Source organism: Lutra lutra, chromosome 17 (assembly GCF_902655055.1).
Source record: "Lutra lutra chromosome 17, mLutLut1.2, whole genome shotgun sequence".
Classification (NCBI taxonomy): Eukaryota; Metazoa; Chordata; class Mammalia; order Carnivora; family Mustelidae; genus Lutra; species Lutra lutra.
Genome location: NC_062294.1, coordinates 3687795 through 3946435, shown reverse-complemented (window position 1 = coordinate 3946435; position 258641 = coordinate 3687795). Strand labels below are relative to the sequence as shown.

Sequence of the window (258641 nt, the reverse complement as noted above, 5' to 3'; positions counted from 1 at the left end):
CACCCTCAGGGCCAGTCCCCAGAGCCAGGGCTAAACGCTGAAAGCAGATCCCCTCACCTGAAAGGATCGCCAGTGGTTGTCCTTGTAGGTTGCTTTCAAAAATCTACCTGTGTGGGGCGCCTGGGTGGCTCAGTGGGTTAAGCCTCTGCCTTCGGCTCAGGTCATGATCTCAGGGTCCTGGGATCGAGCCCCACATCGGGCTCTCTGCTCAGCGGGGTGCCTGCTTCCCTCTCTCTCTCTGCCTGCCTCTCTGCCTACTTGTGATCTCTCTCTCTGTGTCAAATAAATAAAATCTAAACAAACAAACAAACAAACAAACAAAACTACCTGTGTATCCCCAGTTTTCTACAATGGATGTTTTTTACTTTCTAAGTTTATTTATTTATTTTTTAAGATTTTATTAAGATTTATATTTTATTTAAGATTTATTTAAGATTATTATTTTATTTAAGATTTATATTAAGAGCACACACATGAGCAGGGGAAGGTAGAGGGAGAGGAAGAAGCCTGGCTTCTGGCTGAGCAAGGAGCCTGACGTGGGACTCGATCCCAGGACCCTGGGATCATGACCTGAGCCGAAGGCAGATGCTTCACCGACTGAGCCAGCCGGGTGCTCCTTCTTTCTAAGTTTTTTTTTTTTCTTTCTTTCTTTCTTTCTTTCTTTCTTTCTTTCTTTCTTTCTTTTTTTTTTTTTTTAAGATTTTGTTTATTTATTTAACAGAGAGATCACAAGTAGGTAGAGAGACAGGCAGAGAGAGAGAGGGGGAATCAGACTCCCTGCTGAGCAGAGAGCCCGATGCACGGCTTGATCCCAGGACCCTGAGATCATGACCTGAGCTGAGGGCAGAGGCTTAATCCACTGAGCCACCCAGGCGCCCCTTCTTTCTAAGTTTAAAATACTTGGTCCTTCTGTGCCTCTGAGCTCGAGTTTCCAGCCCAGGACGGCTGGAGCCACTCCTGTCCTCCTCTGCATGAAGACCAAGGGTCTTGGTTCCCCAAGACCTACAGTTTGGTTTCGTTGCAACCCAAGCTGCTTATTTTGATTCCAGTAATTGGGGAGCACATCTGCCAAGTCTCTACCCTCTTGGAATTCAAGCCCTGGTTTGAGAAGGACCATGAGATTCACTGTGTGTGTCCGAATTGCAAGTGTCTAATTGCACGTTCCGAACACGGGCGGTGTAAGCCTCCCGGGCATGCTGTGCCATTCCGTGGGGACGAGCTCAGCACAGACAAAGGCCAAATCTTAGGATTAAATCCTCCTTCAATTCCTTACCCGTTTCTAGCCTCTGGGGGGAGTATGCCTGGAAACGTATCTTTGGGGTTTCATCAAACACTTGGAAAATAATCTGAAAAATTTTCCAGACCCTGGATGGTTCTAGCCTGAATCCTAATTGATACCTAGTAACTATGTCTGTGTGGGCTTTGCCAGTCTGTTCTTAGTACCGTAAATGGCTGAGGAGACATCTATGCCACGGATTTGCTCTGTGGCGGGTGAGGTCTGGGGGTCATGCTGCCCTGGCCAGTCTCTCTACCTTCACAAACCCACATTCATCCCTGCCAGATGCTTGCCCCGAGTCCACTCTTAACCAGAATCAGATTTTGGGTCAGTTTCACATGTATTTATTCATTCTTCAAACCGCTATTGAGCACCAACTCTGCACCGGGTTTGGTCTGTAGTTGCGGGGAAGTCAGAGGTGAAAGGAGGAGAGAACTGGGGGCAACTTGGAGTTTTGACCATTTTGATGAGTTCACAGTAGGCGGCAGGACACTGGGCCCGGGGAGTGGGAGGGGCGCGGTGTGAGTGCTCAGGTCACAGGACAAGAGCTGGGGGTGGGAGAACCCAGGGGAAGGCCGACTGGGCAGGGTGAGCTCAGTCTTACTCTTTCTCCAAGTTATTTTCTGTCTTCCGGGTCCTCTGCTTTCCACCTGTTTGAGCTTGCCTCTGTCTGGAAAAGGTGTGCTGGAATTCTGTTGGGAAATGTGTCAAGACCTGGAGATCAATTTGGGGAGAATTTGCAACTTAATTACATTGAGTCTTCCTGCCGTAGTCTGTACACACAGTATGTCTCACTTTATTTGGGTCTTCTTCTGATTTCTTTCATTAGAGCTTTGATGAAACCTACAAGTCATGGACAAGTTTAGTTAGATTTATACTACCTAAGATTTATACTACCTAAGTATTTTGGGGGAGCAATTGTAAAGGGTATTATTTTGGGGTGCCTGGGTGGCTCAGTGGGTTAAAGCCTCTGCCTTCGGCTCAGGTCATGATCCCACGGTCTTGGGATCAAGCCCCGCATCGGGCTCTCTGTTCAGCAGGGAGCCTGCTTCCTCCTCTCTCTCTCTCTCTCTGCCTGCCTCTCTGCCTACTTGTGATCTCTGTCAAATAAATAAATAAAATCTTAAAAAAAAAAGGGTATTATTTTCAGGATTTCTGCTATTAATTGTCTATTGCTAGTATATAGAAATATGTTGGATTTTGTATGTTGACCTTGTATCTTGTGACCTTGCTAATAAGCTCATTATTTCTATCATTTTTTTCCATAGGTTAAAGTTCTCTACATAGACAATGATGTATGCAAAAGGGGGTAGTTCTGTTTCCTCTTTTCTAGTCTGTACCCTAGTGATTTCCTTTTCTTGCAATATGTCACTGGTTCCAGTAGAATGTAGCTAAGGAATATGTTAAGAATATATATACTTGGTTTGTCTCCAATCTTAAGGGAGGTCATTTGGCCTTTCCCCATCAGTTCTAATGCTAGCTGAAGAGTTTTTGTAGCTGCCCATTGTCGGATTAATACTCTCTCAGTATTCTGAGCATTTTTATCATGAATGGATATTAATTTTGTCATTTTGTTTTTCTGCACCAATGTTGATATGATCATGTGGGTTTTTTTTTCTTAGTCTCTTCATATGATGGAGTATGCTGATTGATTAAATACTTTTTTAAAAATGAAGTTTAAATACTTCACCAGCCATGCATTTCTGGGATAAACACCATTTGGGCATGGTCATATTTTTTATATGTTTCTGGATTCAATTTACTAGTATCTGTTGGCAATTTTTGTGTCTTTCTACATTCCTGGTCTGTGCACAGTTCTTGTACTGTCTTCATATGGTTTGGGTGTCAGGGTAATACCAGTCTCCTAAGATGTATTGACAAGGGCTCCTTCCTCTGTTATTTTCTGCAAGATACACTGTAGGATTGCCCTTGTTTCTTCTTGGAACATTTGGTAGAATTCACCAGTAAAACCATCTGGGCCTGAAGACTTCTTGTCTGGAAGGTTGTTTTTTAAATTTTTATTTTTTATTTTTCAACATGGGACGTGAGCTCATGACCCTGAGATCCAGACAGGAGCTGAGATTAAGGGTCAGGAAGCCTGACTGACTGAACCACCCCAGTGCCCCTGGAAGGTTTTTCATGACAAGTTCAATATCTTCCTGACATAGAGGACTCTTGGATGGTCTGTCGTTCCGGTCATCTGTGGTTTATCAGGAAACTGTCTCATTCGTCTGTGTTGTTGAGTTTCTACACGTAGAGGTGCTTAAACTATTATTTCATTGGCCTTTTAGTGTCTGTGGGTCTGGTGATAGCTTCTTTTTATTCTGGATGTTGATTTTGTGTGTCTTCCCCTCTCTCTTCTCTCTGTCTCTTTTGGTCAGTCATGCTAGAGGTCTGTCAAATTTTATTGGTCTTTTTGACGTAGCAGTTTCTGGTTTCCTCCCTTTTTGGTTTTCCATGTCATTGATTCTCGCCTTTCATCTTTATTGTGTCCTTCCTTCGGCTTGCTAACGGAGTGACTCACCCAGGGAGCGGATGCACTTGGGTCAAGCACGCACAGCCGGGAATCTCTGGTTTTAATATGAATAGTAAACGCCGTCACTCCTTAAACACGTATTTGCACCCCGACCCTTGTGCACACACCAGTTACACAACTGGTGGGTCAGGCTTACTGTCCTCTCCTGCAGGCAAGAGGAGGGAGGCCCAGAGAAGGGCAGTGACTTTCCCCGGGGCACACAGCAAGGAAATGCTATGGCAGAGACTCAAACACAGTCCCTTTTCTATGGTGCCTCTTAGCCAGGATAAATTAAAAAAAAAAAAAAAAAAGAAAATTCCAAATTCTTCCAGGTAAACACAACAGGCTAGCTTCCCTTCTGCTGACGTACTTCCAGAATTTCCTTCTCTCTCAGATGACTTTAATTTATGGGTGGGAAATGTTAGTAAAGAACGGTTAACCTTGGAAAGTTCATGCACATACGGTGTTCTTTTTTTTTTTTTTAAACATTTAATTTATTTATTTGACAGAGATCACAAGTAGGCAGAGGCAGGCAGAGAGAGAGAGTGGGAAGCAGGCCCCCCTGCTCAGCAGAGAGCCCGATGCGGGGCTCGATCCCAGGACCCTGGGATCATGACCTGAGCCCAAGGCAGAGGCTTAACCCACTGAGCCACCCAGGCACCCCCGGCGTTCCGTTTTGATGAAGAATTCCGGGAAGCTGGAGATGTGTCCGTGTAACGGGCTGCCGTTTCCTCACCAGAGTTGGCTCTTTCTGCAGGTGGAGCAAGACCACATCACTCATGGGGACCTTCTAACCTTCCCTTCCACTGACTCGTCCCAGTCTCGGTCAGCAGCACTGACTCAGAGAGGTCGGATTCGAAAGAGTTGGAACCAGAAATTTCCCTGATGCCGTCATTTTGATGAGCCTCGGGAACAGGTCATGGCGGGGGTTCGGGGGGGCGCCCTGAGCCCTTACTGAGGCCGCGGGCGAGTACTTCATCCGCTGCTCACACACTTGCACAGCTGCAAGAGGCCAGTTTGGTTGCTGTTGGTAAACAGTTAGCAGACATCTGTCTGCCCTCAGTTCACGGTGCTCGTGGACTGTGCAGCTCCACGTGTGGGCTGTTGAGCGGGTGGGTTTCCTTCTGCTCCAAGTTCATGGATGCCCTGTTCTGGCCAGTCAGCTGGCAGCCATCGTCCTACATTTAACTGGGTCTTGGTGGAGGGTTGGGGGGGACGAAGCTTCTGGCTTGCATGCACGTGCCCCTCTGGCCTCTCCCTCCTGTCTCTGGTCTGCACGGTTTCCTCCGTGTGTTTTCCTTCACTCCCACTGTCCCTTCCTGTCTTCCTTCTTTTTTTTTTTCCTCCTCATCCCTCCCACTCATTTTTCTTTCATTTTCCTTTTTTTGCACAGTTGCCTCTGAAGTCATACGCGCTCACTGTAAACATTGTTGTCAGGCGGGAACAGAAGACAGGAACTGTCCCCCTAATCTCATCAACCACATGAGTGCACATTTCTTTCTCTCTTTTCTTTTCTTTTTTTAAGATTTATTTTTTAGAGAGAGTGAGAGAGCAAATGAGTGGGAGGGAGGGGCAGAGGGGGAGAGCGAAGCCTCAGGCAGACTCCCTGCTGAGCGCGGAGCCCAAGATCATGACCTGAACCGAAATCAAGAGTCCATTGCCTAACTGATGCCACCCAGGTGCCCCTATATTTAGGATTTAAAAAAAAAGATTTATTTATTTGAGAGAGAGAGAGAGACCATGAGAAGGGAGAAGGTCAGAGGGAGAAGCAGACTCCCCACGGAGCCGGGAGCCCGATGCGGGACTCGATCCTGGGACTCCAGGATCATGACCCAAACTGAAGGCAGCCACCCAACCAACTGAGCCACCCAGGCGCCCCTAGGATTTCTTTATATATTTAGGATTGTACCTTGATATGATGCTGCTATCCTGTATTTTTGCCTAGTATATTTTAGTAGGTTTCCCTCGGGGCCATGGAAAGATCCTTTTTTGTGGCAGTCTAGGGATCTCGCTGTGCATCTGGAACTCACTGCAGCCTAGTTAGGGTTACTGATGAATTACTCCAGAAAAGTGCAGCACCCTTGCAGCAGGATGTTCCATTTGTCCTCCTCCCGAGTTTGTGCTCTTATAGTCCACACACCGTAAGCCCCACAAGGCAGTGTTACAGTATTTGCTTTCAATAATCTAGTTTATCAGTCTGTTTTTATATTGATTGTGCTTTTGATACTGTATCTAAGCAATCTTTGCCTAACCACAGGGTCACAAGGACTTTCTGCTGTGTTTTCTTCTTCTGGGAGTTTTATTGTTTCAGTTTTTACATGTAAGTCTAATACTGGATGGAATTAACGTCTGTGTGTGGTGCAAGATGTAGATCAAGGTTAATTTTCTGCATACAGCAGTTCTCCCAGCACCTTTTGTCAAAAAGACTCTCCTTTCCCCCATCAAATATGTCTTTCCCCTTTGCAAAAAACCTGCCCATTTACACGTGGGTCTGTTTCTAAACTCTCTGTTCTGTTTTGCTGACCTGTTTCTCTGTTTTGACACCAGTACCACACAGCCTTGCTTTCTGTCCTGTCATCAGTCTTGAGCAGCAGTGTAAATGTTCTAACTTTGGGCTTTTCTCAAAGTGGTTTTGACTACTTTACGTTCATTGTACTTCCATACATGTTTTAGGATGTGCTTATTAATTTCTACCAAAAAACCCATAAAAACTTCCTGGGATTTTGGTTGGAATTGCATTTAACACATAGATCAATTTGAGTTCCTCAAATTCTGGTCTGTGAATACGGTATATGTCTCCACATATTTAGGTCACTAATTTCTCTCAGCAGCTCGGTTTTTGGTGGGTAAGTGTTGGTCATCTTTTGTGAGATATAGACCCTAAGTATTTCATATTTCATGGATAGTAATCAATAGTAATTTGGAAATTTCAGTTTCTAACTGTGATTTGGATTTGAGTTCTCCTTTCAGTTCTGTAAGTTTTTCCTTTATGTATTTTAGAGCTCTATTATAAAATAGGGATTTGATATATGCTTAGTGAGTTGGTCTTACTATCATGATAATAATATCCTGATATTATCCATATCCATAATATCCATATCCATAATATGGATATCCATAATATCCATGATAATAATATTCCTCTTCATCCCTGGAAATATTCCTTGTTCCTAGGTCTTCTTCAATGCTAATACCACCTCCCCGCTGTCTTTCAGTGAATCTATGTCTACAGGCTTACATTTTTCTGTCCCTTTGCTTTAAGTCTGTAGCTTTGTATCTAAAGTTGGCTTCTTACACGCCACATGTGTTGCGCCCTGCCTTTTTTATCCAATATGGTAACCTCTGCATTTTAGTTGCATTGTTTAGACCATTTACATTTAATATAAACTTTAGCATAGTTGAGGTGAAACCTGCCGTCTTACTCCTTGTTTTTAATTTGTCTCATCTCTCCTTTGCTACTTTGGTCTCATTTTTTCTGTCTTCTTTTAAATTAATTGCCTGGCTTCTCTGATTCCAATTCATCTCTATTATTTGCTTGCAGATATTTAAAAAGTTGCAAGTTCATCAGGGACGTATAGAAAGTAGAGGTTTCCCCTAAAATAATGGGACCAATTACAAGACGATTGGTTAAGGAAAAGGTCAACAGTAACGATGCATATTTAAATTTGCCTCTGGTTACTGCGAGGAAACAGAATACGCTTAACACCAGAAGCATTTTATTCCTTACGTGCACAGTTGTGGTATCTGTGGTTGGAATCATCACAGGAGCAAGGTGGAGAGTTCTGGAAATTTGGGGGCAACTAGAACATGCAGAAGCCCAGCCGTTGGGAATGACGTTCTCACCTCTGCTCCCCTTCCCTGTGGTTCTCCTTCCTTCCCTCGCACTAAGGCAGGAAACTGCAGATTCCATGCTCCAAAACTGTCCTGGCCAAAGGACATTGTGCTCAACTAGAATTTTCTAGCTCGTACCATTGTCAGGTGCAGTTCTTGGGTGAGCTTGCGTGTCTCTCTGTCATATCAATTTTGTGCCAGGTGCCCTATCCAGAGCTTTACCCCCATTAATTCATCTACTTCTCCCAACAGCACTCTGGGGTTCATGCTGTTATTAGCCTGACTTTATGAGGCCCAAGCTCTTAAGGAAGCTTCTGGGATTTAGGCTTGGGCTGTCCACTGATCAGAACCTGTGGCCTTAATCCCTCGGCTATCCCAGGGATGGCCCATCTTGCTTAGATCTCCTCGTTCTGTCTTTCCTTCCCAGTGGCTGAAATGAGCATTGGGTAACTTCACAAGGCCTTCTAAAACATCTTCCTCTTCAACTGTGAGCCCCGTGCTGGTGCTGGGGAGGCCAAGAGAGTGAGACACGGTCTCTGTCTTACACGTGCTTGTCATAAGAAGAGGTGACGGGACAGGCAGCTGTCGTGTAGGGATGTGGAGTAGTAATGAGGCACCTGTAACTCTGTGCCTCTGCCTTGCTCCCGGGTATGCGTGTCTGCTGAGAGTGAGGGCAGCGGGTCACCCGGTCTAGGCCAGGTTCAGCTGGGCTTGCCTCCGAGCTGCAGGTTGAATCCAGTTCTCCTCCACACATCTTGGCTCTCTGCCCAGTTCTCCAAGGGTCATCTGTGGGAAGGGGTAGTATGGTCTCCTTCTGCCTTCTCCAATGGCAGAGGCCCATTGGTCAAAGCAAGTCACAGCCAAATTCAAAGTCAAGAGGTGAGGAGTACTCTCTGCCCACCACAAGGCCATGGCAAGCCCCAAGGTGCTGGGGCTGTGGAGCAGTGGTCTAGCAGGGTGAAGAAGGGGACCAATGACTCGGTTTACCTTACACAGCTGAGTAAAGTAATTTGCATGATGAATGCACAAAGAAAGGAAGCGCTGGGCGGTGAGGAAGACAGAGGTATCAGCCACTGCAGCCCACCAGCCGCATACCTTCACACAGCAGGTCGCGCTTGTGCTGGGTCTTAGGAGGTGGGGTGGTGTTCCCCGGTGGGGAGGGGGTAGAGCATGTGCAAAGGCCCAGGGGTAGAAGCCCCCCTATGTGTTCAGAGGGTAGGAGGAAGTTGGGTGTAAGTGTCTGTGGGCTGGGCGAAGGGTTGGGTGCGGGAGAGGGACATGACCCCAGAAAGCTGCCAGTAATGAAGCTAACTGAGGTCTGTAAGTGTGGAGGGACTCAGGGTCTTGGGTCTTCTGATGATACTTCTGGCTGCAAAGTGAGCAAAGGGCAGCCCAACAGTAATGCCTGGCATTTTAAGTAAGTGTCGGTGACTTCCTACACCTGACCGCATACGAAGCTCTCAAAACTTCGTGAAACGGGTTTTGGGTTTTTTTCTTTACCATACAAGTCAGTAGAGGTGCCTGGGGGCTCAGTCTTTGAAGCCTCTGCCTCCGGCTCAGGTCTTAATTCCAGGATCCTGGGATCACAGGGCATCAGGCTCTCTGCTCAGCAGGGAGTCTGAGTCTCCATCTCCTGTCCCTCCCCCTGCTTGTGTTCTCACTCCCTGTCAAATAAATAAATAAATAAAATCTTTGAAAAAAAAAATACAAGTCAATGAATTTTTATTTATTTTAAAGTCTTTCCTCATGAGCTGAGCTTAATGAGCTGGAGGCTTGAATATGGTCTCTCGTAGCGGAAGGGAAAGGTCGAGAGCGGCTCTTAACTCGCTGTGTGATTCCGTTTATCTGACATTTGAGACCTGGCAGAGCTGGGGGGTAGGGGGAAGGTGGGGCGGGGGCCGACTGGGGAGGGCCACAAGGTGTGGCAGCAACCTGGGTGCTGGTTGCTGTTACGCGGGTGGAGACGTTTGTCAGGACTCCGCGGGCCGTGTGTTATCTATGGAGGCACCTCTAGTAGGGTTGACTTAAAACCGCCTCTGAGGCCTCCTCTGAGGGCAGAAGGGGGGTCAGCGGGAGGGGATCAGGCTTTCAGAACCTGTGATGTGCCCTTGTCTTCTGTGCCGTGCCCTTTCCGCTCTCAGCTGAGGCTCCTTCTGCCCTGGGGCAGGGGTCTGGCCTTGCTTAGCAGGAGTTCAGCAAGAGATGAGTGTGGGTTTCGCTTTTACGTCCTTCTCGAGTCCTGAAAGCTGAAGTGGGTAGAAGAAGAGTTTCCTAAGTCCCTTTAGCTCCCTCCACTTGCGCATCAGGACTCAGGCCCGTTGCACTTGACCATCAGGCTGATCACCAGCCAGAGAGGAGATGAAATCCAGCGCTCCATGGAAGAGGCGTCCTTGCGGCATAAGGAGGTGGGAAATCCTTCTCTCCCAGTTTCCACCAGGGAGATGATAAGAGAGGGGGGTGGTGAGAGCCCCCCACGATATGATGTGGAGGGGAGACCTCTCTGCACTATGGTCCAGCTCCAACGGCGGTGGGGGCGGGGCCTCGGGGCCCAAGCCCCAGCTGCTGGTGTGGCCGGGTTAGGGTCAAGACTAGCCAGAGGCGAGCCCACACTTGCTGTCGTGGGTTGAGTGGGGCCACTAGAAAGATCTGTGCGAGTGCTAGTTCCCAGCATCTGTGAATGTGACCATGTTTGGGAGGAGTCTGCAGACGCGGGCAAGCAGCAGCTTCCAAGCTGAGATCGTCCTGGACCACCTGGCTGGGCCCTGAGTGCGATGATGAGTGTCACTGTAGGAAGAGGAGGCCACATGCGGATGGCGGGCAGAGGCTGGGGAGATGTGGCCACAGGGGATACCTGGAGCCAGCAGAAGTTGGAAGAGGCAGGAAAGATTTCCCCCAGATCCTTTGGGGGGGGTGCATGGCCCGGCCGACACTGATTTTGGACTTCAGACCTCCAGAAGTGGGAGACGGTAAATCCCTGTTGTCTCAAGCACGCCCAGTTTGTGGTCGTTTGCCAGTGTCCTCAGGACACTGATCTTGCCTCCTGTCTCTTGTAGACGGACCTGGAGGGCTGGGGATGTGCTGTCTGTCATCAAACCCACAAGGACCCCCCCCCCCCGCCCCCACTGGCATCGCGGGAAGAGGAGAGCCAAGGGAGACACGGGGGTGTGGTGAGAGGCTCTGGGTGGCACATCTGTGGACCTGGGTCCAGAGACTTCCACGTGAACGGAGATGAGGTCGGACGAGAAGCCGTGTACTGCTCATTGTCCAGTTTAAGTACCGATCCCCGCACCAGGCCAGTCGCCCTTTCCAGAAAATAAACACACATCTTTGAATAGCTTCCCTGTCCCGCGGAGGTGAGAAGTGCGTGGAGGACAGCAGCTCAGGGAGACACGGAGGATGCACGGGGCTCCCTGCCCACAGCCTCGGCCCCTTTGCCAGTTCAGCCTGCTGGGGGCTTCTGCGGCCGTGTCCGGGCTCCCGGGTGAGAGCAGGCCAGCTGCTGCCCACCAGGACGCTGCAGGCAGGCGCTCAGGGGCCCTGGGGGGGTGCCGTGACAGCCACGAAGACTCGAAGAGACCTCCCAGATCATGCAAAATCTGAGACTGGCCACTGTCTGCTTTGCATCTGGAAAGTGTTACTTGATCACTAGCAAAATAATCAGGGCAAATCCAGGGCATTTCTGGTAAAGGGGCTGTACGGAGGTGCCTCTCGGAGCCGGATGACTCAGCGCTGCGCCGGGCGCTGTGTGGTCTGCGAGCCGGCCTGCTGCCCTGGCCTTCCACAGTGTTCTGCTGATTCATGGTGGTTTCCCCCTTGAGGGGCGGCGCCAGGCCCCCAGCCCGGCGCCACAGCCACCCAAGGCCCTTTCGCAGACGCCTCTGATCCTGGGTCTGTGTTTGTGTCCTACAGCTGCTGTGACAAGTGACCACCACCTTAAGGTCTCCGAACAACACAGATTTACTATCTAAAGTTCTGCAGGTCAGAAATCCAGAGTGGGTCTCACGGGGCTCAAGTCAAGGTTTCTGCAAGGCTGTGTTCCCTCTGGGACCTCCAGGGGAGAATCTACTTCCTGGCCGCCTCCAGCTTCCAAAGGCGGAGGCGTCCCTTGGCTCATGGCCTCCCCACCCGCCTTCAGTGCATGTCACTCCCACCTCTGCCTCTGTCACCGCTTCACCTTCTTCTCTCTGCTGCCCTCTCATAAGGACCCCCAGGATCACACGGGACCCATGGGGTAATTCAGGCAAATCTCCTCACTTCAAGATCCTTAATCCCATCGGCAGTGTCCCTGTTGTACTACAACAGTGTAGTAGAATTCCTGTCCACTCGGATCCTCAGAATGTGACCCTCTTGGAAAGTAGGGTTTGCACACATGTGAGGTCATGCTGGATTAGGATGTGCCCTGATCCAGGCACCGACGTCTTTTTGTAAAGGAAGGGATATCAGGATCAGGACGCACAGGGAACATGGTCATGTGAAGACAGAGGCAGAAGCTGGGGGGCAGAGGAGACACGGAATGCCAGCGATCGCCCGCGACCACCTAGAACTGAGGGAAAGGCTTGGTGACACCTTGATTTTGGATTTTCGGCCTCTGGAACCAGGTAGCACACATTTCTGGTGCTTTACTGCCTTTGTGCACCCCACCTTTGTGGCTCTTGGTCATAGAAGCCCCAGGAAACAGATGCATCATGTGACATAACATTCACAGGGGCCCGGGAAGAGGAGGGGACGTCTCTGCGGGGCCATCATTCAGCAATGCTGGAGACGGTGGTCTGGAGGTTCTACCCTTCACAGCCTCAGCTGTGTGCACACGGGCAGGGTGGGCAGCCCCTCTGGGCCTTGGTTCCTTCAAGGGAGAGGGGGAAAAAAACATCACATGCCCTGCAGTAGGTGTGAGGACTGCATAACAGAGTTCACAGATCATATTAGAAGTTCTTACTCCACGAGTACTGAGTGGGCACCCGAGCATCAGGTGGGGGGGTTCAGAGCTGGAGGCCATCTGGGGCCTCGGAGAAGGGAGCGGCTCTCCGTCCTGTGATGACAAAGCAGGAGTTGAGCCAAGGTCCGTGCAAAATTCCAGCTCAAAGGTGTGGAGGAGCAGGGAGGGGGGACCTCGGCCTGAGCTGCGGGGCGACTTGTGTTGGCTTACTCAGCCATAACAGAGTAGCGCAGACTGGGACTTAAACAGCAGAAGTTGGACACCATCCATGAGAATGACCTCATTTAACTTTAATTACCCTCTTTAAAAAGAGATTTTATTATTTTGTTATTTTGATTATTTTGTTATTTTTAAGTAATTTCTATACCCCATGTGAGGCTTGAACTTAGAGCCCTGAGATCGAGTCCCACACTCCGCCAACTGAGCCAGCCAGGTGCCTTCCTTAATTACCTTTTTAAAGACCTGTGTCCAAATACAGTGCCTCTCTCAGGCACCGGGGGCTGGGACTTCCACATGTGAATTTGGGGACCAACGGGGGCACAACTCAGGTTATACCAGAAGTGCAGAATATCCCCCAGGGAATTTTTACCATACGGGTGGCTGTTCGGAGGGAAATGTTTGGCCTTCAGAATCATCTCTCCTTGACCACGTTTGTCCTCCCAGGACGTGATCTGTTAGTGTCCGCTGTCTAACCAGGGTTCCCAAACTGCAAGGGGGTCAAACGGGAATGCTGTGTTAGTCTCAAGCTCTGTGGGGGGCAGTCTGATTGAGGGTCCTTCTGTGGTCTCTCTGGACTCACTCCTGCAGCTACAGGTGGCTGACAGCTTGAGTTGGGTGAGGGTCCAAGGTCACTCTTTTGAACGCCAGGCGGTTGGTGCTGGCTGTCCGCTCAGGTGCCAGGGTTTGTCCCCGTGTGGCCCCTCGTCCTCCAGGAGGTTAGACCGGACTTCTCTAGAGCACTGCCATTCCTGGGTCTGAGAGAGGGAGAGCAGAGGCCGCAGGCCCCTTAGGTCCCAAGCTTGGAATGGGTACCTCCCTCCCTTCCGCCACAATCTGTCGGCCAAAGTCAGTCACAGTCGCAGTCACACGGCCAGCCCACGTACGAGTGGAATCGACTCCGCCATTCCCCGGTCACTGAGCGGACAGCAGGGACCTGAAGGCCCACACATGGGACGGGGTCCTCCTTCCATGTGTCCCCAGGTCGAAGCCCCTGCGAGGCCTTGCACGTCTGCAGGGCTCATGAATTAACTTCCCCAGCCAAGGCCTATCCTTCAGCGGGGGCCGGTGTAGTCTGTTTGACAGGGACACTCATGACCACGTGGCTCCTTCTGAGAAGAGGAGACACGGGCAGGTCTGGAGCCGGGAGAGGCAGGAGTCCTCTCCTTCCCGCTCCAAACAGGGCACAACCCCGCCAACACCTTGGTTTCCGACTCTGGGTTCTGGGAGACAACACATTACCATTGCTTTCTGTCCCCTCTTGGTGGTCATTTTTTACCAACCCCAGGAAACCAGTGCGTTCATGTGCCCGGCTTTTCAGTCTTGGACCACAGACTTACTCATTTGCTTGCTTCCTGGTGGTGGGGGTGACTAGGGAGGGTGCCCTGGAGGAGGTCATGCTTGGCGGGGACAGTGTTCATGGGAACAGGCGTGTGGACGATGTTGACGGGATGATAGTAAGATTCTCAGCAGTTAGCTTGTTTCTGGCCACGCCTCTGTAACGTGGCCTGTTACTATTGTCTTTTATAGGGGAGGACACTGGGGGACAGAGAAGTCAAGGCAGGTATGACAGAGCTTGGCTTCGAGGCCCCACAGGGGATCTGGAAGCTCGGTGCCGGGAGGAGGGGTATGAGGGCCCCTCCCCAGCAGGAGGGGAGTCGTGCTGTGTTTCCGTTCCTGGCCCTGGCAAGGAGGGCTCCAGCTCCCAAAAGGTCCCAGCACACACCCTGGAGGCCACGGGAGAGTGAGCAGCATTGCGGACTTGGCTTCCTCCCAGGCTGACAGAAAGGTCTAGAATCTTCCGGAAATACCACACCCTGGGCGTGCAGCTCAGGGCCAAGCCTCCTCTGGAAAAGCCTGATGGTCACCCAGGGAGGAAGCAATCACCGTGGCAGCGTTTGCCAAAAGAGCTGAATTTCCTGAGGAATTTCCAGTCATGGTCCCCGGTGGTCTCTGGCTCCTGTGCTCGGAGATCAGGGAGACCAGAGGGCATAGAAACCCCAGGGAGGGCGGGAACGTGGTTTGGACATCCGTCTGGGCTGACCCACGTTCACGGTTTCAAAGCAGCGTGAGCAAGGAGTTCCATGAAATTGTGAAGTGGGGTCTCCCTCTTCATGAGGATGTGGAGACTCAGCGGGGGGCCATCTCCATCAGTCTGGCCTTCGGGTGCATTTCTTGTCCCCCTCCCACCTCATGGTGCCTGGTACTGTTCCTTGGGCTGCACGTGATGGACCAGGGGGACATCAGCTCCCGACAGGGCCAATTAGATTCTCTTTCCAGGAATCGGAACTGGGAGGTGCCCGGACACAGCCTGAACTGGTCCGTGGTTCTAGGGGGATGTGAAGTCATGCTGGGGGGATGGTCATGTCCACAGGGAGTGGGCAAGACCTGGCCACAGAGGGAAGAGGAAGGGACCCCAAATCAGTGCAGTGAGAGATGCTCACAAAGGACTACTAGGATGCCTGACTTCCTCCAGGGCTAATTCAAGTTCTCCGAGGGTCCTGACTGTCCTTGGCTTCCACAGCAGGCTACCGTCCTTCCAGAAGCTTCCTCCACTGTGTACAATAATTTGAGTATATTTCTTCTACAACTTCAGTCGGTCAAGATCTCTTGCCGCAGATCTCCCCACCGGCGGGGCCCGCGCTGCCCCCAGAGGGCTGCCCACCAGCAGAAGACGTGGAGCTCACCCCATGCCCTTCCTCGGCCGCAAGTCAAGCAGACCCATCGCATTCGGAACCCCAGAGGATGCCATGACTGGCACCTGTTACCCAGGAGGGTCACCGTCTTTCCTGACCTTTTGGTTCCTCTTTCTAAGCCACGCCCATCGCAAAATGGTACAGCCCCACATCTCCTTGTCTCGAACTGTTAGCTTAGTGGTCTTCCATGCAAATGAGGGCTCAGGGACACTCTAGCTGCTGAGTGGGTGCGGCGGGAACAGGGAAGCTGGAACTTGATGTCCAGCCCAAGAGCTTCTGAGGAAAACAGCTGGTCAGCTGGTGAAGATGTTGGTGTGAGTCCAAGACCCACCAGCCCTGGGGCAGCCGCACTGAGATAGGAAAGGAAAACCTGGTCTGTGGTCTGTGCTCTGAGTTGTGAAACCCTTTGGGACCGTCTGGTGTGACCCACCCCCTCCCGGTGCTGAGACAGCGGGTCCGCAGAGGGGCTGGAGGCTCTCGCTGGAGACCAGGCCTGCGCGCTCCCGCTTCCAGGCTGGGCCGCCTTCGAACCAGAAAGACCTTTTCCTTGGTCTCCAATGCTCTGTGACTTGACTCCTTCGTGACCAGCAAACAGGATCCCTTACTAGGATTTCCAAGGACCTAAACAGCTTCCCTTCTGGGGAGGGCTCCTGGGTGCATCTTGGCCCTTTCCCATGTTCAGAGCTTCTCAGGAACCCACATTCCCCATGACACATCAACTTACTCGAATCCAAATATCACTTTCTGGAAATTGGATTCTAAGATTGCATAGTGATGGAGAATGGTTGATCAAGATCAAATTCCCTGTGTCTTGTTTCAGTTTGTCGGCTCTACTGACAATAATATGAACTAATTCTTACTCTGTGCCAGACCCTGTTCTAAATTTCCACTAATTAATGTATGCCTTTAAACCTTTTAATGTTTTAAAGGCAGCCCATGGGGAGAAAGGAGCCATTGTCATTCCCCCTCATTTTACACCTGGGGAGCCGAGCACAGGCCAGCAGCTTGGAAGTGGAGGAGCTGGGATGCCAAATTGTGGCACCAGCCAGCAAGTTACAGACTCAGCCTGCCCCTTCAGAGCCTGGGAGGCAGTTGTCACTCAGAGAGGTCAGGTGACTTGAGCAAAGACACACACAGCTAGTGCGTGGTGGCGTCGGGGTTGGAACTCCTCTGCGGACATGAGGAGTTGGTGGTCATTCCACTGGACTGCCTAGTGTGGCTCCCGAAGAGGGAGGGATTGATTAACTTTTATCGAGCGTCTGCAAATTCCACGTTATCTTGTCTGCAAATTCTTTGATCTTCAGCTATTGAGCAAGGTGATCTAAGTGTGCTCTCCCTGACCCTCTGCAGGCGCTGTGATTCAACGAGGAGTGCGGCAGAGGTGATGTTCTCTGATTTCCAGTGTCAGGACACAAAAGGCCTTGTACCTTCCACCCGTTTCTCTTGGGAGGCTTGTGGTGGGGGAAGTAAAATTCTGACTACTCCGAGACGGCCTTCCAGGAAAAACCAAGTGGGGACAGATCCATTGAGACGTCCCGCTGAGCTCCTGCCACGTGGGTGACAGCTTGGATGTCCAGCCCCGCCAAGCTCTCAGATGCTGCCGCCCCAGCCAATGTCTGGCGGCAACCACACGAGAGACCCCTAAGGAAGAACCATGCAACCCGGCCCTTCCCAGACGCCCGGCTTGCAAAACTATGAGCAAAATACAGTGGTGGTTTTAAGCCACTGTGTTTTGGGTAATGTGTTACACGGCAACAGTAACCGTAATGTCCCAGCTGAGAAGTGTTTACCAGACGAGAATGTTTGGATCCACTCTGCAGCAAACCCAGACTCCCTAATCCCCTCGGGTCCCCTGGGTTAGAGGCCAAGGTCACGGGCTGTGGTCTTGCACTGCTTGAGTTGGAGTCCCACCCCCCAGCACTCAATAGCCAGGTGATCCTGGGCAAGTGCCCTTACCTACCTGAGCTCCAGTTTCCCCATCTATAAAACAAGGCCAACTGAAACCCCTCTGCTCATCAGGTTGTGGGTGGGTCATAGGCGGATGCCAGGGAAGCCCTGGGCACAGGGCCCAGCACGTGGGAGTGCTTGCTGGACGTTTAAGTACCATCCGCCTTCCGCCATGGGAAACCTGTTTCTGTGCAGGTTTCCTTCTTCTCCGCTAGGGCGGGGACCCAGTTTCTTCCACTCCCCTGTACCCAAAGCTTGTCGGTGCACAGGCAGCGGCAGCCGAGTGAACGAGAGCACGAGTTCAAACCCCAGGCCCTCCTCTCGGGAGCCGCGTGGCTTCTGGAAACTGTTTGCACTGTGTGCCCAGTGCCCTGATGATAACATCACCAGCCTGGGTGTGTGTGTGTGGGGGGGAAGTTGCCAGGGTAATGCTTGTGAGGCCTGGTGCCCGAGGAGCCTCTCTTCTTCCTTTGGGTTTGTCCTTTGTCAGTGGGGAACTTGTTCCCTCCGGGTTTGCTCACCGCTGGATACGCCAGTGCTTGCAACAGAGCCTGGCACACAGTAGGTGTTTAATAAGTACCACATGAATGTGGAGCTGGCACAATGCTTCAAAAGGAGGAGAAGGAAAGGGAAGGGACAGAGAGAACAGAGGGTGGCCGGGTCACTTTTTATTGGCATTTGAGCTGCACCAAAAGCCCTGGCAAGCGTTTGGACTTTCTGAACCAGAGCCACGCAGGCCCCGCCCACTCGCTCTCCGTCTGCTTCCCCATGTGCTCTGACCCTTCTGGATGTCCCCGATGCTTGAGCTCCCGGAGGGGCCCTGCCCGCACTGCAGAGTGCAGGGACTGGTGCCGAGTGACCCGGTCGGAGCATGCGGAAGGAGCAAGACATGATTCCCGGCCTTTATGCAGGGACGCGCCCCGTGAGGACGGGCGGGGTCCTCCTGCCCGTGTCCTCACGCAGTGGGTCCACACTCTCCTCTAGTCCTTCACTCCCCCCAGCCTTGCTTTCTTCGCTTGCCAGCAAGCGCCTTAGGTTTACGTGTTTCAAAGACAGTGCTTTCTGGCTCTAAACTGATTCATATTTACTTGTGCAGATTAAGGATGTTAAATGCCTGTGGGCAAAATGTAGCTAGATTAAGGTTGCTGCTCCCCGGCTGTGGGACTGGCGACACTTTGTTCTCCAGGCCTCAGGCGTCTGATCTGTGAAATGGGATCACTTACTCCAGAGCAGATTCCTTTGGACGTTTACGGGGATGGTGGAGGGCAAGCGCCTAGGCTGTAGCATGGTTTTGTCGTTGGCACATTGGGAATGCGTGTGTGTGTGAGTGTGTGTGCGTGTGAGACGAGCGGGGTTTTATACCACCGTGCAGAGGATGGGAGTAAATATAGCACGTGTGTATTCTCTGCCACAGTTTACAGAGCCCACACCCTTCCCAGTTTTATTTGCTACAGTCCCGAGAGGTCACTTCCCTAGTCGCACTTTCCATTTGAGGCAGAGAGAGACGGGATTTGGTAAATTTGCAAACCCCCGGTGGAAAGTGCTTGGCATGTCGCCGGGCGCGCAGCAAGCGCTCGGTGGAGAGGATAGTTCCAGGGTCCTGGCGAGGAAGCGGAGCGCGTCCTCTTCTCAAGCCCAGATCTCGGGACGCTCTGGTCCAGCCCTCCGCCCGCCCGGATCCCCGGCGCCCGCGGGAGGGGTGGGGCGGGGCTACATTTCCGCCGTCCTATCAGCGCCGCCGGCCTCCGGGGGGGCGGGGCGCGGAGGTGCTATAAGAGGCTGCGCGCGGGGCCCCTCCATCCACTGCATCCCTCCGCTGCCCGCTGTGCGGAGCCCGCGACCCACCCGCTGTGGACGGTGTCCGCTGTGCCGACCCGCGGTGCCGGCCCGCTGTGCCGACCGTGTCCGCCTTGTGCGCGCTGCTGCCGCTGCACGACCCGGGAGAGACGCCGGCGTGGTGGTGATTGGAGAGCCGCGCGGAGGTAAGTGACTTCCCTCCCTCTCCTCTCCAGGCTGCGGTCCACTCCGCTAACCTCCGAGGACCTGAATTAACCCGAGCAGATACCATCTCCTGGGGCTTCCTGTGCACAGGCACTATGCTGGGCGCGCTCCCTGTGGAGAAACTGAGGCTCAGCGAGTCCAAGCCTCTTGCTCTATACGACCTTACAGCCAGGGAGCAAGGGAGCTGGGACTCAAAGCCGGTGTGACTGCAGGATCCTGCTCCTTGAGCCCGGGTACCCTGACCTCCCTTCTGCAGTTCGCTAGCATCTGTTGCATTCCTGTGTACACAGTGGGCGTCAATAAATGGAAAACTGACGGCGCGAATGTGGCGGGGGGTTGAATGTGTCTCTCCACGTGTGGACGGCCAGGGTGATCCTAAGGGTACCTCTTAGCATTCTGCTAAGGTTTACTGGGCTACGCCCCTTTATGATTTTATTTGCAACAAACCTGTGCAAGGTAGCCTTTCTCTTCCCATATTTCAGATGAAGATACTGAGGGCCAGAGAGCGGGAGTGAGTTGTCCAGCTAGAGCCAGGGCTGCAGCCCAGCTCTCTATGCTTCCAGAGCTCCATGTCCAGGTGTGGGGCATGCCAGAGTTCCTGCAGGCTTGGGAGCGCATGCTGGGTCTGTCCAGCCGGAGTGGACATCTGCATACACTCCTCATGGGGGAAGAATGGTGCTGGAAGCTGAGGACTTGGCTCTGCCGTCCCGGGGAGACCAGCTGCCCTAGATGGACAGAGCCAGGGAGGGCCCCTTGTGTGGTGCGGACCTGGAGCCTCCCTTGCCCAGGACTCAGCCAGTGGACGAGTCAGAAAAGGCTTAGCTCATGCCTGCTTGTTGAAGTCTAACTTCACCTGGGCATCTTTGAGCCAAAAGGTGAGCTGCTGCTCCTGTTGGGAGAAGCAGCTGGGAGCCTGTGCAAATGCCCAGCTTGCCTGGCAAAGTGGGTTTGTAAATTTCCACCCTGAGCGTTTGGGTGCCATGTTCTGGCAGAACCAGGTGACCCTGCCTTCCCCAGTAGGGTCATCTAGGGTCTTAATCTGCCAGGTGAGAGCCCAGGGTCCAGCAGAATGAGATGAAGGGCATGCTCTCTTCTCCAAATAGACTGAGAGGGGGGCCTTCTAAGGTGCTTTGTGTTTTGTGCCCCTGATTTTCTGCTTCTGCCTCTGATCTGGCTGTTTCCACATGGGAAGGAGGAGCAGAAGGTGTGGGAGCTGTATTGCCAGTGGGAGGCAGGTGTGAGGTCATGCCACTTCCCTGCATTCCCCTCCCTGCCACATACCTGGGCAGGCGGCCTCTCAATCCCCATTTCACAGATGAGCAAACCGAGGCTCAGAGAGGTAAAGACCATGCAAAAGGCCCCCTAGCTGCTGTGCCATGCTGTCACCTCCAGGTCTGGCTGCTTGCAAACCCTGTGCTCTCAGCTGCTGGGTCCCGCCTCCTCTAAGACAGTTCTCTGCCAGGAGGGGGATGGGGTAGCTGGGTGACGGGTATTAAGGACGGCACGTGTTGTGATGAGCATGGGATGTTATACACAAATAATGAATCATGGAACACGACATCAAAAACTAATGATGTACTCTATGGTGACTAACATAATATTAAAAAAAAAAAAAAAGTTCTCCGGGCAACCAGTAACTCCACGTCTGGCCCCGAACATCACACCAAATGTGGTGTTGTCTGAGAGGGCTTCCAGGAAAATCCATCATCAGAGTTAAGCCCAGGCCCCCATGTTCCCAACCCTATGCACCTGGGGAGGAGAAAGCAGGTGATTTTGATTTTTTCCGGAGTTTCTTATGACGTAGGAGTGGGAATAGTGACATTTATAGTCACACCAGGAGCTGAAGTTACCTGACGCTCAGAATGAGCCAGGTGCGCCCAGGATCTACACAGACACCCTCACGGACTCCTTTAGGGGGTGGACCCTGGACCCTCTTCCTTTTTACAAGGAGGGGATTGAGTCTTGGAGTGATGAAGGCACGTAGGCGACACGACACAGCCAGGGCGCAGAGCGGCCCTCCAAGAGGGGTCCCACCCCAGACTCTGGAAGAAGGTGTTCGCCCAGTGGTCAGCTGCTTCAGAACCGGCTGTGAGGTCAGGGCGTCTCCTGCTACGTGGGATCTGGATCCCCGCCCGACTTAAGGGTGGGCCTCGAGAGGGGATGACTTGACCCAGGGCTGGGACTCTACTTGGTGGAGAGGTACCCGTGTCAATGTGCGGACAGCCTCGCTCTGGGACCCAGAGCAGCACCGGCTCCCAGAGCCCCTCCCTCTGAAGTGGAGAGGAGAGCTGGCTTGGCAGGGGAGGGCCCAGACCCTTGGCAGAAGAGCGAGAGGCCTCCGGAAGTCCCACACTTCATCCCTCCCTCTAAGACTCCTCGTTGGGTATCTGGCCTTTTGTAGGTTGCATTTGAAAACTGGCCTTTTAGAGGCGGGACTCTCAAATGCTGACTGACCCCTTTGGCCTTGTGGGAACTGGAACATTTCTGTGCACTGTCACCAGTGTAATTTACTACGTGTGGGAGGTGCCTCTGTGTCTACTTGCTCCAGACCTAGGAGGCTTAGGAGGCTTTTTTTTTTTTTTTTTTTTTTTTTTTTTTTTTTTTTTTTTGTAAATTCACTGGTTTTTGATCAGTCCCAGATGTGCAAACCCAGCATCACTCAAAGGGGCTGATGGCTTGTCAAGAAGGGAAAATGCAACACTGGCATCATTTCATTTCATCTTCAGTTAATGGAGCTGAGTAGCTGCTCAGCCCTTCTTGGGACGGGGACCCCGAGCCTCTCCTCAAGTCCTCGGTGAGGCACGCCGTGTTCTGGAACAAGAAGGGTAGGGCAGATCTGGGTGGTGGTTGGTGATAGAACCGGCCATAACCTTTTTTCTTCTTTCTTTCCTTAAAAAAGTATTTTCATGTGGTAAAATACACATAAGTACAAAATTTACCATTTTAGCCATTTTAAAGTGTAGGCTGCTGCGGCAGTGAGCACGTTCCCAGCAGTGTGCCCCCACCACCCCTGTCTGGTTCCATCACCTCCAAAGGACACTCCATAGCACTATTACCTCTTCTCCCCTCCCCAGCCTCTGACGACCACCCGTCCGCTTGCTGTAGATTCACTTATTCCGGAAATCTCATATACATGGAATGATGTGATACGCGGCTGTGGTGACTGTGTCTTGCGCTCAGTGTGATGCTCTCAGAGCCCATCCTCACTGTAGTGGTGTCGGTGCTGTTCCTTTTCGTGGCCGAGTAATATTCCCTTGCGGGACCGGACCAAATTTCATTGATCCGTCCTTCCAGCGATGGACGTCTGGGTTGTTTCCACCTTTTGGCTGTTGTGAACCACATTGCTGTGGACATGCGTGGACACGTCTTTGTTGGAACAGCTGTTTGCCGCTGTTTGGGGTCTGCACCTAGACGTCGAACTGCCAAGTCACACAGTCACTTGAGGGTTAACTTGTTGGAGGAAATCGTGTTCTCCCTTCTCGGCTTCGTTCTTGAAGAAACATAGACTCAGCTCATCTCATTGTGGAATCGATCAAGGCCCTCCACGGTGAATGCAGGGAAATCTGGGTGCTCTGGGGGAGGTGTTGACAGTCCCCCCAGGGTCACGGCAGCAACTGGCAGAGAACCCTGTCTGAGGCATTATGCCCCAAACTGCGTGGCTGTGGCTGTTCATGGACAGCTGCCCCCCGCCCCCCAACCTTGTCAAGGCCGTGAGGACAGACGGTTTCTTGTGGTTCAGCCCCAGGGACATTTATCTTCTCTGATTGTCTCAAGTGCTGTGTCAGCTTAGACCAAAACCACAGGTTCTGGGGAAAAAGAAATTCATAATGCGGATCATGCAACTTCTGGACCATCATTTAAAAAATATTATAAATTGTGAAATCCCACATTTTCAACCCAGATTTCTGAACTGTGTCCCATTGTGAGGGCAGAAGGGCAGTATTCCAGCAGGAAAAAGAAGAGAGCTTCCATTTCATTCGCAGTCAAATGGTCCTGGAATGGAGCCTGCCCTAAAGTTCTTCCGGATTGGAAAAAAACCGACTCTGATCTCTCCCGGCTTGGGAGCTGGATGGCACCTGCCAGGACCGACTTGGTGAGAGGCTGAGAAATCCTTCCAGAGCAGAGGCAAGGAAAGGTGCTAGAGAGCGCCCCAAGCGGGGACCATGTGTGTGCAAAGGTCCGGAGATGGGGAGGGGCCTGGCCCCCCTGGGGAAAATGACAAGGGGTTCCACACGGCTGGAGTCTGAGCATCAGACCCTGAGTGGTGAGGGTCTGCCCCGCGGGTGGGGCGAGTTTGGATTTTCTTTTATTTTTTTTTAGGGAGAGTGAGTGGGTATGTGAGGAGGAGGGGGTTCAGGGGGCTCAGTGTAGAGGCAGAGGGAGTGGCAGAATCCCAGGCAGGCTCCGTACCCGGTGCAGAGCCCGTCGCAGGGCTCCATCTCACGACCCTGAGATCATGACCCGAGCCGAAATCAAGAGTCAGACGCTTAACCAGTCGAGCCACCACGGTGCCCCCGGGTCTGGATTTCCTGCCACGGGCTGTGGGGCTTACACTTGAGAACGGATTACTGTGAAATGAGCAGTGTTCCCCAAAGTGTGGGAAGCCATCCCCACTGATCCCCGAGGTGACCAAGCCTGGGCACGGATGAGGCCCCAAAGGCGCCTGATCAGGGGGTGTCCTTCTAAGTCAAGGCAAACGCGGGTGGTGCTACCTGGGCCCAGCGCCTGTCCCACACCATGCTCCCCCTTTACAGCAAAGACAGAGCACCCTCGGCATAGAAGCCCGTGGCCGGCATCCGTGGCCGGCATCCGTGGCCAGCTGGCACGCTCTCACTTTGTTCTGTTTTCAGCGTGTGAAGTTTTACTCCTGCCTTCCGTCCGAGGCAGAAGTGATCATGTCCTTTGCAAATGGTGATGACGGAAAATTACCTTTTCCAAGGCCATTTCTCTGCACCCTCAACGTGGGTCACCTATAAAAGTACATGGTACGGACTAGTGGAGGTAACAGGCTGGGGGCAGGGGCAGTAGGTGTGCCGAGGGTGGCAGTTTGGGAAGTGCTGGATTTGGGTGGGGCATGAGGTTGAGACTGTTATAATCTGGGGCCACGGTTGTCAAAATGGGGTTCCCTCTCCGGGGGTGGGGCGCAGCAATGTCTGGGAGCTTGTGAGGAATGCAGATTCTCGGGCCCCGTCCCGGCTTTCCTGCATCAGAAGCTTTGTGGGGGAGGCCGGCAATCTGTGTTTTAACAAGGCTTCCGGCATGTTCCGGTGCAGGCCTGAACGGGACTGTGCAGCTGATGAAGGTTTGCCCTGGGGCCCCCACACCGGGATGGGGTGGAGACGGCTGGCTAGTGGGGGTGGATGTGAAGTTGTGTGGAAGGTTCTGGATACAGGGCCTGGTGTGACCCAAGAGAGGTCACACGGCCAGACAGGAGTAAGAGCCGCGGGGCTAGGATGGCCACCTCCGTGCAGGGTGGAGAGGCCGGTGACAGGCCATTGGTAGCATCCCGGCTTTTCTTCCAGAAGAATGCCTTGTTGGCACTCATCGCTCTGGGGCCTGAGCACGTCTAGCACCTTCCTTCTGAGCACATTCACTGGCCCCGTGTGCCCTGGAGCTTCCCAGGTAAATCTGTTTGAGAACCCCAGACGCCCCCCGCCCCAACAATGAGCGGTTCCCTCAGCAGGGCTGAAAACACAGCCGTGTGTCTGTATTCCGTCCGCTGCCGTCCCCTCTCTCTCTCCTGCCCCAAACCAGCTCCAACACAGCCGGTCTGTTCTCTCCGGGGGAAGCGCCCGGCGGCTGGAAACCCTGTTTATTCCCGCGAACCTTCAAGGCTCGGGCTCCGCTGGCCGTGAAGGTATTTTCAGCCTTGGCATCGCCGCACAAAGTGCCCTCTCAGACGTGGGATGAACTGGGCCCTGTCTGGGAGAGGCGGTGTCTGGTCCAAGTGGGAGGCCCCCGCCGGCCGTGGGGCTTCAATCCGGGCTGCAGTCTGAGCCCCAGGACTTGCCTCGGCCCGAGCCTGGGGGGGCGGGCGGTGCAGCCCCCCGGGGTCCTTTCCTGCAGCTGGTGTTCTTATACTTCTGGAGCTTCCCTTGATCCGTTCTTAGAAGACAGAGCAATTTCAGACTTTAAAAAAAAAAAATTATTAACGTTTCACATAGCAGAGAGGAGGGAACACTCACTCACTGGTGCCCTGGTGGGTGGCTTTTCCCCAAGTGCCCCCGCGAGCCCCAGCCGCCCCCGGGCCCCTTCCACGGCCCCGCCCCCAGCGGGAACCGTTTCCCGACTTGTAAAGGCATAGGTTGGTTTTGTCTGGTTTTGAGCTTGACATAAACAGAACGGAGCGCGGCTTCTTCTGTTCAGGGTGTGAGCGCTGCCTGGGTCATTCTATGCTGACCGGCTTTTAAAGCGTAAGGGAAACCCTGTCACTGTGGGCTGTACCCCTCCCCTCCCCCCCCCCCCCCCCCCCCCCCCCCCCCCCGGCCGATGTTCCTCTTTGCATTTGGAGTAAAAGCAGGACTCACAGTGCTTCCAGGCTCCTGGCCACCGGGCCCTGCCCTCCTCATTTCCCCCCAGCTCCACAGCTTTGTGCCTGGCCCCGTCAAGCCAAGAGGGGACCATCCCCGAGCCTCTGACCCTGTGGTTCGTGCAGTCTGGAGTTCCCCTTCCTGGAGACTTGAGCGAGACCTTGCTGTCCACCCCACCCAGAGCGGTCCCTGTCCCTTCCTCTGCCGAGAGTTACCATCCCATTCTCCGGGCAGTTTTCTCATGCCTTCTGTCTTTGTCTGGTCACTGTGATGTCTCCTCCCTCTCCCGAGGGCAGACTGTCTTGCTTGTACTTGGGAAGGACTCCGTGGCCCTGTGAGGACTTGCCATGGGATTTCCGTCTGCACAGCGGTGTGGAAATTCCATAGCCCGGTGCTGTAGGATTCTTGAACCGTGCATCTTCGAGCCTGGTTCAGAGCCAGGGGCCGTGACTCACCCTTACAGATACCACCCGATACCATGAATCAGGCATTTCAGGCGGGAGCCCGTTGCGGGTCCGGCCAGCCCTGTAGCCCCGAACAGAGAGGATCTGAGCTGCTGAATTTACCCAAGAGGAAGGAAAGAGTGAGCAGACCGCCCCGGAACCACTGATTCTCTCCCCATCTTCTTACCTTCTCTCCTTTATCCCTGCGAGCAATTCAGGGCCTCACTGTCGCCTTGAGGAACTGGGAAATCAGAGGCTGAGGGGCCTTCTGGACAGCATGGGGCTACCTGGCGGAGACGTGATTCGAGCTGGGTCTGACCAGATGCCCACGCTTTCCCTCGTGGTCCCGGGGCCGTTCTGGACCGCTTGTCCCTGGGACCCCATGGTTTCCTCACGTTTATCTGAAGCTTTGCTGAACATCTACACCTGGGCCAGAAGGCAGGCAAGGGGTCCCCTGAGTGGGGTCCTGGGTGTTCTGAGAATATATTAATTTATTGTCCCGTGACTTTAAAATGACTTTTCTTATTGACTATCTTGGTTTATATTGAACACACCTGGTTTTTCATTCTTTTTTTTTCTTTTGCAAAGTGAGCTCTCCTCTCCTTTTGCCCAGGATTTTGTATATTCTCCGTGTACTATTTAAGAAATCTTGGGGCGCCTGGATGGCTCAGTCAGTGGAATGTCTGACTCTTGATTTTGGCCCAGGTCATGATCTCAAGGTCGTGAGTTTGAGCCCTGCATTGGGCCCCATGCTCAGGGTGGAGTCTGCTTGAGATTCTCTCTTTCTCCCTCTCCATCTCCCCCTCCCCCACTCTTCTTCTCTCCCTCAAGTAAGCAAATAAATAAGGAAAATCTTTAAAAAAAAAATCGAGGGGCGCCTGGGTGGCTCAGTCGGTTAAATGTCTGCCTTCGGCTCAGGTCATGATCCCCGGGTCCTGGGATCGAGCCCCACGTCGGGCTCCCTGTTCAGCGGGAAGCTTGCTTCCCCCTCTGCCCCTCCCCCCACTCATACTCACATTCTTGCTCTCTCTCTGTCTGAAATAAATAGTCTTTAAAAATCAGGGCGCCTGGGTGGCTCAGTTCGTTAGGCGACTGCCTTCAGCTCGGGTCATGATCCTGGAGTCCCCAGATCAAGTCCCGCATCGGGCTCCCTGCTCAGCGGGGAATCTGCTTCTCCCACTGACCTCTCTCTTCTCATGCTCTCTCTCTCTCTCTCAAATAAATAAATAAAATCTTACAAAAAAAAAAAAAAAGAAATCAGATGGGTTTCCTGTAGGCTCTTGTCAGCCATCTGTCTTCGGTTGTGGACAACCCAGGGCTGGGGGTGGGGAGGCTTCAGGGAAGGATAAGGGCCTGCCCCCTGCTGTGTGCAGCCCTAATCCCATGGGGAAGAGTTTAAGGAAAAAGGGCCCCCATGGAGGAGGGGAGACACCCCCCACGCCCTAGGGTCTGGTGTTCTCCCAAGATGTTCATCCCTGGATGTTCTGACCGGTCCCGGGATCTGCCCCAGCCATGCTGGGGTGTCCCTCCTCCCCACACCCAGCCACAGCTTCATTCTGGGAATTTGGGGTGGTTTGTGGGTATGACTGTGATCTGCCCTTGGCCTCACCAGCATTTTGAGTTCTCCTCTGTGCTCCCGGGAAGAGCCGAGCTGGGGCACCCCTGGCCTTTCGGCTTAGCTGCTGTCACCTGGGACGGGCATGTTCCTAAATGAGCCCGGATGACACAGGCAGGAGGGCAGCACTGCCCTGAGTTTCGGGGAGTCTCACCTCAGGCCAGAGCGTGACGGTGCATCTGCCCTCGCAGACATTCTGTGTGAACATGGGCAGGTTGCTTCTCTGTCTGGAACCTCCGTTCCCTCACTGGTAGGACAGGGCCCGTAACGGCCTTGACCCTGTCAGCCTGTGGACCGTGGGGGCGGAGGACCCACTTCGGGGCTCACGGGTCCGCACACGCACCCCGGAGCGGCGGGCTGTGGTGCCTGTGAAACATGGTTGTGGAGCAGCTAACACTCACCGGGTGTGAAGCGGGACACGGCCAGGGCCCTCCAGCCACCGGCTGGCACTGGCTCGGTGCGCTTTGTTAAATACTCAGGTTGGGAGCCCATTACACGCAACCATCCGTAAACACCAAATCACGGGAACTTACAGTTAACTAAGTCCTCTTTACAACGGGGGTCACGAAACTCTGACCTCACCCCGTCCTCACCTTTTACGGCACTTCACTCTTATCTCGGTCCCATGAGGCGATGGTGTCCGTCCCCTGTGGCGGAAAGACCGCACAGCAATGGCCATCTCGCGTCTTTCCAGAAATCCAGTGGTCAGGGATCTCCCACGGGTTGCTTGAAATAGGCCACCGTGGGAGTATTTGTGCCGGAGGAACGGACAGACGCCACATACCAGGGTGATTTTTACTTTTTGGACTGTCAGTGTTGGGACATTTGCCAGCGTACATGGGTTCCAGCGCTGAGGAAGCCCGCGGTCTAGCGGGAGAGGCAGACGGTAGGAGCAGGCGTGACAGTGACAGCGAGCGCTAGGGCTCCCGCTGCTTCTCAGTTCAGCTGAGACTCAGCACTGGCAGGAGCACGTCGGCAGTCATAGCACATGAACTGGGTCATTGTCATTGATGGGAGTGACCATGAACATATGTACAGGCAGTTCCTGGCCAGAAGGTCCACACAAATGCCCCAGACCTGGTTCATTTTTATTGTTGTAATTTTTTAAAAGATTTTATTCATTCATTTGAAAGATCACAAGTAGGCAGAGACAGGCAGAGGGAGAGGAGGAAGCAGGCTCCCCGCTGACCAGAGAGCCCGATGCGGGGCTCGATCCCAGGATCCTGGGATCATGACCTGAGCCAAAGGCAGAGGCTTTAACCCACTGAGCCACCCAGGCACCCCTTATTGTTGTAATTTTTTTAAGTTTCAACGTGCCTGACGTGGGGCCCGCACTCACAACCCCGGGATCAAGAGTCGCACACTCTACTGACTGAGCCAGCCAGACTCCTGACCTGGTTCGTGATGTCTTGGAACCTGCCTCCCCAGAAATCTGGGAGAAAGTGGTCATGGCTCAAGACAGGTCCTGAGGAAAGCGTGTTTCGAATTTAGGGCACAGTTTTTAACCCCCGCACACATGAGACGTTTAATATGGTGTTTAAAAATTAAGTTTTTGTGTCAAAGCAAAGGTGGGGCTCTGAGATAATGTCATGAAGAGAGATTCCACATAATTAATCCCAGCCTTCTAGAAGCTTCTTCACACAATGCCTCCGGGGCACACGTAGCATTGCCATCCTCCTTAGAATAGTGAACACTTGCGAAGCACCCACACTCATGCTCCAACCGGGCCTCAGGTGAAAGGACGCTGCTTTCCAGAAGCTTCCTGGCGCTGGAGCTCATCCGCAGACCTGCCTGTCTTGTTCACCGCTGAATCGCCGAGGTCAGACGAGCCCTTTGATTCCCGGCTACCTTACAGACGTGGCCCCAGGAGCCCCGAGCAGGGACACGCCATGCAGCCAGCAAGGGGCTGCATCACACGTTGACTCAGCCAATGTTCTGGGTTGTTCTGGGCAGGCCCGCACAGTGCGGCGTCCTTGCTCTGCTCTCCCGACCTCCTCGGGAGGACGTGACTACACATTCATTTCTTAAATATTTACTGGACACCGACGTGTCGGATGTGGGCCATTCGGTGGTGAACGAGCCCGACGGGTCTGGGGCCGGCGGGGGCTGGGAGGGTGGGGTGTGTTTCAGCCGTGACCCTGGAGCTGGATCGTAGCTGGAAGAGCCGGAATCCATTGGGCTGGCCCGGGGCAGGGAGGGGGCAGGACGGGGCCGCGGGATGAGCTGTGGGAACAGCATGTGCAGGAGGGAAGAGCTCTGGCACAGCTCGGAGCTGCCGGCCGACATACGCAGCGCCGAGATCCATCTTCCTGGCAGAATCTTCCAAACACAGGCAGGGCCCTGCGGCCTGACGAGCAGAGCCCAGGCACGCCCCCTTTCTCTCCCTTGCTCCCGAGAGGCACATTTGGGGGAGGCCTTGCCCGGGAGGTAACCCTGAGGAGACGGGGCTCTGCTGATCCCTTCCCAGGCCACAGAGCCCTGGCATGGGGCAGGAGGCTGCAGAAACCGGTTTCACATCTTGGCGCCTCCTCTAACTGGCCGCATGGCCTCAGCTGCACCAGGCAGCGTGTCCTGGACTCAGTTTTCTTTTCTGTAAAATGGAGTTGGAAATCACCACCTCCCTGGCACACTCCAGGTGCACTTGTGAGCTCTGGGCAGTGCTGTAGGAATCTGATGTTCTGTGGCTTTTGTTAGCCAGCCTGGGGTCTCGCTGTGGGCCCTGGGGCCCGAAAGCCCCACTCCCCTCCCCACCTCCCTGGTGGCCTGACATTGGGTATGTTCTCACAAGACCTTGGCATGTCGGTGTCAGGGGTCAGAGGTCAGCTCTGAGAGAGACCCAGAGAGGCTGGATGTGTGCCAGGGGATGGAGGCATGTCTCGATGAAAGGTCGCCATGATGTAAGGTTTCAGTCCCCTGGGGGTGACACACGGGTATCTTCTCACCGCCAGGAACCACCGTCTGTCCCAGAGGTTGGTGCGCTGTCACTGGGTCCCCTTCCCCACAGGCTGTGTCTGGGCTCTCCTTCAGGAAGCCCACTCTCGGGGAGGCAGGGCAGCGTAAGGAAAGGGCCCTGGGACAGCATGGGCTGTGTCCAAGCTCTCGGTTTCTGCTCACCAGCTGTACGAATTCGGGCCTTCTGGACACGGCAGAGGCCTCAGTCTCCTCTGTAAAACGGAAGCAGTATAGCCCGAGCCTCCGAATCATCGGTGGGTGAGAGGAGAAATCCAGGGACCGGCGCACAGTAGGTCTCCCTCAGCGTCAGCCTCCCCAGTCGGTCGGGGTCTGTACTTGTCCCTGGGAAGCCCCACGCAGCCCCGGACTTCACACGTGTCTCATTTGAAGAATGGGTTTTAATTGTCTGATTGTGGGTGAGAAAGAGGCTGAAGGGTTTAGGCTCTAAGTTCTGGTTGAACTGTTGGAGCGGCAGAAGCTGGAGGAGCCGTTCAGGCCCAGGGTGCTGGCAACGCCCCAGCGAAGTGGACCTAGGCCTCCTGATTTCCCGTGCCCCCCACTGCCCCTTCCCCACAGTGGCCAGTGGGGAATTGGATCCATAGTTCTGTTTATCCAGTATTTTCTCATACTTCTGGAGGCCTCAGCCCCCTCTGTGGGCAGGGCGGCTGTCCCCTGAGGCCTCTGTTCTCCACCTGTGGACACTGCCTTCTCCCTGTGTCCCCACACGGCCCTCCCTCTGGGGGTATCTGTGCCCCAGCCCCCGCTCTTAGGATGACAGCCGTCGGACTGGACCAGGGTCCACCTAATGACCTCAGTTTTATGTAATGATCTCTTTAAAGGCTCTCTCTCCAAATATAGTCACACTCGGAGGTGCTGGGAGTCAGGATCCCAGCCTGTGAATCTGGGGGGGGGGGCGGGTCACAGCTCAGTCTTGAGCAGCACCGTGCAGGGTCCCAGGAGGAGAGCTGCCAGCCCCCTCGTCCTCATGGTTCTGCTGAAGCCTTCGTGGTGTCGCGAAGACTAGACTTAGCAGGAGTGGGACGATCTGGGCCTGGCTCCTCCCCTGCGAGGACCCCCAGGCCCTCCGAGCTCTGGCCAGGCCAGACCACTCTCAGAACCTGGGGTGCACGGGGCGTGCTTCCCGATGCCGTGAGCTGGGAGACCCAGCACATGTCTGTCCCCGCGGCTTTACAAATTCTTTGTGGGGCCTTGCAGACAAGCAGCCTACTGTCAAGTGCATGGTGAAGGCCGTTTGTCTTGTCTTTTGGAGTAAGGTCTCACCTGTTGGAAGGGTGCCCTCGGGACCAGCAGTTGCTTCCTTGTCTCCTCATGCTTTGGGATTTTGTTTTCTTTTATTATTGATATTTTTAAAAACTAGAGTTGTCCAAAGGATAGCATGGGCTCCCCGCCCAGGCCCGAGCCCTGCAGCCCCGCCCCCTCGGGGTAGCACTTTGCAGTTCTCCCAACACAGCCTGTCCCCCTAAAATGAACAGAGGTGGACAGTTTGCCTTCTTTGCTTGAGATTTTAAAAATACAAATAATACGTGAAAGATCAAGAGGAGGGTCCTCACATTCTCCTTCTCAGTTCCCTTTCCCTTACCCTGGAATCAGCCAGCACCGCGAACCTGGCCTGGTTCAGGTGTGGTTTTACTACATAAACACATACACGCCCCATGTACACATATGTTCACACAGACAGACGTGTATGTGTGCATATGTGTAAAATATGCACGTATAATACACATAGATGCATGTATGTCTATATTCATGTACACCCATAAGTTACACAAAATATAGTCTGTGGGTTTTAAAGTTGGTGTAAATAATACCTGCCATCATTTTCTCCAGTTTACTCTTCTGAACCAACCTTGGATTTGGGACTTGGTCATGCTGATACTCACACGGCTCGAAGTTGTTCCTTTTTCTCTGCTGTGTAATACTCCACCCGACTGCCCTCCGTCTATTTACCTGTCCCCCTAGGAGAGCTGTTTGAATGGTGCCCGCCAGAGATCGAAACCCTACCCAGGCTTGAGTCTGGTTCACTCACAGTCGAGTCCTCAGAGCGATTCCGTTTCATGCCTTCGGGGGTGCCCTAGCCCTCTAGCTGCCGTGGACCCTGTGCGGTGGTGACGCCCGACAGCTGCTCCCTGACGGTGGTCTCTGCTCTCCCTGCGTCACGGAGGGCAATCCAGCGTCAGTGTCTCAGCATCTGTGCCAGCCTGGCCTTCTGCGGCTGGGAAATGCTCATATATGGAGGTGCGACTCATCCTGGAGCGAGGTCGGGACCCCAGGGGTCTGCGTTACTGGTGTGAGTCCCCGTGGGGCAGGCGAGCACGCAAGCGTCCTTCTGTGCCGTCCCATCCCTGAGGCGCTGCCCCAGAGGGAACTCCCCTGGAGGGGGGCTGCGTCTCACCCAGTCAGGAGAATGCCGGGCGTCCCTGCTGGGTGGTAGCTATTTTTGTCCAAAGCACGGCTGGGTCAGGACCCTGGAGAGTTTCCAGGGTCAGAGTGGGAACTGCCCCATTCCCATGGCTGCTTGGCTGCATGCTCAGCCTCGCACTCGTCCCTCCCTGCCCCTCTGCGTCCTGCCCCTGGCGATGCCTCTGCTGGCCGGTGTCTTACAAACCCAGCCAGCTCAGCCCATGAGAACTGGTCACGGCTCATGTGGGGGAAGCGCGGAGAAGCCTTGATGGGAGGATGGGACCCCTCGGTGTCCCAGACGGGTCAGCCACCCGGTGGGGTTCCGCAGCCCCTTCCCCCAGCTCCTCACGCTGCCTGTGGCCGGCACTGCCCTGCAGTGGGGGGCTGGGGTGGGGGGGAGGGGCTGTGGTTTCCCTCGGCTCTCGCCCCAGCCTGGGTGGGAGCTCCCCAAGGCGAGGCTCAGTGCCTAGTAGCACAGACGAGGTGCCCAGTGAAGGTCCCGTGCCTGACGGACTCTGCCATGGTGGGCAAGCAGAGCGAGACGTGTGAATAAGCACAGTCCGTCAAGCCTGCGCTGTCTTCTCGGACCCTCTGGGACCGTCTAGGGCACGAGAAGCCAGGGTAGTCGCATCCCTCGTGGCTGGGGGACCTCGGTCACCGAGCTTCTGTGATCCTCGGTTTGCGCGTCTGCAGAGTGGGGGAGGGATGGCTGTTCACGGGTCAAGCCCAGGCTGGAGCTGGTTTAATCCTGACAGACCTCTTTCCCTGCTACCCTCTGCTTCCCTTCAGAGCTCCCACGCCCCGGCGCTGCCTCGGGAGCCCAGCCTGCTTGTCAGCCCCGTCCTCGTGGCCTGCGGGGCACCATGAGCTGTGTCCTGAACAGAGTCGTCCCCTTGGGGCTGGTGCTCCTGGTCTGCGGAGCCCAAGGCGTTTTCCTGCCCAACATCACTCAGTTGGAGAAGCTGCTCAGCAAATACCAGCAGGACAAGCCGCACTCCCGGGTCCGGAGGGCCATCCCCAGGTCGGACAGGGAGGAGATCCTCATGCTTCATAACAAACTCAGGGGCCAGGTGTACCCCCCGGCCTCCAACATGGAGTACATGGTAAGTGCGGGTGCTGCCGGGGCGGGGGGCCTGGGGTCCATCTGCTATTGTCTCCAGGGGCAGCGTGTGGTGGGCTCAGGGCCTCCTGGCAAGAGAGGGTCCCCTGCCTCTGTTCCTGACACCAAAACGGCACTTGTGAGTTCCCCGTGCCGGGGAGCCCAGCCCAGGGCCCTGCCCTTGGCTCTCCCCTGGCGTCTTTTCAAGGCGGAGTGGAAGGTCTGTGCGCTGGGCTTTGGCGAGTCCATTCGCAGCTCTGCTGCCTCCTTGCTGTGTGACCTGGGTGTGTCCACGGCCTCCACTTTGAGAATCCCCTTCTCGTGGTTCCGGGACGGTTTGATGACGTCACGTGGTAAAATGCCCCGCACCAGAGCTCCCACCAGGGACCAAGGTCACCGTAGTCACAGAGCACCTTGGTCTTCATCAGGCCCGTTTTGCCACCCTCCTCCGTCTGAGCAGCAGCAAGGCCGAGTCCCTGAGAGTTGGGGTGTCTGTCAGCAAGGGGCTGGCAGAGAGGGGGGACAGTGGAGGGTCTCCCGTGAGCCGCCTGGGGAAATCCCATGCGTAAGGAGCCAAGGGGCAGCTGGCCCTCCAAGTCCACGCCTCTGGCCCTGCCTCCACGCACCCCTGTCTGTTTCTGCCAGTGGCGCTTCCTGTCCTCCCAGCCCTGTGATGCACCTGCTGCTTTTCTCCCATTTTATAGACTAGGAAACTGAGGCCTGAGGTCAGAACTGGTAGTGGCAGAACGGACTGCAGGACCCAGGCCACAGCCATCGTCCCGTGCCCAGTTTGAACCTTGGCACCCCTAGTGCCACTGCCCACTTCCTTCTGGCCAGCCTGTCCCCCCAACACCTTGATCTGCGCTGGGGCTTATCACCTCCCACCTTGCCCCCCGATGGCCTACCCTGAGCCCTGCCTCCTGTTCCCTTCCCGACCTTTGGGAAATGTGTCTCCTGCTCGGGAGCCCCAGGGCCCTCTGTGCCCAGGATGGAGCCCACATGCCCTGCCTGGAGCTCAAGACCTTTGATTTCGAGCTCATCTGTTCCGAGGGGCCACTGGGTGTTCCCCGAAGATGCCATCAGGCCCTCCCTCTCCCAGGAGTCCTGTCCCCACCTCGTGCCTTATCCCATCATAAACGAGCCTCACCCAAGACCCAGCTCCTCTCCCTCCTCTGGACTCACTGTCCCCTTTCATGCTGTCCTGTGTTCCGAGGCAGGGATGCTTGCAATCAGGGACCCTCCCCTGTGCCTGGCAGCCCCTCACTGTCACTGTCTGTACCCTCACGAGGTGTCCTGTCACCATCTATACCACAGATGAAAGGCTTGCCCCTCTGGGCAGACACCCTTGGAGCAGGGCTGTCCTTTGGGAACTCGTTACAGAACCATTTCTTCTTTCCCTGAGGAATGTCGCCCAGGCGCTTACTCTGATCTTAGGAGGAAGAGTGGGCACCCGTTCACAATACTGATGTGTCAACAGCCGGTGCAGATCTTTTTAGGGTTAAAGGTGTAGAGAATTAGAGTCGAATTCTTCGTGAATTTGGGTGTGGACTCTTCCCCCCTCCTTCCATGGACCTGGTGGTCTGGCTTGGTCCCCAGGGGGTGGGCGGGGGAGAAGGACACTTTCCACCTCTCCGGACAGGTGGGCCTTCCTCCTGGCCCCCTGCCACCCCAAGGCCCTATGTGGTGCCCGCCTTGGAGCAGGGGATTTTCCTTGTCCTGGAGCTTAACTGAGTCCCAAACGCCCCAGGATCCTGGCTGCTTCCCGCCTCCTGTCGGGAACAGGCTGATCTTCTCGTCTCTGCTCTGTGCTTGTCCTGGGGCCTGTATGGAAGGTTCCATGCAGGGAGCAGGGCTCACATGGGCAGCCTGGAACGAGCCTGCCACGTTTTCCTGTTGGTTTATTTTGTGTTATTTCGGGATTGGAGCTGGGATCTGGGTCCTTACGTCTCAATGGCCTGCGTGTCAGGGAGGCTGAGTGTTCGTGAGTGTTGTTGGGGCCGCCTCTGAGCAGGGGCCCCGAGGCGGGGGAGGTAGCCTGAGGCCCAACCCCTCCGCCCCGGGCCTGCCCATCTGCTCGCATCTCCACCCAGACAAGGGGCACTCATTTGAGAAAGTGTCTTGAAAATCCAGCTCCTTGCTCAGCCCCGCCTGCTGGGGCTTCAGTTGGGTCCTTTGAAATCGCTTTAGCCCCGAAAGGTGGATTTTAAAATTCCAAAGAGTTAAGACACCCTATTTTGAGTTTTTATAAGTGGACAGGCTCTGAAGCCGGCCTGCCTGGGTTTAGGGGAGCTGCCACTTGGTCGCTGTGTGACTTCAGGCAGATTAGTTGGCCTCTCTGTGTTAATGTCTCCTCACCTGCACAATGGGGACAGTAAAAGCACCTTCCTCATAGCATTGTTTGGAGGAGCCGATGAGATAATGCATAAGTACTAAGTAAATGTTAACTCTATCGTTGCTGTGACTATGTTAGTAACTTGTTATTTTAGCGAAGTGGGACCAGCGCGTGGTGACGGCGTGCAGAGCAAGCCGAGAACAACTTGGCAGCCAGATCAAGCTGGGTTGTTAAAGTTCTAACTTCCTGCTGTGTGACCTTAGGCAAGTTGCCTAACCTCTCTTAGCCTCAAGGAGTTGTGTGTGTGTGTGTGTGTGTGTATGTGTGGTTTTTTGTTTTTGTTTTTATCTGAAACAATGGGAAAATATAACATACCTCAGGGGCTTATTCCAAGAATTAAATAAGAAAGTGGTGCTAATAATATTCTCTGGCAAGTGGCAGGTGTTCAGGGACAGGGCCTAACCCTGCCCCTGGCACATAGTAGGTGCTCAAGGAAGTTAATTTCCTTAGTATCAAAATACGGTTTGCTGAGAGCCGCCCTGCACCTTGCCTGGGAGCTTGACGCCTCTCATTCAGTTTCCCTCCAAACCCTGTTCCGGCACCCTCGTTAGCCTAGACGGGAAAACAGGCTCAGAGACGTGAAACCACTTGTCCACGGTCACACAGCCAGCAACCGGCAGAGCCTGGCCCCAGGGATAGGCTCCCCTCACACAAACACTCTCACCAGTGCCCCCCAACTGCCCAGGTCTTTCCCTCCTTCTTCCCTCAGTCATCCCTCTGGGGGGCAGAGAATGCTCACTGGTGCCTCCCTTCGGTCTTTCTATTGTGCCGAGCTCGGCTGGAGCAGAGAGGAGGTTGGGAGGTGAACGGCAGGCCAGGAAGGAGGCCTTGAATGCAGGGAGGGGAGAGAGCTATGTCCTTGTTGGGCTGTGTCCTCTGTCTCCAGCCAGAATTTCAGAAGCCCTTAACCCTCAGAGATCTGCCAGGGCGCTCCCTACTGCCCTTCCCGCTGAGCTGTAGAAAACGTTATGGACGCAGACCAAAGGCACACAAGGTTCACGTTGATCAGAATAAACATTGAACTTCTGAGAAGCCAGTGGGCCTTGGGGTGGGGTCAGTGCCTGCACGGGGTCTGCCCTGCCTCCCTGGACTTTGGGAAGGGCCTTGGCTAGCCACGGCCAGAGGGATCTTGGTGCTCCCCCTACCCCCACCGCCCTCCCCTCAAAACAGATGCTGTCTGTTCCATCATGGACCATCGGCTCCTTGCTTGGAGATGGAGTCACCAAGTTGGTCTAGGTAGTTGGTTTGGAAGGGGGTGAGCCACAAGTCCAGAAGACGGGAAGGCGGAAATCTAACGTCACGGGATACTGTGGGGTCTCAGGATGGGAGTGGGGGCTTGGATCGGGTACGTAAAGGGAGCAGCAGGAGAAGCACCCAGCAGAAGGCAGGCCTGTCTCTTCTGCATTGCAGGCTATCCCGGGCCTGGGAGAAGGATCCCAGGCAGAAGGGACACAGTGCCTGTTGGGCACGACGGTGGCGGGGGGGTGGGGCACTGTCAGCAAGAGTGGAGTCTGACGTCAGAATAGACCTGGGAGGTCCCGTGCAACTGAAGTGGGGGTTGTGTCCAGGGTGAGATCCAGTCCGCAGAGGCGTATGCCCTAGGCCAGGCCTCAGCCCTGGACGTTCTGGAGTCTCCGGCCTTGAGGCTGGAAAGAGGTGGCCAGGTGGAGGTGGGGAGGCGCTCAACTTCACGACATGCCATCCTGGGGGCCACAGCCAGCGCCGTCAGTCTCCCATTCCTGGCCACGTCCCAGGATCCTGCCTGTCTTTCCGTGAGCACCTACTGTGTGTGCAGGGCTGGGGCTCTCCCGAAAGGGAACAGCAGTTGCTGGCCTGCCTGCGAGCCGGGGCATCTGCTGATGACCAGGAGGAGGAGGGACAGCAGCTGGCCAGAGGGCCGCTTGGCATCTGTCCTGCCACAGAAGAGCAGTGACCCCGCTGCTTTGTTCACTGTGTTCCTTCCCGGGGAGCTATGTGCGTCCCCGGGCCAGCTGGGAGGCAGGCCGGGTGGCGTAGCCTGTTTCAGATCCTCTGGCCCAGACCCTACCCTTGCCCCCCACGCCTCACCCCGCCCTGATTCAGGGTGGGCTGTGCTGCAGGAGAGCCGGATGGGCCGAGGCCAAAGCATTTTTTGCTCCTCCTTTTTTTTAAGAACAGTAAAATGCATAAATCATAAAAGTCACTCTTTCGACGACTTCTAAGCCTACAGTTCTGTGGTGTGAAGCACATTCGCAGGGCCGTGCCGAGGCCGCCCCCATCAGCGGGACTCAGGCATCTTCCCGTTTCACAGACGAGGAGGCAGAGGCCACGGGATGGGCTTGCCCATCTCCCGGGCAAGCGGGAGCCCGGAGCAGTAGCTGCGTGGATGGCCATGGGCCGGGCTCCCCTGATATCCTTGCGGCCCTGCCCCTTCCCGCTGGCCGGGTCAGGAAGCCATCCAACCCCTGCATGGCACCCGGTGTCCAGGAACAGAGCCCTCGCCCGGGCTCCACGCAGGGCCCACGTGGGGGGTGCGTGGCTGCAGGTTTGGTCCTTATGCTCTTCCTTGACTCTGGCGGGGCCGTGTCTGCTCTCCCTGCAGACTTGGGACGAGGAGCTGGAGCGGTCAGCGGCGGCCTGGGCTCACGAGTGCATCTGGGAGCACGGGCCCACCAGTCTGCTGGTGTCCATAGGGCAGAACCTGGCGGTCCACTGGGGCAGGTAAGAACCATCGCGGTCCCCCCCTTACGTGTGAACCAGCCGCCTCTGTGGGCACCTGCCGTGTGCTGGGCTGGGTGCTCGCCGTCCATGGCCACGGTTAAGTCCGCAGGAACTCCTGAGCCATTTACGTGTGGGTGAACAGGCTCAGTGCTCAAGGGCGCTTCTGAGTAGTTGCAAAACGGACGTGAGCCTGCTCGTTGGCTCCAGATACTGATCCCCGGACTCAGGCTTTCCAGCGTGGGGGCCCCATTCCACCTCCTTGAAAGGATTCCCGAGCCTGTTGCAGCAGGGTGGGGGGGACACTGGAATGTTGGCCTTACTGTGCTGGGTCAGGGTATCTTCTCTGCCCCCCGTGTCTGGGTTCTGCTCCTTCTCCAGGCCCAGCCAGGTTCTACCCGGTGAGCAGCTGTCCCTCACCTCGCCCTCCTCGTCCAGCCTCGAAGAGGCTCCCCCTTACCACCGAGGCCCTCTGGCCTGGAGGAGGCCCTTGAATGTGGCCTCTAAGAGGCGCCCTCCTGAGCACCCACCCGGCCGAGGGCTGGTTTCCTCAGGGGACTTGGGGAATGGGCCTTTGCTCGGTGCAAACTTGTCGACCGACCAGACAACATGGTGTGGACGCGGGTCCTCCGGGGGTGGACCCAGGGCTGGCCAGGGGCTGAAGCCCACTTGTGCTTTGCTGCATTGCTGAAAAGTTGGACAGGACTTGAAGTACAGGTTGCCCAACTCACGGCCCAGACATTCCCCAGCCCCGTAAGCGCCTGGGTTCCGTGCGGCTGTGAGCCGTCCACTTCCTTCAGGTCAGTGTCTTTCTGGAACAGAACTTGAGCCAGTGTCGCGAGGGGTCCAGATGGAACCTGGCAGAAGGGAATCAACACCTGTTATTATTATTTAATTATTATTATTTTTGGTCTCCTGCTGAATTCTGCTTTTTATAAAACCAGTCTTCTGGTCGCATGAAAAGAAAACGTCTACAGGGAGAAAACCCATCATTCCACTGGCCTGGCTCGGCAGCCGGGATATTCCTGGACTCCTGTGTAGCCTCTGGCTGTGGGCGCATACTTTTTCATCGTGGCAACGGTGGCCAGGACAGCCTTGAATTCTTTCCCTCCTTCTCATGCACGATCAGACCCGTCTTCTGTTCCGTGGCCGTCCTGCTGATCCTGGGCAAGGTTGCCTTCAGGCCGTCAAGCCGACAGGCAGAAAGTTAGCCTCTCCGTTCTTGGAGCCCCTCCTGCGGTGGCTGGGTCAGGCTTAGTGCCGGGACGGATGGTGCCGAGGACCCAAAGATCTTGCCCCTGCGGGATCCACAGTGCCGACCTGCTTTCCCCAAGAGACCCCCTCATTCTCCGGGCCCCCGTAGCAGCCTGTCCATGGCGCTCCGGGGACACGGACGGGCATGGGTGTCCCCACGCAGCCCTGTGGCTCCATGGCTGTGTGGCTGCCAGCGTCCTTCCCTAAGCCAGCCCCGACCACGTCACTGACCACCGCCAGGCGCTCTGGGCTGTGACAGTAATTGTTACAAGACCTCTAACTGCCCGCCTCACCACAGTGCTCTCGGACATGGCCAGACCCCTTGTGTCTTCTCTCTTTATCGAAACCGCTTTGTTTACTCGTGCTGGGGCCGCTGACTGGGGATCTGTGTCCGGTTTGTTTTCTTTCCCGGGAAGAAACGATGCCAACCTGGGCGGGTGGGGCCAAGTGAGGGGCTGTGGCCACCCGTGGTGATGACCAGCGTGGGGGAAAGGGAGGGCTCAGGGGATTAGACTTGAAATAGAAAGTTCTGGAAAGGGTTTGCCCGTGTGATTGCAGAGCCCTGCCTCTCTGCAGGTTTCTGTATCTTCCGTTTAGTTCTATTTCTATTATTTATTTTCGACCTCGTATCTGAGTCCTTGGGTCTTCCCCCTGCTCCCCAGCAGGTGAGGAATGAAGCCAGCCACGACGATATGGAGACGTTAGCCTCTAGGCTCTCCCATATAACCTGTCCCCCATCGCGGGCTGGTTTTGCCCCATTTAGATCTTCCCTGGTGTTCCGTCTGTGCATTACCCGGATGGCTACTTACTTGCCGTTTTTCTCTGCATTGACTTGAAAGGGGCTCATGTCCGTCAATCAAGTTGTTTTAAAGAATCACACCTGGAAAATAGGGGGTTTGTGGGCATAAATACGTAATTGTAATATAAATAGTGACTTGTTGGGGGCCAGGCAAACGTTTCCTGCACACACAGGTGGCCTGTGGGCCTCCCAGGGACACTCCTGGAACCCAGGCACTCTGGGAATGCCAGGGGGGCTCCTTGTAAGTTTGGGTTCTAGGCACTTACAGCAGGTGCTGGACAGGATTTGGGGCCATTCACCCACGGCAGCCCTGTCCTCTAGCCTGCCCTGTGGACGGCTGTGCTGTGAGCCGTGGTCTCGGTCTGTTGGGTGGGTGGTGGCCGGGACGTAACCAGCTGGTCTGCCCCGCAGGTACCGCTCTCCCGGCTTCCACGTACAGTCCTGGTATGACGAGGTGAAGGACTACACCTACCCCTACCCCCACGAGTGCAACCCCTGGTGTCCGGAGAGGTGCTCTGGGCCCATGTGCACCCACTACACACAGGTAAGTCCCGAAGCCCTCACTGTGACCTCAGCCCAGCACCCCCAGACCCCGTCACTCACCTGGCCCTGCAGACCTGCTCCCCGGTTGGAAGACTCCACTCTGTCATTACCATAATGTTTCCCTTTAATTTGGTGTTCCTTAAAGTCTGGCTGCTGGGCTGAGCGTGCGTTTGTGACACAGGTGTGGAAACTGGGAGTAAGTGCTAGAAACTTGTGTGGTAGTCCTTTTGTCGCTGGCACATTTTCCTTGTGTGTGATTTGTTTCTCTTTGGGATGTGTGTGCATGTGCCTGTGTGTGTGTGTGTGTGTGTTTAACAAACATACGGATCTTCAGGGATTAGGGAAAAACTCTGGTCCATCACCCCTTCACAACATACACCCTTTTAGGGCCAGCGCCCTGGAGATCCAGGGCAGACTAGGTAGCCCTGTTCTGCCTTGTCTGGGGTTCTGACACGTGGCTGTCATCTTTTCAGATAGTCTGGGCCGCCACCAACAAGATTGGCTGTGCTGTGAACACCTGCCAGAGGATGAACGTTTGGGGAGATGTTTGGGAGAATGCGGTCTACCTCGTCTGTAATTACTCTCCAAAGTAAGAACAAGTATCATGGTTGTCTGGGTTGGGATGCGTTGTCCAGCCATGGAGGACCCAAGGGAAGTTGGACTAAATGGTGAGGTCTCTTCATTAGTTCGCATAACAAGACATCTAGAGATCGGTGCATCCAGTTAAGCTTAAAAGCTCAGCAGTGTCTGTGAGGACTCAAGCTCTTTCTATTCCCCTGCTGTACTAGCCTGTCCTCATGGTTCCAAGATGGCTGCAGAGCACCGGGCATCACATCTTCCCAAACTAAAGGGACAAGAATGGTAGTAAAGTGCTTTCTCTTAGGCCTTTCTCAGCCCTGGCCCACTTTCTCCTTCTGTCATTGACCAGAACTAGACCACTCACAGATGGGCGATGGTGGGGGAGGCGGAGACTCCCGTAATTGGCTTCAGTGAATGAAATTGCCCAGTTGGCTTTGCAAGTCATCTTCTAGGCCTCCCAGAGCAAATCAGAAGCTGGAGTAGCTGTTGGCTGGCCAACCGTGGGGTGTGCCATAGCCAGTGGGATGAAAATACACAGCAGATATCACTCTGGGAAATGTATTCACGCTAAACCTAGTTTTTGCATTTTTATATTTTCCCATCTAGAAAAGACCACACTGAGCCTGTGTCTTAGCCCCCTTTTTCCTCAGAGCAACCTGATGTCATCAGTGGGCCATCTGTCCCTCTATTGACTTACCTCCTTTGCTCATCAAATAATATACCACTTCTCACAGCATTGCCCTCCCCGTGTATAGCCTGTGGTTTGCATGCCAGCCACAGGGCTGGCTCCCACCCTTGCCCCGGCCCTGCACACAGGATGCCCTCCTAGCATATTTGCTCAGGGACTGAATGAAATGAGGATGACCTCACTCATTTGTTTTGGGTCAGGAGAGGCCGTGAGGAGGTGGGATGTGGGGGAATTGCTGAGGTCAGGAGGAAAATAGATTTTCTGTCGCGCATCTGGCATGCCTGTGCTGGCCATGTCTCAGCAGCCCACAGGCCCGCGTGAGGGCAGGTGGATTAGGTCACTGCTGGTGGGAAGGGGGACGCCAGCCCAGTGGAAGAGCAGTAACTGGCCCCCTGTGGCGGGGTCCCCAGCAGAGTGGGGACCAGCAGTGGGGCGTGATGGATATTTCAATTCGACTCTTTGTATAAAAAAAAGAAATACACCTGAAGATTCTATCAGAAACAGAATCTGCCTTTCTTAGAGCCCAGCTATCTTCTTGAAAAACAGAATAACGTAGGGATGGTACGCATGTCTCAAGTGTGTGGCTTGATAAACCCCACACGTGTCTGCGTGGGCCAGCCAGCATGCGTGGCCATGACCAAGGGCCAGAGGCCATGAGTCCCAGGTGGAGACAGGGCGTACCTCTGGGTGCTGCTGATTCCCTTCCTCCCTGTGTCGTCACGTGGCCGTTCTTCTGTGTGTGCACAGAAAGGGAGCAAGGGAGAGAGTGGGGCTCCCCAGTGTCCCCTCTCTTAAGGACACTGATCCTGGTGGATTGGAGCCTTATCCTGTGACCTCATTTCCCTCACTCACCTCCTGGGATGCCACGTCTCCACACACAGCCATCTGGGGGTTAGGGCTTCAACGTGGCAATTAGTGGGCAGTGGGGAGACACACACTGAGTCCGTGTGATGTGTGCGTACCCCTGTAACTACCACCATTGACATCCCTTCACCGTGAACAGGGCCCTGGGCTGAGGGCCTCCATGCCATCACTCTGTCACTGTACAACCTCCTGCTCTGGCCCCTGTTACAGAGAAGGAGACAGAGGGTCAGGCCTGAGGGCAGCGGTGGGGTCACGTGGCAGGCAGGGCAGGGGTCCCACTTGGGGAGTCGCTCTGGACTGCTCAGTGGAGGGAGGCTGGGGGAGGCCAGGGCCAGGCTTGGCTTATCGGTAGGGCTCTGGATCACCTTCCTGAGTAGCCCACCAGGTCAACCCTGAAGGAAGTTTCTAGAAGGAATCACAAAGACTGGTCCCCGTCATGCTTGGCTCCAGCTTGTGCTGCCAGAGGCCCAGGCTCTGGGAGAGGGGCTTAGGGACACCGCTCCACAGCCGTTACCTGGTCCCTGGAGAACCAGGCCCTGACCGGCCTCCATTTTCATGACCAGGAACTTCAGACGGAAGTGGACGGTGTCAGTGACATCTGGACGGACCTTGGTCCCAACCCTGAGGGCAGAGTGCTCAAAGGCTCCGAGCCCCTCCACTTGCTTGCTGTGTGGCCTTGGGCAAGTCACTTAACCTTTCGAGCCCCCGTGGCCTCCTCTGAGAAAGGGTGGAACTCCAGCACGCCCCCCCAAGGTGTCAGAAGGACGGAGGGACCTGGTCGGTAGGAGCTTAGTAAACACGAGCTCCTTCCTAGAACATACTTTTACTGCTTTGACAAACGGCTCAACAGGGCAGATCTCGGCAGCTCTCCAGGATGAAGGTGTTGGGGCTGGGGTGGGGGGTGGTGGACAGTGTTCAGAGTCATGTAAGGCAGGACACGGGCAGCGCGACACGACCACGGTGCTGGGGAGGAAGGAGGTGTCCCAGCTCCTGCCGGGATTCTTCTAGAATTCTCTAGGCTCCGTGCAGCAGCCTCTTCCTCTTTACGTGGCACACACACCCTCCTTCCTCCCCTGGACAGCCCAGGAAAGGGGCGAGGAGGGACCCCGGCGCTCGGGCGGCGGCCCCTCCTGACGGTGTTTTTGGTGTTCCCCGCAGGGGGAACTGGATCGGAGAAGCCCCGTACAGAACCGGCCGGCCCTGCTCCGAGTGCCCGCCCAGCTATGGGGGCGGTTGTAAGAACAACATGTGTTACCGAGGTAGGAAGTGACTCGGAAGCCACCCCCAGTGGCTGTCCCCTCTGTCTGTGGGCCAGGGAAGGGCTGTCGTCAAACGGGCCAGCTGAACACTGCAGTCAAGGCGCCCCTCCCCCACCCCTCCTCCTGCCCGTGCAGCCGTGGGTGGTGGGCAGACCCCCTCTCCAGCCCTGGAGTTCAGCCCCCGCCGGCTCCTTGGGGACACGGGGCTGTGCCCGCACATCCCTTCAGGAGGCCTCTCCCATGGCCCCACCCTGCGCTGGCCGCTGGCTGCACACGCGTCCCCGCTGTGGTCGGCTCTCACGGTTTGGTTACAGACACACGACAAACAGGACTGCGCCTATCCCAGGTGACCTCCAGGCTGGCAGGCCTTGCCCTGCCCCCGGCCTGCTGGCCTCCTTCCTTCCACTCGTTGGCCCCTCACGGATGCCTCACCCGATTTGTCATAAGTGTTCACGGTTCCCTTCTCTCCGTGGCCCCGGGCAGATCCGAGTGTCTGCCACGAGTCCTCGCCCTTGTTTCTAGTTGGCCTCCCGGGACCTTTCCACTGTCCCCGCTGTTGTAAGTAACGCATCCTGGTGCCTGAATGGTTGCTCATGTTTTGCAGTATTTTCTCAGGCTCTAGCCCCGGGGGGACAGAAGTGGGTCCAAGGGGCTCCCCGAGTGTTTGTGTTTGGGACGTATTGTCCATGTGGCCGCGTCGGCTGCCCTGGGACAGCAGAGAGGGGCCTCCCCGGAGGCTTGGGCATGCAGGAGCGAGCGAGTCTCCACGCCAGGCTTTTCTTGGCAGTCCAGGGGGCTCTGGGGTGCAGAGACAGGTGGGCTGGGGTGTGGGGTCCCAGACCCGGTTGGGGTGCAGGAGTCCTGTTGTCCCGGCCAGCTGGTCACCGCTGGTTTTGCCCAACGAGAGCCCAGGAGACGGGGAGGCTTGTTAACAGCAGTGTGTCCTGCCGGCCTGCCCCGACTCTCTGTCTCCAAGCAGGGCGCCAAATGCTGGTCCTCAGCGAACCCCTCCACGGAAATCCCTGCTCCGGGTCCCACATCCACAAAACCCGGGTGCTAGAGCCCAGCGTGCTGGCTTCAGGAGGAGCACTCCTGCCACATGCCAGCTGTGGGCCACTGGGTGGGCCGCCCCCTCTCTGGGAGCCTCAGTCTCCCTGCCTGGAAGTGGGGGTCATGGCAGGACAAGATCGTGGGCGGAGACTGGCCCTCGGGCCTGTCCGGGCCCTTCCCTGTGTCCCTGGCAGGCAGAGCCCGTGGCTGCCGTCCAGTCCCCCAGGAGGGGCGAGTCCCTTGTCAGGTCCCAAGAGCCAATTTGGGGAGCGTAGGAGAGGGAGGCCCGTGGAGGATTCTCCTCAGATCTCCTGCCGTTCTTTGCTCGAGCCTGATCGCAGGGCTGTTTTCAGGGTCTGTCAGCCCCTCCGGGAGGGCCTCCAGGCGCACAAGCCAGAGCTGCTAGGTCCAGGAGTCGTCTCCATGGTTCCCAGAGCTGTGTGCTTGGGCATACCGCGTGCCGCCTGGGGCTCAGTCTGCCCGTCTGTAACAGTGGCAGTAAGAGTCTGTCTGTAAAAGCTTTGCCGGGAGGATGCCCAGAGAAGGATGTGAACGGCTAGCACAAGAACCCTTTCTAAACACACTCGTTATCCACTCCAAGAAGTGGGGGTGGGGAGGTATGACTGCACTTGTCACCTTGCCAGGGGTCCTTCCTCACCTGGTGGGGACTGTAGGTCTTGGGGGTAGGGGGCTCATCCGTGCTGTGAACCTGGCAGATACATTCTCCTCCTTGGAAACACAGGCCTGGTGTCACACCTCCTCTAGGGAGCCTTCCCTGATTACACAGACAGTGCACCTGCTCCCATGCTCTCTCTACCCCCAGACTCTTCCTGGATGCCTGGTCACCTGTTGTTCCAATAGCCAGTAGGCTCTGAGGGCTCCGGGGTCACAGAGCAGTTGTGTTCTGCCTACGGGCGAATGCATATACTGCCCATATGCCCAGAGGGTCATTTTCAAAGGACACACGCACACAAAGACACCTCAGATGCTGGGTTACCCACCCAATGAAACCTTTATGCTTGTTTCTTTATTTTTGGTGGAAAACTCCCAAGTCCCCTTGGCAGGCATCCCAGCTTTCTTAGCTAACCAGGCAGAAAGTCTCTGGTAAAGCTGGTTATCTGCATAAGCTACTTAATCAGCACCAATTGAGGGGCCCTGAAAGGCCTTGACCTATAATGGGGCTGGGTCAGGGTTAAAGATAGACCATTGGAGAAGTTTCCGTCTCTCCAGCCTGAAACTGTGAACCTGTGTGGCAATGAAGAGTGCGGGCTGTGTGGCCGGGCAGCTTCACACTTGGCTGTGTGAGCTTGGGCCGGTCTCTTAGCCTCTCTGAGCCTCGGTTTTCCTGTCTGTGAAATGGGGCCGATCGGGCCTCCCAGGGAGCGAGGCGCGCAGGCCAAGGAAGCACCGAGCTGGCAGAGAGTCAGTGTGAGTTCTGTCACTACCTACAGAGCCAGGTAGGCGTCTGCAGGGGGCTGTAAGCAATGACATGGGGCCCGAGACCTCGGGTCCAGGATGGACCATGCACACAGTAACCTTGCGGTGAACTTGGGCGTGGAACTTCCCTAGGCCCGCGCTGCTCCGCACAGGGGATCTTAATTGGGATGTGCTCAAATACAGGCTGTCGTCTGGGTGAGCATCCCCTTTCATGTGTGCGTCTGAGGGTGAGGACTGTCTGCCCATTTTCTTAAATAGTGACCCTCAAACGCTTTAGATGGCTCTGCCAAACTATATTCGGCCGAATAAAGCCGCGATTATGAGGTATAAAAATCCTAAAGGCCAGTGGAAGAAAACCCGGCTCATTCCTGAGACGGCTCGGGCCAGCAGGGAGGGCAGAACTGAAGAGCCACACTGATGGCAAGAGCAGACCCGGGACGGAGCATGTGGGCCCAGCGGCGTTTGCAAACCCAGCGTCTTCCTAAAGATTTCGCCTATAGCTTTGGCCTCCAAGTGGTGATTTCAGAATTCTCTTTTGAAGGTCTTCAAACTCAGCTGGGACTCTTTTCTTCTCTCTCTCTCTCTCTTTTTTTTCCTGAAAGAACCCAAAGAGAGAATTCTTTACGGCTTAGTTCATCCTTCATTCAGCAGATTTTGTTCAGCAAAGCTGGCTGGGAGCCGGGTGTCTGGGGTGTTGGGGGAGGGACAGGGATGAAGCAGGCTGGCTCCTGGCCCCGGGGAGTTGGCAGCTGGTGGGAGGGGCAGGTGGTGGTGGCCTCATGGCTGTCAACAGAGCTCTGATAAGGATGGCATTGGGCTCCGGACTGCCCCGGCTTAAACCCCACCCGCTCTCCTCACCCAGGTGGCATGGCGGCTGTGCATGGCTTGGGGGGTGGGGGTGGGGACGGGGACGGGCCCCTGGAACAGAAGCAGCACATTCCGGCCTTGAAAAGCCCTGGAGAATTGGCCCTGGCTCTGGATGCTTGCTTTGCGTAGCCACAAAACACCTGGTCCCCCTTTGGAGCAGAGCGGTCACTGCTAAGGACAACCGGGAACGAGCCTCGGGTGTTCACCAGCCCTTGTCCCCGCTGGAATTTTAATCCAGTGCCACAGAGAGGCCTGGGAGGGGCTCCCTAGATGGGGCTTTCCAGCTCTGGTTTTCAGACACCCTTGGGGGATGGGCGTGCGCACTAAAGTGGGAGGCCCGCACCCCCCACGAGGGTGCACACCACGTAGTCCTTGACAAGGCCACACGGGCAGATAAAAACAGCCGGACTGTTCTGTGCACTGGCGGGGCTTCATGGTTCGGTACCTGATGGCCTGCAGGTGGGCTCTGACGAGCGCTTCCAGGTGTCTCTCAGGACGAACCCGAAAGGCACACGGATGCTCCCGAGAAATGGAATTTGGCTAATTAACGTGCTAAAGCTGTGGGGCATGGTTGTAGGAGAGAGAACACCGGGGTGGGAGACGTACGGGATCCAGTGGAGAGACTCCGTTTTGAACCGGAGCGGGGACTTTGGCCGGGTCCTATGTGCCGGGCCGCGAAGCTCCGGCGCAGAGAAAGGCGTCGGCTTGGTGAGCGAGGACTTGGGGGTGCGGAAGGGAGCAGAGCGGGCCTGCGGCCGGGGTGCATCGTGGTCCAAAGACACCGACGCGGGTCATCCTGCACCACGTGGGCACAAGACTGTGGAGACCCCTCCCCGGCAAACCCGGGGGCCAGAGGGTCCTCAGGGGAGACCGTGCCGGTTTGGGCTCGGCCCCTGAAGCTGCCTCCTTGGGCAGGTGGTGGAGTGTGGGAGGAGGGACAAGAAGCCTCTGGGATCACCCAGGTTGGCCCGACTGCTCCCGGCTCCATGGCGAACGCGGCCCGCGGAGACTCGGCTGCCTCGCCTCGCCTTGCCTCGGTGTTAGGACACCCCCAGGCCGGCCCTGCTCTGCAGCGTCACTGTTTCTCGGCCACGGGCCCGACCCTTTGTGACCGAGAACCTCCAGCCAGTCCAGTTTCCCCGTTGCCATTTTCCCTGCAAAGTGCATTTTTGCTGAATCCCCCGCTTCGTGTTCTCTTTTTCGTCCTCTTCATTCTTAAGAAGAGACTTTGACGTCCAGCCCCAAGCCGGAAACCGACGAGATGAACGAAGTGGAGGTGGCCCCCGTTCCCGATGACAAGCATGTCTGGGTCCAGCCGAGGGTGGTCAGACCCACGAAGCCCAAGAAGGCGTCTGCCGTGAGCTACATGAGTGAGTACGGCTCTGTCCTCTGCCCTCGGGCTGCCTGTGCTTGGGCGGTGGTGGGGGGCAGGGGGCAGCCCGAGAGGTCTCCGGGTCAGCAAACAGTGGGGCACAGCGGGGAAGTGTAGCAGCATTTATTTATTTATTTATTTATTTATTTATTTATTTATTTATTTAAATATTTTATTTATTTATTTGACACAGAGAGAGAGATCACAAGTAGGCAGAGAAGCAGACAGAGAGGTGGGTGGGGAGCAGGCTCCATCCCAGGACCCTGAGATCATGACCTGAGCCGAAGGCAGAGGCTTTAACCCACTGAGCCATGCAGGCGCCCCTGCAGCGGCATTTTAAAAAATGATATTTTTAAGTCCTTTCCAAAGCAAGCATCGTGGGAGTGGGGCTTGGGTGGCATTTCCCCCCCGCCTGCATTTCAAAGTTAGACCTTCTCCTTTGAAAGGAGGCTTGGGCTCAAGCTGGGTTCCCATGGAGGTTCCAGCAGGATGGGCCTCCCCAGGCCGGCTCGCTGGTGACCGGACCCCCACTAGCCTCTGTGAGACTCGGTTTGCTCATCCATACAAGAGGCGATAAGGCCCACCCGGGGTTGCTCTGCGGATCTTTGCCATAACGGGGGCCACCCAGTGTCGGCTCTGAGCCCATCAGCACAGTGCCTCCCATGGCTCCCCTCAGAGCTCCTGGAGGCCCTCCACTGAGAGATTGTCGCACTCAGCCCTCGTCCGGCTTTCCCCTGACCTGCCCGCGCACTCACCTCACGGCTTCCTTCTTTCTGCCCTCCCCAGCCCCGCCTGGAGCCCAACGTTCCATGTCCCCGATCCAGCCCCTTAATGGAAGGTTTGGGGCTCCCTAGGGACATTTTCCCCCCAGGCATGACACAGGCCTGGGCTGTCTGCCTGGGGTTCTCCATGTCCCCCTGAGCTGCCAATGGCATAAAGTGGGGCCCCCTCACCCTGAGCAGGGGCGAGCTCATGCTTCTCTGAACAGCCCCCACCCCGGGCTTTTTTGGCTGCTCTGTCCCTGCTCTGCCCCAGCAATCTCTGTCCTCATGGGTGTGCCAGTGTCGCACTATCAAACTGTAACACTGTGCCCAGATTCTCCTGTGTCCCTAGAAAATAAACAAGGAGAGCTTGACAGAGCTCGTCTTGGCTGGAGGAGGCTGTGAGGCCCACCCTTCCAGAACCCTCCAGGGCTTCAGGGCACTGGGTGTGGGCTAGGCCCCCTTCCAAGGTCACACTGACTCCCTCAGCAAATGCTCGCAGAAGCAGCACCCGTGACACTTGTCCCCGCTGGTTTCTGTGGAAACTGAACCTCAGACTGGGGAAGAAGGCCCCGTCCAGGATCACCCAGCTACTCTGAAAGGCCAGGCCTGGGACTCGAGCCTCACAGCTGAAGCCTGCAGCCACAAGTGTTCCTGCTCGGGTTATGACATGGGTTCCAGGATGTTCCAGAAAGTTCTCTGGAGTACGGGGTGGTATCTTTTACCTCAGACCAATGCCCCGTTGGTGTGACGTGCGCTCTTGTCCTTCTCTCCCAGCCCAGGCTGTCCGGTGTGACACGAAGATGAAGGACAAGTGCAAAGGATCTACGTGCAACAGGTGAGGTCTGGGCCGGGCCCTCAGGTATGGAGGCCCGCAGCCCTTCCTTTGAAGGGCCGGCCATGGGGGGTGGGACGCGTCATAGGTTAGATGGACCGTGATGTCTCCGAGGTCCCTCCGGCATTTGAGAAAAGCTTGGCCCTCGAAGATGACCTGTGTCTCTCGGCCCAGAGCAGGGCTTCTGACCTTGGTGCTCGTGGCACTTAGGGCTGATGATTCTCTGTGGTGAGGCTGTCCCGTGGCCTGTAGGGAATGAGCAGCATTCTGGCCTCAAGGCCCTGGATGCCAGGAGCACCCCCACCTCCAGCCGTGGTGACTACAGAAATTGTGCACTGTTCCCGGAGGGTCCGATCACCCCCAGGAGACCTTGTGAGGTCGGGGCTCCACTCCAGCTGTGTGCGTGAAGGGGGTCACATGGTGGCCCGGGGTGCAGTGCAGGGGATGTCAGGGCAGGGGCCATGGGAGGGCCCACGTGAGCTGGTGGTGTTGGCCACTGACAGAGGCCGCGGGCCAGTGTGTTCCCTGGTCGTCAGATGAGGTCATCTCGCCGATGGACTCACTCAGCCTTGTCCATCCAGATGTTGGAGACTGGTGGCCAAGAAGGATGGGTTCGGTTTTGGCAATGCGGTTGCTAGGCTGCTCTTTTTGGCAGCAAATGGCCAGCAGGTGCAGCAGCCTTACGAGGAACCTCAGGTTCACGGTTGGAAAACCATGTCCGTGGTCACGAGTGGTCTTTACCCCTCTTGCTCAGGTTTCTGGCAGCTGTTCCTTTAAGGCAAACCATATTACTTAAAAGAGAAGGTGACGGCTCCTACTTCATGCTGTGGGGCTTTGGAATTTGGTTTGGCCCGAGGACGCCCCCCCGTAGACTTTGAGCAACCCGGGATGAGGTCGCTCCAGGGCTCATGCGTCCCCCGAGCAGCTGGCTGGCGTGTGCTGCAGAGGAAATCGGCCAGTCTGCCGGTGAGATGGGCAGCCTGTGGCACCGAGGGCTGGTGGCTCCACCGTCCCCATGCACGGTGTCTGGGCATGTCTGCACAGCTCTGGGGTGTCTGGAACACTCAGTGGTCCCTTTGCGCTGCTGTGCCTTTCCGGGCCACAAGCTCATTATGAGAGCATCACGCCTGAGTAGTCAGTGGGAAAAATGAGAAGTTCGGAGAACACGCATCGATAGCCTTGAAAAAGTTCCAGAGTCGGGGCTTGCTGGGACCCACTGCAAGCAGGGAGAGGGACTGTCTGAGGCCACTGATGGAGAACTATATAATTCAAGTGCGTCCACCGTCTGTCTCCTCGAAGGCATCCCATCACCTGGTGCTTTGACAAAATAATATCTGTTGGGCCCTTCCCCGCCCCCCGACTTTAAAAGGTGTTCTTGTTTAGGGGAAGTAATTCAGGAAAACAGCACCCCCGCCAGCGTTTAAAGAAAAAAAAAAAAACAGTGTCACAGCATCTCCTTGATCTGTAGCAATTAGATATAGTCCCTTCCCATGTGTTCTCTGGGCCCTGGGGAGGTTCCCACCGCTGACGCTGAAGCTTGTGAGCTACCGTTTTCATTTAAAGTTTTCCCAAGTCACGTACTTTTCAAAGACTTCATTGCTCGGGGAACGCATTAGACTCCAACATACGGCCGTGCAAACACAGGCTTGGCTGTTCCTTGGGCGGTGCTGGTTTCATTTCTAGTTTTTCATGATGCCAGACACTTGGAATAACATGGGGTCCAACTTTCCGACCTCTGGCTCGGGTTTATATGCCTACGAGGAAAGTTCAAGAATGGGAGAAAGCAAATTTTTAAGGCTTTCTGGAAAGATTGATTTAGGCATTTCAGGGGAGCAGGAGAATCCTCACTGGATTTTATTCTATAAAAAAAAAAAAAAAACAAAAAACACCCTTGTGGTTCGACACCTGGAAGGAGGCATGTCCTCTCCAGTTGTACCTTCTTTGACGATGGGTGTTTGAGAATGTACGTGTGCACCTTCAAAACCGCTTGTCTTCTGTGAATTGTCCTTGAATTTGCACCTCTGCCTTCACCATGAGTCCTAAACACATGAAAAGAAGGCCCGGTTGAGCCTGGAATGGTGTTGGCGTGAACTCCAGCCTGGGGAAATCGTGACTCTCCCGGACGCAGCGGGTTTCGCGTCCCTGGACCTCCTCTCTGAGGTCAGAGTCGAGCTCTTGAAGGAGACGAACCCGGGTAGATTCCTGGCGAGAGCCCCTCAACACGTTCACCTCCGAAAATCTTTCTTCTCCATCAGGTACCAGTGCCCCGCGGGCTGTCTGAACAACCAGGCCAAGGTCTTCGGGACTCTCTTCTATGAAAGTGTAAGTGCCCGTGCGGACGGCTGTCGTGCGTTTGGAAGGGAGGCAGGTGGTTCTCACACGATAGGATTTCCTTCCCCTGCCTCTGCCCAAGAGCCGACCCGTGCCTGTCTGTGGGCGTGCAGACTAGTAAAGCCACTTTTGGGGAACGGGGGCTCCCCCTCGGAAGGGGAGTCTCCATCCTAGACTGGGCGCTAACATGCTCCACTGGATGGGGAGAAAGGGCCGTTTGTCACCGCTCTCCGCTCGTAAAGCCCCTCGGATGAGTTTTCTGAGATAAGCAACCCCAGGAACAAAGCCGTGTTCTAGAGAAAGGTGAGTCAGAAGTACGGGAGAGCTTTGGCCAGACATTGCGGCTTTTCTGTGGGTTGAGGACAAACACCCTGGACATTTCTAAAGAAGCCCGGACAAAGGTGAATTCAGACATACTTACGGTGCCCCCCCCTCCCTGCCCCCAGTCGTCCAGCATATGCCGGGCCGCCATTCACTACGGTATCCTGGACGCCAAAGGTGGCCTGGTGGACGTCACCAGGAACGGGAAGGTCCCCTTCTTCGTCCGGTCTGAGAGAAATGGCGTGGAGTCTCTGAGGTAACTACGATGAGGGTTCCTTCTTCCTGGTTATGAAGATATTGTTGAAATTTCGAGAAGCACCCGACAATATAAAGAAGCAGGAAAAAAAAAAAACCTATGAAGACTTAACTCCATAGATCAAACCCCCTGCGTGGGTTTTCCTGTGTTTCCTTTGGGCTGAGTTTTGACCCTCTCTTTGCTTCCCATCCTTGAGTTCATAGGTTTATTCTTGAATAGCATTTTTTTTCTTTCTGGAGAATGAGGCTTTCCATTTTTAAAATAGATTGATTTATTTTTTCTTGGTGGAAGATACTGTTTTACAGCTAGGTCTGCAGATGGACGCTGGGCAGGCCATCCTCCCCATCCTGACTTTCGCGGTGGGGAAGGCCACATCGTGGTCTGTCTGTAGAGTCAGAGCCATAAAGGAACTGGGGAGCACGGAGCCCGGCAATGGGCTCTGCCCCCTCCCCTCATCTTGGTCTAATTTCTTTTTTTTCTTTTTTTTTTCTTTTTTTTTTTAGATTTTATTTATTTATTTGACAGAGATCACAAGTAGGCAGAGAGGCAGGCAGAGAGAGAGGAAGGGAAGCAGGCTCCCTGCTGAGCAGAGAGCCCGATGCGGGACTCGATCCCAGGACCCTGAGATCATGACCTGAGCCAAAGGCAGCGGCTTAACCCACTGAGCCACCCAGGCGCCCTTGGTCTAATTTCTTCATCCCTTCTGGGTGGCAGCACCTTGCTTGTGAAAGAGGGCCCTGGTAGGACCCAGAGTTGACCCCCATCTCATCCCCAGAGCTACAGCTAGTCAGTTTTTAACATGATGTGACTCCTCTCCCACCGTTGCAAGGAAAGATCTATTGTCCAGAGCCCTGAGAACACTCCCCCACCCCACACCCAGGGGCCCCTTCCCCATCCAGGACCTAGAACCCAGCCCAGCCTAGCGGGGACACTGGGGACCCTGCCTCAGCCCCCCACAGCCCCGGGCCACGGCGCATCGCCTCAAGAGACTTTCCTGTGTCAGTGCCTATCCCAAGGTCTGTAGCAAGGACCATGGGGACCAGAGCCCCTATGTGTGTGTTCCAGGGAGCTCTGCTCAGGACACTTCAGAAAGCACATGAGTCATTCCCCTTTGAAAGGCCTGCTTCTTCAAGAGGTCTTGCAAAATTCTCTCTTCGTTTTAGCTAGGGACTCCGGGGTTGTGTAAACATGAGCGCGGAAGTTTAACCGGAAGCAAAGAACATGTTCTCGGAGGCCGGGTGACCTAACGCCAGCCACGCAAGGCTCAGCACGGGCACCAGCCAGGTCTGGGCCCCGCGTGGTCTGGCATGCTTGTCCCAGAGCCGCTTCTGGGCCCTCCTGGGGGCCAACTTTGCATCTGGAGCGGGGTTCTTTGTGTTTTAGGGAGTCTGCAGACATCCACACAAATATCAGAGCTTTGTTTTCTTTAACTTCTAATTGAAATGTATTTCCTGCCTGTATGAATACCAGCCCCAAACCAGAGTAGCGTTAGCGGGGCCAGCGACCCTCTCACTGGGAGAAATCCGGTTGCGGGGGGCAGGGGAGAATCTGAAAAGCCGGTCTCTGCCATGATTACCCTAAAAGGATAGTGGTTAGAAGACTGGCCTCTCGACCGTGTGTTTACTGCGCTCACAAGGAAGTTCGGCTATCACTCAGACGCAAAGCCGCCTTAATCCTTGGAAAACAAAAAGCATCACTAATAACTGACTCCCTGTCAATCTTTTAAATTTATCATATGCCTTTTAAAGTCACTATCCTGAGAAGGGGTCCGTAGGCTTCACCAGGCTGTCAGAGGGGTTCTCGGCACAGAGAAGGTTAAAGAGTCCTATTCTGGGATGTTCTAAGAGCTTTCGGGCAGTAGGAATCTAAAAAGACAGGAGGATAAAAAGTGGAGGCTGGAAACAAACGCAGGAGCCATCTTGCTCTTTTAGGAATGAGTCTGTTTGCATTTAGCTCATGTTTTCTTTTCCAGCAAATACAAGCCTTCCAGCTCCTTCGTGGTGTCAAAAGTGAAAGGTAAGCTGGCCAGTCTTTTTCTGTGTGACCATAATACACAGGTTATCTTGAGTTTCCCTGGAGTTTTCATTCTCCTTAGCTTTTGATTAAATGCATTTGATGCCTGCTAACACTGCTGTTCTCAGCACGTAAAGGCTTTTTCCTGATGAGGTCAGTCCTTTAACTACTTTCTAAACCTATCTGAACGTGGCATTGGCCTTCAATTGCTAAACCAGAAACAGGACTGGGGATCCCAGCTGCGTGTCACAAAAATTCTAATGCCTGGGTCTAGAACGCCTGACAGGAAGAGTCCGTTTCTCCTGGTGGACAGTAGCAGCGGGAGCCTGTGAGAAGGGTGCTGAAGCACCATTCTGGGCTCATCAGAAAACGGGGGTTGATGGACCAGTAACGTCTGCGTGAACACCGAAGGGAAACAGGAAGAAGCACGTGGCACGTACTTGCCCTCTCTGGCCTCGCTTTCCTATTGCCTGTGTTTTCTATTGCCCAGGGCACGTTCATGTGGCCGGGTGGGGTGCATCCATGGGAGAGCATGCCAGAGGCAGAGGGGAGCTGTGAATTTGAACTTTCCAGCCTGGGCACTTGACTGGAATGGTCCCAGGCAAGCGGAGATGCTTCCTCAGGAAATTGGCCCGACGACCCTTCCTCTCCTTTGGGAAAGTGGTGCTTGTCGCCGTAGGCCCTGGATACAGGAATATCTGGTTAGGTGTTTTTAGAAAAACATGTAGCAGCTTTTTTTCCATTTTACAAAAGTAATGCCTATTTATTCCAGATAATTTAAAAATACAAAGAAGCATTAAAAAAAAAAAAAAAGGATTTGGCCCAGTTTCCGCCACTCAGAGATAACATTGTGAACATTTTGGTGGATACCTTTATGGGTTATTTTCCCGATGATTAACAGTATTTGCACTGGTAATGCATCGATACGCTTTCAAGAATTGAAAGAGAATTAAATAATGATGTATTATTCTGTGCCTTTTAGTGGTGTTCTCAACCTAATTTTAATGACCTTCCCCGCCTTCCGTTGTGCAGCGTCCCGTGGGGTACAGAACAAGTCCCCGATGGCTACCTAGATCTCGGGCCCGTCCAAATGATAGGCTGGACCAGGGGTTGACGGAAACGACCACCCTCGGGGCCAAATCCTTCCTGCCGTCTGTCTTTGCAAATGAAGTTTTATTGGCACATAGTCGCTCCCATTCATTTACATGTCTGCTGTGGCTGGTTTCTACTACAGGAGCAGAGTCGAGTGGTTGCCATGTAGTCCATACGGCGGCCAAGCCAGGAATAGCTAGCCTCTGGCCCTTTGGGAAAGGTTTGCTACACCTGGGGCTAGCTGAGGACATGTGCTCAGAGACCACAGGCAGCCAGTGTAAGAGCCTCTTTCTTACCTCCATTGTTAAAAACAAGTGACTTTGAAGAGGGGCTCTAGGCGGGGAATCAGAAACCCGCTTCCCACCATGTCCCGTGCAGACCTAGGGTAGTCTCTGGCCTTTAGGCCTCTACTTCCTCCTCTGGATAATTAGATTAATACCTGCCATGAGGACCAAGGAGGGGAGCAATGAGAGATGTCGTCGGTTCCGGGGAGCTGTGGACACACTCGGGCCGTGGGGCGTCTCGCCCGTTGAGGGGCCCGAGGTGAGGTGCCTGCGGTGCTAGGCCTCAGCCGCTGCTGGCTTCTCATCCCGCCTCCGTGAGAGGGTCCCATGAGGCCCTAGGACCTGGGGGCCGGCGGGCCATCTCACAGGCTGGAGGCCTGAGACCCAGGCTTGCCAATGACTTGACCGTTTCCCGCCGTGTTCCTCTCCCCAGTGCAGGACGTGGACTGTTATAGCTCCGTCGCTCAGCTCTGCCCGTTCGAGAAGGCGGGGACCCACTGCCCCAGGTAAGGCTCACTGGCCTCTGGTTTTGCAAACACAAGGGCTGAGGGAAGGAGGCATAGGGCTGGGGTGGGGTGTCGTCTCATGCAGCGAAGCATAACCAAGTTCTAGGCGTGGCCCTTTGGTGCGGATGCCCAGGAAACCGACTGCTTTGTGCTCAGGCTTCCAGACCCACTGGACCTCTCCCCGAGACCTCTGGTTCTCCACCATGGCTGTGGGGTGGCAGGGGGCGGGTGGGGTTGGAATTGCCTGAGGGACATCAACAGAATGGATTTCCCAGGCCTCTGCCCAGACCACTGAGATCTGAGTCTCAGGGAGCAGCCCAGCGGGGAATCACCATACTAAAAGCTTCGTGGGGTCCCTTGTCCCCTTTATCCGCCCCTTAGTTCTTGGGCTTCATCTCTGACATTTTCTCTGGGTCACTTGAGAATCGGCTCATGACAGCCCAACTTTTCTGAGGTGTAAATTGCACACGATATAACCCACCCACTGTGAGTGTACAATCTGATGTGTCTCGACAGACGGCCCCATCATGCTGCCACCACCACGATCAAGTGTCCAGCATGCGAGAAAGTTGCCTTAAGTCACCCCTCTCCTTCCACCTCTGCCCCCGTGTCCCTGCCAACCACTGGTCTACGTTCTGTCACTATAATTTTGCTTTTCCCAGCATTTCGCCTAAACAGAGCCGTCCTAGTATGGAGCCTTTCGTGTCTGGCTTCTTTCCCTCTGCGTAATGCTTTTGAGTTTCTTCTGTGCCACGAGCACGTCCGTGGTCTCTTCTCTCCTGTCGCCGTGCGCCGTGCAGGGTTCTAGTCTGTGCCTGGACCACAGTTTGTCTAAAGAGTAGATTTTAAACGTGCCCCCCCCCCCCCCCCCCCCCCCGCCGCCAAACTTTACTGGCTGATTTTTGGAGGGTGATGCAACCGGAAATAAAGTAACATTTGGTAACATCTGCTTCTGACGTACCTAATGGGTCCTCTTGGAGCTGTGACTCCTTCTCTGGGGGCCTTGAGGCCTATGGATTTTCTTATAGACTGACCTTAAACTAACCTGTGGACACCCCCAAGGTATGAGCAGGGAAGAGCCCCAGGAGGGTCTGGTGAGGGAGGAGACACTGAGCGGGGACCCCAGGTCCCCCACTCTGTGGTCCGTGTTCCCTTTGGGGCTTTCTCACAGGCTCCCAAGGCCACAGCCATCACCACGCTGACCCCCTTTGCATGTTCAATCAAGGAGGACAACCTTTTACTGAATATTAAATCATTAACCTAAATCTTAAGCAGAAGCAGAAGGAAGTTATTTCAGAAAACACAAATGAACAACAACAAAGAACTTGACATAGTGCAAGTACAGAAGAGACAGGTTTCTGACCTGCCATTCTAGAAACAGTAGGCAAGAATTTTCTTGTCCAAATTCTTTTTGAGCATCTCACATGCACATCCTCCTCCTCTCTGCCCGCCCTTGTCCCCTCCCCCACGCCTCCAGACTGTTTTAGCTTCTCACTGCCTTTGCCTGGGCTCTCTTCCCTGCCAGAATCCTGTCTCTCTTGGGGCCAGATGGTTTCCGGCCGCCATCTTGGCTCCAGCAACATGTTCCAGATAAAGGCAAAAAAACCTTTTCTTAAATAAAGTTCATGCTTTCCCCCCCCCCCGGTTTGAATATCTCTCACGGCCTAAGACCCACCCATTTCCAGTGTGAGGTGCTCTCCTCATCCTTTCTGCCTACAGCAGGAAGTGGTGACTGACCCAGTGGTGATCTGACCCCTTCGGCCGCAGGTTATCAGTGCCCCCTCCCTGGGATAGTTTGACTCACTGAGGTGAGGGCCCTCCACCCTTTCCTCCCTCACACAGGAAAGTGGCCTTTGACAAAGTCGATTGATTATAATCTCCATAGTGTGCCCATGATATGAACTGGCTGACGCCGGAGAACGGGAGGTACCCTATCTCACAATCCCGTATTCGACTCTCTTATGCATTTATCCTCTTTCGCCGTGTCATTTCTGCGTGTCTCTTTTGTACGTAGTTGGAAAATTCTATATGCGGTGTTTACGAAGAGGGAAAATAGCTTTACCACTGCTAGGGTGGGAAGAGATGTTATTTTTCTTAAAGAGTTAACTGTGTGATAGTTTCCTTTCCCGGGTAAGCCGCTAGATCTTGAAATCCAAATGGGGAAGGCCAGCTGCTTCTCAAGAACTTTTGTCTTCTGCCGATCAGAACCATCACACGCATGTTTCTGGTTTTCCAGGGTTCGGTGTCCAGCACACTGCAAAGACGAGCCATCCTACTGGGCTCCTGTGTTTGGAACTAACATCTATGCAGACGTGAGTATGCCCACTTTTTCAGTGGCCTCCTCTCCAAGCATGCTCAGACCTCAGAAACAATGTTCTAAGGTCTGGATACCAGAAACCCGAGATCTCATTCCCGTGCTTTGATTGAAATTGAGATAAGTTCTTTCTGCGCCCCCGGCCCTGGTTGCCCCGTGTGTGTGGTTGTCTTGGTACTTCCACTGGTGTGTGCGCGTGGTCTTAGGTGCCTGGGGACCTCATCGTGTGCGAATGTTTTCATGGTTCGGTAAATTGAATCGTGCCTCCCCATTCGTGTGCGTTTTTAACGTGAAGGCTCTCAGGTATCACGTATTTAAGCCTTCATTTCTCCAGCTAATTCAGTCATCCTTCCAGCTCTCCTGATGCATTTCTAGAACTGGTCCACTCTAGTCACTGTGTGTCCCCACTTAGCTAAAAGCACACAGAAGGAAATATAAATTACACTAATGACAACTTGTTCATAACCACTCTTACCACACTGCAGTCTGTTCTTCCACATTTCCTTGCTAACTTTAGTAAGGAAGTTTTAGCCTGATTTTTCTGAGTGAATCGTCCAAAACGTAGTCTGTTCCCTCCAGTTACCCGGGGTTAAGACACATGGTGTCCCAAAGGATGGGAATGTGGTCGCAGCCCTGTCCACCAGGCTGTGTGAGCCTCTTGCCAAGTTGTGTACCTCTCTGTAGAATGAGCCCGCGGAGATTTTCTAGTCCAAGGAATCTTTGAGACCTAGCATTTCCTGATTAGATCAGCATCACCCATCCCCAGCTAACATTTTTACTCAGCTTTTTTCCGTCTTCATCTTAATTGTTCTCTCCCACACACCACCACCATCTTTGCCTCCGTCTGCTTCATTGGTTCCAGATTCCTGTAAATCTGAGGTCACTAAGTCAAAGCAGTCTTCATGGCTAACCTTTTTCTCCCCCATCTTTTTCCTTTACTCTTTGAGTCTTTTTCTTCGCAGGAGGCATTCAGCCAAAATTGAGTTTTAAAAGCTTAATGGAGTAAAATATTGTATATCAATTATTAAATGAAATGTTCGAGCCAAACTTTGATTTTAAAACAACTTAAAAATAAAGAGATAGGCCACGTGATTCTAGCCAAATACAGAGAAACAACTAAGCAGCATTGGCAATATTCCTGTCTGATAAAGTGGAATTTAAGGTTAAACATACTGAATGGGACAACACAATTCTTGTGGAATGACACGAAAGGTGCAGTTTGTGAAGGTATGAGATAAAATCTGTATGCACCAAACAACGTAGCAGCTAAACATATAAAGTTGTTTTAAAACTTAGAAATGCAAAGAGGACTTGATGAAAATTAATAATAATGTAAAAATTTTACTATGTTTTAGGTTCTTTAAGAACATCATTTCTAGGTATTGTTGTCCTCCCCTGTTCTGCCTTGCTGGAATGTACCTGTACTCATAATTACACTGATGGGAACAGGCATGGGAGTAGAGACCTATATGTGGTCTTTAACTTGTTCTCCAGGGTTTCGAGCTCTTGGAACCACAGTGCTCAGCCCAGGGCTTGGCACATAATGACTGTTCAGTTAATGTCTGTTGAAGGAATAAATAAATGAAGATACTAAATTAGTTGATGTTTAAATATTAAGCTCTTCCAAAAATAAAGAAGGGAGAAAGAAAGAAAGAGAAAGAGAGGGGAGACAGGGAGAGGAGAGGGGAGGAGTAAGGAGAGAAGGAAGGGAGTTCCGTCCATCTCAAAGGTTCTTTTCTGGGCTCGGTTTCTAGGTCACTCTGTATTCTGGGAAATGATGATGCCTTTTGGAAAATGTCTGTTTAGCTAAGAGATTTATTTTGGGAGAGTTGTCTCCAAATCTTCGAAGGGCCCAATCATGCCACCGTTCCTGCCTGCTCACCGGGAGTGCGTTATTGGCCAGTCCCCTCCCTTCGTGGTGAGCTGCAGGCAGGAGAAGCAGCAGGATGTAGCCCAGAGAGCAAGGTCTGGGTCACAAGGTGCGAGTTAAGACCCGATTGTGAGATGGCGGGTGAGCCTTTCTCCTACTCTGAGCCTTGGGTTTTCTCATCTGTCCTCCCCGACTGACTCCCTCGGTGGCTGGATAAGTTCTCACCCTTGGGCACACACCAGAATCCCCCAGAGGGCTTGTTCTGACAGATTTCTGGGCCCCACCCCAGCCTTTCTGACTCAGTGAGTCTGGAGAAGAGCCAGAGAATCTGCGTTGGTAACGAGTTCCCGGATGACGCTGATGCCGCTGTTCCGGGACGACAGTCCCTGGAGCATTCGCGGTGACAGTGGCAGTGATGATCACGGTGGTGCCACTTGCCTTATCAACTAACGTTTCCTGACTGCCGCAGGCGACAAGCCTGCGTTCAAGCCCTGGCTTGTTGCGTCTTCCAGATAGTTCTCTCCGGCCCTCACAGTCCCATGAGGAATGGTGGACAGCTTGCTGGCTCTGGGGGGTGGCGCGGGGGGCAGTCCTGACTCTGCTGTTTGCCGGCTGAGTGGTTTGGGGCAAATCCCTGAATGTCCCTGAGCCTTGTTCCACTCGTCTGCTAAGAGAGGATAATAATACCCACCTGGCAGGGCTGTTGAGCGATTTCTCCGCCACTGCACAGGAAGCTCCCACAGCAGGGCCTGCCTTGGTGAATGCTTGAAAGTGTTACCTGTGATGATGACCCGCCCTTTGTACTGAGAAAATAAGGGCTCTTGGGGCCAAAACACGTCATTCAAGGCCACCCGGCGGACAAGTGGTGGAGGCGGGACGAGCTCCGGCCTCTCTGAGAGCCGATTTCTGCGGGTGGTAGCTGTTTCTTTGCGTCGCTCGGGGCCTAGGAAGAGAAAGTGGACGGCCTGCGTGTTTATGGAAGCTTCGTGAGGGAGACATGATGAAGAAAGGGCGAGAAAGGGGAAGACGGGTTGCCCAATGCTGCGGTTGCTTGGAGAGGTGTGTGTCGATCACGGACGAGAGCCGAGCCTCTCTCGTGAGAAAGATCTACCGCCCACGTGAGGGTCTCATACTCATGGCTGCAGCTTGACGTTGTCACGGAAAACTTGGATACCACGGGCGTCCAGAAATCCTCCAGGGACAGGAGGCAAAGGACGGTCACAGGATGCAAAACCAGACCACGGCACCTCCTGCCAGCATTTCGGCCCAAGGATGTGCCTCCAGGACAGGGTCTGCGGGCGGTGGGCTCGGGTCCCCCCACCCACCGGCTGCTGCAGCCAAAGCAGCCCCGGGCCTCACGCCCGGTGACTGGGTCAGCGGAGTGAGCTGTGGCCAGAGAGACGGAAGAAGTGCCTGCCGGTGAGAAGAGTGCACGTTCGTGCCCACACAGCTCACCCCCTGCCAACCCGGCGTTTAGAGGAATCCCCAAGTCTCCGTCTCTCTCTGAGGTGGTCGTCCGTGCACTGCTTCCGAATCTTTGGGGGACACAAACCCTTTGAAGGACTGGAAACTTACAGATCCTTTTTCCAGGGGATAATTCAAAAGGCTTCCTCGTCCGGACGAGGTAACCAGCTGTCCCTGCTTCTCTGGGGTTTCCCGAGTTCCGTGCTGACACCAAGGAAGTTGTTGCTGATGTGCCACTCAGGGGCCTCCCTGGTCCCCCAGAGCCCGCTTGGCTAAGGAGCCCTGCCCTTGTCCGTCTATCAAAGAAGAAAGGATGTGTCGGCCCAGAATCATATGTGGCCTTCGGTGACTCTGACAACTCAGTCCCATAAAGTGGGCACTCCGGTTCTCAAGCCCTCGGTGTGGGAGCTCCCCGGGGCTCTCTCGCTCTGCCCGGCCCGCGGCATGGAGCACTTCCCAGGGACCCATCAGGGCAGCCTCTGGTGCTGAGAAGTGATTTTCTTCTGATGCAAAACCAGCAGCTTCTCCGGCAGGACCCAGTTTTGAAGGAAGGGGGCAGGAGCCCACCGCCTGGCGGGGCATCCCTAAGAGGGACTGCCCCAGGCTCCCAACGTGTGAGATTCTGAATCTGTGTGAGATTTCAGATCGGGATTTTCAGAGAGCCCACTTGAATCTGTTCACTCCTGTCTTGGTGTTAAGAACCTGCTTGATGGGTTCCTTGTCCCATTCAAAGGGCAGCTCGGGGTACCTACCCTGTTCTACATTCTGGGTCTGCGGACCGGACCGTGTCCAAAGCCCCGTGTAAGCAGGATCCTACAGGATTCCTCTTTCCCAGCCCACTCTCATCACGAAGGAGGTTCTGGCTGGGTTAATCAATGGTTGGGACCCCCCCATGTACTATGCAAACAGGTGGCCTTGAGGACAGCCAAGTCCAGACACACATGCCCCCCCACCCCGAGTGACCCCCGCCAGGTGGTGTTTGCAAACTTGGGTCCTGGTCTGCAGTGGCCTCGCCTCCACTCCCTGCACAAATCACCACCCCCCCTCTCCCTGCTCGACACACACGGAGTCTGCAGGCTAAGCCAATGAGGGCCGTGGCCCCGGGTCACCAGGTCACTAGGTCTGGCCTGTAGACGTCATTCTGACTCCATCTCTAAGTCGGCAGCTCGCTGAGCTAGAATGAGCTGCTGGCTCGTCAGCTTGACTCATCCTGTTACCGGAGTCTCGGGGGCCGTTCCCCTGGTGACTCTGTTTCCCGAGTATCTGGAAGTCCTCACTTAAGGGACCTAATGGATGTCCCATCAGAAGTGGTATGTGTTTCTTAGGGCTGCTGTGATAAATGAGCACAGACTTAGTAACTTGTTGGCCTTCCTCTCACAGTCTGGAGGTCCAAAGCCCAGCACAGGCCTCCACAGGTACAGGTCAGGCTGTCGGCAGAGTTCCATTCCTTCTGGAGCCCCCCGCACCAGGGGCACCTGTTTTTGTGACTTTCTCACTTTCCAAAAGCCGCCCACAGCCCCTGCCCCCCCATCTGCAAAGCCAGCCCTGTGGCATCTTCAGCTCTGTCTCCCCATCTCTGCCCTGCTGGCCTCCCTCTTAGAAGGACCCTGGGGATGACTCTGGGCTCCTCTCCTCCTCAAAGTCCTTACCTCCGTCCCATGTGCAGGACGTCCTTTGGCCACGGGCGCTCACGTGGTCACAGGCTCAGAGACAGGGATGCGGACTCTCCGGGGGCCCTGCCTCTGGGGACCTCGGATGCACAGACTTTCCCTCAGCTGGACCTCAGCGGGAATCTCGGCTAAGCCGCTGTCGGCGCAGCCCCAGCCAAGTTCTTGGTTCTCACCAAACCCACGCGCTCTGGCCCGTGGAGTGGGAATGGCGGGACTTACCTGTACCATTGGAAGATGAAGTGAGATCCCAGGCCCAAGGCGGTCCACCCGGGGCCGGGACTGGAGAAGCTGGGAGTCCGCCTTCTGTCTGCTAAGGGGGAAGGAGGCTGCTGAGCCCACACACGGATCCGCGCGGCCCTGGCCGCTCACGAGAACCCCCGACCGGTGTTGAAAATGCCAAATCCGGGCTTCCCCCACCACCGCTGCTTCCGGGGGAGGGGGCGGGAAGGCAGGGGGTCAGGTGCCATCACCGGGTGAAGGTGCCGCACAGGGCTCTGGGTTGCAGTGGAGACTGACACCCACAGCCAAGGCCAGGGTTGGGTCTCTACCCCAGGCTGGAGGACGGGGTCACAGACGCGGCTGGAGTGGGTCACCCACGTGGTGCTTCACCTTGAGTGTGCCTCGGTACCCTGGCCCTCATCAGGGGCAACTCTGAGTCAGCCAGTCAGGGTGAGCGAGGACCAGCCCCCCAACATGGGGATTGGTTAATCTCAGACATTCCATCCTGTGGATCCTTTTTCTGATGGCTCCCTAAAGACCCTAGTGAAAATTTAACTCGAGGGTTTGTTAACCCAGGAATTGGACTGCTTGATAACTTTGGAAAACAGCACACCCTGCCCCTACTTAAAAACCAGCAGCTTCCTTGACACTTAGAATAAGCCTAGAACCCCCTGTCGTCCTCACAGCCCTGCGGGATGGACCTCGTTCACCTCTCCCACCTGCCCCGCCACACTCTCCTGATGCGTATTCTAGCCACCTTGGCCCTTTTTCTGTTTCTGGGACATGACAGGTTCACTCTTACCCCAGGACCTTTGCACAGGCTGTCCCCTCTGCCTGGGATGCTCTTCCCAGATGTATTCATAGGCAGTGGCCCATTCTTTTTTCTCACCCAAATTAAATCTCAAATGTCACACCAAGAGCAGTCTTCCCGGATTAACCATCCTGAGTGTCTCCACCCATTCACTTAACCTCATGAGCTGGCTTTATTTTCTTCACAGCCAGAGTTGGTTATGTGTGTATTTGCTTCCTTGTCAGGCTCCCTCAACTGCATGAAGGCCAGGTCTTTATTTTGTTCCCTGCTGAGTTTTCCTACATTTAGCACAGGGTCTGGCACCCAGTAGGTGCTCAGAAAATCCTTGCTGAAGGAATGAATGTGTGTATGAATGAAGGATGCCAGGTCTCTCTGGAGAGACTCCAAAGGAATCAAGGGGGTGATGGGTGTTTCGTAGGGGTAACTTGATCAATGACCCCCACCCCAGCCAGCGTGGCCACCAAGTACTGGTTGGAGGGAGCAGGGCCTCGCCTAGGAGCACAGTGCCCTTGGCGTTGATCCCAGCTCTTCTCGCACTTTCAGAGTTCGAGCATCTGCAAGACGGCCGTGCACGCGGGAGTCATCCAGAACGAGAGCGGGGGTTATGTGGACCTGATGCCCGTGGATAAAAAGAAGGCCTACGTGGGCTCACTCAGGAACGGAGTCCAGTCTGAAAGGTAGGGCTGCGTTCTCCAGCTCTCATCACCCAAGGCCCATCTACAGTGCCCCGGGGGCACCTGGGAGGGAAGCCAGTGTCCTTGACCTTGGGAGGAGGACTCAGGCCGGCTTGTGCTCATTCTCACCAGAATACACAGGACAAGCCTGTTCTTTTCTCTTCCTTTCTGTTTTAAAAGTGAGAACTTTTTTCTATGACATTATATGTTTTTGTAGAAGATTGAGAAGCCTCCCATAAGCCCCCCCAAAAAACAATCATCCATAAGCTGTCACCGTGAGGCTTGTGCTGGGTCTCCTTCCGGTCCTCTTACTTGGCACGGGCGCGAAGAAAACACACGGGATCCAATTATGGTGACTCAGTGGTTCTCTGCAGCTAACGATAGTGTGGTTACGTCCGTCGCAGAAGTAAGAGCGGAGGGCTTGGAGCTCTGCTTCTCACTGGCTTTGTGCCCACCAGCCAGCTGCCTGATTCCTTGTACCTTAGCGTTCTCCCCGTGATACAGGGACAGCGCCGGCCCCGGCCTCACGGAGTGGCTGGAGGGTTGAGCCAGTGGCTGGCTGTAGCTGAGAGCAGCCGCTCTTGGAGTGGACAGTCGAGTACTCTGTGTTTTCACTGATTAGACCATCACGCAGCTCCTAACCCCCCCCACCGCGTCCCTGCTGGTGACCCCACACAGTTGCGTCTGGTGGGCACACTGCACCCCTCTCCTGTTTGGGCAGTTCGTCCAGCACTTTCCCATCCCAGGAGGGGCAGGTGGCGATTGTCCCGTGACGGCCATCCTTGTGGGGGAATGTCAGCACATGCTAGTGCTTATTTCCGGAAATCTCTGGAAATGACATCCCTAGATCAACGACTAAGCAAATGTCTGAGGCTTTGGGTAGACCTTTCCAGAATGTTCTTAAGGGGTCCCAGGGTGGCTTCAGGCTGCCAGTTATCTCCTGGCAGATGCTTCTCAGCCTCACCTGTGTCCTGTTGCCATGGATGTGCCTGACGGGCCTCGAAGACCAGAGACCCAGGCCCCAGTCCCGGGGTTTCCTCTGAGAACCCTGTGACCTCACACAAGGCATCCGGCCTTTCCCGAACCTTGGTTCCTGTGTCTGTGAAATGGGTCTGATGACTCGCCTTCCCCCGGGGCAGACCCCTGTTGGGGGTGTATTTGTTCCTGGGGCTGGTGAGGAAAGGTACACAGACGGCAGGGTGCTTACAGCCCAGATGTTGATTTCCTCGTAGTGCTGGAGGCGGGAAGTCCCTGATCAAGGCGTGGGCTGGGGACACTTCTTCCTGAGGCCTCTCTCCTGGGTGTGTAGACGGCCACCTTCTCCCTGTGTCCTGACCCGGTCCTCCCTCTGTGTGTGTCTATGTCCTCTTTTCCTCCTCTAAGGAGACTGGTCAGGTTGGATTGGGGTTCCCCCTCAAGGCCTCATTTTTAACTTCATTATCCTTTCAAAGATCCTCTCCAAATACGGTCCGTTCTGAGGCATTGGGGGTTGGGGTTTAAATGCAGGAATAGGGTTGGAGGACATGAGTGAGCCCATAATGGAGGGGAGCCCTGAAATTTTTATTTGAAGGGGCTTCTTTCAAAAAGGAGTATAAAATCAAGAACACAAAATGTGCCAGGCCCTGGAAGCTCAGGCTTTCGTGGTCCCCCCCCATACCCCCAGGCTGCCTGGGAGCGTCAGGATGGCACACAGACCCCGCCAGGGGCCCACACAGACACTCTGCCCTGAGCCCTGATGCTGGAGTGGACGGCGTCTGCGTCTTCTCCTTTGGCGTGGGCAACCTTTGTTTGGGAAGAGCTTAATGAAGGGAAATTCCATTGATTTAATGGGAGGGAAATCAGGCAGCTGATTAGTGGAATTTCCTGGCCAGGCTGGAAAGACGTCCCGGACACCACTCTGTTGAGCTCTCTGTACCCCTCGAAGAGGAAACGGTCTTGCTGAGAAACGTGGCAGGCCGGCCTTGGCGCTCACTGCCCGGCTCGTCCCTGGGGCAATGTCAGCGGCTCCCCGAGGGCAGCCACTGGGCTTAATGTGTGGCCCCTCCACGTGGGTGTCTGGGATGGGTCCCCAGGGTGGTTTCTTTCCCACTGTCACCCCCCTGCCCCCCCAAGACCCGTCATTCTTTATCTCTTCCCGAGGGACCTTCCCAGAATTGCCGTCATCATTATAAATATCCTCCAGGCAGCCCTTCCCAGGCCCGGAGTGGCCGATGCCCGCTGTGCTATTCGGGAAGGTTCTAGGGAGTTCCTGCATCTCCAGAGTTGAGATCCTGCTTCCTTTCCTTCTTGGACTCGCTCACTTATGACTCAGTTTTCCCACCCATAAAGGGGAAGGTGAAAACACCTGCCCTGGGGTAGTGGTAAGGTGGTGGGTCTTAGACTGGCCCCCACAGACCGAGCAGAATCCAGGTCAGCCAGGAGCTTGCTAGAAAAGTAGGCTCTCAGGCCCTCCCCAGACCTGCAGAGTCTGAAGTTCCGGGACTGGGCTCTGTGATTTCCATGAACACGACTCCCAGGGTACCTGGTGCACGTCGGACGATGCCGTGAGGCTGGTCGCGTCCCCGGCACACACAGGCACCATGTGGGATTCTGATACTTTGCGATTCGGACTTGTTCTCCTGGAGCCCGGGATGCTGGTATCGGTGGGCGGGGAGACAACAGAGTCCACCCTGCACACACAGAAGGGGGAGGCCATGCCGGGAGGGTGCTCTTGTGGGGTGGGGTCTGATGACATTTGGGACCCTGCTCCCCACTAGGTGTCCTTGGGCAGGCGGTCTCCCCGAGCTTCGGTCCATCCTCTGTCACATGGTCGCTGTGAAGATCATGGAGAGGGTCTGGCCAAGCACCGGCCGGCGGCTCACCGTACATGCCCCGTGAACCCGGGGCCCTCGTACCTATGGTATCACTTAGAAGTCTGTTGCTCACCTCGGTGCCATGGTTCCTGCACGTAGGGCCAAGTGACTTGTGCGTAAGAAATTGGCTGTGTGGATGGTCTTTCGGGACAAGGGGAGCACCTTGTGGGAAGTCACTCTTCCATCCGTGCATCCGTCCTTCCGATGCGCCCTCACCCGTCAGGGGTCGAACGCTTGGCGAGCCGGTGTGATGTCCCAGGCACTGGGATCCAGCAGGGAACATGCGGCTTGATCTCTGCCCACGAGGGCCGTGTCATCCGGTGGGGCAGAGATGGCAGGAGGAAGGACCAGTGCAGTCGCAGGGGCCCGGGCGTCACTGTTCTGGAGGGAGGGCAGGCAGCTGAGCCCATGAAGCAGGGCCCCGTCTCACTGTCTGGAGGATCCGGCTGCGCCCCACGGCCCCTCGTTGACATGGGACCTCCGCAGCCCTCCGCACAGAGACCAGGACTGGGAAACCTCCCCAGAGCCTGTTCCCATTAGGGGCTGCGGGAACCAAGCCTGGGGCTGGAGGGTGGCTCTGTCCCCAACGGCTGCTGGTTCCCGGGAGTGGTCCCAGGGAGTCCCCAGGGAGTCGCGGATGCTGGACACTCTGGGACTGGGCACTGCGAACTTCATGCCCCTTCAGGGACGCCTCTGGTCGAGCAAGGAAGCAGAGGCCTCCTGAGCAGAATTCTCGGCACCTGGGCCAGAAGTCAGTCTGGCTGCAAAGTAGCTTTGGTGTAGCAGTGGTCTTTTTCTAGAAGAGGATTTCCTGAGAGTTTTGAAAGACACGTATGCAGAACTGAGAACCTGTGGGAGGACAGGAGTCTTCTGTCTCACACACATGTCCACCAAGGATTCGCAGAGGAAAGGAGAGGTGTCAGGAAGGGCTCTCGACATTGGGACCAGGGTGTGCTGGAATGTTCTCGTAAAGAAGCTGGATATCTGGGTGAATATCGGTTCAGGAATTTTTCCTAGACCAGGACCGTTTTTTTAAAAGCCCGATTTCACAAGGAGATTGGGAAACACACCGGTGCTGACAGATAGCATTCTTGGCCACTTGGTTTTAACAAACATAACCCGTACACAGAGGTGGATGGTCTATATGTGGAAGGACTTTCATCTAAAAATGAGTGTCACATTTGTGGGCAGCGTCTTTGTGCCAGGCCCTGACCTCCTGGGGCATGTCCAGCACACGCTTAACCAAAAGCCACACAGGGTTCTAAAGTTTCTAGTAGACACAGTAACAAGTAAAAAGGACAATTTAGAATATATTTGATTGAATGCATTGTATCAAAAATACCATTTTAATGTCAATTAATAGAAAGTCATTGATAAGAAATAGGCACTTTTAAAAATAAGATCTTGGAGCTCTACCCTGTATGACACACATCCAGCATCTCAGTCTGGGCGAGTCCCATCTCACGTGCCCAGTAGCCACTGTGACTGGTCGACTGCTCTGCTGGGCAGCTCAGCCCTAGGACTCGGAAGGGTTGGGTGTCTGAAAATCCCTCAGTGAATCCAGAAACTCTGAGAAGCAGACACCATTAAGCTGTTGTTTCCGGATGTCACGAGCTCCTCCCTCTCCCCCAAGCTGGCTGGACCAAGACTGGGTGTCGGGTTCCCACTGCTGGGCAAATGGATGTGTTTCCCCCTCCCTACCCTCCAAGATCTGTATGCACAGTAGCTCATCAAATCCTCCCAGCAGCCCCATGAAGTGGGGACTCCAGTTATCCCCACTATATCAGGAAGGAAAGGGAGGCCCAGAGAGGTTGAGTGACTTGTTCAAGGTCACTGGCCAGCAAGCCCCAGAGCCATGACTGAATCAGGCCACTGACCCCCATACCCGTTCTCTTCACCAGCACATGTGATCCCTGAGCCTGGGGCACAGGCCCTGCCCAGGAGGGGTTGGGCGAGCCTTCAGGTCAAGGGCGCACTTGTTTTTACCTTTAAAAGTTTTTTTTTTTTTTAAAGATTTTATTTATTTATTTGACAGACAGATCATAAGTAGGCAGAGAGGCAGGCAGAGAGAGAGGAGGAAGCAGGCTCCCCGCTGAGCAGAGAGCCCGATGTGGGGCTCGATCCCAGGACCTTGGGATCATGACCTGAGCTGAAGGCAGAGGCTTTAAGCCGCTGAGTCACCCAGGCGCCCCTATCTTTAAAAGTTTATATTAGAAAAGAAATACATACTTACTATTTAAGTAATAAGTCTTAGGGGTAGAAAACCAGAGTCCTGCACAGGTGCCCTGCTAACCTCTGTTACTTGCTCATTTGTAGCTTTTCAGGCCTTCTGCCCCAGGGCACATACAACCCATACAAAATCAAGACAGAGATCATATACCACACACTGTTCTGAAACTCTTTTCCCGAAAGAATATTTTTATATTTCACACAATAAGAGGAAGACTTGTGACAGGGTTTGGGCTTCTGTGGGGATAGTGCCTTTGTCACTGTGTGTGGACCCACCGTGTGCCAAGCACACGGTCCTTTCCCGGAGGGGCAATTGGGATTCAAACAGCATAGGAAGGACTGTTTGCAGCTCCCACTGACTGAGTGCACCGACCTGGGGTTGTTGGCACAGGCTTGCGTACGCCTCCCGCTGTCCCTAAGGACCGGATGCTTTCACAGGCCCTGTTCTGCAGATGGGAGAACGGGCTCAGAGAGCGGGACTAACCCAGGTCCTAGGGATAAGGTCTGAAGCTGCATCTGTCTGACTCTCGAGTTTTCCTGGAAGATCTCTAAACAGATGAGACTCTGGGAGAACAGGGTTCGGATCTTTAAAATAAACCAACAAAATATCTACACTGCATACAAACACCTACACGCATATACGTCTATACATATCAATACGCATACGGACACGTATACGAAGAAATGATATTTCTTCATAATTAAAAAGAAATTGCACCCTGAAAAAGCTAGGAGGGCCGTCGTGTGTTCCTTTCCCGCAGTCCATCTGACGCTGGGTTCTGTGACTCCATGGGGTCAGCTGCCGGCTTGTGGGCAAGCCCACGGTCCCTCCTGGGACAGCCCACCCCGTGCCGAGAACGGCGTGTCATGCTGTCCTTGCAGTCTGGGTGGCCTGGTGCCAAAGGGCCATCGGTCCCTGCCTGAATGACCTCCATCCGCTGCTCCAGGATGCAGTCCGATGTTTGGGGCTCCTTGAGGGCCTACAACCTCCCCCGCCCCCTGGGGACCTGGGGTGGGCCGATGTCACCCTCGGAGATGGTCAGCCACAGCCTGACTGCTCAGGATAATGGTTAGGGGCCTCGACACACTTGGGTCCTCATCCCAGCTGCACCCGGAACAAGGTGTTCCATTTGGGGCAAATCGCGTATTACTCAGAGCCTTGGTTCCCTTTCTATAAGTGACGAAAACCTTAGAGATCCTATGGGGTGCCCGTGAGAGGTGCACGGGGCGAGCTTATGTAAGGACCCAGGCGGCATCCCGCGGGCAGCAGGGGTGGGCAGAGCTGCCGGCTCCCAGGGGTGCGTTCTGCTTCTCCCCAGCCTTTCTGGACGTCTTGTGGGCTCTCTCTTCCTCCATTCCTTCCTATTCTTCTTCTTCAAATTAGAGAAACCTCCATAAATCATTTTAATTTTAAAATAATTTTAAGGAATTCATTTTAAGCGATTAAAATCTTAATTTAAGACATTTTAAGAAAATAATTTCAAGATGTAATTGCCAGTTATTTAAGAAAATAATTTCAAAATAATTTCAGATTTCAATTACTGTCACTGAAAATCCCACAGCGAGTGTCAGCAGCGTTCCCGTGTGTTTCCTTCCGGATTTTTTTCTGTTCACAAACCCCTTCTTTCTTGTTTTTGTTTTACCCGAAACGGATCAGACTCCCTGTATTGCGAGGGTAACTGTTTTTTTTCAGTCAGTAACCGTTTGAATGTGCTCCCAAGCCACGTGCCACATAGCCACGCCATCATTTCCGTGGCTGCACCCTCTTCCCTTGTGTGGACAGACCGCCCCTGGACAGACATCCAGGCTGTTTCCTTTCACTTTGCTGCGATAAACAACACAGCAGAGAACATCTTTGCACCAGCCTGTGTGCTTTCCCGACAGTTTCTTAAGAGAACTTCCTTCCGGTAGATGGTCGCAGGGACAGATCATGTCTCTCTGAGGGGTTAGGCTTCTTCCATGGCCAGAATGAAAGCCCCTCCCCTCCCCACGCAAGGTCACAGCTGATGTGATCCTTGCCCATCTCTCTACCCTCTTGACACGCTGTCCCTCTTCATGACCCTTCGCTCGCTGGCCTCTCTGTTCTGGGGACGCGTTGAGACGAGCGCCTTTGCACCCTCTATCACCTGACCCTGGATCCCCACCCCCATCTGCCATGTATTCCTGTGATGGGGGTCCCCTTGTCACTCAGCCTATCACACAGCTGCTGCCTCCCCTGGCCTGCTCCATTCCTATCACCCTGCGTCCCTCACCCCTGCCCTGCACCGGTCTCCTTATTCTGAGCCTCACCCCTGCCCTGCTCTGGTCCCATCACCCTGCGTCCCTCACCCCTGCTCTGCTCTGATCCGATCCCACCACCCTACGTCCCTCCTCCCTGCCGGGCTCTGGTCTCCTTATTCTGAGCCTCACCCCTGCGCTGCTCCGCTCCCATTATTCTGAGCCTCACCCCTGCGCTGCTCCGCTCCCATTTCCTGGTGCGGTTTTGCTCCCAGGACCCCTCACTCTCTGAGATGATCTCTTTGCCACGTTTAGCTTCACTTGCCACCCCCGGTTCTTGCTCGTGAAAAGAAGGAACCTCAGCAGTTCTGTTAGCCCCACAGCCCCCCACACGGCCAGTGCCCCGCATGTAGTAGGTGCTCAGCTGCACGCTGGCCGAATGACGGACACGTTGCTGAGTTCAGAGATGTGTTCAGAGCGCACGGAGAGATTTTTCCCAGTACTTTTTCTGAAAGTTCTTGAAACCCTTTATTAAAATGGCCAATACCTTTTAAGAAAATTGTCCAGACGTGCTGTGCCAACTGACGCTCCCTTCTGCTGTGTGTGGGAGTTACAATGAGCCCAAGGAGGGCATTGGGACCAGAGGGTGAGGCTTCAGAACGGACGGTGGGAAGGCTGGCTTCCAGCTGAGCAGTCACACCCCCTCCCTGTCAAACACGCAGGGCCAAGGACTCAGCCAGCCGGACTGGGGCTTGGTCAGTGTTTGAGGCAGAGACGAGTGGGAACCCACCCGAAGGCTTTTTGGAGTAGCCTGAACCAGAGGGATTCTCTGCCTGACCTAGGGGAGGAGCCCGACACGCGTCACACGGGCACCCTCAGTGGCGTCTCTCGCTGGTTGATGTATTAAGAAATAGACACCCCAGTCAGCAGGTCTGCTTTTGCCTCCGAGGTGGATCGGCTCCTCGACAGGGGTGCTCTGCAGGTACCGGGCCCTTGTCCGGACGACAGCCTGCATGGCCCTCTTGTCCCGGGGTTTTTGGGGCCCTGTGGTGGGGAGACACGTCATCGATAGGACAGTAGTAGCCAGAGACACAGACCTTGCTGTTCTTCCCAGCGCGGCTGGTCCACCAGGAGGACTGGCCGAGAACCTGGTGGCTCTGGCTGGTTCTCCCAGGCTGTTCATTTGGGCAGAGGATCTGGGGAAGTCGTGCAGCCCAGAGGCCTGAGGAGGGCCCTGGAACCTGAGCTTTCCAGAAATCAGCAGGGCAGCCGGGTAACCCCAGCCCCAGCATGGCCACGCTCTCCGTCTGGTGGGAACTGCTGGCCTGGAGGCCGGCGGCCCAGCGTTCTGGTCTGTCTGGATGCCTGGCTTTTGCTCACAGCCCCATCTTGCCAAGGGCTCCCATCAGATACCCGTTTTGAAAGTTCAGTCCCAGGGTAGCCAAGAACATAGCACTGCCATGGGGAGAGGGAAAAACAACCAGGAATTCCAAGCAGCCGCTTCCCGAGGACTGCCGCCCTTCCCAAGCAGTCGGAGAGGGCAAAGGCCATCTGTCTGGTCCGGCAGTTTCAGCTGGAGGGGAGACTCCACAGGAAATCAAGCTTAAACCACGGCTCGGCTGTGAATCTTATGCTCCAACTCATTCATAATGAGCAGAAGGCAAGTTAAAACCCCATGTGGATGCCGTGCCCTACTTTTGAATGGCTGAGCACCGAAAGCCGATGAGCACGCCGGGTTGGCGCGCGTGTGGGCTGGACCGGCCGCCTCACCTGCTGTGGATGGGGCTTGTCTTTGGGGGGGGGGGGTCTCCGCAGAGGGCAGTCTGGCAGGCCGTCCAGATCGCAGATGCAGATGTGTGTCCTGCTATCCGCCATCCTGCCCCCTGGAGCCGATCTGTAGGAGCTCTCGTACGCGTGTGGACAGGACAAGGCTGGGCTCTGTGGCATTGTGTGCAAGAACAAAATATTAGGGGCTCTTAGAGCTCCGTGAATAGGGGCCCAGTTAGGTCTGTTGGAATACTTCCATAGGGTATCATGCCACTGAATTCAGAGCATGGGCAAGCTCTTCGTGTCCCACAAGCTATGGGACTTGCCACGGGGGCTGGCGAGGACGCAAAGCCCCCCACAGCCCCCCACATGCAGCCGGCAGGGAGGAGGTAAGATGGGGCAGCTGCTGGAAACATTTTGGCAGCTTTTACAAAAGGCAAGCATACATTTCACCTCTGGACCTAGCTGTGCCGCTGTATATCCAATAGAAAATTGTGTCCATATGGGCGCACGTCCACGAACGTTCCCAGAGCATTTCTCGTCGACGCCCAAAGTGGAGAGAGTCTACGTATCCATCAGCTGGGGAACCGGCACGGAAAACGTGGCCTCTCCCTAGGATGGACTATGATTCAGCCATAAAAAAGGAGGCAAGTACAGGTCACGCTGCTGTGTGGGGTGAGCCTCGGAACCCCTCTTCCGAGCCAAAGCAGCCAGGTGCTCAGGACACGTAGTGTGCGGTCCCAAGCACGTGACACGTCCAGGACAGGCAGATCTGCACAGGCAGAAGTCGCCGGAGCCAGTGGGAGGGGAACAGATTAAACCTGGGCGTGAGCGATCTTTCAGGGTGATTATAATCCTCCGGAACTGCTTTGTGGCGGTGATTGCATAACCCTATAAAATTTCTCAGAATTGCCGGAGCGTACACGTACACGGGGGTGCACTTCATGGCGTGTTATACGTCAGGGCTGCTGGGGTTTCTCAATGTGTAGATACACGTGTGTGTATTAGAGAGTGCACCCACGCTGCGGGGAGGGGCAGAGGGAGAGAGTCTCATGCAGACTCTGTGCTCAGCCTGGAGCCCGACACGGGGCTCGATCCCACAACCCTGAGATCCTGACCCGAGCCAAAATCAAGCGTTGGCCCCCGGACCGACGGAACCACCCAGGCGCCCCATCAGTAGATCTGGGTTCTTTTGTTTGTTTGGTTTTTTTCTTCTAAAGGCTTCAGTTCGCTGAAGGATTTAACCCCTGCCTGGAGAGGGGCTGTTACTAGCTGTATGACCTTGGCTGAGTCCTTGCCATCTACTGCGTCTGTTTCCTCACCCGCGAAACAAGGTCGCTAACGCACCCACCTCTCGGGGAAGCAAGGAGGCGCATACACAGTGCTTTGCGCGGTGCTCGGTGTCTGGGCCTCGTCGGCATGCTCTGTTTCAGTAACCACGGCTTAGGCGTCACGGTTACGATGCCATCCTACCGGCCGGTCAGCCAGATGGCCGTCCCAGTGGAGGTCGGCAGGTGATGCCAACCCCAGGCAGAGGTCTCAGAGGGTACACCCGGTTCAGAGATACTGGGGCTGGCGGATCGTGGTGTTCAAAGAAAAGAACTTCACAACCCTGCCTGACCTAGGTTCAGACCCAGGCCCTTTTGCACAGAGAGTGGAACTTGCCAGGTGTGCCTGGCCCGGGGCAGGAGCTATGTTTCCAGCAGCTGCTGGAATCCCTGGCGGGGATGGGGCACCCCGCTCTCCCTTCTCCGAGTGAGATCTCCCGATCTTTCAGTAACGTGCCCTCTGCCTTCTCTTGCAGCCTGAGGACCCCGCGTGACGGAAAGGCCTTCCGGATCTTTGCTGTCAGGCAGTGAATGTCCAGTGCCGGGGAGAAGGGGGCGTGCGTCTTCAAGAGGGCTTCCGAGTTTTGCTTTTTATTTTTATTTTGTCATTTTGGGGGGCGGGGGGTTGGGCTGGGGATATAGAGAGGCAGGAAACTTCCTTTGAATGGCGTTCAGTGTCACACCCATTGTGCCTTTGTCTCAAACCACATGGAGAAGCAGCCTCCTGGGGTCCCGGCCAGACAGCTGGTGACTGGTCCTGCTGGGGCCGGGGGTCTCCATCTGTGTGCCCTCTCCTCACGGACGGTCACCGAGGCGTTCCTCCCCGGTGCTTCTCGGTGGGCAGGGAGAGGGTTCCAGGCCCACAGAGATGGCAGGACTCGGAGCTCACGCCCGGGGGAGGCACGCAGGGGTGGGAAGAGGCAGAGTGAGCGCCAGAAAGGCGAGTTTCAGGAATGGAGTAGAAGGTGGTTATTTAAAAACTTTGAAAACACAGTCCGTCCCTACCGATGGAGAAAAATGGGTGTGACGTTTGCTGGTCAGACACATGGGCTGGAACCAGGAGGGCTGGGGGAGCGAGGCCTGGGCCCTGCCCTGGCCCCCCCCGCCCCCCCCCCCCCCCCCCCCCCCCCCCCCCCCGTCCGTGCCGGCACCCCGCCTCCCGCGGGCTGGTTCTGTACGCGGCAGTGCTGGCTTCCTTAGAGCTCCTTAGTAACTCCCGAGATGTATCTCTTGTCTTCATCCTTCCTTTTGTCCACGTGGCCCGTCTGTCTGCTGCCGTGACCTTTGGTCTCCTTGAGGACAAATCAACCAGGATCCTTTCTCTGCCCCATCCCTCCCCCTGTGGCTCCTGGCCCAGCCCAGACTGGGTTATGCATCACCTTCCCCGCCAGGGTCTTTGCTTTGCGAGAGGTTCTGTTGGCAAACCAGCGCCCCCTCCCCAGCTTGTTTTTTTTTCTCCAACTCACGGTTTCTGTTGGTTCCACTGAGGCATCTGTGAACAGCCAAAGGAGGGCTGTTTTCTTGCTGCTTTCCGAAAGCAGTGGTGGACTATGCGGTCCCCCTGCATCGGCTGACCTAGTTTCTAGCCACGGGGGGGGGGGGGGGGGGGGGGGGGGGGGGGGGGGGGGGGGGGGATTCCTGAGTACATTCCTCGCCCAGGTTAGCAGCTCTGGGAAGAGGAACCGTTTGTGGTTATGAAACCCTCCTGCGGTGTAATAGCAGGAGACAGAAACACTCTGGAAGGGTTTCTCTTCCTGTTTTTGTGGAACATGTCTTGCCAAACGGCTCCGAGGAGCTCGGTGCTCTCTGGGTCCCGCTTTATAAAAGTACTTCAGGAGCCCAGACCCAAAACCCACAGTGAAACAAAATACCTTTTTGTAAATAGCATTGCTTTGCAGAGGCTAAAATCTCTCACTTTCGTGAACACCGGGTTTACGTCTGATTTCACCCTCCCTCTAAATATTTCAAAGGCAAAGGAACTAACAGATGGTTAAAAAACAACAACAACAACAACAAAACCAAACAAAACCACAGACAGAGCCAGACTAAGATGGTCCAGACAAGGAAGTCTACCCGGGAAAGTAAGCCCAGTGTGCCGTCCAGAACATCCCTCCCTCCAGCGCGCACTGGAGGTAAACAGCTTCCCTCCACCACCTTTAGGAACTGTGGAAAGGCCGTGCAAACCTTTGCTCCCCGGAGCTGGAATGAGCAGACCTGTTCTTCCTTCATGCACGGTGGGCTCGTAGTAATTCGTAGGTTTTGACGATTCAGTCCCAAATGCTAGAGCACAAGAATTCGGTCAGCCTGTTGCTTGCATGTCTAGTTACAGCCCAAAGATCTGAGTCCTTGGAAACTTCTGGACTCTAGGTGTTGTGCTGCTGGACTCCTGTTTCCTCAACCTCTTCTCGACCACCAGACTGTCATGGCCCGTGGCTCTGTCAAGACTGCAGGGTTGGGGCTTTTGGAATTTGCGACTCTCCAGGGGCTCTTTCCGGAAGCGTCCTTCCCGAGGGAGAATCTGAACTGTCTGGTGTGAGAGGTCCCCATCCTGTTCAACTCAAGGGCCCGGTTGCCGGACGCCCCCACAGCCGCCGGTCTAACAGGATCAGCAGCGCAAGCCCGGAGCCAGAACGCGCGCTCCCGTCCGTACTCTGCATCGTCGTGCAACTGGAACCGTTTTTCTCCCGAAAATGGAAACAAGGCCGCAGAGCCCAAGCCCCTGTAATCGGAGACCACCTCTCATTTTGTCCGTCAACAGGACCCGTCGTGCCATCGACACGTAACCCACAGGGAAAGCTGGTAAATCAGGCCAATGCTGCCTCTGGGTCTCTTGGCCCCAAAATGAAATGTCCTTGTTTCCTTCAGATTTCTGCCCCATCCCGTTCTGGTCGTTTATGTGGTCTGTAGGCTCACGCAGCCCGCAGCTTACATGTGTGCTTTTTTCTATGAAAAATGATGTATTTACTACTTCCTGTGTACAAAAATTTACTGTAAGCGTGTGTGTGTGTGTGTGTGTGTGTGTGTGCGCGCGCGCTTTGCACGAACAGGGACCACGTTGCTGTCGTTTCAATAAAACCCGTTCGATTTCTGAAGTGTTTCCGTGACGTATCTTTTTTGGACAAACCTGAACAGTTTGTGAAATAAAACATTTAAAACCTCCCTCGAAGGCTCTTGGCCGTCTTGTTCCCGCGCTTCTACCAGGGGCACGTCCCGAGGCAGGGAGATGCCGACCGCGGCCCTGTTTTCGGGAGCCTCGGGGGGAACCTCCGCGTGGTAAGTCAGAGGAGATGAAGAGAGGCCGCTGGCCGTGTGCAGACTGTGCGGGTGGGGTGGGCGCGGGGGCTTGTCAAAATGCGGATTCTGGCCCGGCGGCTCTGGGCTGGGAGCCTAGAGCCTGCGTGTCTCAGGACCTACGTGTGCGCTGCCGAGAGCACACGGCGTGTGTCCGCGAGGACTCTGCCCGGCGCCCGCAGCTCACCAGCTCAAACCACAGAGACTATTCCCTCCCCGTTCTGGCGGCCAGAAGGCCGAGATCAAGGTGGCAACAGGGTCACTGTCTCCCGAGGCCTCGCTCCGTGCTTGCTGATGGCCACCTCCTCCCTGAACCCCGGGCTCTGGGCGTGCACCCCTCGTCCTTCTGGGTCAAGGCCTCACCCTTGTGACCCTCATTTAACCTTAATTAACTCCTTGGAAGCCCCATCTCCAAATAGTCATGCTGGGAGCCAGGGCTTCCCCATCTGAACTGGGGGAGGGAGGGGACATCAGCCCCTTTCGGTAACTGCCGTCGTGTGTCCCTGTGTGTCCCAAGCCCCTATAGCCGTGGGGTGGGGGAGGGGTCTCAGGGGCTTGGCTCGTCTTTATGTCTATCAACACTTCTGCCTTTGTGTTCTCAGCCCTCGCTTATGCTCTTTCCGTTGGCGGTGGGGATAGCTTTCCTCTGAAATGTGTAGATTCAGGCTTTGAAAATGCTGATTTAAAATATCGCACGAGCACTTGCCCAGCAGGATTGTAAAAATCACGGACATTGGGTAATGACTGATGTTGGCACTCACTGGTTTCTGACAAGTGCATGGTCGAGTCCATGGAAATGACCCCGTTGGCACCACCCCACGGGGCACTGGGGAGCCTCCCCCGCCACCCCCCCTCCAGATCTGTAGCCTCTTCTTCCTGCGGCTAATTCTGTCCCTTTTATTTCGGACAGGACGTTTTTCCATCCTAGAATGTCCATCTGGTTCTTTTCCTTATTTTCTAATTCACCATGAATTTTTTCCTTTTTTCTTCTCATTTATTGTGAAGATACTTTCCTTTATGACTTTACCATATATCTGTCAGCCAGTTCCTAAGTCTGGGTCATTGTGAGTCACTCACCATCGACTGCCTTTTCTCTTGAGCAAGAGTCAGCACACATCGTCTTAAAGGACCCAGCCAGTAAATACTTTAGGATCATGAGCTCTGGCATCTCTCATGAAGCCTCAACCATGTGGTTGTATTGTGAAGGCAGCCAAAGACAGGCATAAATGAATGAGCCCAACTGTGTTCCAGTAAAACTCCATTTTTTTTTTTTTTTAGAGACAGAGAGAATGCAAGTAGCAGGTAGCAGAGGGAGAGGGAGAGTGAGAATCTTAAGTAGGCTCCACACCCTTGGCATGAAGAGCGACACAGGGCTCGATCTCACGACCCTGAGTTCATGACCTGGGCTGAAACCAAGAATTGGATGGTCAACCAACAGAGCCAGCCAGGGCACCCGTAAAACTTAATTTTAATTTATTTTTTAAAGATTTTATTTATTCCTTTGAGAGAGAGAGAGAGTAGACAGAGCATGAGAGGGGAGAAGGTCAGAGGGAGAAGTAGACTCCCCTGGAGCTGGGAACCCGATGTGGGACTCGATTCTAGGACTCCAGGACCATGACCCGAGCTGAAAGCAGTTGCCCAGCCAACTGAGCCACCCAGGTGCCCCAAAACTTCATTTTTAAAAACAGATGGCCAGCCTGCAAGGCATCATTTGCTGACCCCTTCTCTTGAGGGTGGACATTGTAAAAACATTTCCTTGAATGTTTTGTAATTTCAGATTCTATCTTCGGCATCGTGTTAATGCATCATGGAGACTAGATGGTTCTTCTCTGAGCAGGAAATTCACTGGTCTGGACTCAAATTCCGAACACTGGCTAGCTGAAATCATTCAGGTTATGTTGGCTGTTGCTGCCTGCTGGGAGTCTGCTGTGTGCATGCACGGTTCAAGGGTCAGCAAGAGACTTGGACACTCCCTTCCCATGGCTCTCTCCTTTCTGGGGTTTCCCCTCTCCTCTCTAGCTGCCATGTCCTCTGGTTCTTTACAACTTCAGGCTCTTACCAGACGTTCAGCCACCCCTGCCTGGTGCGAGTGGGCCTGTCTTCATGCAAAGAGTTGAAAACTGTGTGAGACTCATGCCATGCTATCCCCTTTCCTCCCAACGTTGACTCTCACGTTTCCACCGGTCTGCTTTTCTTGATGAACATCAGCAAGGTGCATTTTCTATTCTCTCTGCAGATTGTGGTCTCCACGTATAGGATGGTTGGTTGGGTTATAACGCCCTGCCATTTCTGGAAGCAGAAACCCAAGTCTGTGATGTAGAAATAGCTTTCCCAGATGTCTTGGCCAAGTGTCTACTCATACCCCATTGGTCTGAATTGGGTTCCACAGCATCTCCTGGCCATAGAGGAGCTTGGAGATGTGCACACTTTTAACCACGCACATTGCAGCTCGACCTGGAAAGGGGACCCTACTGAGGGAGAAGAAGGGAAGAGGCTTGGGCGGGCAAGATGTAGCCCTCCTGGGAACTTACCACAGGGGCATTAATTTCTTGGGGCTACCGTAACCAATGACCAAAAATCTGGTGGTTTAAACAATGGAAGTTTATTCTTTCACAATTCTAGGGGACATAAATCTGCGCTGTAGGTGTGGGCAGGGCCGCACCCCATCTAAAGGCTTAGGGGAGACGCCGTCCTGGCCTCTTCTGGTTCTAGCGGCTACAGACACTCCTCAGCTCGTGAGCACATCCCTTTGTTCTCTGTCCCATCTTCGCGCGGCCCTCTCCCTGTCACTGGGTGTAGGGCCCCCCCTAAATCCAGGATGCTTCCTTCTCAAGATCCTTAGCTAATTATATCTGCAAAGACCCCATTTCAAAATATCCCATTTTGGGGTTTCAGGAGGTCATGAATTTAGGGGGACACTTCAGCCCAATCCAACAGGTAGAAACTATCCTGCAGGCTGCGTGAGGATAGCTCTTGGACTCCTCATCTCTCTGGACACCTTGCTGGTGGAAGCACTGCTGTTCCCTCTCTGGGATTTTGCTCGAGCCCCTTTTCAGCTCTTCTCCAGCAGCAGCACTCCTGGGATGGCTGAGTGGTTTGGCTTTGGCATCTGGTCTGTGCTCTGCCCTCTTTTTCTTCTTCTCCGGCTTGTCTCGGCTTGAACCTTTGATAAGACACTTCTGAGGGGCAGGAGAGGAACCTGGAGCCAGCAGGCCTGGATTCAAATCCTGGCTCTACCGCGCACGATCTGGGAGACCTCAAACAGGTTACTGAATCACTCCACCTCAGTGTCCTCAAAGGTGAACTGGGGATGATAATAGGGTTGTTCTGAGGCTCAAACACATTGACAACTTTTTTTTTTTTGGATTTTATTTATTTGACACACAGAGAGAGAGACCACAAGCAGGGGGAGAAGCAGAGAGAGAGAGAAAAGCAGGCCCCCTGCTGAGCAGGGAGCCCCACATGGGGCTCGATTCCAGGACCCTGAGATCACGACCTGACCCTAAGGCAGATGCTTAACCCACTGAGCCACCCAGGCGCCCCTAACATCATTTAAAATAAAATCACTGGAAGGCCTGGCACATAATTAAAGCTTTATGCACATTACTTGTTACTGTAACTAATGCCATTATTTTAACAAATGTGTTGGGCTTTCTCCAGGATTTTTTTTTTCCCTCTAAAACCCTCCCCTGGGCCTTCTGGCAGGAGCCCCCACCATTCTGGCTTCTCCCTCAGGGAAGGGAGGCCCCAGAGGGACAGCAGGAACAAGAAGGCCCGTTTCAGCTTTTAAGTTTCCAGACAGACTTTTCTGTTTGTTTTGTAACTTTTCATTTTTACATAATTTCAGACTTGCAGAGAAGTTTCAAGAATGTTAGCAGAATCCCCAAATATCCTCCGTTCGGATTCCCCGGGTATTAATTAACATTTACCACATTTGCCAGGTCCGTTTTCTTTTCTAAATGATCTCAGAGGACCTTGCAGACGCGAGACCCTCCTCGTCTCCGAACACGTTTGTGTGTGTTTCCTAAGAATAAGGGTGTTCTCTTACTCAGATGGGGAGATTTCCAGACGTAAATCCTGGTGTAGTTCTCTCAATGGGGAAGTTCAAGTGGGTGCGTTCTGTGACTGAATCCGCAGAGAGACCTTGCTCCGATTTCGCCCAGCGTCCCAGGAACGTCCCCGCGCTCACGGAATCTCTCAGATCACGAGTCTCCTTCAGTCTCTGGGTCTTTGATCCTTCACTCTGGACAAAGACCTCCCTGTATATTCTCTGTTTATGATGTTTTCAGGATGATTGGCCAAATACTTCGCAGGGTGTCCCTCGCGTGGAGTTGGTCAGATTAGACATTCTGGGCAAGGGTCGCCCGCAGGTGACACTGACCCTGTCTCACCGGGGACATCACACAAGTGGTATCCTCTGTTCATGCTCTGGCTGTGGGGGTCCACTTTGATCCCTTGGTAAAGGTTGTGTCTGCCACATTTTTTTTGTTGTTATAAGTGATTATCTCAGGGAGACATACATTGAGACTATGTAAATATCCCAGCCCCGCGAAACCTTCACTCGCTATTTTTCGCCTTCATTGATAATTCTTGCCTGGAACAAGCATTCGGGGGCCGTTTTCAGATGGTCGCTTTTCTGGTCACCCTCTGCCCTCCACCTTTATTAGGTGGCACTAATGGTGTGTCCCCTCTTCATTTACGCGTGCGTGCGCGCACACACACACACACAAATGCTTTATTTTGTCTAGGTTATATGCTTGTATTTACTTTGTATATGACGTGCTTACGTCATTCCTGCACACACACACGTTGGTGTGGTTGACGTGTCACGCAGGGAATGACAGTGTCTTCCACGTTTTCTGTTCCGGTGCTCGCCCCTCCGAGGCTGGGGCAGAGGGAGCCCCGGCCAGCTGGCAGCTCTGCTCCTTTAACCTGGGGGTGTCCCAGCCGACCAGTTTTGTGCTGTGATCTTGGAGGTTGTTTTTGGCTGCAGAACCTTCCCACCTGGTCCTCCAGCCCTCCTGAGATCTTGTGGGATCCTCACTGTTCTTGTAACAAATCCCTTTTCTGCTTAAATGAGTGCAGAACACTGGGAAAGGCCCCCTGTGCCCACCTGTTGTTATGCTGAAGCCAGGTAGGGAAGAGGGGAGGATGCCCCCTCATCAGTCTGGGAAACCAGAGAGTAGAAGGAAGTTGGCTTCCTGGCTTCCTGGCTTCCTTCTAGAACTTGCAGAATTCCCCAGCCTAGAGGCTGAACCAGCCCTCCCTCCTTCCTTCCATCCTTTCTACCTTCCATCCTCCATCCTCCATCCATCTTCCATCCCTCTTCCATCCTCCATCCATCCATCCTCCATCCTTCCATCCATCCGTACATCCTCCATCCATCCTCCACCATCCATCCATCCATCCACCCACACATCCATCCATCCTCCGTCCATCCATCCATCCTCCGTCCATCCATCCATCCTCCGTCCATCCATCCATCTATTCTCCATCCATCCATCTAATGATTATTTAGCACCTACTGTGTTCTGGGCATTGTTCTAGATCCTAGAGGTACCACAAATGACAAAACAGACACAGATGCCTGGTGTTACATTTGCAGGGAGGTGGAGTAGGGGTTTGGCAGGTAGGAAACAAGAGAACGAGTTAGCCATTTTCTGGGTCTGGTGTAAGAGGTGCTATGAGAAAAAGGAGGCTGGGTGTGCCAGAGGCCAAGGTTGTTGGGGTGGTAAACAGGGTGCTCAGGGAAGGCAGGTCAGGTCCCTGGGGTGTGGGAGGAGCCACAGGGTGTCAGAGGGAAGACTTCCAGGTGGCTCAGGAGAGAGTGCGCTGGGCCCCAGGAACCCCTGGAGGGTGGCACGGAGGGAGGGAGACAGAGGGGCAGATGAGGGCGGCCATCGGACCTTGAGCTTCCAGTCCGGGGAACTGGGGAGCCATGGGAGAGCTCTGGGCTGAGGAGAGATGGGCCCTGAGTGTGAGCTCAAGGAGGGGCAGAGGGCGCTCGGAACGAACCGATTTAAACTGGAAACAAGTAAACCAGGCTGCTTTTTTGTGGAATGGCCAGTTTTCTTCTACTGAGTTTGTCAGCTGTGGGGGTGGGGCAGTGGGGGGGGGGACCTCGAGAGCTAGAGGTCAAGGTTCGTTATAGAAAAGTAAAAGTGCAACTTTTCTTGCAACCCGGGCTGGGGCCTCGACGACTCACAGTGGCTCACGTGCCTCCTCACATGCGTTCATCACCACGGGCCCGCCAGGGAGGTGCAGGTGTCCCCTCTGCCAGGCCAGGAGGCTGAGCGCCTCGCCAGGCCCCCCGGCCCTGGGCCCACCCCAGGCCACCTTCCCTGCGGAGCGCCTCCTTGTCAAGCTTCCTTCCAGGCGCATCTTCGCCTTCTGTGGGACTTTGAAAATCAAGATGGAAATTACCGGGAGCCCAGCCACCCGTCCGCCTGCACCGCTGCACCCCTCCCTGTTCGGGATGGCCTGGAAACGGCCCGTGTTGGCCAAATGGGTCAACCGGGAAGGAAGCATTTGCTGACAGGCGCGGACGTGTGCTAGCCTGGTTTGCCCGGAAAATAGGGTGATCTTGTCGTGCAGCAGAGGAGGGGGGCCCGGGAGTGCACAGACAGCCAGAAGGTCCCGGGGCGGCCCCAGGCCGAGATCTGCGGGGACCGAACTCTACCCCTGGCGGACCCAGACCGGGCCTGTAGCGGGCTCAGCGGTCAAGAGCCACCTTCCCTGGCTCCCGAGCCGCTGGGATGACCTGCCCACTTCCGGAGCAGCCTGGCAGCGCCACGAGACGTCTGATCCCAAACGGAAAATTGAAACCACGATTCTCCGTCACTGTAGCCATTTGTCGCTGGACAAGGACGCGTATAAACAGCTTAATTGGAAGCAGACCACCTTCCCTCTCCGTCCGCTCCTTCCCGGGGCCTCCCTGCTCGCGGGCGGAAGGGAGCTCACGCGGCGCACGTCCGAACAAAGGGCCTGTTTGGTGCTCTCCGCTGAGTGGAGCCTGTCAACCCACCAGCTCCGGTCTCGTGACAGCCCCCCGCCCACTCGTCCCCGAGGAAGCTGAGACCGGCGTCTCATCCTTTGGCCGAGGAAATGCAGACAAGGTGCAGGACTGAGATCATGGCCGAGGCTCCCCAGAGACCCAGTTGCCCTTCGTGAACGTGGCGGTGGGGCCAGGGACCAAACCACCTGTGTCGTGTCCCCGTGCCCCCCTGCCTTGTTGGGTGTGCTCAGCCTCGGTTCCCACCAACCTGCGCTGGTGAACCTCCCTGCCTCGGAGACTTGTCAAGGGCTCAGTGCTGGAGCTGGGCCTTACCCCATGTCGCACGACCACTCTGAGACTCAGTTTCCCTCCCTGTCTCAAGTCTTGGTGCTGCTGCCTTCTAAGGATGCTATCCCCCTTTCCTAGGCTTGTGCCATTAGCACCCTCCCTCCTGGGGACCTTTTCCACCCAGCATCATCAGAGGGGGGATAACTAAAGAGTTGGTAGCCCATGGGTTAGAGCCCCAGTGTGGCCCCTCCCAGCTGTGTGACCCTGGACCCGCTCCTTAACCTTTACCTCTCTGTGCCTGTTTCCTTATCTGCGCTGGGGGGTGGTAGTGGGGGGACAGGATGGGAATAGAACCTGCTTTATACAGTGGAGAGAGTGTGTGGAAAGCGCTTAGGACAGCCCATGGGCACGTGCCTGCTGCTAATTCATCACAGTCAAGCCGAGCGGATGTGGTTGCTGACACGACGGGAATCCACGAATAGTCCTAGGGACAGCGGAGTGACAAGGAGCACCGGAGACCCTGACGAGTGTGCGAGCGGGCAGGCGGGGCAGGGCGGGGCATGGGGCTGCTGGCTCAGCCCGTGTCCGCTTTCCGGGGTGTGCAGGCACGTGCCTGTGCGTGTGGGTGTGCGTGAGTAAAGGGAGAGCCCCGGGGCCAGGGGGAAGGAAGTGGGAGATGTGGGAACATGTCCCCGGTGACTGTCCCCAGCAGAAGTGTGGGGCAGCTGTGGCTTAAAGATCGTGGGGCTGAAACCAGACAGCCGGCGTGTTCCAGAAAGCTCCTGGCTCACGTGCCCGTGCTGGGTGCTGCTCCCGGGTCTTCACACAGGCGAACATGTCAGTCCTGGTGGCGATCCCAAGACGTGGGTACCATCTTAATCTCCATTTCACACATCAGGAGACGTAGGCCCAGAGAGGGTAGGCGACTTACCCCAGGTCACACAGCCTGGAGCAGTCAGGTGAGGAGTGTGCCCCTCTCCGCAAGGCCACGCCACCCTCCACCCGTCGGAACCATGTGACAGGACACGAGTGCTGCCCAGATGTGGGGGCAACAACTTCATCACGCTCTTAATCCTCCCAAGTCGACCCAGAATGGTTGTCCTACATTCCAGCGCGTGGGTCAAAACAAGAAACACGATCTTCAGAATCGTCAAGTCGAGAAAGACAAAGACAGGCCGAGGGACTGTTCCAGATCAAGGGGACGAGCGAGACAGCGTAACCACCGGCAACTGGGCCCCAAACCCCGGAGGCGGGGACAGCCGGGTGGTGCTTCTCGGAGCCACCGGGCACGGCGACCCGGTCCGCGGGCTGGGTGATCATCGTCATTGCGGGACACCGAAGACGCCGTCGTGCTCTGACCGCCGGACGTCCGTCCCTGTAAGAGGGGTCCCGATGTGGGTGGTGCTACTGTAGTTAACGGATTTACGGACAGGGAGGGCTGGTGTCTGCACTTGACTCTCGGAGGATGGGAGTAAACGTGCCCCCCCCCACACCCAGAAAGTGCTACAGCAAAGGGGGAAATTCACAGCTGGTAACTCGGGACAAAGGGTACGCAGGAATTCCCTCCATTATTCTTGCAACTTTTCTGTAAGTTTGAAATTATGCCACAACAAGAAGTTACGGAATAGAATAGCCAAACCCAGCAACAAGGAAGGCACCGAGTCCCTGTCGTCCCAAGTGCGGTGTGGACCTCTCGTTCGGGTACGGACGTCCCCAACCAGGAGGCACGTCTGTCCCTTCCCAGCCCGCCTGCCAGACATCTCGAGGCCCAGGTGGGCAGCCCGTCGCTCAGAGCGTCCGAGGGGCCGCAGGTGCCCCAGACACCCTCGCCTCGTCCCCCCAGCCCTAGTGTGTGCCCCCTGTGTTCCGGGCACCGGACTTGCCCCTGGTGGCCCCGTGGTCAACCAGACAGACCGGCCCCTGCCCTCCAAGGACCACCAGACATAGGACAAGGGTAGGGCGGTTCCAAGGCAGGGGCACAGGTGCTGAGGGGGACCCGCCGCTCTGGGGCAGGGTGGGAGTTGGGGAGGTGGGAATGGTTGGTGCAGAAGGAGAGGAGAAGCTGGGGGAGAGGGTGGGGGCACCACATTTCCCAGCGTCTCTGGCAATAGGTGCTGTTAACCATTTTAATAGGCGGGAAAACAGGCTCCAAGCATGGAACTGGCTCGCCCGTGGGCCGGGGCTAGGATGGGGCAGCCCTGGGATTCACACCTGATCTCCGCCGTGCCCTTCCTGTAAGACAGAGGGGTGACGTCTACAGGGAGATGGAGCCCACCAGTGTCCACGGCGGGGGCGCTGGGACCAGGGCTTCATCCTCAACCTCCCTGCTGGATGCTGGTCTCCTCCCTGCCCAAGCTGCTCGGACCTTCTGGACGCGGGGAGCACGGCAGGTATCGACCAGCCGGTGGGGCATCTGCGTGTGGCCGGGCCCCCGCTCTGCCGCGGGTAAGCCCCAGATCGTGAGGCTGAAGCCCCACGGTCTCATCTCTCGACCGGACGCTGGGAGTGTGCAGAGCCTCGGCTGGGTGCTCGACAGACATTGTAAGGACAGCGGCGATGTTGAGCAGAAGCACGAGCGTTTCGAGGCTCACACGCTTCGTCATTCTCTCCCCTCGCAGCCCAGATGCGACGGAACGAGCTCCACACCTTACTGTCCGGCCCCCTCCTTTCCTTCCAGACTGTGTGGGTTTGTTCTTCCTCTTGTTGCTTTGCCAAAAGCCAGAGTAACAAGCCTCACCACCTGCCACTTGGTAAGAGAAGAAGTATTTTCTCTTGTAACCAATTTCTTTTAAACACATCGCAGCAGGAAACCCTGAGGTGTGGGCAGCAATGGGTCCCGGCTTGGGATGGCCTCACACTCTCCATGTGTCCCCCCACTACTCCCCCCACAGTGGCCTCTTCCTGTGTCATTTCTGCACTGGCCCCAGGGGCTCTGTGACCGAGCCCCACAGGATAGCCGAGGAGCGGGGGTTTAGAGGTTGGCCACTGGAAGGGTCCAGCTGTGTCCTTGTTAGGCGGGACCTGTGGCCTTGGGCTACCCCAGCAGCTGTCTTCCAGAATGGCCCCAGGGGGAGTCAGCTGTGTGTGTGTATGTGTGTGTGTGGTGTATCCCCAGGCAGCTCACTCATTGACAGTGACAGCCAATGTTGTCATCATGGGACAGACCACTGTCTCTCTAAACCAAGCCAGGAGCGAGAACAGCCCTGTGGGGCTCCCTTTGGAACCCGGATACCCTCCTGCTCCCACCCAGCCGGGATGCAGGGGACCGCTGTCTCGTCTCCACTGCCTGCTGAGCTGTGTCCCCGGACAGCCTCCCGATCATGCCAGATCGAGCTCCCTGATAAGAAAATCGGGGCGATCATACCATCCTCAGCACTTAGGGCAGCAAACACCTAAATTTTGTGGGCGAGTAGAGTGATCGCCTGTCGCGAGGTGATCACTAATCCCGAATTCCCCCGGGGAGGCAAGGATGAAGGGCGCGGCGACGCCTGCGCCCGTGGATTACAGCCATGCCCACACTGTTAGTGGACGGCGCTGAGAGCGCTGGCATCCGTTCCATCTGGGCTGCGTGTCGAGGGTGCGTGTTCTCTGGACAGAAAGAGTGGTTCCCAGAGGCTCCATGACCGGAGGGAGGACAGACGGCAGGGCCCACAGACACGCATGAGCATAGTGGGGGGCAGCATGTGATGCCACAGGGCGGGGTAGGGGAGGGGAAGCCTTTGTGCGTGCAGACAGGAAGGCCTCCTGGAGGAGGAGTCTGGTCTAGATCCCGGGAGCAATGAGCTACAGCCATTGAAGCTTTAATTTGGCGGGGGGGGGGGGGGGGGGGGGGGGAGCAGGTGACGTGATCAGATCTGCATTTGAAAGCATGTTCCTACGAGAAGGTGTGGAAAGTGGATGGTTGGATCTGGAATGGAAGCCAGAGACCAGGTGGGCAGCCGTCGCTCAGCGCAGGGGAGAGGCTCATCCCTGCCTGTCTGAGCAGAGCAGCAGGCGGCTCGGGCTGGCAGCGTGGAGGCGCGGAGAAGCGGGTGTCCTGAGAGAGACTGGGGCGGCAGCGTGACAGGACTCAGGGTCCGTGAGGTTTGGGGAGAGGAGGAAGCGGGGTCAAAGCCACCTCTGGCGTGTCTGGCTTAATAGCTGAACTGGACAGATGGCCTTGTCTGTCAGCCCCAGTAACTCAAGGTTGGGAGAGAGAGAAAAAAACCTTTGTCTTCGTGAGTTAAAAAAGGCGGCGTGAGCTGAAGCGCAGCGCTGTTTTCCTCGATGCTGCGGAGAAAGAACACGGAAAGCAACTTCCCTAGCGGTGACAGGGGTTCTCTGTGAACAGCCGACCGTCCTCTTTGACCCTTCTCCGCCTCCCGAGCAGTCTGTGACGATTGTGCGCTCATACCGTGATTAGGGAAGAACCACATGAAAATACATGTATTTTCCATGAGATCCGTGCTGCTGATGGAGGTCGTGTGTCCATGTCCCCCCTGAGAGCAACTGGCTGGTGGGAGCCTGGAGGGGGGTCTGGGAGCAGGGACACAGGGGCTGCTGGTGGCACCTTGCCCCTGTCCCCCAGGCGCGGCCCCCACGGTGCAGAGCCTGTCTGGACGGGCTCTCTGCCCCAGAACTGCAGTCCGGGCCTGCGGACCGCGTTCTGAATTCCCGAAGTCCAGAGTAAATGTAGCATTTTAACTTCCTCCTTATGTGTCCTCCCTTTCTCCCAAAGAAACACGCAGAGCCAACCCCAGCTTGACATGGACACTTTCCAGCACCTCTTGGGCCTTTCGAGAAGCGATAGACATTCCCTGCCTGGCTTCCTAAGCCCGGAGACAGCTCTGTTTTGTTTCCCTCCTCCCCAAGATAGGGTCTGGGCCGGAAGAGCTGCTGGAGGAAGCCTCCACTGAGAAGCCTGGGGAGGGACACGAGGTTGCCGGGCTGCTTGGAAAGCGCGGGCCTAAGATGGGGCCTGCGCCTGTGCCATGACCTTGGAGAAACTTCTCGGGAAGCCCTCACTGCGCTCTGGGGAGAGGGACCACGCTGTGCCCCCAGACAGCGAGAAAGGGCCCCCTCTGCCTCTATGCCAGTGGCCCCTGCTTCTCGGGGTGCAGGGCTGTGAGCCGGGTTCCCCCACAGGAGTCCCGAATTCAGCCAGCAGGAGCAAGAGGTGACAGTCCCTCCTGGAAGAAGCCGAGAGGACAAAGGCCTGCCTTGCCCCCTGTGGTGACGGGAGCAGTGATTGTAGCAATGACACCGGGAGTAGGAATCCTGACAGTAACAACCCAAATACACCACAGGAGTAGCCCTTAGTAACCGGAGCAGCATGGACAGCGTCGATGGGACGGTGGTGGTCACACAGTGGGGCGGTGGGAAGCAGATCGATGCTGGCAACGGCGGGAAGGGCAGCCCAGTAATGGCTGTCGCAGTGACAGGAAGACAGGAGCCCTGGCAGGGATGAGTGTCACCATCTGAGAAACGCAGTGATGGGAGCAGTAGAAGCAGCGCCGGTTGGTAGTAGTGATCATGCTGGTGACCACCGTGACTGAGAGACAGGGGTGGTGAGAGCACGTGCCTCCCACACACATCATTGAGCACCTACTGTGTGCCGTGCCCTGTGCTGAGCTCCTACTGTGTGCCGTGCCCTGTGCTGAGCTCCTACTGTGTGCTGTGCCCCGTGCTGAGCTCCCGCCACGTGCCAGGCTCTGTGCTGAGCCTGCTGTGTGCTGTGCCTGGTGCTGAGTACCTACTGTGTGCCTCTGCGCTGAGTGGCTGCTGTGTGCCGCACCCCGTGCTGAGCACCATAGGGAACAAAGCAAAACAGATACCTACCCTCACAGAGCTTAAATTGCTTCTGTCCGTCGTGCGGGTCGAGGGGTTGAGGACAAAGGGAAGGTCCTCATTGCCAAGCCTGGACTGGAGATGCCACCCCAGTGCCCCCTGGCCCACTGTGTGGAACACTCCGTTCGTCCTTGGCTCCAGGCTAACCCATCAGTCCAAACTTCCCCTCTGAACCAGTTACGTAAGTGTTCCCTGAGGCCTGGAAGCTTCCAGATGGCCCGGGGGCCCACCCTCCCAGCTGCTCCCGGGATGTCGGCCCTGGCCACTTTCCTGGCCCCGGAGTCCCTGGAGCGGCCTGACAGTGGGGGGGCCGGGCAGGCTGAGCGCGCACGTCAGGCCCCCGAAGCCTCTGTGTGTGCCCCGCCCTCCCCGAGAGCAGCTGTGCCCGGGGCGGAACTGGGTCCCCATGACCCCGGACATCTGGGCCCACAGCACAGACCAGCCTCGAGGAAGGCATGCTGGTGACCTCCCCTCAGCTGGAACAGTCCACCCGTGTCCCTCCTGTTTTGCCTGGACACGTTCCCGATCCCTGTGGTGACGTGCTTCCTTCTACCTACACTCAAGTCATTCTCACGGCCACGGGCAGGGACCATGGGTTCCCAGGTCCATCAGAATCTCTGGAAACCTGGTTTAAAATGGGCTCGGGGGGCGCCTGGGTGCCAGAAGAATAGGAAAGGCACCTGAGCTCAGTCCCACCCCTGGGTTAGAGCCTCCACTCTGCCCCAGGCCCCTGACTCGGACGGGCCGGGCCGGGCTGAGGACTACAGCCGACTACATGCTTGATCCAACGGTGGATTTTCCTTAAAGACCCCGACTTCCCGCTGCTGGCTGCCTGTCCACATCTCGTCTCCACCCTCACGGTCTCCCTGCCTCCCCGGCCTCTCTTACTTCTCCTCTCCTGTCCCTGCTGACAGCTGACCCTGGGTCCCCACCCTCCTCGTTGGGTCTGCCCTCCCTAGGAGAGAGCTCATCGCATCCCCGACTTCGGGTGCCCTTGGCACGAGGCCCACCTCCGCCATCTTCGGCCTTGTCTCTTCTGAGGTCTGTAGCCTTCTAGAGCCAGCGGGTCACAGGCCCATCTCCTTGGACACCTTCCTGACCCTTCAGTTTGCCAGGTGCAAGGGAGCAGGCCTCCTAGCCTATCTGCACCCCCACAGCCATGTCATGAGATAAGGATTAGCGGCAACTCTGACCTCGGAGGGCCACATGGGAAGATACAGCGGGAAGCTGAGCACGGGTAAGTGCTCGGAATCAGAGGTTAGTGTCTTACCAGGCAGCTGCAAAGGCACAGCCCACACGTCCAGGTTAGGAGCCCAGGGAAGCTGGAAGCAGGACCTCGGCCAGGTTCCCCCACATTCCAGGCTCAGAGGAGACAGTTGCTCTCCAGGGGTCTGGAAAGACACCCCTGCCCCTTCCTTTTCCAGCCCACGAAACAAAGCCAAAGGGAAGCCTTCCTGCCCTTCCGTGATGAGCTCTGGGGTTAGGGAGAAATCTCCCTGGAGAGGACAGTCTAGAACTTGAACTTACTCTTACTAAAGTACAAATGACTGATAGCAGATCGGTTACCAAGAGAAAGCAGTTATGAGGAGGCTGGCCTGGGGGCCCTTGGAGCAGGTTCCCTGTGTCAGTCTGCAGTCTGGGGGGGGGCACCTCCCAAAGGAGGGGGTGCAGAATTGCCCACCACCAGGGGGCAGCAGAGCACCAGGGATCAATTTATAGATCTAAACCCAGGGGTCCGAACAAATACTCCGTAAATGGCAAACCTCCTCCCGGAGCCCGACCCCCGTCTAGGCAGCCCCCCTTCCACCTCCCAGAAGCGCGTGTGTCTCATTAGCGCACCCCCCATAGCACGCCGGGCGGAGGTCCAGAAAGGTCTGAAGCACCTCCCTTGTGATTCAAGGAAGCTTCCTGCGGACCAGCCCAGGACTGTAGACCTTCTCAAGGTGGGAAGCGCTTTCTTTGCAGACATACATCGATGTGGCCTTGGGGAAGAAAAGGAAGAACGCAGCGGGAGGCAGGGCGCTACCCTAGAGCAGGGGAGCCCGTGGCTGGCCTGGTAATGGAGAGGTGAGTCAGTGACGGTCACACAAGCATTGGGACTCAGCCCAAACAATTTCCAGGAGAAGGAGGGAGACAGCGGCCGCAGGGTTCCGGTTCTCCACGATGAACACGGCCAAAAAGGAGTAAAAAGGAGCCACGGAGCCTTTTCCGGGTGCTGGAAGGAACAGAGACTGCCCTTCGGGAGGCTTCAGAAAGCGACGGTTCAAATCCCTGCTCTGCGCTTACAAGCTGGGCCACGCCGCTGGGTGACTCAACCTCTCTGATTCATCTGTTCCTGTCCCTGAACAGGGAGGCCAATAACAGTACCCACTGCCAAATAAGCCGGCTGGGAGGATAAACTAAGATAATTTCCGGGACCCCGGGCTCTGAGCCGACACTTAACAGGTGTCCATGAATCTTCTTAATAAACAGGTGATGTATGTTGGAAACACCTATGTTTTCCCATCCGGCTGTTACCAAGGTGAAATGGATTTCCCGTATGACCGAGGCATTCTGTGTGTAAGGAGACATCCACCTAAGTCCCCATGGAAACCTGCCTCGGGATGCCCCCAGCAGCCAGAAGGAGACCCTCCGGCTGGAAGCTTACCGGGTCACAAAGCCCAGGCCTCCCTTTATACGGAGAGTTTGGAATGCGCAAATCCACAGATACCAAAAGCAGATTCATGGCTGCCGGGGGCCGGGCTAGGGGTCGGGACATTGAAAGGGACGGCTAAGGGTACAGGGTGATGACAGGTTCGAGAACGGACTATATCGACAGCTTCACTCTGAATATGCCCCAGACTATCGAGTCGTACTCTTTAAACAGCTGAACTGTGTCGCGTGCGATTTAAATCTCACAAGACCTATAAAAACAAAACAAAACAAGAAACAAAAACACCACATTTTCCCCATGAGATTTCCAAAACTATTTTTGTTCTTAATTGGGGGTGGGAGGTAGGTAAGCTTAGACATTGTAATTTTCCCCCAATTGACTGCTAAGCAAAGAGGGTTCGCAAAGGGACTTTAGCTCCATTTTGTCTCCAAGGGAGAAGGGCGCTGTCACGGGCCCCTCACTCAAGGGCAGGCCCCCCTAACAGCAGAGCAAAGCAGCCCCTCGAATTGTGCGTTGTTTGGAAAGGCTGCAGGCTATCCATTTGCATTTTGTCTGTAAACACCCTGCAGACCAAGGTGGGTTAAGTCCCTAGGATCGTTATAGTCTTGGGGTTAACTTATCAGAAAAATTCCAGCATGTCCCGGCCCAGGGAGGCACGTCCAGATCCACAGCTGTTCGTGAAGGCCTCCCTCCAGGAAGGCCTGCGTAGACATTATCTCCAGAAGGAAATGTCCCCACCCTGCTCCAAATGTTTGTGCAGAAGGAGACCGCTGCAGGCCAGAAGGAACATCACCAGGGAAAGGAGGGGCTCCTGGCATGGGGGCTGAAGGGCGCTTTGTCTCCTGCCTTGTCTGTTGCTCAGAGCACCCTCTGGCTTCCCATCACCCTCCCATGGCCTTCAGGCTGGGGGGTGGGGTGCCCTCAGGTCCTGCAACTTGCCCCTGTCTGCCTGTGCAGACTCTCCTCAGCCCTGATGCTTTTCCCCTCACCACAGACCCCTGGGCCTTTGCACGGGCTGGCATGGGAAGGCTCCACCAGGTCCTGGCTGCATGCCCTTGGGCAAGTTACTCCCTCCAGGGCCTTGGTCCCCACTGTAGGCTGAGGGGCCTCTGTAGGCTGCTTGTGAGGAACCCATCAGGTGAAGCTGGCCCAGGTGGGCTCTGAGTCTCAGGGCTGAGCCAGTACTCACCCACTCCCACCTACAAGGTGGCTTCTCCGGGCTCAGCCTGCTGACCACCCACTCCCTTCTAGCTGCAGCTTCCCTCCTGCCTTACCCGCGGAACCTTCCAGAATGCCCAGGCGAGGTGGGGCTCCCGAGCTCACGTAGGATAGTCTGGTGGCCTGTTTCCTCTTTAGTCACAGCGACAGCCCCTGGAGGGGCAGGCTCTCTGGGAAGGTGTTCCACGGAGTCAGTCTCCAGAATTCTCTATCTGCTACCATCTTTCTGTGTCTTCACTGGTCCCTGGGAGCAGGAAATAGGCTATTGGTCCGTGTGGACAGCTGAGAAACTGAGCCTCAGGGGACTGGGCTCAAGGCCTGCCTCCTCCTCCCCAGCCTCCTGGGGGGAATGGGGTAGTGAGAGAGGATTTGGGAGGTCTGGGGGAGTCACCGAGAGTGAGCCACTGTAACAGCTGAGCCCATCCTACGGGAGAACAGAAGCCATGTGTCGCGCACTGGTACAGTGGCAGATGGGACGCTCTCAAAGCTCCCAGGTAGCTACAGGGAAGGTCTGTTTCTTTGAGCAGGGGAGCAGCTTGGGGAGCCCCAGCACCCTCAGGATGTATCTGGTCACATATCGCTATCCCTAGCTGATGGTGGGGAAAGCCAAGTCTGCGCTTGGTGGAGGGTGGTTCCAGAAAGGGCCTGGTCCAGGTCTATGCTCGGCCCCCACACGGTTTCTGGGTCACAGTTGCTGGGGATTGGAATGTGGACATCTTTGGGGGTCATTAGTTCACCTTCCATGTACTCTCTACCCACGTGGTCTATACCTAAGAAAGTGGTTGGAATATCACTCACATCACTTCAAGTTTAGGGCTTGAACATAAATTTTCTTCCTATAGTTGCCACCAATATCCATCCCTTCCTTCCTTAAATGGTAGAATGCCTCCGCTTCACTGGGCCTAAGACCACCCATTTCTCAGCCTCATCTGCTGCAAGGAATGACCCCATAGCTGTGTCTGGCCCTCGGAGTGGGGGCAAGGTGGTTTGTGACACTGCTGGGTGGTACCTTTAAAAAGAATGAGCATGGCTCCCTTTGCCTTTTCCTCCTTCCCACTCTCAGGGATGTAGACACGATGGCAGGGTCTGCAGCAACCACTTTGGATCCAGACACAAAAACCAAGTGCTGGGGCTCCTGGGTAGCTCAGTGGGTTAAAGCCTCTGCCTTTGGCTCAGGTCGTGATCCCAGAGTCCTGGGATCAAGCCCCGAATTGGGCTCTCTGCTCGGCAGGGAGCCTGCTTCCCCTTCTCTCTCTGTCTCTCTGCCTACTTGTCTGTCTGTGAAATAAATAAAATCTTTAAAAAAACAAAAACAAAAACAAGTGTTGAAGCTAGCAGAGCTGCCCTCCTAGCCCTGGACCCCCCATCCCTCTGGACAGTGAGAGAACTACTATCTTGTTTAAGTCAAGGAATTAGGGGACCTCTTTGTCACAACAGACAACACCGTGGGTACATAATACCTTCAGACCCATGGACCTATGTATCTGAAAAGCTGCCTTGACCCTCACATTGCCAGTGACCCCAAGGGCCTCTGCCTCCTCTGTCTATACCTCACCACCGCTGAGCCTGCGGAAACTACAGGCAAGATCATCAAACCTTCCTGACTCCGGCAGAGTGGGGATGTTGCCAAATGTTCATCGCATGTTCAAAACCCTGGCCACAGGCCATTGGCATCACCTGGGAGCCTGTTAGACATGCTCACACCTTCTGCATCCACCTCTGCGCTTCAGGAGACCCTTACCTGGGACGTCTAATCGCAGCTCTTCGGGGCTGTGTGGGCAGGCTGCCTCTGAGTCCCCTAGGGCTGTCCTTGGGGCTCCTCTGAGGGAAATGGGAAGCAGCTGGGTCTAGGTTTCCCACCCCTGCTTTTAAAAAGTCAATAGCAAATTTTTTGTTTTGTTTGATGAGGTTCTGCATGGGTTAATTTGCTCAAGTGGAGGAATCGGGAAGTCCTGGTCCTGGGCTGGGTCCCCTCCGGAGACCAAGGCAGGGATTGCTGGAGGCTGCAGGGCACAAGGGGGTAGAGAGACCACTGCAGCGGAGTCTGGAATCCCGGGGCTCTCTCGGGCCTCACTGGACTGTTCTTCCATTTCCTGTGGAGGAGGCCATCTCCATGGGTGGAAAGGCCTGGAATCTCATCTCCAGGTGCATTTGAGATTCTTATTTCTATTAATGTTGTTTTTAGATCATTTTCATTCGTTAGTTGATAAATGTTTATTGTATGTTAGACACCATGCATTGAGAATAAGGCACTGTTCATACCCAACAAACTTCTCTTGTGGAGGTTACGTTTTCCCACATGTGTGTCCAGGAAAGAGACTTCAAGTCAAAGGGAACAGCCAGTGCAAATGCCCTGAGGTCAGAGGAGCCAGGAGAGTGTGTGGAGCAGGTGGCTGGCCAGAGTGCTGTGGCTCGGGAATGAGGGGAGGCAGCAGGAAGGATCCACAGGGGTGGGGCAGTCACAGGTATATGGGGGCGGTTAGACTGCTGGAGCAGACCTTCTGGATACCCTCCGTCTGTGTCCCCTCTGAACTCCCCATGGCAGCTCATACCAACAGCTTCTTACCTGCAGTGCATGATAGGAACGTCTGAGGCATTCTGTGGCTGTAGGAGCAAGTTCACTGTGCATCAGGGGGCCCGGAAGAGCCAGAGAATCGAGTGACCAATCTGTTCCAATTTGCCCAGACACTCCTGTCTCTAACACTCAAAGTCCCAGAGCCCAGGAAATGTCTTGGTCCCAGGCAGACTGGGAGGGTTGGTCGCCCTTCGGAGGAGTTACTGTCCCAGGAGCAGCCCTCCAGCAAGGAAGGACAAGCTTGGGTGTATGCGTCCCCGTCCTTCTTGCGGGATACCCTGAGTTGTCCCCTGGGGTCCCCAGCAGGATGCGTGCTCAGGATGCCTCATCCCTCTGCCCTGCCTCCCTTCTACTTTCCCTCACTTGGGCTTCCTGGGAACACATACCCATAAACTGTTTGTCCCAGATCCTTGTCTCTGTGCTTGTGCTCTGTGCTTGGACAACGCAGCCTGAAGCATGAAGCAGAGGGACTGGTGCATACAGGAGAGAGACTAAGCCACCCGTGTGAGTTGCCCCTGTCTTATGGGGAAGGGTCTGGGAATTGGGGGGTGTCCTTGTCCTGAGTCCCCTCCCTGCCTGTGCTAAGTTTGGCCTTGAGTCAGGACACACATTACAACTAAGAACCATGGGTGCCTCCCCAGACATTTAGGTCATCCCAGCTGCTCTGCCATCTCGGCCTCCCCCACAGCCCTTCATCAGCCTCTTCCCAACAGGAGGCAGCCAAGGTCTTGGCCAAGGGTGAGTGTTCTTTGCCCTCAGGCAGCAGCAGGATCACTGCCAGGAACCCCTGGGCTGAGATGCAGCTCCCTGCGACTGTCCGGCTCTCTGAGGCCCAGTCAGCATCTCCGTGCTGACTCTGGCCTGTGTGCTCAGCCGTGGCTTGGTTTGGAGCCCGGGAGCTGACACTGGCCTGCTGACCTGGCCTGCCCTCGCGCCCTCTCTCCTTCACTTGGCTCAGCTAGTGCTGACCTCGAATTCCTTTCTTGGCCTCCAGCCCCGGCCTCTCTAGTCCTCTTGCCATGGGATGCCCAGATGGCTGATGGCCTGCCCCTTCCTTGTGCTCTGACCTGCGGGGGCCTTGACGGAGCCCACACACTTGGGCCAGCGGAGCCCTCTCGAGCCAGTCAGGTGGCTGCTGGGAACAAAGACCAGGGGACTCCCCTCGCGTCACCTCCCACGGGATGGCAGCCACTGGAGCACAGCTCCGCCGGACGGACCGTGAATGTATCCTCTGGACACATGTCAGGTGGCGAGCAGCCCCTTCCCCATGCTCACGGCAAAACCCACACCTTCTGACTACGGCGTTCCAGGTCCACAGTGTTGGTGGCCACAAGGAAACCTGGCCTTTCCACTCTAATGACCGCTCTGGAAACCCTTTATCCCCAACACCTGAATCACATCCTGCCTTAATATCAGCTCATGGAAAGTTCTCTTGTTCTCCAGTAGCTTCACAGACTTGGCCAAATCAAGATCTTTTCCCCCCTGTCATAGCGAGGCAAGAGTGATTATGAGGTCTGCAAACTGCTTTCTTTGAAAGGAGGTCCCCCCTTCCTTTCACATAAAAAGGTTTTTTCAGATTCAAAGACAACTTTGCCTTTAGTGGACCATTTGTGCCAGAGCCAGCGGACCCCTAAGCCTTCCTGGAGCCTCCCTTGTTCTGTAATATGTCACTTCCATGTCTGAGACTGGAAATCAGGTGTTGCCTGGGTCCCTCTGGGGCCCTTGCGGTCGGAGCTAAGGTATTAAAGCACTGTGAGCAGTCCTTTGTGGTTCAGAATGTTTCCGTTTTATAAGAGTCATAACTGCAACCATTTTTAAGTGTTTGCAAAGTGCCCTGCCCAGTCTCCGTGACGCTCTCCCTGTGAGGTGCCCTAGCAGCCATCCCCATTTTATGCGTCAGGAAACAGAGGTTCGGAAAGCCCAAGTAATTTGCCCAAAGGTGCACAGCAGGACTCAGACCTGGATCCATCAAAGAGGGCCAGAGAGGCCCCGGTGACTCATTCTGGAATGTCTTAAGATTGCTTTTGGAATCAGCATTTATTTTACTCTTCGTCTTCTTGTGGGTTTTGTTTTTCCAAATCAGAACCAGTTGCTGTTTTTTTCTGATTCAGTTGGGTCCTAGTAGGACCTCCCCAAAGCAGGAGGAGATGTCTTTCCAGAATAAATGGAAACCGTTTACACAATAGTTGTCAAATGCGTTAGCAGGAAATAAATCATATAGAATAACGCTTGAAAAGCTGAAATAAAACTGTGTGGGCAGCTGCTTTAACCCCCAAATTGGTTCCAGCCTTAAAAAAAAAAAAATAAGAAACAAAACAAAAAAACACTTTCCACCTCTTTTTTTTGTTGATTTCAGCTTATTTTTTTCCTTATGCATATTTTCCAGGCCTGGCTCTCCGTGATGTGTTGTCGGTGAGTCAAACCATCCCGCTTATCTGAATGCTAGTAAGGGGCACCCCGGTTCCTGTGTGACTTCGTTCAAACACAAGGACGGAGGTGGCCGGGAGGAGTGTCCACATGGGAGGGGTTCCCAGAGGGGTCGCAGGTCGCCACACCCACTGAGCTCCACCAAACCCCTTCCTGTGGGGGGTCCCGACCCGGCCCTCCCGGGAATCTGCATTCTGACGTGTGCCCCGTGTTGGACCCGCCATTCCCCCCGAAGGAAGCCGGGGCAGACAGAATGTTCCGCTACGGCTCCTGGAGCACAGAGGGGACCTGAGGCCTCCACCTAGGTTCGCTCATTTGAGGGACGGCTCTTGGGAACGATGTCGGGTTCCAGCACCCCGGCCCGGCCATGCCCACCCCAGGGCATGGGGTGAGGGCTGGGTTGAGGGCTGAAGGAGCAGCTCAGAGACGGGATAATAGCCCCCGACCACCTTCACTGTCGCCTCAGCGTGAACAAGTCACTTCTGCCCGTTCCCACTTCCTTTTCCTTCAAAACATCACAAATAACGTCGAAGAAAAGTTGAGAACTGCCATCCCTGTGTCTCTGAGTGCACAGACAGTAGGAGGAACCCTCGGAGTCCAGATAAGCCCTTTCTCTGGGGCTCCTGGGGTTCATCCACTCATGCAGCAAACCCTTCTCTGAGCTTCTACAGTGTATGAGGCACAGACCCGGAGGGACGGCTGGACGGGAGCCAGCCGCGCCCCTGCCCTCCCCGGGGCCGATAGCCGGGAGACACCCCGTGTGATAAAATATGGAAGCGGGGGTTCCGAGGGCTCACGGTGGGCTGTGACCCAGTTTAGGAAGCCGGGGACTGTGTCCCTAGAGCTGAGGGCTGGGCTGGCGTTTGTGACGAAGGAACAGCTCAGGGAAGGCCCTGCAGTGGGACGGGACTTGGGGCATATTAGGGTATGGAGGCGGTAGAGAGTCTGGTGAGATGGCGTGATGTGAGGCCTCGTGCCCCATGTGAAGATTCCAGAACACCCTGCCCATCCTGCTTGTCTCCGGCCGAATGTGGGACAGGATCCAAGTGGGATCTGCCTCTCAGCTGTCCCTCTGGCCATCAGATGTGAGTCCCTCAGGTGCCCTGGGCCATCCGCTTGGCCCCGGTCCCGAGTTAGCCGAGGGCCGCCCGCGTGGAGATTGGGAAATCGGGTAAGGTTTTCCAGATGTCCAAGGCAAATCCGGGCCTGGCTTCTAAGAAGAACACTTTGTTGGGCTCTCTGAGGTTTACAAACAGCAGGATAAGGTTCCCTTCCTTTCCCTCATGAGATCTGCGCGTGAGGAAGCCAGAGGCCTGCCATCCCCGTGGCTCCTGGGGCGGGGGGGATTGGGGGGCTCTTCCCGGCCAGCGATGCTGGCCTTTGAGGACACAGGGTTTGTTCCGAAGGCTGCTGCTGCTCACGCGTGTCCATCCTGCACCCTTTGCCTCCCGGGGCCCTATAGGGACCAGCTGCCCTTCGGGTCCTGTGGGGTTTGGCCAGTGGGAGATACCGGCAGGAGCTGGAGGAGATAAGTGGGTATTTGTTCCTCCAATTTCCTCCCTGTGGGTCTTGGGGGCCGGCCAACTGCAGGTCTGGGCACGGCGCACAGACCTCCCGGCCCCTTTCTCCAGCCCCGCGCTGCCCACCTGAGCACGGACGGCTCCCGGACCCTCCCTCAGTCATCCGGATGGGGGCATGCCCGCGGGAGCCGCTCTGCCCAGCCGCTGTCCCGGGAAGCGGCTTTCCCTCTGCCAGACCCAGGGAAGCCCTGTTCCAAGACCACCCGCTTCCAGCCCAGATCCCGGGCAAGAGAGAGAGCCCGCCGCTCTCGAGCCGAGAGCTGTTCCTGCAGCTGAGGCTTGGCTCTAAGTTCCCAAACCCCGTGGCCATGTTAAGAGGGGACCCTTCTAAAATGTATTTCTGGAAGGTATAGATGTAGGTTGTAAGAAACTAAGTATGAACTTGAGCAAAGCGCGTGCAATTTGAAATCGTGCAGATGGGTCCCGCCCCAACCCATCCCTGAACGGAACGGTCTCTCCCCCTCGTAAAACGGGGAGAAACGTCGTGATGCTGACGGGTGACGGGGAAGGAGGGTCTGATAAAACTTGGCCAGCACCTCGGGTGTATCGCAGTGATGTAAAGACAAAGGTTGATAATCGTGGGGGCCGTGTGCTCAGTGCCCAGCGCATCGCACACATTTCTACTACACTGCCCGCTGGGGCTTGCTATCACCCCATTCCACAGAAGGACAAGTCGAGGCACAGAGGGATCGGGCGGCTGGACCCCCGGTTAAACTGCTAGAGGGTGGCACAGCTAGTCTTGACTCCAGGTCCCCCAACCTTGAGCCCAAATTTGTAACCCTGCGGTGATCCCACCAAAACCTGCCACAGGGATTCCCTGGGGCCGCTCAGCCACCTGCTTAAACAGAGACTCGGGTTCACCTGATCGTGACTATTGCCTTAGGGAGGCTCATGACCTCCCAGGGTCGGTGTTGATTAAAATATTGCCCACCCTGATCCCCGAAGGTCTCTCCGAGACTTGGGTATCCTCTGTAGCATTTCTGCTCCCTGTTCAGGGCATGAGGGTTCCGTTCTGCGCTCAAGCGCCGGGAGCCCAGCCCCCAGCAAGAACAAGTGAGGAAAACCCCACAAACTCGAGGGAAGTTGTGCTGCCGTTGGACCAGGCGCAGAGGATTCCGGGACACGCCTTTGACATGAGCACAGCCCCCCTGCTGCCCACCAGACCCCCCGGCCCCACGTGGCGCCACCCCACACAGTCACATTCACCCGTCTGCCGCCAGGCTCAGCGGAGGCGCCGGCTGCTCTGACATCGGGGCTCGGCCCCCGGGATGTGGTGGGGAGGGGTGGTTTCAGATGACAAGACACATCGCCTGTTTTCCCAGATAGATGTGGAGCGTGCCCTCCCTCTGACTCACTTAGTGGCAGATGCTCCCGTGGGCAGCCCTGGAGGGAGTCGCTCCCAGCACCACAAACCCAACACACAAACAGCTCGTTGCTCTTCTTCTAGAAGCTTCCAGAGGCCCCTAATACTCCTCACCGTCCCTGCCCTCTCCCGCTCCCCCCTCTCCTCCGGAAGCTAGGGCACCTCTATCCTCTCCTTGTCCATATCTCTCTGCACACCCCCATCCCTTCCTAGCCCCCTTCTGCCCACATGCCTCCCGAAAGACTGCCCAGCTCCAGTCCGTCTCCCAGAGTTCAGGCTTACCCAGAGTGGGACTTTGTTGTTTTGTTTTTTTTTTAAATAATTAACTGAGGGAACTCATATAACATGCAATTAACTATTTGAAGTGAGCCATCTGGAGGCACTTCGTGTATTCACGATGTTGAACGGCTGTGAGCTCCGCCTATGTCAAAGTGGGCCCGTCACCCCCAAGTCAACCCCCATACGATGACGTGATTGCTTCTTATCCGCTCTCCCCCAGGCCCCGTCTCTGGGTTTTTCTGTTCCGGACGCCTCATGCCCATGGAATCACGCCGTGTGACCCTTGTGTCTGGTTTCTTTCACGTTCAGGCATCGGGTTCAAGGTTGGTCCATGTTGCTGCCTGTGTCAGCGCCTCCGTTTTGTTTACGACAAAATGAAGTTCACCGTTGACCAGCCCATGTGCCGTTCACCAGTCATCGCTGGCGGGACCCTTGGGTGGTTTCCGACTTTTGCTCTTGGGAAATCCACGTACAAGCCCTTGTTCTGGTCCCTGCTTTCATAATTCTGGGTACATACCTAGGAGGGGAGTGGCAGGGTCGTAAGGTGATGCTGTGTGTAACTTTCTGAGAAGCCCCTGTATGTCTGCGCGTTCTTTGACCTCCTTCCTTGAAAGGCGGAGGCTAATTCCCCTCCCTCCGTGTGGACCCACTCACTAAGTCTCACTTCTAACCAGTAGAACATGGTGGAGGTGATGCTGTCCCACCTCCCAGGCTGGGTCCTGGGAAGGAGACCCCTCTGCCTGCCTCCCCATCCCTTGGGTCACTTGCTCTGGGGGAAGCTGGCCACCACGCCACGAGGACACTCAGGCGGCCTGTGGAGAGCCCTCTCAGAGGGAGACCAACATGGCGGCCACAAGTGGCTCCTCTCTCTGCCATCCTTCAGGCCTACACCTTGGCCCTAAGAAACCCCAAGCCAGAACTATCCCACTGAGCCGTTCCCAAATGCCTGGTCCACAGAAAGTGCGAGACATCATAGATGTTCCCACGTTGGTGCCGGGGTGGTTTGTTACGCGGCAGTGGCTGGCTAAGACACCCCAGCTGTAGAATGGGTGAAACATATGTGCCACCTGGGTAGCAACGGAAGGAAAGAATAAATGAGTAACTGAAGGGAAGAGAAAACTCTCTCTGGAAAGAAAAGGCATCTCCCTGACAACCATTTATCTGCCAGGTCGCGTATCCAACCAACAAATGAATGCGTTAGGAACGGTGCGATGGGGTCCCTCACGAGAGACGATGTTTGGAGTAACAGGGTATTTATAATCTCAACGTTTCCCCCCCCCAAATTATTTATAATTTACAAAGGGGGAAATGGTAACTTTTCAGTGGACAAAACAGGCAGACACAAGCCTAACCAAGTGGTCGGAACTAACACCAGCAATTCCCCATCCCCCACTCCACACCAGCCCCCGCCACCCTAGGCAGGTGGGGCCTGAGCCCCGCAGCCCTCACGCGGCTCTGCAGCGGGACCCCCCCCCCCCCCCCCCGCCCGCCCTGGGCAGAGAGAAACACCAGCTGTGGAACGGGGAGCACAGGCCACCGGGCTGTGGCCATTCTTTCTAGAAGGTTTGTCTGGGCTCGAGGCTGGCCCCGCTCCAGAATGGAATGTGAGTCATCTGTTCGTCGCTTCTGTATCTCTGTTGACATTTGGGGCAAGTGTGCTCGCTCACAGATCGAGCTACGTCCGTCTGTCATTGCAGAAAGAAAAGACATGCAACGTATCTTGGGCCCAAAGGATTGTGATTTTCTATTCACGTGAGGGACATTTTCTGTTCGCTTACAGTTTTGCAGGGAATTTAAGAATTGATTTTGAGGAATCTGTTTTTTCCTAAAACAAATTAACTTTTAAATATTAAAAAAAAAAACAAAAAAACACAGTGTCACCTGTATTAGACCAAACCAACATCATGTCTTCAGAGGACACGTGCTCAGGGGACCAGAACATCCCTTCTTCGGGATCCCTGCCCTGAACGAAGAACCAGGGTCTGAGTGTGAGACAAACCCAAACTGTGATGTTCTACAAAATAACGGGCCCATGCGCTTCAGAACGTTCGCCACGAAGACCAAGAAAAGAAGAAAAGGCTATGTCGTCCATGCATAAGGAAAGGACACTCAGGAGATCCGGCACGTAAATATGGGGTCCTGGGCCGCATTCTAGAAACAGCAAACACAGCCACAGGAGACGAACAGGACGGGGGCGAGATCTGAATACGAACCACGTGAAATGGGTTAGATACGAGAGGGTGTCCGCGTGAATTTCCTGACTTCGATCCGGTTAAGGAAGAGAACGTCCTCGTTCTCGGGAACTGTCCACGACGTGTTTCTGTCACCATTTTGTCGGGGCACGGTTGACACCCAGAAAGCTCTCCGCGTTCAACGCGCACGACTCGATGTGTTTGGAGATCAGCTACACCCACGAAGCCAGGCCCGTGGTCTATGCCGTAAACATACGCATCACCTCCAAAGCTCCCTTCCCTCCCTCCTTCCTTCCTTCCTTCAGTGATGACCACACTTGACATGGGAGCCACGCTCCTAGTACACAGCTCCCCATTTTTGCCGACAGCTCTGTGCCGTGCGGTGGGCCCACGGGAGGGCCCCCATCTTACGGACCTGACGCTACGTGCCCTTCGACGACCCTCTCTGCTCCTACGAGTCTGACTGTTGGGGTCCCGGATGTGGTCACCTGTGGCGTTTGTCCTTCTTCGTTCTGCTTGTTCTGAGCATCACGCCCTCCGGGTGCAGCCGCGTGGCAGCAGACGGCAGGCCCTCCTCCTTTCTTCGGGCTCTGAAATCGTCTGTGACACGTGCTTGCACACTTTCTTTTTGGGGGACATGTCAGTTGCTTCTGTCACACTGCAGTGTGTACAGGTGGCCGCGTCTGGGGCTGTGACTTACGGTCACGTGGCTCGGGGAGGGGACAAGCCTACACACACACCCAGAGCAACACGTGGGTGTGAAGCAAATGGAACAAAGCCCAAACAGCTGGTGAGTCTGCGTGAAGAGCTCCCGGGAGGTCCACGGTACGGCTTGCAAATTTTCTGTGAGTTTGAAATTACACCCAGTTTAAAGGTTCCCAATTAAAAGAAAAAATATTCAGTGCAGGCCAAAGCAAGCAAGCTGTTTGGGCCAGGCGACCCCACAGGCTGCCAGGTTTCGAGATGGGGACTGGCCTGTAACCAAGGCGAGGACAGACCCGTCTCAGCTTCCTCACCCAAGTCCCCAGAACAGAGAACAATCTCCCAGTTCAGAAGTTGTCATTGGGTCAGAGAGGTAGTCCCAGAAGCAAGTGGGACAAAGAGAAGGTTCTGGGACAGTCCAGGGAAGGAACTGGGTGAATGGAGCCTTCTTGCTGATCCTCAAACATGCCAGACACAGTGCCGCCCCAGGACCTTTGCATCTGCTGTGCCCTCTCCTGGAATGCCTTTCCCCAGAGACCTTACTTCCTCGCCACCCTCTGTGAGACCTTCCTTCCCCGGGCTACCCCAGCCAAGAGTCCCTCACCCTTCACTGACAAAGTGCATCTCCCTTCCTTACTTTTTCCCCCCAGAGTGCATTTAGAAATTTATTTTTGAAATTTATTTTCTTTTAGAAAGGGAGAGGGAGATAGAGAATCTCAAGCAGTCTCCAAGCCCATTGCAGAGCCCGATGCGGGGCTCAATCTCTCAACCCTGAGATTACGACCTGAGCCAAAATCAAGGGTCAGACGCTTCACTGACTGAGCTACCCAGGAGCCCCTTGGAACTTATTTTTATTTATTTATTTTCTTGTCCTTTTCCCACTAAAATGTAAACTCCACAGAGACAGGATTTTTTGTTCTTTCCATTTGCTGCTGAATCCCCAGTGCCTAGCAGAGTATCTGGGACATAGTAGGCATTTAGTAAACATTTGGCAAAATCAAAAAAACAGGAAGAGAGGGAGGGAGGGACAAAGGGAGGGAGAGGAGAGAAGGAAGGACGGGAGGGAAGAGGGAAGGGCATAATCACACATCTCCCCTTCTCCTTGGCCAAAAAGCTTCTTCAGACCCATTTGAGGGCCCCCAAGTCCCCCCAGCTTCCTACTGCCACGTAGGAGAGCTGGTCTCCAATTTGGGTCAGCCCACGCTCAGCGCGAGGCTGTTGGCCGGGGAAAGACCTGGTCTCTCTCCAAAGACTGTCTTCTCTTCTGAAAGCTGATCGACATTTCCACTTAAAAAGAGATTGCACACTTCCTGTCTACACTGCCTGCTCGGCTGGGGCCCGCGCCCGGCCAGCTCTGGCTTTGCACACTCTCCGAGCGTTTCAGTGACCCTCTACTCTGGTCCAGTTTTGGCCGCCCGCCTCTCATTAACAAGAGGCAGAGTGGGGGTCCAGGCTGCCAGGCAGATCCTCAGTGGGACCAGCAGAGCTGGGCTCCATGGATGGGCTGAGCCAGAGGCTGGCACTTTGTCTTGATCAGAACTTAATCCTCCCTCATCTTGGTCAGAAAGGAATGTGGTTAGTGTGACACAGTGGATGGGCCCGGGGAACCAGCCAGAAAGAAGGCACACACCTTCCACCTGGGGTCCGGGTGTGGATTAATCCGAACAGCTCACAGACAACCCCAGCCTGCTCCCAGCGCATGAGGCCCCTGGCCGGCCTCACAGGCCAGGCCTCTGGGTCATCACACATTTTATAAAGGGGGAAACTGAGGCTCCCACGGCTGCTGCCTGACCCTAATGGAGGCCACCAGGTAATCCCCTCTCTTTTCTCCTTCCTTATTCCTCTAGGGGTCTTCCCTCCAGTGATGGAGGTCCCTGTTTTCTCTTCGTCCCCAAGGGCATGGGGCCAATGGCCGTCCTTACAGGTGTCCGAGCATCAGGACCAAAGCCTTAAACCGTCTTCACCGGATCATGGCTTGCAAGACCTGCCTTCAGAGACGTGGAATGGGTAGGAGTCGGGGACGAATGCACAGGGCTCAGGCCGCGGCACCTGCGTGCTGACCACCGCCTGTGGGTCGGTGATGTAAAACTTGCAAACCCATTCAGAGACCTCTCTGAGGGCAGAAAGCGTGGCCTCTCGTGCCCGGGGGGAGGGAAGGCTGCGCGCTCAGCCTGAGGGCTGCTCACCCGCATGGGGCCGGATCTGACCAGGCCTCTCACTGCAGACACAACCCCGCGTCGGCCCAGGCAAGCGGGGATGGCGGGAATGAAGGTCAGGTTTGAAAGAAACAGAATTTACCACGTTTGGTCTCAATGGGCGAACCAACGCTCTCTCGCACTTTGCAAAAGGGAAGAGGCATTTAAATGAAGGGACGTGAAAGGGGGTGCCCTCCCCATTAAATGTCTTGGGCCGTGAGTGAAGAGGGTGAGGGGAAGTCAGCCCAGCCAAGCCCAAGCCAAGGTCACGTGTTTCTCGTGGTCCAGGGACCACATTTCTGGTGTGGACATGTGGACGTGGCCCACACCACCCTCCTCGCCATTCCAGGGCCGCCGCGTTGCTCCAGAGCCCCACGGACGGAGCCTGCTCGCGTCTGAGGACTCTCCTCCGTGCCCAGCTTCTGTTTTCGGGAGCAGAGGCTACTGTCTGGAGCCTCCGGTTTTGGGATTCTGGGCCCCGTCTCCCAAGTCAGAGGCAGGCAGGGCTAGGTAAAATCAAGAACATCTGACAGGATTGCCACACGTGGGGCAGGCATGTCCCCCATGGCCAAGGCCACTGCTCGCTCATGGCCGGATTCTAGTCCCCGCTGCCCCTCCCTGCCGGGTGCTTTCGTTCAGTGCAGAAACTACACAGCTACAGGGCGGGAGAGGGGGCCCCGGTCACCAGATGTTAGGAACCTGTGTTCCTTAAACAAACTCTAACCAAGCTCCTAACGCACGTGCCAAGCACCAGGCCATGCACAGCAGGTCACACGTGACGGCGAGAGATCCCCTTGCAGGCTTCGCCTGATTAGTAATGCCTCTTTGGAGAACTGTGATCCATTTGTCATGTCTGCCATGGCCCCGGGAGGGGACAGGGGAGCATGGTGTGTGAGCAACCGTTGCTGGTTCTGTTTCTCAGCTTGTCCCAGTGGGCACCAGGGCAGGAGGCGTCGACGGCCCTTGCTTTCAAGGGCGAATTCACAGGCAGAAACAGAACAATGAATGAACGGCTCCAGCCCAGGGTTACTGGTTCACGTGTGGCTGGATAGTGTTTGGAGGCATTCGTTCATGTGGAATTTTTCTCACTGGGTCACCCCCGCACCATCCAGACAGCAGCATGGCTGACCCCACTGCCTGGGGAAGGTGCTTGGAAGCCACGTCGGGGGAGGCCGCTGGCCTTCCTGGCCTGCTTCCTAGCGTCCCACCCCCATGGGGTAGGCAGAGCCGAAGCAGAGTCACGGGCTGGCAGGAGAGAACCAGCATGACTCTGACAGCAAAGAGATTCAAATGCCAGCTCAGGGCCACCAAGCTGTCCCCATCGTCCTTCACCACTCAGCCCCTGCTGGGCCCCATGGCTCTCACGCCAAAGAAATGACCCTCTAACTGTGAAATTTCAGGCCAGGTGGGAAAAGGAATAAAAGGTCCTCTCTGAGCCATTAAATTACTTTATTAATTTAAATTCATGTATTTTATTAAATGAATAAATACAAGTCCGGTTGGTATGTTGTGACATTAGCACAAAAGTTATATGTTCGTGTAAATCTGCTATTGGTTTATTAATTACTACTTAACGAACTGCTGCTTGACTGCCATCCAGCATTCCTAGACCTGGCGCTGGGCCGTCTTGGTGCGGCCGCTGACCGGCTCTCCTGCAGCTGGGCCCGAGGTGGGTACCCGTCCAGACCGGCTTCTAACCGGTAAACCCTGACTCCTGGCGGCTGAACACACTGAGGGTTGCTCCTTGCTTATTGTCTGGGTCCACCACAGGCGAGCAGAGGTGGGCTCCTCACCGACACCAGGGATGTCAGCGAGAGGAGCCGCTGTCACCTGACTGTCGTGACACCGTGCGGGAGGAGCGTGCCTGGCAGGCTTCTGCTGCTCACAGCTCGTCTCTGACAAGGAGTCCTCCCAGGGGTCCAGGAAGGTGGGAATCCAGAAGTATTTGGTGGCCAGCACCCATGTCCACCACAGGCAGCCTTCCAGCAGGGGCCAAGGCCATGCTGGCATCATGTGGGCTGGGGAGTCTGCCATGAACAAGGCTCGCAGACAGTCTAGCTGGGGAGGAAGGGGTTACAGAAGCCCTGCGGTCACAGGAGGTCACAGGAGGTATTGTCTCTCCCAGGAATGGCAAGACGGCCCTTATTGCCTGAGCAGAGCATGGAGGGTGAGGAGAAGCCGGGAAGGCCGGCAGTCACATCATCTGTGGCCTAGGAAGCCGGCTCTGTGAATCTGGCCTTTCTTCGGAGAGCACTGGGGAGCCATGGAAGTTGTCGGAAGGAGAGTGTGTTGTGGCAATGGACAGCGCCCTCTGCTGGCTCTGTGAGGAATGGCCTCTTCAATGCTTGCCGCAGGCCCCGGGGCTGTAGAAACTGTAGCCAGGGTTTGGTTCTAAGTGTTCCTTGTGGTCCTTCTGAGATGTCCGTCTTGTGATGGCTGGTGGACGCGACTCGCAGAGGCCAGTCTCCCAAGACATGTCACCAAGCCACGCTCTCCAGGGGACACCAGTGGACCTGCCTGCCACTACGGCATGAAAGAGATGCATACAGCAGGTCAGGCTGGCCTGGACGGTCTGGATCTGTCTGCAGACAGGGAAGGGAGCCATCCCGATCACCGTCCCCTTAGTCATCTCCAGCCTTTGATCCCAGACCTCAGAGGAGTGTATGCCCGTGAGTGCTCAGAGACGAGTAAGCAGACAGAATGATGGCAACTGTAATCCTCCCTGTCACCAAAGGTCGATAAGCTCTAGGCAGCCAGAAGACGGGGGAATCTGGCATCTGCTGCTCTCGCCCTCCCTCGCACACTTCTGACCTGTTTCTGCCTGAACCCACAAATGCTTATCACAAACGGCAAGCGAGGGGTCTGGCAGAGCACAGCCTCAAGCTGGAGACTTTAAGCAGCTGTTTGTCTTCATTTTTTTCCTGTATTTCAGACAGGATGATTTGAGCCAACTGGACTTTTTGGAAAGCGTGATGATATGTTTTTCCCCCTCCATTTTCAGAAGGTAACGCCCATGCCCAGCTAAACAGAGCCAAAGGGATGGTCAGGGACCCTGGCTTCCTCCTGCACAAACCCCACTGCCCTCCCAGGTAGCAGCATCTTCTGTCCTTCCGGAGAAACCTGGCTCATAGGGGCAGCCACATGTCACTAGTCTCTATGGAAATTTGCTCCTGCGGATACTTTCTGTCGCTCGCTGGCGACTGGTTTCACTTCTATAGAGGAAGGATATTCTGAAAGAGCTCAGAGCTTTTCTTTTGGGGTGTCCCTCATCAGCCCCCCTACTGCTGTTGCAAACCCGCCACAAAATGCAGCTTATCGCTCGGGGAGGAGAAGAAGAGACACAAAAGGAGACACACTCAGCTTTGAGCTTCAAAGTAACTTTTCGAGGTTTTCTTATGTCCTCAGTGTTCTTGGAAGTCAGGCACCCAAGTGTACATAGTGTTTCTGGAATTCCCAGACCTGGGTGTTCTCCCATGAAGAGCCACATGTGGAGGACCGGCCTCAGTCCCAATCCGAGGGAAGGAAAAAACCCTTGGAAGGGAGAGCGGATGAGGCGAGTGGCCGGGTGCGGTGGCACCGTGGGAAGTGGAGCCCGGTGTAGCCATCAGGGCCAGCTCGGGAAACATGCTCCCCTTAGCACTTTGACGGAGGTCATGGAATTCAGGGAGCTGGCCGTGCGGGCCATAGAACACTGAGAAGCCACGGGGCTGTGCCTCAACCTGAGTTCAGCAAGCACAAGAGGCCACCAGACCCACAGGGGAGGAGGGGGCAGCCGGCTTCTCCTCCAGTGCCTCCCTTGGCCTCCGTCGGCAGACCAGGCATCTGGGAAACACAGCTGCTGGGGATCCAGAGGAGGGGAAGTCCTGGAGCCCCCAGCCCAGGACCGGTTCCACATGGGCCTGGATGCTAGAGGAGAAAGGGCGCGAGTGGGGTCCCGGGAAGGAGACTGCCCCAAGAACCTGGCTTCCTACGGCTTGTGCATGGCGTGTTGGGCTTCAGAAGTCCCGTGGGCCCCAGAGGAGAAAGGGGGATATGGCCAAGCAGGCAGATTGGTTCACTCCTGGGGCAGGGCGGGTAGAGGGGTCACCAGTGCAAGGAGCAAACTGACCCCAGTTGAGGACCCAGAACAGCCTAGCTGGGGAGCGATCAACGCAGTATCTGAGTTCAGGGTTCCGCGGCTCAAATCATGGAACACGAGTGACCGAACACCAGGGTGGGCCTTAGGCCACCGAAGTACTGCCTCTGGAGCCTGAGAGCCATTTGAAGAGGTTTGCGGAAATGTGAGAGTAGAAAGTACTTCTGAAGAGCCGATCTGATTTTCATCACGTGCCAATGCTAAAATTAAAAAAAATGCTAAAATGCTAAAATTAAAAAAAAAAAAAAAAAGAGCAAGGAATAATTGACTCAGGTTTGCACATCTGAATGCCCGTCCACAGGTTTCGACAACCAGACTGCCGGGGTTGAGAAACGGAGGCTCGAGGCCACCGCCTCCGCTGCCCTGACTTACACGTCAGCCTGCGTGTCTTTGGCACCTGTGCGTTTTTCTGCAAACTCGTCCTCATTGTGCACTGTAAGTCCTTTTGGGCGTGAGGGGTCACTTTGTACCAGGAGTGACGTCGGAGCCCTGTCCCTGCTCAGAGAAGCACGGGGCACAAGGCACAAGGACACGCAAGCTGCGGAAGTAAAGCCAGTCCCCGCGTTTTGGTGACTTGACACACCTGGAGTTTGTTTTCGGCTCAGCGGATCAAAGCAGGTGTTAGGTGGGTGACTTTCCACCGGAGGACTTAGGGACCAGGCTCTTCCTGTCTTTGGCTTGGGCCACCCACCAGCAGCCTCGGCCTCAGGCTCCTAGGGGGTGCGCAGAGCAAGGAGGAGCAGGGGTGGGAGGTGTTTAAGACCCGCGGCCTTCGGGCCCTGGACGGTGCCTGCCTGCAAGGGATGCTGGGAAATGTAGTCCAGCGGGCCCGGGGGAAGAAGACGTGAACAGAGGCCGGTGGCCCCACACTCACCCAGAGGCCTCCTGAGAGTGCCCGGACAAGGCCATAAGCGTCTCCTCCCATCCCGGCAGATGGAGCTGGTTGGAAGCCCACCGGTTAGACCTTCGCTGCCGAGGCCCGTGTCACCACGCCTCTCTCACTCGGACTCTCCCTGCGCCACGCCGCCTGGACGTGCCCCTGGACCGCCCTCCACGCACTGAGCGCGCGTCTGCCGCGTGGCTCGCGCGGGTCCCCCAGCCCCACCCCGGAGGGCTTTCCGTGTGTGCAGAGCCACCAGACCCAGGAGGGAGCTGCGGCACACGGGAGCGAGGGTGCAAACCGTCTGCGCGCGCCTGTGCAGCGGGAGGCTGTCCCCGGAGCTCCGGCCAATGGCCAGCGGAGGGAGGCCCCAGGAAGGACGCCACGTTGTGGGCACGCAGCCTGCTCTGTCCCCCCGCCCCGTGGACCCTCGCCACCGGCCGCCCGCGCACCTCTCGGAGCAGGAGCAGGGCCCTGGGAGCGGCCGCCTCGTGCAGGTGGGTTACGCGTGCACGGGGTCGTGACTCCTCCGCGCACAGCAGGCTTTCTGAGGCCTTTTGGCCATGGGGCCATATAATCCACGGCCGTGGGGCGGGGGGTGCTCTGCTGTGTCCGGTAGGAGCTTTGTTGAGCAGCATTCCCGACCTCAGTCCTCTGGAGACCATCCACTCCCCCAGTCTGAGTTGTAATAACCAGAAACTCTCTAGACGTGGCCAGGTGCCCCCTGGGGAGCAAAGGCGGCCCCAGCTGAGAAGCATTGACCTGGAGCCGTGGTTCTCAGCACCTGATTACACATCTGGGTCCCCTGTGAAGCTACAGAAATGGACTGGTCCAGACCCAGCACGTCCCCTCCTAGGTATGTGCCCGAGGCGGGTGGACAGATACTCCCACAGACGACCACAGGCCCCTGTTCCTATCCGTTTGGTCCATAATAACAGATAACTGAGGGCGGTCCCGGTGCCCATCAGTGGCAACTAGATGAGCAAACTGTGATTGTCGCCCGGTCCCATGTGTGTGAAGCCCTACAGCGGGCACAGTGAAGCCTTGCGATAGCGGCTGGGAGAGCAGTTATTTCTGGGGAGCCTTCTGGGGTGCTGGGGACGTTCTGTTGTGATCTACAGGGGGTCACGCAGGGGCACGTGCACATAACCGTCCATCGGGCTGTGGCTGATGGGAGCTGTGTGTGAGCTGTTCCTCGTGGGCATTTGCTGCGACCGCGGTTGTCAGTAGGGCAAACTTGGGGTGTAGAAGAACAGAATCGACGGTCTCTGAGTTCTGGAGGCCAGAATTGTGAGATGCAGGTGTCAGGCCTAAAAGCTCTCGTCTCTTCTGGCTTCTGGTGGCTGCTGGCACGTCCTTGCTTGTGGCTACATCCCCCTGTCTCTGCTTCTGGGGTCACACCATCTTCCCCTCTGTGTGGCGCACCTCCCTCTGCCTCCCTGTGGGGACACAAGTGCTTTAGGGCCCACCAGAGAACCCAGGATCCCGCTTACCCATCTCAAGAGGCTTTGTCATATCCGCAAAGTCTTTGCCACAGAAGGAAACATTTACAGGTTTCCGGGATTAGAACCTGGTATCTTTGGGGACCGTTATGAAGCCTGCCACACGCCTAAATTAAAAAGAAATTTAAAAAATCCCCAGGGTGATAGGCCCACCCCACACTGGTTGAACCAGAGTCTGTGCTGTTTTTGTTTGTAAGTTCCGCAGTGGTCCTGGCGTGCAAGGGTCCTGGGGCTTCCCTTCCCCTCGGTGCACCGTGGGGCACAGGGAACGTACACAGCTGACCTGTAGAACTTACGAGACCCTGAATGAGAGAATGCACAAATGAATATAGACTCGACTAAGATCTGTGTCTCACTCCTAATGGTTCTAAGTCCACAAATGTGGGGGTTTTCCACACCCAGGCATTCTCCAGTTCCCTGCGGACACCAGCTGGGTGTCCCACGACTTTCTTCAATTCTCAGGCTCCCTGGAGTGAGCCTAGATGCACAAGACTGCCCCCACTAGAGAGGCCAGTGCAAGCAGTGGGTCCCCAGACTGCCTGCACTTCTGTCCGAGGTGGCCACACATGGAGGGTCCCCCCCCGCCCCATCAGGTTTGATAATTTGCGGTATCAGCTCACAGCATGCGGGGAAATACTGCCTTACGTTACTGGTTTATTATAAAGGAGAGAAACCAACAGCCAGGTGCAGAGGTACGTCGGGGGAGGTCCAGAAGGAACGTCTGTCCCCTTGGCGCTTGAGGTGTGTCACCCTCCTGGCACGTGAGTGCCTTCATCAAACCAGAAACTTTCCAAACCCCCTCATTTAGAATGTTCTTAGAGGTTCCATTATGTAGACGGGATGAGCGGCTCAGTCATGGGCTGCTGGTAATTAACTCCGTCCCAGCCCCTCTCCCTTTCCTGGAGGTCAGGGATGAGGCTGCAAATTCCAAGCTTCTCCTCACACAGTTGGTTCCACTGCCCACCAACCCCATGCTGAAGCTACCTAGGGGCCACCAAGGGTCACCTCACTGGCCTCGGCTCAGGTGTGGTGGAAGGGGTCTTGCTCAGGATAAACTAAGACGCCCGTCCCACCCCTATGAGGAAGTTACCCGGGTCTCAGGGCCAAAGACCACGTATGTATTTCCTACCACAGTGGAGAGTGCGTGTTGCCACCGTAAACTAGAAAGATTTTTTAAAGTCAGAAGACTCGGCTGCAAACCCCAGCCCTGCCACTTAGCAGCTAAGTGACTGTGACCCAGTCCCCTCCCCTGTCCCAGCCTGCTTCCTCATCAGGACAGTGGGGATGAATTCACGAGATGACGTGTGGCCTTACAAGCTGTTTGAAATCCAAAAATGTGCCCTTCCTCTGTGCGGAAGCATCCGACCCTGAGCCCGTGTGCAGGTGCTTCTGGGTAAATCAAGGTCAAAAGCTACTGGGTGTTAGGCTGGGGGGATGTGTCTGCCTGCATCCGTGTTGGCATAAGATAGTCTCCCTGCAAATGTGCAGGGCTTGCGAGATGGCGGAGCACCCCCCCCACCCAACCAGAGGACAGACCCCTGTAGAATTTAAGTGGGGATGGCCGAGGCCCTGCTGAGGAGGAGGGCTGGCGAACCCTTTCCAGGTCAGTGATGTCCTGAGTCAGGTTCGCTTTGCCTGCATGACCATAGACCTGGGGCCATTTAGCTCAGGGTTGGGCGGGGGGAGACTAACTAGCAAAAGAAAAGAAACACCACCACCACCACAACCACAACGCAAGCCCCATCTGGGAGAGCTGGAAGGCTGACCTTATGGAAGCTGACCTCCATAAGAAGCCCGGCTGGGTCTGGGATTCCAGGCAGGGCTCTGGGGGAAGAAAAGGGTCCAATCTCATGGAAATTTCCTAGTAGGGTTTATTTTGAAGCGAAGTTTTGGCAGCCCTGCCCCAGTCTCCTTGGCTAGACAGTACCTCTTTGAAGAGAGTCAAAAACAGCAGAAGGATGGGAAATGGTTCTGGATGGGAAATGGTTCTGGAATGGAATCCTCTTGGTCCAAAAAGAACTGCCAGAGACCAGGCCAGGCTTCCCTTGCTTGATGGAATTCAATGCCACTCACCTGTGGTCAGCAAACCAACACCCCACCCCTGCCCCTTAGGGACATCCTTGTCCTAATTCCCGGAACCTGTGCATATGTGACCTTGCTCGGCAAAAGGGACTTTGCAGCTGGGATTGAGTTCGGGGCGTTGTGGTACGGAGGGTGTCCCCAGTTGCCCAGATGGGCTCAACTTTTCCAGCTGTGATCAGAGGAAGGGCAAGGCTCACAGAGACAGTGTTGCTGGCTCTGAGCTCTGGGGGGGCGTGAGCCCAGGAATACCGCCTCTAGAAGCCGGATGGGCAAGGAGTAGACTGTCCCCCAGAACCCCCAGAGGGAACTCAGCCCCACTGACACCTTGACTGAGCCCAGGGACACCTATGTTGCCCTTCTAACCTCTAGGCTGAAGATTTACTAATCTGTGCTTTTTAAACTGGTGAGTTTGTGGAAATTGAGTCCAGCTGTGATAGAAATCGGAAATGCCGCCCGTCTCGGGCACCTGCCCTGTGCCGGTGCTGCTGGGAGGGAATCCCGAGTGCTCCCGACTCCCAATGACACTGAACTTGTGATCCCGTCTTGGCTCTGGAAGCTGAGGCTCCGTGACATGATGGGACCCCCTAGAGGCCTGCTGGGGACAGAACCCTTGGCTGAGTCCAGTGGCCTGGAGCGTCCGGCGGCTCGCAGGGAGGATGGGCATGCTCCGGTGAGCCTTGCTTCCTGACGGCCACTGGGGCGCCCTTATCAAGCCCACCCTGGCTTCCCCTGTGCGGAGAGCTCCCCGATGGAGGCCGTCTCGGTGGGCAAAGGCTGCGAGTCTCCCACTGGCAGAACGGGAGGCAGTGCCCCTGCCCCTCCCCCACAGGCCCTGACTGATGGCTGTGTGACCTCGGGCAGGTCCTCACACCTCTCTGGGAAGTATGTTGACAGGCTTGGGAAGCATTCCCCTGCAGAGCCAGCCTCCCAGGAGCCTGTGAGCCAGCTCGGTCCCCAGTCCCTGTCCAGAGGACTGGTCGGGGTGGCGGCTGCTGTGGGTTCTGTGCATGTGCCTGGGAAGTGCCACGGGGCCCTTATGACAAGGTTAAGTCCTTCTACCACCCAACAGGCAAAGGTGTTGATTTCTCTCTGCCACGAATTCTCACTCTTGCTGCCCACCCTGTGAAAAGGTCCATTACCCCCAAAGCTGTGACTGACCTTGTTTGGAAATAGGGTCTTTGCCAATGTCAAGTTTAACGGGGTCATGCTGGATGATGGTGGGCCTGAAGCCGGTGACGGGGGTCCTTATGAGAAGGGAGGAACTTGGACACCCAGGAGAAGGCCATGTGGTGATGAGACGGAGGTTGGAGGGACAGGTCTGTAAGCCAAGGGACACCAAGATTGCTGGTGGCCCCAGAACCAGGACGGCAGGCAAAGGTTCTTGGGAGAGACCATGGCCCGCCCACACCTTGACCTTAGACTCCCAGTCTCCAGAACTACAGGTCTGCTGTGCTGAGCTCCCAGTCTGTAGCACTTTGTCACATCGGGCCCAGGACACACACATATTCACGGCCCCTGTCACCTGTTTCCCACACTCAGCGCTCTGTGGGAACCCGAGTGAATGGGCCGGCGTCCCCACAGTGGAGCATGTCGGGATTCAGGGGCTGGCCTCTCTTCACAGCCTGTGAGCTTTCTTTGCTGTTGGGGGTTAAGCTGTCCTTTGGTGCAGGGAAGGCAGCTAGAGATCGCCCATCTCGCAGATGGAAAAACTGAGGCTCCAAGTGCTGCCTACGCAGTCGCTCCACACCTCCCTGCCATGTCTCTCGCCGCCCTGCCAGTCCAGTGCATGGAACCAGGTCAGCCTCCTGCCTGCCCAGATGTTGGACCAAGTCCTCCGAATTCCCGGCAGAAGGGAGAGGTCTACAAGAAATTTCAGAGCTCAAATTAGGACAGTTGCCTGGCTCTGGGACCGGCTTCGTGGAGAGCTTGGGAGGGGACTCCAGCCTGGGCAGCACGACCCGTTTCCATGGGTGCAAACCACCCAGAGCCCTGCCGAAACAGAAGCAGGCTCCAGGCCTGAGGTTGTGGCCGCCGGACTCCCGCGAGCCCTGCTGGGCAGCCCAGCCCAAGCCGCATGGCCACCGAAAGCCACCAGAAGCCACAGGAGTCTCCCCACCCAGGTGACCTCGCCTGCACTGTGCAGGCCCTGTTGTCTGCTCGAGCACCCACAGGCGCCCACCCCAGGGAGGGTCAGACCAGGTCCAGCCTTCCCTCCATCAAACACGCCGCCCACACACTGGCTGCTGGGAAGGCGCATGGGCGTCGTGCATGCGGGCAGGGCGCTGTTCCTGCAGAGCCACGGGGGCGGGGGCCACCGCCAAATGGGCCCCTTCGAGCCCTGGAACCCCTTATCTCAGAAGAGGACACCAGGGCCCCGAGAGGAGGAGCGGCTCCCTCAAGGTCCCAGTATTTTCAGCCTCCCATGGTGACAAGGGGCAAGTGTGTCCTGCACGGCATGTGGTCGGTCACAGAACGTTGGGAGAAGCGTGGGCCCTTGGGGCAGGACATTGGAGATGACTCGCGGCGGGGGGACGGGGCATTGAGGCCAGTGTACAAAGGGTGTTGTGGACCATCAGGGAGTCGGAACTCTCTGGAAAGCCAAGCAGACCGTTGCTGGGGTTGATGGGGTCAGCTCAATACGTAGCTCTCAGCTACACTGGGGGCCCTGTCCTTCCTTGCTGGTGCACACCATGCTTCCTGGAACTCTGTCTGGTCACAGCTGGCTCTCCCCATGGATGGCACCTCTGTCATTCCAGTTTCTCAGGCTCAGATCCCTGGATTTCCTTGAGGCACACATTCAAATGCTGGGTCACTACCTGTTAGTTCACTTTCAAAATGCAGCAGCCCAAGGCCAGGCACCCGCCCCTACCTGCATTCCTCCACATGGCCTGAGCCATGCGCCTCTTGCCCAGACCTTGCAGGGAGCTCCTTGCTGCTGACCCTGCGCCCGTCCTTCCTCTGCAATCTGGCCCAGTGTGGCAGGCGGAGGGATGCTCCCGTGTCTGCCCCACTTAGAAGCCTTCGAGGGCTTTCCATCTGTGCTGGGGTGAACAGTGTCCCCTATGATTCACGTCCATCTGGAACCTGTGTGTGTGTGTGTGTGTGTGTGTGTGTGTGTGTGTGTCTGTTTGGAAATAGAATCTTGGCAGAGGTCAAGTTTAGATGAGGTCTTACTAGAGCGGGTGGGCGTGATGACTGCGGTCCTCATAAGAGAGGGAATTTGGACACAGACACGGAGGGCAGACGAGCGTGCAAAGGCAGCCAAGGGACACCTGGGGCCACCAAGGATCGGAAGAGCAAGGTAGGATCCTCTCCCCGAGCTGTCAGAGGGAGTTTGGCTCTGCTCACACCTTGCTCCTGGGCCTCCAGCCGCCGGAACTAAGAAAAGATGTGTTTTATTTTTTGCTACCCAGGTCTTGATTCTTTGTTACAGCAGCCCCAGAAAAGGAATGCAGTGGCCAAACATGGCGCAGAAACCCACCACACCCTCCATCTGCCTGGTGAGACCTGGAATGGCCTGCCATATAGCAAAGGCCCTGAGAAGTCCTGCAGGGAAGAGCACGTTCCATTTTCCCGAACGCATTCAAACGCAGAAGCATTCATTGCCATCTCTCGTTGAACCTCTTATGGGATACCCTTTGGGAAATGTTGCATTTGAAAAGCAGGAAGGTCCTCTCCAGCCTGAAAATCCTGTTGCTTTTGGAATTGGAAGCCAGGCCGTGAAATCAATAGAAATTTATATGCATAGTTAGGTGTTGGTCTTTAAAAATAGCCAAAATGCTCTTCCATGTTGGGGGGAAACAAAATCAGCCTGTGGAAGGGCACCTTCCAGTAAGTGATCAGACGCGCTCTCCGTTGACGCACCGGACCCTCCGTCTGAGCTCCGTCCCCGTGGGAATGAGAACAATTACGCTGTGCGGGATTATTTCCTTCGGCTATGTTCCTAGAAGTGGAGCGGCTGAGTCAAAGACGTTGTATTTTTAAAGACATTGGATTCGTAGTGTCGAGTTGCCCTCCAAAAAGTTGTACGGATTTGACCTTCCACTGGCAGAGACCGGAGGAGCCCACCTCCGTGCCCGCAGTGGGCATTCGCCTGCTGGACACCTTTAAACTGTCCTGTGTGTTTTGGCCACAGAGGTAAATAAGAGCTTTTATTGGGTTATCTCAGTTTCTGTTGACTCGAGTCCACAGCAGCCTGCCCACTAGCCCATCCCCGCCAGCAGATGACTCTTGCCAGGGACCCGGCCGTGGTGCTCTGAGGTCAGGCCAGGCTTTTCAGGGGAAACAGCAAACCTCACTCAGATTTGGCCCAAAATACTAAACTCTGAAAAAGAGACGATTCAGTGTCATTGAACCCTTCCCTGGGGGCAGAGCTGGGTAGAGAAAAGAGGTCGGGACTTGGAGGCAGGAGAACCCCGGATTTGTCCCGGCGTGGCCCCTTTCTGGCTCCGTGACCTTGGGCAACTCACATGACCTCTTCGTGCCTCCGTTCTGTCATCTTTGATGTGGGATAATGACAGCCCCGGCCTCTCTGAGTCGTGATGAGGATTAAATTATTTCCTTGTCGTGAGATGGGCTTTGCGGGTGTAGCCCTACTATGAGCCACGTTTCCAGACAGCACGGTCCAGAGAGAGCTGCAGGGAAGGGCCATCCAAGGACCCACCGGGGAGAGACTCTGGATTTTTACTTGCAATTCCCTAAAACATGAAAGGCATCTGCTTCACCCACAGTTTTATTTCCCAAATCTTGCTGCGACCCGGGATGCCTCCCTCATTCACTCCAGACCTCACCCCCCAAATCTGGCTTTTGTGTTTGCCTCTCGCCCCCTCCCAGCCTCAGCCCTGCTTTCTGATGAAGATGAGCTTCCTGCCCCCAGTTTTGCTTGTTTCCTTGTCCCTTCCTCTAAGATCTAGATTCTCCGCAACAAGGGGGAGAGCCCTCACTTGTGTTCTCCTGCCCCGGTAGGTCCTGGCTCCCTCCATCTCCCCCCAGTCCTGCCTAGAACCTGGAACCAGCCTGGGAACAACAGAATCCTGTTTGGAAGGCAAGGAGGAAGCCGGGGCGGGGGAGGGGCAAGACTGCCTGTAATCGGTGGGGGGCCCGTGCGAGTACGTGGGCCCCCAACTCGCCAGCCCTTGACATCTTCAGGGTCTCCCCTGAGAGAACGTGGGTCTCCCACCCTCTCTCCAAGGGAGAGGGGAAAGGGGGCGGATCCTAACCTGGGCTTTGTGGCCAACATGGCAGTCCTGGCCTGGGGCGGGGGGGGGGGGGGGGCGAGCCCTCTGCTTTGGGGAGTCTCTTCCCTCCCACTGACCAAGGGCCTGTGTGTGCAGATGGGACCGTGCCTCAGGATCATGTCTCCCCCTCGTCCACCCTCCCTGCCGGTGTCTCTGAGAGTGGCAGGACATAGGCCACGTCTCCCATTTCCCCGAGCCTCAGCCCCCCCTCCCGGGCTCCCCAGCGCACTCTGCTCCTGTGTGTCCCCTCTGGCCCCAACAGGAGGGTGGAAGCAAGGTCCAGGGCAGGTCAACCTGGAGCCACCCAGCTCCCACATTTAGGAGCTGTGTGGCCTCGGGTAAGATGTGGACCGTTTAGAACCTCAGCTTCCCATCTGCAAAATGGGTGTGACAGCAGAGCTGGGTAGAAACAGATTGTTAGGTGTGCTCAGATGCGGTGTTGATGATGGCAGCGGTGACTCCTGCTGTCTGTTCATCCCTGGCCGCATGCCAGGCATTGTGGGCTCGCCGTTCACCTCCCTGTGTGGTCCTGCCCACTCCTGGAGGTACCAGGAGGAATGGAGGCCTGCGTGATGGCTGCCGACACAGTGCTATCGGCTACAACCAATGAGTTTCTGTGCTGTGCTGTGCATACAGCCCCTGGGCCTCAAGGAAGAGCCGAGACTCTGGGAAGGCTTCCTGGAGGAGGCGGCATCTGATCTAGGCCTTAAACAATGAGTGATAAGTAGCTGTTCACTTTTTCGTTCATTTGATTACCAGGCATCTCCCTTGTGTCCATGGGGCCCCAGGGCCGCCAGCGCTGTCAGGTGTTGGCTCTGGGAAGTCGTAGGCCAGGAAACCAGAGGCCGTCTCTGACCTCCCTTTCCAGGCTGGGGGTGCGGGTGCTGGTGGGGCTGGCCCACCCCTGAGGGTCACAGCGCCTAGGGGCCCAGGGGGCCTCGCCTGACAGCAGCCGTGCACTGGTTGCGTGTGCAGCAGGGAATGGGATGGAGCTCTGTGTGGACGCGTGAGAGCGAGCACAGTGCCTGGCACACATTGTGTGGCCACGATGCCACTGACAAATGTGTGTGCACACGTGTGTGTGTGTATGCGCAGGTGTGAGCGATGCCCAGGGCCCGGACCAGCCAAGAAACCGCTTCACGGATCCCTCGGTCTGAGGGACTGAGGTCTGCGGCTGTGCCCCTGAGAGGATCCTGGCTGCTGATCCAAGGGGCCCCCGGGGTTGCAGTGAGCCAGCAAGTCTCCGGGGGGGTCAGAGGGGGATCCAGAGGGGCAAACGGGCTGGGCTCCCAGGGGCTGCTGTGCGTAACTGCGCTGTGTGCGTGTAACGTGTGCACACGGGCCGGGAAAAGGAAGAGAGCTCGGATCCAGGCTGCGACCCCGAGGAGCCCTGAAGACAGGCTCAGCGAGGAAGGCAGCTCGCTTGTGTGATCCGGGCTGTGAGAAAGGCCCGCAGAGGCTGATCCTAGAGGCGAAGTAGACAGGTGGTTGCCAGGGGAGGGGAAGCGGGGAGGGACAGCTCACGGGTACGGGGGGTTCTCAGGGTGGGTGCTCGACACTCTCAAGGCCCAAAGTACCCCTCAGCTGTTTGCTTGAAAGTGCTGAATTTTAGGTTATGTGAATTTCTCTTCAATAGGTTGTTGAAAAAGGAAAATAGGGCACGCCCGGCTGGCTCAGTTGGAGTGTGACTCTTGATCTTGGGGTTGTGGGTTTAAGCCCCATGATGGGCATAGAGCTCACTGGAAAAAAGAGAGAGGGGGATTGAAACGGGCACGTGTGCGTTTAGGGGGGTGGCCGGCAGGAATGCGCCCCGGGAGCCTGTGAATCTGCATTTGCAGGTGAGCTGTCCTCATCTGTATGTGGGAGTGACTGATGACGGGGTGTTTTACCAGCACCATGGAACCGCGCCCAGGTCACACCACCGGCTTGCAGCCGCTGCCGAAGCCAGAGGCAGAGTGCCCACCCCTGGTCCAGCGCTGGGCTGGCCGCCCCCATGTCCTCGGGCTCTCCGGGAGAAAGGAGGGCAGATGGAAAAGTACCTCCCAGCAGAGAAAGGCCCAGACAAACATGAAGACGCTGGTGGCTTTTAAAGACATGAGCCACAGCCTGTTTAAGTTTGCGGGGGATTGCAAACATTTACTCTGGTGGGACTTTGTTATAAATGGACTTGGTTTTGTTTAGCTGGTTAAGTTTTTGTGTTTAAAAAAAAAAAAAAAAGGCCCGCAAGACCATCTTAACTGAGGACACTATGTTAGTCCAGAAAAACCAAGAAAAGGGCAGAAGACGTGGGTGTGGAGTCCAAGCACCCGCTGCTTGCCCGGTGGGGCGTGAGGTTGTGCGGTGGCCGCAAAGCCCTGACCCAGGGACAGACAGCACAGCGCATGGGCACCTCTGCCGCGCTCACAGCCCCAGGCTTCCCGCAGTCTGCACAGCGAGGGCCGCAACGGCATCATTTCGCAGCTGAGGCCACCGAGGCACCGAGAGAAAGTGCTCGCCCCACGTCCCGCCGCTGGAAGGTGGCAGGGGTGGGAACCGCAGCCACGTCCCACACGCTCTTTCAGCCTGATCTCGTGGCCTCCCAGAGCCAAACCTTGGAGTGAGGCTCCCGGAGGCCGCCCGATGGCCGAGCTTTCTGGGGGATTGGATGTAGTCCCTTGCCAGGCAGCTGTCAAGGCCATCCAGTAAGCCACTGCCCCTGTGCCCAGAGGACTGGGTCTCACCTTGACCGAGGCCAGAGAAAGGTCATGCACAGGCCGCTCCCGACTACTTGGACCTGCTCCCCTGCACCTCCGGGGCACATCCCACAGCAAATGCCTCTCTGCTCCCCCCCACCCACCTGAGGACCCCTAACACCCCAGACTGGAGGGGAATGTCTGAAGCCCCCGATCTTCAGAAGCCCATCTGCTTTGCTGCTGGGCTCTGGGGGACAGCTGGCCTGTTCTTTAGGAAACCTACTTGGATGAGCCTCCGTCCCACCTGGCTGGTAACCCTTGGTGTATGCACGTGTTAGCACGCTCGGCGCCTTCTCCGAGCCCAGCGGCTGGGCCGCGTGAGCTCTGCCCCCTTCTCCCGCCCCAGCGTTCTCTTGTTTTAAGCAGCTCCACTTCCAGTTTGATGTTAGGCAAAAGTCAACACCAGCCAGCCCTTCCTTGCCCCAGGGCCTTTGCATGTGCTATCGCCCCCACCTGGATGGCTGTTCTCTCCCTCAGGGCCCTTCCCTGAGTCCTCATTCTCCGAGAAGTCCACCCTGGTCTTCCCTCTCCTGCTGCTGTTCATTTATAGCATGAATCGCAGTATATAATTTAATTTCTTGTATCCATGTCTGCTGGGGATGAGCCCTGGCGGGGAGTGTCTATAGGGGAGCCCTGTGTGGACATCTGCTGTCTGGTGGCGCCCTCTGGTGGACATTACGCCGATGCCAGGCTGAGGGCCAACGCCAGCTGCTTTCCTTTTCAGCTTCCCTACCCTTGGGTCGCCCACTTGTGCAGGACCCTGGCCACCAAGGTGACGTATGTGAGCCTGTGGGCAGAAGAAGTTGGTCCTCCTGGAGTCCTGTGAGCTGCTTCTGGAGGAGCAGGTGAGTTGGGAGCTCAGCCCGCTTCTTATGTTTTTATTAAACTGCTGTTAACATTAAACATAAAATGGTCATTTTGTGCCACTTGTGGGCTGCAAAGCAGCCTCTCCTGGTCATCCTCTGGGACCCCCCAGGACCCCAGTTCCCTCCCTTTCTCAGCAGCTGGCTTCTCCAGGCTTTGACGGAGGCTGTGGTAGGCAGGTCCTGGCCACTGACCCAGCTGTCCCCTCCTTCCCCCAGGATTTGCATTAAAGGTCATGGAGAAAAGATATGCAGGCTTTTAGAGTCTGAGCCAGGGAGGATGAAGCTGTGGACACACACATCCCAGACACTGAAAAATCAGGGTCTGAATGTCAGAATGGAGCCGAAATTCCAGGTTGGGCCCTGCACCGGCACAGGTGTAAAGACCAGCACAAAGGCTTCCCTGGAGGGAAGGGGTCACAAGGACATGGACAGGCCTTGCTCCCGCGCCCAGGGGGACATGACTTAGCCTGGAAACAGCAGTGAAGTTTTCAGGATATATTTGCAGTGCAAACGCAACTAAAAATATTTCATTGAAATAACCTCAGTGAAGGTTGCAATTTGTGTTACCGTTTTGGACCTATTTACTCAAAAGGGCTTTTTGAAATTACTTTTTAAACTCAGTAATTAGAAAAATAAAAACAGAGGAGGAGCTAGATTAGAAAAAGTGTTTTATTCTAGCCTGAATGCCCATGTGGGGTCCTCTTCTTTCCCTCCCCATGAGGACTGGGGCATTTTGGTCACCGTAGGAGCCTGTCTTTTGGTCTGTGAAATGGGCATTCTGTTATCTGCCGCAGGGCTCCAGGGAGATGGGATGGGATTATGGGCCAGAAGGCATTTTAGAACCGGAAGGGCTGAAATGGTGTCTTGGTGGTCACTGTCATTGTTGAACCTTGCCCTGGGAGCTTTTCTCAGCGCTCAAGCCAACTCTTCTGGCCGGAGGAAGATGGCCGGGCTGCAGGGGGACAGCGTCCCCGTCTGTGCACACGGGCGTGCCCACCCGCGGCCAGATGGCGTGTTGAGCCGGGCGGTCGTCAGAAGAGGGGATTTCAGACGTGGCGTGCCATCCTGCAAAGCCTGACTGCTAAGTCAGAATAATGCCGTGTCTTCATGTAGAGCTTCCGCCCCCAGAGGGCCATTTCCTTTCAAGTGGTCCCCGGGGAACCTCTGTGCTGATTCGATGAGGCCTCTGGGGCTAAACCAGTCCTTCAGATGAGGAAGGTGCCGTCACAGCTGGGTGACTTCTGTCCTCGGGGGATGGCTGGGCTGGGGCCAGCGGTCAAAGTCATGATGAGACAGAACACCAGGGAGCACCCTGCCTTGCCAGAGTGACACCACCCAAGTCCGAGAGCAGCCAGCTGGGGGCTCTGCGGGAAAACGCTTCTCACCTCCCAGATGACACCATGGGGGCACCATTCTCCACTGACTGAGTCGTTTCCTGCTTCATCCCTCAGCCACACCTCCTACCTGACCTGTATCAGCTTCTAGGCTTTTCTCAGTAAGCCAGGAACTCTTCCCAAAATGATTAAGTTTTAGAACTTTTTAGAGTAGACGATAAAGAGCTCAAAGGAATGGTCTGCTTTCGGGATCGAGCACTTTCTTCCTTTTAATTGCTGATTCCGCAAACATCTGCCCACTTTGAAACTGAAATTCTCCAAAAGGCTCGTCACCTCATCAAGTCCAATTGCTTTACTTTTCTCTCTGTTCTTCCTGGTCTGACTTTACAAGGGTGTGTGTGTGTGTGTGTGTGTGTGTGTACATGCATACGTGATCTTGACACGGGAGAAGATGGCCTTCTTCACTTGTGCAACCATATTTCAGCGGTGTCAAATGGTTAATACTTTCATTGAGGAGCTACGGGGGGTTAATTAACTCTCCCCATGTTGGCTGACATTTAGCTTTTACGACTCAGTGTGGGTCCGTGGACCAGTAGTGTTAGTGTCACCAGGAGTTGGTTAGAGATGCCAAAATCTCAGGCTGAGCCCCAAGCCTGCTGAGTCGGGATCTAACCTTTACCAGGATGCCAGGAAATGTGTATGTACATTACGGTGTGAGCAGCTCTGGTTCAGAACTTGTAAAATGCTGAAATTACTTCGCATAGCGTGGCGATGCCCTTACAAAAATAAGGCCTTGCGAGGCTGTTCGTTTTGCAGGTTTTCATGTGCGGGACTACTGTTAAGAAGAACCCGAGGGGCTTTGGGGCCCCAAGTAACTGGACCTGCTTGCTCCCATCTCATGAGCCTGCAAAGTCACATTCCTTTAGGATGTCCCAGAACTGAAAAAAAATCACATCCATGGGGCAAAGCTCTGCCGCCAAACCTGGTCCAGGGAGAGGGGGCTGCACATGACCAAGGTGTTTTTAGGATCCGGGTGGATGGACACGAGACAGGAGGTGGGGTGAGAATGGAGATCCCCAGTCTCTGTAGTTGGACAAAGTGAGGTCCCTGCGGGTCTCTGCGGTTGTCTGGGCTTACATGGTTGCTGTGTTTGTGTTACTTGGAAGACAGGCAGTGACCACGTTCACCTCAGACCTGCATGCTTGCCAACGCGCCTGTGGCCCCATTCATTTAAAGCTCTTGGAGGTTCATGCGTCTTGCAACAGGCTTGTGAACGTGCCTATTTTGGAGAAATTGTCAGCAAATGGTCTCCTTGGTCTTGGCTGGTAGGAGCCTTTGTTTCCTCCTTCCTAGCGCGTTCGTTATGACGTTCTCAAGGATGACAATCGAAATGAGGGGATGCAATAAAAGGAAGGATAGTGAAATCTAAACATTTCATTTAGTTTGAATTTTGCTTCCTAATCTGTTGGTGGTCTCAAGTCCCTCCTCCCAGTAAAATCCTTCCTCAAGATAAAGACCTGCCACTAACACGCCTGACCCCCAGGACACTCCTGCAGGACGTTAGCTGTGCCCAATGGGTGGAGTTGGGGGGGGGCTCCCACGGCCCTCGTGCAGGTGGAATCATTCCTCCTAAGTGGTGAGCTTTTTCTTTGTGATTCAGTCTTGGTAGGTTGTGCATTTCTAGGAGTGCATCCTCTCTAAGCTCTCCCCTTTGTTGGCACAGGACTGTTTGCAGTAGTCTCCTATAGCCATTTTTTTCCTGTGGCGTTGGTTTTAATGTCTACTCCTTCATTTCTGATTTTATTAAGTCTTCACAGACCTATAACTAATACTGAAATTGAATCAGTAATCAAACCCCCCCCCCCCAACAAATAGAAGTCCACGACTAGACAGCTTCACTGGTGAACTCTACCAAACATTAAGGGAAGAATTGGTGCCAGTCCTTCTCAAACTCTTCCAGAAAATTTAAGAGGAGACATTTCTAAACTCATTCTCTGAGGATAGCATTATCCTGACTCCAAAGCCAGACACAGATACTACAGGAAAACTACAGCCCAATGTCCCTTATGAAAACAGATAGAAAAGTCTTCAACAAAACAATAGCAAACCAAATCCAACAGCACATTAAAAGAAACATACACTGTGACCAAGTGGTATTTTCCCCCTGACTACAAGGATGGTTCAACAAACAAAAGTCAACTCATGTGATTCATCTGCATTAGCAGAATAAAGCATAAAATTCACACGATCATGTCAACAGACAAAAGATGTCTGACAAAACTCAACACTCTTTCATGCTTAAAAATAACAACAAATGAAGCTCTCAACTACAAATAGAAAGTACCTCAACATAAAAAGATCATGTCTGAAAAGCCCACAGCTAACATCACACTCAGCAGTAAAAATACAAAACAAGACACGGATGCCTTTTACTTTCACTCCTTTCGTTCAGCACAGTACCGGAAGTCCTAACCAGAGCACTTAACCACAAAAAAGTAAAACACATCCAAACTGGAAAGGAAGAGAGAAAACCATGCCTGTCTGCAGATGACACGATCTTATATATCAAAAACTCTATAAAGATTACCCCCAAAACAAACCAAAATAAATAAATACACTGTTAAAACTAATGAATGTAATAATAAAAGTCGCAGGATATAAAATCAACATACAAAACTCAGTCATTTGTCTATACACTAATGACAAACTACCTCAAAAGGAAATTAGGAAAACGATCCCATTTACTTCAAAAAGATAAAATACTTAGGAATAAACAAAGGGAGTGGAAAACTTGTATAAACTCCAACAACACTGATAAAAGAAATCAAAGACACAAATGGAAAGGCATCCCATGTTCATGGATCGGAAGAAGTATTACTAATATGCCCACACCACCCACAACCATCTATAGAGCCAATGTGACCCCCATCAGAGTCCCAGTGCCATTCTTTGCAGAACCAGAAAAACAATTCTAAAACTCACAGAGAACCACAGACGACTAAAACTAGCCCACCAATCATGAAAGCGAAGAATAAAGCTGAAGATCACACTTCCTGATTTCAAAATAGATTTTGAAGCCACAGGAATCCAAAAAGTACGGTACCAGCATAGAGACAGAGACCAATGGAACAGAATGGAGAGCCCAGAAATAAGCCCGGGCATCTGTGGCCAACTGAGCTTTGACAGAGGGTACCAGAAACACGAAGGGGAGAGGACAGTCTTTTCAACAAATGAGTTGGGAAAATGGGAGATCTTCATGCAGGAGAATGAAAATGGACCCCTGACCTTCCCTCATACACAAACGTCAACTCAAACAGGAGACCCAAAACTGTAAAACTCCCCCCAGAACACACAGGGCTTGAAGACTTTGGTCCACGTAGGTCCACACAGACACCTGCACGTGGATGTTTCTAGCAGCTCCACTCACAGCTGCCAGCGCTGGGCGGCCAGCGAGACACTCTTGAGCAGCCGGATCACCCGCACCTGCAGTCAGATATTAGCGCTAAAGAGGAAGCCATCAAGCCAGGGAGAGACAGGACACTCACATACTTGTCCCTGAGCGACCAAAGCCCATGTGAGAAGTCCACGTACAGTGAGATTCCGACCAGATGACCTCCTTTCTGAGGGACGAAACTACGAAGACCGTGAAAAGACGAGCGGATGCCAGGCAGGGTGGAGGGGAAGGAGGGACGAGGTGGAGCCGTGGCTTTTTCCGGGTAGTGGAGATACCGTGTACGTGGACACCCATCACTATACATTGTTCCAAACCCACTGAAGTAACTAAGAGCGAACCCTAATGTAAACTGTGGCCTTTGGGTCATGTGTCCCTGTGGGCTCATCAGCTGGGGTGGCAGTACCCTCTGCGGGGGGATGCTGATGGGGGGAATATGGGGCATATGGAAGCCCACTGAACCATCCCCTCAGTTTTGCTGGGAATCTGAAACCCCTTTTTAAAAAACTCTGTGTGTGCATTTCTTTAAGAAAGAAAATAAGGACAAAGGAACTATAAAAAGCCCTTGGACACTATCATAATCTAAATAAAATAATTCTGCTAGAAGACAAAATTAAGAGTATTTTTCAGAAACAAAGCATAGACAGTAAGAAAATCAGAGGACCAGTCTAGGCAGGGCAACATTCAATTTGTAAGTTAGAAGAAAGAAAATGGAGAGGATGGGTTCCCGAAGGTGGGAGATAGGTCATCTGCCAGGACCAAGAGGACATATCTGGGACGGGAAGGTGCACGTGCACAAGGCCAACCGCGGGGACGTCCAAGGACCATACAGGCTTCCTGTGGTCGGAAACACACGCACAGACTCGTGAGGACACACGGGAACCAGGGGGCACACACCCTCTCGGTGGCTGTGCTGGGGGAAATGACGATATGGCGTTTCCAGCAGGAGGACTGAAGAGACCACAATTAGAATCCGTGATCTGGTCATACTGTCCCATCAGCCAAGGTGAAGGTAGAATATAAGTGTTTTCCAACCAGCTACTGTGTCGGAAACCTTGACCGACAACACCCCTTCTTGAGGAAGCAGCAGCCGCAGGACCCAGATGTGGAACCCAGGAAAGGGGAGGCTCGAACACACGTGCTTCAGGATGACAGCTACGTGACACAGCTGGAGAAGCTGGGCTCTGGGAGCAGGAATGGGTCGGGGAGGCCTGGCAGAACCTCCCCGAGACCAGAGAGGCTTGCGGGGTGGGAGAGGAAGGCCTAGTGATGGGGACCAGGGCATGCACTGCACTTCTCTAAGGAAAGCAAAGACCCTACTTGGCTGAGCAGTTTTTTATGCAGCCAACATGAACTATACAAGCAAGATGTGGGGCTGCGAATACGCTGGGGGAGTGGGCAGGGGGAGGGGGCGGGCGGGAATCCCGGGAAACCATGTGTTCCTGGGCCTGCAGATTTCCTGGTCTTTCCCAGCAGGCCTGGCAGCCGAGCTGTGCTTCCCTTGGATCAAAAGCAAATCCAGCCACAGACGGACATCAGCTTATCGTCCCTTCCTGTCTTCAGGCTGTCTTTGCTTCCATTATCAGCTGATAAGAAGCCCTGTGGTTTTAAATCTGGTGCCCGGTCAGGGCTGTAGGGAGCTCACCCTTTCCCCAAGAGCGGCGGCATGCCACTCGGAACTGCCATGGGTGTGGCAGGCACGCCGCTCTTCATGGGCTTTTTCCGGGCCGCCTTATAGGATGTTTTCTCTGCCTCGGCAGCCCACCAAGTTCACATACACGCAGACCGAAGTCGGCCACCTTCGTATGTGGGTACCACTTCCGTTATCCGTCTTAACGCCAACGTCCTACTTATGCGCAGTCTACCCGCACACCTCAACGGGAAATACAGGGGATCTGGCAGCAAAACCCTGCACCGAGAGCCGCCGCCGGCCTGGCTGCCAGGCTCAGGGCTGTGTCTCCGTGCTCCGGTGTATCCAGAACGCCAGCAGGGGCCTCGCGGAACAGATGCGGGCAGCGTCCCTGCCGGTGGGCACCGCGGTCACGAACGTAGCTGCCCGTCTTCCCGCCGTGGCGGTCGGAGCACCGGCAGGCTCGCCCTCCTCACGGCCCTTTGGCTCCCTCGGGCACAAACACATGTGGTGAATGAAGTTGTAGGTGCCCGAGATTCTGGATCCAAGAAAGAGATTTTTTTTTTTTAATTGGTTTTATTTCAAAGTGCACTAAAGAAATGACAGGAATGCTTCGAACCAAGTCAAGTCGGGTGACACGCACCAACTTGGAGCAGACAGTAAATGTGGGCCGGGCACAGTCTGGGAGGGCAGTGCCCGCCGGCCACGCCACTCGTCACAGCACAGGGGCATTTGGGGCTCTGGGACAGTGACAGTGGCGGCCAGGCTGCTGGTGCTGCTGGTCAGTGGACTCGCGCCACTTGCCCAGCTGTGGGGAGCCATGACCAGCGACTCTGTTTCATAGAAAAGCGACGCTGAAGAGCTGGAAGTCGACACTGGATTTGCACACCTGCAAGTCTCACGGGTTCAACCACTTTGACCATGTTTTTATTGATAAACAGGTGTACATGTTAAAAGCCTCACACTGAAGCTGGACACACATGTCCACCCCAGACAACAGATGTGCAAATGAACACGCAACACGACTTCTGGACGCGTGTCGTGTCTGGCCCCCTCGGGCCCGTCCCTCTGGCGGGGACACGGCCCCTCCCCCATGGCTCACATGTGTGTGCAGACTCGGTCCATTGCCGAGACGTCCCCCAGCTTTGCTCGCCTGGCGACAGCTGTGTCTCAGGTAGGTCCCCCTGTGGATCTGCGTCAGCAGCGGCAGAAGCCCTGATTAGGATAGGATACGGATTAATTCCAAACAGAAACGGAACAGTTCACAGATGAACGGAAAGGCGTCCGAGCCAGGAACGAAACACCAACTCTTCTCGGCCTGCAGGCAGGGCTGTAGGAGCGCCCTGGACCGCGTCCCGGCTCGCATCCTCGCAGGTCCCGCAGAACAGCCGCAGACCGGGCAAGTTTAAGGCGAGTCCCCAAGGAGGGGAGCTGTTTGCTTTCTGACAGCATTTTCAGCTCTGCACTGAAGGGCCTGTTTTATCGCTCATGACTTGGGGAGAGAAACAAACATAAATGATACAAAAAATAAAGCTGTTGCCATCCTGAATACTCTGGGACAGTGAGTGAGGCTCAGAGTCCGGGGCTCTGCCTTGGGGTCCCCTCACGTGCTCAGGGAGGCCCAGAGGCCCCCGCTTGCTATGTGAGTCCCCGTGGCGGGGCCCGCCCTCCTCCGCACCCAGACCGACATCCGGCGGCACAAAGGGTGAGGCCGGCACGAGCCTTCACTGTTCCCTTAACTGAGGTGCCGTTCGTACTCTGCTGACGTGGCTGGAACAAAACCACGGCAGCTCCAAGGCCCTCACGCACCCGAGATCTTCAAAATAAAGTTAAAGCAGGCGGGCAATGAAGGACCACGCACGAGTGATTGTTCTTTGGATCAAGATATTCTCCAAAATGCAATACATTCATAGTAACGCCCGCGGGACAGGGGTCCCGTGGCAGCTCTCTCCTCTTCCCTGAAACGTCGGCTTCTAAAAAACAGCTTGTTGGCTGCACGCGGCTATTACCGGTCACGTCCCCTAGACAACACTGCCAATGCTGAAGCGCACACGCGTAGACACACATGCGCACACGCACAGACACACGCGCACGCACAGACACACACGCACAGACTTGCCGAAAGGGTCCAAGCACGTGCTTCCAGGGCAGTGCGAGCGAACCTGAAGCCACTGCCGCGGTTCGGTGCCCAGATCTTCTGCATATTCAGTGCAAAGTGTCGGAGCTCACTGAGATCACAATGTGTCTCCGTGCAAGCGCCCCTCCTTGCTCGAGCGAGGGCACTGATGAAGCCCCGGGTCGACAGGAACGCCCTGAAACCGTTAGCTGGAGAAATCTCACTCACTGGATTGACTTTTGTTTTTCTTCATGATTGAAAAAAGCAGCTTAGTACACAGGACTTCAATCACCATGGAACAGCCCATGCGACTTCTCAGAAAATGCCAAGTGTTCTTAACAAAAACCCTAACCGTGAGGAAGATAATGACATTTGGCTTCTTCACGTGGCCACGTACCTCTCGTTAGTCGTACAGGCAAAAACTGGCCAGAGCGTCACCCCGTCACTGGTCTGGAAAAATCTGGTCTGTGACTATAAATCTAGAAAACTCTGCTTGCCGCAAGCAGCTGGTCTGTGTAGGTTCCGTCTGCCCTAATGGTCACAGGTGAGCTGCTCATACCCTTTCAGACCCCAAATAAATAACTTAAGTCTGGTGACAAGTCCTGGCACGATGAGGCCTCAGACCGAGAACTCTGGGCCCCCTTTCCTGGGTCTGGTCTGCAGCCGCCCAAACCGGAAGCCAACAAAGGGGTTCATCCAGAGGAGTGAGGGGGGCCCCCCGAAGACAGACCGCATCCCCTCCCATCGCAGCCTTCGCTCCCACGTCGGCTTCTCGCTCTTCAGCCTCTCGATCTCCTGGAAGCAGAGAGGATCGCAGGTGGGCGGCAGGCCCCCCAGAATGCCCACCACGCGCAGGCCAGGACCCGTGCTCTCCGCAGAGGAGTCAGACCCAGAGTCTGAAATCTGGTTCCACGTGACAGCTCTGGTGACGTGTGGGCCCCAGTGGTCAGCAGAACAGACCCTCCTTGCTGTGCCAGCCCCATGGCCGGCCAGTGCCCCCCACCAAGCCCTGCCCCACACACAGCCCGGCAGCTACGGTGGTGGCAGGAAGGAGCCAGTCCTCAGGGTCAGGCCACTGGCCTTTTTTCATTTGTTACACGTATTCATCAAGTGCCTGCTCTAGATAAACGGTTCAAAGGCATGAAGGCAATTGTTGACGCACCTCACGGAGCTGCTCTGGGGGGCCGGGTCTCCTAGAACCCGGGAATCGGCCTGGCTCTACCTGCCCGGGTCTGCTGACTCTCTAACCAAACGGATCCTTGCGTTTGCGCCACGCATAAAAGCAGGACAGACACAGAGGAGCGGTCCTAGCAATCTCCCGAGTTAGCATGCCCACACCTGCCGGTGACCCTGACCCTGGGACTGCCCACCTACTCAAGCCAAGTAACGTGAAGCAGGCGTGGTGGCGAAGGAAGCGTACCGTTTCGTCGTTGCATATGGAGTGGATCTGGGTGCCGAACATGACTGCAGTGAAAGTGAAAAACAGAAGACTCTCAAGGCACAGGAAGACCAACAGGATTACAGTCACGGGGGGTGAGAAGTCACTGCACTCTGCAGACAGAGAGGGCGGGCTGTGAGTGTGCCCCAGTGCATCACCAACACCCAGAGCGCAGGCGAGCGTGGCGCTCGGCTCGCAGAAGGATCCTCGTGGAGCCAGCCCCGGAGCCGGCCCCAGCGACCGCGTGCTCGCCTGTCGACGGGCACCTTCGCTGTGCACCACGGGGCGGAGGTTGTCAGCTCTTCTGGGCCCAAACCCACCCCACCAGCTGTGGGGCAGCGCTTCCATCTCACCCGAGGCTTGTGTGAGAGCTGAACCTGTGCGCGGACCTTCAGGGGAAGTGAGGAGAGAGAACAGCCCTGCGTCCCCGCCCTGCGTGGCCACTCGCACGGGCCCCCAGGGGGTGCGTCTGGCCGACCCACCGTCCCCTCCGGGGAGGCGTGATCACTGCCCGCTTTAGCGCACCTGCCGCAGCTCGCTCCCGGCCAGGAAAGCAAGGACCACACTGAATTCCCAGCTAGCCAGCCGGAAAACAAACATGAGCTCTGGCAGAACGACACTCATTTCCAGGTCATCTCAGATTCGGCACAACTACCTCGCAGGAACTATGACATGGCTAAGGAAGGACTGTGTGTCTGTGGCTTCGATACACGAGTGAAACAGACTTGAAACCCATATTCGTCACTAAAAGGATTTAGGAACGGACTGGCACATCGGTTCTCTTGGCTCTTCCCATTTTGCCCAATGGCACGTGCTTGCGGGAAGGGGACACAGGGCGTGACTCACCAGTCCACTGCCCTCGGACACAGGAGACGAACTGGAGTCCACAGAGGATGAGAGCGTGGACGGAGGACAGAGCTATGTACATCTGGAACGAGAGAAGCCCATCAGCAACCGGGGAGCAGCCACAGGTTTCTAGGAGCCAAGGCCACATTGGCTGTCCACCGTCCCGCTTTGTTCCTCAGGAAATGAACGAGGGGGGGACCCCATCAGGGCAGCGGGCAGTGGCCGCCCAAGGTCACTCTACACCGAGGTGCCACCTCCCCGAACCCGCAGCAGGGAAGGGAGTCCCAGCGCGTCTCGGCAAACCCTGTGAGCAACTGGGACTGACGGTGCTGGAGAGACGGAAACCACATCTCTGACCTAAATCCCCTACGAGTCACACAGGCGGCAGGCACCTGCGGCCAAGGACAGCGTGGCATCTCGGTCTCGTCCCGGAGAGGAGCTTAGAGAAGCTGGTCTGCCGTGAGAACAGATTCCCCTGCTGCGGGCCAGGTTCCGATTAAAGAAGGGAGCGCTCCGTGAGTCCCCCGTGACCGCGCTTCACTCACCGTGAAGAGCACAAAAAACCTCTGATTCTTTTCTCCTACACAGTTGTTCACCCACGGGCAGTGATGGTCCATCTTCCGAATGCATCTTTTGCAAATACTGAAAAGGAGAAATCGGTTTTCAGTATGCCACACTGAGAACACACAACCCCGGTCCCACATGCGATACACACAATTCGGCGCTGGCGAGAGGCCGAGGGCCTCCTGCTCTGGGGCGGGGCTGCGGTCCCCGCAGCGGTGGCGCCCGGGCTGCTCAGGGAGGGCCGCGTACCTGCAGTGGTGGGCGCGCTCGGGCTTGATGCAGCAGCACTTGGGGCACTTGTAGATGACCTCCCCCGGCTTCAGCTGCAAGCTCTCCATGTACTCTTTCGTCGCGTTTCCTTTGGGTACTGCCCCCTGCAGTTTAGGGAGGATGTTTTGGTGGGAGAGAGGGAAAGATCAGCACTCAGCACGTGCAGCGGTTCGGATCTGACAGCTGCGCCGAAATCCATAGCGCTGGGGCTGCCACTCCAGCTACGCTCGTGTGAAAACAAGGGGTGCTTGGGTGGCTCCACGGGTGAGGGGACGACTCCTGATCTCAGCTCAGGTCTTGATCACAGGGTCGTGAGTTCAAGCCCCACCACGGCTCCCACTGGGCGTGGAGCCTACTTAAAAACCAAAAGACAAAAATGAGAAGTGACTGTGTAACTCAGACACGATCAGGAGTTTTACTTTCCAAGAAAAGTAGCACATGTGTTAAAACAAACTCAAAATGCTTTATCCTTCTGAAGCTGGTAAGTCACCTGAGTTCTTTCTCGCTTCACGCAGGTACACCAGAGGTGAGGTTTGTCGAGTCATTCCAGCTCAAGGGCGGCTCATTGTCCCCAAAGGGCGGAATGTTCTGTGGACACCACTCCCGAGTCACCCCATTCTCCGGGCGGGGCTTCATGATAAGGGTGTCCCACAGAGCTTTCCTATCAGCTGCACAGGGCAGTGCTGAACAGAACCGTGATAAGGAGAGGGACTTTATCTTGTGTTTGCAGAGTCGCGCAGTGCACCTGTGCCGGAGGCCTCATCAGGAGGACTCACACACACACCTGGGAAGTGTGGCCCTGAGCTCCTGACCCGACCCGCTGTGGGTGGGGAGGGCCCTGGGCGGAGCGGTGCCCAGGTGGCAGCGGTGCTTTTGCTGGTGTCCCACACGCTGGCCGAGGCAGTGCGCTGGCAGCCAGAAGTGGGCAGGGACGGCCTTGTTCTTTGGGCAGTGGAGATGCTCAGTGAACAACACGTGTGGGACGGGACCCCAGGAGCCATGCGGGGTGCACTGAGGACGGGGACCCACAAGAGTGCAGGAGGTTCTGCGCGCAGCAGGCGGGAACAAGGTCTCCTCTCCTGTTGGTTAGTGCTGCGGAGCCTGCACTTGGAGCAGAAATGCACTTCGGGAAGAGGAGGCCAGGGCTATGACGGGAGCGCGAGCCAGGGAAGATGCAAGGTGGGTGTGAGCAGCAGTGGGGACGGCAAGGGACTCCTCCCAGCCCGGATGCCCAGGCGGGTGCCAGGCCCAAAGATCTGAACCCCGGTGGGATGGGGGCCAGCATCCATGCTTGACAAGGCACAGTAGTGATTGTGCTGGGCCAAGAGACTGAGGACTGCTGGCTCCAGGCCCCCAGCAAGCCAGACCTAGAGCCCCTGAGCCAGTGAGAGAGGCAAGGCCTCCAGGAGGCGTCCCGCCAGCTGAGGACAGGAGGGGCGGCTTCCTGCCCACCTTCTACCACAGTGCGTTTCCCTCCGCGCAGCCGCTGGTCCCCTCACTGTCCTAACACGGGGAAGCTATTCTGGTCCTAGCGTTTCCTAACACTCTAATTGTCTTCTTAAACAAGATTAAAAAGTGAAGGGTTTAAGATGTTTTGGCTCTGAAAACTTAAACCAGAATGTCAGGCACAATATTTTATGACGTAACCTACATACCACAATGTGGGGTCTTTCATCAAGTTTCCTCCACTGGTCCAGGAGTCTTAAAGATACAATGATTCTGGAAATCCCGTGACATCGTGCACATTCCTGGTGACAGCTCAGTGCTCTATGTTTCCGTGATAGGGAATGCACCAGATTTTCAAACTCTGCACACCTTCATTTTCCCTTCATTTTCATGCCTTCTTCTGCAGTAAACATGTGATCCGCTGCAACACGCCTGCGTAAAGCAGCACGGCCCCGTAAGTGCTCGTCTTTCCAAGGACCGTCTCCTGAGGCGAGGGCAGGTGGCGCCGCTGCTGGGGGCCGCCACGCGCTGCTTTGGGCATCTTCGGGAGCCTGCTGGAGAGCTTCTGGGCCGCTGCTCAGAACCTGGGCAGACGGCACAGCTGATCAGGGCTTCCGGGCCACCCAGCTGACGCCCAGCAGCTGGGGACCCACCCTCAGATTCTGGGTCTCTCCCTGTGCCTTCACAGAGCAGACGACAAGCTGAAGGCTGGAGACGCGGTGCTCAGTCTTGCGTTCCTACTTTGGCCATTACCCGTCAGGGGCGCTTCTTCTGAGACCCATCTGCGTGCCTCGCCTCGTCTCCCCGGGCCACAGCCACGCCTTCGGGCACCCCGCGACCCCGAGCAGCTTTCAGCTCTACTGACGCTCTCCCAGCGTCCGGTCCCTGCGCCACCCACACACAGCTCTCTGCCACTCCGGGGGGGAGCCAGATGCCTGCCCTCGGGGACACGGCTTCCAGCTGCAGCCTGTGGCCAGGGAGGTGACGCTGTGCAATGTACTTCTTTTTCTTTTCCCTCGTATCTTTCCATCTTGTCTCCCCTACTTCCTGTCATGCATTCTGGATCCCCAGGACCTACACAAGGGCCAGCTGAGAACGGGGCTTCTCCGAGACCTACAGATGCATTTACGATTGCCTCGGGGACAGGCCGCGTGTGGAAACGGGCATGGGGTGTAAGCTGCAAACTCCAGAGCGCGACAAAAGCCCTGGGACAGAAGGCCCGTGTTTCTTCTACTAAAAAATCCCAAGAGACACAGAGACTGAGAGGCGTAAGACACAGGTCACCCAGCATCCGAGTGCAGGCCTTACTGGAGGCCCGCTCCCGCCGAGGAGTGGGTGGACCAAGACCCCGAGGCTGCCGGCACACGGGTACACACACAGAGGGGTCGCCCCGCCGTCCGCGGGAGCCGCCGCACAGTAGAAGAGCCCCTCCTCTCGCAACGTCCATGCCGAGATTTACAAATCAAGCTTTACTGTGTCTGCGATTTACCTCCAAGTGCTCTGGAGAGGGGAAGAGAGGGAGCAGGGAGGGTATCGCTGATGCGAGACTGACCGGGACAGGCTGACAAGGCTCCTGCTCCACTTCTGGGTGCTGCAAACGGTCTGCAGGAAGTGAACAGAAAGACAGGGACTCTGGTGCTTGTTCAAGCCTTGCTTTGTTCCCTGTTCAGCTGAAGGGTCTTGTTTTCTGGTGTGGACTGACCACCACCTCTGCGAGCTGGTGGGCTGCCAGAGGGATGCCCTCCATCAGGTGCCTGGGACGGGACCGCAGGTGCCACAAGGGCTCGGTCACTGCCAGGCGCTAGGCCAACTCCTGCTGAGAAGGTGGACATTCGTGAACACAGAGCAGGGTCTGGGACAGCGGGCTCTGGGTGGTGGGTGGTCTCTCTCAGTTTTAGTCCTCAGCGTGTTCCTGAATGTTAAGATCGGTGACTGTCTCACCCTCTGATGGGAAGACTATCCCCTCTCAAGGACGCCACTTCCTTCCTGTTCCTCAGAGCCAGTGCCTGTTCTCAGGAACGATGTGACCCGAAGCCAGTGCCGGCACAGGCTAACTGGTCCTGCTGCCTCGTAAACTGTGAGGTCCCAGTGGGGTCTGTGTCCTGCCGTCATGCGGCAGCTCGGTTCCAATGCAGCCGAGACTGGACCCCGGGACGGTAAAGTTGTGACCCGCAAAGACAGCAGACTCTCCGTGCTGAGGGACAAAGGACGGATGCGTGACTCCGCGGGGCCATGCCCTCTCCCGTGAGCCATGGGGATTTGGCCCCTAAGGATTCCAATACGCTCTGGTCTGCGGGGCTCCCCTTCCTCACCAGACAACAAGGAGGGACAGACACCCGAAGGACAGAGACGTGCGAGGAGCCTGTCCCGCTCTCCTGCTGGTCTGCCCTGACAAGAGCCTCCACGACCCAGTTCCAAGGCCTTTCGGGAGCCAGGCGTGTCCTTGTCCTTGGGCTCCTCAGGCTGCCCTGGACGTCCCCGGTTTTATGTACACTGACTCCAGCAGTGTCTGCAGCCTCCAGCAGCGTCCGGACACGAAACAGCGACTTCAAAGGGACAAAGGACTTGAAGGGACAGTTGTCCAAAGAAGACACACAAATGGCCAGTAAGCTCATGAACGACGCTCAGCATCCTCAGTCACTAGGGAGACGCAGACGGAAACCACAGCGCGACTCGGCTTCACGCCCGGCAGAGCTGCAGTTGTCCGCAAGACGGACCAGGGCCTGAGGCTGTGGACGAGCTGCAGCCCTCACGCCGCTGCTGGGCACGTGCTCTCCAGTGCGGGGAACAGTCCAGAAGTTCTCCCAGCGTTGAATGTAGAGTTCGCCCAGGATCCAGCAGTTCCACTGCGAGGCATCTCCCGGAGGGACACGAGACGCACCTCCGGAACACCCGCGCGGGAACGTGCACAGCAGCGTCCTCCGTAAGAGCCGGACAGTGCAAACGTCCCAGCGTCCCTCGGCGGATCATGCCAGGAAATGAAACGTGGTGTATCCAGACCACGGACGTCCTGCTGCCGTAAAAAGCAACACAGTTCTGACATGGCTACGAGGCGGACGGTCCAGGCAGGCAGAGCCCCATCTGACAGGGTTCTTTGCAGATGATGTGTCCAGCACAGGCCCGTCCGCAGATGCAAAGCGAGCCGGCAGGTGTCAAGGGCTTGGGGGGAGAGGGGCCCGGGCGGTGACAGCTAAGGGGCGCAGGGCTTCTCCTCTGGGTGATGAAAATGTCCTAAAACTGACTGCGGTGGTGGATGCACAAGTCGGAATACGTAACACCCCCTTAACTGTGCATTTTAAAAGCCTAAGTTTTGTGCTGTGTGAATTCAGTCTGAATTCCAACGCTGATATCCAGGACCCCTAGACCTTGGATCTCCCTCCCTCCCTCCCACCGCTTCGCCCAGCGTTCTCTGTAGTGACCCGGCAAGGAGAATCAGCGTGCCCACAAGGGAGAGGGGCGGCGTTGCGCACACGCCTTCTCCCCACCATGCAGCATGCCCAGCTCTGGGGCCCTCCGCGAAGAGTGACACCTTCTCCCACAGGAGTAGGCAGGTTGGGACAGGAGAGCACCGCGGGTGTTAGGAGCAAGGTTTCGCTCCTGGAGAGAGGCTTTGCTGCATGAAAGGAAGGGAGGAGAGGGCCCCAGAGAAGTCTGTGAGGGGACATCAGACGGGGCCGTGGCCAGAGATGACACAATCTTTGTGAGGTGAGTCTGTGGAGCCATCAGCAGACCTTGCATCCGAGTCTGTCCCATGGCGCTGCTCCCCGCTGCTCACCGGCCGGGTCTGTGACACTGTCTTCTGCCCAAGAGTCCCCCTCAGCAAGGGACTAAGTGAACAGTGTAGGAAGAGCCCCTGGGGTGCAAACTCAGCACAAGTCAGATAAATGCGCACGTAACCACACAGGGTGGGCCGATTGGTATCAGTTCACCCTCAGACGGATTCCTAATATGATTTATAAAACAATCTGTACCAACAAGATATTAACTTCTCAGTATTTTCTGCAGAGAAAGCTACCAACAGACATGAACCGGGTAGATGCTAATTCACCCATCAGGAGCCCCTGTGCCAGTAGCTGGAAACTGTGGTTTTACTGTCGTGGGAAGCAGCTTTTCTCTAACACCGCTCCACAGGGACCACTGGGTGGTACTGCCCGTCGCACGGCCCCGCTAATGGTGGGCACCTCTCCCTGGGGCCCTCGGCACCTCCTCTGGGCTCTGCGGTAAGCCTGGAACCCAGCGTCTGGGGGTGACTCCTGGCTGAGCTGCCAGGGTCCGTGCCGCTCTGCCTGCCCCGAGAAGTCTCAAACCTCAGAGAAAGAGCCTGAAGCCCGACACAGAGCTTCTGAATCTAGTGGCCTCCAAGACCTCAGGGACCAAGGGCAGCTCATGGTGTTAGGTCTGCCCTCTTGACTCTCAGGGAAACTGCTCCCAAAGGACCCCACCTGGTCTCAGACTCGAGGTGACACAGAACGATCAGAGAATTGTAGAGCTGCAGGGAACTCAAGATTAGTTACGTGGTAAAATCCAGAACCCACATCTCTGGCCGTGAGTCTTTTCTTTAGAGGAACACAGTATCTGAACCGGGAGGAATTTATGAATCTTCTAGTTACCATCTGTCCATCCGTACAAACTGCCCAACGGGATATTTTCCATTCGTGCACTGTGACATCATTTGTGTCTGAGCGATGTTTATTCTCCAGTTAAGACATGAAAAACGTGGGGCGCTTACGTGGCTCCGTCAGTTGCGTGTCTGACTCCTGGTTTCACTTCAGGTCAGGATCTCAGGGTTGTGATCAGAGTCCCGCATCAGGGGATCCAGGCTCAGTGGGGAGTCAGCTGGAGATTCTCTTCCTCTGCCCCTCCCCCCATTTGTGCACGGGCCCTCTCTCTCGCTTGCTCTCTCTCTCAAATAAATCTTAAAGTAAGACACGAACATTGTGGGACGCCTGGCTGGCTGAGTCAGTGGAGCAGCAACTCTTGGTCTTGGGGTTGTGAGTTCAAGCCCCGTGTTGGGTGTAAGGATCACTTTAAATAAATAAACAAACTTAAAAAAAGAAAACATGAAAAACACCAAGCCTATACCCAGGAAATAAAAGCCTGAGGCCACAGGGTCTGTGGGGCCACACAACCAGACATGAGGGGAAGTGCGGGGCGACAGGGAGTACTCACAGGGTCGGTGAGCATGGTTCTCAGGTGGGACGACAGGGCCAGCACCGCTAGGCAGTTAAACAGGACTCCGTTGACCACAGAGTACCAGAAGTCTTTGGAAGGCAGCAGCATGACGAATGTCACCACAAAGTCCGCGTAGACGACCAGGAGCCACGTCATGACGGCACAGATCATGCCGCAGCCGTCGCGGATGAACCAGACCCTGTCTGCCACGTCGGCCTCCGAGGACGAGGAGGACGAAGAGTCGTAACTGTCATTTTCGGTCAGGAGAGGGTGATGCTCGACATCCCGGAGCCGGTGTCCTGATGACGGCATGATTTCCCTGCACACCCTAGAGGGGGACAGAGAGCCGGTGAGGATCGGGGGACACATGCACGCTTGCTCACGTGCCCCCTGAAACCTGATGGGTTCCCTGCTCTGGGCTGTCTCACGGGGACCGTCTAAATACACGTGACAAAAAAGACGACAACTGAACAAGATCTGAACCTTAAAATCTTCCACCTTCGTGACTAGCTGACAGCCTGTGACACTATCGGCCCCACCGTGTGGGTGATGCCGAGACGCGCGCACACTGGCCCCTGCAGCCAGCCATGGGGGAGCCACGACGACAGGAGTACAGGCCAGATGCAGACTCCCGGCCCAAGGGGAGACAGAGTGAGTGGCACCGCGGCTGCCCTCCTCGCCACCGAGCCCGCCTCGCCACCGAGCCTGCGTTGGCCCATGGGTGCAGAGACACGGCCCCCGAGCCACCTTCTGCGGGCAGCTCCGAGCTCCTGCCCGCCCTCCCCCACCGTGCCCAGGCCGCGGCTGACGGTGCACTCGCCCTCAGCTCTGCACCCTCTGGAAGGCCTTCCTTTCTGCTTTCGTCTCTTACAAGCTTTCTTCACTTGCTAATCCATTCCTTCAACTCTCCTCCCGGCACCGTTCCGTTTCCTGCAGTGCCGGAACCAGGCGCACAGCGGGGGTGCAGGAGCTCCCGAGCATCTCCGGACTGGCTGACAGCTGCCTTCATGCACGCCCTTCTGTCACCAGCGTGTGACCGAGCAGCAGCAGGACGCTCGTGGCAAACATCAGGGGTCCGTTCACCGGGCCTGGAGGCGCTCGCACTAGGGAGAGAAGCACCGGCGGCCAGAGTACTTCCTCGGCCAGAGCCCGTCATGGAGCAGGGGCTGGAGCGGGCCGCGGATGCCCTCAGGCCGCCACACACCCTCCACGCACCATCCTTCCAGCACCATCCTTCCAGCCCGGGCCGGCCTCCTTTCCTCCTGCAACCATGGCACTGCCGTGACAGGCACCGTAGTGACAAGGACCGTGGGAAGCTGCGGGAGGTCATGGCGGCACGACCTTGGCGGAGCTCCCTCTTGCTGTGCAAACACTCACTTGAAGCGGTTTCCCACTGTCAGTAAATTAACCTTGCTCCTGGGTCTGACGAAAACAGCTTTCAGGTTTTTCGTAGGAGAAACAGAAGAAACTAAAGACACAGTGATCGCGCACGGGTCACGGCCGGCCGACCTCATGGCTGGCACCTGCCGAGCCTGCTGCCGTCCGAGCCCATCCACCACCGCCATGGCACGCACCGGGACCCTCTGTGCCCCCCGGGGCCGGACTTTCCTCCCGCCCAAGCAAGCCACCCCAAAGGGCTCTCCTTCCTCTCAAGAGCACTCTCTGAGTGGGGGGTTCTGCACTGCAGATGGGATGACCTGAAGAGGACAGCCGACCCTGGCTCTGCCCACACCCGCCCATCAGGGGCTGAGATGGGGGTGGAAGCTGTCCCCTTCCCTGGGACTCCCAGGCCCCGCATGTCAGTGCTGCCTGCGGCGCACAGAGCCCTCGTGTGTCCCCCTCCTGACGGACTCACACAGAGGCTCTGGTCTTCTCTCCCCATGCTCCCTTCCACTGTGCACACGCGGTGCGGCCCCCAGCAAGTGCCTGTTTGTTGTTAGGCAGAAGCACCAGCAAGAACCTGGTCCCCTGCTCAGATTCCAGAAGTCTCCCAGTGACTTCCGTAAGAGGGTCCTAGTGAGTCCTAACTACACACCACCAAGCACTGAAGCAGAGAAACTCCTCCAACCAGAAATCATTTTGCTTTACGGCTCCTCCTCCAGCGGGACAGCGCCTGTGACAAGTGGGCGCCCACCTGCTGCGCAGTAAGATGGGAAGCGACAGGCTCGCTTCCTGTCCGGCGTGTCTGTACAGTCTGAGTTCCATCCAGAAAGCCTGAGCCCGCAAGTCCTCTGGCGGCACGCACAGTGGAGGCGGAACCTTCCCGGTGGAGATGCTGGTGAGAAGCCCCCCCCAACCCCCACCTCCCGAGAGCAGGGTACAGCTCTGTCGTGGCATGTCCCTGCCCGGCTGCAGATGGCAGGTCTGTTCCTACAGGAAGAGAAGCTGCAAACATGCCAGCACCGGGCGTGGTGGGAGCTTCCGAGACACGTGCTCCCAGCACACATTAAGTCTGCATGCAGATGTTACAAAGCTGCATCTGTACAGCCCACCAGAAGGCAACGGGAAAATCCCGACACTCGAAAGCAGTCAATGAACACAGCGGGGTACGGTGCATAGAGTCCGTTCTCCATAGCCCACGGCACGGGCATTCTGCTGCGTCACCACGCTTCTCCTTTGGGGATGCCGGAGGAAGGGCAGGGAGGAAAGGAGGCAGTAGCCCTTTCACACGGAACCATCTGCGTCTTCTGGAAACAGGACAGCAGCGGCTCGGCCGTGTGCGATGTGACACTAAGTGAGCCCATCGTTGGGGTCGGGGCACGTCTCCTTCCACACTCAGTGCCACACTGCCCTCGATCTCCTGAAGACCGTTTCTGAGAGACACCAGAAAGCACCATGGGCCATCAGAGGGCACATCAGCATTTTGTGACTTTAGTGGCTGATTTAACGGGATTCTGTCCACACTCCCAAACCTAAGCTTAGTTGATGCTCGTGTCAGAGAAAGCCCCGTTTCCCAGAACACGGCAAGCACTACTGTCTCATGAGAGACAGAGCCAGAAAGAGGGGAAAAGGAATTCCGAAGAGGTAAAATGTAGAGAGAAACCTTAAAAATTAAAACACTGTATCTGTGAAACAAAAAGATTGCCACAGCTTGACGGGACGACCACGTGAGCAACACGTTCCACTAATGTCACTCGGCACGTGCCTCGCCCTGTAACACCTGCTGGTAACTTACAGTCACTTCCCAGAATCCCCCCCGCGCAGTGGCGAGCAGACTGTAGCCGGCGGCCGGGTAGACAGACTGGCCTTCTGTACTGCCGTGCTACCTTCCCAACGAACGCAGTCGGTGTCCGTGGCGGAAAGGACACCGGGACGAGACACCCGCACAGTCACTCGCTTACCTCACAGATGATCTCAAAACATTACTTGGACATCTTGCGCCTTTTCTTCAGGATCTTAAGGTGCATAGTGTCGCATGTGACAGGATCTGGAAGACAACAAACTCTCATTAAAAAAGTGACTGATTCAATGACCAAAGCGTGTGACGCTTCGTAGGACAGGATTAATTTGGAGAGCTGTAGAACCAGTATAACATTTTACACGTAAGGTAACCACGAAACCATTACTCCTCTGTGTTTTCATTACTAGTAAACTACGAAATGATGGGACAGTCCTGAAAACAAAGTCATGTACTTTACATCTGCCCGTTTCCCCCTCCTGCTACCTGAGCCCCGGCATCAAATACAAGTCTAGAAGCCAAAATCTCCGGAGAAAGATCCCCAGGGATCCTCCAAACCAAACCAGATCAGCCTGTATTTCAAAAGTCAACAAGTGTTTTAGCAGCCACAGCAAAAGACTTCCAGAGAAAATGGGAGAGAGTGAGACCAAGAGGTGAGACCCACTGCAGGAGGGAGCGAGGCACAGGAAGGCAGGCGGGGCACCGAACGTGTCCATCTACTGAAGGAAGAAAGTCCCAGCTGGCATCTCCCTCCTGGCTCCCGGATCACTGGCAGGCCGGTGACCTGATGTGACATCTCCAGAAGCACGCCTATGGCCTGAGAGGAAAGGCCTAAAGATACCAAGATGGGGGTCGGGGGGAGCCCCCAACCAAACTAGTCTTTATTTCCAGCAGAAACGTTTTCATGAGTTTTTTTAAGCTGTCCATTTATTTCCAGTCTTAATGTCATATAACTGACGAGCATCCCTGTGTGTGTTCTAGGTAGACAGCAGAATGCTTCGACTGACCTACAGGTCAGAGGTTTTGAAGAGAGCCGAATAAGGTCTCATGAGAGACAGAGCCCAGAAAGAGGGGAAAAGGAATTCCGAAGAGGTAAAATGTAGAGAGAAACCTTAAAAATTAAAGCACTGTATCTGTGAAACAAAAAGGAACATTCTGACTTCCTAGTTACTGAAAAATAAAAATGAGAGAATTAAATTTTAGAAACAAACAAAAAACAGGACTGGATGAGAGAGGAGGAACTCTCCCAAAAGGAGAATTAAGTGACGAAGACAGAGACCTCAGGCGACAGCATAAATTCCAACTAGCTGGCCTGGCGCCCCAGCAGCAGGAGGCCTTCCTGCCGTGGTCTCGCTTCCCTCCTGGCTGCCCACTCCATGCTCACCCCGTGTCCTTCCGAGAGATGATTTTTCTACTTAAGCCAACGCTCCATCGGGGTCTATCTTTTGAAACCAAGACCCCTAAGACAGCAGGAAGCTGGCCTGGAAGAGGGGGTAGGAAGAGGGGCCGGGGGGTCAGCTGGTGGCAGGGAACCCCCTAGTCTCGGCCACTAGCCAGACTCCCCAGGGCAGAGCGGAGGCCGCTCTCTGTCCACCCTTCTGCCCGGCCGCCACTGCAGGGCTCCTCGGGAGCCGCTTCTCCCCCAGCGCTTAGCGACAGCCCCCTGCCCGCCTGCCCGGCCTTCCACCGCCACCCACCGCCCAGCGTTCCCGAGCGCCTGCCGGCTCCGACCCCTTCCAGCTCAGAGCCCCTTCTGGATGTCTGAGGAACACATGTGGCCGTGACCCCACGCTGCTGACACTAACGCAGGCGACTTTTCAAATACAGTATTTACACAGAGTAACTACGTTCACGGGCTATGTATACGACAGCCAACGACTTTAAATACCGAATGGTATTCTGAACTGCTTGCACATAAGCTTATGCAGACAATGTTTTAAAATAAAACTGGCTTTGCAAGACAAGACTACTCGTCCCGGACATCAGGTTTCTAGAAGAATCTCTACAATGAGACCAAATCCTCAATTACTTCTATGCATTTTAAAAAGTAACCAACACAGCAACTCCTTAGAAAAGCGGCCTGGCACCTTCTCCAAGTTCAACACCCACCCTGCGCGTCAACAACTCCACTTGGAGGTACTCACCCAGGAGAAGTGAATGTGAACACAAAACGCGCACACAACGGCCCGCAGCTGCATCTGTAATACTCCCCAGACCACAGACAACCCGAACATCCACCACCAAGAGAGGCACCGAGAAACTATGGCGTAGTCGTACCAGGGCACACTGCTCAGCGGCACAGAGGAAGGAAATTACTGAGATCTGCGACCACACGGATGAATCTCAGAGATGTCACGTCACCCGCACGGCCCCTGAAACCAGGCAGCAGTCATTTATTCTGAAGGAAATCAGAACAGGGGTTTGAACACAGGGGGATGACTGAGAAGAGCCCAGGGTAACTTTCCGGGGTGATGGAAATGCCCTATATCCTGACCTCACTGGTGCCACTGGCATGTGCGTCTCTCAAAACAAAAGTCAGTGAGCTATTAAAAAAAACCCCAAAAACCAGCAGTACACTTACAAGTGTACATTTCATTGTATGATTAAAAAAAAATGCACAGGAGAAAAATCAGCAGCGCGGGCATGGGAGCTGGGTGGGAAAGGTGAAGCGGAGGCCAACCTCCAGCCAGAAGCTCCTCCAGAAACTTCACGCAGGGCCCAGGAGGTCTCTCACCGACTCTGTCTGAATCTTCAGGCGGGGCTCTTAGCCTCTTTCCTCACCTTTTCCTTGGCTGGGAACAGACAACGTATTCTCAAATACACACTGAAAACAAACGAGACGATGTCAGTATTCTTTGGTGACCAGTAACTACAAAGAAAATCAAGATGGGCGCCTGGCTGGCTCAGTCGGTAGAGCGTGCAACTCGTGGTCTCGGGGATGTGAGTTCAAGCCCCAGACTAGGTGTAGAGATGACTTAAAAATAAAACCTTATAAATAAATAAAATCTTTAAAAAAAAAATAAAACCTTAAAAAAAAAAGAATCAAGATACTTTCACTATTGCAATACAAAGAATGTCTACCCTAGAGTCCGATATTCATGTTTATGTTAAGGTGCTGTTTAAACTCATTACAGCTTTACTATCCATACACCCACTGACGACCTATAAAAAGCAGGAATCAGCAGCTCTGCTTCAGGCACAGCAGCAGCACATGAGGCCAGCGCAAGCCATGAGAGAGCCGCTTAATTCAGACACGGAGAGGGGGAGTGCCAAGCACGGTGTTCTCTGTCCCCGGGCCCCAGGATGCGCAGCCCCCGATGGGAGCTGTAGCCCGCAGGAGCTCACAGACCAGCAGAGGTGGGAATCAGGCCGGTAAACAATGTGCTAAGTGTTATCCCCAAATCAGGAGCAAAGTGTGATGAGGGAGAGAGATGACAGCAGCTAATTCTATCCAGAGGAGCCAGAGAAGGTGTGAAAAGCCACCAGCATGGTGGGCCCTGACAACAGAGGTACAGACAGGAGGTGAGAACAGTGCGAGGGCCCGGGTGGAGCAGGAACACAGGGAGCCCGAGGGCCGCAGGCTCAAGGGGAAGGACAGAGGGGAAGGGCAGACTGGGGCCGCTCACAGAGTACTCAGAACGCCCAGCTGAGCAGTCTGAAGTCTGGACTTGTTCTAGTATGGGAGGCACCAGATCTTTGGCAAATGCACAGGTGTTTTAAAAAATAATTGGTGACATCAAAGACGGAACGAGGAAGCTGGCCAACCAGGAGGCTGGCACCACCTAGAACAGAGAAGGCACCCGCGGGGGGCCAAGAGGGGAGCAGGGCCTGCAGGGGACTGAGAGCTGTTACGGGAACCAAAAGCCCAGCGGGCACCAATGGCGAGGTGTGGCTGGGGCGCAGCACAGGGAAGTGAAAGGGCTTCGGAGGCGTTTCTGCCCCGCCTGTGTCTCCTGGAACACTGGAGCCGCAGATCAGGAAGAGCCCCACCGAGACTGGGGCTCACAGAATTTAAGGAGCTTCTGGAAAACTAGCAGATTATCACCTGCCCTCCTGCTACTCCATCCTAGAGAGACCAAGTGGGAATGGACGCGACCACCCAAGGGGCCCCAGCAGTGTGGGGCTGGAGCTCTGACAAGGGTCCAATGAGCCAGCAAGGGAGTCGGGGGGCCTAAGAGCACAAAGGCCGGAGCAGTCCGTGCCCTCAAAGCAGGCGCTGGAAGAGGCTCAGCAGGGACCTCTCCCCACCAGGTTCCGTCATGTGCTGTGAGCTCGGGAGACTGGGTGGTGAGGAAATTAAAGAAACACCTTTTTAAAGATGCAGTTAAGTCCCGGACATATACAGCTAGAAGGGAAAGGCGAGGGAATCCTTCTTGAGCTTTCGCTCTTGTGTATTATCTCATGTCCTTCTAGGACCGTGATCGTGACTCTGGAATAATACGGGGGCTGTGTCTTCATCCCTGCCCCAAACAGTCGAAAATCCACTTACAACTTCTGACTCCCCCAAATTTAACTCGTAATAGCCTATTGTTGACCTGAAGTCTTACAGTAACAAACACCACAATTTTTGTATGTATTCTTTTTTTTTTAAAGTTTATTTATTTATTTGACAGAGAGATCACAAGTAGGCAGAGAGGCAGGCAAGGGGGGGTGGGGAAGCAGGCTCCCCGCTGAGCAGAGAGCCTGATGTGGGGCTGGATCCCAGGACCCTAAGACCATGACCTGACCCGAAGGCAGAAGCTCAACCCACTAGGCCACCCAGGCGCTCCCATTTTTGTATGTATTCTTATGACAAAGTAAGCAAGAGACACCAAAGTACTAAGAAAATCCTAAGGGGCGCCTGAGTGGCTCAGCTGGTTACATGTCTGCTTTCAGCTCAGGTCATGATCACCGGGTCCTGGGATTGAACCCCGCACTGGGCTCCCTGCTCAAAGGCAAGCCTGCTTCTCTCTCTCCCCTTGCCGTTCCCTCTGCTTTTTCCCTCTCTCTCTGTCAAATAAATAAATAAAATCTTAAAAACAAACAGACAAAAAAAGAAAATCTTAAGAGAAAATACATTTACAGTACTATATTGTATTTATCGAAAAAAAAAAAAGTTCACATGTAAGTAACTGCGCAGTCACACCCATGTTGTTAAAGGGTCACCCGGGCTTCATCTCCACATTTGCACACGGGCCGCCTTGGACCCGAGGGGTTAAGTCCCCACCACCTCCGACCCCCGTGAGTCCCTGGGGCTCCATACACATCCCACCACAGGGCATCCTGCCTTGACCATGGCTAGCTTTTAAAAGCCGAGGACAGCCCCAAAAGGGACTTAACGGAAACAGAATGAAGAAGATATGTGCAGTTAAGCCAGTTAAGCTGGGGTCTAAGAGAACATCGGCGGAGAGGCCCCGCCACGCTTGCTCCCGTTTGCTTTCTCGTCCTGTACTTACTGGAACTCTTCTTGGAACTACAAAGACAATCGAGGCGCTCTGTGGTTTTCTATTTTTTTTTTAAAGATTTTATTTATTTATTTGACAGATAGAGATCGCAAGTAGGCAGAGAGGCAGGCAGAGAGAGAGGAGGAAGCAGGCTCCCTGCTGAGCAGAGATCCTGATGTGGGGCTCGATCCCAGAACCCTGGGATCATGACCAGAGCCAAAGGCAGAGGCTTTAACCCACTGAGCCACCCAGGCGCCCCTGGTTTTCTGTTTTTGAAAAGAATGAGTGTCCAAGTTTGCCGACTCGGGGGATGACCTTTCTGAGCTGGAGGAAGCAACAGTGGGGCGGGCAGGGGCTTGTCTATGGAGAACCGTGCAAACCGACTAATGCTAAAGCCATTCACACGCCATCCCACCGTCTCCTGGGCACGGAGTCAGGAGCGGGCTGGGGGCATTCCAAGCGCGGAAGGCAACTGAGACTGGAGAAGGGATGCTGTGGGGAGGACAACCAAGGAAGCTGTGGGCCCAGGCAGTGCGGCAGACCCCCCAGTTTCTGATAACGTGACGGGAGGGGCTCGCGCTGCTCTCCAGAAGCCCGGCTCGGCACCCACAGGCTTAACGGGCTGGAGAGTGGCCAAGAATACAGGAGAGAAAACCAGGGTATCCAAGGCAAGACCTGAGCTGAAATGATTCACCGGGCCCCGGAGTGCAGGATAAGCCGGGTGACCGAGAAGTCCGGGGAACTGGAGGTGCCGGGGAGACCAAGAACCTGGTGGGGAGGAAGTGATGGGGCAGCCAGGCGGGACTGAGGCTGGGTCAGCAGGGCAGCGCCAAGAACTCAGCGGAGGCACCACTCAGGGTAACGGTAAGCGCCGGCAGGTCCCGACCTGGAAGGGGAATGGAAGCGAGTGAAGGGAAAGGTCTGGCGGCCTGTCCGGGGGCGTCCCTGCTGCCTGGCTGCTAAGCGAGCCGGGACGGAGTGGGAAGATCGCGCACGGCCTTAGCTGAACCTGCAGCCACAATGGAGCGTTCAGATAATCCGCTACAGTGTGTTTATGGCAATTACGTTCTCAAATGTTCTTTCCATCCATTTGCAGTCATGAAAGATTTAGCTCGCGCTTTCAAACCCTACCAACAGCGTACGCCGTACGAAACCACTGTCTCCTCAAATTATTGTATCTAAAGAACAGAATATTAACCTTTAAGGGAAAAAAGGCAACAGAATATTCAGCTAACTAAAGCTAAGCCTCAATCACATGCTGCCACATTACCCATACTGTGAACGGTAAACTTATTTAAGGTTTCTAGAAAGGGCTTCCACACTAAAATATGGAAGGATGGCAAATGGAGGAATGTGCCCACGTTGCGGGGGGTGCCGACAGGACTGGGAACGGAGTCAGTCTCATGAATGGGGGGCAGGGCAGCGCCGGGTCTTCCTTTCCCACCGGCCACAATTCAGTCTCTAACTGGGTCCTCGTCTTGGCGGACACCTCAGTGTTGGCAGTGCCCGGCTCAACCCTGGGTCTTCCCTTTATCTACAGGCTCTCGCTAAACAACCTTCTAGACTCTCAGGCCCACTGTCACTGCTGAAGACACATCTGTCTAGGAAGCTCCCAAACCAGGCAGGCACCCCAGGTAAATCCCGCCGCTGCTCAGCCACCACCCCACCCACCGGCCCTTACCACCTTCATGGCTGCACCAAGGCACCTCCAACTAGTTGTCAAGGTCAAAACACAGGAGTCACCCTTCTCTGGGCTTTCCCTGATCCCCACACCAAACCCTTAAGCAAGTCCTGAGGGCACGATCTCCAAAACCAACCCCAGTGGGGCCTCCTCCCCTTCCCGCCCAGCCAAACCAAGGCCCAGGAGCCTGGCCCTGGGCAGTCCGCAGGGCGCCCCCTACACGTGCTCCTTTTCTGCTCTCCCTGCTGCCCTCGCCCCACAATCCACCCCCCATTGAGCCCTGAGTAAGGACCCACAGATAGATTGCGTTCCTCCATTTCACCCAGTGAGTGCCTCTGCAGTTCGAATAAAGTGCAAAGGCCTCCCTGCGGTGTAACGCCCCCCCACCCCAAGGCATGCTGACCTCATTCCTACCCGCCCCACCTGGCTGGCGGCTCGCGCCTCTCTCATCACCATCACACCACGCTCCCGGCCATGTCCCAGCCCACACCCAGGACGCTCCACATTCCGCACCCATCTGTGGAATGAACGAGTGAGAGAACCGGGGAGCGCGCCAGAGGAAGCCCACAGGAACAGGACGGGGGGCGATCAAGTGAGATCTGGCCTGGGGGGTGAGGTCAGGAGTCTGGGAGCCTTGGGGAAAAGCAGTCAGGGAGAAATGTGGAAGATTAACGAGAGAGAGGGAGATGGGGAGGAAGAGAGAAACCCACTTGCAGGGGTTTTCCGGGGGAGCCTCCCTTTCTGGGGCATCACCGGAGCGTGCAGGCTCGATGAGGTGGTCTCACGGGCATGCTCACCCACACACCAGAGGTCTCACTGTTACCCCCGTACTGCAGCCACAGCCGGATTCTCAAAGTCAAATGGAGCAGCTCTTTTAAAAATCCCAAGAAGGTCAATGAACCCCGAGGAATTCTAAATCCAGAAATAAAAAGAACACCAGAGTTCCAAACTCTCTACGAGTCCTGTCCCAGGGACTAGCGGAACCTCAATCAGGCTCGTAAATCCCAGCCTCTTTCCAGATGTTCCTAAATAGGGTTTCCTTGTTTAAAATGAAATGAACTTTTTTAACATGAGACTCCACTGAACCCGAAGTGCTACGAACATGGGCTGCACCACTCCTGAGCTAGCTGTCAGCCGCAAATCAGTGACAGCCCAGAGACTGGAAAGGCCAGCTCTGACTACCCATCTCCCGGCGCGGGGCTTCACACGCATCAGTGCACCAGAACCCGCTGCTACCCTAAAAGCAAGGCGCTAGTATCGGCTCATTTGAGCCACGAGCCCATGAAGCCTTAAGATGGCTCACAGCCAGGAAAGGGTGGACGCAGGACTGTCCTGACGCCAAAGCCCACGTTCTTCCATTAAAATACACTGCCTCGCAGAGTAGCTGCTTTTAGAAAATGCTTTCTGTAATGAATAAAGTGAATTAGGGACTGTGGGACTCTGAGAATCCAAAACATTTCAACGAAGAAATGATACTGTAGAAGCCTGTCTCAAGAGACACCAGAAGCTTCTCCATCCCCACTGTTTCTCGCTTACAGGGTGCCGCGAGGGAAGAGCACCCCTCCCGGAACGCAGAGCCTAGGACCGCACCCTTTCCAAAGCACCAGCAACACGGGCCTCTCCTCCCACGTCCTAAGAACACCCCTCATGCAACAAGTATTCATTTAGTTCCTCCTACCCTCTAGACATACAGCCCCTCACCCCTTCCTACCTGCGTGAGGACACTCCCTGCTTAGGGCTCTGCCCCCTCCCCTCTGACCTTTCCCACAACCAAGTTCGGGCACCCTCACCTCTGGTGGGTGTCTCTGCAGAACCCTAATCTCAAAGTTACCAGGTCCAACCACCACCCTCTGGGTAGCCGCAGGAGTTATGGCCAAAAAGACAGTGCGGGTCACAGAGGCAATGTGGTCCAAAACCTGTTAGCCCTGCCAGTGGCACTCAAGGTTCCAGTGAATCCAGCTCCCCTACCTTTTCGGGCTCAGTGCGTGCACTCTGTTCCATGGGGCACTCATGCTGGTCCCCTCTCCATGCCCTTTCACCCCACCATGCTTCTGCCCCTGCTCTCTCCTCCAGCGAGAGGACACTCTCTCTCTGCCCAGCCAGCTGAGTCGTTAATCAAGCACCTCCCAAGCCCCCTCGATGTAGAAGGCATCCCAGGATGACTTAAGTGTTTTCAAAACAGATGCTGTACCAAGGGAAGGCACCATCTTGGGCCCACACAGAGTCTGGGTTTTATGAGACAACAGGGTTCTAAGAAGGCTCCACTGGAATGGAGTAAAACTCAGTGGTAAGCAGAGCTACAAACAGCAAGACAAGAACGTGTTTGCAGAGAGAGGCAACGAAGTCAGTGAGTGGGAAGAAATCAAAGAGGCAAAAGTGAGAGGAAATGCCTAATGGCTGTCCCGTGACAGGCAGGGCAAAGAACACACGCAGAGTTCACTGGAAGATGGGACTCTCTCTTCCTCAGAGGCAGAGGAAAGAAAAAGACTGATGGACACTGAGAGATTTTTAGGTAGAAAAGACTCAAGGTTGGGAGAACTCTTCCAGTAGCCTCTGTTTCCTCCGTGTTCTAGAAGGTAGTCATCTGTCAGAGGTGAAACAAAAGGGTGTGTTTTTAAGTAGAAAAGGACCATGAAAGAAGGAAGGATGTTGCTGTGCAATAAAAAAATGTAACCTTGCCCAAAAGGAGGTTTGGCCTTTGGTCTTGGCTGATAATCCGACTCGGGGTGGGAGCTGGCCACACCAGAAAGACCCATACTGTAACTCTGGGGGCCTTTGGGTCACACAGTATCCGCGTGGTCAATTAACGAATCTGTTACACTTACAAAATAGAACCCCGTAAAAACTCTGTGAACACTGAGGCGCACATGAGTTTCCCGGGTTGGCAGTACCCCGTGCACACTGTCTCGTATCGATGCTAGGAATGTAACACATCGGAATCCACAGAGAGAGGAGACAGGAGCTTCACCCCTGCCCACTCCTCAGACTCTGTGTGAGAAGCCTCTCCCCTTGGCTGATTTTAACCTTTATCCTTTACCTGTAATAAACCACAACCATGAGCATAACGGCTTTCAGTAAGTTCTGTGAGTTCTTCTAAATGATCGTCCAGCCTGAGAGAGGTTTTGAGAACCCCGAAACTTGCCACTGATGTCAGAAGTGAGGGTGGTCTTGCATGACTGTCTCCCTCTAAACTCCGCAGTTGCCTCTCACAGTCGGCCTGAGCAGTTCTCAGATGCTACAGCCGAAGGGTCACAAAGTGAGGGATCAATACGGACGCTGGACACTGGCTTTGGGGGCCAAAAGGAAATTCAAATTCAATGAGTATTTAGACTTCATGCTCTGCTCTAGTGTTGGACTTTTTTTTTTTTTAAACAAAATAATCTGTATTATTTTTATAATTGAGACATTATTTTTAAGAAACATAATTCCAAAAAGCTGCTTTGGGAAAATTGTCTTGTAGAGCTGCCCAACATGGAGTGAAGCAGGGCAGCTCCCAAATCAGGAAAACTACTTTCCACTTCATCCCAAACATTAAGTTCACATGTAAACTTATTTCTAGTCCCATTTCTCAAACGACCAAAAATTATATTAGTTATACCACTAAAAAGTCCCAAGCCTGCAGGTGGCAGGCAGTTTCAGTAGGTACGTGGAAGTCAGTCCATACTTCTGACTGAATCAAGACTAAGTTCGTTTTAGTATTTTCTCTCTCACTGAGAGGGCCGTTAACTGACAATGCTGATACGGTGTGACCCATTCTGTCCGTACTAATGCTTGTCCTTTCTGGAAGGTACCTGCTTTTACAGCGGACTGGTCAGCACAGCTGTAAGCGTCCAATCTGCACACTGTCATCGGAGGCAGGCTCTGAGCCATTCGTCGTGGAATGCTTCAGCACACACTTTACCCCCTTTGCTTTGAGCTGAGACAGTTGCATAAAAAGTTCCCACGCAGTTTAATGAATTCTTCAGGAAACCACCTTTCAGATGACCTTGTTCTCCTCCCTTTCTCAACTCAAAAGTGAAGGTGAACCCACCAGCCTAACCCCCCAAAATATACAACCCAAACAACTTCAGTAACTCAAACCCTTTTATCTTCCAGAATGTTCAAGAAATGCAACTGAACCCTTCTGTCCCATCCCCCCCTTTTTTTCAAATATCCCAAGATTCTTTCACATTAACCAAGTTCAATAATGTAACTTTTTAAAAAAGATTTTTTTTCTATTTTAATTTTATTTTTTATAAACATATATTTTTATCCCCAGGGGTACAGGTCTGTGAATCGCCAGGTTTACACACTTCACAGCACTCACCATAGCACATACCCTCCCCAATATCCATAACCCCACCCCCCCCAACCCCCCTCAATTAAAAAAGATTTTTTAAAAATTTATTTATTTGATAGAGCACAAGTAGGCAGAGAGGCAGGCAGAGAGAGGGGGGGAAGCAGGTTCCCTGCTGAGCAGAGAGCCCGATGCGGGGCTCGATCCCAGGACCCTGAGATCATGACCTGAGCCGAAGGCAGAGGCTTAACCCACTGAGCCACCCAGGCGCCCCTAAGGTAACTTTTTTAAAGGTGGCTTTGGGTAAGTACAAGTTGTAAAACAAGTTCAAAAAGATTAAACTTGTCATCTGTGAGGTGAAGAGTTTAGGAAGAAATAGTTACTGACACAGATTTCTCGACCATCCCAGACAGGAAGAGTACAACAGACAAATACATGTGCGGAAGGTACGTACACCAAGCGGACTCACTGCGCAAATGGTCAGCGGAAGAAGCTACAAGGCAGCTGCCCCGACAGCTCTTCCGCTCCCATTAACTACCATCATAAACGGGTTATTTATAAGCTAATAAAGTTTGTCCATCACAGCAAAGGGACTTAGTTCCCGCAGCAATGACTCCCCAGGAGAGATGGACCTTGGCTGCAGCGAGAAGACATGCAGACGTTGCCCTGAAGGCTGACCAGACTGTCCGAGATGCCCTGCCCCGCAACCCCCACCCTACCCCCCGCCGCCAAAGATCACTGATGGGGGAAGGGAAGATAACCACGAAGAGGGGCAAAGAATACAAGAACAGTTAAACTTTTTAAAAGGAAGGGAGGCCCAGCAGCATCCGAGGAGCCACGGGCGACGTTCAGGGGAGCCCATCGTAATACATGCCTATAAACCACTCTTTACGGCTCACAGTAGGGTTTTACAGTCACTCTCTCTCTCGGCCCTAACAAGCCCGTGGTTAGTTTATCAGAGCGGAAGCCGCGGCTCGGTGTCCTGCCCAAGGTCAGGCAAAAAGCTAGGGCTGCAATTCGCGCCCGGTCCCGAGAGATCAACGAAGGAGTGACGGGGAGACACCCAGAAGGGAAGTCACGCACGGGCACAAAGGTGCCCCCGAGGAGCTCGGAAAGGTCGCAGGTGCGCGGCGGGTGGGGGAGAGGGCGCAGGGGGCCGAGGGAGGGGCGGCCGGGGACCCGGAGCGGCCGGGAGTCCCGGGCGGGAGCAGCCTGCCCGGCCCCAGCCCGGAGCAGCCTGCCCGGCCCCAGCCCGGCCCAGCCCGCCACACTCACCCGAGGCCCGGGCGGGGTCGCCCGGCGCTGCGGCTCCTCCCGGCCTGCGGCGGCGGCGACTGCAGCGGCCGAGGCAGGGACGCATCATGCGGCCGCGCTCATGGCCGGGCCGGAGCGGGCCCCGCGGCTCGGTTCGGGTGGGTCCCGCCGGGCCGGTCGGAGGGAGGCGGCCGCCGAGCACACACGAGGGCAGCGAGCCCTGCCTGGAGAGCCGGGCGGCGCGACCCCCGGAAGTGAACCGCTCGGGGCCGGCGGCGCCGCGCTTGCGCAGTTCCGGGCCCGCCGCTGCCGCCGCGGAGAGGACGCTTGAGGCTGTCGGTGGGGACTTGGGAGCCGGGATCCTCGCGGACCCGAGAGTCTTGAAGACTAACAGCTCCCTGTCCAGGGCAGCTCTTAGTCGAAAGCACCAATCGCCAAAATAAAGGGATCCATCCGAACCGAAGTCCGGAAGAGGAAGGATGGGGGCTACGGGCTGCCGCGCAGTCCAAGCCGCACCGTCTGCCCATCCAGTTCGCGGAGCCCAGATTTAGGGGTGGCTGGTGCGGCGCGCGGAGCGACAACTTCGAAAATGCGGAAATAGAGGAGCGGGAGTGGAGGCGACTGAGCCAGAAACCACGTGGGGGAAAGGGGAAGCGCCCGGGCTGGGGGCTCCTGGGGCGCTGAGCCTCCGCTGCCCTCCCTGAGCGTCCCCGCGACCCCTCCAGATGCTGGGTCCCGAGTGCTCTGAAGGTAGACACACGCTCGTTATCTCCTTGGCTCTCCTGCAGTGTTTGGGGCCGTTTTCGCAGGGCTGGGAAGCGGGTGCTCGGTCAGTGTTTGTCCCGAAACTGCTAAGGGCCGGCGGAATTGCGAATGGACCGAAGCGGGGGCGACAGCCAGGGCGTCCATGGGAGCCCGACGTTCTGCAAGGCGCCGGCTCACCGGCTACCGCCCTTGCTTTTCCAGAAGCTCTTCTTCCCGCTGAGCTGTGCGAAGTCATGGGGTGCATTTAAAAGTTTAAACTTCTGTTACTGGATCTTGTTCCTCTTTATTCACAGCGGCGCTGTGTGTGCATTTAGTCATCCCTCCCCAGGCGCCTGTCTCCCGCTCTCAGCTTGGGGATTTGCTTCCTCGAGGCCGGAGTGTGAGCGAGGCCTTCAGTCCGTGATCTGTTCCTTCTGCATTGGCCGAAAGAAAGGACGGTTATCTTTGAGTAACTCCAAGACCTCAGGTAGCCCTATATTTGAGATAGCCTTCTTAGGAGCACTGTGAAAACAATAGGGGTTTTTTGTTTTTGTTTTTTGAGAGAGAGAGAAAGAGAGAGCGTGATGGGATGGGTAGGGGAGAAGAAAAGAGCGAATCCTGAGATTATGACCTGAGACTATGAAATTAAGAGTGGGACGCTTAACTAACTAAGCCACCCAGGGGCCCCAGAATGGGTCTTTTTTTCAAAGATAAAAGATTTGGGTTCCTGGGTGGCTCAGTGGGTTAAGCCTCTGCCTTTGGTTCAGGTCATGATCGCAGGGTCCAGGGATCGAGCCCCGCATCGGGCTTTCTGCTCAGCGCAGAGCCTGCTTCCCCCTCTCTCTCTGCCTGCTTCTCTGCCTACTTGTGTCTCTCTCTGTCAAATAAGTAAAATCTTTTAAAAAAATAAATAAAAGAAAAAACGTTATCTGAGACAAACATAAACACATGTCAAGGTCTTAATGTAACTCACCCATTAATGAAGTATGTAAGATGATACGTATGGTTGGTTCAGAGATAAATCCAAAAGGCAGACGTATATCTAGGCAGTCAAGAATGCTAAAATGAATTTGCTTAATAGATGCAGAGCTGGCTTCTACAGTGTGTGTGTGTGTGTGGGGGGGGGGGATCAACTGAACTTTCACCAGAAAAAACTGACTTTATGTCTGATATCTGTGGATAAGCACTGCAACCTGTAAAGTTATAAATAGCTTAAAGAAAAGAGAAGACCCCAGGGAACAGATAACCCCAAAGGGTGTTCCAGACCTCTGGTTGTTCACTGAAGACACCCAATAATCATTTTGAACCATTTCAAAGTCTCTCCCAAAAAATGAAGAGTGGAGGGATCCTTACCCCCATGATTCTTCTTAGAGTCCCCATACTTGTGTTGCCTGTGTCCCTTAATCCTGGTGTAGCTTGTCCACTGTAACTTTGAAAGTGCTCCCCTTACTATAGGAAATGGCACAGTAAAATCATCCATTAAAATATTTAAGACGGACAGCAAAGGTTGACACAAACAATGCTACTGTTATCAAGGAATTTCATCTCTTTAACAGAATTGTATGTTTTTTTCAGAAGACCTTCTGCAAGTCATTTCCCCTTTCCAAGCCTCAGCTTTTGTTTTTGTTACTTTTTTTTTAATCTCCAAAATATGAGATTAGATTTTATTTCTAACGCTTGTTCCTGTTTTAAGACTGAGTTTTTTTGGTTTTGGTTTTTGGTTTTTTACCTCTCCCTGATTTCACTGAGGTCCTGGGAGCAGAAACCCTACTATTTCCCATCCCCTTTGCAGGGATGGGAAACATCCCATGTCCAGGGTTGGTTCTGTTTATCCTTCAGGAGCTGGTTTCCCGCTCACCACTCATCCCTGGAAGCAGCCCTTTCAAAGCAGACACTTGACCCAAACATGTGAAAAGATGCTCAGGTTCATTCAGAGTAAAAGGGAAGAATGCAAATTTGAAGAAAAAGGAGATACCATTTTTCACTGAGTAGACTGGCAACGCTGAAAGTTTGGTAACACTCTGTGTTGGCACACAGACTCAGCTGATGCAATTGTAAACGTGTTCATCTCTCTGCAGAGCGAGTTAGCAGTATGGACCACAGAATGTGTAAGCGTATGTGCCTTTTGACCCAGCAGCAGCCTTAGGAGTTTATCCTCCAGATAGGCTTACCCACATGCATGAAGCTGTTTGCGCTTGCGTGCGTACGGTAGCGTGCTGTAGAAGCAAAACACAGGCAACACGCTGGAGACCTGTGAATATATTCGTTGGACAGGTTGTACATACAAATGGGAATGCTGCGATGTACAATTGTAGAAAAAAAAATGAGGCCGATTTTCATGAATTCAGATGTCTGGTCTTCAAGGCATATCAGGTCTGTTGTGTCCAACGTGTGTGTTCTTGTTAAGAAAGCAGAATGGGGAGATGTTTATGTTTCTTGTCTTTTATTTTATTTTGAGATGTATATATTTCTATGTACATAGAATATCCCTGGACAGAGATACAAGAAATGGGTCTGTAATTCATTAATTTTTTTAACCACGTATTTATTTTTAAATACATAAAATATGACGAAACGAGAGTGCCACAATGGGCAAGACACTCAAACAGGCCCTTCACAGAAGAGACTCTCCAGAACATGAAAAAGCGTTCTCTTTCATTAGTCACCAGGGAAACGCAAATTTAAGCCACAAAGAAATATTTACACACCCTCCAGAACAGCTAAAATGACAAAGCACCGAGCACCAGCAAGCATTGGGAGTAACTAGAACGTCCGTACACCGCTGGAGGCAATGTCATTATTAAACCACGGGGGACGGCTGTTAGGACGATCTGCTGAAATTGAGCATACGTGAACCTGTGTTCACCAAAAGACACGCACCGGAATGTTCCCCAAGTGCTGTCCACAGTCGCTCCAAACTGGAAACATCCTAAACATCTGGGACCGACAGGAGAAATAGATCGTGTACATTCATACAAGCAACTGTCCCACAACAGCCGAAATCAGCTTCTCAAATACATGCTGGGTTAAAAGAAGATACACTATGTGATTCCATTACTAAAAGCTTCAAAATGGGGCAAAACTGATGTTTGGCATAGGAAGAGAAAGCAGGGCAGTGGTGACCAGGGGGTAATAATATTCCGCGTCTTGATCTGGATGCTCGTTGTATCGGTGCCCACTCGGGGTCAATTCATTCGCCTCTGGACACTTGGGATTTGTGTGCTCGATTTCAAGCACACAGCGGGAGAGAAGGAGAGAGAGGGATGCTTCTAATGGTTGTACAGTGGACAATCAGAGGTTTCTTTCGGAAGGGTGTTGGGGTTGTTCCTCATTTTTTACCACGGCTTTGTGGTGTTGAATGCAATGGCCAGAATAGGGAAGCGAGAAGGCCGACTCTCCCCAGCCCATGGTGTTGGACAAAGCCCAGGGAGTCTGAGGAACCCAGAGTGGTACGATGTGTCCTAATTCCTCTGCACAGGGCCACCTTACCTCCAGCTGTGGATAGAGCCTGCTGGGACCCCCGTGCCTGTACTTGGTGGGGCAGGCGTATGGCTAGTGGACGTTGCGTGGAGCACTTACTGAGGGCCATGTTGCTCGTGTCCACTGGTGCTTCCTCAGCTCCTGTCAACCAAAAAACCAGCACTGAATGAGGGAGTGAACACACTATGGGTGACCCCTTTCAGAGGTGAAGAGACAGGCTCAATGCGGTTAAGCAGTGTGCTCAAGGTCACACAGCTAGGAGGGGAAGAGCCAGCATTCGGACACAGATCTGTCCTCTTTGCTGCTGTCACACCCATAAACTCACCTCATCCTCACCGCCCTGGGAAGCTGGTGTGATCCCTTGCAGGGCTAAGGAAACTGAGGCTCAGAGTGAAGTGACTGCGCCACGGAAGCAGAAAGCCCAGCTAGCTTGCAGACCTCTTTCTGTCGGCCTGCGAAGAGCCTACTCCTTATGCTGTGCCAGACTCCTCCTCCAAGGAGCCAGAGGCCAGGCTGTATACCGATGCGGCTCTACACCAGGCCCTGATGGCTTGCTTGCTCCTGCTGCCCAAGGCCCCATCACCAAGTCTCCTGGGAGCAAGGCTCTGCCCACGTGTGCTCATCATCTTGTCCTCTCCTCCCCAGACCCGTTTCTTAAACTCATGTTGGTTCATTCAACAAGCATTTAGTGATCTGTTCTGTGCTTGGCGCCTTGCTAGGTGCTGCAGACACATGAGTAAGCCAAACCAGCCAGTCCCTGCCTCTTACAGAGCACAGAGACTAAGTGAACCAGTAAATAAGTGCCCGATTACAAACAGGGGTGTTCCTATAAAGGAAAAGGACATCGCGTGGTAGAAGGGTATACCTGGGCATCTGGCCTGGCCTGGGGTTACACAGCTTCCTTTTGTGTGATAGGTGAAGGACACATGGGTATTTCATAAGCAAAGGCATGCAGGGGATGGAGGTGGAGGGTTCCAGGCAAAAGAGTAGGTAGGAAGGCCTTGCAGAAGAAAGCAGCGTGGATTGCGGGAAGTTCTGAAGGGGCCAGTGTGTGGAGGGCGAGGAGGGAGTGAGGAAACTGAGCTGAAGAGCTTGGAAGGGCCAGACCGTGCATGGCCCAAACAACTGGAAGGATTCTAGCCACATCTGAGGGGCAGTAGGAAGCCACTGGAGGATTTGGTCCCATGTGTGGTTTCTAAAGGTGACTTCAGCTGCTTTGCGGAGAAGAACTGGAGAAGGTCAAGGACAGATGCAAGGAAATGTCAAGCGATCTATGTCGACAGAGTCCTCGGATTAAGACCACTCAGCATCTGGCAGTCAGCCTGGCATTATCGTTACTGGATGCTAAGCCGTTGGATGGAAGTTCATTGGAAAAAGAGGATATTTAAATAGTCTAAAAGTATCTTTCCCACAGATGACTAGTCACTGACAAAGGGGAAAAGATACTGTTACAGCAGAAAAATAGGTCACCATCTCAACCATGGGCCAATAGCACCGGCAATGAGACAGAGGGATATTTGTGCCTCCTGATCCGATGCCCTGAGGACACACATCCATGCTGTTGCTGCCCACACTATGCCACCTGACTTTGAGGGGCAGACAGAGAACCCTACACTGAGAGACATCCGACAAAACCACCAGCCTGTGCCCTAAATACGCATCAGTGCCTAGAAGGCTCGGAAGAACCAGGAACTATTAAAGGGGTCTGCCTTTGAAGGTTGAAGAAGACCCCTCCCCCAGCCAAGGGATGCTGGAAGCCCCTCAGAAACTGGAAAGGCAAGGAGGCCCTCCTCCCCCAGGGCCTCCAGAAGGAACACAGCCCCGCTGATACCTCGATTTAGAGGTAGGTCACTTAGAACTTGAACTCCAGTGCTGTAAAAGAGTAAATCTATGTTATTTGAAGCCGCAACATTTGTGGCAATATGTTACAGAGCGGGAGGGGGAAATAGGCATGGTGGGCAACCAGAAGCGGAAGAGTTGCCTGGTTGATCTCATAGAATTCGTTTTTGGAGCCATCCTCTAGTGAAGGTATTTTTGAGTATGGACTCAGCCATCCAATAAATTTCCTATTTCTCCCACCCTTTCTTCATGTCCTTTATACAATACCATGAGATACCTCAGCACACGCTTTGTCCTGGTTATCTGTGGCATTCCCCTACCTGCCCAGAATCTATCTTCTCAGTTCCCTGTGGCGACGCCCCCATCCCCACGCTCTTTACCCAAGGAGTCGGGTGGGGCTGAGCCTCACTCCTGTCCAGTCATCCCAACAACCTGGCCTAAGAGATGGGCTCGAGGGGATGAGCGCATGACCAGTGTTGGTCCATTGAGATCAAATCCTAAGACTTTTGCTGGAACTGTTGAAGGACAGAGTCCTTCCTTCCCCCAGGGTCTCTAAGTTGAAAGGACCTGTGCCGTCACTCCTGGAGACTACCTTATAAAAAAGCCACTGATCCTAGAGTGAAGCCAGGTCAGAGAGAGGCGGTCAAGTAGGGGAGAAAGACTGAGTTCTGAGGACATCATTGGTACCCCTGGATCCCACTGGGCCAACCCCAGAATTTAGGTGAGTTATGTAAGCCTTTTATTTCTTTTTCTTTCTTTCTTTCTTTTTTTTTTTTTTAAACCAGTGTGAATTGAGTTCTGTCACTCTTAACTGAAAGAATCCTGGTAAATACACCTCCCAGGCCCCAATACACTATGTCTATCCTATTTCCTGACTTAGCAGTCTGTACATTTCACAACAGAAATATGGTCAACCTAGCGATGACCTGGTCTTTGTCATCAGTGCTTCCTCTTCTGAGGGATCACAGTTATTTTGTGAGTAATCTGTCCTATTTCCCACGCCCTATGTCCAGTTCGCTGGCCTGTGGTTTGCAGAACTCTGCTCCCCACCCTTTTTTAAATGGCCATGTATCTGCCTCTCTCCAACCTGCTGGCAAGGTCAGAAGACCTTTTCTGAGGCATGGCGAGGCAGGGTTCATACGAATCTCTTGAGAAATGATACTTTGCCTGAATGGAATCTGACCCTCAATGAGCTCACATTTTCCAGTTTTCCTGAAGAGTAGTTATCACCAGAGTCAGGTCGGGGCTGCTTGGATCCTTGCCTCATGCTGTGTTCACTCCCCAAACTATGTGAGGGTTTGTCCAACCACAGATGCAATCCTGTTCCTACAAAGTCCACTAGATGGGCTCATATTCTGCTGGAGGCATCAACGGCAATGCCCACCTTTTTGTAGTGTCCACTTAAGGGAATGAAGGCTAGCTTACACTCCTTCCCTTCCTGAGTTCATACTAAACTTGAAATACTTCTCATACATGATGGCCACACCGAGCTGGTCAGGCAAATCTGGAATGGACCAGAAGTAGCTCTGACACCAAAGGCCCCATAATTCTTGTGGGTAAAGCTCCCGGCTTTTTCCTTCATGTCGTTTTCTTAAACTTTGCCAACCATCTGCTGGGACTAGCTGGTGCACTTGGGGCACAGCAAACATGTTTGGTCATCAGTCCATGTGGCCTTTTTTCCTAAAAGTGGCAGAACCCCAGATCCTCCCGTGTAACTCCTAGGGCTTCAGAGAACCTGCAGTTCTCTGCATAGAAATTCTGCACTGACATTCCCCCCCACCGTCCCCCCCGTTTCAGAGAGCACTACGCTTATTGGGACTGGGCTTTATCATTTCATACAAGCAACCACCAGAAGGAGCCCTAGAGCTCTGTAATGCAGGCTGGAAGCCAGGGGAGGTCCGCCCACAGTCTAGGATCTTGCTGGTGCTGGACCCAAGTATGACGTACCCCCCAAATTACTGGGAGTGGGCATCAGTTTATGTTTCTATACGTCCTTCCTCTAGAACTGAGAAAAGCTTCTACAGGGAGACACTTTTTTTTTTTTAACCTTTTCTCTTAATTTTAGAGGTGTGGGGGAACCAGGAAACAAATGGCCTGAAAGTTGTTTGCTGTATCTGCTGAAAAGATGAAGACTGGCCTAGAAATTTCGGGGCAAGCGAGGTGGGACCTATCAGCTTTTCAAGATGCCCCTTTCAAAAACTAAATCAGGCCTCCGCGTGCCCTTCGGTACCTGCTTCCTTGCCCGACTCACTCTGAAAGCGTGTTCGTTAAGGTCAAGACTTCACCCTATCCCTGGAACTGGAGGGCAGGAAACGGCAAACGTCATCGTGTCTTAAAGGTGGAGACACTCGGGGCCCCGTCGCAGCCAGAACCGGTCTCACTCCGCGGCTCCCGGCCGGGGCTCCCCCAGCCCTCCGGACCCAAATCCCCAAATCCCTCTTTTCTGTGCTCGCAGAACGGCCCGTCCCACCCAGCTGCCCCCGGGGAACCCTAGTTCCACGACTTTCCGCAACAGCGATCCACCGGAGCCGTCCGAGCGCGCTCCCGGGGGCCGCGGGACCAGATTTCCCGCCCAGGGACAGCCCCGGTACCGAGAGATCCGGGATGGGTACCGGGACCGTAACTGCCCCGCCCGCGAGCAGCCGCCCCGCCCCGTCACGTGACCCCCGCTCCGGCCGGCCGCGTGGGGAGGGGCGGGGCCGCCCTCGCGCCTGCGCAGTCGGCGCCGGGAGGGGGCGGGTACGGCCGCCTGACTGACAGCTTGCGCGGCTGGCGCCTCGGAAGGACCCGGCTCTCAGGCCCGCGCAGTGGCCGCAGCGCGGAACCCGGAGGCAGCCGCTCGCTCGCCGCTCGGACCCGCCGTCCGGTGCCCGCCGCGGTGAGAGAGGCTCCCGCCGGCACCCGGGAGGGGGAACACGCATCACTTGTCCGGGCGGCGCGGGGCTCTCCGAGGGCCGGCGGGTGAGGGGCCGCGGGTGGAGGGAGGGGGGCCGCGGAATGACGCGGGGTCGCGCGCGGGGGTCGGGGCCTCGGGGGCTTTTGCAGGGTCGGCGCGAGCTGGGGGTGAGGAGGAGGAAGGGGAGCCGGGAGCCCGCGGTGCGGGGGGCGGTGCAGTACCTGGGGATGGACGGGGGTCCCCACCCCCCGGTGGCAGATGGTGTCGTCAGGTGGCTTTGGGGTGGAGTCAGCTCCTCAGTGTCGGGGAGCAAGAGCCCCCAGACTCCGGGGACCGCAAGCTGGGGAGGGGGTGCCTGGAGCCAGGATGGGAAGGACGTTAGCCAAGTCGTGCGGGGTGTTCGGGCGCAAGTTGGCCGCCTCTCTGCTCCTGGGCGGCGGGCGGGGTGCGGGTGCGGGCGAGGGGGCTCCGGACCGGGTGCTGCCGCGCCAGCGCTGCCTGTGCCTGCCCGGGGCTCCCCCGCCCTCCGGAGGGGCCGGTAAGCAGACAAGGTTTGCAGAGGGCACGGCAGCGCGGGCGCCGGGTTGGCAGCTGCGGAACAGCTGGCTCGGGGCGGCCTGAACCCGTGGTCCCCGGGACTGGGAGCCTCTTCCCGCCGGCACCCGGCTTGCCCTTCCCTGGCTTGTACCTCGACTGGATTTCAGAGGACGACTTTGCGGTGGGCACTAGTCTTGGCCTGCTCGTCTGACTCTGGGGTTGAGTGTGGGGCGGGGGTGCCGACCTGCAGACTGAGCAGGAACTTGGCTCGGAGCTGGCAGGTGAGGCGCCTGGTGGGGAGGTTGTCGCTGGGGTGAGTCAGTGGTGGAGGCACGCGGACAGCTGTCAGGGACCCGGCTGCTTTCGACGGGCTGCCGCCCAGACCGTTGCCACCTAATGCTAATGTTTCAGAGTCATTTCATGAGAGGGACCCCCTCCTGGAACCAAACCAGGGCAGTCAAGATACAGAACAGGGAATTAAGGAAAGAGAAAAAGGATGGTTTTGGTTGGTTACACATGAACGCTCTCCTTGGTCTTTCACACCTTCTTCCTGTTTGGAAGTTTCTGTTTTCTCTTTGTTCAGAGTCTTTCCCTTCCACTGTCACTCATTTTTTGTTTCTTTCTTTTTTTTTTTTTAAGATTTTATTTATTTATTTGACAGAGAGACATAGAGAGAGAGGGAACATAGCAGGGGGAGTGGGAGAAGCCGGTTTCCCGCGGAGCAGGGAGCTGGATCCGGGGCTCAGTCCCCCAACTCCGGGATCATGACCCAAGCGGGTGGCAGACCCTTAATGACTGAGCCACCTAGGCACCCCTGTCACTTGTTTTTATGTCCATTTGTTCAGAAATAGGGCTGCTTATGCATTTGAAGCTTGGAGCGAAAGGCTTTTGAGACCTGCTCACAATGAAAAAGTTGACTCATGAGATTTTCTTTTTCTATAAAAGAAATGAAACGACTGGGGACTCACACATAGGCACTTTCAGTGATTACAGATTATTTGTAGCCTCTTGTATGGTTTTGGGATGCATTCCCATGGTTGTTTTTGGTTTTGGTTTTTTTTTTTTTTTGTAGCATATGTCTCTCCTATGGCATGTGTCAGCGTGAAGATGGTTTCTGTTATTTGAAAATGTAACAACAAAAGGCAGTAAAAAGCTACTACTGGGTGATGGGAATGAATCACAAACCTTAAATAATTTGCTACAGAATTCCAGAGAACGGACAATAGTGATTCTCTTTGTATGAGAATTAACTTTGGTTCTTCAGAGGTAAATTGCCTTATGGTGACCTCCAGAGATGACATCTTTTAGGATAATCCCAAGAAAGGTTTAGAATGGAATGAGTCACACTATATGCCCTCCCCCACTGCTACCTCCCTCAAAAAAAAGAAAATAATCAGGTTAAAAGAAACATCAAAAGCAACCTGGGAAGATTTTTTAAGTCATGAAAATTCGACCAGCAGCAGGAAAAATACACAAAGGGAGCCGTAAAATGCTGTTGCTCATAACAACCCCTCACTTTTACATGACAGAGTACTTTAGGAAGGGCTCATGCACAACATCTCAATTGAGCTTCACGATAAACTAGGGAGTGATAGGTGGTGTTACCATCACATGTCACAGATGAGAGAACGGAGGCCAAGTGAATGCCCAGAGTCACTTAGGTCCTAGCGGCCAAGCAACATGATAAGCCTCACCTTCTGGGGTTAACCAGATGCAGCAGTCTGCCATCAGCCTGTGGAATGGGTGGGGGAAGCACAGGACAGTTTACGGTGCCTCGGAGGACTCGAGGGCTTCCCCAGCATCCAAGGGCCGAACATCTCTCTCTGCCACCACGGGCCTCTTCACTAAGTCAGCTCAGCTCCCCAGTGCTCCTGCACCATCGGTTCCCCCACCACAGCCCCAGCGCGTCTGCATCTACTCAGATTTGTTTATACGTCTTTGAGAAATCTAGTAGGAAGTGGCTTGCAAGGAGCCTCTTGCCCAATTGCCCCGTGTTGCCACATAGTCTAGGTGTCTTCAGCGGTGGCGATGACGCAAGAGAACAAAGCAATTCTAGGGAAATGTCCCTTAGAGTTTTCCTTGTCCTCCAGCCAGAAGAAGAGTGTGGTGGTTGTGAAACGAGGGGAGCTGACCCAGTAGTTTTATTTATTGGATACAGTATTCGATACGTGGCATTGTTTGGGTTATGGTGACACCTTTTTTTATTTTTTTTAAAGATTTTATTTATTGATTTGACAGACAGAGATCACAAGTAGGCAGAGAGGCAGGCAGAGAGAGAGGAGGAAGCAGGATCCCCGCTGAGCAGAGAGCCCAATGCGGGGCTCAATCCCAAGACTCTGGGATCGTGACCTGAGCCGAAGGCAGAGGCTTAACCCACTGAGCCACCCAGGTGCCCACCTTTTTTTTTTTTAAACAGGGCACAGCTGTTCTTGTTAGAGAAGAACATGCTTTAATCCCACTTTCTAGATGTGGGCATCTAGATCTAGAAAAGGTCTTCAGAGGGAGGTTATCTGAGATATACCTCAATGTGCAGTGGTAGAAAACAGAATTAAAAGACAAGACAGGGATGCCTGGGTGGCTCAGTCAGTTAAAGTGGCTGCCTTCAGCTCAGGTCGTGATCCCAGAGTCCTGGGATCGAGTCCTGCATCGGACTCCTTGCTCAACGGGGAGCCTGCTTCTCTCTCTGCCTCTGCCTACCACTCTGCTTGCTTGTGCTCTCTCTCTCTCTGACAAAAAAAAAAAAAAAAAAAGCCAAGACAATCTTAGGGCACAGCAATAGATGTATAGTCCCTAATGAGAAAGATGACAGTTCCAATCTATGACTCCATGCTTAGAGTATTGTGTTCTTTTCTGGACATCACATATAAAAAGGACATAGAAAAAAAAATCAAGGATAGTCATTGGAAATTGCTGTGGTGGTGAGTGAATTAGAGCTGGCAAGCGTGAGAATCTGGGGAGCAGGGCATGGTCACAGGTTCAGGGCTGTCATTAATAAACTTGTTGTATAGTGGCCCCAGAACCAAAGGACACAAGTTATAGTTAGGAAGATTTTTTAGTTTAGTTTTCTTTCTTTTTTTTTTTTTTAAGATTTTACATATTCATTTGAGAGAGAGAGAGCAAGTGAGTGCAAAAGCAGGGGGAGGGGTGGAGGGAGAGGCGGGCTCCCTGCTGAGCAGGGAGCCTGACTAGGGCTCTGTCCCAGGACCCTAAGGTCACGCCCCAAGACAAGGGCAAATGCTTTACCTACTGAGCCACCTAGGCACCCCAGGAAGGTTTGAGTTTTAAGAACTGTATCATGCCAGAGTAATCTTGTAAAAGCTGTGGGTGGAAGCATACCTCTCCGGTGGTTTCCCAGTACTCTGGGGACCGAGTTCACTTCTCCTTGTGTTCTACTTCAGGCGCCAGGTGAGTACTAGCTGACGTTTCTTGTTTCTCCAGCTTCACAAGTCACCACTCTCTTACTCACAAACCCCATCTTCTTGTGCCTTGAGCACATCCGGTTCACTGTGCCTCAGGGCCTTTGCACTGGCGAGTCCTTTCACCAGAATTTCCATTGGCTGGCTCCCTGTCATTCAAGAGACTGCTCTACTATCACATCCTTAGACCTTCCCTGACAACTGAAACAGTTTCCACCCCATGTACTTTATTATATTAGAGTGTTTTATCTCCTTCATAACAATATCAGAAATGGTCTTTGAGAAAGCTCTTATTGTTTGCTGCCCATTTTCCAGTGTATCAGCAGTGCCCCAGAGAACACCTGGCATATAGTACATGCTCATCAAATATTTGTTGAATGAATGATTTTAATGACAGACTTTTTCAAAGATGGGGGGGATTGCTGCCTCGGTAGGTACTGAGTTAGTTTTCTTGTACTGGGGATAGCCAGACATAGACCTAGACATAGAATGGCTGACTAGCCAGTCATTAGGCAAGGCAGTTCAAGCAACTAGATAGAGAGGAAAACCGGATAACTTACTGTACTACTTTCCTGAGGCTTCTGTAACAAAGTAGCACAACCAGGTGGCTTAAGACAACATCTGTTTTTCTCCCACAGTTTTAGAGACCAGGAGTCCAAAGTCAAGGTGCCAGCAGGGTTGTTTCCTTCTTGGGGATCCAGACGGAGGATTGGTTCCTGCCTCTCTCCGGCCTCTAGTGGTTTTCCAGCAATTCTCACATTCCTCGGCTTGTAGCCTGCATCTCTCCGGTCTGTACCGCTATGGTCACATGGCCTTCCTCTCCCTGTGTGTGCGTGCGTGCATGTGTGTATGTTTCTTTAATTCATATAAGGATGCCATCGAGTTGGTCATATTCCATCTGACTTTATCTTAAAGTAACTAATTACATCTGCAAAGACCCTGTTTCCAAATAAGGTCACCGTCACAGATTCTGGAGGTTAGGACTTCCACATATCATTTTAGGGGACACAGTTCCATGCGTAACAGCTTCTAACTTCAAGACCCAGTAACATTTTAAAGGGCAAGACTGGCAGGAGGTGCTGGGTTCTCTTTAGGGATGATGACGTGGATTTTGGTATTTTTACATGAAGCGTTGTGCTCTTGACAACTTGGCAAGGTAAGTGGTAATCTGCATGTGTCAGAGTGAGGAGGCCAAGGGTCCAAACAATTGAGTGACTTGCCCAAGGTCAAGAGGACGAAATGAATCTCCTGCATGGGATAGCAAGGGCCATGGCCTCCCGCCTGCTAGCACACGGTCTTTCTAGTGCTGCAAGCCCAGGGCAGGCTGCAGGGTTTGTCTGATGGCTGTGTATGAGCCCTGGAGGGATGATTTCCTTCCTTGGCGGTTTGCTTTCTCCTGTCTTTGTAGTGGAGGCCTCACTCCTTGACGTCCCACAGTGAAGTAAATGGTGCAGCTGAGCCTGACAGGCCCAGCTGTGGGCCTCACGAGGCCAGATCTGCTGGGCGCTAGAACATTCAGAGAAGTTGCGTCTCCCCTTGTTGGGCTTTCCGAGTGATTCAGAAGGTCTCTTCCATGAGGTTTTATGAGTTCCGGTTTTCAGTGTCTCAGGTTATGACCCGGAAGAAGTATGCTGGCGCTCCGAGAATGAGCCCTCCAGGAATATACGGGGACACTCTTTGCATTTGGGGGGCTGAGGCCGGGGGAGGGCGTGAGAACAGGGCAGACTGCCAGCGAAATGTCCGATAGGACTTGCACCTTTGCCTTTGAGACCTTGTCATTTCTGGCTCTGTCTCACCTTATTGAGGGAGTTAGAGGATCCTTTCTTTATTTAACGTAGAGCAGTTTTGGACAAGGTAATACCTGCAGATGGTACAGAATTCAGATGATAAGAAAAAGATGTCTGGTGAAGAGCAGTTCCCGCCTCTGCCTTCCCTCCCCCTCCAGCTTCCCAGTCCCTTCTCCAGGGGCACCCATCACACCCAGTTTTTCTTTGTCTCCTTCCAGATCTGCTGTCCCTTCTAATGTCTCTGAGTGCCACCCCCTCACACCCCCCACCCCAAGGGCGGTGCTTATATCCCTGCTTTCCATTCTTCCTTCATGCTGTATTTTCGGAACCCCTCTGTGGGGACCTGATGGGCTGATGTGTTCCCATGGGTTAGGCGCTGGTGACATTCGTCTGCCAGGAGTCTGACATTTGGAGGAAAGGTGCTCAGAAGCAAGGAGTATGTGGTGTACAATGTGCGGCTCTGAGGCCGGAGGGTGGGGTGGTTCTCGGGGTCCCAGTTCCTGTAACGTCAGGGTTCGCCCCGATGGGAGGCAAGCGCAGAGCCTTCTGGGGGAGAAAGGCGGGAGGGGCAGTTGTGCTCCTGGGGTGGGGGGGCATTGCTGCGACAGGTCGTGCTGATCTGCCTCGCTCTGCCGGGCCCCCCAGTGTGCTGAGCGTGCTCGGAGGTCGTCATGCTAAGCCCCCCAGGAACACTTCGGGGGAGCTGCTGGTGCCATCCCCGCTTCACAGACGAGGAATTGGCCCGCTGTCCACGGACAGCTTGTCTTTCTGTCCCAGGGTCTAATCCGGGTCCCGCTGTGGTCTGGGGCGGTTCTCGTCTTTCCTTGTTTCACATTCCGTGTAGTGGTCCCCGTGTAAAACAATAGTGTCGTAGCTCTTGAAGCGTGACCCTCGTGTGGCCTGTGTGTGAGGTTGGTGGTGTTCCGTAGAGCAAGAACATTACGGGAGAAGAACCTGCTTTCGTCCTCAGGGGTTTTCTGGGCTTGTTCCAGAAATGTCCTCTTGCCTCTCACAACCCAAGACACATGACTGAGATTTGTTCCACCGTAGGAATCATCTCCAGCAGATGCTGAGGGACATGGTAAATTCGGAGGGGGGAAAAACAGGAGAGACAAGGGGATTTTGTTTTTCAGTTAATTACTGAATCCACTTAGGAAAACACCATATTCCTCAGTGACGTCCTTTCCTAAGCCAGGTGTGTGTCTGAGGCATTTTCCTGGGCTTTGCATCGCAGCCAGGCATGACTCAGAGCAAATGACTCACCAGTGGCAAAAGTGACCAGTGAGCTAGGGGAGAAGGAGACTGTAGCAACAGCGGAGCAAACAGCAAATGGAAAATACCAGAGCAGATGAGCTCAGAGGGCCGCTGTTTGCCGACACTCCTGAGTTAGGGGACTTGGGGGGGATCCCAGGAGGCTGAGATGCAAAAATAGGGCCCAATTAAAAGGAGTGAAAGCCTCATGAGAGAAGAAAACCAAGTTCTGAGTTAATAGTAAAGTAGCAAGAATGAAGTAAATGCATTGAGACCAAAACAAATGACAAACCTAAAAATCCCCAGTTTGAAACTTAGTGCGGTGGTACAAGGAAGTAGGAAACCAGTTAACAAAGGTTAAGCGTCTGACTCTTGGTTTCTGCTCAGGTTGTGCTCTCTGGGTTGTGGGATCAGCCCCGCATTGGGCTTGGCGCCCAGCAGGGAGCCTGCTTAAGATGCTCTCTCTTCCTCTCCTTCCCTCCTCCTCACGCTCTTTCTCTTTCTTAAAAAAAAAAAAAAAAAAAAAAAAACTTCACTTACCTGCTCTTGGGGCACCAAGAGGTGTTATATATAATCAAAATTTTAATGTAAGTTGAATTAACCAGACTTAAATATCCTGTGGGAAATAAATAGCATCTCTGAACTCATTCCCTCGCCTCTACTTTCTGTTCTTAAGGATTTATTTGAGCGAGCATGGGTGCACTCTCTCTGTCTCTCTCTCAGAGCGGGGCGAGGGGCAGAGGGAGGAGAGGGGAAGCAAACTTCCTCCTGAGCAGAGCCAGTGCGGGGCTTGGCCCACAACCCAGGGGATCTCGACCTGAGTGGAAACCAAGAGTGCTGCTCAACCGACTGGGCCACGAGGCGCCCTTCCTGTCCTCTTCCCAGTAACCCTGCCAGCTGACCCAGAGTGCCCCCAAAGCTTGAGGGGTCCCACGAAGTTCATGCCTCCCTCCCGGCAGGCCTGCCTCTGCTTGAATGCCAGTCCTCTCTCCACACAGCCACCTCCAAGTGTAGCATCTTGGTAAAACCTAAATGAGGTCATGATGTTCCCCCAATGCAAACCCGCCAGGGCCCTCCCATGGCTCCTGGGATGGAATCCCAACCCCTTAGCTTGGCCTCCAAGCCCCTGCCTCCTCAGCTCCTTCTCTCCCTCCCTGTGTCCCCTCCTCCCCACGGAGCCACACTGCCTCATGGGCCACTGCTTTAATGGGCCAGGTCCATTCCCACTGCAAAGCTGTGAATTGGCCATTTCCTGGGGCTGGGATGCTGGTGCTCCAGATGGCAGAGTGACCCTCCCTGGCCTCTCAGGCTGAAGGAGCTTCCCACTTCCATCTGGTTTCTCTGGCCCAGCACCGCCTGATGGAAATAGGGGCGAGCTGTGTGCATTGAACTAAGTTTCTAGCAGCCACACTAAACAAGAGAACAGGCAAAATTAATTTTTATCACGGATTTTATTTAATCTGGTGTATCCAAAATCTCATTTCCACAGCTAATCAGTATAAAAATTATTAATGAGACATTTTACATTCTCATTTTGCACTAAGTCCGAAATCCGGTGTGGTCAGCACAGCTCAGCTTAAATGAGCCACATCTCACGAGCTTCCTAGCCATGGGCGGCAGGTGGGTTCTCTGTAGGACAGCACAGCTCGAACCCGTTGCTGCTTTACAGCCCCGATGATGGGCTATAATGATTCCTTGATCTTTTTGTTCTCTGACTAGAAGAACATAAGCTCCCTGTGGGCTCGGCTTTTGTTGGTCTTACTCACCTGAAACACTGGCACACTGCCCACGGAGTTAGTTGAGTGAGGGTGCGGACCTATGACAGCCACTGCCATCTGGAGCCTGTTGGAATCAGAGGGATTCAATGCGCAAGGTTTCCTGCTACCAGAAATGTAAACTGTTACACACAGAGTCATATATTGTCTTCAGTCTCTTGTGATCCCCTTTTATTGGATTTATTTGGGGGGTTGTGTGCAGTGATCACCAGAGAGAGGAGGGTTTTCACTAGAAAGCAGTTAACGGGATTGAGGTGCTTTGGCCGTGTTTGCTGCTCGGAGTTAATACAGATCAAAGGTTTCGACTGGGGGAAGCATCCAGAGACATTGTTTTCTTTTAAAGATTTTTATTTATTTATTTGACAGAGAGAGATCACAAGTAGGCAGAGAGGCAGGCAGAGAGAGAGGGGGAAGCAGGTTCCCCGCCGAGCAGAGAGCCTGATGCGGGGATCAATCCCAGGACCCTGGGATCATGACCCAAGCCGAAGGCAGTGGCTTTAACCCACTGAGCACCCCAGGCGCCCCCCAGAGACATATTTTTTTAAGATTTTATTTATTTATTTGGCAGAGATCACAAGGAGGCAGAGAGGCAGGCAGAGAGAGAGGAGGAGCAGGCTCCCTCCTGAGCAGACAGCCTGATGCGGGGCTGGATCCCAGGACCCTGAGATCATGACCTGAGCCGAAGGCAGAGGCTTTAATCCACTGAACCATGCAGGCACCCCCCCACCAGAGACATTTTTTATTGTCTCCACGTTGGGGTGCTTCTGGCATCAGTGGGGAGAGGCCACAGGGGCTGCTGAACATCTCACTGGGCCCACACAGGACAGCCCTCCCTGCAAAGAATGTCCCAGCCCCAAAGCTGATGGTGGTGCTGTAGGTCAGCCCTGCTGTAGATGAGAGTGGTGCCGACATCCCTGGCGTTTCTCAGTCGCCTCTGAAAACATCAGGATGGTTATTGGTCTCTGGAAACATGACAGGTTCTCTGCACACCCCATCTTTTCATTCCTTTCTCTCTCTCTCAGGTTAAACCTGCCTCTGATTCTCTGTTCTCTTCCTAAAAAGGGGAGACCGAACAAAACTGCCTTCAGCTAAAGCATTGGAGAGGAAAGAAAATTAGCTTCCCTTTTAAACTGGGAGTTAGAATTCTGCAGGGAAGACATCTGGAAGAGCCTGTGTCCTCAGAACCGCAGATCAATATGCTGGAAGCACCCGCTGAAAGCTGTTTAGTTACCCTCCGTGCAGAGCCGCAGCTGAAACGGATTTTTTTTCAGTTACACGCAAGGAAACATCAGCCAAGTACCCTTGTAAAAAAAAAAAAAAAATCCTTATTTACACTCCTAAGCAGGATTGGAGCACAGAATTATGTACATTTTAATTCTTGTTCTACGTGTGGGGCCCCCCAAAAGAAAAGCATGCGGCTCCCATTTATTGGGAGTAGAAAAATGATCACACACGTTCGGGTTTTCAGGTTTTGGGGACTACAGTTGACTCTGGAACAGCAGGGTCAACGGGTTTGAGCTGCGCCAGTTGCTTATATGCAGATAATATAGTACTGAGTTGTGTGTTTCCTCTTACAACTTTCTAAATTCTGTTTTCTTCAGCTTGCTTTATCGTAAGAAGAGAATATGTAACACGTAGCCTCAAACACGTGATAGTCTGTTTACATCTTCAGGAAGGCTTCTGGTCAACAGTGGGTTCTCCAGAGGTAAGTTTTTGGGGAGTCAGGAATTATACACAGATTTTCGACTGAGTGGGGTCCCCCCCCGCCAACTGTGGTCCAAGAGTTAGCGGTACTTGCAGATACAAACTGAAGTTGCGGCAGACTTGGCGATCCGTATTCGTCGTCCCTCTGGACCCTCCAGCAAGGTCAGAATGCGTCAGCGTTAACTGTGTGCAGGGTGTCTACTCCCTGCCGCTTCGGGAGAGACCCATCCGGGGTCTCCTCCCTAGCCTGACTAACAGGCTTCTCCTAGATGCAGCCTGAAGAACGAAGTCTTTAAAGTGTTCCCGGCAGAATGGAGGCAGAATGGAGCGCTCCTCCTTCTGGGCTCCCACTGACATCTGTGCCCTGGAATTAGAGCCCTTGTGATGTCACTGTGATCATTTCCTTGTATCTGTCCCTCCCTCCATGGTGTTGGTGGGGAGGAAGGCACATATCCTATTGTTCCTTGAATCCCAAGATCCTGCCTCAGTCCCCACTATCTGGTAGGGGCTTAATACACGTTTGTCAAACAAATGACCTGAATTCTACAAAATAACACGGTGCACCTGTCCACACTGGTGCTGCGGGCCATCCAAGAAGAAAAGAGAAGCAGCAGCCACGTTCTTTGGCCTAGGGTGGTGATATTTTAGGATGTGGTCCTGAGCCAGGAGACGACAGACCAATCCAGGGAGGAGAGTGACCGTTTCCCCTGGTTTTCCTTTACCCTTTGGGTGATGTTGTGGGCAGAAAGCGTGGGTTCTAGACACAGCTGTCTGTGAACCACTTTGCTGCCCTGGGTCTCACAGCTACTTCTCTGAGTCTGTGCCTTTCCCCCCAAGCTTCCTTCCCCCGTCCCTGTCTTGTCTGTCTGCCAGCCTCCCACCATCTTCCGGAAATCTCAAGTCCCATCCAGCTCTAACATCGTGGGATTAGACACTTTCACTTTCTCAAGCCTTAAAGCTTTTCCCAACCATCAGATGGGGATTCCAGTAGACCTAGCCCACGGGTTACAGGAGAGTTAAATCAGGTTATCCATACAACATTAGCTCAGTGGCCCAGTATGTAGTGAACTTGAAGGTTAGTGGTAATTAGCATTTCGCCATTAAAAAGTATTAAATAATAGTAAGTATTATTGGAAAGAGCAGTTCCAAGTGGCTTGGCTTTCTCACACCATCGCATTTACCAAAGCAGCAGTGGGAAGCAGGGGCTCTGACCTTCCAGGGAGCACGTAACACCAGGGACACCATGGCACCCGGGTGCGGCGGGACAGCCCACATGTGCACGGGAGAGGAAGGAGCAGCGACTATTTTGAGATGTCTGAAAATGCCATCCATGTATTGAAATACGAACTTGAAAGGAAAATTTTAGAAAAATGTGATTGTCTACAGCTTCTAGAATGGGTGGTATAAAGTTCTTTAAAATGTTTGATAGAAAGACCTGTCATGTCACATCCACGACCACTTGGCAGAATTGTGATACCTTGTCATTATATCCGATAGGGAGTCTCCGTGTGTGTGTGTGTGTGTGTGTGTGTGTGCGCGCGCGCGCATCCTTCCTTGTCTCCTCCTCTGTTTTCCTCCTATCTCTCTCTGTCCCTCTGTCCTTCTGATCGTTGGAACAACCTAGCAAGGATGGTTTGGCCAGAGGCACTTGGTGAGATAACTCTTTCCTCCATGTCATGTTTTGGGGGATTCTGAGTCCAAAAAAAGCATACTTGATCTCTTAGGTTAAAACTGAAGAGTCTGGAAGGGGATCTGAGGAAGACATTCATATGTGCTCAATAAAGGGTCAGCAGCTGGGAAATGGGGCAGATCACTCCAGGAAAGAAAACAAGTAAAACAGGCCACAGGGATGGTGGGGGCTGGAAGCAGGTGTCCTGGCTCTTTTGCAGTCCCGGGCAGAGGAACTGGGGCCGTCCTCCCTTGGTTCTCCTGAGCCTCGGTGTGTGACTGTCCCAGGCCCATGTCCCTGGGTGGAGAGACAGGCTGACGACTGGTAGAGGTCTGTGTCAGGCTGTGGCGGAGCAGAGAGTCTGACGCCTGCGCATAGCCGCATTGCCTCCAGGGACCAGGGCACTGCCCTGCCTGGCTCCCAGGCCATTCTCTGTTCTCTTTGCTTGGGTGGTTCTGCCGTGAGCTAGTCGTGGGAACATCTAATTCCCTGAAATGCCTTACGTGGACCTTCATGCCTTTAGGAGGGCATGCGAGGTCTCCATCTCTGTCTCCTTAAAGCCACCATGGCATGGAAGGAAGGAGGCCCTGGTTACGGAAGTCTTGTCTCTTTCCTCAAGGTCACTTGGTGAGTTCTGTACAGCTCAGTGCCTTTGTCCAGCCCATACCAAAGACGCTGTATCCTCACGTGGGTTTGCAGGAAGGTGGCGACCCCATGCCAGAGCGCACGCTGGGACCGTGCGCCCCCAAGAAGGGGAGATGATGGTCTCCTGCTTCACTCAGGGCAGGTCACAAGCCTTTGGAGACATGACTCAGGGACCAGACCCCTCCGTCATGGCCCTGAAGGGGGAGCTTTGACTGCATTTGCCTCATTGTGATGCAGAAGGGTGAGACCCCCCCAACTTTACCAGCAGCTTTGGAGACCGTCTCTCCTTCCACTATTACTAGGTCAGGAGGAAAGGAATTTTCCATTCCTAGTCGTGGTAATGGTCAGAGATGTGCTTCTAGACATGTCTGTGGCATGACAGTGGAAGGAGAGGAGGATAGGAGTGCCACAAGGCTGGTCTCAGCTTTTCAGAGCTGTCGGTGAGCACCATTTTTGGGGAGAGAGAGTCCTTATATGTGAGGCTTAAGCAGATGCCCCATGACCTTGTATTAAGGATGTAACAGAGGGAGTTCTGAAATTGGGTTCCGCTTCAAGGATTCAATGATCCTAAGTCATTGTGACCAGGTTCTGCCCGGGGGGGGCGGGTCCTGTGTTCCAGCCTGTTCAGGCTGCATGGACAGTTGTCACCTTTTCTCAGACCAGCACTCAGTTCAAGGCTCTCTGGAACCCTTCTGCGTGACCAGCCTCGATCCTGACATCTAGCTTGGGCTTTGTATACCCCTCTCGGGTGCAGAGCTGTCCTAACAGGTGAGGCCCTCTCCCAGGGGCATCCAGTTAGGGACAGGTCTAAAAGGAAACACAGGCAGGTGCTGGGTAGCCCTTAGGAGGACAGCCAGGCCACTGCACTTGACACTGCGTGTTCTAGCTTCTCAGATGCAGGGAGCTGCTTCCGACTTCACTCTGGTCTTTGGCTGTTGGCGCTTCACGTAGAGAATCTGGCAGGAGCCATGGTGGGTTTCCCTCATTAAATCTTTCTCTCCATGTGTCTTTTCCCACCATGCGGTCACGCCTGCTCTGTGTGGCTGGTGTCCCTGTTTAGTTCAAAAACAAAACTGACTTCATCTGGGCTACTTTCTCCATGCATGACTCTCTCCTCCATGTAGACAAAGATGAAAAAAGAAATCACAGAAAAATTAGGGACTCTGGTATGGTAGAACCACCCAGTCCTCTGCCTCTTTTCCCCCAAATGTGATGGCCACCCTGCCTAGCAAGAACGGTGACAGCGTACCCGCTGGAGCCCTTCTCCCCTGCCTTCGTCATTTCTGGGCGCTCTGTCTGCGGGATACTTGGTGGTTCTTTGCTTCCCACGTGCAGCAGAGAATTCAGCAGAGAGAATTCCTTTCCAAGAGAGTGGGTGTTGGTGCATGAACACGAGAGGAGGAACAGCTTTTCTATGGCCGGTACCATCCTCTGAGGTCAGCTGGTGGTGGAGAGGAGCTGGCTGACTCGGTTGCCCCACATTCCCCAGGGATCTACATTTAGAACCTGCTTGTCAGGAAGGGTGTGTAGCTCCAAACAGACACCTGGGAGAAACATGAACAGAGAAACCAAGAAATCTAGGACATGCTGGATGATGGGCGGACATTAGCCAAGCAGCTGAAGAATTAGGTCTCTAGAGCCCAAGTTCTTATTAAAAAAAAAAAAAAAAAAAAAAAAAAGGAGGGGGGAATTACTGCTTACTTATGCTGTGTTCTAGGAACTCGGCTGGCTGTTTCCACCTCTTTTTTTTTTTTTTTTAAACAACTTTTGAATTAGCCTATGGTAAAATTGACCTTTTCTTGACGTACATTTCTATAAGTTTTCAAAAAATGTATAAATTCATTAAAAATAAAATAAAACCTAGAGATTCATGTAACCATTGCTGCATTGAATTAGGGAACGAAACATTTTCTCCATCACCCCCCAAATCTCCTTGGGTTCTCCCCTGTATTCACACCCACCCCCATCCCTAACTCCTGGCAACCGCTGGTCCCCCTCTTCTGGGGTGCGTCTCATAAATGGAATCATACCATAGGCAGCCTTCGGAGAATGGTATCCTTCATGCACCACAATGTGTCTGAGGTCACCCGAGGTGTTACGTGTAGTCGGATTTTATTGCCGAGCGACAGACCATTGTATAGGTACCCCCCAGTACTTATTCATTCACCTGTTTATGGTCATTGGGTGATTGTCGGGTTTTGATGATTACGAACAGAGTTGTTAGAAACACTTGTGTACAGATTTTTGTGTGAACCGAAGTTTCTGTTTCTCTCGAATATGTATGTAGGAGTGGCCATGCTGGGTTATGTGACAGGTGTATTTTTAACTCTACAAGAATTGACCCAAATCTCCTATGCAGAATTCCAAATAAAACTACCCACTCCTTCAGGAGGGGCCACCCATAGTGACGTCCTTCCAGAGGATGGAAGGGGAGATTAACCACAGAGTATCCTGCTCTGGGGAAGCCTGATAACTGTGCCCTCAGCCGCGATCAAGGTCAGCACTGAGAAGTGCTCTGATATATGCCTCTGACAGGATGTGATGACAGTGGTACTTTCCTTCTGGTCTTCCTCCCCAAAATCCATACCCCGAGTCTAGCCAGGAGAAAAACGGTCAGACAGATCCCAGTTGGGGAACATTCTATGAAATATCCAACACGTACTCCTCAGAATGGTTAAGGTCATCAAAACCAAGCAAAGTCTGAGAACCTATCAGAGCCAAGAGGAGTCCCAGGAGACACAATGACTGACTCAGGGTCCTGGAACAGGAAAAGGGGCATTAGGGAAGAGCCAAGGAAATAGGGATGAGGTACAGATGCCAGTTTCTAAGAATGGATCGACACTGGTTCATGAGTAGTGACAAATAGGGCTCGTTAATATAGGATGTTCCCAGTAGGGGAAGCTTGATGCGAGTTATGTGGGAATTCTCTACAACTTTTCTGTAAATTTAAAACTCTTCAAAATGAAGAAGTTTATTAAAAAAGAAAAAACACCTGCCAAATCATTTCACATTCCCACCAGCAACATATGAAGAGTTCCATTTTCTCAGCATCATCGTCAGCACAGTTCTCAATATTTTTTATCGTAGCCATTTTAACAGATGTGTAGTTGTAGCTTGTCGTGGTCTGGACCTGCCTTTCCGCAGTGGCTGATGATGCCGCCCCCTTTCCACACACCGACTTACCATCCACGTGGTCTTTGTGCGATGTCTGTCCTCCTCCCCCTTGCTGCTTCTTACTGGTATGTTTCGAGACTTCTTTCCACATTCTGGACACAAGTCCATTGCTGGCTGTGTGACCAGCGGGTGTTTTCTCCCGGTCTGTAACTTGCCTCTTCATTGTTTTAGCAGTGTTTTTCACACAGCACAATCTTTTAATTTTTAGCAAGTCCACTATATCAAATTTTCCTTTTAAGGGTGGTGCTTTGGGTGTCACGTCTAAGAACTCTTTGCCTTGTTTTATCCTAAAAGTATTGTGTTTTATGTTTTACATTTCGTCTGTGATCCATTTGACTTATTTCTAACTAAGGTGTGAGGGTTAGTTCCGGGTTCTTTTACCTATCTCTCTACCTCTCTCTTTTTTAAAGATTTTATTTTTGAGTGATCTCTGTACCCCATGTGGGACTTGAACTACCAACCCCAAGATCAAAAGTCACATGCTCCAGTGACTGAGCAAGCCAGGCGCCCTAGTCTTTCTCTCTTTGTCTCTCTCTCTCTGTCTCTCTATCCATCTCTCTATTCTCTCCGCCCCCATCTATCTTTCTATCTCTGTTTGCCCATGGATGTCCATTTATATCGATACCACTTGTTAAAATGACTGTCCTTGTGCAGCCCTTTTGGGCCCCCTCCGTCTTTGGGAGCCTCGTACTCTATCATTCAATTAACCTTACTGTCGCTTAAAAAATTTGAAATAAAATGACTCTCCTTGCTCCATTGAGTTGCTTTTGAATCTTCGTCAAAAATTAGCTGGCTGTACTTGTGTGGGCTGTTTCTCGATGCTGTCCTGTTTCATTGGTCTGTGTGCTTGTCGCCCACCAACATCACACTGTTTCGACTACCGTAGCTATCACAGTAAGCCTTAAAATCAGAAAGTGTGATTCTTCCAACTCTGTTCTTCTCTTTGAGTTGTCTTAGCTATTCTAGTTCCTTTGTCTATCCATATAAATTTTAGAACAAGCTTGTTTATATCTACAAAAAGTCCTTCTGTGATAGGAACTGTGTGAAATTTGGGAAATACCAATTTGGGGAAACTCCATATCTTTACTGCGTTTGGTCTTCCAGTCCTCAGGCACAGTCTCCATCTCCTTTATTAGGTCTATTTTGGTTTCTTTCTTTTTTTTTTTTTTAAGATTTTATGTATTTATTTGACAGAATGAGAGAGTATAAGCAGGAGGAGCAGAAGAGGGAGAGGGAGAAGCAGACTCCCTGCTGAGGAGGACCACAATGCGGGACTCGATCCTGGGATCCTGGGATCATGACTTAGCTGAAGGCAGGTGCTTAACCATCTGAGCCACCCAGGCGCCCTGGTTTCTTTCATCAGTGTTTGGGAGTCTTCAGCATACAAATAGTGTACATGTTTTGTTAGATTTATGCTTAAGTATTTACTTTTTTCAAGTTATTGTAAATGCTATTCTCTTTTTAATTCAGTTTCCAAATGTTCATTATAATACGTAGAAATATGGTTGAATTTTGTGTTGACTTTGTGTCTTGCAAACTTGCAAAAGTTATCAGTTCTAGGGATTTCTTAGAAAAAGATTCCTTAGGGGGCCTCTGGCAGGCTCAGTTAGAGAAGCATGCAACTCTCTTTTTTTTTTTTTTTTAAGATTTTTATTAATTTACTTGACACAGAGAGAGAGATCACAAGTAGGCAAGCAGAGAGAAGGGGGGAAGCAGGCTCCCCGCTGAGCAGAGAGACCAATCCCAGGACCCTGAGATCACGACCTGAGCCAGAGGCAGAGGCTTAACCCAGTGAGCCTCTTGACCTTGGTGTTGTGAGTTCAAGCCCCATGTTGGGGGTAGAGATTACTTAAATGAACAAATACTTAAAAAATATGTTCCTTCGAGTTTTCTTTTTTTTTTTTAAAGATTTTATTTATTTATTTGACAGAGAGAGATCGCAAGTAGACAGAGAGGTAGGCAGAGAGAGAGAGAGAGAGAGGGAAGCAGGCTCCCTGCTGAGCAGAGAGCCCAACGCGGGACTCGATCCCAGGACCCTGAGATCATGACCTGAGCCGAAGGCAGCGGCTTAACCCACTGAGCCACCCAGGCGCCCCTCCTTCGAGTTTTCTGCTTTGACAGTATGTCATCTGTGAACAGACAGGATTATTTTCTTCCTCCCAGTATTTTCTTCAGTGCCTTTTGATCTCTTTCCCTGGCCTCCTTGCACTAGGTAAGGCTCGTGCTGTGCTGTGTTAATAGGAGTGGTGAGGGCCACTTTGCCTCACTTCAGCATTAGGGAAGCATTCAGTCTTTCACCATTGTGTATGTCAGATGGAGTTTTTACAGATGCTCTTTATCAAGTCGGGGGAGTTCCCTACTACTCCTGTTTGCTGAGAACTTTCATCATGAATAGGGATTGAATTTTGTCAAATCTATTTTGTTGTTGGATCACTCGGTATGACCCTGTGTTCATTCTTCTTCAGACTGTCCATGCGCCAGATCATATTGTTGGATTTTTGTGTCATAGTCCCGGGATAAACCCTACTGGCTCATAATGTGTTATTCTTTTCATGCGTTGCTGTAGTTGATTTGCTGATGTTTTAACATGTCTACATCTGTGTCCATGAGGGATGCTGGCTTGTCATTTTCACGTACTGTACTGTCTTTGATTGGGTAGAGTAATACTGACGTCATAAAATGAATTGGAAAATCTTACCTTTTCTTGTATTTTCAAAGAAAGATTGTGTAGAATTGGAATGTTTATTTAAATGCTTTGTAGAGGGGCACCAGGGTGGCTCAGTGGGTTAAAGCCTCTGCCTTCAGCTTGGGTCATGATCTCAGGGTCCTGGGATCGAGCCCCATATCAGGCTCTCTGCTCAGCAGGGAGCCTGCTTCCTCCTCTCTCTCTGCCTGCCTCTCTGCCTACTTGTGATCTCTGTCTGTCAAATAAATACATAAATAAAATCTAAAAAAAATAAATAAATGCTTTGTAGAATTTGCCAGTAAAAGCATTTGGACATGGAGATTTCTGTTTTGGAAGGTTCAAAGCTATTAAATTCTTTAATAATTAATGGACTATATACGTTATCCATTTCCTCTTGGGTGAGTTTACATAGTTTGTGATTTTTAAGGAATTGAAATTAACCATCTTATCTAGCTTTTTGACTTTATGTGTGCCCTTGTCATCCATTTGTTTATTCATTCATTCATTCATTCACTCATTCATTCATTCATTCACTCATTCATTCATTCATTCACTCATTCATTCATTCTTAGAGAGGGAGATAGAGACAGAAAGATAGAAATGAGAAGGGTAGTGAGAGAGAGGAAGAGAGAATCTCAAGTAGGTTCCACATGGGGCTCGATCTCACAACCCTGAGACCATGACCTGAGCCAAAGTCTGAAGTCAAATGTTTAACCAGTTGAGCCACCCAGAAACCCCTCTTGTCATCCTTTTTAATGTCTGTAGGGTTTTCTAGTGATATCCCCCTCATTTATTCTCGATATTCGTGATTTTTGTCTTCTCTCTTTCTTCATTGATTTTGCTTGAGGGTTATTAAGTTTAATGATCTCTAAGAAGACATTTTTGGTTGCATTTGTTTGTTTCTTTTTTTCTCATTGATTTCTGGTCTTTACTATGTCCTATGTTCTCCCTTTTTGGGGTTATTTTGATCTTTTTGTAGTTTTTATGTATTTATTTATTTTTAAAATATTTATTTATTAATCTGAGAGAATGATGTGGGATAGGCAGAGAGAGATAGAGAGAGAAACTCAAGCAGACTCAGCACTGAGCATGCAGCCCCACAAGGGGATTGATCCCATGACTCCGAGATCAGACTTGAGCTGAAACCAAGAATAAGACGCCCAACCAATTACACCACCCAGGCGCCCCATTTCGTTTTTAGGATAGAAGCTTAAATTATTGATTTGAGACCTTGGTTCTTACCTAACTTAAGTATTTCATGCTATAAATGTCTTTTTAAGCCCTGGTTTCACTGCATTTCATAGGTTTTAATTTGTTGTAGTTTCACTTTCAGTTAGTTAAGTACATTTTCTCATGTTCTTTGAGACTTCCTTTTTGACTAGTGGATCATGTAGAAGTATGCTGTTTCATTGCCAAATGTTTGAAGATTCTCCTGCTATGCTTCTGTTAGCTTCTCGTCTAATTCCATTATGGTCAGAGAACACACTTTGTATGACTTCAGTTGTTTTAGGTTTGCTAAGGTTTATCTTATAAGCCATGATGTGGACTGTCTTGGGGAATATTCACTTGCAAAGAGTGTTTATACTGCTGTTGTTTGGTGGGAATGTTCTGTAAAGGTCAGTGAGATCTAGTTGGTTCATGTTATTCATGCATTCTTCTGTGTCCCTGCTGACTTTCTGTCTGCTACTTCCAAAGAGACGAATCCTAAAGTCTCCAACTAGAAGTGTGGCTTTGTCTCTTTCTCCTTTACGTTTCCTCACTTTTTGTTTCATGTATTTTGAAACTCTGTTGTTAGGCACATACATGTTTAGGATCATTTTATCTTCTTGGTGAATTGACACTTTTATCATTATGTAGTGTTTCCTTTTATTCTTGGTAATTCTCTTAGCTCTAATCTGAACTTTGTCTCTAACTAACATGGCTTTTCCAGCTTTCTTTTTTTTCTTTTTTTTTTTTTTTTTAAGATTTCACCTATTCATCTGGCAGAGAGCGATCACAAGTAGGCAGAGAGGCAGGCAGAGAGAGAGGAGGAAGCAGGCTCCCCGCCGAGCAGAGAGCCCGATGCGGGGCTCGATCCCAGGACCCCGAGACCATGACCCGAGCCGAAGGCAGAGGCTCAACCCACTGAGCCACCCAGGCGCCCCTCCAGCTTTCTTTTGATTAGTGTTTGCATGTGTCTTTTGTCTCTCCTTCTGTTGTTGATCTACTAATACCCTTACATTTGAAGTGAATTTCTTACAGGTAACGTACAGCTAGGGCATCTCTTTTTATCCATTCTGATCATCTCTGTCATTTAATTAGTACGTATTACACAATTTACACTTGATATAATTATTAGTAAGATTGGATTTAAGTCTACCATTTTATTTTTATTTTGTTTACTTGTTTTCCCTTTGTTCTATGGAGTTTTCTCTCCTCTCTGTGTTCCTTTTCTATGTTTGCCAGGACTATTTGCATATTTTACATCTCCATTTTAATTTATCTATTGAGTTTTTTTTACTTTATATATACAGTTGACCCTTGAACAAAATGGGGTTGGAGGTGACAATCCCCTGCACAGTTGAAAACTCACAAGTAACTTTTGACTCCCCCAAAACTTAACTACCAACAGGGTACGGTTGACCCAAAGATGTACTGATGACATGAACGGTAGATTAATACATATTTTTGTCTGTATTGTATATTATATTCTTACAATAAAGTAAGCTAGGGATAATAAAGTGTTACTAAGAAAATCACAAGGAAAAGAAAAGATATTACAGTACTTACCGTATTTATTGAAAAAAAAATCTGCCTATGAGTGAACGCAGGCTGTTCACACCCTTGTTGCTCAAGGGTCAATTCTAGCTGGTTTTTTTGTTTGTTTGCTTTGGGTTTTTCAGTGTTTTCTCTAGTGATTACAATACCACACTTAACTTTTAGTCCACTTAGAATCAATATTTGACCTTTGAAGGTGGAAAGTAGAAGCCTTCACCACCACGTAGGTGCCTTCATTCTTTCCCCTTTGTGTTGTAGTTTTAATATGTATTACCTCTACTTACGTTGAAAACCTCCTCGGCCAAAGCTCTGACTTTTGCCTTCAGCTGTCCGGCCTACCTTAAAGAACTCAAGAGGAGGAGACTAGTCTCTTACATTTACCCAGATTTTCTCCATTTCTTTTGCACTTGCTTTATATCTGTTGTGCCATTTCCTTTCATTATTTCCCTTCTGTCTACAGAAGTTTCTTTATAACTTCCTACGGAGCAGGTCTGCTAGCAGCAAATGTTTCCAGTTCGCCTTTGCTCCAGAAGCAATTCTTTTGCTGGTATAGAATTCTAGTCCGGCAGATCTTTTCTTTCAGCACCGAAAACGTACGTTTCACCTCCTTCCAGTGGCCTCAGTTTTATTGAGAAACCTGCCGTCACCAAATCCTTAGTGAGTGATGCGTCTCTCTTTTCTGGTTGCTTTCAAGATGTGTCCTTTGTCCTTAGCGTCCACAATTTTAGCATGACGCCCGCAGCTGGGGATTTCTTTGGATGTAATCTGTTTTGTTCTTCTTGCTTCTCAAGTCTGAAGGCTTATGTCCTTTGCCAAATTTGGGAAGTTTCCATCATTATTTCCTCAAAATTTTTTTTGTGCAGCCTTCTTTCTTCTCTCCTTCTGGGACTCTCATAACACCAATGTTACATCTCTTAGTTGTCCCACAAGGCCCCAAGGCTTTGTGCATTAAAAATAATAATAATTATTATTGTTATTATTATTTATTTTTCTTGTTCATATGAGGTCATTTTCACCGACTGGTTATTGTGTTCACGGACTCTTCCTTTTACTTGCTATGGAGCCTATCCAGTGGTTTTTAATTTTCCAGTTACCGTGTTTTTTGTTGTTGTTCTGAAATTTGGATTTGATTCTTCCTTATATCTTCCATTTCTTTGCTGGGACTTTCCATCATTCCCTTCATTCCCACAACTCCTTACTTTGGGAGTATTTTTTTAAAATAATAACTGCTTTGAAGTCTTAGCTAATGTCAGTACCTGTCACCTTGACATTGGCATCTGTTGCTTATCTTTTCCCTCATGAGCTGAGGATTTTCCTGGTTCTTTGTATGTTGAGTAATTTTGGATTGATCCCGCATATTTGGATATTACATTATGAGACTCTGGACCTCGTTGGGATCCCGTGGAGAATGTGCTGCTTCTGTTTTAGCAGATGCTCAGGCTCTGAGTCCCTACCAGCCCTCATGGGCTTCAGCATCTGTAGTGTTTTCAAAGCCTTCATGGTGCTCTTCAGATCTGTCCCCCGTGTGCCACCCCCTGGCCAGCGTGGAACCCCAGCAGTGGTCTCTCCTGAGCCTCAGCACTCAGAGTCTAGGATATGCTGTTGAGGATTATATCTGTGTATCACAGCCCTGGGGCGAGCCCAGAGCTCGTAAACAGCTTTATGGGGTTGTTCTCCCGAGCTCCTCCCTCTTCACAATCTCCCCGGCACATCTTTCCAGCTTCAGGGACCTCCTCCCCGTGGTCCTTTGGCCAGAAAGCAGGGCTGTTACTTCTCCCACTCGGCTACACTCTCCCTGAAATTTAGCTCGCCTCCGTGACTAAGCAGGAGGAGGAATGAGAGAGAAAAACCCAGTGGGGTTGTCACCCTCTTGAGAGCACAGCCCCTCCAACGGGAACAGAAGGCTCCCTCCTCTGTGGGCCCCTCTGCTGCTGTTGTCACTGCTACTGCAGAGTCACTGGGGGGCCTGGGGCAAGAGAGGGCAGAAGGCTGAGGTACAAGAACAAGGAAAACCCCCTGGGATCTGGCTCAATGAGAATCAGGGGCCCCTTTCCTGCTCCAGAAGCAGGACAAGATGGAGCCCTGCTGTCTGCACGGAGGTCCCCTTCTGGGTAGAGTCCAGGCGGGGGACCTGGCCGAGGGACATGGCAGGGTCACCAATGCTTGGGTGGCTCTTCAAGTTGTCTTGAACTTGAACTTGAACTCCTCCACCTGGTGTGATTTACTTTTCCGGGACATCAGGTCGGGTCGCTGCTTGGTGCCTTCTGCCTAGGTTTTACAGCCACATTTGGTGGATGAGGCTGGGTGGACTGTCCCCACCGCATCTCATTCAGAAGCACAGGCAAGCCAGAAGACGTGTGTTTTAGAGGCGTTCAACAAAGAAATCTGGATTAAACAAAGGAACGAGGAAGTGGGGATGTAGCTGGGGCACAATTAGAAATGTTGGAGGAGTCAGTGGGTGTTAGTGGAAACAGCGGCCGTGCAGTGTCACCCAGATGACTCAAGGGCCCCTCCCTTGAGATCTCCTCACTCCGCATCCTCTTGTCTCTGCCCTTACTGAGAGAGACGGGGCTTCCTCGGCACCTGCTCAGGCTGCCAGCTTGAAGCGAATATTTGCTTTGACTGTAAGCAAATGAGCTTTATTCCTCCTCATCGCGGGAGCGCTAGGAAAATACCCATGGAGAAGCAGACTAAGACCTCTGTGTGTGTGGAGTCTGTACTCTGGGACGCCAAGCATCTGTCTCCAGGTCGTCCCCAGTGTCCACAGCCTCGCACTGCAGAATCTAGATCTGGTCTCAAGAGAGAGGCTAAACCCGTGAGGTAGACCTCTCTGTCTCACTCACTCAAGTAAGGCAAGTTACTGCACGAATAATTCCTGCTTTGCTAAGACTTTCTGAATGAGTGGCCCTAGTGGTACCAGTAACCGTCGCCCTGAATTTCCACCTGCATATGTCGACACAGGCGAGAACAAAGACCGTCTGTGGATGGTAGAGCAGAACTTTTGAAGTGGCCTCTTGCTCGGGTCTCTGATGCTGATGCGGTCGTCAGAGTTTCCGTCTCGTTTTTGGCTCCTGCCCTGAACATTCTTCAAATGCCCAATTATTAATGCCGTTCAGAATTTGTACATCCGCCTTTTTTTGTTGCTCTGTTAGCTTGCTTGATGCTAGTAGGGCAGACCGGAGAGCTGTGTTATTTTTACAAAGTTGTCCTCACAGAAGAGTTTCAGTCTTGGTTTTCCATTTTCCACTTCGTTTTCATGTCCTCTGGGCATTGTCACACAGTGCCATGTTGTCCTCCCTGCTCTCTGTGACACTCCAGCAGAGCTCTCGAACCAGGACAGCAGAACTCGCCCAGGTCCTTGTCAAGGATTGAGGTTCCTGTCCCTTCTGCTGGATTAAGTCGCTGCACGTCAGCTCCTGGGCCACTCTTGGGCTCATGTCCTTAGGATAAACCCAATAGGTAGACTTTTAAAATACTGTCAAGCATGTTTCAACATCAAAGAGGATTTCAAAAGACCACACGTGACATCGAGAAGACACCAGCATAGCCCATGAACAAATTTCAGATTTCTCCATGTCGACGAGTGGGGTTGAAGTGTGCCAAGAGATTTAGCCAGAGGAAGGTGGGTGGTGTGCGTAGGGAAGTGAAGAAAGCAGTGACAAAGGCATGGGGTGTGTGTGCGTGTGTGTGAGAGAGCGAGGAAACCAGCCAGATCAAAGCAGAAGCTGTGTCTTGAAGAGGCCAGCAACCCAATGCTTGTGGCAGGTTGCTTTTCTATAGGGACAGCGTCCCCTCTGCAGGTGGCCCCTGGAGAGGTGTGTGGGCAGCCTCGACCAGCTCCAGATGGCAGAGCGCCCTGACCACCAGCCAGAGATGACCCAGCCTGCCAGGTGAACCGTGTCCAGGAGGATTTGCCTGGAGCCTTCTCTCCCAGAGACATAGATGTCCAGTGGGCACGCTTCTTCATAGCACCAGTAGAGCGAATCACCAAGCCCAAAGAAAATACGTGTTTGTTCAGTTCCATCCCTCCCCTCCCCTGGGTTCTTCGGAGAGGGACCAAGTCCCAGATCTTTTAGGGAGCCCATCCCAATGCAGTGATGAATCGTGGCTATCTCCGTAGCAGGGGTTGGAGCAGTACGAATTTATTTGGTTGAATTATCTGAAAGCCTGGAAGGCCAAGTCAGTCTCTATCCAGACTGAATCCAGCTGTCACTGCATTGTCAGCTGGGGCCTTCTTTTGTTGAAGAAGTGCAGCTGCTCACTGGGGGAGGGAGGCGCTTTGCCGTAAATTCTAACACTGGGTTATCGTGGCACCAACTCAGCGAGTCAAGAGTGAGCATTAACGGGAAACACCTGTCGCCACATGCCTCCTTGCTGCCTCGAACTGCAGGGCTCCCCGTTCACCGCGCGGTTGCCCGGGGCGGACGAAACATCAGCAGAGCGCGAAACGTACATCGTGTGTGAGTGGCTCTCGAGCTGAGAGTTAGGGTGACTTTTGAAGAACTAAGAAATTTAAAGTCTCAGACCATGGAGAAGTGTTGGTGGGCACCCCTAGTTCCCTTTCTTTGCCTCCACTGGGGCCAGTGGAACTCCTGGACCCTTTGGTGTTTTGGCAGTGTGGTGAAATGAGATTTGTTCCGGAGCCTTCCACAAGCTCCACGAGGCAGGAAATTCGTCTCTCCCACGGCTCTCTTCCTGGCACTTAGCACAGCACCTGACCCGTCATCATGGATTGAAAATCGACACAGCGGAGTCGTGGTTCTGGGGGGAGGTCTTTGTGGGCAATGGAACCCGTCTCGCTCTCTGACCATGGTGGGGAACCGGCAGATGGTCCCTTATCTCTTTTTCCTGTGAACCATGGACGCTTTAGATGTTTCTTTCTTCCTGGAGGTCATAAAGTCAGAGTGCTCTTCGGGTAGCAGCATTAGAACAGGTGCAGTGGGGGAAGCCCGCATTACGCATCGTAAAATGTTATCTTGGGATGCCAGTGGCATGGACCCCGGAAGGCCAGCGACCTCTCCTGCGGATAAGCTGCTGACCAGCAGACGTCCACCCTCCGCTGCCGGTGGCCCAGAAACGAGATGGGGCATCATTCTGGTGGTGGACACTGCTGCCCGGGTGGGCCTCCACCCTCAGACTCCCTTCTTCCTTCTGCAGCCGCATAGAACCAATCTGGACTCTCTGTCAGGTGCCCGCTGCTCACGAATTTGAAGGCTCATGTCCTGTCCCCCAAGTTGCTTACTTCCAGGGTCGGTTTCTTCCCCTTCCTCCCAGTTCCCCAGGTGACGAGGTCATCAGGCGGGCTTTCATTTTCATCTTTCTTCTTTTGAATCCTCTCTGGATTCTCAGTGGCTCTCCTTTTTTCTCCCCCTCTCACCCCCCATTTTTTAAGTCTTAAGTCTTAATTCACGTTTATTGAATGAATAGGCCCTTGCAAGTATATTATTTTTTTCCCCAAGCAAGGGATCCTTATGGGTTGCTTTGGACTTAATGCTGGAGGAGAGCAATGCGTGGGGGCTCTTGGACGCGTATCCTCGGTGTCGCTGCCCTCAAAGGAGCCGATCGTTCCTTTCCAGGTGTGGGATTGGGCAGAATGTCCCAGGAGCAGCTTGACCAGCCAAAGTGCGTGGGTTGGAACTGCCGCTCCTGTTTGGGTCAGCTTGCTTTCATCAGCGCAGCTGGAGGTCCGTTTGGAGTCTGTCCTTAGTGTCAAACACACAGACTAACGGTGCAAAGCCTCCCCTGTACTGGGCTTGGGCAAGTCGGTGCTCAATGTCAGACTCCCTCGCTAATAATTTATGAGTTACTCAAGGGCAGAGACCACATTGTCCCTACCTCTTGGCTGCCATGTCATGCCTGGCGCACAGAAGGCACTCAGCAGGTGCCCAGCGAACGAACAGATTTGCTATCAAGAGGTGTCATTTAAGACTCAGCCTGCCACTGAAGTCCCCCAACAGCTTTCTGGGTCCCGATTGTGTCATTCCCTGTGTTAACTGCCCATCCAGCTTTAGCTTCTGCACATTCTCCGTCCCCGTGTTATTTGCCTTCAAACCTGAGTAATTGATGAAGGTGTAGGGTAGAGCCTGCGCTGGAGTCCCTTGCCCGTGAGCGACAGTCATCTTTCCCAAGGTGACTGTCGGGTAGTGCAGCCAAGCCCCGTACTTCATCGAATTTAAGACCTCATCACTTGTAAGATTCACCATTGTCTTATGCACAGTGAAGAAAGACTAAACACTGCCATGTTACTGTCACACGATGCCTTCTTATCTCTCAGAAATTCTGAACTTATTGAAAGAATGCCTTTAGAATTACTTCAATTATTATCAGGTGTCACTCTGGTACATGGCAAGGAGTAAAATTTAAGGGAAACAAGTGCTTAAAAAGTGCTTCTAAAACCGCTTTACAGAGACCCATTTTTCTGCAGTACATGCGTTTCTGTACGATATCCCTCTGCCCTCAGCTCTTCATAGAGTGTCCCGTCCATGTCCCTTTGGGGAGGAGGAGAATAGAGAGGACTGGTCATGTCCACTTCCTGGGGGACTGTGGTTACGTGGGAGTATTCACTTGGTGAGAACCAGTGAGCACTATAACTATGATTTATGCACTTCTTGAATTTATTTCTTTAATTACTTTGAAGAATAAAAGAGGGTCCTCTCTTGTCTCTGCATAATGACAACAGATCATGAGAAGCCCACCTAGGAGCAATGATGAGGCATCCAATTTCAGCAATATTAAAATGAAAAAAAGGGGGCACCTGCATGGCTCATTCGGTTAAGGAGTCCGGCTCAGGTCATGATCCCGGGGTCCTGGGGTTGAGCCATGATCCCGGGGTCCTGGGGTTGAGCCCCGCATTGGGCTCCCTGCTTGGTGGAGAGCCTGCTTCTCCCTCTCCCTCGCTCGTGCTCTCTCTCTCTCTCTCTCTCTCTCTCTCTCTCTTGCTCTCCCTCAGATTTTAAAGATCTTTAGAAAAATAAAATGCAAAAAAGTGTATTTCGGGGCAGTGAAATACAGCATTTACAAATCAACCCAGTTTTCACAATATTCAGGCCCCATGTGTCCATTCCAGAGCTGTAATGAATTTGTCCAGCACCTTGCTGAAGGTATACCCCAGTGTACAATTTGCACAGTATCCCCCGCATCTACGAGTGTGTAAGATACAAACAGCGCCGGAGATGAGGTTGGCTCAGAGTGTGACCTTGGTCCTCACCACTTCCCTCTCTCGGGGCTCACAGAGCTGCCCTGCTAGTTACCACTAGATACTCCATGGCTCGGCCGTCTCCCCTCAATCTCTTCACAGCGTCTCCTTCCTTCGCCTCTAGAAGTGAGGTTGACACATTTGTCCCTGTCATATCTCCCCCTCCTGTCATCTTCACTTGTTCAGAGAAGGGAGATCGTGGAGGCTTCCCCTGCAAAGGCTGGGAATTGTAATGCATCACTGTGGCGGCCGCATGCTCCATTCCAGGCCCCTTGACCGGCGTGGTCTCTTGCCCCGTTAAAGCCCCTAAGCTGGTGTGTCGTGCTGGGCTTCGGGCTGACTCCATGCTCCCCTTCTCCCGCCCCTGCTGGTGTCCCTTTCCTACACGGCTCCCCCTCTGGCCAGCGCTCAGCTTTGCCCTCCTCTGCCCTCTCAGTGCTCCTGCCTCATGATCCCCAAGAACATGTCTAGCCTGGGCTCTCTGGGGAGCTGCCACCGACTGGTTTCATGTGTCCATGTGCCAGGTATGTCCTCACTCAGGGGAGCCGAGCATTGTGTTGGGATGGATGACATGAGGGTCTGGGGTTGGGATCCAGGATCCAGAATGTGGATCCCAAATGGCCACAGGTGCCCTTGCCCCTCCCCAGACCTCCACCCGTGCTCTTCCCATCAGTGACATACTACAAAAGTCCACCACTAGGGGCCACCTCTGGACACGTTGCCCATCGGTCTGAATGCCTTCGAAGCCTTTGGTTTCAGATTTGGACATGACTGTACGATGTAACCCACCGGGCCACACCACAATGGTAGCTCCCTGTGTTCCATGGGCCATCCCATTGGAAATGTCTGGACTGTCCAAGGGCGCTTGTCTCCCGGCCTCTACCTAGCAGGAATGGACCCAGCCTCCCAACACGCTCCTTGCCAGCGGGTGTGGTCTTGCTTCTTCTGAGCCTTCATCTCCACCAGGCCCCTACCCTGTCGTGTGCTGGGGCCCCCTGCCTGTCGGGACCATTAGTTAGATCCTCATCTTACTGTCCCTCCTGTGCGTGCATCTCATAAAAAATGGGTCTGCAAACTACTCTTCTTTGCACCTAGGCAGAAAACAGGTTTGTTTCCGTTCTATTGTGGAATGTGTGGGTTATGTTGGAAGCCCATTGAGGTCAGGAAACGCGTGGTCTCCCCGTGCAGCCTAGCAGAATGCCTTAGGGGCAGGACTTGCCAGCTTTATGGACTGAAAGGTCAGTAGTGATCCTACAGTTTTTCCTGCTTTCAGTTGTAGAAGTGTGGGCAGTGGCATTTTTTTTTTTGTTTTCCTTCAGCTCCTTCCTTCGTGGAGGCCAAGGGCAATGGAGGAAGCATGTGCCCGTGATTAGGACTGGGTAGGTGGGCAGGCCAGCTAACTTGGTATGTGCAGCCTGTGATCTGTGATCCCCTTTGAACTCTGGCCTGGGAGATTCCCACAACAACAGACACTCCCTGTGCAATTATTCTGTGCCAGAAGCCTCTCCTGGGGAAGCGCAGCCCTGAGGTCACTAACCCCAGGCCGTGAAGAGGCTCGCCCCACTAGAGAGTCTCCCCGACACTCTGGAGTCCGAACACTCCTGCCAGGTGCCCGGCTCAGATGCGTGCCCTTGCAGAGGGCCACCCGTGAGCAGCCCGTCCTGCGGGGAAGCCCCCGTGCGGGGGTGCCCGAGCACGGCTGTGGAGACAGGGCGGGGAGCTGCTGCCGGCCTCGCTATGAGGGGGGTAGCCCTTGCAGCCAGCCCGCTGCTGTCTGTGTCCGAGGGAGGGTGCCAGCCAAAGGACCGTCCTCCCCCTGCTGGGAAGGGCAGCATGTGGCTCCTGTTGGGTTATCCCATCAGGACGCCGGCACGCCTGACCTTCACCCCAGTCGAGTGCTCCGGCCAGGCTAACACCTGCGCTGAGCTGATGTAAGCTACGCCTTCAGACTTTCGGGGAGGCACTTAAAAATGCATGTTTCAACCTCTCTGTTTCTTTAAAGGAGCCTTGTAACTCTTACAGACCTCAGGACAGTAATCAGCAGTTTCCTCGTATGGGGACTTCCTTGACGATCTCGCTTTTGACTTCAGTGTCTGGAACCAGTTCCTCTGCAGATGAGCGCGTCAGAATCAAAGAATTGTATGAGCCAGTGCACGCCCTGATGTAGGAAAGACCGTTAGGGTTCGGAGCCCCACGGCCCAGAAAGAGTTCTTGAGACATTCTTTGGTGCCAAAAGGTGGTTTTATTAAAGCCCGGGGACAGGACCCGGGGGCAGAAGGAGCTGCCCTGGGGTCATGAGGACTGGCCCACGATAGACTTTCAGGTTGGGAGGGGGTTAGGGATAGCGTCAGTCTCAGGGAATTTTGGAAGCAAGGTTTCCAGGGCCTTGAGCTATTGATGGGAAAAGGCCATTTATTACCGTCTAATAAAACCTGAGTCATGAGACCCTTCAGGTGTATATCGGTGGGCCATATGCTTCGGGGGTTTAGAGATAAAGGAAATTTCTAAAGGCATTTTGATATGTTAAAGTAGACTTAGAGGATCCTGGGTGGGAGGGGGTGGGGCTAGGATTGCCTTCTGCCCTTAGCAAAGTATGATCATTGAGGCAGTTGAGTCCCTAGAGGAATGTCTCACTGCGGGTCTTAAGGACTTGTCTGCTGGCTGTAGGGAGTAAGGAAATGTAATAATTTGTCTTCTGCCTTGGTTTCCCACATCACTTCTCTTTTTCGCTTTGGCTACCAGGAAACTCCACTAAGCTCCTTGCCCAGCTTTGGGAATGGGTGTCGTTGTTACTGTTGTTGTTTGATTCCACGGGCTTCAAGTTACCCTAGATCCACACTGACTAGATAGAAATCCGTGTCCAGCAGCTGCCCGAGCACACTGACATCTAAAAGGACACTGGTGACATTTCCTATTGGACACGGATTCATTCCCTGGAATGACTACTGCTTCGTAGCCCCTGCCGGCCCAGACCTCTCTTCCTGCTTCAGAGGCGCAGTCCGCCATCAGCCGGCCAGAAGGCCATGAGCAGACGGACTTGTCGGGAGCCTGAGGGCTGAGCTGTTCCGCCCCCCACCCCCCAACCCCGGGCAGAGGCAGATGAGAGCCCTTGTGGTCTCATGGCGTGAGAGGTTCTGAGCCATGGGAAGCGTGTTCTTACCAGCTGGGGCTAGTGACTGAGCTCTGGGGGGCGCTGGAGGATCCCAGCTCTACAAGGGGGCTCTGGGGGCTTACTGCTGCCCTTCTCTGACTGTGGGGCCAGGGCGCGAGGGGAGCAAGCATTGTGTGGAGCAAACGCCCACTGAGCAGGGAGCCTGTGGCTGAAGCTGATTGTTTGTGGCAGGCTGGCAGGAGGAGGGGGATGTGGAAGCAGATCCCACACGGAGAGGCCGACTGAGAGGCGGTGAAGGGAAGGGGCTTCTGGATAACCTTGGTGGCTTAGGCATTCAGCCGTGCTCCCAGCCGCGCCTTTCCCTACAGGATGATCCCACTTAGCTTTCTCTTCCTTCTCCGCCTCCTCCGCTCCAGGGGTTTCCGTAGGCTCGGTCTTCCTGGAAACCGTCCCTTCTTAGGTCTGATAATAGCAGAGCAAAGCCAGGTAACAGTGACCTCATAATTGATCGGGTTCGCCCGTTTCAAGGCAGCCCCAGAGACCAGAAATCTAAGCCAGGGCTCTGTCTCCCCTTCATTCCGGCCGCGCCCTGTTGACCTGCCCTTAGGTCTACTGGAAATTAAACGCTCTTTGGGGGACGAGTGAAGACCCCTGAGCGAGGTCACCTGTGTATTCGCAGATGGGAGAGGGTCAGCCAGGCCCTTGGCCGACAGCACACTCGGACCTCCCTTGGCATGGTCGCGTACGAGCACCAAGACAGGAAGGAAAGACACAGAAATGGAGACGGCCTTTGAGGCATGCTGCCGTCCAGAGGCTTTATCCCCCCTTCTGTTTCCAGACTTTTCTCTCATGATGTGTTCATGATGGAGGGAGATGGAAACCGCGTGGTCCCCTCGAGCTCCACTTGATTCTGGGCTGTGTCCGTTCCACGGGGATCCGTGTGAAGCCTGGATCGGGTTCAAGGCCCACGTGGCAGACACGGGGTTTGGCTCAGGCGTGGGCCCAGGCCTGGAGGTCACCACGCTCATGGCACCGTAGTGTCTTTCTTGTTTTGCCCTGACACTTCTAGGCTAAAGCAAATACTGGGTACCTCTGTGGGTCTTTATGTCCCAACCACATACTAGCTGTCTTTGTTAGCTTCTTACAGCTGATTTAATGAATTTCCGCAAACTCTGTGGCTTAAAATCTCACACATTTACTGTCCTAGAGTTCTGGGGCTGGAAGTTCAAAGTCAGTAGTCTGTTGGGGCTAATGACGAGGGTGGGCAGGATGGGTTCCTTCTGGAGGCCCCTGAGGAGACTCTTATCCCTCGAGCTTTTCATATTCTAGAGGTGCCTGAATTCCTTGGTTCATCTACCTCCTCCATTCCAGCTCCTGCCCTGACTCTGGCCCTCCTGTCTCTCTCTCCTAAGGACCCTTGTGACTGTGATGGGCCCCCCTGAATCATCCAGGATCATCCCACGGCCCCACACTCAATCCTATCTGCAAGGTCCCTTTGCCGTGGAAGGTCATGTATTTGTAGGTTCTGGGGATGAGGACGTGGGCACCTTTAGGGGACCACTCATCACCCCATGACACCATTTGAAAAACCATTTTTCATATCATTCTTCATTGGACATGGCCATTCTCTTTCCTTGTTCCGTACTGATCTTCAGGCACTATGTGCTTTTCATAACTGCAGAAAATTATGCTTCGCAAAGACGAGAGTTGCAGAAAGGAATATGGCATGACCTAAGGGCGAAACTGGGAGCTACTTTGAGCTCGTAGTTTGGTCCGTGTCTGGAGGATGTCGAGTACTGCTGTGTTTTCCCTCAAAATAATTGGAATATCCCACAGCACCCCGTGAGTTTGCTCAGGTATCCCAGGGTGCCCTGGCACCGGTTTGGGAACCCCGGCTGCGGGGTCAAAGCATCTTTGCTCAGTTCCTTGGGCTGTGCTTCATGGGGTGAGGATTGGGGGCACCCCCTTAGCCAGGCCGCCTGTTCTGGTTGAGCTGTGGGTGGCATCCAGCCAATGTTGGGTACAGAAGGCTGCCTGGATGCCGCAGGGTGCCCACACCTGGGGGCAAACCATCCTTCAGGGGGTAAATCCCAGAGCTTACGTGAGTCTGATGGCTGCCGGGAGGTGCTGATATTTGGGTTCCTACCCAAGACCCTCACCTTCTCTACGATCGGACAAGCCCTTCGCTGGAGGCGCGTGGGATTGAAAGTCTTAGGACTCGTGTCTCAGGGTCAAGGACTGTTCATGATCAAGATCGGGGAGGGGTGTGCAGGTCTCGGTTTGCGCTGGCCCTCTGTGACCCTGAGGCCAAGCAAGGCGGATTTTCTGTGGGAAGGTTAGCTCACTACTTCAGGTGAAGCTCTGGCACATGACGTTCACCTGGGGGCTGGAGAGAGATCAAAGTGGAGCAGAAGCTCAGGTAGCCACTGACGGACTTTTTTTTTAAAGATTCATTTATTTATCCATTTGACAGAGAGATCACAAGTAGGCAGAGAGGAAGGCAGAGAGAGAGGGGGAAGCAGGCTCCCCGCCGAGCAGAGAGCCCCATGTGGGGCCCGATCCCAGGACCCGGGGACCATGACCTGAGTCGAAGGCAGAGGCCTCAACCCACTGAGCCACCCAGGCGCCCCCACTGACGGACTTTTTTTTTTTTTTTTAAGATTTTTATTTATTTATTTGACAGAGAGAGATCACAAGTAGACGGAGAGGCAGGCAGAGAGAGAGAGAGAGAGGGAAGCAGGCTTCTTGCTGAGCAGAGAGCCTGATGTGGGACTCGATCCCAGGACCCTGAGATCATGACCTGAGCCGAAGGCAGCGGCTTAACCCACTGAGCCACCCAGGCGCCCCCGGACTTTTGACCTCTGGTCCTAGACCAGTAGTTGGTCCAGCTCCTTACCTGCCCACAGGTGACTCCACGCAGCCATGCTCCCACCTCCCCCAGCCACAGACTTCTCGTCTCTGAAATGGCAATAAAAACATAGTCGAGCCCAGCCGCTTGACGGAGGGGCCCAAGACGATGTTCTTATGCATCTTTGTGCCTCAGAAAGTGTTGACTGTTCTGATAATACTGCATCAGCATCGTCTCTCAGCCGACTTGACGTGGCTGTGGCCGGGCTCTTGTTCAGCTTCTCCCCATGGGTGAGGAGGACAGTAACACAGCTCCGTAGCCCGGCCACGTATTATCTCATTTATCTTGCTAATACTCCAATGAGTCTAGAAAAAGAAAAATTCACATTCACATTTTCCAGAAACAGGAACTGGTCCTGAGTTCAGTGACTTTCCCAGGGGCGCCTGGCCGGCTCTAGCTGGTGGGGCCCGAGACTCCTGATCTCGGGGTTCAGACCCCATGTTGGCTGCAGAAATTGCTTAAAAATAAAATTTAAGAAAAAAATTACTTTCCCGGTGTGAGTCGGAGTGGAGCTGGAGCCCAAGGGAGGAGGCTGGCTTTCTCTGTTCGGGCCAGTTGTCAGGCAAAACACTCCGGCCACACGCCGGTGTCGAAGGCTAGGGCTCGTAGAGGTTATGCTGCAGAGACACAGCTGGCCTCAGTTTCCTCTTCTGCAGAATGGGCCCGTCCTTCCTTGAAGGCTGCCCCGCACTTGACCCAGAGTGAAACAAATGGATCAGAGTTCTGAACCTGGGAGGCAAGGTGGCGTTTTGACCTTACAGTTGAAAGGAAGGTGCAGATGTGAAGCCCACTGGGTGTATGTGGCCGCAGTACAGGCTCGGGGAAGGTCACTCGGTAGCATTCATCGTCAGCCCTAGTTACGTGCAGAGCTCTGATCCAGCAACCCCACTTCTAGAAATGGAGCCCCAGGGAGCCCCAAGGGCAGAGGCTTCTCGGTCGACATGTGGTTGGATTGTGCATGTTGTCGCTTCCTAGCTGTGTGCCTGGGCCTGGGAGTGAGCCTCTGAGCTTTGACTGACTGGCGTCTTGAGGTGAAGGACGGGCTGGCTGGACATGTGTGAGCCAGCGTGTTAGGGACGCGGGTGAGTGAGGGAAGACAGCACATCTGATCGCTCTCGGAGACACTAAACGAGAGGGAGTTTCCTGAGGTGGATGGGAAGGGGCAGAGTTACAGAAAGTTCCGGATTCACACGCAGGGAGCCTTATCTGATTGCTCAAGATCTACCGGCTGGAGAAATCCTGGCGCGGGTTGCTCCGGGGTGCTGGGGGATCCGAGTCTGAGCAGGGCCTGTGGGGATGTGGCTGGGCAGCTGCAAGAGGGTAGCCTCCTTCCCAGGTCCTTCTGCAGCTGGGGCCACAGTGGCGGGAAAGGACTGGGGGCAAGGGGATGGGGAGGGGAGGGCAGGAGGTCGGGAACTTCCCACCAGGATGTTTCCACCTCGGCCAGCCTCCCCCCACCCCCCACGCCGCCCCTGTGCTCCTGTCCTGTGCACGCAACTGCCGGTATATAAGCTGGTCCCGCGGCTGCCGTGAGCCCGGCCGGCCCCCGGGGTGGGGGGCCGACAAGCCCTCCCCACACGCCTGGCCGACCTCTGCTCCGTGAGCGGTGCCCCTCAGCTCATCAGCCTCCTGATTCCTGGACTTCCCAAAGTTATTGCTGCTGAGGGCCTCTGTGCAGACCCTCACCTCCGCCCAGACCTCTCTCCTGTCAGAGGACCCTTGAGTCTTCTTGGCGGGTCCTCCTTCCCTCTCAGCTCACATCTGCCTCCCCTGCTCCCAGTCCGAAGAAGCGCTTCTGGCGGCTCTCAGAGACGTTGCCTGGAGACTCTCCGTAGTGCTCAGTGCCCCCAAAAGTTCTTGTTTGGGTTTCCATTTTATAAGCTGTCTCTTACGAGAACTCCCCCTGCCCTTCGCCACCACCACCACCCCATCTCTTAGCCTGCACCCCCACACGTGACCAGATGCTCCTTCCCGCCTGTTCACGCCTGCGTTCCCAGCTGCTGACGTCCTAGCCGATGCAGAGCAGCTGCTCAGTAAACACTGTCCAGGGCGCCTGGCTGGCTCAGTCAGCAGAACACACGATTCTTGATCTCAGGGTCGTGAGTTTGAGCCCCACATTGGGTGTAAAGCCTACCTAAAGAAAAGATAAAGAAAATCTTGTTGAATGAGCACATGGGTGGCTAAGGCCTTTGGGTTATAGGTGGACTTAGAATTTTCTCCTAGTTTGGTTGGTAGAAACTCGTGCTGTAAGGCCCAGAAAATGAACGGCAGAAGTACAATTGCCGGAAGGTTCTGCTTCGAGGCTCCAGATAGATCATTTTTAATATACACGGTCTGGAGTTGCAAACATCCGGCTGTGGATTGATGGCCTGGGTCTCAGAGCCTGTGGCCCTGCCGTGCCTCCGGAACCTTCCTTCTGCAGAGCACAAGCCAGAGGGTCTGGGCGCAACCCGTAGGTGTGTTTTCTTCGGGCCGCTGCACGTTCTGAATAAATGTAAACTGGTTGCCGGGGTTGCGGAATTGGAGGGTCTCGTGTAGTGCATTTCGGGCACTCTTCGGAAAGTTCTTTAGATCTGGTGCGGCTGGGCTTGCCCTCCCGAGTGAAGCTCTGCCCGGGGACGGCACGGCTGGTTCCCGCTGAGCCCATTTCCTCTGTGTTCTCTGGCTGGCCCAACACGGAGTCACGTGAGGTGTGCAGTCTGGTGTGTTCAGAGCGACCGTCGCCTCGACCTGCACTGAGGCCCGTGATTACGTTTCCTTCCTGAAGGAAGAGGGTGGGCGTGCTTCCAAGGCCCCTACCCACACACGGCCGCTCCCCCTGGTATCTCAGCTCTGTGAGCAGACTCGGCACCCCTGCCTTCTCTCCACGCCAGAGAGGAGATCTCTGGGCTAAGGGGGCAGCAGGGTGTGGAGACGGAGGTCTGCTCTGCACACCGCAACCCGCAGGGCCCTGGCACACCGCGGCTCGGGTCGTCCGCCACTTCTCTCTACCCAATAGTCAGGCCTCTCACTTTCTGCCTCTCCCTGTCTCTCTGTCCCTCCTGCCTGAGCCCACACAGGAGGCTTCTGGGAAAGGATGACTCACACGCACTCCCAGAACTTTGAGTGAGAGAGATGCTGGGAGAGCCGCTTGCCAGCCTCGGGCAGGACCAGAAATAGCCGGGATGGTTTGCTCTGACCCTGCAGTCCTGATGCTGGGGTGTTCTGCTTGGTAGATCGGTGCAGCCCTTTTGACCGCTAGAGACCGTTTCCAGATACAGAAATTTGTTTCCTTTTCCCTCCCAGTGTTTTATTTATTGCAAACTGTGTCATTATGATCAAGAACAAAATCAAAAGAAAAAATGACCTCAGTTACAGGACTATAATACACTTTTGTCTTATTTTCCAGCCCTTTTTGCACATATGCTTTATTGTTATTTAAAAAAAATTAAAATTCGTGCACTCCAGGATTCCTAGCACCCACTCCAAAGGACGGCGTGCTATGGGATTCAGTTAGTACTCATTGACGGCAGATTATTTTGTTTACTTAGCTGCAAAGTGAACATCATTCACTGACGTTCTGATTGCTTACAACTGCATCATTCGCTCATGACTATTGCATCAAATTGTTAGAATGTATTTGCCATTTTCCTCTATTTAGGTTTCCCCCCCAGTTTATCAGGATTAGAAGTACTGTTGCAAGGAGCATTTTTTCCTCCATGTAACGGGTTTTGAGGGTTTAAATTATTTTCTTAGGATAAATTTCAAGAATTTGAATTCCTGGATCAGAGGATAAAATAATAAAAAATCACAGAAAATAGTTTCTAGGGGCGCCTGGCTGGCTCAGTTGGAAGAGCCTGCGATGCTTGATCTCTGGGGTCGTGAGTTCAAGTCCCACATTAGGCACAGAGAGTACGTGCATAAATACATAAGCAAACAAACACACTTTCCAGAGTCTTATTTATCCCTATTTTCAGGACGGCTTGAGAGTTTCAACTTTACCATAACCTCATCAGTATTTTGTTTGCATTTTAAAGGTTTTGCTCATGTAGTAGTGTAAGATGCTACCTAGTTGTTTTAACTTGCCTCTCTGCATATGCAGTTACCAGTGTAGGCTGAAGCGTTGTCTAAGCATTTAGTAAGAGAATTTCTTACGTGACTTGTCTGAGTCGTTTGTATTCCTTCTTAGAACACAGTTTTCAGTTGGTTTCAGGGAAATTTATAATACAAATAATTTTGACCCCATTTTCCTATTATAACGACGGCAAACGAGATCCTCCTAGTGTGTGATTTTTCCATTTTGAATGCCCAGTGTGTCGTCATAGGTGCGATTTTCTGTGCTCTGGAGAGTCTGAGAATGTGGTGGCCAGAAGGACCTTAGAATGTGAGCCCAACCACAGTGTCTCAGACAGGGAGACCCTGGCCCAGGGAGCGGAGGCCACGGGCACAGGTGGCAGGAGGGGGACCAGGGCAGTGTCCGCCTCTCTGGGTGGTGGTCCTGTCTCCCGAGCTCCTCACAACCCCGCGTTTCTTTCCTGGCCCCAACGGCTCTTTCGAGTGGAGGTTTATGCTTTTCTTTTTTGAACCAAGGTACACGTCGTAGGATCTCCTCAAAGTGTACCGTTCCCACTGCGATGGCGAGGAGCCAGCCAGCCATTCCATCTCTCTGACTCAGGGCGTTTAAAAATATCCTGAGCTGGGCAATTTGGAGGAACCCATGATCGATTTGTGAACACTGAGTTCTTAACAGGCAGCAGACGCAGTCTAGTATAGAATTACCGTCAGAAGATGCACCAGTGCCGCAGCGGCGGCCACCTGCCTGCCGGGGGTTGGCCTAGAAATTCGGGGTCTGCGGAGGGTGCCGAGGGGGCAGGCCCAGTCTTGAGGCTGCCCTTGCCTGGAGGAGCTCCTGCATCAGAAGGGCTCTTGCTTCGTGCTGAGCTGCCTGTGGCTCGCCCGGGGAAGGCGGGTCCCAGACCTGGTAGGCGACGCCCCCAGCTGGCAGTCAGGAAACCTGGTTTAGATGCAAAGAGTCCGACCTCTGCATCCTGGAGCCCTGTCTCCAGCTCTCTGGGTACGTTCACGCACAGCCCTGTCCGTTCGCAGACGTGCAGCAAACACCCGTAGTCGAGACTGCACGGGACAGCCCATGACTCCAGAGGTGCGTAGACTGTGGCAGGACGAACAGAAATGGGAACACCTGTCCGTCACACAAACGGCACCATGAATGGGGTTAGGCACAATGCTGGAGGTGCGCGCAGGCATCGGGAATAGTTTTGACCAGGGCTGGAGTGAGCTGCTCGGAAGAGGTGTCACCGTGTCCCCCTGGGAGATGGACAACATCCAGGCAGGGTGAGGCAGGAAGACAGGGTGGAGTGGGGAAGGGGGAGGGTGGAAGGACCAGGCACCTCGAGACACATGCCTTCATCCGGGTGTAATCATCCTGCAGGTGCAGGGGGGGCAGCGGGAAGGAGAGGCTGGGTCTGGGCAGCAGATGACCCTCAGAAGCTGGTGGCGGGGTGGTGAGTGATATGAAAAGGGGCATCTGTCTGAAAGCCTGGGAATGGTCTGGGCCTTGAGGAGAAGCGGCTTCAGGTGGGAGCCCAGGAAGGGAGGGGCCCACGTGCTTAACAGAGGCGGCTTTCCCAACATGCCGGACGACACCATCTCCCATAGCCAGTGACACGGCAGCGAGCAGGCAGACGTGTCCCTGGTGATTTTTGGATTCTAGCCCGGGCTTGGCCTTTGTATTTCTTGGCGTCAGTCGGGTGGGCCAGAGCAGGGAGGGGGCCGGCAGGTGCAGTGGCTTTGAAGTCATAGGTGTAGTTGGGAGAAGTCCTGCTCGTTGCTGTTCAACCAATAGTTCCTGAGTGCCTACATGTGCCAGGTGTGTAGCAGTAGGCAGTCGGGAAATGATGTCCATGTAGTGATGACCCAGATTCTAGAAGTTTGGAGCCTATTCTCTTTTCAGGAAATTTAGGGCCTCCTTCGTTCATTGAAGTCTGGATTCTCAGCACTAAGTTCCCCTTACGCAGGGAGTAGCTCTCGTGGTGATCATGTTTCTGTGTCTTCCATTCTAGATGCCTTAGGACCACGAGAGCTGCCCCGGAGGACTCCTGGTGGCCAGCAGCTACCAAGCAACCTGTGTGCGTGGCCTCCAGCTCCCGCTGACGCGTCTGGGAGTCCCGTCTGCTGGTCTTCCAGCCTGGAAGCCTCCCCGAATCATGGAGGCCCCGGAGGTCCCCGTGGGCGCGCTGATTGACTTCGGGACTGAGCCGTCTGCCTCCTCGCCCCTGGAGATGCTGCCTCCAAAGCTGCAGGAAGGGGACAGCTCCCAGGGTGATGGAGCTTCGGAGAGCGAGACCACAGAGTCTGCGGACAGCGAGAATGACATGGGCGAGTCGCCCTCCCACCCATCCTGGGACCAGTACCACCGCTCCTCCTCCAACGAGTCCTTCTCTTCCAACCAGAGCACCGAGTCGGCCAAGGACGAGGAGACCTTGGAGCTCCGGGAGTTCATGCGCGGCTATGTGGAGAAGATCTTCTCTGGAGGGTGAGCCCCCGGGACCCGCTCTGGGCTCTGTCCTTGATGGAGCCCGGGCTTCCGCTCCCTCACCAGCCAGGGGTGGGCCTCCTGGGTGGTTCTCAGCCCCCACCCCCGGCTGCAGGTAGAAGCACTTGGAGAGCTCTCACTGCCTCTTCCGGCCCACCCCCACCCCCCGGCTCCAGCCACTCCACTGACATGTTCATGTCCTTTCTGCTAAATCCAGGAGGACTCTAGGATGGCTTCCCCGCGTCTGAGTCCTGGCACGTTAGCATCAGCCTCATGCTGGGCTGGGGCGCTGCCGTGACTAGGGACTCTCAGGGCAGGGATGGTATAGCCCCGAAGGTTTTGATGACCCGTAATTCTCGCGATGCTCATGGCATGGAGCCTCAAGCAGCTGCCAGGATGCGGACCCGTCCTTGCTTCTCCTTCTTGCCTTTCTTGGATGGTTCTTGAAGGTGTACATAGGAGCTCCGGTCACTGGAGCAGCAGGAAGTGGAGTTCGGGTTGGGATCAGACAGAGGAGAGGGTGTTTGTGGGGAGGCCTCCAGCTCCCCCCCAACTCTTGTTAATATCTCAGCATGGGGGCAGGGAGCCTGCAAATCCAGATTCCTGGGTTCCGGATGTCAGCCTTGCCCTGCATCCCCATCACACGCTAATCACTGAAGGCCTTGCAGCTCATTCCCTGGATGGGGACCTGCAGTTGCCACATCATGGGAGTTTGCTAGAAATGCAGAGTCTTGGGCCCCACCCAGACCTGCTGAGTCTGACTCTGCATTTCAGCCAAACCTCCACACTCTCTGTGCCCATACTTCAGGGTGAGGAGCTCAGGGACCAACGGGACTATTTTCCCATTTAATTAAAGTAGTAGGAAAAATCTGCCTGCTGACACTATGTAAAGAGGCCAGTATTTCCTACAGCGATTAAGGGCCCTTGTTTGTAACCTGGCGAGGTGGACGTCTGCCTTTTCTGGGTGTGTGTCCATTCTCTTTGCAGTTAGAATAGGGAGGAGAGTTCCGTGATAGTCCATATATGGGACGATCCCAAAATGCATTCGTGTTTGATTTTGCACGCATTCTGGGAGAGCGGTAGATGTGGCTCTCTCCTAATTTTGTTTGACTAACACTGGAATTAGTCAGCTTTCTCTGAGCACACCCAGTTAATGAAAGGGGAGAAAGCGCAGAAGCCTGCTAATTTGTCAGGAAGGCCAATCTGTATTTGCGGCTGCCTGTCAGCAGTATGGAGCCCAGACAGCTGAGCCGGATGCATTTTCAAGAGCATTTCAGAAATCACTGCAGACTAGCTGGCAAATTCCCCGATTTCATCTGGTGTTGGTATTTTGGGATAAATGAGACCAAGATGTTTTCTACCAAACCTTAAATAAACGAAAGATTGCATGAGCTCATTGATCGTCAGCCTTCTGTTTCTTTTTTATCTTGTCTTTAAATCTGGGGACAGAGTGTTCGCCTCCCGCGATGAGGTGGTTTGAGGTCAGGTGAGCGTCTGTTCACCCTGGCTGTGATGACCCCCGGGCCCCCCAGTCTCTATCCTTCACATACACAGCCAGGATCGCCAGAGCACCAGATGTGCTGGTGTAAGCCAGGCGTCCACGCTTGGCTGGGGGCCATACTTCCCCGTTGCCTCTCCTGCCTCTTCCCCACTCTGGCTGTGTTTGTTGCCGAGGACTGAAAGTTGCTTTTCCTGCTCTGCTCCTTTCAGGGAGGATTTGGACCAGGAGGAGAAAGCCAAGTTTGGAGAGTACTGTAGCAGCGAGAATGGAAAAGGCCGCGAGTGGTTTGCTCGATACGTGAGCGCCCAGGTGAGGGGGCGGTGATGGGAGGCACAGCTGGTGTGGCCTCTTCTCGCCACCTCTGCTGCTCCCGCTCTGAAGAAAAGAGCCCCAGGAAACAACCACAACCCAGCAGAGAAATGAGTAGAACTTACTTAAAGATGTTCCCAAAAGGCCTTGTTAGAATAGCGGGAAACAGGAAGCTGCTCATCTGGTTGTCCCGCTAGAAAGAATGAGCGAGCAAACTCATTGTAATTGCACAAATTGCAAATCTGTGCAATTACAGAAAAGTTCCTTTTTGAAGGGCGAGCATGTGGACGATGTCCATGCGTAGTTTTATTCAGTAACCCACAATGTTCAGTTTTACAAAGGTAACGTAGATGGTGACAGCCATGCGAGTTCAGAAAATAATTGTTTTTTGTAAATACCTCGTAGGTTCTTTTTTTTCTGCAAAGTAGCTTTAACTCTTGGCTTTTTCAGGTATTTTTATCACAATTTATTTTTCTATAATTTTTTAAAAAGATTTTATTTATTTATTTGGCAGAGAGAGACACAGCGAGAGAAGGGACATAAGCAGGGGCAGAGGGAGAGGGAGAAGCAGGCTCCCCACTGAGCAAGGAGCCTGATGTGGGGCTCGATCCCAGGACCCCAGGATCATGACCTGAGCCGAAGGCAGACGCTTAACAACTGAGCCACCCAGGCGTCCCTCATAATTTATTTTTCCAAGAGAAATTAGCAAATGCCCATCAACACGCGTAGAGAAACGGCCCCAAACTCTCCAGTCCAGAAATGGCCCGTGTTGTCCTCTGGGGGTTTCATCCCTCCAGGCCGTTCTGTGTTGTATGGGTGAGTGTGTGGGGCTCCTAGTTCTTAAAATTTCAAAGAGCTGCAGGAAAATGTTGGCTTGTGCTCTGCTTGGGGGCCCAGTTACTCTAGCACAGAGGAGGCTGCTCCCGTCCCAGGCTCACAGCCCAGCAGTGTCGGGCAGTGCGTAGCGTGGTGAGCCTGACACCTGTCTGAGTGACAGCTGCCTGCCCGCCCAGGTGACGTTTCTGCCCCGTTCCCGCACAGCGCTGCAACTCCAAGTGTGTCTCAGAGCCGACCTTCTACCGCCTGGTGCAGTCTTTCGCCGTGGTCCTGTTCGAGTAAGTGATGCTGTGCCCAAAGCCTTTGTCCTAAAGTATGTCTTCCCCGTTTTTCCTGCCCCGTACTAACCCAGTCGTAACAGCCACACGAGTCATGAGCTCGTGCTTGCTCTGAACCACACCCCCCAGCCCCCACTGCTGGCATCCACAGAGAGGCCTTGCACCAGCCTCTCGGGGGAGGAAGTTAGGGTCCAACCCCCACGGTAGGGGAGGTTAGGGGACAGCAGCTGGGCGTAAGCAGATCCCTCCACGAGGGCCGTCAGGATAGGGGGGGACGACATGCCATTGACCCTGCCCTCCTGTGGTGGAGATGCAGCCTTTTCTGGATTTCTTGTTGTGGAGCACTTCCAGCTAGATAACCACCCACTTAATGACTCGATCAGATGCCTTCAGCCTGCTCTACATGCTAATTAGGCCCTGCTGGAACCTTTTATCACAGACAGCACAGTAGAAGCTGGGGGGTGATGAAAGGGCCCCCCTCCACCTCTGTGTAGCTGTGGGAGGCAGGCCGTGTGACTCACGGGCTCTCTCCTCCTGAGGCCCCGGGTCCCTGGGACGGCTAGACTCACATCATACGTGCTAGACCTGCGTCAGAGCAGGTGACAGCACCCCCCCCCCACAGGCATGAAAGGAGGGGATGTGTCTCTGCCTTGGGAAAGGGAACAGCAGCCGTACTGATGGGAGAAAGAGCGGAGCACTTGGAGGAGAATTGGGAAAGGACGGGGGAGAGGAAGCCCCAATCTGATAGTTGTTTGTGCCCCACTTACCCTTGTCCCCTCATTGTGGCCCTGAAGCAGGTCCTGGTCCCATGGTTTGTCCCCATGTCCCTTTTGTCCTTCCATGCCTGAAAACCCCCTCCTTTACTTTTCCTTCCCTTTCTCCTGCAGCAGAGACATACCAGCTCTTAATTCCCCGGTGTCTCGATGTCTCCTCACCTCTTTAGTCCCTGCCCCCTCCACAAACATGGAGCGTGCACTGGAGGAGAAAGACCATAAAGGGGAGGGTCCCTGTTTTTCTGGCACCTGCTCGGAATGTCCCATGTTGAGGATAGGCTCATGTGGGGGGGATTCTGGGTCTCGGAGCTGGCAAGGGTGGAGGAACAAGAGCGCGTCATGGAAGGAGTCGGTTTCAAACAGGCGCAGCTGTCTTGTGTGCAGCACGCTCAGCCCCGAGGAGACTTCCGCTTCCGGACACTCCTATCGTAGGATTTCTCACGGATCCCTATTGTGCAGACAGTACCTGTCTCATGTGGTAACATAGTTAATTCTGGACTGAGTTTGATTTTTTTCTTCAATAAAATTGGGGGGGGGGGTGTAGGAAAATAAAATTCAAATCCCAACCCAACCAAAACACAGAATCTTCCCATTTCTCAGTGAGCATGTGTATTTCTGTGTGTGGGGGAAGAAAAAGGAAAAACACCTTATAATCTTTTAAAAATACATATTTTTTAAATTTGAGTTTTATAATTTTTAGTTTATTAGTGTCTTCTGTTTTTACTTTTATTTATAGTCCTTTATGATTTTATTGGCAGAGTTTAGTTCTTCAAGTTTTATTAGTTTTTTTTTTTTAAAGATTGTATTTAGTTATTTGAGAGAGAGAGAGAGAGCACGAGTGGGGGGTGGGACAGAGGCAGAGGGAGAAGTAGGTTCCTTGCTGAGCAGGGAGCCTGATGGGGCTCGATCCCAGGACTCCAGGATCGTGACCTGAACTGGAGGCAGATGCTTAACCAACGGAGCCACCCAGGCCCCCCTTAGATTATTTTATATTCAAAGATAGAACTGGCCCTGACCCCACTGTCTAGATACATTCCATTGACTTTTCTTTTGTTAATACTTTAAACATTAGATACATTAAACAAGGTTAATGTAATAACCTTGTTAATACAAGGTTAGAAACTAAACAGAAAAAAGGTCGGAAACTAAACAGAAAAAAAAAAACACAGAAGAACAGAGTAGACAGGCACAGCACCTCAAATGGAAAGGAAACCCCCTTTTACAACCCTGTCCTCAGTCCTGTGGTCCTCCTCCCGGCAATAACCACTGTTGATGACACACATCCTGGTGAATATAGATCTTTCTGGAAAAGATAAGCAGTTGGGGATTCTTTTTGATTGCTTCTACATAGCATCTGGGGAGTGAGGTATAAATGTGGGCATATTTTTTTTAAGATTTTATTTATTTATTTGACAGATCACAAGTAGGCAGGGAGGCAGACAGAGAGAGGGGGGTGGAAGCAGGCTCCCGGCTGAGCAGAGAGCCCGATGCTGGGCTCAATCCCAGGACCCTGAGATCATAACCTGAGCCGAAGGCAGAAGCTTTAACCCACTGAGCCACCCAGGGCCCCAAATGTGGGCATATTCGTAACATTTTTAGCTCTTGCTTCAGGAGGTCGCAGTGAGAAAAGTGGGCAGGATGGCGTTTGAGCTGGCCGGCCTTCCTTTTCATTTTAGGTGTCATCAGATGGACGACTTTGGGCCCGCCAAGAACCTCATGACCATGTGCTTCACCTACTACCACATTGGTAAGGCCCGGGGACGCGAGCGCCATAGAGGGCAAACATGGAAACTCAAGGTTTGTCCCCTTGTAACATGGCATCAAGTGACGTTTCTAACCCCCATTAGCGGTGCAGTTGTGAGGCTTCCAGAAAACAACAGAACCTGGGGTTAGGGCGAGATGTGCAAGGAGAGAGACACCTGAAACAGGAGGGGAAGGTGTGGTCCGTAGCGTGGGTCAAGCGTCTGCCTCGCCACCGCGGTAGGAAGGAAGTCACCCAGCAGCTGTCCACTTGGTGGGCAATCTCATGGGCGACTCAGGGATTGCTGGACGTGAGGACTTCTCTTTCACGTTTTAGCAAAATACAACACGGGGTTGGCCCTTGAAGAGTGTGGGAGGCGTAGTTAAAGGTCTTGGGGTGGAAAGCGTCCCTGGTGTGGGCCAGCGATGTCCCTCCAGCAAGGGCAGATCGTTCTTCATCCTGACGTCTGACAGCTCTTCTGGCTCATTGCTCTGGAACTTTCTGGTCATTGGAGCTTGAGGGCTCCCCATGTGAGGTTCCTTGGGTGTGATATTGGGGACTCGTTCAGGCCGCTGTAAGCAGAAGGCTGCTGGGGGCCTGCGCGTGGTCTAGAGCTGGGTCAGCGCGGAAGTGAGCACGGCCTCCCTTCCCACCTCTCTCAGGGTGCACAGTTTTGGTCTTGTGTCCAAACCCCATGTCTTCTGCAGCTCGGCTCTGTCCTCCCCACACTCCCAACTGCCCATTCCCCCCGTGCCTCAGTTCTGGTGACAGCTAGGTGGACTGCCTTAGCGCTGGATGGGCCCTTCGTGCCAGACCTTTGGGTCAGATGGGAACCCCTCATCCAAACCATGGCTCCTCCTTCTCGAAGGAGTGGGAGTCACATCTGTGCCCACAGCAGCTTAAATTAGTAGGGGACACTCAGCACCTTGATGGTGGGGGTGTGGCCTTTGACCTGCAAGGCTCTGAAGGGGGTATCTTTTTTTTTTTTTTTAAGATTTTTTTAAAGGTCTTACTTATTTGAGAGAGACAGTGAGCTAGAGAGAGAATACAGGGGGAGGGTTCGAGGGAGAAGCAGAGTTCCCGTTGAGCAAGGAGCCCGGTATGGGGCTCTATCCCAGGATTCTGGGGTCATGACCTGAGCCCAAAGCAGACGCTTAACGACTGAGTCACCCAGGCACCCGAAGAGGGTATCTCTGACCGGCAGTCCCGTCTTGACCTGTCTGGGCGCCTCGACTTGAGGGCGACTCTGACCTGTAGGCGGCGCCTTGAGCTGTGGGAGAGCCTTTGGCCTTACTGTTCTCTCCGGGATGCCCACTCCCGCCTCATCCAGTTTCAGGCCCACACGGGGGCCCGGAGCCTGTCTAGAGTCTGCTCCAGACAGGCTCCTCCCCACACAGGGAGAGGCTCCTCGGCCCCCTCTAACCCTGGGACTCTGCTGCCGCGGCGGAGCTCCGTGTGTCCGTTGCTCCCCTCCTTCAGGTCCTCGGGCTTCAGGGCTGGGTCCGCTCCTGTTTCTTCATTAGTCCAGGTGCACCTGGCTGCCTTCTTAGATGCAGCAGGTGCTTAGCTGTGGCCCGAGAGGCCCAGCCCTCCGCCTTCCCCTGGCATCTTGGGTCCTTCGCTGGTTGCCACTGTCACCGAGAGGCTCCGGCGTCCTGTTGTTCCCGCTACACAGCGCGGTTCCTTTCCTGCCCCCTCCCGCCTCTCCCCCACTCCAGGTAAGCCGCACCTGCTGCCCTCCGAGTCCAAGGAGAAGCCTGCAGGGAGCATCGACTCCTACCTGAAGTCCGCCAATAGCTGGTTGGCGGAGAAGAAGGATATCGCTGAGCGGCTGCTAAAGAACACATCGGCCAAGACAGAGAACGTCAAGGGCTTCTTCGGGGGACTGGAGACCAAGCTGAAGGGACCCCTGGCCAGGAAACATGAGTACGTGTCAGCAGGTGGACTGTGGGGGGAGGGCCGGCTGTGGCCGAGGGCTGAGGCCACATGCCACCTGCCAGTGGCGGTGACAGGGAGGCCGTGGGCTGGCCATGGAAGCATCCACTTGGCCACGCTGGGTGACCTTTGGGGCCCGCAGCACAGCTGCAAGCCCCGCTTGACTCCCCAGAGTTCTCTGGGGTTCACACATGCTGGTGGGTTGGCTGACAGACAGGGATGTCCTGGGGGCTGGGTTCTTCTAGGACTGATGGGGGGAGCATGTGGAAACTGTCAGCGGGCAGGAGGGGAATCACAGCTCCTCCCTTCCTCCCGGAAGTGTGGTGAAAGCTCGTGTGAATGGAACCAGGTAGGAAGGGGAGAAAGACCCCTGTCCCCTAGGACAGCCATTTTGCGGCAGGAGCTCAGGAGCCTTCTGGGACCGGGTGCTTGAGAATGGGGTGTTGAAGCCAAACCTCCCAAGAAAGGGGGCACGTCAGCCAGAGAACCCCAGGCTCCCTGCGGTCCCCACTGTCCTCTCCGATGGCTGGTTCCTGCCGGAAGATTTGGTTTTGTTCCTTGTCTGGTCCAAGCAGTTTTGGAATCAGAGAAAATGGTGCAAGGGAGCCTCCTTGCCACATCTCCTTAATCCTGGAAGATTGGCAGTTGGTAAATATAGCACCGACTTCATAACACTTTTCCAAAAGAAACCACATGAAATGTACCCATCGCTAAGAGACATAATCCTGCTTCAGCCAGGTTAGACTGGTTCCTCTGAGCTGAGAAAATGGGGGGGGGGGTCGTTATGTCACTGCTGTGGTTCTGTCCCCCAGGGAGGATGAGAACAAGCCCAAGGAGAAGCCGCAGAAGACAGGTGAGTGTCTCCCAGTGCTCTCCTGCCTAGCAGGTGTCCGGCTGTGCCACAGCAGTGCCCCTGGTCCCCAAGGGGTCTTCGACTGCCCCCAGCTGCCGCCCTGGGTAACCAGCAGCCTCACCAAGCAGGCCCCTGAACATCCAGGCTCCTTCCGCCCCGGGCACCAGATTCTGTCCTAGGTGACTCCCAACTTCTCTCCACCCTGGCCTGTACTTGCCTATGGAATTTCGGTGGGGAGCCTCTTCTCTGGGGAGAGGATTCGGGAGCTAAATTCCTCAAGGCAGGGAAGTGAGGGAACATATTGGTGGGGGTGGGGGGCCGTGCCAGGGATCCTTCCCTCAGAAGGAGCCCCCACAGCCAGGCGGCAGGAGCGTCCTTCCCGGCCGCGGGCGGTGTTGGACAAGTGGTCTGGAAATTTTTACCGTACGTTTCCATAACCTTTGGGGAGAAGCGGTGCCTGCCGGGAGGGTCGCTGAGGGGTTTGCCAACCTGTGGGGGCAACCGGAGCCACGGGCGGTGTCTGTTGCCCTCCCGCAGTGACCGTGTGCAGCCCGGAGGAAGAAAGGAAGGGGGAGAAGATCTACCTGTATACGCACCTGAAGCAGCAGCCCATCTGGTAAGGCCGCCCTCACACCTGCGGGCCCGAGCTCCTGGCCCCTGTGGCTCCCTCGCCACCGGGGCTCACCGCACCCTCCCCGGGATAGCTGGAATAGAAAAGGGGAACCGTGGCGGGTGTGGGTGAGGATGTGGAGAAACTGGAACCCGCATACCCTGTCTATGGGGAGAGAAGGGGGACAGCGGCCGAGCAAACCTGGCAGCTCCCCCAAATGTTAGCAGAGAGTTAGCCTGAAGCCCAGCAGTTCCGTTCCTAGCCAGGGGCTTGAGGGAACTGAGAACAGGTACTTGGGCCAAGACTCACGCACATTTAATAGCCCATAGCTGGGAAGCACCCAGATGTCCACGGACAGGGACGCGTGATGTGTGGATCTGCAAAATGTGATACCTCCCAACCACGTGGTCTTCTTCGGCCACAGGAGGGGCGAGATGCTCACCGTTGAGACGCAGGTGAACCTGGAAACAATTACAAGACAGACACGAAAGGCCACGTAGTAGATGCTGTTTATTCTCATCTGTCGTCAGCGACAGGCCCGTCCCTGGAGACAGAGCAGCTGAGCAGTTGTTGGGGGCTGCGGGAAGCAGGGGTCAGGGAGGGACTGTTCACGGGGACAGGGTTTCTTTATGGGGGCATGAAAATGTTCTGAGGATCGCACTCCGGGTTGCACAACTTGGAATACAGTAAAAACCACTGAATTGTGAACTTTAGAAGACTGAGTTTATGGTATGTGAATTATATCCCAATAAAGCTATTTTATACGAATGTCTAGGAATGAAGGTCATGAGTAAAGTGAGAGGCCGGCGGTCGGGGGAGCCCTTGCCCTCTGTCTCGCTCTGTGGATCACTGTTTGGGCTGCCTTAGTCCCTCCAAAGGTTCTCCATCTCCATGCTGTGTTCACCCCCAAGTAGGCAGAGAGCCGGCCCCCGAGTCCCAGGGATGTCAGATGCGCCCCTCCCTCGAAGGCCACAGTGGCATAGTTGGCGGACCCTTGATCTTAGGAAGAACGTCTCTTACTTGTGTGTCCCTATGAACATGTTTGTTCTCTGCACGCGGCCTGTCCGTGCCAGGTTCCCGTTTATGTTACTAGACCCTGTTCTCGGGCAGCAGGTGTCCCCAAACACCCATCTTCCTCTGGGAGGCCCAGCGGGGGTGCAGAAGTGGAAGAAGGCCTTCCTCCATGTCCCGCAGATGGATGTGGACTTTACCTGCCTCCGTGTCATACCCTCCTCCTGGGAGAGATATGACCCTTAGCCAGGAGCCCAGGGAACCACCTTGGTTTGGGACAAAGGCTCCTGGCCATTTTCCTCTACCCTGCTCTGCCTCTCTGCCATGTGTCCACAAGCCATGTGTTCTTATCCCTCCCGTGTGCTGAGAGCTGCCTCCCAGCCTCCCCGCAGAGGACTGACATTCGGCTCTGTCTCCCAGGCACACACTGAGGTTCTGGAATGCGGCTTTCTTCGATGCTGTCCACTATGAGAGGAGAAAACGGTCTCCCACTACCAGGTAGGAGCAGCGTCTGGGTCCGCCTTGCCTTGCGGCAGAGGCCGTGGGACTGGCTTTAATTTCAAATTTCTGCAGAGGAGAGCAGAACGGCGGCTGAGTCGGTGCATCCGTCTCTTTTTCGGCTCCTTCTGGCCCCAGTGCCGGGCGAGCTGCCTGGGGGGTCCCGGGCACGCTCAGCTTCGTGGGCGGGGGTCGATGGGGGTTCCTCGGCTTGCATGAGCGCTTTCTGTCCTGGGCTCTGGCATGACTTGGGCTGACCCTCCTCTGAAACGCACACTCCCCCAGAGTGAACCCATCAGGACCCCCAAGGATTGAGTCTGCCTATTGCTATAAGAACCGCGGCCTCGGGACTCGGGCACGCAGGGCCTGCCGCCCCGCCTCCCGCCGCCGTAGACTCAGCTCGAGAGAGCTGACCTCTGGGGAGATACGATTGCTACCTTCAGCTTACTGCTCTGGTCTGCGGCCTGAGACCCCCCCAGCCTCCCTGACGATAGTCTTGCCACATCAGAAGACCCCCGTTGTAAACGGTCACACAGAGCACAGGGCAGAGTGAGGGCTGGTGGCCCTTCCTGCTCTGGCCACAGCAAGCCACAGTTGCTGCCCACTGTGTCGAGTGGCTGGGCAGGACAGGGCAGCAGCCCTCCTAGTCCTGGCTCCCCTATTGGCACCCCCTGTCATGAACCTCTCCTTCTCTAACAGGGGGAGACCCCTCAGCCTTTCTCCCTGGCAGGGGACAGCAGGTGCCTGCTGTGTGGCCGGTCCACCAGCTCTGGGGGGATTGGAAGTGCGGTCGACCTGTCTGCACGGGTCGGGGGCAGCGACACCCTCCCCGGGCGGGACGGCCTGCAGTCCGCTGTGGCTGCCTCTCCTGAGGGAGGCAGAGGGAGCGCGCAGAGGGCAGGATGCCGGAGCCATCCCGGGGATTCTAGAGAGAGAATCCCACGCTCTGCCGGAAACCAGACTGAAGGAAGCACTTCGATGCTTGTAGGCGAATGGGGTTTCCTCCTGCTGCTTACATAGTTGTCGGGCTCCTAGCAGATGAATGGTCTCGAGTACCCTGTCTCTCTCCGTCTCTCTGTTTCTGCCTGTAATAACGCTCCTCTCTCGCTGTTCTCTTTTTTCCATCCACATATCTTGCATGACTTTGACATGTTCCTCTGTTTACCTGTTTCTGCTGCCGCTCCAGAGGGGATGCTGGAGAGGAGGAGAAGAAGAGGTGTGTGTCCACGTGACTTTGTTCATGTTACGGGGCCGCGGGTCCCCGCCAGGGCCACTTCAGGGTGGGAGCCGCGCGCAAGCTGCTGCAGGAGGCAGAGCCCGGACGCTGGGGCAGCTCAGCCCCACCGCCCGGGGCGAGCCCCGCGCTGGGACAGGCCGGTGGCGGGTGGGGGTTCGCCAAGGGCAGAGCACCAGGATCAGGACACATAGAAGGCACTTGAGACCCTGCAGGGCCTGGTGTGAGTTCCACTGGCCACTCCAGCCCCTCCAGAGCAGACCTCGAACCCACCCCCTTGACTACACGCTTGGTAATCTGGTCGTGGCACGAAGCCATGGGGGCGGCGGCGGGGGGGCACAGAGAATCTGGCTCTGTCAGCCAGGTGCCCACGTGTGCAGGGGTCTGGCAGACCCTCCCCTGCCCCTGCGACAGGCCTGGGGTTCAGGGAGGAAGACAGCTGCCCCCGCCTTGCCAGCCATGGCCTGGTGTGGAGCCTGTGCACGCGCATGCGTGTGTGTGTGTATGTGTGTGTGTTTGTGTGTGAGGGTGCCCCCCCGGAGAGAAGGGCCTGGAACAGGCTGTTTTCTTGGAGCCCCCAGTGGGGTCTGAATCTCATCATTTGACCTTTGTATTTGCTGGGTATCTTTTTTTTTTTTTTTTAAGATTTTATTTATTTGTTGAGTATCTTTTGTAATACATTTTGTAGCTCAAGGCCTGCCTACTCACAATACGGTTTCTGGTACAGTGATTGTTTTCGCCGGACATTTCCTAAAGCACGCTTCCTTTCATCAGTGATATATTTTTAGTGCTTATTGTTTATGAGAGATCTTGTTTCTTACGCAGCCTTATTATGGCTATAAAAGGAGCATTTAGGCATAAGGACACGGCCTTTAGTACAAAGCCCCCACGTCCCCACAGTGTCTTGGGGAGCGGGGGGAGCATGACTCACCACGACCTCCGAGGGGCAGGGCTGCCTGGCACCAGTGGCTGAGGCCCTGGAGAGCTGAAGCATCACGGCCGCCTCCAAGCTGTCGGCACCAATCCCACGAGGGGGTGCCGGCCTCTGGGCCTTACTCTGTGCCCCAGAGCAGATGTGTTCTGACCACACACATCTCAGACCTGCCCCCTGGGACACCCACACATGCTCCCAGCCTCAGCCAGATGAAGGGCAAGTGTTCCTCTGAGACTGGGGTGGGAGGGTGGGCTCTGGATCCCTGGGCAACCTCGTGCCTCCAGCAATATTTCTCCTCTTCAGTAAACCCGGCTGGTGATACTCAGAGGCAGAAAGGCCTCCGTTTCCAAAGGCATCTGTTGCTCACAATCCAGTTCCCACCGTGGCAGTGTAGACACACGTCCTGCAGTCTGTGTGGGATTAGACCATGCCCGGTATTGGGTATTGATCTCAGTTTTCAGGAACTGATTGGATGGCAGGCAGCACCTGACCTGCTGAGTGCTAGCGGCCTTCCACCTCTTTCTTCGAAGGTCAGAGTAAATGCCCCACTTCTAGGACTTGCCACAGCCAAGAGAATCTCCTCCTCATCCAGGTCAGGAGGGTCAGGGCGGCCGGTCATTCCCACGTGGTGTGGGGTTGTGCATTGCACAACCTGCACAACTGTACACAGCAGACCAGATGATGGTATGGGGATTCATGTGCCTGAACAACCACTGCAGGAAAGAGGGTGAGAAGGAAAATGGGATGGGATTAGTGTCATGCCTGGAAGCATGCTCTGGGTATCTTCACGGGTGTCCTGTCATCGGCAGGAGGAGGCTGGGAATGATACCTGTCCCCGGTGTCCTGTGGCCTTCCGCTAAGCCACAGTAGCACGAGTGGCCCTGGGCCCAGCGGGCGGGGAGCAGTTAAGGTTTGATGTTGGTTCTTTCTCTCTTCCTTTGGCTTCTTCGCTCCCTCACTCTGCCTCGTCTCTCCCTCGTCTCTTCTCTCTCTAACCTTTAGTCAGACTCATCACCCAGAGCGTAATCTTGAAGGGGCAGTGGGCTTAAGCGAGCATCTCCTCCACACCTGTATTTGCCCCTGCAAGGAGCCTGCTTCTTGGGGAGACACGGAGGGGCCGGGAATGTGCTCGAGACAGGGGTGCTCTCCCAGGGGAGGGGGCAACCACACCCACAGCGAGTGGCTGGAGGCAGCTTTCCATCAGGACACACAGCTCACAGGGCTCGGAGAGCAGCGTTCCTGCCCCAGAGCCGTGCGTGCTCGCGTCCCTCTCCAGGGAGGACAGTCGGGCTTCAGAGTCCCGCCCGGGCAGCCGCCCACAGACCGTGTTGCTTTCTCTTGGCGTTTCTGCACTTTGTGCTAAGGCCTCGTGCCATCTGCACGGGGACCTCTGGGGAGATCGGGGTCTCATCCTTGTGCTCCGGGGAGGGAAGCAGTGCATGAACCTGGGCCTCTGAGGAAGTCAGGGCCGGGAAGTACAGCCGGGCGAAGATCCGGCCTGACGGGCCAGTGGCCCTCAGCACGGCCCAGCTCCCCTGCTCCCTGGGCCTCCCTGCCACAAGAGGCTGACACGCTGCCCCTGCAAAGAGCCTGTGAGACCTGTAGCGGGAGCGCCAGCCCGAGGGACCTCCTGGATGGGTTCTCAGCTCCCTCCCCTGGGACGCCAGGGGGACCCTGTCCTCTCTGCAGGTCATCCTGCCTCCCCAGTGGCATCAGGACCTCCCATCTGTGACCCACAGAGAAGGACACGGGGGATGGTGTCCTTGTCCCCTAGAGAATGTTCTGGGCAGCCACTGAGCACACAAACATCATTGCTGGGTCAGTAGGAAGCATATGAGCTTTCGGATCTCCTCGTCTCAGGAAGGACGGAGTGATGCAGTTCGTGTTTGGGCCTGTCAGGCAGAGCGGCAGAACCCTGGGCAGGCTTTGTGGAAAAGCGGATCCAACAGCTCTCTGGGGGAGGTGCTCCCCACTGTGTGTCGGGGGTCCCTGTAGATCAGAGCGGGGGGGTGAGAGGCAGGGGAGTGCGACGGCATTCGGGAACCCTCTCCTGTCACCTGTGCTTGCAGGGAGAAGTGGTGCCACATGACCCAAGAGGAACGCAACGACAGCCTACGGTTCAATGAGAACATCACCTTCGGGCAGCTGGGGTGAGAGCACGGACAACGACCCCACCCTGGGGGCCCCGACCGAGTGGGGCGGCGCGGGGGTTCTCCTGCTGGAAGGCCTGTCCTCGTGCAGGGCAGAGGGGGACACCGATGCCCGGATATGGTGACAAGAGGCCCCCCGCCAAGGAGACCTTCCAACCTGACCTGCGGGGCATGGCAGCGGGGAGCCGTCCCTGACAGCATCACACATCTCTGTGTCATTGTAGCCCTGTGTTCTCACGCAGCCCACACGCCCGCGGTTAATGACGTTTGACCGGCTTCCAGTTCCCAACAAACACGCCTCGTGCCCCCCGGGGTGGGCAGTTGCACAGCAAGAGTAGCCCCGGGGCCAAGGCGACTGCCCTTTGTTTCCGCTTCTCCCTGTTCCAGGCGGGTCCAACCCCCCCCCCCCACTGCCCCCGCCCTCCTCTCCTCTCAGAGAGAAGGAAGGGCAGCCGCTCACGGGGTGTCTTCTCCTCCAGCACGTTCACTCACAACATGCTGGCGTTCGGGCTCAGCAAGAAGCTATGTAGTGATTTCCTGAAGAAGCAGGCCGTGATCGGCCATCTGGACGAAGGTGAGCGGCGGCCAGAGGCGGCCAGGGCTCGGGCTAGGCAACCAGTGCTCTGCCCACCCCACCCACCCCACTCCAAGGATCGCTGTGCTGTTCATTAGAAACGTGATGCTGAACTGTCGCGCAGCCTCACCCCTCTGCTCTTCCCATCTCCCTCCATGCACGGGACGCTTCCCATTGTGCTTAAAGGCCTTTCCTGCTAGACAGCATTTGCCGGGGTGGGGTGTGGCACGCTAGGGTTGGGGAGCTTCCCTGCCCCCGTGTTTCCAAAACGGGGCCAAAGGCGAAGATGGGCCTGGGCACGCAGACTCTGAACTTGAAGCTCTGCCATCAGTTGCCCTTGCTTCTAAGTGGCCTGCTCTGTTTCTTGAACCACACTGCCGTGATGGGTGTAGGGGCCGTGGCGTTGCTCTAGAGTCTCTGACTTCTCTAGCAAGAGAGGATAGGTCACATATCCGCCCCCTACTCTGTTAGAGCCGGCCTTTACGCGGCATCCCACCTGCTACGAAACGGCTTTCCTCGTGGTCTAAAAAGGCTTCCGCTTAAATACACATTTGGATGGACACAGTGGTCTTTAAAAAAGAAAAGCGGGGAGTCGGCTTGGGAGTCTCTCTTTCCCTCTGCCCCTTTCCCTCCCCTGCCACTGCTTGCATTTTCTCTCTCAAATAAATCTTTTTTAAAAATCCTCCATCCTGTGCCAAATTAAGAGGGGCCACGGAAGAGTGGCCTCAGGAGGTAGGAGAGTGCCCGGTGCTCCCCCGGAAAATCGCAGAACGCGCCCATCAGCCCCACGGCACTGGGCAAGACACTGTCCCCTGGCCTGCCCTGCAGCCCTCAGTCCCTGTAGGACTCAGGCCTGGCTCCCTTGGCACGGTTCGTCCACCGGCACGTAGCCTTCCCTGGGCTTCAGGTTCTTTCCATAAAAACACGTGTCTCATTTCCAGGGAGCCCAGTTCCAGGGGCCAGGCGGGCAGCATGCTAGCAGCTCACGGCCTGGTGTTCCCGGTGACACTGCCATTCCCGCTGAGGTCATGCTTTGTTACTGCCCACATGCCAAGAGCAGGGCCTACCCGTCGGTGTGGACATCTTTCTTCCAAGAATTAACGCTGTTTTCTTTTCCAGAGCAGTACAAGCTGCTGAGCGACCACATTGAGCAGATGGCCATTGAGTAGGCAGGCCATGGGAGGTCGCCCGGAGCACCCTCCAGGAGGACTGAGGGTGCACACCCCTCTCCTGGGCCAGCGACTGGCTGTCACCCTACCTGATGACCCTGCATGACCTCGGAAGCACCCAGAGCCGCTCCACGCTGCCCTAGAACTAGCGGTTAGAAGAATCTGGTTGCCCATCTCCCCACCTCCCTTCTGCCTTGTCTGCTCCCCACATCCGCGTGCCAAAGGGTCTCTGGGATTACACGGCTAAAACCAAGGTGATTGCCCCTTCTCCTGGGTGTTAGGGCCACAACACAGGACCAAGCAGGAGGAGGAGGAAGGACACCAGGGCCGAGGTGGGCCCCGGGCAGTGCCTGCTGCAGCCGCCCGCAGGAGAGGGAGGGTGTGCAGTGCATGTGGGAATGCAGATGGGGGCATCAGGAGCTGGCATGCGCCAGTGACACGGGTGACAGTCCGGGACCCTCTTGTTCAGCAGCAGGATGGAGTGGGGGTGCTCCCCTAGTCGGGGCTCCTGCTGAGCCACGGCCTTGAGGAGGGGGCAATGGGCCTCCCCGGGCAGGCCAGGTCAGTCCATGGCTTCTGCCAGCTCTGTGCCAGCTGCCCACCGTGTGACAGGAACCGGAGTCATAGGAACCGCTAAGAGGAAAGAGACACTTGGCTATTTTAGGGAGGGAGAGAGCCTGGTGCAGAGGACCTCCTTCCTGGCCGCAGAAGGCCCAGCAAGGGGTGTGAGCGTCCTGGAGTTCTCGTGAGATCTGCGTGGTCGCTTGGGAATCACACCAGCCTGGAGGTGGCGGTGTCAGAGCACCTGCAATGCGCCGTCTGCGCGTGGCTTCCTTGTGATGCAGAGAGTCCCCCATGTCCTTCCTGGGAGGAGCGTGGGCTGCCTGCCCCACCAAGAGGCGCCAACAAGAGAAGTCTCTTCAGTCGCTGCAAAACAACCACCCTTGCTGTTGGGTATTTCAAGGAAGACGGAAAAATCTGTGTCCATGTCGTGGACAGCCGGGCAGAAGCGGCTTCTGGGGGCAGTGGCGTGAGGCTCGTGTGTGGAGTGGCCATGAGGCCTGGGGACCCCGCCCCCCGGCAGCCATGGGAAGGCACCTCTGCCCCCTCGCCCCTCACTGGCTGACCGCTTTCCTGCACACTTGGCAGATCCCCCCTTGTCCCGCTTCTGGTGCCCAGGAACCCTGGCTTTTCTCTTGGGGTCTATGCCGGCCCGAGGGGATGGACGTGTGACGGCAAGCAGCCAGCATGTGGCTCCTCTGGCATGAATACTTCCCGTCCGTCCGCTTCCCTCTGCCTCTGCCCCTTGCACTTGGGCACTGACCTTGAAAGTAGGCCCGTGGACACTCTCCTTTCCCCACATCCCCGCTCCTTTTTCCCCCTCTCTGCCTCCTCACCTCTCAGTCATTACATCACGGTCTGCCCTGGAGAACAGCAAAACCATGCCTGGTGGTCACTGACCCGGCCAGTGCTGGAACGCTTTCCGTCCTGGGATGCCTCCCTGGAACGTTCCAGAGACGAGCGGGCAGTGACGGAGCTGTAGCTGCATGTCTCGGTAAGGACAGGAGAGGCGACGTGAAGCTTGGTATGATGGGAGTGGGCTGGTGTCCGAAGGCTGGATCCTGAAATTCAGCTTATTTTTATAACGGTATCGTTTGTGTGTGTGTGTGTGTGTGTGTGTGTGTGAGAGAGAGAGAGAGAGAGAGAGAGAGAGAAGTCAGCCTGTCTGGCGATGTCACCACACAATGCACAGCTGTGTTGCTGGGGCAGGTCCCACAGACCGAAGGTCCCCCCACCCCACCCCGGGCCAGTGTTGAGCCCAGGGACAGTGCATGTTTCTACCGATGGCATTTCAGACAAATAAGTTCAAATTAAGGGGTATGTGGGCCCCTCCTCCAGTGCTACTGTCGGATAATGCGTCCCTCCTGAAACACTCAACCGTGACCCCTGAATCCGTTGGGCTCCCCTCCCCCTCTGTAGAATCAGGGCTGCATGGGGGAGGGGGTCTGTCCGAGTCCCCTGCAAGGCTCTCCCTTCAGCCTTGGCGTCTTTGGCTTTATTAGTCACATCTCAGTAGTTAGTTGAAATGCGTTACAACTTTTTCGTAAGGTGCCCCAAAGACTTATCCTTGTATATATAAGAGTTTTGTATAGAAGTCTGATTCTGGTTTCCGGAGGGAGTGGAGTGGGTTCTGAGGCTCTCTCCATGGTGCCCGGGAGCAGAGCGAGGCCCTGCCCTTTCCCCCCTGGGGCGGAGCCAGCAGGACTCCTGGGCCTTTGGAAGGAAACGCCCCTTTGATTTCTTTGGGCTTTTCCAAGCACTTTAACTTCGAAAATGATCTTGAGAGGTTGATTCCCCCCTGTAGGCCTCCTGAAATAGCATTTGAAGGTGGAAGCAAGGACCGCTTGGGGTTTTCTCCCCTCCCATTGCTTGTTCTTCCGGATGTGGCTGGCAGAGTGGGGTTGGGCTGCCCAGTTGGCTCAGACTCTGCCAAGACCTGGGCCCTCCTCTATGCCTCTGGCCACTATCACTTGGAGGAGTCCCGTCCCTGGAAAGAAGGCTGGCAGCTTGCCCTGCTGAGATGCCCTGGGTCCCTGTGACACGGTCTCTCCCCTCGAGGGCCCGGCCAGAGCAGACTGACAGGGGACACTCTCAGAGGTCCAGAGTGTGGAGAAGTCTCCGTCTGCTGCACACACATGGACACGTTGGTATGAGAGCTCTGCGAGCCCTTCCTGTAAACTCAGGAACCATAGACTCAATGCAGGAAGGGTCAGATCGTATCCTAGAAGAGAGCTTCCCGTCCCGGTAGGTGGAGTGTCCAAAGCCAGGAGCTCTGAAGTCTCGCCCCTCATCACAGGTGGTTCGGACTTTCTGCTGGCTGTCCGCCAGGGCTCTGCACATCACAGTGAGCCTGGACAGCCAAGCCTCTCAAATAAAAAGTTCCCTGCTTGACAAACAGGATGATGTTGAGTTGCAGCTTTTGAAGGTGGGCCAGGCGCTGAGGGAGAGAGAGAATCCCAGGCAGAGCCCACGCCCAGTGTGGAGCCCAAGGCGGGGCTCGATCTCACAACCTTGAGATCATCACCCGACCCAAAATCTGGAGTCAGATGCTTAACTGACTGAACCACGCAGGTACGTCAAGATGCGGCCCTGTATGTGTTTAGCTGTTGTTTTCATTTTAGCAATATCGGTAGGTGGGGGGTGGGCACGTTAATAATTTGGATTGCATCTGCCTTGTGTGTGAGCATGTGTGTTGAACCAAAGGTAGGAGAACAGGATTCTGATACCCTAAGTTACTCGTACAGTAACATGGAGTGAACTATGATTTCCTATTGCCAAAAAAAGGGGGAAGGTTTGCTAAGTTCTTACGTTACCAAAAGGAGGACCAGAAAGAGTCCCATTTCCTGAGTTCTGTATCCAAATTAAAATCTGGGATGTTCAGGTGAGCCAAGAAGCCACCTGGGGGCAGGTTGGCCCATGACTGCCTGTCCAGGCTGCAAGCTGCAGGCCGGACCCTCCGGCACTCTCCAGCAGCCTCGCCATTGGCTGACGGGTGGGCCCGTCAGCATTATTACCAGATGACCTAAAACTGCAGACTCCTGGCAGCGGGGTGGAGGCTAGGCAGGGGGAGCCCTTTTCCTGAAACAGTGAGGAAGGTTGGGAAGGAGGGTCTGTCCAGAGCAGGGAGGCCCGGCCCCAGCCTGCGGAGAGGGGGTTACAGCGCTCAGACCAGTCCAGGCTGCTCTCTCCTCTCCCTGTCTTCAGTCAAGGACTAGCTGCTGGGTGGGGGTCCCTCGTGCCCCCCAGCCCCCAAGCCCCCTCACTCTCATGTCTCTGCTGCCTCCCCTAGCTTCCCTATAAATCATTTATTCCTTATGACCCTCGGGGATGAGTTTCACCAAAAAGGGAACTGGATGGGCTGGAAGCACCCCTAGTTGAGCAATGTGCAATGTTCAGACCCCAGGCAAAGCCACACAGACCACTGGTGTCCTGCATCCTTATCGTCGTGAGGCTGGGAATAGGGGCGTGCTGACTGACCAGATAACAAATGCATGGGTCATTTTCAGATTGTTCCCCTTCAGCAAATATGCTCAATGCTAAGACCATCCTCCATGGTAGGCTCTGGTGGGACCTCATTGGTGTCCCTTGCTGTCCCTGGGGCAGAGAGTCTCATGCTCTTTGGGGAGGAATGGAAGGGTCCCATGGGAGCTGGGATGCTCTGTTCCCAGGGCGCTGGCCTGTGCTCCTTGAGTCCACCAGAGCTCAGGAATGGAGCCCCACCCCAGCTGTGTCCAGCCAACTCCCATGTCCCTCAGATTCAACTGGGGAAGTGTTCTCAGTGCAGGGCTCTTGGTTACTAATGGAAATGGATAAGCTTATCATTTCCAGAAAAGCATCAGTAGGTCTGGGTTTGCAGATATCTTCCTGTCTCTTCCACACACGCCTGCCACGGGGTGTCCGAAGATGGAGGGGATCCCAGATCCTCATAAGCCCCAGACTCCAAGGCTTTGACAAGGTGGAGTCTGAGCAGAGCCCACCGCCACCTGGATCCCTCCTGAGCTTCCCCCAAAGAGGTCTGCACTTTAGCTAAAGAGACTGCCTGTTGGTAAATCCCCCTTGAGCCACGGGTCAGTCCTAGAATTGGGGGGTGGGGGCAGTACCTATTCCCTCCTTGGTCCTGGACATGTGCTTGTGAAAACGGGAAGAAGGCGCTGTGGGCATTGTCCCCCAGCGCTGACACAGGTGTGGTCCTGGTCTCTTCTGTGCCAGAGACAGGGTGGGTTAGCTTCCTCTGCAAGGTCGTGAGCGAGCCTGGGTCTGTCCCTTCCTTAAGGCATCTTAAAGAAGACAAGCCAAACCTTTGAACATTAGGAAATGCTAGAAATTCAGACATTAGACATAGATCCCCTTCAACTATGTTAATGTGTTAGAACAAGGCCTGTCTGCTGCCTTTGTTACAAACTGCGGCCTCTGCTGGGGCCCTCGGGGATGGTTTACACGCCTGCATTAATGCGTTCTCTCCTTCAGCCAGCCGGTCTTGGACCCCACATTTGCCGTTGCCCCACCCAGACCTTGCCTTTAGTAGCCCCAAAGTAGGGTTCCGTGATGCAGGTGTTGGTGTGCCCCTTATGCAATCCCATGGCCCACCAGGTGACATCCAGCAAACAGTATTTTAAGGCTGAGGAAGTTTCAAGGTGGCAGATCTCAGAACAGTGCTAAAATCAAAACTGTTTCCTGTGAAAAAAAAAAATCTATGTCTCTATATTGCACCTCAGGTTGTCAGAAGGTGGAAACTTAAATAAATTATCTTAAAAAAAAAAGCTGTTCTGTTTAATTTTTGTTTTCACCTATCGGTGAGGCCTTCTTGGAGAATTGGCCATCTTCTCAGGGGTGTGAAAGGGGGTCTGTGCTGGCGGAGTGGCGACCGTGGACGGGACCTCAGTCCGGGCCTGCAGGATGCCTGACACCCCTTCTGGCTACCTGGCAGGAGCGGGGTGCCTTTATCAGTCCTTTCCTGTGTGGTTGGACAGATGTGTTTTGTGAAATGTTGGGGCTTTTCTCTTTTTCGGATTGTAAGAAGTCAGTAGCCATGTTCTAAATCTCTAGCCTAAACGGATGAGGGAGGTGTATCTGGGGAGCCGTGAAGGGCCTGAGGGAAGGGTCCTCAGCCCGAGGGGGGCTCAGGGGCAAGATGGGGTGTGCTCCCTGGGGTGAGGGCCTGACCTCCATGTCCCCAGGTCTCCCACCCAGTCTGGAGAACACCACTCCCCTGTTAGCTGAACATAGAAGTGGGTGGTGGGTGCTCCCAAGCCCAGGCTATCCCCTCTGACTCTTCCTCTTGTGCTCGGGGTGGGGGTGGAGGGTGCTCCAGCAGCAACAGGCCAAGGGTGGGATTCAGAGGCAACTATCCAGAAGGGGAAGGATCCCCTTAGGGCAACAGAGACACAAAAGACCACAGGGTAGGGCAGGGTAGCCCCAGGAGAGAGGCCAGGTCCCGTTCCACCTCCCTACCAACTACCAAATCGTTCTGAGCCTCGGTGTCTACATTTGTAAAATGGGAAGGAACATAGCGTCTATCCCACGTGGTCCTGTGAGAACCAAACGTGGTATTCACAAAGCACAGACGGCTTCTCGCTGCTGCTCTTGCCTTCATTATCCCCACGAAATAAACCAGGGAGCTGTGCCTGCAGGAGGCTAACCTATGAAACACAGAAAAAAAAAAAAAAAAAAAAAAAGACTGGACTTTTCTGTGTCAGTTTTGTAGGAATAAATTTAAAGCCTCTTATTCAAGATTCACAAAACTAAATATAAAAGTTAAACAGGGAGGCTTTCAAATGGTGTTCCCTGTGGTTATAACCTTTCTCCCCCTGACTTCATGGAAGCCCTGAGGGGTCGTCCCTCTGTTTCCTGGAGGGGGTGCTGCTGCCCAATTTATGAGTCGCTTAATAAGGCCAACCAGATCCTCTAATTAATTTGGCTGAATTTTGTATTTTAACAGAAGCATCCCTGTGCCTTACCCTCCCCCGACGGGTACTGTCCATGTCATTGTTTCGGCGTTCAGCGTTCTGAAAGGGAGACATGCTAGCTGGTGGCTGTTCTAACCCGTGATTCCCTAATGCGTGATGTGGGCCTCTGTTGGCTGGAATCGCACTTGACCCCTGTCTTCTCTGCCGAGGTGTCTGTTCAGACCTGTACCCGCTTTGGATGGGGTGGGCTGTCTCCTTACCGTGGAGTGATGGGAGTTCTTTGCATATTTTGAATCCAAATCCTTTGTCGACATGGATTTTGCAAATATTTTCTTCCCGTCTGTAGCTCGTCTTCTGGTTCCCCGAACAAGGTCTTCCAAGGAGTGGGAGGCTTAATTTTACAATGTACACATCACCGATGTGTGTGGGGGGGTCGTCTTTCCGCGTTTTGTGTTAGGACTCGTCACCAGACCCGAGGTCCCACAGACTGTCTTGTGTATTTATTCTAGAACGGTTACGGATTTGAATTCGAAATGTAGCCGTGGGCAGTTTTGAGTGAATTTTGGTGTACGTTGTGAAGTTGTAGTTGCATTCATGCCCTTCTCTACGGTTTCCAAGTAATTGTCCCTTAACCGTCTTTGGATAAGGCATGGGGTCTTCGGGTCGGTGCGGTTTGAATTTCAGCACCTGGGGGAATCCGCAGGCCTGACTGACACGGAGCTGTGGCTGGGCGTCCTGCACTGCTCCGGAGGGCCGGCAGGGGGCAGCCGAGCCTCCCCTGCCGCCCTGCAGGGCGCATGCGTGTTCCCGCCCCACACTGTCTCCACGTGCCGGCTGACCGGAGATGGTGAGGACACTGAGGAGGCGAGGACGCGGAGGGAGGAGAAGGCGAGGGCGCAGAAGGAGGAGGTGAGGAGAGGAGGACGTGGGAGGAGAAGCAGGCGAGGGCGTGGGAGGAGGAGAGGAGGACACTGGAGGAAGAGGGGAGGACGCGGTGGGGAGGAGGGGAGGACGCGGGGGTGGGGGAGGGGAGGACGCCTGGGGTGGGGGGAGGAGGGGCAGCATCCCACGCATGCCCAGTCGGGCCGCCTGGCGCGTGAATTGGCTGCGCGGGGACGCGCCGGGTGTGGAGCCTGCAGGCTCGTTTGGTGGCGGCGGCGACGGTGGGACTGCGCGTCCCCTCGTGGCTGTGGCGATGGGCCCGTGGGCGCGGCACCGTGCCTCGTGGGTCCCTGGTGGCCTCGGCCTGCCGCGCGGGCTGTGCGCTCCGGTGGCTGCGGATGGGCGTGTGGTTCGCGCCGGAGCAGGAGTCTCCAGCCTGTGGGTCTCCGCTCTCTGCTTGGGCCGTGGGGCTCCTTGGGCTCCACGGCCTTTGGGTTGTAAGTTGTGTCCCTGGAAGCTGCCTTGGACTTCGCTGGGGGCCACACTGAGCCCAACTGAGTTGGGTAGTGTAGACGCTGGTGTTGTGGATTCCTCCAGCCCGTGGGCACCGTCCGCCGCGTCCTTGGCCGGTCCGGCCGTTTGCAGGGTGCGGCCTGTCCCCTCCACGCCTGAATCAGGAGGCCAGTGCCTTCCCCGAGTGGGGTTTCCCCTTGAGCCGTCGGAGCATTGCCCGCAGCGGCCCTCCTGCGTGTTCACCACGGTACCCGCGGTGCTCCTGCGCCCCGCAGCCCCACTGCCCTGCAGCAGCGGCTCCCACTCACCAGGCCGGTCCTTCCCGCCGGTGGCCGGGCCCGTGCGTTCTCTCTGCACGCGGACACCTGCGGAAGTTGCCCTGGCATGCGGTGGGTGAGCGGTGGGTGAGCTCCCCCTCCGTGAGGAGGGGAGAAGCAGTGAAACGTACCCAGGGAGGGGGGCCATCCAAGTCCAGTGGTGCAGAGAGCCCCCAGTCATGCTCCTTCCAGCCCCATCCAACCCCCTCCGCCTCTGGGGCCCCAAAAGAGAGACGCTCTGAACTTTCCTGCCGCTTCCCAAGTCACCATCCACACACAGATGGTGGCAAGGAAGGCTCTGGCCGAGTCCAGCCCTGGAATTAGGAACCATCCGTGCGTTGGGGGCACTGGGGTCAGAGCCAGAAGGGATGAGCACCTACTGTGTACCAGGTGCCCCCTGGGCTCCAGCCCGCCAGGTGAGTAAGCAAGGCCATCTGGGGTTTGGACACAGCTGAGGTTGAGGAAGATGTACGTGTGTGTGCGCGCGCGCACATACATAGGCGTATAAAAGTATGAGATACGATATATAGTATAAGATGTGATTCTGTGTAAGATATAATCTACACATTGTCTTTACCAATTATCTATTATATGGAAAATACAGAATGTTTCAGTTATTTTTGGAATGAGTGTTCTCCCTGGTAGAATCAGGGTGGGCTTCCCTGAGGAGGTGCCATGGAGCTGGATTTGGCGCTGTTCATCCCGCAATGATCCCATGAAGGCTTGTGTTCCCCACTTTGTTAAGAAAATCATGGTCCTCACCTCCTTCGTCAACCCTCCACCTCCCTAAACTTGTGCTATGTGTCCCTGGTCCCAGGATTATCCCCGCATATCATGGCCATGTCTTAGGGGTGATTCATGTCCCCCCACAACTCCTATGTTGAAGTCGTAACTCCTATTGCCTCACAATGTGGCCTTATTTGGAAATAGAGTCTTTGTAGATATAATTAGTTAGGATGAGGTCACCCTGGGTCTATTATTCCAATAAGGCTGGTGTCTTTATAAAGAGAGGGAATTTGGACCCAGACACGCACACGGGGAGGATGCCATGTGAGCATGAAGACAGACATCTAAGCCAAGGGAGGCCAAAGATGGCCAGTAGGCTCCGAAGGCTAAGGGAGAGGCCCAGAGCACCTGCTCCCTACGGCCTCAGCAGCCGCCCACTCTGCCGGCATCTTGAAATCAGACGTCAGGCCCCCAGAGCCATGAGAGAGGAGCTTCCTGCTGTTTGAGCCCCGAGCTCACCGTGCTTTGTTCAAGCATCCCTGGGAGATGAATCTACCCTGTTCTCAGAATCAGCAAGGGCTCAAAAATCCGAGTCCCCAGGCCATAAGGTGGGAAGTGAGACCCAGCACGATTCATGTTAAGATGCACCCCGCATTTATTGAGCACCAATGGTGTATCACAGAGGCTAGGCCAGTGGATCCCCAGAGTAACTTGTCAGTGAGCGAGATTGTTCCTGTTGCACAGATGAGGAAACAGAGACTCGGAGGACACGGGACTCACCCAGGGCGGGGACCCAGCAGAGCCTCCAGCCCACCCCAGCCCTGAGCACCCGGGGTCAGCCTCTGTCTTTCTGATAGGGGAGCTGTGGTCCTATTGCTGGGGTGCCCGCCCCTATCCCCTGAGGTCCTCCACGGGGTCCTCCTCAGCAGAGTGTTCCGTACTCTCCTCCTCCTCCTCGTCTCTCCTCTGGCTCCGTATGGTGGTCTGAGTGCTCTGAATGGTAATAGTCATCGGCACAGCGACAGTATCAGTAATACTAAGGGCAGCGACAAGGATCGAGCACTTTCTAAGAGCTCCCTGCAGTTCTGTTTGCCTAGTACTCACCACAACCCTATGAGGGGGGGTCCTGCTATTAGCTCTACTTTGCAGGGAAGGAATCTGAGGCACAGATTTCCTGAGGTCACACAGCTTGGGAGCCGTGGATTTGGACCCAGATCCTCGCTGGGGGTCGTACTTGGTTCACCGCCTTTAGAGAGAATTATTCTGGAAGCCTGCCGCCTCCACTGTGGGGCGAGGCTCCCCTGGCCCCCCAACTCACTGAGTGACTGAACCTCCCCTGACTGGCATGAGGCCGCTTAGAGTCTCTGTCTTACTTGGTTGAGAACTCAGAGGTCTTCCTGTGGAAATAGAAATGTGCTTTGCTGAGCTTGTAGGAGAACATGGAGTATATGTACCGTATGACTCTCCGAAAATCTGAGAAATTCAGACTTCTGAAACCGGTGGGCCCCGGGGGCTGGGAAACAGGAGTGACCTGGCTAGAGCCCTTGCTTCTCAAGTGGACACACTTCAGGCTGCCTCTAGGGGGCGCTCAGGACACATGGTGGCTGCTCTGCCTGGTGATGTGTGTTACTGATTCCACCTCCGAGCCCGTCCAGGTCAGACCCTGGGGCTGGTCTCCACACTCCCGAAGCAGTGACTCCTCCTCAGGACCTCGTGCGAATCCCTGTCCTCAGATGGCCTCTCCCCGTCACAGGATTCACTCTCCCACCCTCAGTGCTCACCTGGCCGGTGAGAGCCCACGGGACAGCTGGGGAGGGCGTGGTATCCTTGAATGGCCGAGCATCATAGTGTCCGTAAACCCCATGTATCTTGGTTCTAAAATCCTGCCCAGGAGAGACCGGGATGGGCTGTTTCCAATCAGGAAACGAAGGAAGGACCAGGGGAGGGGAGTGGCAGAGGGAGGGGAGGGAAGAAGGTGACCTGAGCAGAAACCAGGGGTCAGACACTAAACCCACTGAGCCATCCAGGCGGCCCAGGATGCTTGCTTTAGACCAGCCGTCAGGCTGTGAGGAAGCCCACGCCAGCTGGAGAGGCCTCAGGGAGGCAGGCATTTGGGCTGTGGAGCCCTGTGGACCCCTGTGGACCCAGGCAGGTGGGGCCATGTGGATGTGTGGCTCCTGGAGTAAGTGGCCCAGGACCCCGAGCTTGGATGTGCCCTGTGTTTGGTCTAATACCCTGCTGTCAGTCTCTTGAAGTTCTTAATAATCACTGAACGAGAGGCCCACATTTTCATTTTGCCCCGAACACTGCAAACCTAGAGGCCTGTCCTGTACGCAGGTGACAGCCATCATCTACCAGATACGGGAGAGGGAGCCTTCAACGTGACTCTAGCCCCAGCCACCAACTGGCTGGAAACCCAGGAAAGACCTGCGTAAGAGCACCCAGCTGAGCCCACCAGCCCTGGAACCACGAAAGAGAATTCCAGCGAGCGACAGCTGTTGGAGGGCTCTGGGACTGGCGCGATTGGTCATAGCTAAATGAGCACGTGTTAGGTACTCATCAGATCGGGTGGGATGATAAGCAGTCCATCCCCATCGGAGTGTAGCCGTCATGGGCCTGGGATGCTCTTTGTCACTGTCAACTTCTCTGCTTGTTTTTAAACACCCAAGTGATGTTTGATTCCTGAACTTGATTCCAACTTGATTCCTGAATGACAGACTTGGGAAAAACCAGCCCACCTCTAGTTGTGGCACCCAGGGGCAGGTATTTAAAAGAATTTATCAGAATGAGTCTTCAAAATTATCACCATGGCAAAATGTTGCCAATAAAAATGGTTTCTATCGGGGCGCCTGGGTGGCTCAGTGGGTTAAGCCGCTGCCTTCGGCTCAGGTCATGATCCCAGGTCCTGGGTTCAAGCCCCACATCGGGCTTTCTGCTCAGCAGGGAGCCTGCTTCCTCCTCTCTCTCTGCCTGCCTCTCTGCCTACTTGTGATTTCTCTCTGTCAAATAAATAAATAAAATCTTTAAAAAAAAATGGTTTCTATCAAGATACCTAAAATCAAATTGAGCCCCACACCGTCAAGTAGAAAGTGGGGCGCTTGCGGGGTATACCTCCAGATCTCTCTCCAGGTCGTAGCTGTCCAGGATCTGGAAGGCACTGGAATACACCTCCACCGCTTTGGTGTGGAAGACCATCTCGATGGTGACAAAGTCTGAAAAAATTTTCTGTGGGGAGAGAAGCCCGAATCACATAAGCAGCCCCGTCATAAGGGGAGTCCTGGGGTCATCGTGAATGTGGACAAATAGGGGTGGGGGCTGTTAGTTGTTCTCATGGGGACAGGTCCTAGGCCCGTGTTCCTTTTAATTTATTTTGTTTGAACAGAGTATACATTCCCATTCAGATGCCGCCTCGCACGGGAATTGTTCTGGAAACGCAGAGGGCTTGTTTCCTGGTGAAGGCTTCCTGGGGGGCGTCTGTGGCTCTGCTCTCTCACCTGGGCTCCTCTGCACAGACTTTGCTTCTCGCACGCTGAGGGACGGTATTTGCAAGGGGACAGCTATGATACCTCTGGCCTCTGTCACCTGTGGGCTAGGAGTGGATCTTGCCGGAGGCGCCTCACCCGCCACCGGATAGGCCAGCTCATCCAAATGTAATACGGGCTCCTCTCGATCACACGGTTCTGCTCAGCTCAGCGAGCTCTGACAGAGCCCCTCCAGCACGGCCGGCCCCAGCGAGGTCCTCTCCCGCATGCCAGGCCTTCGCAGAGGCTCCTGCTTGGCTCTGGGCCCCGGCAGGACATAGCCCCACGCAGCCCCACAGAATGGACTCCGCGGTGGGCCCGTCGTGGGGGGATCTGCGTTTTCAGCCCTCCAGGGGATTCCTGCTGCCCGCGCAGCTCTGTGAACCCCTGTGCAAAAGCATCCTTACGTGCTTTCACAGGCCCGAGCGCTTTGTGACTATGATCATTTTATTAGACATGGGACCTAGACCTGATGCGGTGACCGTCATTATCTCCAGTTCTGAGTGTCTGCGCTCTCAGAACTGGGAGGGCTCTCTCGGGGCTTGGATAAGCACCCCTTACAAACTTAGTCCCCCAAGTTTAGAGGATGCCTGTTTTACACTGCATGCGTCCGCTGGCCCCTAACTGCGGAAGGCGAATCTCGAATCTCGACTCTCCTCCCAAACAAACTCTTGCTGGCGCCCCACAGAGCCCTGCTTTCAGGCCACATAAACATCAAGTGCTCAATAATGGCCCGCTGGTAGTTTAGGTCCCGCCTGCAGCAGGGATGGCAGAACACTCATCACCCCGGGTTCTGTCCTTGTGCATTCGTTTCCCAAATACTGCGTACTCGAAGTGCCAGGCCCTGGACCTGGTGCGGGGACCCAGCAGGGGACAAGGAGGCAGGCGCCACATCATGCCCCACGTGTGCATGCCCCATGGCACAGACGCAGTACCGGGGGGGCAGGCTTGGAACAGCAAGGTGCAGCCCCCCTTCACTCCGTAATGATTAGCATGTGTCATGGGTCTTCCCCAAGGTGTCCGTCCATGAGGACAGGGTCCTTGCTTTCTGGCACGGTGCCTGGCACACTGTAGGTGTGTATTCAACGTTTGCTTGATTAATGAGTGAATTAAAGATACAATTAACCCATCCCCCTGAGATCGCTGTCCCCAGCGGGAGCAGAGCCACGAGTTAACATCAGGGCTGGACTGGCCTGGGGGTCCAGGTGAGTTTCCCTGAAGATGAGGTGTTAACTTGATGCAGAGTGTGGCCAAAGCCTTCCTAGCAGAGGGCACAGCCTGTGCAAAGGCACTGAGGTGTGTTGGGGTTTAGTACGCTTGAGCTTGGATTGATGTGTCCCAGATAAGGCTGGGCTGGGGCTTCCGGAGACTTGGGGAGGATTTCTACCTTTATCCCTCGAGTAAGGGAAGTCATAGGAGGGCATTTAGCCCAGGAGTGACAGACTGCAGCTGCCTTTGGTGAGATCCCTGGGGCTGCAATCCTCAAATGGGTGCAGGGGTCTCTGTGACCAGCTGGGGCTCTGGGCCCAGGAGCCTGGGTTGCACTGCAGGGATGGGGAAGGAGGCAGCCCCTCTGCCACCCTGCTGTGCTGAACCATGGCTTGCTCAGGGGAAGGACAAAGAAAGGAGGAGGAAGAGCAAAGGCTGTGGGTCCTTGTGTGGGCTTGGAGGGGGTTGTGGGGTCAATGTCTGCCAAATTCTCCTGGTGGGAAGCTGGGTTTGGGTGCTCAGAGGAAGGGCCTTCTCCCTGCAGCCAGGATTAGGCCAAGATAAACTTTCCTGGGAGCCCCGGCTCCAAGCCGTCTGGGCAAACAGCTGTACACACACATGTGCTCACACACATGCCATGGACACACGTGCTTGCATGCTCACAGATGTATACAGGTTCATACACACATACGCAGATGCACACACACGCGCGTGTATGCGGACACTCCGACGTGAGGCCAGAATACTTCTAACGCAGGGCCGAGCCCACTACCTGCAGGTCCTTCAGCTTCTGCTTCTGGAAGGTGTCGATCACCTCCTCCAGCTGGTGGGTGATGCGGCTGGCATCCACTGAGGCCCTCTGCACACCGGTCTCCGCCTGGCTCCAGAGGCAGAAGGGTCATGGGGTGGTTCCTGCCTTTAGACACTACTCTGGGTCATTTTCCATTCTTCCCTTGAGTCGTCTCTCCTGCCTCGTGACATCTCTTGCCAATTTGGTCATCGAAGGAAAGGCCAAGTAGGACCCTGGTGAAAGGGCCAGACGCTGCTTGGACAGACCTGCTTCCTAGCTGGGTGACCCTGGGCAAGTCACTAAACCTCTCTGAGCCTCCGTTCCTTTGCTTGTAAGCAGGGGCAGTAATAACAGGTGCTTCTCGGGTGTAGGAAGGAAACGGCGGGCACCTGCTGAACTGTTGTAGCAGGTGCTCCGCTGTCAGTAATAATCCCTGCCTGTGGAATTAGGTTATGAAGTAATTCACCTGACCCAGCTCCTGGCCAGGCACACGAAGAACTTGGATTTTAGAGTCAGACACCCTCAGAATGGAGCTCTGGGTTCGCCCCGACCTCCGTTGTGTGACCTTGAGCCGGTCCCCTTTCTTGGTCTCGGTTTCCTCATCTAGACCATGGGCATGAGGCCAGAGGTGCCCACATCCGGGGAGCATTCAGCAAGCAGCTCTGACGAGGAAGTGGGGGCACGGAGGGGGTGACTTCCCGGCTTACTGAACAGTGTGAACGAGGGGACAGAGCCCAGGTCTCCGGACCCCCGGCCCACTGCTTGCCCTGCACCTCTGACCTGCGTCCCGAGCAGCCAGGCACAAGCTCGCCTGGCGGTGTTGTGAGGTCATTCGTCCCTTGTATGCGATCCCGCCTTCCCGCACAGACCTGGGGCACTCACCTGGGACTGAGACGGGTCCTGTCAAGGAGCCACATCAACCAGCAGCCCCGACCCAGAGGACCCCGGTGAGCAATGGCCACCCTGGCCCAGCAGCCTCAGGCCCGACCCCCAGGGAAGGATACGATCGTTTGCCGATCCGAAGGCGACTTCTGCCGCAGTTTCTCCAGCTTTTCCAGTTGCTTCATCTCGTTCTTCTGGACTTGTTTGAATTTCTTGATCTCGGCCTAGAGGGAAGAGGAGAGCTGTTTCCTGGATGTCCAGGCAGGCCGGACCCCGCCAGGCAGGCCCCGCTTACCCGTGTCTGCTTGATGTGCGTCCCATAGAGTTTCAGGGGGCAGACGACCTTGGTCTCCAGCCTCTCGACCTGGGGGAGCAAGGGCACGCAGAGAGTCGGAGCAGACAGGACCCCGGAGGTGCGTGGAGCCTGGGGGCCTGCAGCCTGCATTTGGAGAGTGCTCTATGGCAGGAGACTGGGGGGGGGTTCTGGAAGCCTGAGACACATCCTGCCTTGCCCCTTCGGGTTGTGAGCACCCGCCTGCGCTCAGGGCTCTGCCTCCCGAAGGCTCGGGTAATACCTTTCGTCTCACGAGCCTCATTTCCTCACCTGTGAAATGGGTATACTGGGAGCCACTGTGATCCCAGTTCTCCAGCCTGCCTTACGACCTGGCTGAGGGGACTAGACAGACTCGCTTGGAACATGAAAGAGCCCGGATTCAGAGCTTCCTGAGCTGTGTGCGGCCCCCGAGGGCAGAGCAGGCTCTGTGAGGGGATGCCTCACACCTGAGTCAATGCCTAAATGCCAGACCTTGGAGCCCCCCATCCCTTTCCCTTGGGCTCCTTAAGACCCTGATTGCCGGCCACACCCCAGGGGTCCTGAATCAGCACGTCCTCATTGTGGCCCAAGATTCTGCATTTCTCAGTTCACAGGTGAGGCTGGTGCCTTGAGCACCAGTGGCAGGGGGATCCCCAGAAATCTGGGCATGCGGATGGGCTGGGGGATCTGGAATCCCCACCAAGCCCCTTCCTCTTCCTTGTCAAGGCTTATGACCCTGCTGAAGTAAAACACAAATCTTAAATAATAATAAATTTCCCGGGAGTCAAAAGGAAAAGGGACTTCTCCATTTGCTTTCCTTACAGCATTTTCTTTTAGAAAACCTACAACTGTAAATCCCTTTCTCTGTCCCTTTGGGACTTATGTAAACGTTTTTGAAAGCTAAATAAGATTCTTGATGGTTTACAAGCTGGGAATGGCAGGCATCTCTTTGAAACGTCAACATCAAGGAAGATGTGTTTCCCCGGGGAGTTTGCTCTGGGGCCTGGCTCCAAGCTCTGCCGACCTGCTGGTGACAGAGACAGAAGTTTTACTCTTCCTTGGGAGAGAGGTGATCTGTGGCACAGGTGCCACCCAGCTGCCGGTGAAGTACGGAGGTCCTGTGGAACCAACGGTGCTGTCTGGTCCCCTGTCCTGGTTTCTGTCCCGCTGTGCTGGGGAGCGGGGGTTCTACCTGCAGGCCCCGACGCGTGGCCTGCAGTGTGTCCTATTTGGTGCTTATTCAGAAGAGAAGCTGGTTGGATCTTGTCTGCAGTCACACAAGGCTTTCCTGGGCTGGCAGGTGATGTGTATTTTTAATCCTCCCCCTAACACGCTGCTGCCTCCGTGCCCTCACCCGCCAGGGTCCTGGGCCCTGGAATGTGCCTCCTGCCTGGGACTCACGGAGCCGGCAGCTGCAGCCCTCAGGCCTGGCTTCCCCGGGGCGCCCTGCCTTGTCTGGTCTTCGTCCAACTGCCACAAAGCCTCCAGGCTCTTGGTCCCATAAAGGGTGGCGTGACCCCCAGGGAGAGAGCGGTGTGAGTGTCCACCCTTCGGGGATGCCTTTGGCAGAGGCAGGTCCTTGAGCTGGGGCCCCGGCGGTGCAGCTCCCCCCATCAGGCCCGACCCCTGCCAGGGGACTGGGGTCCTCCCGGGCCACCCCGCCTACCTCGGCCTGCCGGTAATCCTGCACCTTGGCCAGGTCCTCGGCGAAGTTCCTCATGGTGGCCCGCATCTCTGGGTGCTCAGTGTTGGCGAAGTCGGTGAGCTGTCTGACGAGCTGGTCAGCCTTGTCCCGCAGCCGAGCCGTCTTGCGGGTGTAGGCGGCCAGCAAGGAGCAGAACTGGCCAAAGTACTTCTCAGCATTGGTCACAGTGTTCTCCATCACCCTCACCTGGCTGTCCCTGAGGAGGACGGGGCCTGAGAGGCTGTTCTGGCAGGTCGGGACAGGGACACAAGGGTCTCCCCTGCATCACTCCCCATCTAGCTGTCGAGCACCCCCCTGGCAGGTGTCTGGTCCCCTCCCCCAGTCATGCACATGGTTCTATCCAGGCAGATGTGGGAGACCAGCAGGGTGGAGAGAGAGGCTGCTCAGACTGCTGACAGGAATGCCAAGGCTGGTTTGACTCCAAATCCAGCCTGAACCTCCCTGGGACCCTCCGGGGGCTTTGATCTTCCCGGTGGAGTCACTCTTCCAACCACCTCTAGCTGCCACGGCCCCTTCCCTCCAAACTCCTGATTCTGCTCCCTTCCCCCACTGCTGAGCTTTGAAATTCTCTCCCTTCTCCAAAGCCTGAAAATTTAAAAGAAAACTTAAACTTTTTTAGGGGGCCAGTTTTAGGTTGACAGAAACACATTAAGTGGAAAGTCCAGAGAGGTCCCATATGCCCTCCCCTCAGGGCACACGTGGTTTCCCTGTTATTACCAGGGGCTGCATTTTTAAAGAGGCACGTAGAGTGGTTGGGAGAGACCCTCAAGTTGGCGATGCTCAGAGGAGCCAGGCACCAGAACATACGGGCGAGGGGCAGGCAGGCTGCACTGCCACATTGACAGGGTCTGGCCAGAGGCAGTGCTGTCAGGGACGATACCACAGGGGCGCAGGGTCTGGGGCCTTGGAGGCACCAAGAGGGGTTTCCCGGGTGCAGCCAAATGAGGGAAAGAGGGAATGGATCCTGTGAATTTGGCTACCCCAGAGCTGTGGGTGATAAATGCTAGAGAAGAAGAGGCCAGATTCTGGAAGGTTTCTTGGACTTCCCTTGACCTCGAGGTAGGGTGCTGTGGGAGGGAGGGCACCCTTTACCGCCACCCGGCCCCAGCAGGCCTGGCTGCCCCATCTCTCTTGGTGCATCAGACCCCCCAAACGCTGCTTCCCCTCCCCTCCCAGCCCAGGCCAGGGCAGGGCCACTCACCTGGAGAGAACAATGCTCATTGTGACCGGAGGCTCCAGCTGTCCTAGGCAAGGGGAATGAGGCCAGGGCCCCAGGGGTCCCACAAGCCAGGGAGGAGCGGGCGGGGCTGGGCGCAGCTGTGCGGTCTGGGCTCCAGGGACACTGGCACCTGGTTGCCAGGCAACATGGCCACCCACAGCCACCCTGGGAGGAGCCCCAGCTGGTTGCCTGGCAACCTCTCCCCAGGCCAGCCTTGCCAGCCTCGCACTGGCTGGGGGGAGGGGTCCCAGAGAGCCCCCATATCCTTCGTTTGAAGTTGGAGGTTCTACAGAGCCAGGCAGTGTGGGGTTCTCTAGCACAGATCGGATTTAGGGCAGCTTGCTTGGGGCTCAGCCATGAGGGGCTGCTGCCCAGCCTTCCCCCAAATTCTGGGAGCAGCCGGCAGGGTCCTAGGATACCTGGTTACCTGGGAGCGGCTGTAGGGGAAAGCACAGAGTCCATCTGGGGGGTCCTGGAGCCTTGTAGCTGAATGGAGGGGACAGGGACCCCAGCCCAAAGGGACTTTTTTTAACATTTCGGTCATCGTCTTGTTATTCTCCTCATTTATAAAACCAGTTCTTGCTCATTGTTAGAAAAGTAAGAAAGTAGAGAGAACCCGAAAGGAATTCCCGACCACATGATGAAGCTGTACTAAGGTGCACGTTTTACTAAGTGGAAGCTGTGTACCTTTCACCGCGCGCACGTTTCACCTAGAGAAGGACAAAGGTGCCAACGCTGTCAGGGATAGGGCGGGCGGAGGGGCAGGTGTGGTCCAAACACGCCGAGCTGCTGCGGTCACGGGATTCCCTGGCTGCGTCTGTTCCTCCTGGTGCGTCGGCAGGTTTTCAGAATGGAGAGCTTTTTTCTTTCTTTTTTTTTCCTTAAGCACAGATAAAAGCAAGGACTTAAGAGTCCACTAAACACAGGCTTAAATCCCAGAACCCAGCCCTACTATGGGACCTTGGGCAAGTCACCTCCCCTATAAAATGGGATCGTGACAGTACCTTGTTGCCTGGTCCTCGTTAGCAGAAAGAAGTCTCTGGTGTGATGGTAAAGGGACAGGGCAAGGCCAGACTTCCACAGCGGTTCTGTGCACATCGGCCCAGCATGGTGATGGCTCCCCCGCAGCGGGTCCTGGGTGCCCCACTGCCTGTGCTGCTGCCTGCCCGCTCCCTACACTTCGCTCTGCCCTGTGTGCCCTTTGGCTCACCCCTGCAGGATGCTGGGCAGGGCAGGGGCTCCTGTGCCCCCCACTCTGCACACCAGGTCCCGTCCCTCTCAGGTTCTTGGCCCCCTTCACTCTTGGGGCTGTGCTGAATTGAATAGCGTCTCTCCCAGAACGTCCCCCTGGAACCTCCCGAAGTGAGCTTATTTGGAAAGAGGGTCTTTGCAGATAGAACCAGCTGCGATGAGTCATACTAGAGTGGGACGAGCTCTAGTCCAACAATTGGTGTCCTTATAAGAAGAGGAAGCAGAAACCCAGGGAGACAGCTGTCTGACACAGGGGCTGAGACTGGAGGGACATGGCCATTGGTCAAGGATGGCCAGCAACACCCGCTGCTGGAAGAGGCACGAAGGATCCTCCCCTGGAGCCCTCAGAGGGAGCTCAGCCCTGCCCCCACCTTGATTTTGGACCTCCGGCTTCCAGACTGTAGCATAAACCTCTGTCGTATTAATACTTATTTTGGTATGGTGGCCCCAGGACCCTTGCAGGTCCCTTACCTCCCCGCAGCGCTGCTGTGTTCCCACATGGCCAGCCTCTCTCCCCATGGGGGCTGTGGCCTGCCTGTTTTTTCCAGGTCTTCTGACTTCACACGGGTTCCCTATACCTTGATGATCCCTTTGGTCGATGAATTCCGTCCTGAGCAAGCCTGGCGGAGTGTCTTGTCCATGTTAAGAGGCGCCCACAATGAAGGTGGCACTTTTGCCCTGGGTTCTGGATCTGGTCCCTGGCCAAACAAGCATGCTGCTCTGTGTCCCTGTTCCTCTACACTTTCTGCCAGCTTCAACACCAGCAAGCCTCTCCTCCTCCTGGAGAAATGCCCCCCAGCTGACTCCCCCAACCCTCCTCTCTTCTACTCCCCCCCTGCTCAGGGAACTTTCAAACAAGCGGCCTTTCCTCGCTCGGTTCCCTTCACTCCCTCTTGTCTTTCCTCATTGTCACTATATCCAAGGCCATGGCCCTGGCCCGTGGCATCCAGGCCAACAGCCTGCTCAATGAATTTTGACCTTTCCAGCTCCCACAATCCCAAGAGCCAACTCCTTAAAACAAGTCCCTCATTTTTCTGAGGGGCTGGTTCCGTCCCTCTGGAGACCCCAGCTCTTGTAGGGCGAGGAGAAGCTACAAAGGTCTGCAGGCTTCTGCCCTCCAGGGGGGGCGTCTGTGTAGTCGGTGATGGCCACAGGAGGGCAGCAGAGACCCCCTTATGAGGGCCTCTGGGGCACAGGACAGTGTGGTGGGGGACCTGGAAACCCAGCACTGGGAGCACCGCCCAGAAGAAGCCACCTTAACACTGGTGGCAGAAAGCGCAGTTTGGGGGGGTGGTTGTCAGCGAGAAAGGGCGACGTTTTAGTTCACGTCTTAGAAACTTAAAGGAACTTCGAAAAATGAAAACCACCTTCCCATAGGGCCACATAGAGACCTCTTGCGGCCGGAGAGGGAATAGCTGGGGGATGGGAGCTGCAGGGCGGCAGGTGCCCCCTCCTGCCGCCTCCCGCTTCTTCTCCACCCCACCCCACCCCCCTTCTCAGGGTCGGGCTGCTCTGAATCCTTGAGAAAAATTGAACACAGCCGCTGGAACGGGGCGGGGGGGGGGGGCTGTGTAGAGCCTGTGGGCTCAGTCTCTCTTTCCTATAAACATATTTCTGCCGAACCCTACGAGGGAGGCAGACATCCTGACCCTCTGCCCAGACCCCAGTGTCTGCAGGCTTCTGCCCTGACCCTACAAAGAGCAAGGACATTCTCCTACAAGCCCTCATGCGGCTGTCACACCCAGAAAATTAACGTGAACGCAATACCCACTCTCAAAATTCCCATGTCCCCCACCGTCCCATGCATGTCCCTGAGTGCTGGGTTTCCTGCTAATTCAAGAGGAGTTGCACTTCCTGCCTGAGTCTATCTGATCTTAAATTGGGAACTGCTCCTCAACCTTGTGGATACTGACTTTTCTATTTTGTAACTTTTCATTTTGAAATCATTTCAGTTGTACAGAAATCATGCAAAACGCTTTCACCCAAATTCCCCAGTTGGGAACATTTTACTGATTTTACTTTGTCTTACCATTCTCTTGCTCTTTCTGTGTGTGGGTGGTGTTCTCTGATCTACTCGAGAGCCAGCTGCAGACCCGATGGCCCTTTACCCAGACACTTCACGGGTGTTTCCTAAGAGCAGGACGGGCCTCGTGCAGCCACAGTACAAATGGCGAAATCAGGAAACTAACATGTTTTTTTTTCCTATTATCTCATTGACCGACTTTGTTCAGAATTCACATTTTTTGTCCTAATAATGTCATTTTGGTCAAGAAGCAAACATCGTTTTCGGGCTCACCTGCTGTCTCTAGCTGGCCTGATCCTGACGTGTGTGTATACTCTGGGCCAGTTGTTTTAGAGAACATTGCTCCATTTGGGGTCACTGATGTTTCCTGAAACATTGCGTTGTACACTTGGGAGGAGTGCTCAGAGCTGGTCCTTGGTCTGGGCTCAGTCGCTCCTCTGTCTGGGATCAGGTGCTGCTGATGGTCCCCTCTGCTCCGGCTCTGGGCTCCTGGTAGGGACACAGCCCTACACGAGCACACAGGTCCTTGCCTCATGGAACTTTCTGTCCAGGGGGCCAAGTCTTGGCTCCTGGCTGGGACCCAGGACAAGCCAGGACTCTTCCCTGAGCCTCGGTGAAGTAGGGATAATAATCGTCTGCCCTCATCGTGTCACTTTGGGGTGATACTGGGAAGGACTCTCGGTGTCTGGCTATAGTAACCCAGGGCAGGACAGAAGTGGCAGGTCCAGGTGGGCAGAGGGCCTATCAGGGCCCGCGGAGGCCCCGTCCCCACATGGAGTCCAACCTCACTGGCTCAGGGAGCTCTTCCCTCCCAGGATCCAAGCCTCAGACATTGTCAGTGCAGCCAAAGATTGAATTAGTTGTTTTTTTCCAGCAGCCACATTACACTGTGCGGACATTTCACAGACTGTGCAAAGCCAGCAGGCTAATGCACAGACTCGGGGGGGGGGGCTCAGTTTGGGGCCTCTGCAGACCCCACAATTGGCAGTGGTTTTGTGACCCTGCTAAGCCCCAGCATTTCTGCCGATTCTGAGTCTGGTTTGGGGGATGTGTGCATGGATCTTGGGGGTCGTGCTAAGAGGCAGGGGGGATGGGGTTAGGTGGGGCCCCTCTCTGGGTCCTGGTTGGTGAAGGCAGTGGGATGGACCAGATCCCCTGGGAAATGGCTCCATCCCAAATGGGGAGGCACTGGGGGACATGAGGGCCGCCCAGGAGGGGTATGGCTGGAAGGAGCATTAGAGAAGCCGATGCCAGAGTATTGTTCCCTGGGTGCCGGGCCTTGAATTGGCAAAGAGCAATAAGGAATGGGGCAGAGTGTCTCAGTTCCGTGCGTTGGGCAGTCTCTGGAAGGGGTGCGGGTGGGGCTCTCATCCAGACTCTGCCTCCTGCTCTGACTCCTGACCTCCAGGACATGAGAAAATAAGTATGTGTTGTATTAAGCCCCAAGTTTGTGGCCATTTGCTACCACAGCCACAGGAAACCCCCTCTAAATTCCAAGCTTGGTCATCTATCCCTTCTCTGGGTCTAGCCACAGAGAATACAGAGAAACCCTGAAGGGCCAGAGAACTGGTGGGGGCACCTGTCCAGGAGGCGCTGATTGTGGAGCCCCCACTGCCCTCATGAGCTTTAACAAGCTCCCCACTCCTGGACGTGGGCCCTAAGCTCCAGACCGGACCCCTGGCACTTTGCTCCTGTTCTTCCCGTTGCCTGAACCCTGATCCTCAGCCCACAGAGCCGCAGGAGGAGGACTGTGGAGCCAGAGTGCCCAAGTCCAAATCTAGCCCTGCTGAGTGCTCTGGGGCGGTACTCACTCTCTCTGAGCCTCAGTTCCCTGCCCAGTATAATAAGGATGGGATGTGTTTGTTCTACTGGGTTCCCAGGGCATCATGTGAAATAATATCCATGAAGCTCTTTGTCACCATGCCTGATTATGTCACTTACTCTTCCCATCTTTAAGGCCATGTTCAAATGCCTCCTGCTCCTGGGCTCTTCCCTCTGACTGCAGACAACCCTTTGGATCTCATGTACCAAGATACGGGTTTAGTCGCCTGTAATGACAATACAGTTGCTAAAATTTGGGGGGCTCTTACCCTGGGCCAGGCACTAAACTAAATAGTTTACATTTGCACATTGATACATGCCACAATTACTATTATGCATAATAATTATCAGTCTCATCTCAGTGTGTGCCCCAGCCTCTCACACAGAATAGGTCCCCTTCAGCCCCCGTGCACTTGACTGCAGTTCCACCCCCCAACCAAAAAATGGTATGTCATTTAGAAATAGTATTGCCACAAGTAAAAGGAAACCCCAAATAATCATAGCTTTAGGAACATGGACATTTATTTCTCACTTGTGTGATGTCAGGATGTCAGAATCTAGATTTCTTGCATCTGATTCTTCTGTTGGATTCTATCCCTAGAGTTGACTCATGGTCCAAAATGGCTGCTGGAACTCTAGCCATCACATCCACCGTCTATCTAGTAAGAAAGAAGAGAGGGTCAAAGAAGACCGTGCTGCTTTCTTTACTTAAGTTGTACATATCAGTTTGTGCTCATATCCCATTGGCCAGAACCAAGTCATAACCACACCTAGCTGCACAGGAGGCTAGGGAATATAGTCTAGGCTGTAGGTCCCCACTTTTGGCAGGGCCCACATCTACCAACTCCCCATGGATTCCATTGGCATGTATATCCACAAAAGCCCCAGCTTCAGGAAGCTTGATGGAGACTCCCTCGGTCTTTCTGAATGGGAACCCAAAGTCAGGGATCTGGGGAAGTTGGCAGACACCCTGTACTCTCTAGAACTCAGAGCTCATGTGCTGACCAAGCACCAGTGACAGGCCTGATGTCCTGTCTTTCTCCAGGCCAGTGGGTTCCCTGGGCTCAAGATCATATTTGTGGCATGCCTCACTGCCTGTCTGCAGTCTTGACCAAGCAATTAGAAGGGATTCTCAGATTTCTTCAAATGAGCAGAAGAAAAGAAAGAAAACCCAAAATATGTTTCCCTTGGAAAACCTGGGGATGATTTCAAAACCTGATGATGCTCAAGTCGGGAAAGGGTTGGAGTTGCTGCTATCTGGGTCCACCAGATAGAAAAGTCCGGAATGCTGTAGGGGAAGGGCCCTGAAGGGGAGGGCTCAGGAGTGGTCAACTTGCCCTGGGGAGACCATGCTGTGTGACCTGGACAGGTCACTTTCCCTCTCTGAATCTCATGTTCTGATCTGTATGAGGGTGGGACCACGTGTCCTCCCATCTTTGCCACCCTGGAGATCTGTCCCACATCCCACAGATCCCCATACTCTGACCTCCAAACAGCTTCCGATGGGCAGAAAGCCCTCATCTCCTAGCTCAGCACCATCCTGGAACGCTAGGCTCCTGAGAGCTGGGCTCCATTTCCTCTCCTTCCTTCCTTCTGCTGGACTTCTGGACGCACAGACATTTCTGTAGAACTGGACAGCCTTACCCTCCCAGGCAAAGGGAGCATGTAGGAGCAGTTAGCTCCCTGCCAGGGAAGAGAGGGAAGGGTGATGCAGAGCAGGAAACCCCAAGACACAGCTTACTCATATTTTTTTACAAAGCATTTCCCCCTAATTATAGAAGATCCAGAAACATAGGTAGAGAGAGAACAATCCATACTTCCCCATCCAGAGGAATCCATCAGTACCATGTGGAAACATTTCTTTACCATCTCTTCGGTGACTACAGTCTCCTACTCTTTGCATATCATAGGCATTTCCGGGTTCTGCACAAACTGCATTGGCGTGACTTTTGTTATTTTCCACCTTTTTTTTAATTTTTTTTTTAAAGATTTTATTTATTTATTTGACAGAGAGAGATCACAAGTAGACAGAGAGGCAGGCAGAGAGGGAGAGGGAAGCAGGCCTCTTGACGAGCAGAGAGCCCGATGCGGGACTCGATCCCAGGACCCTGAGATCATGACCTGAGCCGAAGGCAGCGGCTTAACCCACTGAGCCACCCAGGCGCCCCCACCTTTTTGTTAAGAAAGATTTCGAGTATATAGATCAATGGGAAACAGGATGCCTCAGTCTGTCAACCCACCGTAGAGGTTTGGGAAAGGTCAGGTTTCTAACAGTGCAAAAGCCAGCCCAACAGCCTTGCTGGGCGCTCTGGGCCCCTCTAGGATGGGGGAAGGTCTCCAGGAGCCTGTGTCCCATGAGTTCGGGACCCTTTCCCTCAGTGGGAGGGAATCACCAGGGCGTCCCCCTGCCCCCCACCAGTGGGGATCCAGTGCCGAGTGCTCCCAAGTTTTCTCCAGCCACATCTCTACGACAGCTGCTGGTAGGATACCACCACCGATTGGGAAGGGCACCTGTAGCCCCCATGGCTGGACACATGCCAAAGCGGGCCTGGTTGACATTTCCATAGTCCAAAGCAAACAAATGGGGAAGATCATGGAAAATGCGACAATATACTCGCCAAGTGCGGCTGATCCCAGTTAAAAAAAAAAATCCCGAACTGCTGATCTCCTTTGCTTTGGCCAGGGTCATGTGTCTCCTCTTCAGTGCAAAGTGGCAGTGGCTGAAAGTGGTATTTTGAAAAATGTCCTCATTTGGCAAAACACAAAGTTGGCAACCCTATGTTGGTCCCCAAAACTGAAGGAAAGAACGAATCACTAATGTACGGCGTTTAGAGCCGTACTGGGGACTGCCATCTGGTGTATCTCAGTCTCTCGCTTACCGCCTGGCCTGTTCCAGGGCCCACCAGCCCAGGGCCTCCAGAAGGTGGGGGGACAGGACCACCTGGGACACAGGTCAGCCTCGGAGGTCTGTGCGGGGGAGGGGGAACCCCACCCGGTGGCAGGGATCCGTCTGTGTGGGACGACGATGTGGCACATTGGTGCCTGTTCTCCAAATGAGGAAATTGAGCTGGGGATGGTCTGTTCTGTGCCTGAGAAGAAGACGACTGGAGCCAGCACCAAAGCCTGATACTCCCCTCCCCACTGTGTCTTGATGCCACCAGTCAGGAAAATGCAGAATAATAATGTTGGGGAAGCCCGCGCAGACCCGACAGCTCACTCTTGGGCCGAGTCAGGTTATTTTTTTAAAAGTTCCTCAAATGGAGGTCTTCCTATCACAGCATTTTATTCAAGTAAGGATTCTGTAACACACACACACACAGCTATGAGCTCAGAAGACAGCTGTCCCTTCCTGCTGATGTGTTCTAAGCATGTGGGGTCCTTACTTCGTGTCTCTGTTTTGAGCTCCTGGTAACTTCAGCCTGTTCCTCACCAACCCCCAGCCCACCTTTTGGGGACTGCCACAACCAAAGTGCTTGGTTCGAATTCTAGCTCTTCTGCCTCCCAGTCGGGCGACTATGGACCAGTTCTGACCTCTCCAGGCCTCAGTGTCCTCACCTGTAGAATGGGAATAGGAAGACAACCGCCTTCCTTGTGGGAGGGTTAAAACCACCACTGCAGTCTGACATCGTCTGGCGCGGATTAAAGGCTCCTAAGTGTCCCTGAGCAGGGGGATGAGCAGGGCCTTCGATAGAAGCTTCCTGGTGGAGCTGGGAGCACAGTGGATGTGAGCCAGTAAAGTGGGAAGGCACCCAAGAGCAACTCTGCTGACTTCAGGTTCCACTGAAGCCCGCGGCCACCGTCCAAGCCGCCTCTGTCAGAGGGAACGAAAGTGACCTCCCTGCCGGCTCCCCGATACCATGGGGACGACTCAGCGTTGCTGGACAGAACTTCTTTCTTGAAACAGTAAGTGCTGAGCGCTTGCGTTTCCTCTCTCTCAGGGCGGCCTCAGCACATCCGCCCCGATGAATTGATGTCCCGCCACATTTGGCTGAGATGACCGCCTCCGAGGCCAAGTCGCGGGGGCTGGGCCCCGGCCAGGCCAGGGCACCATCCAGGAGCAAAACTGCAGCTCTGGGGCCTGGCCATCACCCCCACCCCGAAACCAAGGCCCTCCTGGACGGTCACTGTGAGGATGGGGTCTGCCTGGGCCGGGCTGAAGCCGCAAGTTGTCAGAGCAGAGCTCGCCAAGGACTTGGAAATTTCCACATGATGCCAACGTCGCTGTGGCTTTCAGACGTCTCACTGATAAAAAAAAAAAATCTTTAGATCAAAGCAGCACGCAGTCAGGATTCATTCGACACTATTTTTGTCAGGAGCAGCTGCTCTGGGCTGGGCCCCGGGGACCGCGGGGGACAGGACAGGTGCTCTCCCCGACTTCCTGGAATCTCAGGCTAGTGGGAGCCCCCCTAGCTGGAGCACCATGGGTTAGTTCTGGGAGGGTGAGGACTACATTCTACATTCGTAAGAGCAGGGAGGGAGGGAGTTCAGAGCCGAGAGGAGTCACCCTCACTGTCGTGGTTGGAATCAGACGGACAGACAATAACCTGGGGGGTGGGTCTGCAGAGAGACCAGAACCCACGTGCACTGCCCACGGGCGTGGAAATGGCCCTTCCTCCAGAGGCTAAACACACACTAAGCTCGTGACCCTCCCAGCTATCTGTCCAAGACAGATGAAAATGGCCACAGAAATGCGTTTGCGAGCATTCACAGCAGCACTGTCCACAATAGCCAGAAAGTGCCAACAGCCCACGTGTCCACCAGCGGGTGAACGGATAAGCGAGTGCGGCTTGACCTCGCCGTGGGATGTTGTCCAGCTCTCGCGAGGAACGGAGCTCTGACACAGATGGCCGGGCCCTAAAAACACCCGACTAAGTAAAGAAGCCAGTTTTGAAAGACCTACGTATGGTGTGATTCCATTTATGTGAAATGTCAAGAATAAGGACATCAGACGGAGTAGATTAATGCTTGCCAGGGCCGGGGGAGGGAGAGAGGGGTGACCCTGAAGGACACGGGGTTTCTTTAGGAGGGTGAAGAAAATGCTCTCAGTGATGGGTGCACACCCCTGTGACTACGTTGCGGACTGCTGGGGGCGCTCGGTGGGTCAGGCGTCTGACTCTAGATTTCTGCTCAGGTCATGATCTCAGAGTCGGGCCAGGCGCTCGGTGTAGAGCCCACTTGAGAGAGTCTCTCTCCACCTCGCCCCTCCCCCCCACATGTGCACACACTCTCTAGCAAACAAAATCTTTTTTAAAAAACTGCTGAATGGTACCCTTTAAAATGGAGGATTTTCTCATATGTG

The 258641-nt window shown here is 54.4% G+C and overlaps 4 protein-coding genes, 2 long non-coding RNA genes and 1 pseudogene across 13 annotated transcripts; 4 read left to right on the top strand and 3 right to left on the bottom strand.

Moving 5' to 3' along the window:
- The first annotated feature begins 19223 nt into the window (after positions 1-19223).
- CRISPLD2 (cysteine rich secretory protein LCCL domain containing 2) lies at positions 19224-79189 on the top strand. Of its 2 annotated transcripts, none has more exons than XM_047711627.1 (15): positions 19224-19399; positions 34169-34482; positions 39452-39570; positions 42032-42164; positions 42637-42752; positions 45453-45553; positions 50128-50277; positions 51818-51878; positions 54131-54197; positions 54653-54783; positions 56756-56799; positions 58606-58678; positions 60915-60990; positions 67570-67703; positions 78570-79189. In XM_047711627.1, exons 2-15 carry the CDS (start codon positions 34243-34245, stop codon positions 78622-78624), a joined length of 1500 nt encoding a protein of 499 aa, XP_047567583.1. In that variant the 5' UTR covers positions 19224-19399; positions 34169-34242; the 3' UTR covers positions 78625-79189. The 2 variants fall into 2 exon arrangements, with proteins under 2 accessions (XP_047567583.1, XP_047567584.1); XM_047711628.1 differs by lacking the exon at positions 19224-19399 and adding an exon at positions 29738-29825.
- Positions 79190-114206: 35017 nt separating this feature from the next.
- LOC125089531 (WAS/WASL-interacting protein family member 1-like) lies at positions 114207-153130 on the top strand (annotated as a pseudogene).
- ZDHHC7 (zinc finger DHHC-type palmitoyltransferase 7) lies at positions 136424-163466 on the bottom strand. The gene is made up of 8 exons (XM_047710283.1): positions 163211-163466; positions 150719-150804; positions 147375-147705; positions 140739-140863; positions 140471-140567; positions 139926-140007; positions 139062-139192; positions 136424-138436 (listed from the first exon to the last, which is right to left on the bottom strand). The coding sequence occupies exons 3-8, from the start codon at positions 147687-147689 to the stop codon at positions 138260-138262; spliced, it is 927 nt and encodes a 308-aa protein (XP_047566239.1). The 5' UTR covers positions 147690-147705; positions 150719-150804; positions 163211-163466; the 3' UTR covers positions 136424-138259.
- Positions 163467-163725: 259 nt separating this feature from the next.
- Positions 163726-169491, top strand: LOC125088800 (uncharacterized). Its single transcript, XR_007123791.1, has 2 exons — positions 163726-164420; positions 165509-169491. It is a non-coding gene; the product is annotated as an uncharacterized LOC125088800 (long non-coding RNA).
- A 2495-nt stretch (positions 169492-171986) lies between these two features.
- Positions 171987-234920, top strand: KIAA0513 (KIAA0513 ortholog). Of its 4 annotated transcripts, none has more exons than XM_047711080.1 (13): positions 171987-172130; positions 212824-213296; positions 215007-215106; positions 216148-216221; positions 218671-218741; positions 220454-220661; positions 221483-221523; positions 222061-222139; positions 223565-223642; positions 224829-224858; positions 227880-227960; positions 228440-228534; positions 229654-234920. In XM_047711080.1, the coding sequence occupies exons 2-13, from the start codon at positions 212968-212970 to the stop codon at positions 229701-229703; spliced, it is 1236 nt and encodes a 411-aa protein (XP_047567036.1). In that variant the 5' UTR covers positions 171987-172130; positions 212824-212967; the 3' UTR covers positions 229704-234920. The 4 variants fall into 4 exon arrangements, with proteins under 4 accessions (XP_047567036.1, XP_047567037.1, XP_047567040.1 ...); XM_047711081.1 differs by having other exon boundaries at positions 171987-172213; XM_047711082.1 differs by lacking the exon at positions 171987-172130 and adding an exon at positions 172946-172966.
- A 3847-nt stretch (positions 234921-238767) lies between these two features.
- CIBAR2 (CBY1 interacting BAR domain containing 2) lies at positions 238768-249141 on the bottom strand. Of its 3 annotated transcripts, none has more exons than XM_047710214.1 (10): positions 248230-249141; positions 246990-247240; positions 246249-246350; positions 245306-245374; positions 245133-245234; positions 245011-245016; positions 244111-244215; positions 241720-241833; positions 240390-240491; positions 238768-239601 (listed from the first exon to the last, which is right to left on the bottom strand). In XM_047710214.1, exons 2-10 carry the CDS (start codon positions 247203-247205, stop codon positions 239500-239502), a joined length of 918 nt encoding a protein of 305 aa, XP_047566170.1. In that variant the 5' UTR covers positions 247206-247240; positions 248230-249141; the 3' UTR covers positions 238768-239499. The 3 variants fall into 3 exon arrangements, with proteins under 3 accessions (XP_047566170.1, XP_047566169.1, XP_047566172.1); XM_047710213.1 differs by having other exon boundaries at positions 238769-239601; positions 246990-247224; positions 248230-249140; XM_047710216.1 differs by lacking the exon at positions 246249-246350 and having other exon boundaries at positions 238775-239601; positions 246990-247224; positions 248230-249133.
- A 109-nt stretch (positions 249142-249250) lies between these two features.
- LOC125088769 (uncharacterized) lies at positions 249251-254000 on the bottom strand. 2 transcript variants are annotated; one of them, XR_007123785.1, is made up of 4 exons: positions 253875-254000; positions 253463-253569; positions 251795-252010; positions 249251-250196 (listed from the first exon to the last, which is right to left on the bottom strand). It is a non-coding gene; the product is annotated as an uncharacterized LOC125088769 (long non-coding RNA). The 2 variants fall into 2 exon arrangements; XR_007123784.1 differs by having other exon boundaries at positions 251795-251888.
- Between the last annotated feature and the right edge of the window lie 4641 nt (positions 254001-258641).

What these genes read in the sequence shown, in the direction of transcription:
- KIAA0513 (XM_047711080.1), top strand. Translation starts at nt 212,968, where the DNA reads ATGGAGGCCCCGGAGGTCCCCGTGGGCGCGCTGATTGACTTCGGGACT. An exon ending in AAACGGTCTCCCACTACCAG is followed by an intron (nt 223,643 to 224,828) that starts GTAGGAGCAGCG and finishes CTGCCGCTCCAG; the next exon opens with AGGGGATGCTGGAGAGGAGG. An exon ending in GGAGAGGAGGAGAAGAAGAG is followed by an intron (nt 224,859 to 227,879) that starts GTGTGTGTCCAC and finishes CTGTGCTTGCAG; the next exon opens with GGAGAAGTGGTGCCACATGA.
- CIBAR2 (XM_047710213.1), bottom strand. Translation starts at nt 248,249, where the DNA reads ATGAGCATTGTTCTCTCCAG. An exon ending in ATGCCTGCCATTCCCAGCTT is followed by an intron (nt 245,375 to 246,248) that starts GTAAACCATCAA and finishes TTGCTCCCCCAG; the next exon opens with GTCGAGAGGCTGGAGACCAA. An exon ending in AGAAGCTGAAGGACCTGCAG is followed by an intron (nt 241,834 to 244,110) that starts GTAGTGGGCTCG and finishes CTCTCCCCACAG; the next exon opens with AAAATTTTTTCAGACTTTGT.
- ZDHHC7 (XM_047710283.1), bottom strand. Translation starts at nt 147,689, where the DNA reads ATGCCGTCATCAGGACACCGGCTCCGGGATGTCGAGCATCACCCTCTC. An exon ending in GAACCATGCTCACCGACCCT is followed by an intron (nt 140,864 to 147,374) that starts GTGAGTACTCCC and finishes CCTAAACTGCAG; the next exon opens with GGGGCAGTACCCAAAGGAAA. An exon ending in CCATATGCAACGACGAAACG is followed by an intron (nt 138,437 to 139,061) that starts GTACGCTTCCTT and finishes CTCTGCTTCCAG; the next exon opens with GAGATCGAGAGGCTGAAGAG.
- CRISPLD2 (XM_047711627.1), top strand. Translation starts at nt 34,243, where the DNA reads ATGAGCTGTGTCCTGAACAGAGTCGTCCCCTTGGGGCTGGTGCTCCTG. An exon ending in CCTCCAACATGGAGTACATG is followed by an intron (nt 34,483 to 39,451) that starts GTAAGTGCGGGT and finishes CTCTCCCTGCAG; the next exon opens with ACTTGGGACGAGGAGCTGGA. An exon ending in CGTGGTGTCAAAAGTGAAAG is followed by an intron (nt 56,800 to 58,605) that starts GTAAGCTGGCCA and finishes TCCTCTCCCCAG; the next exon opens with TGCAGGACGTGGACTGTTAT.